This window comes from Lepisosteus oculatus, chromosome 17, assembly GCF_040954835.1.
Source record: "Lepisosteus oculatus isolate fLepOcu1 chromosome 17, fLepOcu1.hap2, whole genome shotgun sequence".
Classification (NCBI taxonomy): Eukaryota; Metazoa; Chordata; class Actinopteri; order Semionotiformes; family Lepisosteidae; genus Lepisosteus; species Lepisosteus oculatus.
In genome coordinates, this window is record NC_090712.1 from 19,785,505 (window position 1) to 19,998,230 (window position 212,726).

At 40.6% G+C, this 212,726-nt stretch overlaps 4 protein-coding genes and 1 long non-coding RNA gene across 26 annotated transcripts; 3 read left to right on the forward strand and 2 right to left on the reverse strand.

Annotated features, from left to right (window-relative positions):
• Positions 1-2,913: 2,913 nt before the first annotated feature.
• Positions 2,914-174,979, reverse strand: dst (dystonin). 14 transcript variants are annotated; one of them, XM_069180054.1, is made up of 106 exons: positions 174,549-174,979; positions 174,083-174,117; positions 173,478-173,660; positions 166,224-166,437; positions 125,503-125,564; positions 121,964-122,053; positions 120,418-120,453; positions 118,595-118,672; positions 116,790-116,882; positions 107,325-107,491; positions 105,318-105,430; positions 104,830-104,936; positions 103,369-103,488; positions 102,375-102,470; positions 102,156-102,283; positions 99,366-99,459; positions 98,960-99,114; positions 98,219-98,678; positions 97,831-97,959; positions 97,471-97,548; positions 97,174-97,335; positions 96,415-96,519; positions 95,963-96,058; positions 95,690-95,815; positions 94,997-95,149; positions 94,663-94,817; positions 94,274-94,400; positions 93,584-93,767; positions 91,981-92,138; positions 91,447-91,625; positions 90,841-90,979; positions 90,273-90,466; positions 89,871-90,033; positions 88,994-89,077; positions 88,312-88,419; positions 88,119-88,217; positions 85,008-86,654; positions 77,685-77,834; positions 75,436-75,524; positions 74,772-74,895; positions 69,315-74,042; positions 69,053-69,202; positions 68,597-68,812; positions 67,902-68,051; positions 67,236-67,469; positions 66,281-66,433; positions 65,783-66,016; positions 65,107-65,394; positions 63,547-64,092; positions 62,703-62,879; positions 60,944-61,067; positions 60,424-60,632; positions 59,808-60,125; positions 59,346-59,512; positions 59,062-59,218; positions 58,328-58,454; positions 58,010-58,066; positions 56,938-57,173; positions 56,438-56,567; positions 55,975-56,174; positions 54,999-55,494; positions 52,433-53,901; positions 44,671-44,832; positions 43,938-44,108; positions 42,638-42,804; positions 41,881-42,040; positions 41,379-41,705; positions 41,136-41,220; positions 40,622-40,863; positions 40,023-40,229; positions 39,255-39,374; positions 39,040-39,147; positions 38,538-38,756; positions 37,022-37,225; positions 35,422-35,653; positions 35,109-35,335; positions 34,325-34,447; positions 32,686-32,787; positions 31,772-31,873; positions 30,106-30,279; positions 29,552-29,707; positions 27,962-28,159; positions 26,788-26,916; positions 25,970-26,140; positions 24,588-24,743; positions 23,642-23,848; positions 23,323-23,442; positions 22,635-22,804; positions 21,924-22,083; positions 20,330-20,524; positions 19,101-19,229; positions 18,395-18,538; positions 17,444-17,632; positions 16,707-16,839; positions 16,299-16,462; positions 15,314-15,476; positions 15,059-15,213; positions 14,768-14,842; positions 13,817-13,834; positions 11,815-11,931; positions 9,955-10,072; positions 8,935-9,003; positions 7,398-7,582; positions 6,153-6,263; positions 4,896-5,019; positions 2,914-3,966 (listed from the first exon to the last, which is right to left on the reverse strand). In XM_069180054.1, the coding sequence occupies exons 1-106, from the start codon at positions 174,727-174,729 to the stop codon at positions 3,698-3,700; spliced, it is 24,384 nt and encodes an 8,127-aa protein (XP_069036155.1). In that variant the 5' UTR covers positions 174,730-174,979; the 3' UTR covers positions 2,914-3,697. The 14 variants fall into 14 exon arrangements, with proteins under 14 accessions (XP_069036155.1, XP_069036156.1, XP_069036165.1 ...); XM_069180055.1 differs by lacking the exon at positions 120,418-120,453; XM_069180064.1 differs by lacking the exon at positions 85,008-86,654 and having other exon boundaries at positions 120,355-120,453; positions 174,083-174,114; positions 174,549-174,977.
• LOC107079364 (uncharacterized) lies at positions 129,419-132,580 on the forward strand. Its single transcript, XR_001480322.2, has 3 exons — positions 129,419-129,843; positions 131,516-131,630; positions 132,147-132,580. It is a non-coding gene; the product is annotated as an uncharacterized lncRNA (long non-coding RNA).
• Positions 174,980-177,575: 2,596 nt separating the features above from the next.
• Positions 177,576-192,773, forward strand: znf451 (zinc finger protein 451). 8 transcript variants are annotated; one of them, XM_015363228.2, is made up of 13 exons: positions 177,686-177,922; positions 178,498-178,571; positions 179,391-179,474; positions 180,437-180,559; positions 181,433-181,544; positions 182,486-182,636; positions 184,139-184,265; positions 185,499-185,658; positions 186,389-186,536; positions 186,722-188,199; positions 188,602-188,676; positions 189,550-189,586; positions 192,535-192,773. In XM_015363228.2, exons 2-12 carry the CDS (start codon positions 178,512-178,514, stop codon positions 189,558-189,560), a joined length of 2,529 nt encoding a protein of 842 aa, XP_015218714.2. In that variant the 5' UTR covers positions 177,686-177,922; positions 178,498-178,511; the 3' UTR covers positions 189,561-189,586; positions 192,535-192,773. The 8 variants fall into 8 exon arrangements, with proteins under 8 accessions (XP_015218713.2, XP_015218714.2, XP_015218717.2 ...); XM_015363231.2 differs by lacking the exon at positions 192,535-192,773 and adding an exon at positions 190,903-191,952; XM_015363227.2 differs by lacking the exons at positions 177,686-177,922; positions 189,550-189,586 and adding an exon at positions 177,576-177,659.
• A 1,357-nt stretch (positions 192,774-194,130) lies between these two features.
• Positions 194,131-197,504, forward strand: bag2 (BCL2 associated athanogene 2). The gene is made up of 3 exons (XM_006638864.3): positions 194,131-194,711; positions 195,698-195,807; positions 196,619-197,504. Exons 1-3 carry the CDS (start codon positions 194,587-194,589, stop codon positions 197,011-197,013), a joined length of 630 nt encoding a protein of 209 aa, XP_006638927.1. The 5' UTR covers positions 194,131-194,586; the 3' UTR covers positions 197,014-197,504.
• A 1,587-nt stretch (positions 197,505-199,091) lies between these two features.
• On the reverse strand, positions 199,092-211,052 carry rab23 (RAB23, member RAS oncogene family). 2 transcript variants are annotated; one of them, XM_006638695.3, is made up of 7 exons: positions 210,577-211,052; positions 206,880-207,127; positions 203,906-203,991; positions 202,647-202,803; positions 201,675-201,757; positions 201,042-201,134; positions 199,092-200,589 (listed from the first exon to the last, which is right to left on the reverse strand). In XM_006638695.3, exons 2-7 carry the CDS (start codon positions 207,032-207,034, stop codon positions 200,450-200,452), a joined length of 714 nt encoding a protein of 237 aa, XP_006638758.1. In that variant the 5' UTR covers positions 207,035-207,127; positions 210,577-211,052; the 3' UTR covers positions 199,092-200,449. The 2 variants fall into 2 exon arrangements, with proteins under 2 accessions (XP_006638758.1, XP_015218746.1); XM_015363260.2 differs by having other exon boundaries at positions 206,880-207,131.
• Between the last annotated feature and the right edge of the window lie 1,674 nt (positions 211,053-212,726).

The window sequence follows — 212,726 nt, forward strand, 5'->3', positions numbered from 1 at the left end:
CCAAGGAAGATTTCTGACTTCAGCCTAATGGAGACCAAACCATTAGTACTGGGCTTTATTTTGGGATTGTTGTTGAATCGCAGCTGTGACTCAATCCAGGCTTGTAGCAAAATAAGCAGGAAGATCAATGCACATATAAGGGAGAGATGGTACAGTACACACTTTTCTAATTATGTATTCTTTGCCTAATAGTCTAGTTCCTGGCTTTTGCCCAAATCAGTATCAAATGTGAAATAACTTGCCTCTGATATTTTGTCTTTTCCATTCTGAAATGTGTCCTAAGAGAACAATTGCCCAGAGTAATTTCCCTTGATTGGAGTAATAGAGTCTGGCAGGAACTCTGGCTCCATTCCAGCTCCAAATTTGGAGGGGTTACTTAAGTGCACATTACTTCATAAATGTAAAGGCTGATTTCTTCATAAAATTACCTCATAAGTTAGGAACACATTCAGAGATAAGCTTACAGTATAATGTGAATGCTGAAGTCAAACAGGCTGTAGTTCCTTCTGCTTTTGGCAGAAGCCTAAAGGTGTCCCCCCAAAACAAGTTCAGATCTGAAAAGGGCAGTCACAATCTCAAGCAGTGTGTTTATGGAATGGATCTGTACATATGAATGACAGAAAACAGCAGATTGAAACAGAATAAAACAAAGGATCAAATGACTCTAAAGGTTACAGCGTTTCGATTTTATTTGCACGTTTGTTTTAAGACGCTCAAAATCTCACATTTTGGGCAAAATGTAAGTCACATCGTGGTCATGATTAGAGTGCGATTTCTACTTTTAACTTGTGCACAAGAATATTTGGTACCTTTCAACGTGACACAGTAATGTAGATACTGTACCAAAAAATCAATAATTGCCACATTAGGCATACACAGTATTTGATCATTTAAGTATGCTTTATTCCACAGTGTTTTTACCATTTATGAAAGCATAACTTCAAGATTATATTTCACAAACTACACCTTCCCAGAGACTGCGATACCAAACACACATAGGCAAGCACAAAGGGAAACATCCTAAGAGAGGTAATATTGATGAAAGCACCAATGATTACTTTTTCTCATCTGGGTTGAATTTGCTTTGCTGATTTTGTACAGCTCCTTCCAGGTGCCATATTCCAACTGGTTAAGCAGAGGACTGTAAAGACTCAGCTGCTTTGGAAATGTTTGGGTTTTGTCAGTATCCATAAAAGGCAGAGCTGTTTTGGATTGCAGCTGGAATGCTGTCTATGACAGGTTCTTAGCGAATCCATCTTATTCTTTAATCGTTTGGAATAAAATGTTCAGTGATACAAAACCTTTCCACAGGCTACAAACAAAGAACAGTTTCCATGGCAAAACTAAAGAGGTACCAAAATACCCACTGTTCTCCCAGCTGTTGCTTCTTCCTAAATACATCAAAGTATTATGAATTGTCTGTTACACTTCAATCTGATTATGCGCCATCATAATCAGATTTTAAAACTGCGAAATTTTCAAAAAGAGCAGTATAGTTGTGCAGGGAAAATGAATGAATATAGTGCAAGGACTTGACCACAAGACAGCAGGTGGAAGACCTCACACAGAGAAATTCTGCCCCCCTGTGGTCCCCATTTATACTGCATTGTTGCTGAGATACAATGACTGCACAGTGGCATATTTCCAACTGATCTAGGACAAACACAACCTATGTTTGCATTTATCTGCAGTTCAGCAAATGTGCAGTACAAAGTACTGATCAATTCCTTAATGGACTAGTGGCACAACTTCCCATAGAGATGTACATTCATGAAGAAAGCTAACAACAAGAACAATTCTATACTGAAGACTTGTCCGTTGCAGGAATGAGGTAGCAGAAAGCTTTGTATTTTTTCCTTACACTGTAGTCTTACCTTCGGGTGCCTGTGTTAAAGCATTTTGGTTCTTCTGACAAGCGTGAGTGATTCCTTAGATAATGTCTGGTGCTTTAAAATTATGCAAGGGGATTTTGAAACAAGAAATCACAGAAAAATGCTGGCACCCTGGTGTATCCAATTCCACCGGTAAGCGGTTCTCCCTTCTCTAAATTATCTGCTATGCAGTGAGCGGCTTGGGCAGAAGGGCTGCATTTCACTTAGGTAGGTGCTTCCCTTAGCAGTGGATGCAGCAGGATCCACTCCTAAAGTGCTTTGATATGTTTCTGGGCAAAAATGCTAAGTTTAAAACTCTGAAAAGCAGAATCTGGGAATCATGCCCTTGCCTGGACTTCTGCTCAGTGCTTTGAATTGCACTAATGCTTTGAATTTCGATCCTCTCAAACTGCCCATTTAGTTTCCCTCCTTTTGAAAATACATGCCGCCCTCTCCATGTGTGACTGACGTAAAAAACAGTTAGTTCAATCCATAACTTCATAACTTCCTTTCATACTGTGCCATTAATAGGTTTTATTCTCAACATCGTCTTCCAGGCATGACCTACAATCTCAGTATTTAGTGTTAACAGCAACAAAAAAAACATTCTCTTCCCCCGCCCGTGAGATTTTAAAGCCATCAACTTGGTTTGATCTTCATTCATCTCCTCTTTTCTCCCTCCAACTCCTGTTTTGCTGACAGAAGATCCTTTCCCAACCTTAAATCCCTTAGCTTACTTTAGGCCAAGAGTCCTTCTCTTTTAAAACAAACCGGACAGATTTATCTTGGAAATCAGCACTGGAAAAGCAAAGTGTGTCTTTCAGTTATCCCCGTCACATGAACAATGAAATATTGTGCTGCCTATATACAGTACACAGTCTGTGAATCTTGTTCCGATTCCCCTTGTTTGAAATATATCACAATTCGTTTATTTTCCATCAAGGTACCACAACTCCTTGGCTTATTTCTGTTCCAGTTTCTTTCATCAAACACAGTCATTCAATGTGTGGGTGATGAATAAGAGGCTATGGAACTATGCATATCATTTTAGCTTTCTGCAAGCAGATTTATTATAAAATTAAGTGATACAGTGCCCCTGTTCACTTGAGCAGAATCAAACCATACATCAACATGAACGCACATCGTAATGAATGACTAGTGTTATCGGAGTCAGAATCACTCCAGTCACAGTTAAATAAATGGCACAGATTTCTGTAAGACAGTCAAAAATAATAGTAACTGCAAGAGCTTAATTTAAGAGTTCAAGACTTTAATTGTTTACGGACAGTTTTCTGCAGAGTGAATTTTTTAAATTTTGCTTTCACATTAGGCTGAATTTGTGTTGTAGTGTTGTGCACTGACTTGTCCCTTCATTCATTCTAACAGCTGTTTACTGCACAATCAAGAAATATAAATAAATGTTTCACCACCAAGAGTCCAGTAATGTGCCACACTTGCAGGTCAGTTTTAAAAAAAATTAAAAGTACATTCAGCAATTATTCCAGAGCAATATGTAGTGTTACAGTTACAAGGTAGCGTGTAGAATTGTTAGTTTACCTTACAATGGAAAGTACTCATTGTCAGCCTCTTAAGAGTATGGCGTCAAAAATAAAATAATAAAATAATATTATAATAATAATAACAATCTGACAAATACATTTTTCACAAAAAATAAAATACAAGACAAATACACATAAGGCCATCTGCATTCAAAACTGCCTGCTCAATATTACACAATCATTTCTACAGAATATTTTACATCTTGCAACCTTTAAATATTTTAATGCACATTGTAGTCTCGTCACGGGGCCAGTCCGAACACCCCACTATCTTTTGGAAGGCTTGGCCAGTTTGCTAGCAGCAGGGGTCCTCCTCTGAGGCGTGGGGATTTTGGAAGGCTTGGCAGAGGGCGTCCGGGGCCCTGCTCTGGGCCCCAGCTTGCTGGCGTCTGGCACAGTCTCTGACATGTCGGAGCACACGGACTGGATGTCCGAAATGTCGAAGTCGGAGGCATCGCTGCCTCTCCGACTGCTTCCTCTGCTGCCAGCCTTGCTGCCTGCTCGACTCCCAGGTCTGCTGGGGATCTTCTTAGACTCTGCAAGGCATGAGGGCGCTTGGTTACGTTTCAGCCCAGGCGGCCAGCTCCAGTCAGAGCCTGGCTGTCAGTGTGCACGTGACACCGATGTGCGTATCCCTGCTCCAGCAAGAAGTGAAAGGATTTATATTCTAAATCGGCAGCTGCTCGTGCAAGTTCTACAGCACAGGTAAATATACTGTATTCATATCCTTTATCACAAGACATTCCACTAGGGGGCAGTAGTGTTTTATCCTATAATCCACACAGGAAAGAATTAGATTGTGTTGGTCTGTCTGGGTTTAATTTACTAATCAGTTCATCAGTGGTTTGGCTGGATCATCATAAAGCGGTAGCAAGAGTGGGCAAGCTCTCTGAACGCAGGTGGCTTTGAATCACTGAATACAGCTTCAATCAAACCTCCATGCAGGTAGTTGAATCAGCAGGCTTTGGTTTCCTGTCTGTTCAAATACCAGCACTTTTCTGCAGGATTATATACTGGCAGTGACTTCGAGCTTTTCTTGTAGTGGGGTTTGATCTTTTTTAGTTCAGCACTCGGCACCCAGGATTAAAAAACAATGGACAGGATGTTTTGTTTTCTAGTTTTGTCTTTTAAATTGCACGCTCTCCATATTTTAAAAACATGACGAAAAATTATGAGCAACAGGAGGCCCTCCGGCCCATTTTACAGTAGCTGGTTTGCAGCTACAGTAAGTGATTCGAGAACCTCTTCTGCAGCCACTTCTCAGTAGGAGCCAGCGTGGCTGGTAAAGGCAGCCAGTCCAGACTCCCACAGTCCTTTTGAAAACTCAGGATCTTCTGAGTATTTTAAGAAAAGGTGAAAGTGGATTTTATAGGGTTTTTTTGGTTGCAAATGTAATTGTACCAACAGAGGCCAATGAAAGGGGCTATAAGTTCACTGTGGAATGAATATAGTTCAAGGTACCCACCTATTGCCTGTGATTTGGCTCTAGATGCTGCAGCTGATATGAGAGAACCTTCCTCTCCTGAATGGAAGCCTTTGCCTGACAAATATCCAGGAAGACGGAGTTTGCTTCCCTGTATCGGCGTACCCTGCAAAGGAATATCCATTGTGTGCACTTAGTTAGAAACACAGGACAAACGGGTGGATGGCAGGTGATGCTATCTGCAGGAGAATACTGGCACATGCCACTTGAAATGTTATTTGTGAAAAGCGGACTGAAGTGGGCTGTACTTCTCACTCAGCTGCAACTTCACCAATCAGGGGAGTGAGGCATGCGGACTCTTCACGTTAACTAAAAACGATCTCATCTTAGATCACAGACTGAAAAACTAAGGCAACAGGCTCAAGCAAAAATAATCTTATTTGCTAACTCTGAAGAGTAGCCTTTTTCATTCTATAGAAATGTATCCTTGCAGCATAAACTATTTTTTGAAACTCCCAGTATCCTTAATGGCCATTTTTTAAGGGTGTGTTAAATTTAACAAGGAAGTGGTATTTGTGGTTCTAGGGAGAGCATGCTTGTCATTTGTTTGTTTTCAACAGCAAATCAGGAGCTTAAAATAGCTGAAGTCAGCTGGCATTCCTCTAGCTTATTACCAAGCCTTTAAAGGACAGCAACAAAAAGAAAATTCAACACCCATTCTTGGGAAGTGATAAAGTAGAGTTTGAAGTACAACCCAAAAACAGCAGGGCTTAGTGGAGTTACAGCTAATACAAAACAGCCAAATAGTCATTTCTACCCCACGGTAAGCTATTATTACTGTTGTATCTGTTAGTATTTTAAAAGACTGTATCCCATTCTCTAACTGGAATATACCAAAGTTATTACCACCTGAAAACAAAATAACTACAGGCATTTCTAAGAGCCAGATATACTGAATCTTCAGCACTACATAAGCTAAATGTGGTGAAAAGAACCACAACCATATGATCACTTCATTGATAAGCTAGCATTTTACTGGTAAAGTTGACCATATTCCCACATCCTTGCTTATGAATAAATATGGACAATTTGCATGGTATTTTTTGAGCCAGGACTTGGAGCACACTTCTCAGAATACTAGTTCAGAAACAGTTTTCAGTCAGACAGATGGTATATGTCAGTACAGATACAGTACACAGGTTGGGCTACTCTAGTTAGAGAATAGGATGCAATCATTTGAGTTTTCGGTGGGTTAAACCATAAAAGCATGGCTTCACAGGCATTTATGTTCTTAAATACCTCCGTAGATGAAAGTTGACTTTCAAAGGAGTCTGCAGATTTAATAGGAGTTGAAGTTTTGCTGTTTGTCAACCATGGTTTATCATAATTGCGGGTTAAATGTTGGGGAGTCTGTGTGGAACAATGGCAAATCAAAACACAAAGGGCATTAGATGGGAGAAAATAAATTGAAATGGCAGAGAAAAGCTGCAGTACGCACAATGACAAGGCAAGGCAACCCAGGAAAAACAAAACCAAAATAAAAATAGGGAATAAAACATAAAGAATGAATGGAATCATGACCATGAAACCTTTGGTATGCTGTCCTAGCTGTAAATGAAATTAGCAATGTGTGGATTTCAGCTAACACTGGATTTCATGAGAGACATTTGATATCACAAAGTGCCAAGTTGTTGTCTACCTGATGTTGAGAAAATCAGTTAAATGCTTGAACGAGAACATGATAATAGGAATAGTAGAACAGTACCGAGACCTAGTGGCACAGCAGTCTCAACCGAAAGGCATTCATTCTAATTCACTTGCCCAGTGGTCTGCATTGCTTAGTAATTAAGAATCTCTTAGCATAAAATACCATTAGTCTGAATTTCAGGTGTCCTGTATTCAGTGTGCCTATATATTCTGTATATCCTGTCTAGGGGTGGCCTGAATAAGCATTCTTATTGACACCTCATGAAATATGTCAATCACCTATAGCACTGAACTGCTCACAAACAACCCTACAAAATCTCCATGTATTTAAATGTTTTTCTTTCAGTAAACAGTATTGTCTAAAGAGAATTTTCAATGACTGGTATCAAGTGAAAAAAGGTAACAAAACCATAGTATAAAGCTATGAGTAAAGGACTACTCCATGCTGAAAAGAAAAGAGACACAATGTTTCAGCTGTGGAGCCTTCTTCCACAGGTGATTTCTTTTCTTCTCTTTTCAGCAGGAATAAACCTTTACTTGGCTTGTTCCTTTGCAGCCTAGGCCTGCTTACGCAGCTCCCTGCTTGAATAGAGAGACTACAGAGAAGAGCTGCAAGGCCCCATTCACTTCACCTACTGTAAATGTCAAACCCACGACATTCCAGGGCTCCCCTGATCGTGTGGAACTGCACTGACGGGAACACGACTGTCACTGTGATTCAGGACGAGCATGTTAGTTCAAAGACCAACAGCAGGGAAAGGGATCCTCTAAGGAAGTGGCTCCCGTGGGATAGGGGTTACAGCCCCAGACGTCTGCCGGGCTTCTCTGACATCTCACCTTGGGTGTGCTTGCGGCCGGGATAGGGGGCACGGAAGCACTGTGGCTGGAGTAGGACCTGTTGGGGGACGCAGCCCGGGACGATGGGCGTGACCTCCGACCCCGGTATCGGAAGCTGATCATTTGTGTGGCACCCTCAGGTAGCATGAACTTCTCGCGCAGCTCCATGTTTGTCCTGCCTTTCGCTGAAAGAAGGAAAGCATTAGTGATGTAAAACCCACGCACGCATGGTGTTTACAAAGTCTCAAGTATGAATATAGATATTTAAACTATGGCAGGCAAAATCAAATCCTGATTTAAAGATATTGTTCAAGCTGCAAATAGATCTTGCTTTTTAACGAAAAGAAGATCTTTCACAATATACAAAAAAGAAACACTTGATAAAACAGCTTTCATGTTCTGAAAACAAAGCAAATAAATATACAGTGAATGAAAGACATGCACGTTTAACACCACTATGGCACAAAGGTGAAACTATTATCCTGTATGACTTCACATTTAGATAGGTTTTAATATATAACATCTGACGTCATGTGTTCAGTGAACTAAACATGCACATGCCTCATATATACACACAGGAGAAGGAATTCAGTTGATTTCATTTTGGATCCTATTATGTCTTTTACAACAACTGCAGTTCAATTGCAGGCAGTTAGTGAATCATAACCATGTAGTGATTCCTAAAAAAAACATTTAATCTATGTTACTAAGGTTACTAAACTAAACATTTGGCTCTCTCTAAGCATTTTAGTCCTAAAATAGCAAGGGAATTCATCAGGGATAAAAACAGAACTGAAGAATATCTTATTAAAATGCCCCAGAGTTTTTGAAAACCTCGTAACTGAGTTGATATAAAACTAAATGGGTTGTTTCCACACACCTTTTGGAATAAATAAAACATCATTTTACAGATGACTGACTTTAAATCTGTACTAGATTCAAATTTGAACTTATTTGTAACAAAAGAAAAACATCTTTAGCATGGGTTTATGTATGAACACAGATTGTGAGAGCAATTGTGCCAAATCTTTTCAAGCTTTAAAAGTGGAACAAAGCTCCTCAGACTTTTACAGCAAGAAAAATCAACAGACATTTATATAAAAAAAAGATCCTTTCCTGCCAAGAGTAAAGCTGCTCATAACGCATAAAATCTATCTGATTCTAGGATTGAAATTCTTAAGTGTCAGAAAAAGGGTGCTATGTATTAAGAAATCAAGTCAAGGAAGCCAATTATAAATCTGCAAAGATGGACAGCAAGCAAAGTTCATGGGTTACACAGCATTACAACAATGATGTACACAGAAGCAAACAGTCCATGCACTGACATGTGCTTTTCGTTAGGAGAGTAACACCTTACCAAGGATGAGTCCGAAAGAAATAACAAGCATGCTTTCCAAACAAGGTTAATGCCTTGATGCTTACAAATGAAACTAAAATGGTGAAAAAACATGTAATGCTGATCAACAAAGAATGCAGGTCACAATGCACAGACACACACCACCAGGCTGAAGCAGGAAAGAGAGTGAGAGTTGCCAACCTATAGGAGACTGAGTAGTAATTGAAGAGTTTGATTCCGAACGTAACATTTTACTCCCATGATGATGAACTAGAAAAAATGATACAGGGTTCTTGTCACAAACAAAGCAGTAGGAATGTTTAGCAGAAAAAAAATACAAATAGAAAAACTAAATAGGCACAAGACTGCAAGCCTTCACAACCAGCAAACCAGGAAGCATGAGTACTAGTGCTGTATGTGCCTTTTTTGCTCGTATAGAAAATAGCCATGACTTTATCAGCACCCACCATAAGTGCCACCAAAATAAAAGCTCCAGAGGTTTTATCTCATAGCATTATCTACATTTGTCAGAGCGAGATTCAACCAGTTCAAATTTTCTTCAGCCAAGAAGAAAATGCTTTCTCTCAATGCACTTGTACATTTTCAGTGTGTAACACACCTGCCCTTAAAATATAATTATCGCTTTTTGAATAGGGACCCAATTCTAATTGGGGGAAAAAAAAGAATTCAATATAGTACTGCCGGGCATTTTCAACACTTTTTACAAACCATTAACACAGGAGGCTAAATCAGGTTACTGAAACAATGAGTAGCATGTTCAGTTTTTACCCCAGGTTTGGGGCAATAATGATCAGCAACATCAGTCAGGTAGAGTACTGTATATACATCAGACTAAGACCCTTCCATTGTTCTAATGATCAACCCAAGTTGGCTCAAAATACATTACAAGGAGTGGCAGCTAATAAAGACACCACATCTCTAGGCCCTACATGCAAATTCTATCCACAAGACAGAAAATGTTGTCTTTTCTGGAAAGGCAGTGTGAGTACTATCAGTAAAAAAGCAAAAAATAATTGAAATATTACTGCACTATTTTTTTTTCTAACAGCCACCAAAAATGGCAGGTTATGTTAAAATGACCACAACACTGATTTACAGGTCACATAACTAATGCAGCCTGTTTCAGAAAACCTGTGGGGAAGAAGATCATAACTACTACACCGGGGAGCCCCGGGTCGCCAGCTTCGTTAAATACGCTACCTCTGCACGGATCGTTTTTCACTAAAAACTCGTCCAGTGCCATCCAGCCACCTCCCACGCGGACCATGACAGTACTGCGGAGGATACGGACGAGACGCAGCTGCTGGGAGTCTCCGAACTGGAAGAGGGAGAAACGCGAGAATTCAGGGGAGCAGCAGGTTTGAAATTTCAGTGCCACAAAGTTCTATTCAAAAATGTTGAGGGACCCAACAGGAACAAAGTACAAGGTCAGAATGGTGATCTATGTCCTGGTAAAAACAACAGATTAATCTCTGCAGTTTGTAAAGCAAATTTCCATGGTGCCTCTGTTACTGTTTTTATATTTTAATATGTTTTCCAGGCTAAAGATACCACTAAAATTAAAAACGTTATGAGCGTCAGATTTACTACTGTATAAATGTGAAAACTCAGAATTGGGGAGGGTATTTTAAAAAGTCCTGATGCAGAACATAAAAAAAAGAAAAGAGCATTCCGGTGAGCTTGGGACAGATGTCGACCAGCTCCAGCTGTCAGTGCTCATCTGGAGTCTAATTTGTCCTATTAGATCACCATCCTTGGTCCTGACTCTTTTTCTTGTTGCTCCACTCTGGCTTTTGAAACATCATGTTTAAAAATGTTTCACTGAACATTCCCAAACATACAAATGGAGGACCAATCCAACTGGTTTACGATTGCCTTCTGCGACTCACAGTTCTGACAAAATTGACAAGTCCGTTCATAAGAATGAACATGACTTATTGTGAGTGTACATTTTATGCAATTTATTAACTTATCTCCAGTGGCACCACAGTTATCACAGATAACTCATAGCTCTTGGGTCAGAAGTTCCCCTCTGGTCCGGGGCACCTTCCATGTGGATTTTGCATGTTCTCCACTTGTTGGAAATGTGGGCAGTGCTCTGGTGGCATGCTGGCTCGGTTATGTGTTCATCTGGGGCGTAATCAACATCCACCTTGTGTTGCCAAGATATACTGTTACCTTTACTGGTAACAAGCGACATGCTGATAACAGGTCTATATACAGTAGTAACCACTATGAAAGTTTGCCGTTTCTAAAAATGTAACTGTACATATTAAATGTTTCTGGAACTTTGATTTCAGATTTTAACATTGGCTTCATGAATTGATTATCCTTACTGTATGAACGCTTACTACTATAGAGTCTGGAATATACTCACTTTACAAATACAAAATTCAAGAAACGTTAAAATGTTTACTGTAAAAATGTTCAAATGTTTTTCTAGGTTAATCAATCCTCTGACTTTCTCCTCCAGTAAAGACCCAGTAAAGGGGCACTTAATGAGTTAGGTAACAGCTCAGAATTTTATACCACCAACTGTTTGAAAAACATATGAATTTTATCCCCCACTCTGTGAAAAAGAGAGATTGCATTTACTTGGCACAATTTTAAAAAGAATAAATAAACCAGTTGGATATCGCCATGATACACCAATACTGTACACATCACAACAGCTATGGCCTCATGCTTTCTGCAGAAAAACAATGAAACTGCCTGCAAATTAACAACGTGAATTGTGGTATTTTCTAGCACTATAAATCACCATATTAAAAACAGATGTGTTGGCACAATACAGAAATAATGCAGTTATATTCAAATGGAACACTGAAAAAATGATAAATGATTTTTCTCATTAAGTAACCATGGTGCAAAATCTAAGATGATTACATTTCAATGATCCTGCAGTGGACTCCTGCATTTAAACACTCTGATGATCTCCTCTCAGTTTATTACACTTCTCTAATGTGATTATGCAACTGGTGAATTTTGGTGATCAGATAGAATGATTTTGGGTAATGATCTGAAAACTTCACGCACAAACGCTTAAGAATAACCATTTACCAGTATACAGCTTTCCAATACAGCAACTTGTAGCTGGGGGGTTACATTTTGATTGTCTCTGTTTGCTATTGTCTCATCCGCGATTAATGGGTCATGTAAGCAGTGTACAAGACCAAACTGTTAAAAGAATGGTTTAAGTAGATATATGTAGCACTGTATTGAAAAAATGTGTTTACATGACAAAATGCATGATATAAAACAAAATAACAACAGGGAGTATGTCCTTGCATGATTTAAACTATACACTTCCTTTATTTTCATTTCTGTACCAAAAATTTAATTCAGTCCTTATGTTCATTTTATCTCCCAATGTATGCCTTTTTATTTAGGCTTCAGAAAGCACGTGGCCTATGACTATGGTTCATGAAGAACTGAATTTAAACATGCATTGGCCTTTATGCAGAAAAAAAGATCTTGACCCCCAATTTCATTAATTAGACTTAGCCAAAACATGAATAGAAAGCCAACAAAAAAGATTTCCCCAGCTCTAAATCAAGAATAAAATAGCATATGTTAGCTGAAAAATAAAAGCACCAAATATATAGTGTTAATTAATTTTTAAAACATGAGCATTAAGAGCAAGCACACAGATACAGAGTTAGTTGTAGATTTCAAAACTACACAAGAACTAAAAGCTGAGAGATGCAAGGATTCATTGGTTTCAGCTGAAAATATTTATTAATCCCAAATTAAATTCTAACAATAGTAGAAACAAATTATGAAAACTGTACTTTATAAAAGGTGCTTATAAACTTAGCTGGAATATTCAAGCATCTGAATAATGGAGCATTTCATGGTATTTGGTATATTTACAAACAGGACCTTGGGGAAGGTGGTCTTTTGACATTGATGGCCGACACTGAACAGCTTTGTGTGGATGTGGACCATCTCTTTCCACACAAATAGCCCATCGCAGACACAGACTGAGAGGAAGTACTGAGCTGACGTAGTGTCCTCTGATGTGCGTTGAAGTGATCTATGTGAACACGTTCCCCCAAGTCCCAGTTGCATACGAACCAAATCTCATTGCTCTGTGGTGCACAGTTTTCAAAATACAGTTACTCAAACAGGCCTACTGAGTTTACAAGCACCCATTCATCATACAATACATGCTGAAAGAACAAAACATTCAGTACTTTTTCATAGCCCTCTTGATTAGTTGCTAAATTGTACTCTCGCTGTAATATACTTTATAAATGGAGTCTATAAATGGAATATTTGAAGTCAAACTTGCAGTTCAAGTGCTGGTTAAGCACTGTATCTTGATATGGATTAGAGATCTTTATGTTCATCATTTTATTCCATCAATATTTAACAAAAGATTGTAAATTTGAAAGCATAAAAAAGAACCAGTGAAAAATGTACTTAACTTCAGTAAATGCTTGAAAGTATCAGTCACTAAACCTTACTTTATTGTAAAGGAATACTTTTTACTATGCTCATATCACATTGCTGTTTAATTACTGTATATGTGCATCTACAATTTCCTGATTACCTATTTCTGCATCCATCAATATTTACGGTTCATTGATGCTCAGTTTGCTGACCAAAGCAAGATAAACCGGGCAGAGGTCAAAGCTTCCTCTGGGATAACAGGGTATCCATTGCGGGGAGATCTGTTTGTTGTCCTTTGGTCTTACTGCCATGAGCAAAAAACTGCATTGCAAAACAGTGTTTACCAATGGAGGAGACAAAGACAGTCACATCCAGATTGACCTCTATTAATAGCTGTTCCATGTTCTCCCATCTGCTTTCCTAAAGCATATGGATACAGTATATTTAATCAAATAAAATGTTGATGTCTGCAGAGATAGATAATACAATAATTAGCAATAAGCAAGCTGCGCATTATGAGATTAAGCAGAGCATGAAGTATCCCTATAACCTACCCACTTATAAGTTCAGCTATTATTTATTTCTGAAAAGAAGAGCTCACATACATGTGGCATAATTGAGCACAGCAACACACGAGACATTAGACGTAAATGCCATTTATATGTACCTGATTTCCGAGGTAGAACTGATAGAGGAGGGAATGATAAAGAGACACAGAATTAGTTTAAGTGAGGCAGACATCAAAAACACTTACCACTGGTCCACTGTGGAAAACCCCTGAATGTTATGTTTTGAAATAAATCATGTATTTTTTAAGAGAAACACTAAACAAGCAGACATACTGCTATATAAAATACCTACCTTTCCTTAAGTAATTGAAATTAATATCAGAAATGTAGCCAGTATGATACATTTCTGTTTGAGAAGCTGTTCTATTCCCAGACTAGACACTGCCTACACAATTTATATTTAATTGAATTACAGTTTATATTGGAACTAGCATACAGTAGCAATTGAAAGCTGCCTTATTGTTATACAAGAATGTCTATCAATACACTTGTTTTGCTCTGCTCACACACTCCACCTTGTAGGAGCTTCTAATTACTGGCAAAGCTTTTGAAGAATGAGATCTTCTATCCCCCACAGTGATGCCTATCTTGGAAGACCTAGATCCATATATGCTTATAGTCTGGGAATTTGATCTAACACCCATGTGCTCTAACATGTCCCTCACTGAAAAGCTAAATATCTAACACTGCATTAAATTTATATGAAGTCATCTTTTTTGGCAAGTGTGCAGGGGCACTTAAAGGTCTTTCTTCAAAGATATTAAACAGGGTAGGATGAAAAAGCCAATTTTCCACTCTCAAGATTGCCATCTCCACTTTAAAAAATTCTATTCAAAACTCCTGCTAAATAAAGCACTCTCTTAAGGTCCAACTGTTGGTAACATTTTTCATATATTGCATCAGTGTCTAAAGAACAAGATTGTGCAATTCTATATGATGCAGCTATCTGACGTCTACAAAAAGAAAGCACTGAATGTGCACTCAGGGGGTTAACGCAATACACATGGAAAACTGATATTGCTAGAAATTTATTCATTTAAAATTCTCACCCGATATTTATTAGCTCCAATCTGCTCCACCTGGAATCTTTTGGGACATTTGCATTTTGCCACTTGCCGAGTTACCTAGAACAAGACATAAACACAAGACATACACAGGGAAAAATGAATGTTTGAGCTGTCTCACTGTCTTAGCCAGTGTGCTGCCCTGCAATGGAGAAGGGAGAAGGCTGTTGTCTGTAACCACAGCTTTTCCCTTACAGGAGCGAATCACCAAGTCTCTTTCAATCTGTATCATAGCTAGTTTTGGTAAGAGCAAATGTTGCTGCCATCGCACAGTACCTCGTCCTCTATTTTGTCTGCGTCTGTCAGTGGCTTGTACGCATCCTTGTTTGGATGAAGAGCTGCTACAAACTCATAGTAGTCTATGTAGCCGTCGCCATCGCGGTCAAAAATGTCTGCCACCGCACTCATTTCCAAGCGGCTGGTGGGGAACTCTGCAAGGCAACAGAAAGCCCAGGGTTAGTCCTTGCACGCCCTTTGCAGCAGGGCGATTCAGTCCGCAGTCGCGGCGACCGGCGGGGCTCCGTGGCTCACTGGAGGTCAGGATGCCGTCGATGAACTCCTGCCGCGTGATCTTGCCGTCCTGGTCCTTGTCGATGCGGCGGAAGAAGTCCATCACCCGCGACTTCTTGTGGTTCATCCAGCGCATGTACTTCTTCCTCCACACGTCGAAGTCAAAGTTGGCGAATTCCCGCAGCTGAAATAAGAACAGCGTTACTTCACCCTTTAATGATAGTATTATTACAAACCGCTTTCATCCCAAAGCCCTGCTCACAGTGGATGGCTCCCATTCACCCACCACCTGAGTGACTCTCGGCAGCTGCAGCTGCAGCACTACAGCAGATCAGGTGGTGGAGTGAGCAGTGAACCAATTCTTGAGTCAAGGAGGAACGTCAGGGAGGAAAGATTGAAGAAGCTCCAACGGGAATTTACTGGGGTCAACACCCCTGTCCATTTGAAAACTGCTATGGGATCTTTCATAACAAAGTTATGGGTAATTGGGTAATCTCAGCAAGACGGCACCTCTTACAGTACAATGTTACTGGTCACCATACCGGAACATTGGTTTTGGAAATTGTAGTCCAGAGGAAAGAGCAACACCTACTGGTCCACTTTCACCACTTAGCAGCAACACAGTATTCCTTAGAGATCGCTCAGCCCAGTACTGTCCAGTCCCAGCCTTGGTTAGTTTCTGGACTTTGACAGGATCAGGCTATAACATGTATTTGTCAGCAGCAGCATTAATAGCAGCAATAACAATGTCATATTCCTGGTCATATTCTGAAATCTGTTCTGTTAAAAACACAAAGGCCCAATAAAGTTCCATTCAATGTTTATAAAAACAGCTGTCAACTGTGAACATTTCACTCAAATAATCCTTTACAAATATAAAAGGCAAAAAAACATTTTTTTCTTATTGGAGAAAGGTGAGTGAAGTGTCAAGAATGTTAAATGACCTAAAATGTGAAGTTTCATTTGCCAAGGAAATGGAAACAGCCCGGGCGCGCCCACTACACACCTCCTCCAGTCGGTCCAGAGCGTCGTTGAGCTTCCTCCTCCTGTCCAAGGCCAGCAGCCAGACCTGCTGCCACTTGCTGACCAGGAGGTTGACGCGAGGGTTCTTGGTTTCAATCTGGGCCTGTGGAGCTGACGGATACATCCCTTGCGTGGGAGAGCGCTTCCCTGAAGGCATTGCCCAAAAACAAAGCCATATTAGGACTGTCCACGGGATTGGAGCCTTGGTGTATTTCTATATATATATTTAACCCAAATTAACTGAGCCATGAACATGGAAAGGAAATCCCAAGCACAAAAAAAGTTCCAGGATATAATGAGCACTGCCTGGTTAAGGTATGAGGATATTATGTCACTTCACTTAAACAAGGCCAGATGTTTCACATTAAGCAAATACACAAACTGTACATACTTCCCCCTCTTCCTTTATCCAGAACAGGGATGTGGGACTGGACAGGGACAGGTTCTGCCACGGCCTTCCTCTTGTGTGTCTTAGTTACTCTGTCAACATCAGGTTGCTTCCTCGTCATTTCCTCCATGAAGGTCTATGAGAAATATTCAACAATTTAAAAACACACTCTGCTTGCTTGTTTGTGTGACACTGCTCAAAACTGTAACCTCTGGGCTTGACTGACTGTACAGTACTCATGTCAGGGTCTTAAGCAGTCCCCTACTTACCTAGACAACGCTTCATCTGTTTAGCCAATAGCATATACAGTATCATGCAGTTATCACTACTACTATTATTATTATTAATAATATTAATAATAACAACAACTTGCATTTACCTTTCACTTTTTATTTAAAAGTAACCCAAAATGTTTTAACTCCACTAGTGGGCAGCCCCCAACACAGCAGATCAGGTGAAGAAATGACTTTTTCATTCATTTCATTCAGAAGGACATTTAGGGAGACCAAACTGCATAAGCCCACAGTGAAAGTTAGCCAGGATACTGGAATTTGCATTCCTGCAACTATGAGCAAGGGCCTGAGATCTTTAATGGCCAAGTTATCAGGACCAGCCTCAAATTTATCTCTCATCTGAAAGCTGGCACCTTCTACAGCACCCACAGGTCCAGCAACAGTCCGAGTTTCTGCCCAAGTAACCTTGCTAATCCACCATCTCGCACCATCCAGCACGAAACAAACCTGGTGCTCTGCAATCAGTGTTTTCACTTCCTCGATCTCCTCCGGCAGCGTCTCCTTGTCCTTCTCTTTCACGGTGGTCTCTGCCCACTGTAGCCAACCGAGCAGGTTCTCCAGCAGCTCCTGGTTACTGAGCAACTCGCTGAGAGCACTTCCCAACCTCTGCTGGTGCTGTTTGGCCCAAGCAAGCACCTAAAACCCCAGACAACGGCACAGGGTGCGAGCATGAGGGACACTTTCTCCCAAAAATGTTTGAATGAAATCTGGCAGATTTAAGGCTGAAGACAATTATTTATTATCTTAATAAATCAATTATTTTTAATTAAAAGTTACATTTCTTGAACTCATGACCTCTTGAAGGCATGAGTCTCTGGGGTCATTTTCCTGAGTCTTTCATGTAATTGTAATTATTTTACTGTACTTGCATGAGTGATGAATTGCATTTAGGTAAACATGCATTTTCTGGGATAAGGCGGCCTACTAATTAAATAATAATACTAATGCTTTCACAGTCGATGATTGTGTAGAGCAAGTTGAGATAGGTTTTGTGTACAGTTTTTTAAGAACCTGGAAAAGTTGTTTGCCTTTGCCATGGATTAAAAAAACTATAAGCAGGTTTCTTAAAACAAATCTGTAAAATACCTCGATTGACATCAAAATGATTCAATATTACAAAAAATTAAAACACAGAAAGGAAGCGGAATTAAGGTTTAAAAACAACCCATGATGAAAGCTGTGGAAAAATACAGATCTAAATGGTGGGGAAAAGTTCTTCCCCACTCTGACAATTTGCAAGTGCTTTCGTTATGCTGCTGTGTTTTTCACTCCATACAAACCTGCTGTTCACTGTTTTATAAACATTTGCAGCAGTTCAAAGTGAAAATCCCTATTAACTTTGATTTATTAAGAGACAGAGTCTAAGTCATTCTGTCTAAATCAAGATGGTATACCGACCTCCTCAAAGCGAGCTTTAATGATCGTGTTCCAGTGTTTAATTGTGGTGATTGAGTCTGGATGGCAGATGGTGAGAATTGCTTCGCCCATGCCCATTGCTTTAGTCAGAGCAACTCTCTTCTCTTCTAGCTTCTTCATGAACTCCTGAAATACAATTGAAATATTTTCTGTTAATGACTGGCAATATCTGAACTGAAGTCAAGGAGTCTGAGATCATCGGCCTACAAAGCTTTTCTGGCAAGACGATGTTTAATTATTTGAAAATAAAATCTGTATAATGAATAATACATGATGGTCAAAAGAGCGTTCTCACTTCAAATATTAGATCATAAGTACAGGAAATTTAATATTTTGGTAAGAGTCTGACTTTGGCAAACAACACATTGAACTCCCCGAAAAAGCCATGTATGGCAATCTGCAAAGATTTTTAGTTTCAACTGGCAAGCTAACAGATCCGCAGAGAAATGGACAGTTGAAATATCCATGATGCATTAATTAACAGAAGAAAGCCTTACCACATACAGCACATTTGTCTGCTGAAAACACGGAACCGATAAAGGAAACAACTTGCAATAAAATAATAAATGACACCCTGGACCCTCCTCATTTTACCTCTTTTAATTCATGTGGCTCCTGCGCCAGGTTCGGTTTAGCACCATATGTTAAGCTGTTTAAGCCATGGCTGTCTCTGTGTTATCATGCTCACCTTGTGTTGATCTATAAGTGTGCGAAGTGCCTCTTCATCATCTGGGAGGGTGCCATGGAAACGCAGGCTCTGTTCAGCCTCAGCCAGCCACTCCAGCAAAATATGCACAGTGGAGTGGAATTCCTCTGCCTGCAAGGAGATACTGGGACACTGAGACATACCCAGCTTTCTTCTCACTGGAACATACACCGCTGCATGCGTCAGGCGAAAACAAACAGCCCAATAACACAGCTGATGTCACAGATATCATTTCATAAATCCCAACAGCTCTTTCTGTTTTACATAAACAAACTGCAGTCAAATTCGTATGTCTACGGTGAACTCTGTAGAAGTTGCTTTGCCCCTAAAACATCTAACTTTATGAATACGGCCAGTTTTATGTCAGCAATTTCACTCACAAAGGCAAGCTGCAGAGCCAATACCTGAAAGGGTGTCGATAGGGTAGACTCTGGTAAACATAAAGCTGCATGAGCTCGGAATTTAGCCTGTTTCATGGTACGTTAGCTTGTGCCAAGCAAGCTAATATTATCATTCTGACAGCGCCCTGAATTAAATGAACACGGCTAGATCTGAGCATATGAGATAATAAGATTAGTAAATGATAAATCCATTGCTTCCATCATCTGCAGTCATCTGGAAGGATAACATGCCCTTTCACCCTAGTGCTCTCTGCTCCTGGTGGTTGTCTGCTCATTTGTCCTAAGTATTGAACAAACTGCCGTTAGTGATGTTGTTATTGCTGTCCTGCAGGTACCATCTGGTTAAACAGAAAGCACACTGCAAATTTATTCATTAGATGCATTAAATACAACGACTAGAACAATAAGTAAGAAGAATAAATGTGTATAATAATAAATGAGAGCAAAATTAAAATGGATTCCCAGAGAACAATGGACTTATGAGCATGTCCTGGGGTGATGTGGTGGGGTTGGGCTGAAAAAAATTGAGATTTTTAAAAACTCTGTAACATTGTATTTATGTATTTAATTTTAAAAGCTGCACATAAGTTACAGTTCTTGATGGCCCATTAGTGCTTTACAAGGAAAATTATGCAAAATCACTGACCTTGTCTTTTAAATTAACAATAAAAAATTCTGGAACAAGTCACCCTGCCATGTTGCTGAAGCCAATGTTCTGCTTCCTTCAAGAAATGGCCAAATGCATTAACTAATGTCTTGGATCAATTACCAACCAACAACCATATGTGTCCTGCTCCTCTGGGAGTGTACCTGACAGAGAGCCTGCTCCAGCCGGGTCTGTTTGGACACAGAGAGGGCACACACAGTCTCCCAGCGGGTGCTCAGCTCCTGCATCTGAACTTTGACCCAAGAGGAGTCATCATGGCTGCTCTCAATCAGCTCCCTGGCCGAGCGTTTCAGAGCCTGGACACTGCCGGTTCTCTTCCCCAGCTCCTTCTGGAAGACCTACGATCCCAGACGAAGAAAAAAAGCATTACAGCTCTTCACTGCACCAGTCCTCCCGGATTGCTTAGGTTAATGAAGTCAAGTATTACTGCCAGGCGCCAATTCCTCTGAGCACTGAGCTTCACCTCTGGACAGGAACAGGCCTGATTTGGTAATGTCGTTTGCTTCAGAGGGGGAGACGGAGCTGGGGGTCAATCTGAGAATCCCCCAGGGCCCACTTCTGTGTAGTGACTCAGCGCTCTGTCACAGCTGCACTGTTCCATTAACAGCCAACGTCATTCCCCGTTTGAACCACCACTTTGTTAACCACAATAAAAAATCTGCTCAAATCCACTCTTCACATTTATGTTTAAAAAGCACCAAAAAATCAATTACATTTTATGGAAGTAATTACCAGTACCTGATACTGTGCATATTAAAACAAAATGTACAATTTACAAGTACTGTAAACATAATACAGTATGAACTGATAGTTTTTGGTGAAACAGCTGAAGCCTATTTCATCAAAGCTGCACTCAGGGGTCCTGGGCACCTACTGCATACAACACAACAGGAACGCCCAGGAGCTCCTGTACGCAGCCCGCAGAGTTTGTGTTAGAAACCTGGATTCAGCCGACCCCCACAGAAAACGTGTCCGAGACTTGCTACAACAGGCACTAGCAGGGCGGAGCACGACAGTCTGGCAGTCGGCAGAACAGGACGGTGTTCAGGGGGAATCGAGCAGCGGCAGCAGCAAGGAAGAGAGCTGCTGGACACGAGTACTGCGCTCAACCCTTTCAGACCTCAACAGCGCTCACACGAGGCATCTTCAGCCGTACAGGGTCTGTGTGCCGTGCACTGTGAAGTGCAGAGATGGAAACAGCTGAATACACTCTCTCAGGCAGTCACATCTACTACACTATACTCTACCGTACTGAACAGACTTCGAATCATGAAATTAATGAAATAGACAAGATGGGCTGAACATCCTTGCATTTGTTAACTTTCTTATGAGCTTCCTCATATTACATTGAAAGGCAATCTAAGTAGTTATTATTAAAAAGTCAAAATCCTAAACATTTTTTGACCTGTTGAAGTAGTTAATACTGTATATAGGTGGGTAGGTCCCTTTTCAGGCCATAAAGGCCCATGGGGGAATGGGGGGCAAGGACCACCATTTTTCTTAACCAGGTGGAGGTGATGTGGTCAGCAGTGGACCTGGGATCCATCTGGAAGGAATTAGAGCAAGCTCCATTGCTTGCCCCTACCTGGGATTGAACCCGGGACCTTCCGGTCAGGAGCTAGATGTCCTTGCCGTCTGAGTTACCACAGCTCCACTGTATATAGGGCTGGATGAAAATATGCCTGTGGACACCGGAGTTCTCCAGCTGTTTCACAAGACTTCTCAAACAGCACATACCTTGTGATTGTCGATCAGATTCAGTACAAGGTCTATATCTCCATGAACTGGCTGGTCTTCAGCTAGCTGGGGCTCCACCTTGTAAAGCCAGTCAATGAGAGCCTGCAGCGCATCAGTAAACTGCCCTGAGAACAACAGAGCTTCCTCCAGTTTGTTCTGCCTGAAATGAAAGGAAATTCAAGAACTTGGTCAGTCTGTCCTGTAGAGTGTATAACTGAAGCTGTAACAGCTCTCTGCAATGAAAGAAGCCTTGGGTAGTCCAACATCCACCAGAAGAGCAATAAAGACAGGAAGACGCTTTTCTGAGGGCAGAGAGATAAGATTCAGATGATCATGACACATCATTACTATGTTCAGTAAGAGACGGTGCCTGGTACAGTCGATAGTTTAACACTATCAGAGCAGCATTTTCAACATTATTAAATTGTGCAATTCTGTGGCTCTACAAGATAACCAATCTTTGCAGGAAATTTCTCATTTCTAAGGGCATTGTTTCTTTTAACACTGATAGATCATTACAATAATACAATTAACATAACATAATTATGTAATTATGTAATTTAATAAAATTTGGTCATAATAGTTTTTCTGCCTTTAGGAGACCAGCAGCCTTGCAAATAAGCAAACATCTTAAATGCCAGGTATATTCTCACTTTGCACACACATTCACAGCTCAGCTGGAACTTAACTGAGAAATTCGTGCTGGCATACCTTTCCACAGATTTCCCACACACTGTGTCCCATTTGTCTCTCAGCTCGCTCAGCATGTCGTCCAGTTTCTGGTTGTCGTCATGCAGGCAGGTCTTCTCCTTCAGAGCACGTCCAGTCCTGATGGTGGTGTCATACACTGAATGTTTGCCCCCCAGGGCTTTCTGAAACTCCTGCATTTTTCCAGGAAAATAACAAAATAACTTCTGTTCAGAACTTCAGGAAGAACTTCATCTTCTGAGAAAAACACCTTTTTTTTCAGATCACGCTTCAGGAACAGAAGTATCCAAACTCAGGTACTAATGTATCCAAGAATCATAAGGAGACCAAGAAAAGCCCTCTGACTGGAAGGGTAAGGAGGGATGAATATTAAAACCTGAATACCTGTGATTGGCCTTATACAACAGAACCTGCAGCAAATCTGTTGTTCACACTAAACTATCCATCATTAAGTAGATGGATTGATTCTGAGAATGTTAATCACAGTTGAAGTGTGCTTTGAAAAGGCACGGCACAATGATTTAGATATAATATATGCTGGCTGAAGACGAAGTGGTAATTTATGGCCCTGATTACTGCCATGCAGTACATTTTAGCAAAAGCAGATGACTTCTACACATTCTTCAAGCCTTTGATTTGTAGAACATCATCTTGGCTCCTTGAATAGGATGCATTTCATTAATTATATTACCTTATGCTGTGCCAGTTGCATCTTAATCTTGCCTGGATCATTTGCTATTTCCAGTTCAGAATCTAAAGCCTTTTCGGATTCCTCCAACCACTCAGTCAGCTTGTTCCAGGCTTCATGGAACTGGGAGAGTGAAGGATGTCAAATTGTTAATTGCATTTGCGCACACGACTACAAAATGTTTTATTCTGCAGGAGTAATATTACTTACATAAAATCTATACAGACAAGACTCTATGCTGTAAACAAAATATGAAGGTAAAATCCCATTCTGGAAAATCCCATGAACTTTCACAAACTCCTCTTAAAGTGTGTGTAATTACCTGCTTGGCACGCTTTCTGGAATCATCCAGAATTCGCCCCCTCTCCACTGATCTCTGGACAACCTTCTCCCACCGACTCTGTACGCTAATTAACAGGTTTTTAATAAGGACAACGTCTTGCTTCTGGCTGAAATACTTCAAGTGTGTTCCGGTTTTGTCCAGCTCAATGATCTGCTCACGGTGTGAATTCACCTCTGTTACAAACACCTGAGATTCAAATAAAAATCCAATGAAATATGTGGACTTGACAGTATCATATACAATTACACAAGCAAAATCTGATAAACCCACTAAAGTACTTCCTGTCTTGCGACAAATTACTTCACTGCCAAGTCACTTGAAAGAGGGAATTTATCATCATTCATGGAAATTTAAATAAATCATTGAGTTGATTAACTACACAAAGCACAGCAGCAGTACGGTTCGTTCAAATATACTCTACATGTATATTCTACATAAATATACTCTGTAAATGATACATCTGTTTAAAACATTTTGCTGTTTTCTGCTGTTATTGCAATAAATAATGGAACATTTCGGCAATTTACTGGAATAAACTTTGTTATTGAGTCCTAAAATGTGTGCCTTCAGGGTCTTCCTTTGAAAGAAGAAACTTTTCTAAAGAAAATAATTTGATGAATCACACCAAAGGTGTGACTAATTGAATCTAAAACACACCCAACTAGTGGAGGTTGCAAGGAAAGAAAGGGATATTTTAAACAGGATAGAGGGTGTAAAGTAAACGTGTAAGCCTTTGAGAGCTTTATCTGTAGTTAAAGATTTCTTCCTCATTTTCAATAATTCAGCAAGGAGTGTCCAGGGAGTAACAGGTACCATCTAAAAGCTCAGCCCCAGTCTCAAAGCTGGTGTTTCTCTCATATGAAACAGGCACAGTTTGTGAAGACAGATAGGTGTGAGTCCGTCATGTTCTGGTGTTCTGGCGTACCTTGTGCTCGTCAATCTGGAACATGATGGTTTCCAGAATCAGGCTAGCGGGGGAGGCCATGGTGAGAGTCTGCTCTGCCTGAGTCAGCCAGTTGATGAAGTCCTGCAGTGAGTTGTGGAACTCTGTGGCCAGGGCTAGTGCTTCCTCCAGTTTAGCCTGCAGCAAAGACAGAAGGGGATTTAATTAACCACTGACAACTGGTTCAAATACTGACGACACTGCGTTCTGCATGCCGAGAGATTTGATAAAGTTTTCAATTAAAGTATTCCGATGTTACATAAACTGCTTTTCTCTGAGGGGTGATATCCCCCCCACAAATGAATAAAACAGAAATAAAATCAGAAAAATGCAGAACACGCAGGAAATGGCAGGCTGTTAAAGGGGTTTCCAGGACAAGGACAACTCCAGTTCGAACATCTGTATTGCCTCAGCAGCAGTAAGGAGACACAAACTAGACCCTTGTCCTTTAACTAAATAGGCCCTTCCTGACAGAATACCCCCTCACAAAGGTCAAATACCATTAGAGGAAATGTTCACACTGTGCATATAGTTCATTCATAGAAACCATTAGCATCAGGATCATTAATGTACCTAAGTCAGACCCTTTCTCAGACCCAAGACGTGGCGAACTCCACCATAGAAATCAAATCAACAAATTGAGAAAAATATACTGTAGCTAATGTGTCAACAATTCTTTTATTAATTTTGCATTAAACACAAACTGTTATAAGCTCCAAAGTCCCGTCACACTCCTGTCCACTGACTCTGCACTGTCAGACTCCTGCTCACTAACTCTGCACTGTCAGACTCCTGCACACTGACTGCACTGTCAGACTCCTGCACACTGACTTTGCACTGTCAGACTCTGCACTGTCAGACTCCTGTTCACTGACTCTGCACTGTCAGACTCCTGTTCACTGGCTCTGCACTGTCAGACTCCTGCACACTAACTCTGCACTGTCAGACTCCTGCACACTAACTCTGCACTGTCAGACTCCTGCACACTAACTCTGCACTGTCAGACTCTGCACTGTCAGACTCCTGCACACTGACTCTGCACTGTCGGACTCCTGGCCATTGAATCTGCACTGTCAGACTCCTGGCCATTGACTCTGTACTCTCTTGTTCTTTGATATATCATCTTACAAAAGGCTGAGCAGAGCATGCTGGTCTACACCAGTGTTCCTGATGTTACTACAATGGATGGATGTTTAAGTTTGACCAAATAACTATAGTAAAAAAATATAAATAACACATACTGCAGACATTCATAAAGATCTATCACATGGAAACAAGCAGACTCACCCTTGTCCCCTGTTTCTCTTTATGACACTTACAGTATTATCAGTAATGTCTTTAATGTGTTCAACAATAGGCTTTACCTTTCTTTCAGTCATTTTTGTCTGCACTGATTCCCATTTCTCCTTCAGGTTCCTGAGGTCTTGCTCTGTATTCGAATCATGTCCCTCATGAACGATTGTGAGCAAATGTTGTCCTCTCTGCATCAGCTGACTGCACAGTTCTTCTTTGGCCTCGAAAACACTGCACAGCTCCTAAATCAAAAGAAATCAAAGGATATGCACGTTTTCCTACTTGGCCACGTGTACACTGCATATTAAACTATGCATTTTTACAAGGACCCATTTTGTGGGAGCAAGATTAATTCAATTACAGAATACACTGGATCAGTTTACATCAGTCATTGTGGTAAAAGCTGCCTATAGTGAATCAGAACAATAAATGTAATGACTCATTGTATCGAAGAACACTGACAAATCTAAAAGCTACAGAGAAATGCTCACTGTAGCTCGTTATTTTTCCATGCTGTCTTCAAAGTTTGGTAGAATGCACAACATCACATGGAAAAATTTGATAATTTGATCATTTCAGACAACAGTCATGCCTGCATGCTGAATGTGCACACTAAATGGAGCTCCAGAGGGAAAACGTAACAATTATTGTGTCTGTAACAACTGTGTCATTTTCCCACTAGCATTCTGGGAAGACTAGGAACACTCTTTCAATTGTTTACTGGGAACAGTGGTAATCAACTTGAAACACTCCTATGTTCTTAACCTGGCCTAATTGTAAGCAATTTCCCAATGTCATTTACTTTTCACACTTCAAAAATCTGAAAAGCCTCCACAGTCTTTACAAGTACACCATCTGTATCAGGCCTTTGTTATTCTTAAATACATACCAGATGGACATTAAGCTGCTCCCTGGCTGTTTCTGGTAAACCTCCAACAGCCTTTGATGCTAACAGCTGACGCTCTGTGTCTTTCAGCCACTGCTGCATATCCTCAATCTCACCATGGAAACCTTGAGCCTGAGGCACACAAAGCATAGCAGCTCGTCCGTTAACAAGAAAGATGGGCACATTGTAGTGGAAATGTGTGGGTTAAAGCAGTAAGTTTCCAAGCTAGTAACTCTAGTAAGTTAGTCTTAACTTGTAATCCACTGAAAAAAACAATTATTGACGTACAAAGAATCCAAACACTACTATCACTAGCATAGATAACTGGAATTTTTACAAAAATGATTTCTTGGAATTTTTGTAAATGAGTGGAATGAAATTACATCATTTTAGATTATTTTCAGCTTTGTGATATTCACAGTTTACATCATTAAAATTACTTAAGTCTCCAAACATTAGGCCTTAATTCAATGTGATATTTGAATGTTTGAATGCCAGACTAGTTTGAGGGCTTTCCAGAAACAATGAAAAAATATTGTCACATTTCTGGGCATATAAAGTTTTGTGTTCTGCACTGTAGTTGATGTGTTTTTGAAAGATTACCTAAATATTGATTTGGATTCTGTATTTTTGTTAACATTTCAGTAATTACAGATTTATATAATTTTATAGCTTTTCAAAGGTATTCTTTTGTATAATCGCCTTTCAGCACCGATAACATGGTGAGGAATAATACATTTTAGCACTTGTTTATAGTTTGGCATTGAGAGTTGCTGTGAAAGCTGAAAGTTTCTAAATGCAGATTTCATCCTGTCTCATGATCTGTGGGAGCAACAGGTACTGTTGAAATGATAAGATCTTTATTACTTCTGCTATAATTTACCACTTACCAGACACATTTCAGGCTGAGAAAAGCACTGTTAAAATAAAACAACTAAGATACATTTGTGGTTTTTATGCAACCTAGCCACATTATTTCAGAAAACACACAAGAGAATGTCAGAATTGCTGATAGGGGTGTTAGGGGTGGTACTGTTTGCTGGCAGCTGTTAGCTGTTTGCTATTTTCAGAATAACAGCACCTCAAAATACCGATTCATTTTCTTTTGTCAATCCCATTTTCCCCGATCCCACTGTGCTGTGACAATGTAAAGAAAGTATTTTCTCTTGGCAGTTACCTGGAGCAGAGCATTGTCCAGATGTTGCCTCCTCTGCTCTGTTTTCTCAAGAATGGTCTGCCACCTCTGGTTCAGGTTTTCCAGCTTACTCTGGAGGCTGCTGGCTTCTTCTCCTGCGCTGGACTCTATGAGGTCATTTCCTGCTTTGTTTACCGCCTCCACTGTGGTCTTATGGGCAAGTACATCATTTTGGAGCACCTTCATTAACACAAATGAGTACAAATAGAACTTTGAGGAAACAAAACACAATAAAGTGAACAGCATGTGGCTCCACACCCTGGGGAGCCTCTTTCTTGACTTTAATGGATAAAGATTTCCATTTGTTAACCAAAGATTAGCAAGAATGATGATAGAGCTCTTGGCCGAGAGAGGCCCTAGATCGTGTGCTTATGGGTGCATGGTAATTTGGGCTGCCCAGGTCCGTCCTTATCATGAGCAGAGCAAGAACAACCTGAAGAAAACCCTGGGCCTTGGCAGTGTCGGCACCATGCTCACCACCATCTGCACAACACAGCCCACCACCCCTGCCCCCACCATTTGCAAACTGTTTAGCTAATGCAAGACAGGCCAAAAGTAGTAAAGCAAGTGCTGAAAAATCAGTCTAGAGAGACACATCAAATGAGAATGAGAGACAGAACAAGCAAACGAAAAAAAGGAAAACTCTAATTATAGCCACCTGCAATCAGATGTGGAATACTTAATGAAACCTGAACAGGACTTAATGGCTTTCACCTTCCTTCTATCACCCTGAGCTCCGTATCTGCAAAGACACAGAGCTCCTTGCCTGCACTCAGCTCCTGAGCCTTCAAAAGGTCACATCAGTGTCCTGCCATTTCCGTAGTTTATTTGTTCCACTTTATGTCTTTATCCTATGAGTTTTTCCTGTTACAGCCTTTGGGTTAAACACGTTTAATAAGATAAAGTAAAACAAAAGAGCTTTAAATCACTACAATACGGAATGTGGAGAGCAGAAAAAGTCACACTGGTTTAATTACAGCTAAAGTCCCTACATCCGGTGTGATCATAGAATGTTTTTTAGGATATGGTGACCACAGCTGTGATCTGTCTTGGCTTTTTAGTGCTTTCATAGGTAGTTAAAACACACGGAGATGCCACGTCAATCATTGCTCATTGGAACCTAGCATGTTCCCTGCAGACTGAAGTGATGGACACTGGGTAATAATTTCCTTGGCACAGCAAGACTCATTCAGGCACAATGACTTCCCTGGCCCTTTCTGTCTCAATCCTCAGACGGGGAGAGCTATTGTGCCTAAATGATTTTATGAAGTGTCTCATGTGATAAGACAAGATAAAAAAAGTAGGCAACATCATGGCTGGACAGTTTTAATAAGACAGTCTGGCCAAGTAATAGCAGTATTAGGTCCAAAATGTGGAAAAGGCTTCTCTTAAATCTTCTCTCAAACTAAAATACTCTTCTCAACTTCTAAGCAGATAACAACACCCCATAAATAGGTTCAGGCACATGTACTTGTAGCGTCTGTGAAAAAAATCAGGATCTCATGTCTCTAATTTAATTCTACCTGTAGACATTACTATACAAAACAGATGAGCAACAGATGCCAGACGTACGTGGTGCTTGGCGAGCTGGATTTCAATGGCCTTGGGATCGCCCCCCGCCTTCCTCTGCTCATTCAGCAGCTCCTCGGTGTGGGTCAGCCAGGCCAGCAGCTCATCCAGGGCATGCTGGAACTGCCCCAGGGCCAGCAGCGCCCCCTCCAGCTTGTGCTGCAAAGAGACAGAGCATGAGGAGCTCAACTGGACTTCAACATCCGTACAATCACCAAAATAATGACAGAAAACCAACATTTTTCTTTTTTTAACAAAAAGGAAGTGGCACTGTATTTTTTAAATGGAAAGCACGCACACATATCAAAAAATGGTGTCATCAGCTGTAATGGTTCCATTACCCTTTAAGCCACAGTACCAGCGACTTTGCCTAAAGACAGGAGATCAAGGGTAAATGAAATCAAAGTGTTTTACCTTACTACTCACAGAAACAGAATGTAGACTGCTTTAAAATACAGCACCACCATTTAAAGAATTACTTTGCTGAAATACAAATATACTTTAAACACATGAAAACAGATGTGGAGTTTTATTAACAACCTTTTATCCAGTCCTACCTGTCTGTTGATAATTTTCTCATCAAGGTTGTCCCACAGCATTTTAAGTTCAGTTAGGGGCTCCTGGATGGTGCACTTGTCACTCTCCTCAGCAACTTTCTTCAGCAGGATCTCAGCCTGGTGATTCAACCTCTCCATCTCAATCTGAAGCTGGTAGGCCTCTCCCTTGAAGTCCTGGGTGACAGCATTGAACACCATTAGCCCTCAGGCTTAGTCACAGAGCAGAAAGTATGTGCAATGCAGAGTGCGACTGCATTGTGAATGATAATGTACTATAAAACACAGAGAGCTGGCTTTGTCATAGAAGTTCTGGACATGAAGAACACCTATTTGTATATCTAATATCAGAAGGTACATGATCTACACTGCAATTGATGAGAGGTGTAAATTTAGTTGTGAAAAACCAAACAACATCTAGCTTTCCACATCTTCTCTACAGAAAACAGCCTCTGGAAGATGTCAAGCACTGAAAAAAGCATAACCTTAATAGTTTCCTAATGAAGTACAGCACATAACAAAGCTTATGCAGTGGCGCTAAGATCAACTTTGGCCTTAAGTACCTAAAATTAACTCTACCTGATTCTCCAAAGGATACCATCATTGATAACTGTTGTCAAAACAAAAGAAATAATCATGTCTTACAGTACAGGTTTAAAAAGAAATGGGATGATTAAATAAAGATAGGGTTCTTTGTTTTTGGTGTTTAGTTTCCACAATCCTATCTCCCTATAAACTGTAATTAGCAGCACCCGTTCCTTCAATAGAACATCCAACTGAGTAAAAGGTAAAAGTAAGTTTAGGATAAGGATGTATTGTTGTTAATGAAACTGCTGTGAACATTGTCTTTTTGATAATGGTACACTGTACACATCCCCATTCTGTTGAGAAAGGGAGATTTATCTATAAGACTCATTTAATAGATGACAGAAATAATCCCACGGCTATTAAAAAATCCATTCTAGGTTAAACTGTGAAACTGCAGCCAATGCCAGTTCAATAGGCTGTGGGATTAAAAATAGTGCTGCTTGAGAGACTGGGAAGGCAAAACACTGAGTGGCCTGAAATACAGATCATCTCAAAAGAGAGGTGAAATTAAACACAGATTATCTTAGTCTGCAAAGAACACCCGAAAACAGGCACATTATTCAGTTTTTTACAATCATAAACAGTAAAATGAAAGCTAAGTCACTGCTGTTATACAGTACAGTGCCAAAGCAGCATAACTATAGTTAGTCCAGGTGGGGAGCTGCGTCAGCATGCGTAGGCTGCAAGGGAACAAGTAACAGGTTTATTCCATGCTGAAAAAAAGAAGAGAGAGAACAGAACGTTTCGGCCGTGGAGCCTTCTTCAGGTGTCACTATAACTATAGTTATAGGCATAACTATAGTTATTTGCACTGCATATACTGCAATAGCACTAATTTAAATGACTGAATCCAACGTAGTAAGACCATTAAAGAGTAATTCTGCTGCAGTACTACTGTAGTTCATTATTGTAGTACATTTTTGTAAAGACAGTCCTAGAGTATATTGCAAATTAATTACAGTTTTCTAGTTTGAACAGATAACTGTCCTTAGTGGGCTAGTACTGTATGGGATTACACAAGTCTGCCATGTTTGAACTTCTGTCTACAGTGGATATAATGACTCCAACTTGCATACTGCACCTTAAGTTCCTCTATTTGCTGCTTCACAGTCTCCAGGTCCGTGCCTACTGGTGACATAGAGTCCAGTTTATTCTCGACAATATCAACCCAGTCGAACAGCCCCTGCAGACCGAGAACAAAGATAACATTTACCTTTCTGCACACATTTTCTAGCTTTCTACCATTTACACACAACCAGTGTTCACACAACTTAAATTGGGAATTATGTAAAATCAGTTAAAAAGTCACAAATTTACTCAAATGAAAAAAATAACTCTTTATAATCCCCTTTAGTATAAGGGTACCACCAACCTCTTACCTCTGGGCAGAGGCTAAATGAGGCACAAGGTAGCAATACAGTTAATACTCAAGGGACTTATGAGGTAAGTTTAAAAATTACAATAATGCTAAATATAGCTGCATTTTTTGTCACTTGAAGTTCAGCTTTTATTCATTTTTACTGTATCTCTTAGTTAACCAACATGTTCCTCTGATGGGCAACTCTTCCCTCTAAAAATGGCAGCTAAACTCCACAGGGCACTCAAGAACAGCTCTCTCAGTATTTCACACCGCTTTAAACACTACAAAGACTAAACCCAGAGGAACAGATTGATGAGGGCACAAAGGAATACACAGAGCACAAAGCCCATCTATTGTTAGTCCATTGTTGAAAAATGCTAAACAAAAAAAATGAATGACTTTACAACTTACCACAAAAAACATAACGAGAAGACATGCTTAAAGAACGTAAGTGAAGCCAACACGAAAGGAGCAAAAGAAGCAATGAAGAATTTTACACATATGAAAACAGTTTCTAGGGCAATAAAAAGTGAGAAAATGATATGTCACATTATTACAGAATAAACCTACTCAGTATAACATCACTACACAAAACACAGAGCTTGTCTTGACCCAGAACGTGTGAGTTGTTGTACCTGCAGTCCGTCCTGGAACTGAACAGCTGCCTGCATGGCATCCTCCAGTCTATCCACCCTCTCCTTCCAGGTCTTATTCAGGGTCTCCCAGGCAGAGTTCACCTGCACGAGAAGAATAACGCTCATCTTAATACAGGCAGAGTTCACCTGCACAAGAAGAATACTGCTCATCTTAATACAGGCAGAGTTCACCTGCACAAGAAGAATAACGCTGGTCTTAATACAGGCAGAGTCCACCTGCACGTGAAGAATAACGCTGGTCTTAATACAGGCAGAGTTCACCTGCACAAGAAGAATAACGCTGTTCTTGATACAGGCAGAGTTCACCTGCACAAGAAGAATAACGCTGGTCTTGATACAGGCAGAGTTCACCTGCACAAGAAGAATAACGCTGGTCTTGATACAGGTAGAGTTCACCTGCACAAGAAGAATAACGCTCATCTTAATACAGGCAGAGTTCACCTGCACAAGAAGAATAATGCTGGTCTTAATACAGGCAGAGTTCACCTGCACAAGAAGAATAACGCTGGTCTTGATACAGGCAGAGTTCACCTGCACAAGAAGAATAACGCTGGTCTTGATACAGGCAGAGTTCACCTGCACAAGAAGAATAACGCTGGTCTTGATACAGGCAGAGTTCACCTGCACAAGAAGAATAACGCTCATCTTAATACAGGCAGAGTTCACCTGCACAAGAAGAATAACGCTGGTCTTGATACAGGCAGAGTTCACCTGCACAAGAAGAATAACGCTCATCTTAATACAGGCAGAGTTCACCTGCACAAGAAGAATAACGCTGGTCTTAATACAGGTAGAGTTCACCTGCACAAGAAGAATAACGCTGGTCTTGATACAGGCAGAGTTCACCTGCACGAGAAGAAAAACGCTGGTCTTATTACAGGCAGAGTTCACCTGCACAAGAAGAATAACGCTCATCTTAATACAGGTAGAGATCACCTGCACAAGAAGAATAATGCTCATCTTAATACAGGCAGAGTTCACCTGCACAAGAAGAATAACACTTTTCTTAATATAGGAGGGGTTCAGCTGTGCATGAAGAATAACTCAGGCAGGTTCAGCAAGAAGATCAAGTAATGTGTGTCTTACAATGCTGAACAATAATAAAGACAAATATGCGACAGGACTTTTCCAGATTTCTAAAGTAAATTAAACGTCATAAATTATAGATACTGCTATCCTAAGCCTTAATTAACATAACTGATGAAGAACCTCAAATACAGTCAATTCGCAATTCACATGCTCTCAACTTACACTCCAGAAAATAATAAATATTGAAAAATGTTTTATTTTCTGAATAATTAGTCAAGCACACCTACAAAAGCAAGTTAGTGAGCCTATACAGTCATTTTATTAACTTTTATTTTCTGTTTTTAGACTTATATTTAATATCTTGAATTACCATAAGAGGTTAGTGGTTTTTTTTATAAGGGTTGTAGGGTAAAATATGATTATACGTGAATTTGACTTTATGTGTTTCTCAATATCTTTTATATTTTTAGCATTGTTGCTATTTGTGCTGTGGTAAAACAAGTTCAAGCAGTGTGAACTTGCTACAGTAATGTCACTATCGTTTCAAACAGGTAGCTGTTTATTAGCTCTTCACTCCTGGTGTGGCTACCTCATCGATACTCTTCTTGATGACAGGTTTGTCAGGCTCCCCACAGGCAGACAGCAGTTCAGCTCCCAGGTTACGAACCACATCCAGCTCTTCCTGCAGCCCATCTATTTCTTCCTTGAAACTCTGCAAGAAAGAAGTGGCACTAAGGACAGCACCTTTCTATTTTATTCCTTTTTATTTTCAACATTAAACTCTTGGTTTGAGTGGGGAGTTGGGTCAAAGTGCACTGGCTGTAAAGGAACGAGTACAGGTTATTTCTCCCTTGAAAAATATTCAAGTGGGTATTGCAAACACAGTTACCGTATTGTTTGAAACACTACTTTGTTACAATAGCTATTATAATGTGACAGGGGCACTATATAAGGCACAGCATTGTATATTAATTAGAAAAAACACACATGAATTCTAATTCATAAAGAGTTACGCTAAGATCACCATAACATATTGTGTTTTATTTTGGTCTCTCTGATTCATGCTATTTCAATGACGATGTGTGAAGGTGTAACCTGGAAATGCAAGACTAAACTAGCCAGTACAGGCTTTTCATTTAATGCTTTTGCGACTTTAGAAGAAAGCAAGCAACTGCAATCAGAAACATCTGAAAGCACAGCATTCCAATTAAAAATGTTGAGGGAAAACGCAAATGGAAACAGCATGTAAGTACATCTGCACTGCTGGGCATTTGATGATTGATGATTTGACTGGTGAGTTAAGAATTTCATGCTTGACCTTGCCCAACAGACCATTGAATTTAGCCCACGGACACAGCAGGGTGCCCACTGACCTCTACAGACTCCTGCTGCTGTTTGACCACAGAGGGATCGACCCCGGGCTCCTCCAGCTCTCGAAGGAGGTCATGTGTGTCCTTTATAGTGACGATGAGAGCACAGTGATCACACCAGAACTTCTCTGCCAGGTCCATCACATCCAGGAGTTTAGCCTCTCTCTCTTCCAGAAGAGCTTGGATATCTTCCCAGATGAACACCATTTGGTCCAACTTGTCTTGCACAGCTGAAAAACAGAAAAAAAACCTCAGTTCAGTCAGTGCAGCAAAAAAACACACCAATTTTTTCCACAAAATGCAAGAGTGAAGCTACCTTTAGCTGATATATCCTTGTCTGCGCCCTCTGATCGTGCAATCATCTCCTCTCCACGCTGTTTCAGAGTGTCATAGGCTGGCTGGAGCTTCTCCAGGTCTACAGACACGGACTTGTTTTCTGCAATCTGCTCTTTGATCTTCTCTACCTCCACTGATATAGAGGGAGGCTGTCTCAGGCGATCCACAATGCGCTCCAGAGACTCGAGCATTGGGTCAATTTTGTCATGGAACTGTACAATAAGAGAAGGAAAAGATCATTTAAGAAGTTTCTTTTTCAATTAAACAAAATATATTGTGAATCCCACCCATTTTCTACTTGCGAAAGCTCCGACATTTCATGCTTTGATAAAGGCAAGTATCGTGCACTTTGAAGCCCAGTCATGTAATGTTATCAGAGCTCTGCCCAAACCAGCTAGATGTGCAGTACCACTATACTGGTAAGTCTTTGGAAACACTTAAAGCAAGATAAAAGTAAAATAAATATGAGACAAAGACAAAACAAAGGCTGTCTTTCTAAAAGGTTTCTGTTAAGCTACAAACACAGAAATATTTGAATAGAAATACCACTGCCAATTCCAAAAGTAATACAATGCTTTGAACCACTAGAAGGTTGGTTGAAATGTTAATTTTCCATCATAAAAAAAGATCATCTCCAGACAACTACATTTCTCTTAAGCATTTCCCAAGGCTTAGCTAATGTATCACAGATTCTGGATACAGCATGTTGTCAAGTTTAAGCTCGCTGTATACTGTAGCTTTTACTTGTTTAAAAGGGAAAGAGGCAGCAAGCAAGGCAATGACAATCATTCAAACAGAGATAAAGAGACAATCAGAACACTATTTATACAATATACTGTATTGGTCTTATAGAGAGTTCCAAACTTTTCAAGCCATGAAAACGTCACAACTACAAGCCTTCTTATACATTCTTGGAATCTAATCTACCCATCATTCTACAGTAAAAAACAACACACATCTCATTTTAGCTTTAGAAAATTTGAATACAGCATGATGGGTATTGGTCAACATTAAGATACAAGTTTTCCTTTTAGCTGGCAGAGATGACCATAGAGATGAATGGTCCTAGATGAGGAAGCTCTGTCATTAGTTTTTTGCTTCACTTTTTTAATCTTTCAGAAGAATTGCCATGCAGCTTTTGGGACACACATTACTGCAGAAGTTATTTAACTGTATCTGTTAAAACTCAGAACTCACACATAAAAAACAAATTGTACAGAACATGCAAGAGGTTAGCTCATCTTGGGAAGACTTGAAGTGAATGCAGAAGTCACACTGCAAAACCTTATGCCTCACCTCATTAAGCTGGATGATATATTAAAAGTTGTTAACCAAACAATGTTATCGAGGATGGTGTGGAAAACACAGGGAAAGAAAAAGAAGAATGAAAGGCAAAGACATTGACAAAGCATGAAACATGGGAAGACTATAGACCAAAAAGTCTGGACAGCTTAATGGACAGAACATGACATGCTTGACGGTCAGCGATGTATTGAGCGTAAGAGACGTCAAAATGATGAAGCTAATTTAACTCATTCAAAAGGAAAAAGGCATCTGAAGGACAAACCCTCAGCCGGTACCTGGGTGGATTTGGAGATGGCTTCGTCCAAGGCTGCGGCCCGCTCTTTGACATCCTCCTTCAGCTGGGCGTAGAGCCGGTCCGTGGCCGTGTACTTCTCCCGGACAGAGACGCCCTCCACGGGACTCAGCCCCAGCAGCTGCGGGCCTGTCTTGTTCATCTTGTCAATGTGCGGCTTGTGCTCTGCAATCAGCTCCCGCAGTTGCTGTAAGAAGCAGGACACCGATAATCCGTTAATGTTTTTATCGTAGCCGGTCAGGAGCTGTAACTTCTGTTCTTCCCGCAGACCGATTCTCCATCACTCCATCTGTGGACGGGTGCTGGCATTCTAAATCAAGAACACCTAAATGTCTTTTCTGAATTCAATCACATAATCATAAGTCCTATAATAGTGCCATTAAGTTAGCACTATATTTATCTTTTTGTTGATCTATCCTGAGACCCATCCCCGTTTCTTCTTTGATGAGCACCTCAGTGATCTAGTAGCCTTTCCCCTCTAACTGTCTGAAAGTTTCGCATGTTTTGTCTCCGAGAAACCTTAGCTTCATCCGGTACTGGAGAAATGCAATGTTGCATGTGTTGCCATGCAATTTTTTCTCTCTCCACTATTCTAATATCATTTTTTCCTGTCCTTGCAATGTATTGTACTCAATTCTGTAAATGGACACACTCTTGTAATAATTTAATGAGGCGCTTTCTTTCTCCTTCTATTTTATTAATTGGTTTATGAAGTCATTTGGTCCACTGACTTTCACTGACTCACTGACCATCCCACTCTGCCTCTTTTAAGCTCTGCCTCATTCCTTCATAGTAATGTAGGGACCATAAACCTGCTTTAGGCAAATAGCAGAATGCTGAGAACGGGCTGTCATGAGGTCATATCAATATCAGATGCCCTGTAAGCAGGAAAAGAATCGTTCATTACTGCATCAAGAGAACCCATCCAAGCATTAAGAGGAAAAATTATGGGCTACTGTGATAAACAAAACTGGATGGACATCCACCTCAAATCACCCTGGAGTCTACAACCATAGGATATACTCCAGCAGTATAATGACTCATTTTTAAAAAGGTACAAAGGGGACTCAGGAGTGGCTTAACCAGTGAAAGCACCCATTCTGAGCTCAACATGACCCCTGAACAGAACAGACACCACCAGCTCAGGTCTGGCCAACACCACTGCTAGCCAAACACAGTCGAACTGTGACTCTAGTGGTGATGAATGATGTGGACGAGAGCCAGCAGGGACCAAGGGATCACAAACTCCCTGTCTTCAGTGCAGAGGCTAACTGAAGCATATGACAAGTGCATGTTTCAGGAGAACACACACATGGTCACGCTCCCTGTCCTTGTGCTCGGCGTGTGTGAAATAAAAATAAGTATCCATTCGAAAGTGGAATCTTTCAGAAAAAAAACACACCTCTTATAGCAGTGGGGCAGAATGAAAACTGAGGCTAGCGTGTATTCCTCAGTTTGAGCTCAGTGCGGAAAGCAGCTGGAAGTCTCGGCAGCCTTACCCTCAGCTCCTCCTGCTGGTGCTTCAGGGTGTCGTACTCGATGGCTGGCGGAGGGAGCTGGTCGATCAGGCTGCGGGTTTCCTGAAGCCAGGGCCACAGCTCTTCATACGTCTCCCAGAACTGACTGGCCAGAGACTGCGCTCGCTCCAACTGGAGGCTCCTCTCGGAGCTCATCTGGCTGACGGCGTTGTACTTATCCAGGAGGGTCTTAATCTTCTCCTGCCGGATGGACACAGCAACAGCGATGACAAATGAGAACAAGCCCACCGAATCAAACAACATGCACACATCCTCTGAGTGAGCTCGCCACTTGATTATAAATCACTGGAAAGTGGGTTTGTGGTGTTGTGTACATATCACTTTCATTGTCTAATCTGAGCTGTTCTTTCAACACATTCGCTAGCCCTTCAACGAAACACTAGCATTAACTGTTGTAGAGACTATTGTTTTTGTCTGTGTAACAACTCTCACTGGAGAGAAACTGATCTTAAGTTCAGTGCACCTGTAAGCACTGCTTCTCCTCCTCGTCTCGGCTCTTCATCAACGCTTCTCCGGTTTTCACAATTCCATCAATGGTGTCCTTGTGCCTCATGATGTCCATGGAGAAGGCCTAGTGGTGATAACAAAGAAGGTTTTACTGCATGCTGCTGAGTGAGGCTATCGAAGGCAGTCCTGTTTTCAGTTAAATACAGTGAATGCAAGAGTTCTGAGTTCTACCTTCTGTGTCTGAAGCTGAGCTGTAGTCTGATCTGGCTCCAGCCTGATTTCCCCCATTGAAGTCAGCTTCCTCTCAGCTTCTGTCAGCCAGGCAACCTCAGCATCAGCTGCTTGTTCAAACTAGATCACATTTACACACAGTCAGACAGGGAAGCACAGTGTCTACATCCACCTACAAGTACTGTATCCAGGACAGAACCACTGTTTATTAAAAGGCACTACAAAACCTTGCATGGAGACATTCCCTTTTATAAATGTAAACCTAAAATTATGTTTTGACATCTGATTACAGTTTATTTGTTCTGGATGACATTTTCTCATAATTGCTTTTTTAATAAGGCAGAGATTTCACAGGGATTTTGCCATACAGTACATATTATGAAACTTCTACAGATTTACATTGAAGACAAATACTTTCTTTATCATGTTTAAAATGTCCTAGATCCAAACACATCATTGTTGGATTTTATATAGATAAGTATGAAAATGTCCTCAGAACAAGTTACCAGCCTTTAAAACACCGTCACAGTTCTTTTACATATTTGCTGAACAATGGACAGTAAAACACAATCAGGCAGATGGTTCAAACAATGGAACAATTAGCTTTGGTTTGGCAGGCAGATGTCTTTCACACTCTTAAATAACAATCTTCCAGGTTTTCAATTTGCATTCTGGTAAGAAGCCCTCTTTATAGCAGGCAGTTAAAGGCCATTAGCTTTTGCAGAATTTTTTATGGCCCCTGGCTGTACATACAGTGGTGCCGTTTACCTGCTGTGACTTCAGTATGGCCGCATCAATCGCCTCCACATGTTGAGAGATGGCGTCGGTGGCTGACTTGTACCTGTCGTTGTCTTCGGACACCAGCTTGTCAAGCCCCTCCCTCGCTCTCCAGGGCACCAGCTCCAGGAGGGCACTGCTCACCTCATTTAAACTGTCCACCAGCGCCTTGTGCTCTCTGGCTTCCTTCAGGAGCTCCTGAACAGGAATTCCACTCCATTAGTGACTCTGCGCACTGAGTGTGTGCCTGCAGTCCTGCCGGTCTGGGTAATTGTGTTATACAGTCATGACGAATACTCAAATAATTAGCTCAGCCCAAAGCCATTTCAATGGTCAATGTGCTGTCAGGAACATAACAAATTTAGTGTAATGGCTTCCATTTTTACATGCCAGGAAATTAAATAAAGAAAAAAACAATATTCATTTAGTGTCCTTTTTATGAAAATTAATTTGAGGAGAGAACAATTAAATATACTGTATGTCAGTGGAAGACCTCAGGTTTAAAGCATTTTTGTGGCAGAAGCACAATATAACCAGAATGACATCCTTACCATTCATAATAGCAATCAAGCTGACCTGGACAGTCTTACCTTTTGCCTCTCCTGTACTTGAGATAATTGTTCTCCCACAGGAACCTGGGCTTCAAAAGCCACTAGCTCTGCTTCAACACTGTCCAACCAGACACACAGCTCTTCGTGAGTCTGCTGCACTTTAGTTGCAAGTGACAGAGCCTGGTCCAAGGTCTTTGAAACACTGCTGCTCATCACATTGATTTCTGTATATCTGGCTTTAATTCCATCCAGTTTCCCTTGAATAACAACAACTTCATCACCTGCAATTAAAAAAAGCAAATAATTCTTCATGATACACCTAAGCACTGCAGTCATTTTATAATGTATCACAACCTCTTGAGAAACCAACTTTGTTGCCATGAGCAGCATGAATAGAAGTCTCTAAGTATCTGGCTCAAACCTGATCTTGAAAAACACTTTTTTACAATGAAGTTCTTATGTTTCACATATGCTCGGTAGTTGCACTCTGGCCTCCTCTCCTTTCTAAACCTTAAGTTATTGTATTTGAGTAATTTCTCTGGTGTCTTCTCACCTGTAGTCTGCTTCAGAAGTTCCAATCCATTCTGAATGGCTAAATCAACATTCTGTTTCCTGAGGAAGATGTCCTCGTGAAGAGCCTACACGAAAGACAGAACTTCAGCAACGACTAACAAAGCATTTGAAAGTGACAGAATGTGTACAATCTGTGAGTGAAGTCAACCAAATGCAAAAAAACCCAAAACAAATCTGAGACATGCTATAAATGAGATAAAATAAAACAACAAAAACAAAATACCAGCTGCTCAGTATGCTGCTTCTGAAGCACCTCCGTGTTGTAGTCCTGGACACACAGGTCACTCAGCTTTTCATGCACCTCATTTAGCCAGTTCATAAGAGCCACTTCATCCTCGCCGAAATGCTGGGCATTGGAGAAGGCCTGCTGGAGCATGGCTGCTTTCCTCCTGCACCTCTCCTGAAGCTCAATGAAGTGAGCCTGAGTGGCATCCAGCCTGGCCTGCACCAGCTGCTTGTCATCAGGGCAACTCAGAGTCTTAAGAGTCTGCCCAAGGCTTAGAGCTTGGTGCAGGTTTTTACTATGACCCATAATCTCTTCTTCTAACGCCTAAGTGATGAAAATGGAAATAAAATAACAGAAAAGGAGCATGCAAACAAATGAAAAATTATAATAAACAAAAGAGAAGAATAAGCACGATGATTGTACTTAAACAAATCATGAAGCGGAGAAATCATAAAAACGAAAGGGTGTGTTTATGATGAAAGAGGCCTACGGGTTTTACCTTGTGCTGTGAAATCTGCTGTTCCAGCTTTTTAGTCTGAGTCCCAATGGGCTCCGAGTTTGCCAGTCGCTTCTCAGTGGCTGTTAGCCACTCTGCAACAGGCTCCAGGGTCTCATGGAACTGCTGTGCTACCACTAGGATACTTTCCAGCTGTCGGTGCCTAGATCAGTGCCAACAGGAAACACAATTGTAGGCTGATTAATGAACAAAAAAAATTATGAGACAATTTTCTGTCTGGAATTCTAGACAAAAACAATGGATTTTGGGTATTTCATCCTTTAAAGTCATCATCATGAACACTTTTGCTAAATCAAAGCAGAAACAGCAATGAAAACATGCTATCAGTATCATGAGACGTTAATCAATCAGATGTTTATGTCCAAGTGTTGGCCATAATGCTGTATAAAAGTTGTAGGTTGTAGTTACTCCAAATTTAAAAAGGGGCAAGAACCCTGTATTTATGCAGCTTTAACACAATGTATGATTAGAACCCAAATAAAATTAAACTAACAATTCAGTGGAAAAGAATGAGAGCATCACTCTACAATCTAACCCTGCAGCAGCTGTTTGAAGAGAGAGATGACTTTCTTTTGGCATGACTGGTAATGCTTTCAGAATAGTTCCTACACCTAAGAGCTTTGAGGTATTTAAGCCCCAGAAACAGGCGATATCTGATAAGAAGCTTGCTACAGCTTGAATGTGGATGTCTCCGGCAGGCCTTCTCATCAGCAGGTGGACTTCAGGCCGTTTCACAGACCTGCTTTCTGCCTTCTTCAGCAGCGTGTCCCAGCGCTGCCCAAGGCTGCCAATCTCTTTCAGAAGCTTCTCCTTGTCCGCTGGCTCTGCCAGCTCAGACATTTTCCCTTCCTCATTTTTAATTAACTCGACCGTGGGTTTCCGGTCATCCAGCAGCCTCTGCAGGAGCTGTTACAAGAAAAATAAAAAGAAAAGTATGCAGTGAAAGCAAGTGAAGCCGAGCTTGTGTTGTACGGACTCCTTAAATGAGAGTGTCCGGTCTGGGCGCCTGACTGCTCGGGTTACAGGACTGTAGGTCACCTGGGCTCACCCAAGACAAGTGCAGTAAAAACTACCAAATACTGGGTATTTGAAAGAAAAATAATTTTTATATTTATTAGAATTCTTCTAAAATGATTTTATCATTCAACTTCACTTGCTCTTTGTGCTTGCCTTCAAATTCATGTGCAATGATCCTGGAAAATACACACTTGTTTGGAAAGGCTAGGGCACAGCAGAACAGAAATATAATATCTTTGCATCTTCTCAGAGGTATTTGCATCTCTGAAATACAGATCTCTTATAAAACAGACATTAATAAAGAAGCTACTGTGTACTGTATATGTGACAGACACCTCATATGTCCTCCTTTTACTAGGAAATAAGCACAAGTAGGGACGTACTTCTAAGACCTGCTAACCAGCCCATGCCATATAGATACCATAAGTTTACTTAATACACCATGAAAATCAACCAAAATCTGGCAAATAACTAAACATCTTGACAGGAGACAAACATAGTACCACACAGTTTTCTATTATAAAAGGGAATATTATAGAAACGATCACAGCCCAGTTCCTGAATGCACTAATCTTCAGAAGGATGTGATGAAGGGGAGGGATGAGATGTCCAACGCATCTACTTGGGCAAGACTTATACTGCAAGTATTCAAAGCCGTGCGTGGAGAGACTGCATGAGGAGGAAGTGGCGTCGCTGAACGATCCCAGGGTCTCATCCTGCTGTTTCAAGATAGAGTCCAGGGAACCGGCTTATACAACAATGGATGGACTACTTGTTCCCTACTCCTGCAACCTTTTGGGTACAGAAGTGCTGCACTCTTATTTTAATTAACTCACACTCTCAGCAGACGTAATGCAGGAGTGCACATAGTACGGCTCTCAGTCCTGAGCTTTAAAGTACAGAGATGTGCATGATTGCAGGACGCCACCTTTCATCCCTGCTGGCCCCCAGCTCCACCGTGCTAAATATGAACTTCTCAATTCACTGCCAAAGACTTGGGCCTCTGCAATAAAGTGACTTACTTTCTGTTCCTGAATCTGAGCCTTGACCACCTTGAACTCGGCAGAAGGGGGTTTTTGGTTGGCCACCAGGTCCTCTGTATCTGTCAGCCAGCTGAGCAGCGACTCCAGTGCATCCTGAAACCTCCCACAGTGCAGCAGGGCCTCATGAAGCTGGGTGGCTCGCTCAGCAACCTGTGGACATATTGTGTGGATACACCCCCTTAAACATATTAGCTCTTTTTTCCCCCTTCGGGGCATATTTCATCTTCTGCCAGTCCCATTGAGACACTTAGTAACCATAAAGCAAAGTATAAATGTCTTGTAGTTCTGCAAACACTGACAGACAAAAATTGATATGGTTTTTATCACTGCAAATGGCTTCAGCTACAGTGACGTGATATATGCATCAGTGTGTACCTTCAGAGTTAATGAATGGAGCAAATGAACACTCACAAATTGTAATTACTGCTTAAGAAATGTTTCACATATATTTGTGTTGAGTATGACCTATTTTTCAGAAACATACTTTTCATAAACATAAAATGAAGAAAATAAATGGAAAACTGACAGAACAATTGAAATCATGTACATTCTTTTATAATTACAGTATTTTCTGAAGTCATACCTTTCACATTTCTGAAACCCAGCTGCCTAGCAAAGAACCAGCATTTATTGAACTACTGTACTTCAGCAGTACATTAGAGAAGAAAGCACAGAAGAAAAGGGAATGTGAAATAATGAAAACGGAACAAACCTTTTTATTAAGTGTGTTCCACCTAGTGTTAACATCTTCCAGGTCCTGTTCAAGGCTTTGGGTTCTGCTGCTCTTAGCAGCACTTTGTATGAGGCCTTGACCCAACCAGTTCAGGTCTTGCAGTTGCAGTTGCAGGGGCTCAATTTCTTCTTTCTGAAATACCTACAGTTCAAACAAATAATGTAGTAAACTGCAAACAGCTATGCTGTGGTAAAACATGCATATCTTAAGAGTAAGATTGTGTCTGAAGAGTTAATGAATGCAGTAGACAAACAGGCACAAAGTACTGTTGAAAGAGCAGGAAACACTCTTTGTTTTTTCATGGTGAGGGACATTACCTCAGATTTTCAACAGCTCACTACTGTATATCCTTAAAAGCAACTGCAGCACAAACAGGAACCCTTTGAAGGAGGTTTGAAGAGTTTGGTAATTTTTTTTAACATGGATAATTTTTTGTCATAGGGAATATTAAATATTAATTCAGAGCTTATGTTACCCTTTTCAAAGGAGGGTTTCCTCAGAAAAGGTCATTTAAAAACATGTTTGAAATTCAGTGCCTCTACTTTTATGCTCATCTACATTTATATCAGACAATTTAAAATTCAAATGCAATGCCAGCCTGGAAATCAGATGTAGTTTTCCTTCTTTAACTGTAAAAGAAAATATTTTCTGCTGACTTATAGCATGTAGGAGGGCGCAACTGACCATGCTAAACAAATAAGGACTTAACATAATCATTGTTTATTCACCTGGCTTTTTGTTGAGAATGTTAGTCTTGCAAACATATCTAACCAAATCAGAATTTTATGCATATTACTCAATTTCAAATTAAAATAAGCAAAGAGGCCATTACAGCTTTAAACATCCAATATTATACTAGGAGTGGATTATAGCCAAATATTTTACAACATCCTGGGCCAAACATTTTAGATTTATGGTAAACGCAAGTATTTCTGTGCTAGTTACAAGCTATTTAAAAGTTTCACATGTCTTTTAGTCAAGCTGCTTCAGAAATCTCATTAATGAAAACATAACAGGCATGTTTGGGATTGTTTAAAAAGAATGATTGCAAAGATAGAGGCCCATTAAAACACACTGTTGTAAATGCAAAAGCTGAAAAGTTTACATATTTCTTCTTGCGAAAACACTCAAAACACGTGGTGAAAGACAACAAGGAGAAAGAAACTCATCATTCACCTCCAAGTTGTGTAGGATCATAGGTACATGTCAAAGGTTAGCCAGCACACTACACTAAATCTGTCTGTTTTGTAACCTGATAGGCAGGACTGCAATGAGGCAGGTTACCAAGGAAACCTAATCAAAAGTGGTTGACTTATCACAATGGGTGTTAACTGTGCTGACCACTCAGCAAGCTGTCCTGACTTGGTGTTTATAGACCACATGTTAAATGCACTGCTTATTGGATACCTTGAAGGAGAAAGGACTGCTTTTGTCCTTTACAGGGCATGTGGCTGTTGTCTCCACCATGCTGTCACTCCCCTCATCCATCACCAGGCCATTCAATGGATAGTCTTCATTTTCTTTTGAGCTGGCTAAGTCTTTTACCTCTGTTTCCGCAGCACCGCACCCTGAACTTTCTGGGTGGAAGTCACCGGGAGCTGCACTGTCAATAGCGCCCGTGTCTCCCAGCTCGTGTCTCGCTCTTTCTTCAGTGACCCCAACACATTCCTGAGGGACAGGAAGCTCTTCCAGCAGTTCCACCGTGGGCAGCTCATTGTAATCTGAATACGTTTTGGAATAGCGATTGTGGCCTCTGAAGTTGATCCCATTTGGCAATTGTGTTGTTGTCCATTGGAACAGGTTCTCATTCTCTCCTTTGTTTTCCATCTGATCAGTTCTGCTTTGCTCTGTTACACACATGTCTGTATCCAGACGCATTTCCTGTTCTGTAACATCGTTGTAATATAGAGAAACAGGAATCAAGTCATGGGCTGGGCTGAAAAGATGCTCCTCTCTGTCTGAACTTACAGAACATATTGCCTTTAGGTCCCCTTTAGCATGAACGGCTTCCATGAAAGACAGGCTTCTCCCACCTGTGTCAGTCTTATGTACGGAGCGATTCCTCAGCTCTCGCTCAGCTGTCGGGCTGCATAGGCCCGAGTCCTCTTCTGAGGTGAGAGAGTTGGCAGTGCTCCTGCCTCTGCCACTTCTCGACAGATCAGACACATCAACACCCTCTGCAAACGAGCTCTCACTTCGGTTGGCATATTCCGCAAAGCTGGCAGGCGTAAACATTCTCCACGATCGTCTGTTTTCCTTCTTGTCCCCATGAGACTTGGCCTTGGGCACCACCATACCTGAAGTCCTGATAATGTCACTGTTGAGCTTCAGAGCATCAAAAATCATTTTCTCATCTAGCTTGTTTGTCTCACGGCTTCTCAGCTCAAAGACGCTGGAAGAGGCCAAAACCCCATTGCTGCACAGCGTACCCATATCCAGAGTCCTGTGGCAGTATGGAAGAGTGCGGTCAGTAAAGTGCCGAGATGCAAGACTTCCTTTTGAACCAGAGTCAATCTGCTCATTGAGCCTAACGGTGTCGTAGATTGATCTCTGAGGCACGTAGCAGTCATCAATGTTGAAATCCTCCTCTTCGCCTTTACCCACACAGGCAGTGTTCTGGCGTAAACAGTCAGGTCTGCTTAACGGCTTCCCCATATTTTACAGCTTTGGCTTCTTTATAAATCAACACAATTGGAAGTAATTAAAATAAAAATGGCTAGGGAAAATATGCAATTTTTAAATACTATATATATTTCATGAGGTTTACATGTTACTTTCAGTGCAAACAAAACCTACCACTTGTGCAAACCTAGATCAAGACTACAACAAGAGAACAAAGATGCTTAATGGCTTGTATTAAAATTAAAATACATATTAAAAAATTACTGTATTAAAATTAAAGTTCCTGCTTTCAAGCAAATTTCAGATATTGCTCTTATATATTACTTCATACAAAGCTAGGTTAATATTTATAAAAATATTATTTGTAGGCAAACAATAAACTATCATAAATAAAGATGGCTTTTAGCATTAATAGAAACAAAAACATCTGATTATTTACAGTGTGTATGCAAATACTATAAAAACTAGTAACAAAAATATCCTTTTGATACTGAAAAGTACAAGAAAAAAGCTTTTCTTCTGAAAGAAGCTGAAGACGTAATGGCTCAGAAACAGTACAATCTTCTCCTTAGTTTCCTTTCAGTTCATGGCTCTGGTTTCCACAACTTGAGCACTTTGCTTTGTCACTGCTCCAACCCATTTAAATCCTTCTGTCAGTTACCTTGCTTCAAAGAATTTGCTGGTTGATTCTTCCCTTTCCATTGTGAAAACTTTAAACATATTTTCACACTGCAACAACGGAAAGCTCGACTCAGAGCCAAATTTCTAAGTCTCTGTCTGTCGCATACTCACTTAAAAACAGAACCCATAAGCATCCCAAATGCTGCAAGACATCTTTTGCTCCCGTTGCCAGATCCCAGTAAATATCCACGGCTCAGCAAAACAAAAGACAATCCACTTCCAGCAAACAGCTCCAGATAAAAAGCTCTTCTGCTCTCTCCTGGCTTTCCTGCAATGACAGACACCCTCCTAGCAGTGAGCTCAAAGGCACGCCCCTCTTCATTACTCAGGCAACATCTGCCACAACTCCATTCCTACTAGGGGTGCTCTATCACATGTTGATTGGTAGATGCCTGACCTCTTTAATTCTCTCCTTCTGTCTCCATGGTCCACATGACTTAACTTCGTAGTCATCTTTTCACTAAACACCATTTGTCTTGTTCCAGAGGACAGAGCTGATGCAGTGGGAGGAATCCAGAGGCTTGCAAAAGACTCACTGAATGCTGCACCAATCCAGTGACATCATGCAGGGCAGAAACAGATCTTTCTCCTCTTTTTCTCTCTTGTTTTTTACAGACTGGTTATTGGTTACTTAGGCGTGCGTTGATGTCCTGCGAGTTACTCCGGAATGTGGAAAGCAGCTCTGGTCTCAGGTAATTTAACACCAGGATCATTGCCAAGGCAATAAAGTGTTTTTCAAATCCAGGAGCAGAGGAGTAGAAATCACCGCTATTTATTTTGCTTTCACCAGCGGAACAATGGAAAAATAACTGAGTGGTGTTGGAGTTGCTCGATGTAGGAGCAATGCGACTTTCAAAGGGAAAATCTGGCAAAGGCTTGTAAGTGGTTAAAGTGATAAGGAGGATTTAGTCAAAAGATATTCAGCAGGGGGAATCTCAGACAGGTTTCTGGATGCAATCCAAGCTGTAAATTGAAAGAAATCAGCCGATCTAACTTGCTCTCCTCACACAGTGAAAGCCATGTCTGCTTTGGTGTACAACCTCCTTTAAAGTGTCTGTTGGATCATTATTGTCCAAGCTAGAAAACATTTCAATCAGCATTTGTAAAAATGTCATGTGAATGAAGAAACATTATCTAAACGATTAAAGCAAGCTGTTAAATCTTATAAAATGTCAAAAAAGAGCCTAAAAAACTTGAAGTGTGTGAATTAATATTTTTTTTAGCAAGGTCTAAACACAAGGCTGATCTGCAGTAATCCCTTCATCCTCGCTGGAAACAAGAAAGTTGTACAAATGCAATAAAGATAACGCTGTAGGTGTAATTGAAACACCCTTTCGGAAGATTACTCGATAACTTCAGTTCAAGGCATTACAGCCTTCATGAACAAGAAATTGATTGCTGCTTTCAGCATGAACTATTTGCTCAAACTAGGAGAAGAAAGGAGCTTATTTAGTCTTTGTATCGTATAGATCAGGCTTACAAAGATCCTCCACTTTGGAAAATAGCTGCTCTTCCCTGCTCCACTACCATGAGGCCCACTGACATCTGTAATTGTTGTCAAAGAGCTGACAAAGCTTTCAATGAAACAAAAAAAATGGTCTGATCATGTGCTACAGGACACTACTCCATAAACATAAAAAGCAAAACTCAACTGCAAAAAGATCTGCTAAGTTTATGCCTTTTTATCTAATGCAACTATAAAAACATGTAATATGATCCCTGTGGAAAGTTAACTCCATCACAGAACCACAATGCATGTCTGACAGCACCCACATTTTAGGACACAGATCTCAGGTTTCTGAAAAGCCACTAAAACACAGCAGTGGCGATGATTAAGCTTTACTTAGCACAAAGACATATTTTCCCCCACCTAAGGGGTAAAAATGATTCAGGTAGCAGAAATGTTTGTTTCCACAAAGACACTGATGTAACGTCTGGGCACAAAAAAGAGTGTCACCATAAGCTTTTCACAGGAGCATATACAGATATTAGCTATAAACACATGTGAAAAAATGATGGCACTAAATACATACTCTGAGGAGTTGAAAAAAATACAGAAGAAAAAATGTAAACTAATCATTTATTAATATTGAGCACAATCTTGGCCTAGAACAGCACATCACATAGGTAGGCCTGCTTGTGAAAGAAACAGCTGAGTACAGTAAATCCTAGATGTCTTTCTAGTATATACTGCTTTGTTGAGGAACTCTAAATGAATTATTAATTTCATCAGTAATTGGGCAGAAAGCAAAACAAATATGGGAGAAAAAGTTCAAAGTTAAATGCCCTTTTGTTTTCTTTGGTTTTGTTGTTTCTCTAGTTGAAAAACATGTTTCTACCACATGAAAAAACAGCACAGCCCTAATCTTCAAACACAAGAAGAGCCTATTATGTTGTGTTCTTAGGACAAGGGTTTATCTGTGGGAACCAGGGGCAGAATAAAAGAGTAAATCAATGCAATGCTGATTTCTCTTCAGTTACATTATTACCAAAGTCCCTTAGGCAGCATTGCCACAGAGACAGTGAATAAAACAGAACAGGTTGTATACAGTAGCTTCAGCTGTTGTCATTCAGTGCAGGAATGAAGACCTATCAGTTCACACAGACAGCAAAAACATGCTGATTACTTAATAAAACTCTGAGGGTTAGTAAAACATATAAAATAGCATTTTATTCATGATGTTTTCAGAAACAGATAAGGATCTTCTAATCATGAGGTTAAAGTTTTTAACATTCTTATTTCACATTTGTGAAACCTACAGTACATTATGTCAGGAACATACAAACACAAAGTGCAGTGGCTGGTAGATAGGTATTTTTCACATTTTAAATACCTTAAAACTTTAATATTCTTTATGCACAGTTATATACGTACTGTAGAAGTTTCCAAGGAAAATCTGCATGGTACTCATGATAATATAAAATAGTTTGCTATTTTTCTCAGTTGTCTTTAAATAATAAATTTAATTTTTCTTGAAAGGATTTATTCCATGAAAAAACTGTCTGTAATCCACTTAAATTTAGCTACATATTCTGTTGTTTCTAGAAACTGTTAAGATAAAGCACAAATCTATGGAAAGCTAAAGAGGGATTATCAAGAAAACATATCAACATACGGTATCAAGAAAACAGAAGAGAAAATCAATTTTCATCAATACGCATTGTGAAAACTAAACATGCCATCCACCAGGGAAGACAGGTTTCATAGTTTGGAACATGAAGCCACAAAATCGAGAGAAGTTATCACAACCCGAAAACCAGCAGCTTTAACATACCACAGCTATTTGCCATTGTGTCTGTAGCAACCAAAACATCCTGAATAAATACTTATTGGAAAATAAGAGTGCCTGCCATTCTGTAACCATGTTCCTTTTATCACAGTTAAGCTACGAACTCAGGCAGTTTCAAGAAAAGTAGGTAAACCTAGATGTTGCTCTGTTCCACTGCTGAAAAAAAACAGCAAGAGTCAGCTCCTATGACTGCAACAGGAACGTTTAAACACACACAGCCCTGCTGACTCCCAGCTGTCTTTGGGCCTGTCACTTTCAACAATAGCCTCCAGTGTGGCTCTCTTTTGTTACTGCCAGATGCTCTCGAACAAAGTGAAGTAGTGATCCCTAGAGGACAGACATACACGGTCTTAACAAGCAAAGAAAACACTGCAAACCCGGGAAAGCAGACGTACAACAAACATGAAGCACAATACAGTTACTGATTTTATAGAACAGAAACAACGTCCTATTGCTGCAACTTATTTAATCATTATTTATTTCACAAAGCTATAATTGCTTTAGCTGTGCAAATATTATTATTTTTTTCAGGACAACAAATTGCTTTAGTTTATCCATCCCTGCTCTCTGACCACTTCATCTGGTTCAGGGTCAAAGCCTACAGTATCTCGGCAAGCAACAGGCACAGGGTGTATCCTGGCTTGAGCCCACTGCTTGCCGGTACAGGCTCCGGCTCCCCTATGACCTGGAAGTGCATAAAGCCATCCTTAACATTGTGCTTAGCTACTTGTGACAATCACTAATTACAAACATGCTCAGATGTCTTCACAAATAAGGCATCAGGCAGTGCATGCATTGCAGGCTAACAACCTTATGAGAAAGGATTAATATTTTTGTCGTGAAAATGATAGCCCTACAGTGCAGACTCTTTGGTGTTGTTGTTTCTCATCACAATGTGAGAAAGAGTACTCTGAATTAAACTCAGAATGCAAATTCTTATCATATTCTTTAAACAAACTTAGGAATTACCGTAAACAAAAAGACCATCAACAGAGTAAGACAACCAAACCAGAGCTGGGAATTTAATATTACAGATTATCAACTCGTACATTATGGATGTGCTATTTATTTTGTTGATTTTCTGCAAACTGAAGAAGCAAGTATAGACTTTAAATGAGGCCATAAATATAACCTGAGGGGTGTCTTACCTTGAAGGTGTCCAGCTGTTGATTGATGGTCTCAGTCTCCAATCCAACAGGCCCTTGGGATTCCTCATGTTCTTCAGCAAACCCTAGTTTTTCTAGGAACTTTTTTAGTTTCTTATACAGTTCATCCACACGGGTGAGGGTGCTTTCAACCTGTTCTTCTCTCCCTCTGGCTCTGTCCATTAACTTCGTGCATTGCTTGTTTAAAGCTTCCAGGTCCCGTTTCAAGCCTATGAGGTCAGGAGAAGCCTCAGTCTCCAGCATCTTCTTGCAGCTCATGTTGGCATTGACGGTGTTGGTCATCAGCTCCTGAAGCTTGCCGATGAAGCCCTGGATGTCATCTTTCTGGGACTGCAATGTGTCCAGGTCCCTGCCCACTGGAGCCATGCTGTCAAGCTCATCGTCAAAGTCAGCAAACTGAGAGAACATTTCTCTGATGCTGTTCTGGAACTGTCCGATTCCCTGCAGCCTGGCTTCCAGTGACAAGCAAGCCTCTTCCATCTCCTTGTTGACAAATTTGTAGTCCTTTTCCAGAGAGTCTACCTGCAGCAGTAGATCGCTCACCCCTGTTGCATCTGGAATGTCAACCACCAACCCCTGAGCAAGGTTCTTAAGGTAATCCACCTGGGTCTTTAATGCAGTAAGTGTTTTTTGCTGGGCCTTCATGTTGGTGAAATGTTTATTGCTGTGAGCCTGGGCTCCAAGGGAGACATGGGCTTCTAGCTGTTTTCTGGCGCCATCCAACTGGCCTTTAGCCTCTTTATGTGACTCATTGAACTCCTTCAGACGCTGCACAGTCTCTTCCAAAGAATCCTTCTTCAGCTGCAGTTGTTCAGTCATGTTGTCAACTTTCTTGTTAATGGAAGCTTTCTCATCTCTGATGACATCTTCGTCAGCCTGCGAGACTTCCAGCAAGCTGTCAGCAGCGTTGTTCAACAGCTCCAGCAAGCCACGGTGTTTATCCACATCTTTCTGAAGGGTTCTGACCTGGGAGATGGAGTCCTCAACTTTGGCAGGGTCAATGCAAATGTTTACTTCACCAATCTTGGTTTCACACTCCTCTATCCAGGGGCTCAGTTTTTCTACATGCTCTTTGTACTTCTGGGCCCTCTGAAGGCAGACCTGCAGCTTGCCCAACCGCTCTGCAGAGCTTTTCTTCAGCTCGTCCCAGTTTGACTTCAAAGCCGAGAGCTGGCTCATTAAAGCCATTTTCTCAGCACCTTGAGTGCTTTGTAAAAGGGCTTCTCCCTCCTTGACTAGTGTTTCAAATGGGGCTTCCTGCTCCCTCACAGCCTTCTGGAACTCAGTATGCTCCTTAAGGTTCTGCTGCAGGGTTTCAACTTTAGCTGAAATCAGGGGAGACTGAGACTGCTCATGCATTTTTTCATCTAACCAGTTTTGGAGATCTTTAGACATCTGGTGGAACTGTTGTGAGCTGGCGAACGCAGAGTTGAGCTGTTGTATCCGGTTTACTGCATTCAAGAAATAAGATCGTAATGTAAGAATATATGGAGGCACATATATGGGTCTTACTGTATATTCAATTCTGGACCTGAGGTGCTATCTGGCGGGAGTTTGTAAGTTCTCCAAGTTCTGTCTTGTTCATGTGGGTTTTTGATGGGTTCTCTGGTTTCCTCCCACAAAAAATACTTTAATATTAGGTTAATCGGTTTCTGTAAAACACTGGCTCTGGTGTGAGTGTGTGTGTCTGTGTGTGTGTCTTGCAATGGACTGGTATCACAAATGTAGCAATAGCTTTTATTGCTGATAGCAGGGACCTCTGGGTTTCCTGTATGTGTTTCACCTGCTAGGATTATAAGCTTGCTGGGGACATTACAGAATTACACACACACAAGTCTGCAGACCTCATGCACAATTAAGTTCAATAATGAGATTCAAAAAAGTTCAGCTTCCTCATCATCGTTTGTGCCATTCAACCTTATTAGATATGGCAGGAGTATTCATCTACTCACATCTTCCTTACAAAAGGACATTGATGTTCTGTTCAATGTAATTTTGAAAGACATTGCAATTCAATTAATTAACAGTGTTAGGTCAGCAGAGTGATCATTACTGCTGAATCAGAATCCTTATATTACATGATAGAAATAAAATTAAGAGAGAGGAATGACATATACCAATAGTCATCCTATCTAAATATAGTAGAATAATTTTTCTTAGCAAAACTTTGGAAATCATACCACTGCTCTTCAGGAAAACTGATGTGTCTTAGAATTGTAAAAATAAGCAATAACTGAAGGTCACTGCTGTCAGTGAAGAAAATGGAGTCTCAGTTACTGAAGTTCCACTGTAACATTACAGATATACTAAAGATTTTGTAACTCGGCCACTAAAGCCAAGAAACATAATCTGTGAGAATATATAATTACATCATAGAGAGTCTAACAACTATGTTCCTGGCTAATGGCAAAGTGGTTATCTTCACATATTGTAAACTCTGACAAATTTAATCAAAAACAAATGATGGTGAAAAATTGTAACCTGTGTACAATACAAAAGTCTCCAGAAATGTTGCCATGGCACAAACTCAAATGGCAAAAACACCAACCTGCTTTTTCTTCAAGTTCTTTAAACGGCTTCATGACACTTTCCAGCTGCCGGGCAAGGTCTGCCTTCAAGTAGTCTTCGCCCACCAGCGCAGAGAGATCCGAGCAGAGGGTCTCTGCCTCTTTAACGCGCTTCTTTTCTTCTCTCAGCTGGGAGCAGATGCCATGGGCAACCTCCAGCTGCTTTTTAACAGCGTCGGGCTGCGTGCTCAGTGACGGCTGGCCCCGCAGCTCACTGTCCAGGCTGCCCACTTTGTCCGAAATGCTCTTGAGCAGGCTCTGGAAGGCGGTGGTTTTGGCGATGGCCTGGCCGATCTTCTCTGACCTCTGGCTCAGCTGGCCCGTTAGGTGGTGCCATTTGTCAGCCACCGCGGCCAGCTGCTCCCTCACCACTGCGCTCGCCGGAGGGGGAGCCCCAGGAGTGCTCAACATGCCTTGTGCTGCCTCGTTCAGCTGGTCATACTGGGACTTGCGGGTTTCAAACTCATTCAGAAGAATCTTTGGGACAAAGATACAACACAGAAATAGAAATATTGACTCAGACAAACTGCTGTGAGGAGTAAGGAGAGTCCACTGTGAAATTATGAAAATCTGTACAGATACAGTATAAACAGAACCAAAGGCAACTAAAAAATAAATGTTTTGTTGAAAAAGCAACAGTGTCAGGCAGGTATATGTCACCGTCCTTCAATTTGTATATATGAATATGTAGTTCCATTTCTCCACAGTAGATTTTCCACAATGCAGTTGTTTGAAAAGGCCAGCTAACGTCATGAGCATCCTGTTTCTTTATTGACAGCCTGTTTTGTGTAACACCAAAGACTGGATGCAGAACCAATCAAAAAAACTTATATAAAATTGCTGAAGGAAGTTAATATTTTTGGAAGGCTGATGAATTACTACAGTGTTACTTTGCTTAGTTTTTCATTCAGGAAATGATCAGGGTGAAGTTTGCTCTTCAAGTGGGGGGACTCTTACCTGGACCTGCTGCTTCTGCGTGTTCAGCATGTTGGGGTCCACTGAGAGTGGCCCCAGGACGCTCATCATCAGCTCCTTCTCCAAAAGCCACTGCCTCAGCTGGGCCTCTGCCGTCTGGAACTGGGTGAGGTGTTTGGAGGACTCCTCCAGCTTCTGCTTTCTGTCCTCCACCTGGCCACTGAGATCTTTCCATGTGGAATCTGCATTGAAGCACAACAACAAAGCACTAGACCTCCGACTGGCACCCATGCAATTCTTGACATTTTTGACCATACAATTTTGGAAATGTCTGGGACATAAATGACCTAATGCATCTAGATTTGCAGATAATTATGTCATATAACATGATGCCGCATAAACAATGAATCCTTCTGGCTATTCTAAGAGGAAACCCGTACAGAAGCACATGCTAATTTCCTCCTGGGCATTGTCATGATCTTAAAAGAAGCCACCCGAGCAGTACCTATCTGATCCAGCATCTGCTTCCACTCTGCAGTTTCAGGGGAGTCGGGGTATTTCTCAATCAGGTCCAGCAGCCTCTCTCTCAGCTGCTGCAGTTTGCCTTGCTTTTGATTCAGCTCTTCTTCAAACAACTGTAATTAAAACCATCGGTTTGCTTCAGCTTTCTGACCAGTGCTGCTGGATTTTTTCTCAATCACTGAGATGTTGCCCGAAACTGTCTTACCAGATTCCACCAAGAACTTAAAAGCACCACACAAAATGTCTTCTTTTAATGCAGCATTTTTGCATTTAAATTTTCAATAAAAAATATAAGGTGAAGTAGATTCAGACAAGGACATTGAATTGCTCATAGTACACACTGTTTTTTTTAATTTTTGACAACATCAGAAGGACCAACTCACCGGGGTTCGGCAGGAATTTGAAAAAATATGAAATCCAATCCCTCTACTGAAGCAGCATACAACACGCAGAACCTGACAGATCCCACACAAAGTACAGTACCTTCTGGTCCTGCATCTGTGCTTTCATGGACTCGGCTTCAGTGGAGATGGCAGCCCAGGACGCCGCGGTCTTCTTCATGTCCTCCAGCCACTGCGTCAGGACAGCTCCCTCCTCACGGGCCTCACGGACCTTCTGGAGCGAGTCCTCCAGCTCACGGGCCCTCCCCTGCAGAAGGGCTCCCAAACCATTGTAGCCTTCATTCATGTAGGACACGTTGTGCTGAACAACTGTCAGCTCTGTCAACCGTGCAAAAGAAATAAGAAGCATTTCCTTCATGTATAAGAAACAGCGTTCTGCAGTTAACATAGTTCAACCAGGGCACATCAATCAGGATGACGTCTCAGTTTTGTTCAGGCTGTCTATTACAGTGGACATCTTAAGTGAAGAGCAGATTTCAGATAGGAACCCTCTACCAAACTGAGCTCCTGACTCACTGTCAAGACTCACTGTTACAGCTGCCTATAAGCTACACTATATCACTATATATAGGAGTCCTCACTCCTTGCTCTTTTGTGAGTCAAGTTTTATGAAATCCCTGGGTTAATAAGTTGAACAAGTTTTTCATAAATCTCCAGTTTGTAATTTGTAAATTTCCAATTTATCATCATTGGTTTCTTTGAAACTACCTTCCTCTAGTTTTCTCCACAGGCTATTACAACACTGTGCCATTTTCATGATTGCTCCTGAGGTAAATCAGGGTTTTATGATAGTTTACTAAGCTGCAGTCTGGTGACTCTTAAGAAGGCACAGGAAAAGCACAGTTAATACTTTGAAAATTAGAAATCATTGCGAAGTTATTACACCAGTCTTTAGCCTTTAAGATTTTAGAAATAAAAAAACATTTCAATAAGATATTAGAAACAAAGAACAAATGTATATTATCTTTGCACAAAGTTTATTCTTACAATTCATGCCTGTACTTATCAGCAGAATTGGAAGAGAGAAACTAAAAGCCTTAGTTTTATATGCTTCTGTCTTAGTACCATGTGTTACAAGAATACTGTTTTTATTGAAATTACTAGCTTTTATATGGACATTTTATAACAAAAAATGAATGGTTTGTGTTCTGTACCTTTATTGGTTAGGTAGGCTTGTGTCCTTGGCCCCGCAACGTTTATTAGTGCTGATCCTGAAAAAACAAAGGAGTGTTTTAGAATGTACCTCTCCCATTTTATCACAGAGCAGATCTGAATGTGCTCAGAGTTCTGTTCTCAGGACACTCACTACACCACTACTGGCAGGGCTTCAGCCCCAGATTGCAAACACGGAGCAGCCAGTACTAGATCAGTACGATCAAAATGCCCATTTCCATTTTTCTCACTTGCCACAATAAAAGATTTATAAAGCGCCCTTTTACAAAAGTGCTCAGAAATCACTAAACCAGGCCCACCTGTCTTCGGTGCTGTCTTTGTTTTGGCAGGAGATGTCAGGACACTGATCAAACTGCAGAGCTCAGATCCTTTGCTGTTAATGTCCTGAACCAGAGGAGCTCGGGAAGACCACTCCTCCAACAAGACCTGCAACACACACACAAGCAGGCAAACAGCTCACAAGAAGACACAGGAACTGATGAGGGTTCAATATTGCTTTACAGTACGACAGGGCACAAGAGAAAAGAAAACACTCAGAACCCAGAAGACACAATATGTTCAACAGTTGAGTTGCAAAATCTCACCGTTAAGCTCATCTTTCCTCACAGAATAATGCTAATACAGCAGACCAGCATGTACATTTAAGCATACACATACACAGTGCATGTGCTCCTGCACTAGTGTCTGTTATGCTTTGTTATATTTTCAGTTTTTGCTGGGGGGGGGCTGGGCAGTTAGGGTTAATAGTTAATAATTTGGCTCTGACACACCCTGGGAAAATTGGCACAGCGGCTCCACATCCATTTGATTTAAAAAAACTGGCATCATCAGAGTTCTTACAAAACGATCTTGAACACTAGCTCTGAGGTATGCTATTTTGTACTTGTTATTTTTTTAGCACACAGGATTTGTTTTTAAGCCGATTCTAAATGTGTTACTATCCTTTATTGGCCAGATATGGCACATGGCACGTTCTCAGCAAACGTTGTTTCCAGAAGGAGGGAAATGCACAGGGAAGACTTTTTTAACTCACATTCACAGCCTGCAGGTTCGTCTCCAGGGTCGTGACACTGCATGGTAGCTGGGTCACAGGGACCTTAGCTGACGATTCTTCTATCCATTTTCTCAGTGTCTCAACTGCTGACTTAAAAGCGTCTAGTTGCCCCTGGCAGGAAGAAACCTCTTCTTCTCTGCAGTTTCAGGAAAAAGATCAACTTTAGATTCTACAAAAATAAATTCATTATTCTTTTGTGTTACCCAAGGAGATATCACCAAATTATCACTGACACTGACAAACACCCTGATGCACCCACTTACTTCTCTTTCACGGTGTCTGTGAAAGCTTTGAAGTTCTTGGAGAGGGTTTCCATTTTGCCCTGAATCTGAGCTTTGCTCCCCTCAGGGCTCATCTCTGAAAGCTCTTTCGACAGCTTTTGCAGCATTTCCACATCCTTTGCATGTTGAGATAACTCAGCATTGGTTTTCTGCAAAAAATGAACAACACAAGCAGTGTGTCAGCCTTTTTTGGAACAGAATGAGCAACGGTGTGACTGAATCTTAGGCATGTTTTGGTCATGTTTCAGCAATTCATTCCTTCTTGTCCATAATCCTTATCATACTGTATAGAATATTTCATAATGCACTGTAAAAACTTCAATTATAATGCCACCAACTCTTAAATGTTTTATTACTTGGCTTTTTATATTACATATTCATAAGCAAAACACGTTTTGTAGAGGTGTACCTGTATTCTATTAAGAGCAGACAGAAATTTAATACCTGCATTAGCTGAGAAAGCTCATTAACATTTTTTCCAGGCCCATCTGTCTCGGAAAGTGCCTGGGATCGCGTGTCCACGAACTGCTGCACCCTCTCAGAGGTCTTCTCGAACAGCTCCACTTTCTTCTTCAGCTCTTCCAGCCTGGTGGTCTTCTCCCTGTGCTTGTCACAGGCGTCAGTGAACCGCTGGGATAGGGCGTCCATTTTGGCCCGGAGCGAAGCCGCCGTGGGCGGGGCTGCCGTCTCGGCGAACGCGTTCACCTTCTCCCGCATCGCGGAGATGCTGCTCTGGCGGCTCAAGAGGTCCTGCTCTACAGCCTGAATGGAGAAGAAAAAAAAGAAATCAGTTAAAGAGTTGTGCCAGAGGCATTTATAAATATCATGCACGCATTCTGTGATGCATCTGGGGATTTTTCATCTATTTCCGGGTGTAATTTAAATTTCTCAGGTCAGATTCTTTTAATCTGGTCAGTTTATTCCAAAAAATAGAAAGTTCCACAATACCCTGTACTATGTGTGACTGATCCAACTGAACAACTAACTTTATTAGGGAAGAGCGCTGTGGTTAATGCAGTCAGACCACACCGCTGGTGGAAGGAGAGAGCTCTGTACATACTGTGTTTTTACTGAGGACGTCTTGAATAGCAGCTGAAGTCAAAGGCACTTGATCTTGCTCCTCCAAGCTTCTCTCCACCCCTCCCATCCAGTCCATCATCTCATCCAGCCCGTCCTGGACACTCAGGGAGCGGGTCAGGGTGATCTGCAGCTTCTCGTTTCTGTCACTCACCGACTTGGACAGGTTGTCATACCGCTCTACAATGTCGTCTGCAAGATCAAAACAGTTTCGCCACGTCTTCTCACTCACCGTGGGAGAAAACTGGACTGAGAAGACCCGCCCCACCAGTTATCTTCTTTTTGAGATTAAATTAAAAAAGAGGATGTAATGATGCATTGTGTGTGGCACAAGTTTCAGAATTACTCCTCTGCATTTTTTAAAGCTGTGCCTCTTAGCATAAAACATCACACTCTATCAACATTCCCACGAGGTCATGTAAAGAACAATAGGCACAATAATCTGACTAGTCGAAGAAGAAAGGAACAACTACATTAGAATTAGCACATCATACAGCACTCACCCACTGTCCCCTGGATCGCGTCCTGGTTGGTCAACAAGTCTCCCTCGGCCACAATTAGAGCTTCCGCTGCCGTTCTTAGCATCTCCACAGAAGCTTGGCGTCCAGATACTTGTCCCTGCAAAGCCTGTCAATAAAAGCCTTGTTAGACCCATCACTAGGGTTACCCTCAGCCCCAGGCAGCCAGACGTAGGACACTTTTGATATAATGAAGAGCCCATGGCTGACCTGAACACAAACCTTTCACTTGGTCGCTGCGTGTGAAACATGCCTCAAAGGAGTAGATTTAGTGCTTAATGGAGTTTAGAAATGACAGTTGGGAAGAGACGCCCACCGCCAGGTCATGCCTTCAGATCCTTCCTTCCCAGCATTCACTGCAGGGTGCCCTTCCACCATCCCAGCAGCCCCCGAGCTCCCTGCACAAGGCAGGTCCTGACTTCCTCACCATCATCTGCTTCCTGGCATTCAGCCTCGTGGGTTCATGCCACTCATACTGTAGCCCCATTTTCAAATACCCACATACAGTAAATACATGACACTGTAGGATGTTGTCTGTACTGTATCTCTTAGATAAAGGTTTGGTTAGTTACAGATCTTTTATTTCTCAAACCATATGAATCCATCCCTAACCATGCCTAGATTATTCTGGACTACATTAAATGTTGGACTGTATTGCTGATTCTCTGGCAAAAGGTTCTAAGTGAAATTAGTTTTTAATGACTTGCGTGACCCTTTCTTGGTCCTTTTATTACACTTATCCTTCAACAGCTCAGTCACACCACCTCTCACTGAGCGAAACACGCAACTTAATATTAATATGTTTTCCTAGCCCAGCCTCGTAAATGTTAACAAGCCAAAAAATCTGACTGTATGCATTGTTGGGAAATAATTTATTTTCAGATAATAACTGTTTTATACGCCTTCATCCACATAACTTATAAAACTGTAAAATTCCTTACACTGCCAAAAATAAGTTGCCAAGATAATTAAATCAGCACTTAGCTATTCATTGTTTATACTGTTTTATGTAAAACCTTGAAGTTTTGTTCTTTTTTTGCCTTTGCTAGGTAAAGCCATGAGGTCTGTAAAAGGACCAGCCTCACACTGACCCGTCAGTCTGCATCTTTTGAGAGGATTTCCAGGATTCCTATTCCAGAAAGATATCCATTCCTCTATTTTCCAACTGCTTATTCCATTTCAGGGTCGCAGGAGAGCCAGAGCCTGTCCTGGCAAGCAACGGGCACACGGGAGGTTACACCCTGGACACACCCACACAGGCAACGAACCTACCAGTCTGTCGTTGGCCTGCGGGAGGAGACGGGAGCACCCAAAGGAACCCACACAAACCCCAAGCACAGAGCACCCCCAGGTCTGGAATTGAACCCAGAGCCCCAGCTCTGCGAGGCAGCAATGCTGGCCACTGCGGCACTGTGCTGCCCACCAGAACGTTATCAGAAGCCAAAATTCTTCCTGAACTGGTATCGCTGCTTCACCTGCTGTGTCCATTCTCACATGCTGTGTCCTATATTCTCCTTTGCTTTCTAGTTCCACATCTCATTTCTCTCACTCCGACACCTGAAAAACGCTTAAACGGCCGAACCAGTTTGTGTTTTTTTCTTTCTACTTTTCAGTATGGAATTAACCACTACGTATTTCTAAGTACGTTTGTGCATGAACCTTTGGGCCTACTGTATCCAATACCGGATTGCCGCCAGTTTCGCTACCAACATTAGTGCATTGAGATATCAGTGTTGGGTCTTGCCTTGGTATCCTCCAACTGCTTCTGAAGGTGCTGGAGATCCACAGCTATTGTCTCTGCCAGCTGTTTCATCGCCACCTCTTCCGAATCTTTCAGCCACTTCAAAAGTCCAGACGAAGCGTCTTCATACCTCTTGTACTTCTCAACCACATCTCTGAGGCTGGTTCCAAGCTGGTTACACTGAAACAGTATTCACAATGATTTAGGAAAGTAAAACAAATTCATTAGCAAATTACAAAATGCTGCTTTTGAAGGACTTTTAGTGTTTTTCTAGTGCAAAATAAGATATTACTCTGAAATTCATCCTCCACAATTCAAGGCACAACACAAAAAAACAGACTGAAGAGGTTTCTTTCCTTCATTATTTGCACTTTTTGTATAAGACAAGGCAACTTGATGTAACAGGCATTCAGATAACTTTGGTGGGTAGCTGCGTCAGCATGCGTAGGCTGCAAAGGAACAAGTAATAGGTTTATTCCATGCTGAAAAAAAGAAGAAAGAGAACACAACGTTTCGGCCGTGGAGCCTTCTTCAGATAACTTTGTTCAGGAGGAATGTCAGGCATGTTTAAAGGAATGGCGCCACCTTGTGTTCAAAACATGCACAAAACAGGTTACACCAATGATGCGGCTGAATTCAAATACACAAATCATTTTATTGTGAAAATGAATTTATCCCTCCATCTCCAGAAAGCTACTTATTCCTGGCAGAGCTTGCAGTAATTAGGGGGTGTTTTTGGAGGAAGTGCACCCTAGACTAAACATTCAATTAAATGTTTAAAAATCTAGAAAACACAGTTTGTGTCTATACCATATCAGAGGTCTTTAGTTTACAGGTGTAAAATTACCTGGGAATGAAGAGCTTTGTAGCGACTTGCGGCAGAGTCTAGCTTGTCCTGGACTGCAGCACACGCTCCAGACGTGTCAACAACCAGCTCTGAGTCTTTGCTGGAGTCTGTTTTGCTGCAGGACTTGGCTGCATCCAGCACCCTCTGCCCTGAGATGGTGATGAACCTCAGGTCTCCTTTGTGAGAGATGACGTCCTCTGAGAAACTCTTCTGCCGCTTCAGCTTCTCTCCGAGAACCTCGAGCTGCGAAGTGGCCGTCTTGAGCTCCTGCATCTCCCCTTCTGACTGAAGCAGCCAGGTGTCAAATTCACCGCAGTCGCTCTCAAACTTGCGGAGTTCCTCCTGGACCGTCTGGATGAGCTTCAGCTTGTGCTCAGCAGCAGTCAGCGTGGTTTCGTAGCGGTCCTTCAGCTCCTGGATGTCTCTCTGGAGCTTCTCCTTCTCCTCAGGCGACAGCATGTGGGCCTGCTTGTCGAGGAGAGCTTGGGCAGACTGAGTGGCAACAATGAGGCCCTGCTGCTGGGACAAGACCTCCTGATGATGTGCCTGCGGAGTTATAAAGGAAATGAATGTTGGACATTTCTGAGAGCTAAAGCAAAACAGCCGAAGCAAAGTACTGTGGCCTAGAACAATCTCATTTTAGAAACCCTTTCCCTTTAAAGTTGCCTTTCATCCATTTCACATTTTACAGCCTATATATACATATACTATACAACTGTACAACTATACAACTAGTGAAAGATTATTTCACATTAAAGTGAAATATAAAGATTTGAGGGCTCAAAATCAGCAATACTTTTTTAAAAACTTTAAAAACAAAGTCTTGAAAAAACCATACATAGTGGCTTTTTTGTAAGAATACTGTGAAACATTGGGCCCATCTCGCCTGAGTGGTGAAAGTATTTCTGATAGCAGCGATGGTACTGTACTTTGAAAGATTTACTAGAGATACAGAGAATTAGATCCTGACCAGAATGATGGCAGGCAGGTGTCACCATGATCACTCAGGTTTCTTATGCCTTTCACTACCTCCAACCTGAGTGAATCTGGTATTTCAGTCATGACTGAATCAAAAACAAAGGGTTTAGGGGAATGTACAGTATATCTAAACGTAAGAAGACACAAAAAACTTTAAGTGCTTTCTCCATTTCCACACGCGCTTGGTCAGACTGTTTGTAAGGATCAGGCCCAAGGGTGTCCGGCTGAGGGTAAGCACTGTATGTATGAGTAGACAGCTACTGTATGTATTACTTTAAAGACAGCCTGCCTGATCACAGTTTATCTTCACTCACATCGCTCTTGTATTTTTTCTCATGAGCTCTAGCCACTGGGACTCCTAAGTAGGCTTGAGGTGAAAAGGGCTGAGTAGAGCCCTGCAACAAACCCCAAGGTTTGGAACCACTGATGTAATTGATCGTAAAATTCAAGGGGAAAAAACATCCTGAGGAATTCATTAGGCAAGGACAATGCAGCTTAAATTGACTTCAATGTGTGCGGACTTGTTTTAATGTTGCAGCTGCACGACAGGAAAACAAGGGAATGACAGGAAAAGGTTTCTACCTTGACCCTGTCGTACTGCCTGTCTAAGTCCAGCCCGGTGGTGTCTTTCTCTCTGCCATCCACAACGCTGAGCTCGTCCCCCTGTGTCTGGAGAAGGTTCCCATTGGCCTCGTCCTCCTCTCCCATGACCAGCTCGTCTGAAGGTTCCAGGGGAAGGTTTCCATTCTGTTTTGCCACCTGGTCTTTAAGGTTCTCCTGTTTTTCCTTGTCTTTCCCAATGTTAGACAGCCAGACCAGAAGACCTTCAATTTTGTTCTTGCTCTCTTCAAGCTGTTCCCCCGCTGCCAACTGGAGGAAAAAAGTTTGTCTAATACTATACTGTAGATGCTACCATCTGCAAACACTGAAGTATCTCGCTGAATCCTGTCTCATTTGTGCCTATTAACAATTTCTACAATGTTAAAAATATTGTTCTTTTTTTTACTGTAAAGTATATGTAAACTAATTATACAGGATTTACACTGGAGAAGGTGTTAGCTGTCACAATTGATTAAATGAGTATGATGGAACAACAATAAAACAGGTGTGTCATCTACCTTAATAAAAGTTTTGAAAATACAATCACAATCAACTCCAGACTCTGTCTGATTTTTTTTATATTGATGGATGGTTGATGCAACATCTTTTCTTTTCTTCTTAAACTAAAAATGATGTGCACAAAGAGCTGTGATCTCACCTTTTCTGTTTCCTGTTTTATTGCTGTTGTCACAACCTTGTCTAGATCCTTCCTGGACTCCTCTGCCCGCTGACTGACCAGTCTGGACTTGCTCTTGGCCTCCTCCAACTTGCTCTCAATCACTGCAATTTGCTCTGGCTGTAGTTTATCTCTGTTCTCGTCCAGGAACTGCTTGGTACTCCTCACCACTTCTGCTAAAGCACTCTCTCCATCTTTCACATCTTTCTGCAAGGCCTGAGTTAAAGAAGAGATAAAAGGTTATTTTTGGAATTACTGTATGTCTCATCTCATGTTGCCCTTCATTAGGATCTCATGAAAAGGGAAAGCCACAAGTCCTTGGCAATTGTTTTTTTATCAAACTTCAATAGAAGATAACAGGTAAAACTTGAATGTACATTGTTTGCCAAAGTTGTCCATATTCATAGAGGAGAAATAAAATCTAAATGGTGACAAACACCTTCCAAAGAGGGAAGATTTTACCAAGGGGTTTTGACACACCTGATGCTCCTTCTGATACTGCTGAAGATCCCCCAGATTATCACCAGTGACAGCAGACTGCTGATGGCCGATCAGGCGATTTTCTGTCTGCGTCATGTGATCACACAGCTCCTGCAGTTTTTCGGTGTATTCCTTCTGCTTCTCTGTAATGCTCTGAAACAAAAACCAAGACATGAAGAAGCAGGCATCTCTAGTACTTTCAACACATGCTGTCACAACCTTAATTTCACAAGAGTGTGCTGTAAACATGCTAGACACCCAACAACAATTCAATTATTGAACAAGACAAAGAAAGAGAGAGTTTGTGTTAGCACTCAAATGATGTCGATGCAGTCAGACATCCACGCACGAGAAAGATATGCTTTTCGATCCCTGGAGTTAAAGGCATTTTGGTGTTCCTGATTCCTGCAAAAGGTAAATGCAACTAGAATAAAATTAGTATTTTACAAGAAATATTTAGAAGTATATTGATTATGCCACAATGTTTACAGTACAACAGAATTCATGTACTTGTATATCATCATTCATTGAACTTACTTTTGAAATCCAAACATTTTTCTCATCTAAATTTGTTTTAACCCAGAGCAAATAGTGAAATCGTAGTAGTGCACAGACACTAAGGTACAAAAAGAGCAGATAGAAAAAGTAATATGATCACAGAAATGTTGTTCCAGTATCCTTACTTGCATATCACTATCTTAGCAAATTACATATTTATTAGAGAAAATCCTAAAGAATGCTTTTTATTTCAGTTTTACAGATGTCAGAAGATGCAGTACTCTTGACTGATAATAAGTAAAAAGGAGACACATACAGTAGTTTGGATGCACAAGCACACAATGCACATAAAGAAGGAGTTAGAGAATAAGTTCCACATACAAATTGAATTACACAGTAGTTGGCATTTGTTCACATTATTCTCATTCAGAAACCATTCCATCATCAAAGACCAAACCTTCATATTACTCTGGTCTTGTCTAATTTCTAGATGCAGGTCCAGAGTGTGTCTCTGGGTAGACACTTTCTCCATGAGGTCTTTAAACGCCCTCTGAGTGGCACTCAGAGACTTCAACAGCTGCCTGCTCTGGAGGGGAGAGAGGTCTTGCGCATGTTCAGATATGAAGAACTGAACATCAAATCCCGTGGCCTCAATTTGTTGTTGTGTTACAGACAGGTTGTTTTCCAAGTCCTGCAATTATCAAATAAATTAAACCATCTTTTAAAATCTTGCAAATAACATGTGATTATTCATATTGCTTTTGAGCGTCTAGAAATGACTCTAATAGGACTTTTTAAATCCTTCATTTACCAGGTAAATCAACTGAGATGAGATGATGACCAGTGAACACTGTATACACAGTATATATATTGATTGCTTATACAGAGCTGAAGTTAGGGATGACTAATATAAAAGACTGTAAAATATTTATTATATCTTATTTATTAAATTACCGAAGTAACAATGTGGCATATTTTAATGAAGATTTTATATACGTATGTACAAAGGGGAGAGGGATTTGTCTTTGTTGATATATTTCATCGTTACTTTAATGCAGTATTGTAGCAATACTTGTTCTAAAAAATACTTTCACAGGTTTATGTCAGAGAACCAGAACAGTACCTTATTTTGCTGAATTCTATACTTCACTGTATCCAAGTCATCAGTGTTCATAATATCAAGATTGGAAACGGTTTCAGAGGTCTCATGAATGCAAACGGAGAGCTTTTCAAGGACATTGAGGAGGTCTTGACTTGAAGCTTCTAATTTTAACTAAAATAAGAAAAAATACAATTATAGTTTATAACGTTTTCAAATGCTCCAATTAAAGTCAACTGATTACAATGGGGAAGTACTGTAATCCAAGTACTGATCTAACATCAAATCGAGTGATTGCAACTATGTTGACTAAAATGATCAATGGAAACCCAATAACATTACCCTGACATATTACAGTTGTTCTGCTTAATATTGCAGTACTTGTCAATGTTGTGGTGGTTGCTGTTGTTATGCTTACTGAAGTTCACCGAGACAGAATATCTCCCTTGATATTAAAATATAGAGAAGAGTAAGCAATGTATGGGGTTCATGCTCACAATGAATAGGGAAAATAAAATACATATATAAATAAAATCATAAATCATAAAATACTTGGATTTGTTTTTCATTGCAACCTAAATATATGGCAATACAATTAAATACTGATACACTATCTAAAAATAGTATGTACAGTACTGATATATTAGTATATCAGTATACAGTGTGTCAGTATAGTATATACTGATATACAAGTACTATATAAATACTAAAATACTGACCTTTTCTGAGTCAATGGCTTCTATTACAGAAATTCTCCTTTCTGATGACGTTTTGCAAACTTCAGAGAAAGCCTGCTGCAAATCTGTAGAGACCGTTTCCAGATCTCTACGTATTTGTGTGGGAATGTGCTCATTAGCAGACCTTAATAATTGTTCCGCTGCCTTCAAATCGGTAGTTAGCGTGCCAGCCAGTGCAGAAAGCTGAGATTCTAGCCACTAAAAACAGAGAATGCAAGCTTCAATAGCATGTTTAAAGCCAACTTATTATTGAAGAAGAGAGTTTCACTAAAGACAGCTTGTGGGTCGCACATGCAAACTGGGTGATTTTCATCACAAATAAGAATGTAAACAGTGGTGTTTTTTTCTATTAATATTTAAGCCACCCCCTCATACAAAGCTGGCTTTTTAAAAGCGGTTAGTAAAATTCTGGCACTAATCAACTCGTAACAAACCAACCTGAGATTCTTTAAGTTGTATTTTGAGAGCCTCCAAGCTGTTGCTCACAAGGCCTTGGCTTTCCAAGTCATTTTTCATGTCTTCCAGAACATCTGAATGATCCTGAAGTCTCCCAACACTTTCCAGAAACATTTGTGTAGTACTGGGTGCCTGTAAAAATATTTTTTTTAACATTGTCACCTTTGAAATCTTGTTTTATATATGCTACAATTGAGTTCCCACTGCATTCATCTGCACAAGCTAGTTTCAGCGGGACACTTACTTGCGGTGTGCTGTCAGACTCATTGCTGTTGTCTGCAGTGAGGTCATCCTCAGGCAAGACGATATGAATGCTGTCGTTCGGTGGACTGGAGCAGCACTGCTCTTGCGGGCAATGTCTTCTGTCTTCTGCAGTGGAGACCGCTCTCTCTCTTTTAGCTTCAGGAAGGTTTGGGCTTCCATCTTCACAAATTCCATTCCCCACCATATTGCTGAGTTCATCAGCTACTTCTCTGATCATCGCAGGGTCTTCAGCAGGGGATGCAGCCTGAAACATCTGCAGCAGCTGTGACTGGATTTGTTCTACCACACTAGTGCACTTTGCATCCAGGACTTTCACTTCAGAAGACAGGCTTTCCTTATCTCCCAGCTGCTCACGGGACTTTGACCGGAGGGCCTCTTGTTTTAGCAAGTCAACCAGCAGGTCAGGACTCCTGCTGTTGATGTGACTGAAAGGCATCTCTTTCTCCTCAATACCTGAAGCTGAACTGTCACCGATTCTTCCACTGGAATCCTGGGCATTTTTTATCATGCTGATTATGTCCTCAATGACTTGGGTTTCTGCTTTGTGTAAAACATGAACATCTGCATTTTCCGCTTTCATTTTCACCAGTTCCTGCAGCCTTGACCTTAATGCACTGGAAAAATCTGACGTTTGTGGTGCAGCAAAGTCATCTCCATCCACACCATGATCCGGAACAGGATTCACAGATGAAGTGCTATTTTCACCAAAAATACAGCTCACTGTGGATGCTTTGAGCGTAGAGCTGTCTAACTCAAAGCCCATTTTATTACAGTCATTTTTTAAGGTGCCTGCATCTGCTGTGTGTGCTGCTTTGGAGCCGGGCAGAAATTCAGTGGTGCATACTGAGACGTTTTTCTCAGAATCAAGAGTTTCTTTAAAGACATCCTTCAAACTGTTATCTCTCACACTGTTTAACGTTTCACTCTCAGGAGAACTTTCTTCGTATTGTTGAGAGCATGCCTCCAAGAAATGTCCATGGTGCCGTAAAAGACTATCATTCTCTTGCCTTGTACTTTCTGATAGACTGAACTCAGAGGCAACAGGAATGTTGTCACAGACTTTTATGACATGACCCGCTGTCTCTGTCTGAGCACACTTTGCTGGAGCAGACATCATTTCATCCGAGGGGCAGTCAACACCATCCTTGACCCTTTCCTGAATGCTCCCTCGGTCACACTTTGTACCTTGAGCCCATGAAAACAGATTACTAGTTTGCAAGTGGGATGTGTCAGTGCAGAGTTCACCACTCCTCACACCTGCTTCAGGGTCAGCTGAAAGAGGGGGCGAATTCCTTTCAAAGGGGGAAATGTTTTTCTGTTCTGACTCCACTGCAGCATTTCTGAATGGACTGGAATTGTCCCCGAAGTTGTCCATTTGATTCCCTTCAGACAAGGCATCTTCATGTGAGACACAGGACACACCTGATGTCCTCTGAATCGGGACTCTAGACTGTTCTGTAATAGATGCACTACACCTCTTTCCAGACACTTCATCAGATTGACTAACACCTACTTGACTGGTATATGGGACACTGCTTTCATTGACTGACTTTTCACCAGCACTTTGTTGCTCTGATGTTGCATTCTTCTGTAAGTCTTTTTGATTAAGACTTAAATCAGAAGAATGTAAAGTATTGCAGACTACTTCCTTGTTCAAGTTTGAAATTTCTGTTTTAAACTGTTCATCAGTCAAGTCTTCATTTATTAAGCCATGCTGTAGAGCATATTCTACAGAGAAGCACTGACCTGAAGCACACTGTGTAATATCACCCGTCTCTAACTGTTTGGAACAAACGGACCGAACTGTTTCCTTATCAAGAATTCCTTTGCTCATAGCTTCCGGAAAAAACATATCTTCACTGTGCTGAGTATTGGCAGCACCAGATATTTCCATCTGAAAATGTATCTGTTTCATCTCTTCTGGTTCATTTATGCTTTGACTTTTTCCTTCAGTTTTTGCAAAAAAGTCAGCATGTTGCTTGTCTTTCTCTTCAAGGTGAGCTGTTGTAATCTCTGGTTTCCCATTTTCCTGTTTAGGATCCACACACCCATCAGAAATCACCTGTCCTTTGAACAGCATATTAGCACTGACATCATCAAGATGACCGTGACCTATTGCTTGAGCAACACTCCTACCTGGGTCAATTTCAAGACCAGTAGCCTTTTCATATTTTAAAAGATTCTCAGTGACATTTTTATTTATTAAACCTTGTGGCAATGCCTCACTAACTGTAACAGTTTTTCCATCATTTGAGTCACAGGGACCACCCAACTGCTCTATAACCTGAGGAACAATGTGAGGTGGTATGAAACCACTAGCCACAGCTTCCCTAAGGGACACGCTTGTGCCCATCTGCCGATTAAAGATTCCTCCTTCCTGTACCTGCAGAGTTAAAATATCTCTTGCCGTCTCCTCATCAATAAGCCCCTTTTCAAGGGCTCCACTAAGACAATACCGCTTTCCAGATGTAACATCCAAAATTCCACCTTCTTCCACCTGAACTTTCAAAAGCTGAGCTGCAAAGTGTCGCTCCGACTGCTGCTGTCTGGATCTCTCCAAAAGGATGTGCACCTCTTTGTTTTTCACATTTATGCCCGATGTCCCAGGCAATGTCAAACTCTGAGACATGTCTTTTGCTTGGTCTGAATGCTCTAAGCCAGCCAGGGCTTGGGGTTGCTGCAGATCTGTTTCTCCAGAAACAATTTCCCTTGAAAACAAAATATCAACAGTTTCCTCAGGAATGTCTGCGCCCCTTGTCTCAGGTTCCGTGATTCCCTCACTTCTCACGTCTGTTTCTATGATGTCACGTGTGTTTGATGGCTCACTGTGTCGCATATCGGGTTCATCTAGAACGGTTATATCCACAGATTTATTTTCAGGTGTTATTTGCTCATTATCACCCTCCTCAATGTAAAGCGTAGTTCTAGGCAGATCAGAATCTGAATCAGGCCTTGTCAGCCCTGATAAAGTCATTTTATCATTGCCACCAGAATTAAGATCTATTTCCAAACCAACATCACTGTAATTCACTCCTTTCTTCTCCCCTACACTACACATTGTGGCCTCTGTGTCACAAACATTTTCTTCAGTCCGAAGAAAAGAATGCCATCCTGAAGTGTGCTGCTTCTGTTCAATTCTTAAACTATCTTCGTTACGTGGCAAATTATGTTTGATGTGCATATTATCTAGGATAGTTTCAGTAGACTGTTGAACATCACTGTAATTCACAGGGGACGAAACGACATTGCACAGAATATCATGCTCCTGTTCTCTGTTTGGCTCTTCAATATTTTCTGCAAAAAGATGGGTCATTTTTGTCAATTGCCCATCATATATCAGTAGCCTCTGTCCTGATTTGGGATCCATGTAACTGTTCATCATGATGTATGAAATAAATAATTCCTTGGCTTCTGTGGGTGATGGACAGTTTTTTTCCAGTTCTGAAATTTCAATATCTTGTGACGACTGTTGTGGTCCTTCAATCTGGACCTCACGCAGAGACAACCATGATGAAATTTTATTGTTTAAATCTTCTATATCAGGAAAAACATCGGGTATTTCTATAGACATTAACACATTGGCAGTAGTCCTGTCTATTAAACCTTCCTTTGCTGCATCTTCAATACCAACTACCTCTGAGCTCTCGGGAATATAAAAGGCTGCTATTTTTTGCCTGTTATTTAGCAGTTTATAAGTGAGCTGGTTTGGAATCACCTCATGCTGCAGTGAGGTTGACACTGTTAATATTTCACCAGAATGAGGCCAGATAAATCCCATAAATCCCTTCTGCTTTTCCAGCACTAGGAGAGCACTGCTAGAGCTGATTAAATTGCATTGAACAGCTTCATCAACAGTTAATCTATCCCCTGTGTGAGGGTTGACAATTCCTCCATTTTGTGCCTGATAGCTCAGAATTCCAGAGGCAGTATCTTGATCTATCAGGCCTTCGTTCAAGGCTTCTTCTAAACTGAGCTTGTGTCCTGTTTTGGGGTCGACTAATCCTCCCGCAAATAGCTGAGCTCCCAGCAGCCTGAACATTGTCTCTCGATCTATGAGGCCTTCGTGGACAGCCCTTAAAACGCTGATCTCTCTGCCCGATTTCAGAGCTATTTTACCATCTCTACCTTTCTTCACCGGCAACAAACGCAGACCAGTCTCTTCATAAGTGACGCTTCTCTGAATGAGCTGCACAAGCGAAACCTTTTCCGCAGTGTTGGGATCTATCAGATCCTTCCATGTGTTTTGTCTTTCAAGAATCTTGATGAAGAGAGGTGGTGGAATCATCCCTTTCTGAAAAGCCTTCTCCAGACTCAGGACGTCCCCTGTATAAGTCACTCTTAGTCCCCCCGATGCCAGCTTAATCTCGATCACCTTAATAGCGAGCTGTTCTGATATAGCACCTCCTTTAAAGGCAGCTACTACTGGAAGTGGCTCTGATGAATACTGTGCATTCATAATCCACTTGTTAGCTTCATTTAGCTTTTGCAATTGCAAATAAACCTGTTCATCCACCAGACTGTGCTTAAAAGCATCTTCCAAATCCAAACACATCCTGAATTCAGGAAGAATCAGTCCAGAGGTAATCAGTTGGGCCTCAAGAAGTCGGATTCCAGTTGTATAGTCAATTAAGCCTTTCTGCACAGATCGACATACAGAATATACAGCTCCGCTCTCCAGATCTATGATGCCTTCAATGGTTTGAAAGTCCTGCAAAAAACACAATGGATGCTCCATAATAATGTACTTATTGTTGATAGTATTCAGAGAAATGTGAATAATTAAATGTTGATATTGATGGATATGAACAGTAGAAACAAGTACTTACCAACAGCAAAAGCATACGAAAGTTAGCAGTTCATACACAAAAGTGAAAGTCTGTGTCAGTGTTTCAACAGCAAGAAGAAGGGACACAAAAAAGCTGGCATGCATCTGTGAACAGAATTTTCCACATCTTGCAAAAACACAGTTAGTCAGAGACAGAACATATTAAAAGCCTTGTTTTAGTCAAATGTACACCTGTGAAGGTAGAATCCTCAGGCTGTGATTGAGTGGTTCTGCTATGAAAAGTTAGAATGTGGGTGGAATTAGACGCCCATGCTATGCATGTTTACAGCACACTCTGTTTTTCAAATACATCTTATCAAAAAAACTTCAACATTTTTCAAGGAACACACAGATTCAGAAAAAAAAAACAAAAATATAGTATCCTTCCCCCATATTCTATCATCTTTTGTAACAGCATTGGTGTGACTTAACCATTAGGGTGACCGTGACAAAAACCTGCCATCTCATGCAGTAGACCACACTGACAAGAAAAACTGTTAGTCATTTACCATGCAGTGAGACACTGTCTCTCTGGTTGTTTCTTCTTAATCCAAGTGTTTCCAGGACAGGCCACATGTCATGGAAGGCCTGACTGACACTCTGACAGCTTACCTGTTCAGCTGGCAGACTCTGCTGTGCTTGAAGCTGGCCAAGGCCCTGCTGAGACAGGTCACTGTACGCCTGCTGTAAAGACCTCAGTTGCTCTTTGGTTTCTTGCCTTTCTTCCTCTGACATTCTGTGATAAAATAAAATGAAAAACAGAGGACAAAGCACATTTACTCTTAACCTGTCTTTGTGATGGCCAAGGAAAAATTATTCTCCTTGCTGTTGATGTGGACTACAATACTACTACAATAATAATAACTACAATAATACAATTTTATTATTCTTATTATCCATTTTCTAACCACTTTATCCAGAGCAAGGATATTTCTTTCGAAAGATACTTGACCTACCAGCATGCTTTTGACTGTGGGAGGAATTAGGAGCACCCAGAGGAAACCCACATGAACATGGGGACACCATACAAACTCCACACAGACAGCACCTCTAGTTAGTAATGCCAACCACCATGCCATTGTTGTTCTTTTTATTATTCTTATTAATAATAATAAAATACCAACAGGCCATGAGGCAGGATTGGAGAGGTTTCAGACTCAGAACTGGAACAATGACACCTCGATCTTTATCTCATGTTTTATAGCACTTTTCTGTTGAAGGAAGCAGTGGATGTTGCATTGAGTGATATCCGCAAAGCACAGGGGAGAAAACTCACTTGTCACTGTGTTTAGCCAGAAGCACCTGAGTGCTGTTCAAAGCCTCAGCAATTTGTTCCTTCTTGGCTGCTATTTCTTCTGCTGAGATCTGCAATAACAGAGGGAACAGAAGCAAATCAGAACTGGATCTGCAGCCCATATACAGCCCACATACAACCTAATCACTTCAACTAGACCACCACACAGCTGGTAACACACAGACGGACTCTGGAAAAACTCTTATTGGATGAATTTGACAGGTTTATAAATTAAAACAATACATATGAACATCTGCTTGGTTTCTGAATGCAAAAATCTAGAATGTAAAATAAGATTCAAATTTGAGATTCCTTGCTATTAAGTATGAATGCAGAAACATAGATGGAACCTCAAAATGAAACAATATGTCAATATTAAGTGCTAATGACACAGCTGTTCTATTGCCGTTCTGTGTTTCAGCCTTTGCACTTGAAGGGGTTTCCGTGCCTCTACTGCATGATGTTCAGTTTCAGAAACTTTTCAGGTTGAGTAAAAGCCAGGGTTACAACTTTCAGGGACCTAGCTCACCACTAGATGTGCTGCTTGTCATACATGGTATATAGGCACGATTCTCTTTTCCCTCTGATCATGCTACGTCATCTCAGTTTTTTTTAAACTTGAAACCACTTATTAGTGTCTGTCAAATGCAAAATACTTTTACAAATCTTTTACATGACTTGTCATTTACATCCACAACACAGCAAACACTGCCCGGAAGAATTTCATGACATCATCTTCGGAGCAGGTTCTTTTCACCTCAAGATACTCTTTATCTGTGAGCCTTCGCCTGGGATCTCCACAGACGGTTCCCTAGTCCATATAATTATTATGGTTGTTATTGCCATTATTATTAGAGGGATGATGATGATGATTATGATGATGATGATGATTATTATTATTATTATGTTGCTGTTATTATTTCTATAATTTTGAATTATTTTATTATATTTAATGAATCATTTTATTTTTTGCTATAGTTTTTGTTTTGCAATTCTGAAGTATAATTGCATTTTTCCCCCATGAAGTATGGTACAGTCAAATGTTAAATGATGGAAAAATACAATCACATAAAGGAAACCTTTTCATCCTATGGCAAACATTTGCTTCCTCTATATGAACAAATCTGGAAGAGGTTTATTTCTGTTAATAGCATCTCCCAGTGAATACTGTTTCTTTCATCATAAAGACAGGTTTCATCGCTATAAACTATCCAAATTATCAAAATGCTGATATTAGTGACTTTCTGACCACATTTATGGTCAAAAAGATGCATTTAACCAACTATAGTTGTATTATAACTATCCAAAATGTTTATTTAAATGCTCCTTCTTAATTAAGGTAACTATTTCTTATTGACAGTTTGTAACAATATGAAATGAGCGCTCCAGTGCTCAGCAGGCAGAGACTCGTCTCCTCTTCAGTGACCTGAATACTACCAAAGCCCATGTGGGGATTATATAACACTGACACAGGAATTGTTTCCTCTAGTCACCCTACTGATGCTCCAACACAACGTCTTCCAATAGTAAGAACATCATTAAGATGATCAATACCATGTTTCAGTTTTGTGTAATGTAAAAGTGAATATGGAATAAGGAATAAAATACACAATTTTAAGGAGTGAGAATTCGGAGTCTCTTTAACTTTCATTAGAAACTCAATATTTTATCTGGTACTACATATATATTGCATGTGTATCCCTAAGGTAGTTCATGACCAGACATCATATTTGAGGTCTCAGGGGTGAGTGATGGAAAATGCAGAAGGGATACTTAGGAGCGTTACACTCAACAATATCTTCATTTTTTTTGTGATAGTTTCTTCCACCTTCACACTTCTTGGCAATCCAGTGGAGAAATCTTATTAAGGGATGTGTCTGTTAACATGGCTAGATAGCAGACCAGAGAATCTGAACAGGAACATGACACACAAAATGCATAATTATATGAAAAGACCACAGACGAAGATATAAACACTGTGTGTAGGATGGGACTTCATATACTGAGTTCCGTGTTTTATATTATTGAAGTAATTAATGGAATATACACAGAGCTTTAAGTGAAAGAATTGATAAAATTGATATAATCTGTTTCTCTGAACACTGTTAAGTATCCAATTTGTTCCTTCAAAGAGCAGCCAGTAAAAGCACATGCTTCACTCTGTTTAGAAACCTGATAGGAGCAGGGAGCAGAGGGTCAGTGTTTGTCTAAGGAATTGAGTGTTTTATTACCTGGGGCTTACTAGAAGTCTCTCTTGTGCCAGTTTTGCCATCTTGAAAAGCCTTGTCTTCTTTACCCTGGCATGTTTTCGCACCGGATACCCAGTTTAACAGTTTGCTAACTTTCTCATTGTGCTCTTTCTTCTCCTCCTCTACTGATTTCTGAGATTCAGGAAGAAAATCAAAGCACCAATTAGGCAGGGAATACTGTTTTACTCGATGCAAGCAGGTTTATAAAATCAACAGGAAACGAACGTGGACGCCCGCCACCAACCTATAAAACGAAAAGAATGTTTAAAAGGCAAACCTCCCAGCCAGTACTGTTTAAAATGTTTTTTTTTGGCATAAAACATTTTTTTTTACTTGATGAAAGTTTCAATTGATGAGAGAGAGACAGGAGATGAGAAACATATAGCTATATACAGTATCATACACATCAGACAGATGAGTAGAAACAAAAGGTTACTGCTTATGTCCTTATTCGTGAGTGCTTTCAGTTTGTCCTTAAGCAATTTTTGAAATACCATGCATAAAACCAACAATAAACATAACATTTCTTTTTATTTACATAAAGCAGGCATCCTGTGTCACAATACATTTAGCAATACACAAAACACCTTTTCATTGAGACAATGTTTCACTTTAGAAGTATGTTGCAATTGATACTCAGCAGTTTTAAATGACTGCAAAAGAACTAAAACTATTCAGTAAGAAGATAATTATTTTCAGGTTTTACATGCGTGTATAGAATAGATCAAATACACATTTTTTTCAGAAACAAACTAATGTATTACACACTTCACCGTTTCTCCTTTACTCTAAAGTCTCTGATGGGATCTACATTTCGAGTTTATTTGCTGGAGCAACAAGACCCAAAAGATGTAGATCAGTACGCCCAAATAAAGTACCGAGGAGTCAAACTGCCAACACTGTGAGGTTTAGACGCTTCCAATAATCTCAGCCCAGTGTGAGAGTCAAAAATTCCTTTGTCCAAAGCATCCTTGAAAGATATTTTCCTTTTTGTTTTTGGACACGTTAGGTTTCTTGTGCGAGACTTCTCATCATTCAGCTGCATGGCAGTGGCTGCATCGATGAGGCCGTTCCTGACCGCATCTTCCATCGTGACTCTGGCATGCGTTTCTGGGTGTATCAGTCCACCACTCAAAGACTGAAATTCCAGGTACCTGAAACCAGCGTCTTTGCTGAACAGATTCATTTGCATCGCTTCTGCCAAGGACAGGGCCTTCTTGGTTTGGGGGTGGGCAATGCCAGTGTAGGCTTGCTCGGCTTGCTGGATTTGACGAGCCAAAGTCTCATCCAGGAGGCCACGCCGGAGAGCCTCAGGGATGGCAAACGTGTGTCCCGTGGATGGATCAATAATGCCCCCAGTGCAGGCTTGAGCCTCCAGGAGCCTCACAGCGGTGAGCCTGTCAAGGAGATTTTGCTGCAGAGCTTTCAGAATTGAAATGCGTTTGTTGGCAGTGGACTCCCACACTCCAGCAATAGGACTGTTTGGATCCTGAGGCACAGTGTGCCTTGTGATCAGTGTGTCAGCGAGCTCATTGATTGTTATTCTACCATCTTTATAGCTGTTCCATTCTGTGTTCCCAATGATCCCCTTTCCAATAGCATCTTTGATACAAAACTGCCGCCCACTTTTGCTGTCGGTCAAAAAGTGTAACGGCGCTCCGCTTGCATCTGAAGTGGAACTTTCTTTCCAAACACTCTCCTCTCCTGAGAGGTCCAGGTATGTCTTTTTGTCAATGTGTTTGTTTTGATAGGCCTCGTATGTTGTCATCTCTGTGCCTGCCCTGCTGCTGATGACAGAAGTTCTAGGACCCTTGTCTGGAGAGACACGTGTGATATGCCTGTTGCCACAGGGCAAGAGGAAAACTCCGCTATCAACATCAAATACACACATCTTGATCAGTTCAAGGTAGTACATCGTCTGCCCCGTGTCTGGATTGTGAAACCCTTTAGGATTGCTTATTGGCTCGTACAGGTGCTGCAGAGTGGCCCTGTTTAAAATGCCCAGATCGACCGCGAGATTTGGAGGCAGCCGAATGCTCCTCTGTGGGTCAATCACTCCCCCTGTCGCTATTTGCACTTCGATGATTTTCTTGCCCCTGTGCCTTTCGAGAAGCCTGTGTTCTATTGCTTGAAACACTGACAGCGTTTTACCAGCATGCAAATACCCAGTGACTGCCTTCTCAGCTTCTAGCAGCTTGTCTCTTAAATCTTCCTCGATGACGCCATACTTAAGTGCTTCCTCAACTGAATACTTCTTGCCTGAAATTGGATCAATTATGAACCCTGCTGCTGCTTGTGCTTCAAGGAACTCAGTAGCATAAGCTTTGGCTATGAAGCCTTGAGTGGCTGCCTCCAGAAATGAAACCTTTTTCTTATTCGATTCTAAGTATAGCCCAGCTATGGCCGACTTTTTGCTCATAAAATCTTCAAGAGACATCTGTACCTCTTCAACTGTCTTCAGGCCTAATTCTAGTTTTTGGATTATTTCGTTGTCTAAGAGTTTGGCTTCAATCAGCTGTCTGGCACTAACGCCATACCTGAGCCCTTGGAATTTGAATTTGTCTTCTCCCCTAGTCAGGTCCCAGTCATCCCTTTTCACCAAATCTCTCTGAGCCTGAGAAGATTCTGCTATCTGGGGGGTTCTCAGGTCTTGATAGTGAGATGAGAAAGTGTCTGTAGTGTTCTGGATGCTGGCATTCTTTATGATCACCAACGAGTGCGCCATGTCAGATGTAGAGCTTTTGTTTGTGAGCATATATTCCATTTGTGTGTTCACAGAGTTGGAGTCTCCATGCAGGTTCTTGTTTTCTATAACCTGCGATGTCTGAAAACTGTACGAATTTGCAAGGATGTTAAGCACAGGCTCTGGCTCTGTGCGTCGGACTTTCAGAAGATCCTGTTCATTGCAAACATTCTCCTTTCCTTGCTGTGACATTCTCAATTCTTCCATCAGCTTATTCTTCTCCAGTTTAGCAATCTGCAGATATGAAATTTTAAGAACTATTAAAACACTAAACAGGTTCATTCTGGCTATATGCATATACTGAACTAAAAAACAGACCTTTCAAGATCAATAACTTACACAGTATGTACAAAAAATGTTGGATTTGTATATATATCTTAGGAAGTGCATCATTTGATAAAGGAAATTCCTGTCTCATACATACACCAGTATTTTACTCTTTCTTTAGATAATGACGGATGACTGTATTTTAAATAAAGATACATCTCAATGGAGTCATATACAGTTGATCGTGGTAACACTTATTAAAACTTAGCAAAATTAAGACATACTTGCAAAAAACTGTACTTGTAGCTTACAACATAATGGTATGAAATATTCAAAAGTATGTTTGTGTATATACCTCCAAGGATAGTTTAATTTTCCTTAATTCCTCTTCCTGTTTTAGCTTCAACTCTTCATGAGATATCACAATTTGCTTTGTTATTTGCAGTTCATTTCTCAGGGTCGCAACTTCCTCATCAGCTTTCTGCAAAATCATTGTTTCCTTGGAGCTCTGAAGATTTCTTTGATTCAGACTCATCTCCAGTTCTTTAGCCTTCTTATTTTCTGCACTTACTGCTGCCTCAAGCTTGGATACCTTTTCCTGCAGGCTGCCTATCTCCTTCTTATAGCTAGCAATCTGCTCTTTGAGAGAGTGAACGTCTTTTTCTCCCATCACTTGCTTTCTTTCCATCTCGGCTAATGTGTGTTTAAGCCTCGAATTCTCCAGAGTGGTTTCTTTTCGGATACTGTCCGTCTGAGTGACGTTAGCTTTCAATTTGACTTGCTCATTCTCTAATTCGGCGATGTAGGTTTTTGCATTCATGAGCTCGCGGTTTGTCATGGTCCGGTCTTTCTCTGCTTGTCCGACCTTCACACGCAACGTATGCAATTCCTGCTCGGCCTCCTGCTTCTTCTTCGCCGTGTTCTGATTGAAGGCTTTCAGCTGTTCGATCTCTTGCCGGAAGTACTTGACTTCCCTTCCAGCAGTTTCTGCGCTCTGTAAATGTTCTCTTGACTTCTTATCAAACTCCAGTTTTGCAGCAGACTCTTTTAATTTCAGCTTCTGCTCCATTTCACTTTGAAACAACTGCAGCTGCCGTTCATGAGCCTTTTTCTGCGACTCAAGTTTGCTTTTCAATTCCTCCAGCATCTTCTTGCAGTTCTCCAGTTGTTCTTCCTGTTTTTGGGATTTCTGCTGATCGGCTATGCCTTCTTTCTGCCTTTGTTTGATGTCTTCCTGAGCTCTCTCCAATCTCTCCTTTAACAAAGTCACTTCAATTGCCAGTGACTGGGCTTTGTCTATAGCAGCGGTCTTCTCCTTCTGAAGGGCTAAAATTTCCATTTTAAAATTTGATATAGATTTTTCAGAGCTTGTGTTCATTTCTTTCATTTTCATTCTACATTTTTGTAGTTCATTTTCAAGCTCTTTAATTTTAGAGCTGTTTTTCCTACCCTCTTGGCTCTCCCTCTGGAGTTCCTCTTTCAGTCTTTTCAGTTTCATATTCAGCTCGTCGATTTCGGCCTTCTGAGTCTGGACTTTCTGGTCAGCCTGCTTCTTCTCCATGTTTACTGTAGTGAGCTCAGACCTTAGGTTTCTGAGGTCCTTCTCATAGCTGGCATTGCTCACATTAAGAGACTGGATCTTCTGCTGTAGTTCAGCTGTTTTCTTCATTTCATCATTGTAGTCCCTTAATTTAAGCTGAAGTTCGTGTGAAGTCTGGCTTTTCTTCTGAAGCTCATCTTCAATAATTTTTAACTGAGATTTTAAGCTCTCCACCTGGGATTTATAGATGTTATTATGTTGTTCCATGCTACTTTTTTCCATATAGACCTTTTCTAACTCACATTTCACACTCCTCATGGACTGCTCGGTTTCGAGGTTCATGTTTTTCAGCTCTTCCACCTTTTCTTTCAGTTGAATCACCATCTGATTGCTCTTGGTCAGCTCACTTTCAAGGTTTCGGAGTTTTAACTGATTCTCTTGTTCAGCCTTTGACTTCCAAGTATTTTCTTCTTTGGCCTTTTCAAGCAGCTCTCTCATACTATCCATTTCACTTTTGTGGGACTTCAGTTTTTGCTCACTAAAAGCTTTTTCCTGTTTAAGGGATTCAATATTAATCTTCAGGTTTCTGATATCACTGTCTAATTTGACGTTTATTCTTGTGATTTCATTAATCTTAAGTTTGAGTTTATCACCTTCAGCCTGTTTGCTTAAGAGCTCATCTTCTAAATATCTTGTTTTCTGGTTACTCTCCTGTTCAATAGAGTTTATCTGAAGCAACTTTTCTCGCTTTATTTTTAGTTGGTCCTTCAGTCCCTCTACCTCTGTCTTGTAGAAAAGGGCTTCTTGTTCCAAGGAAGTTTTGTCCCGCTGAAGAGTTTTGATTTCTTCCTGGAAGCGGAAAACAGATTTCTTGAGCTCACTCGCCTCCTGCCTCGCCTCTTCAGATTTCTGTTTAGAGTTATTCCTAAGTGACTCTGCTTCCAGCTGGAGCTGTTTCAGCTTTGTGTTTGCAGCTTCCATGAGCTCTTTAAAACGCTGCGCCTTTTCTTCCGATGCGTGTTTTTGCAGCGTGAGGGAGTTCAGTTCAGTTTTCAAGTTCTTAATTTCATTTTCAGCTCTCTTCTTTCCCAGTGTGAGCTCCTCAACTTTGTGCTGCAGAGCTTCTGCCTTCCTTGCCTCGGTTTCCTGGTGAGCCATTACAGCTTCCCTGTCAACGTTCAGAGACTGGCTGCTGCTGGAAAAGGAAGACTGCTGGACCGTCTCCCGCGCAATGGAAAAACGCATCTCACCCTGAAGCATTCTGGCTTCTGATTGCTGAGCAACGTCTTGCTCCAGCTGCCTCAACTGACTCAAGAGCTCTGCTTCTGCAGCTTCTTTGGATTTTAATTCTCCTTCCAAAGCTCTCCTGTGCTGCTCCAGATCTTGGACATCGGTGTCTTTCCTCCTGAGATGGTCTTCCAGCCGCCTCCTGGCCAGCGTGCTCTCCTCAATCTTACTCTTCAGCATCCTCAGGTGCTCCTCCACCGCTGAGCGCTTTGCCTCGGACTGCAGGACGAGCTGGCGCACATAAGCCAGCTCCTGCTCCAGGGCCGCCTTGCCTTTCACAGAGGCTTCCAGCTCCAGCCGACACTGCTCTGCTTTGTACTCCGCAGCCGTTTTCTGCAGCTTCAACTCCTCGGTCACCTTCTTCTGTTTCTGGATCTCGCTTTCCAGACTTTCTTTCTGATGCGAGGTCTCGGCTAAAGCACCCTCTAGATCCCGCACCTGCTGTCTCAGCCTTAACGTTTCTTCGTTACTCATGGCTTTTTGCAGCTCCAGGTTTTCTGACCAGGTTGTGTGGTCGGCTTTGTCCAATGCCTTTTTTCTCTACAACGAAAAATAAAATCATCCAGCTTCCAGGACTTGCGGAGTCTTTAAAACAAATAAGAATCAGTTCCAAAAGCCGAGAAGAGAAATGTCAACATACTTACTAGGATATGGAGGTTTTGCACCAGAAGCATCCCCAGCCACCTTTTGCCCCATCAAAGCTTCAAAGATTTTCTATTCTTATAAGAAAAGCAACACTATTGCGTCAGAAAAAGTTCCTCACCACCAGCAATACAAAAGATTGTGGCTTTTGTATCAGCATTCGAGTGACTTGCACGCACAATACAGGGGTCATAAATAAAGCTAGAAGGAAACTGAAAAGGCAAGCGTAGGATCCAGGAAAGATTTGGGTCATTCTTAAATTCGTGGTCTTTCAGATAGAAAAAAATAAAATTAAAAAGACACTCACTGATACACAAACACCAAACAAACAAAAACACAAAACAAATAAGCATTTAGTTATTCGGGTTTGTTAAAAAACAAGACGTCTGCCTTAACTCTGCTTTAACACTTATAAGCACAAATTCATATTCACTCCTGTTTCAAAAGTCCATTTTAAAATAACAGTTTTACCCATTTTCCTTAAGGAGACTTATAAAAAAACAAAGTTCATGAAAGGAAGAAGGTGTTGTAAAGAAAAATGAGTAAGATAACAACATAGTTTGAAGTAGATTTATGGGTTTCATGGTTTTCTGCAGGTTTTTAACTCCTATCTTACATAATTAATGGCTGGGAGGTTCCCTTAAACAACAAACTGTGAAGAAAGAAATTCAATTATTTTGTGATTATTAATTTCACCAACGCGCATGTATTTGTTATATACTGCATGAAGAACCATTACCACCACCAATGATCCAAAATTTCAGCAGGTGATTAAATACCATTTATTGAAAGAATGATTGTTAGTTGTTGAATTTGAAATCAGTACCTCTTTATTTTTGTTTAGCTGCGCATCATTTTCCAGTCTTTGCTGTTCTGTTAATTGTTCTGTGCATTTAGTGATTTCTTGATTATGTTCAAGAGCTGTTAATTTATTCTGAAGCCAATTGATTTCAGCAGCTTTGCTTATAGTTGGATCAGTCAGAAATACTTCCAGTCCATCATCTTCATTCGACTCCCAAACCACCAAGCTACCCGCTGTACATTGGAGCTGCTCGTGTTTTCCTTTCCTTCCCTTGATCAAGGGATCATTCATCCATAGGCTTGCATGTTTTTCAGCATTTTCATGAAACCTGTGACACCAATGCAATTCCCTGGTCTGCTGTTTGCCATCACCTTCCACTGACAGATAATTATCACTAAAATTATCCCCTGTCACAGTATTTCCTATAGTATCTTTTAGAGTACAGGCTTGCTCATTGGGGCACATGTCATCTTCCACTGAGGAATATGACCTTGTAAGGGGATGGGCGCTGGGCTCCCCGTCTTGAAGGGTAGCTTCATCAGAGTCACACTGCTCCTCGACGATCGTCTGAAGCTCAGTCATACACTGCATGAATCGAACCTCACTAGTGCATTCAGTGAATATGATATGCTGCCCTTCATTTCCATATCCCGCACCTTGCTGTGTAGCAGCTCTATGTAAACGTTCAGAGCCACGACCTGCTCCCTCACAGCCAGCTCCTCCCTGCTCAGCAGCCATCACTCTGTCGGGGGGATCATTTTGATCTTTAGGGCTTGCAGTTAATGTGGAGAAGGAAAAACTGCCCTGCCATTCACCAGAAACTAAATCACCTTCCCATCTTCTAGACTCCTTACTTTCTCTGCCGATTAGACTTTTCTGATAAGGACTCAACTCATCTCCTTCCTCAATAATTTGCAAAATGCTGTCATAGCTAAATGCAGGGCTGCATTCTTGTATTTCTGAAGACAATATTTTGCTCCTGGCTGACCCTATGACCTCCTCACTCTCTAGTTTCTGTCTGCACACGTAGCTATCAGGGTGCTCTTTCGTGCTGAAAGCAGGAGACTCTTCAAACCTGCTCTCAAAGGCATCGGAAAGGTTTTGGGTGAGAATATGGGGAAAGAAGTTCCTGCGCTGATCTGCATCAAATGACAGTTGAGATGCCCTAGGCTCAGTCTTTAGCTCTGCCCTAGAACATACTATGGGCTCAGTGTGAAAACATCCTGTAATGAAAGGCTGTCTTTCTTGTTCACTTGGAGAAGAACTGTACAAACAGCTTTTTTCTTGTCCTGTTGCTGTACCTTGAATTAATTTCTTAAAATTTCCTGAATGTTCTATGTCTGCTTTTGGAAAAACGGTGGTCAAGTGCAATTGATCTGAATTGGTCTTGACGTTATCCCTTGGAGGAAGATTATTATTTGAACATACTGATTTGCTTGTGGTTTTGTTTATTAAAGGTAAATCCAAGGCATGCAGTAACTGGTCTGAGGCCGGAAATGGGGATTGCTCTGTGTCTTCAGAAAGCAATAAGCAGTCTCTTTTGCTTATGTAAGTTCTACTACGCAAAACACTTTGTGAAGACTCTGTCACCGCAGACCCACTGTTCCCAGCTTCATTTGGAACATTTTCCATCTCCACTGAAGGGCAGAATTCACCTTCATCAGAAGAATACTGGGCACAACAGTACAAGTTATTGAGTGAGGCATTTTGTTTTCCTTTTTTAAAACTGCAACATCTTACTGCCAGAAATGAAAGAAGGAAAATTGGACAAATGGGATGTCCAAGCTGGATTGACAGGAAAGTTTGAATATATTGTATATTGAAAATCTTTAAATCGCTGTATATACAGTACTGTATATATACAGTATAGTAAATCTGAATAATCAGATAAAAAGTTGCATTATGTATTTCTAATCATGACAACCTCTATTTTGATGTATTAAGGAAAGTGAAGGAAATCTGAACAGACAAACATTTGTATGAGATATTGTGTACTTCTTGGAGATATTATTCTTGAATTTACCTGAGATTATAAAAAAGGATCCACTCTGTTATGTACCTAAACACATTTGTATCGTAAAGTTTTTCACAGTTAGTTAAATGTAATAATCATGAAAAACAAAGAAGCAGTGTATAACTATTTCAGAAGTTTTCATCCTGGTAGAAAGCAATAACTAATACAAGGTATTAGAGCTGCCATGCTGTTAGATTTTAGCAACCATGCAACCATGTTGTTAGTCTGTTCAGAGCTATGTGCTGAAGAAAGAAGCAAATGTTCAGCTCTAAAGCTTTTAGCAGGCATCATAAAAACTTTAAAATGCAGTTAACATTTCTAATATTTTTCTGTATTTTACAAAGCATCTATCATATGATATTAGAATGAATACACATTTCCTGATTAATTCTTTGAGGTTTAATTTTAAACATGCAAAAAAGCTCTTAAAACTAAATTTCCCCAAATGTGATGAAAAATGTATACTGCAGCCCAAATGAGATATACATGAAAACACTGAATCTCAGTTGATATAATCTGTTATTAGCTTTTCCATTTTACGTCATTTAGATGTCTTCAAGAAAGTAATGTTGCTATGCAGCAAACTATAGAGAAAGCCAGTTAATTGATGAACATTCCTCAGATGTGTTTGACATGTGCTGTATGGTCTTGATAAAAAAAGGTTTTAAAGTGTTTCTTAACTGGTCCATCATTAGAGATGTGTAGAAATTTAGCTGCTCATGCATTACAAAAACTTTTGACATCCATGCATTTGTGTACAATGTATTTCAAGACAGAGCTAACAGATTCACACAAGCAGATGAATGATATGCAGCTCTCTCTCTCTACATCTATCTTAATTCTCAGGAAATCTGTGAGTGCATCCCAAAATAACACTGTGCCAGTTTGTACTGTATTTGCAAAACCATAAAAAACTCCACCTCAAGGAATTAATTCCCATTCATAAATTATACATTTGACCAGATTTACTAAATTAAATCAACATAGACAGATGATCCTTTTAAACAAAGCTGTTTATACAGTAAATATTGCCATGCACAATCATACAGCTGATTGAGGGAGCTTCCCAGGAAGGTCGTCCTGCTGTTTGCGCCTGTGCTGAGGCCACACCAGTGTCCTACCTCATCCTCCTCTGTCCTCTTCAAGGTCTCGCTAGCAAACTTCACGTACTGCGTCATCAGGGTCACCAGGGCAGTGTACCGGGTTCGCAGGTCCATAAACTGCAATGATCAATAGGGATTGTGTTCCAGCAAATGACCCTTCCTGATTACTCGTTTAACAACAGCAGTGAGAGCAGAGTCCTTTTCACTTTACCTCCTGTATAATTACATCTGATGAGCTCTGCATGCGGCGGCGTTTGACGGGAGATTTCTGCTGCGAGTCCACCATGGCTCTGTAGGTCATTAACTGGAGCTCATAATCCTGTGAAAGAGTTTAGTGAAGAATTCAAGGACCAATAGTCTGGAGCAATGGAAAGTGGGCTTCCCTCTCTCATTGTTATATTCTTGTAAAATAAGGACAATAACATGTTGTGAATCAAATAATTATAAAACTAAAAATTCCCTTTTTTCCTTTCTTATTTCCGATCTTCTCTTGGTTCCCAATTAGGATTCCCAGTGTTGCGGGCCATCTGGAGAAAACAGTTTGCACAAATTCCCTTCGGGCATAACTGAAGTATGCTTCTGTATCAATCTTTGGGGGTCCCATTAATTAATTTTGGGGGAAAAGAGGTAGAACAATATCTTCAATACATATTTTGCAACATAAAGGCCCCTATCTGCAGCTAACTGGAAAAGGACCTTTCCACGCTGATTCACTGTTTTTTGCACTATGTATCTCATCTGTGTCATTCAATCAGAAATTCCAGATTGAGGTTCTCTCACAGCAAACACAGGCAGCAGGTCTTCACACAGGACCTAACATAAGTTACAAAGCAGGAAAGTGGAAGGAAAAATAACAAAAAATATCCAGATTGCCAAGGCGCTGCAAATCTCACCTTGACGGCTGCAGAGTAGTGCTCAGCGTATTTCTGACATTCATCGATCGTGCTTTGTTTGAGTTCGATTTCCGAGACGAGGACCTGCCAAGGAAACACTTACATTAAAAATACTCTGAATTTCACTGGCCCTAAATCCGCCCGTGCTGCTATTCCACATTCATGAACCTGACACTATGATTCAGGTGTCTGAGAATATAACACATCAACAACTCTCGTCAAGGTCGAGGCGAGAGTGAGAATTGATGGCAAAATCAAACGATATGAAGAAACAAAACGTATACTGTATATTACACAATGTTGTCCACTAGGCTTAAGGAATAAATTCACCTCAATATAAGTATGCAACATATATCATGTTAATGGTATAATGAAAAGGTTGTAAAATGTAATCTTATAGATAGTTTTATGTCATTGTTTGCGCTTTGTACTTGTCATCTTATAAAATTCAAAATAAGAAAACTCTGAGGGAAAACAAAACAAGCTCTCAAGCTCAATGGATTTTCTATGAATCCAGATCTGAATGTCTGTTAAACTGGTGGTCTCACTCAAAACCTTTGTTTTTTTAAAGAGTTAAACTAGAACTGAGAAACCCTGTTTGCATTTAATTTACAAGTCAAACACAGTAAAAAAAGACATAAAACATAAGCACTAGAAGTTAAGAGGTGACTGAAACCAAGAGGCACTACCTTACACTAAGAGATGAGGATGTGTGGAACACACTTCCCAACCATGCTGGTGAAGTGGACTCCCCCAGATCAACTACTTACTAGTAACCAACAAGCATTGAGGCTAAAAGCCCTTCTCTTGTTTGCAACGTTTTTACGCTCATAAGAAGCGCACGAGTGTCTGTTCTTTTACATGCATCTCTTCTTACCTTCTGCTGGTTGAGCAGCTCAGCAAGGGATTTGCTGTCTTCTGGTTGGTTCTCCTGCATTTTCAGCTGAGTGGCTTCCATCTCCTTGATCCACCTGTCCAGGCCACTGTACGTGTCTCTGTAGTACTTCAGGGATTTGGATATGCCCTCTAGGTCCCGAAGCCTGAACAGCACGCAGACATGACAATGGTATAAAAATTTGCAAATCGGTAATGCATAGTTATCACGCAGAGAGAAATAATATTACCAAATAATCAAGGTACTGTATACATTAACGAAGAAAAAAGAACTGTCAAAGAAGATTTACAAAGACTGAAAAAGAAGGTCTATCTGTGTGCTGCCCACATATACAGCACTGAGCAATGACTTGTGGCCGTCGGATTAAAACCCGGGAGTGCCGACCTGCTTTCGATCTGGGAGTGAATATTCTGCCAGCGCTCTGCCAGCTGATCGGCCTTCTCCTTGTGCCAGTCCAGATCGAAGTCCCGCTCGTTGTGTGTTTTAAACATGCGATCGCTGACAGACCTGGCCTTCTGCAGTTCGTCCTCCAGGTCGTGGAAGACTTCCCTCTTTTCATCGATTTCTGTACGCCATTGCTAAAATACAGTTTTCAAAGATGTCATGAGTTCAATATGAAAGACATCCAGTAAAAGTATGAGCACAACAAAGAAGGTAAAACAACGGAAATTACATTGAAAACCCTAAAGAGCACAAGCACAGTAAAACAGATACAAGACTAAGGAAAATGGAGGCAACAGGATGTCTTTAATACAACTTTGCTTAAAATCGAGTAGGAAATTAGCACAGAGTAAAGCACTTCAATTTTTGTGATTATCATTGTCTCTGCTTCAGAAAGGCACCACAATTTATCTGTATGAAATGAGGAGGTGGACCACACAATTCTTAATGAAAATGGTACCGAACAGGCAAAACTTGCGAGAGGCAGCATGCCATACAATCTGTTTATTACCTTTAGTGTGCTCATGACAATTTCAATGGCTTTTGTATCAGCGTTCACAGCATCTTCCTCACAGAGCTTGGTCTCATACAGTTTCACCACGGCCTCAGCCCCCTGGCTGTGTTTCAACACCAGGCTCACAGTTTTCAGCCTGCAAAACCAAGGGCATGTCACACAGAATGCACAAAACAACCTAAAGAGTGAAGAGTGAAGAGGCTAAATCTCAGGGTTCAGAGAGTAAAGAAACTGACACTTTACACTGGCAAAGTCCCTTCTTGCAGTTAATCATTTACTCATTAACAAATCACTGCAGATGCCATTTCTTCATACTTTTTTAAACACTTTAAACTGTGAAAACCAATTGAAAAACATCTCTCTAAAATATTGTGTCAGCACAAATGAAGTCAGACTCAATTGCTCCTAAAAGAAAGCCAGATTTTCCCATTCCTCTTGTTAAGGTCCCTACTTTTTGAAAATATATGGTTAACAATATTTCCACTTCGAGAACTATCCCACAAATACTCAAATTTGAGGTTTTCTCAAATTTCTAATGGCATATTCAGGTATATTCAAAATATTTCAGAAAACTCTGAGGTGCACTCAAAATGGCAAACGCACTTCTCCAGGTAGATGCTGGACATGGAGTAGACCTGGTTCATGTTCTGGATGAGCACATTGAGCTCCGAGGACAGCGTTGGCACCGAGGGAGAAGACGAGGCCTGGCTGACAAACACCTCACATTTCTCCTTCATGGTCTCCAAGTCCTCCTTCAGCTTGTCCAGTTCTTTCTTATATTTCTGGCAATGACAGGAAGACGGCCTTCACTTCTGCTCTACACGAGAGCGGCGACAAACACATCACAAAACTGTGGAGCAAAGCTAACTGGACAAAGTTTGGTTTCGAATTTTCAGGATGTTAAAAATGAAACACAGAGTTTTAGCCTATTAATTGGCAAGGGATTTCTATATAGCTTCTCTTCCAAATCAATTATCGCTACAAAAAAAACTGTGCTAGGGAAAAGACAATGATGATGTCACAGAAATAATACAAAATGTTATAAACGTTAAATCAACTATTTCTCATTTGACTTTTGGCTCCCAAACACTGATATCTTTATCAGGAAAAAAGACTTCTGGAGCCGGTCAGACCGACCTCCTGCTCGGAGATGCGCAGGATGCTCTCCTGTAGGTCGTCCCGCTCCAGGGGGGTCCTGATCTGTCGGATCAGCCGCTCCTCACAGCCCTCCAGGCGCATGCGAAAGTTTCGCACCTCCGAGATGAACAGGTTGTACACAGACTCCTCCTGCTCCTCTGTTCCACATATAACCACAGGAGGGACAGGGTCAAAAAGCACTGCATACCTGGGGAAACTCGGCAAGTGATCCATTTTGGAGACAATCTAAGGACAATCTCCCATTCTCCAACACGAATTGAAAAACACAGTACTTAAGAAAAAGAATGAAATCGCTTGGTACTTCCCTGATGCGACTGCAGGAAGGGTTACAGGTGATTTTCAGCGTGACATGATATGCAGAGATAGAGCCACATGGTGGACGCTGGGCCACATTCCACTCACACCATACAGACGACATTACGGACACCACACAATTCACCCATAGAAGGAATTCATCACACTACTCGCTGGTTATGGACCTAAGGTAAGCTTACCCAAACTTAAAAATTGTATCATTGTATCATGGGACCTATGGGAAGGTTTTATGTGAAATCAAATTTATGGATGTCTTATCTTACCCCGTAGAGGGTGTATCCCTAGTTTTTTAACTATAGAATATTATTTATTTTAAAACCTGACATGAATAAAAAATAATTCTGTGTCCTTACATGGTAAACAGAAATACTGTACAGCATTTTCCCTCTCCACTCTTTCAGGGTTTGGAACACAAGCTGTTGTTCTCTCAGATGGCCTAAAGGCATGTTTTTGCCATATGTGAACCAGGCCATAATGTTCTAATTTTAATAACTACTTTTTAAAGGGTGTGGAGCTTCAGGTAGTGTATTTTTAGGACACGTATTAAGACACCAAACTGCTTCATGGCACACAAAGCCTAATCAAGGGTATTGTGGCAATAATACAGAACACAAAACACAAACCCATTACTGGGTGAAAGACAGCACAATGATTTCAGCAATGGGTGTGACTGCCACATCAAACGTTAGATTGGTTTAACTAAGAGTCTGTCCAATTTGATTTAAACAGTCACGCAAGAATCAACAAGAATAAAATGTGCTCAGGAAGCACTCCAAAGCAGACAAACAATTTAGTGCTTTAGTACTTGAACCCCATTACCTACAGAACAAATATTGGAAGACACAGATGTGTTCATCCCTGTTGAAAAACAGATGTTTCATGTCTAGGCTCCTAAACCTCACAAAGCAATTGCTGTCATCTTTTCTCAGTTACAAAGGGCTTCCACTGTGTTGCCACCTTGCCTGAATGACTCAGGGCTAAGGCAAAATGGGTGCAAGGCCTTCCTCGATTGATTTAATCCAGATTTAACAGTTAAACATTAGCACAATTTCGACCCATCTACAGCTTTTTGTTTCTCAGGTTTGTTGTGTCCATTCCACAGAAACCCACATTCAAAACCTGGGTCTGTGATTTGCTATTGACAGGTGGGTAAATGCTTGCAGTTATTCCAGGCCGAAATCTATCTAAGGCCCGCTCCTTTCATGACAGCAAGGCAATACGGAGATTTTTCTATTCTCTTTCAGAGTGTCATTCAAGATAACTTCACCTCTCTCTGCAGACTTGAGGAGGTCCTTGTAGAACTCTTTGCAGATCTCCACTTCCCTCTCCAGCTGCGCCCTGTCCGACACAGTGAAAATCTCCGACTCCTGGCTGTCCTCGAGGAAGTCTTCAAAGTGAGACTGCAGGTTGCTCAGGACCTGCTGGTGCTCACCTGGTAACATGGTCTTTATCTGGAAGGCAAATCAAACACCCCTCTATCAACATTAATGCCACTTACAGTAGGAACACAAAACACAGTAGAGTGATGTAGCATGGGAGACTGGGATTAGTTTGAAAAGCAAAAACAATCTTATTTTCCACAGCTCATGCTGTATCTGAATAACCCATAAAATTAACCACTGTAGAATTACTGCAGATAATAACTTGTTCAAATGATGTGCTTTTAAAAGTTTCCAGAATTAAAACTGTGGCATTAAATGAGAAGAGTGCAGTTTAATGAGGCAGTAAATTACAAGATAAATACCAGCCAGGTGAGGCTTGGATGACTAATAAAGTATTACAGTGTTGTACCTCAGGCAATCCCATTTTTATAAGCATGCTTAAAACAGTGAGCTGCTGCATTAGAGACAGTTCTCATAATTGTTAGTCCAACCTACCCTAAAGGAATATATTTTCTGCAGACAAAGAGGATTATGTATTTTGAAAGCACCAGTTTTCTAAAGGGTGTTCTGCTTACCGAGGCAACATTTCCATTGCGAATTGCTTCAATGTCATTCATCAAGTAACGCCAGGATACTATACTTTTCATGTTTATATGAGACCGGTGCCACAGGGTCAGCACGTTCTGATACAGCTGCTCGATCCTGAAAGGGGTTGGACAGAAAGGGCAAGAGAAAGAGTTCTTCAGCTGTGAACTGTCACACTTTTATACTCACATCGTATGGATCACATGCAGGTACAATAACAATTACAAATGTTAAAGAACACAATCTACGTATGGTATTGCAATTGGAGGTGATCACAGCATGCACAAGAGCGAATAGTGAGCATGAATCAACGCTCAGCTGCACTAGAGGCAAAGTGATCAGTTCAGCAGTACAGGAGAAGCACAGTGGTCTCTCACACCTGGTGGCCATGTCGATGGCTTCTTTGTTAGGTGGAGGGACAGTGAAGCACACAGAAGGCACCATCGCCTCGTTCCCAGTGGGGCTGATAATCTTCCACTTGGCACGATGAGTGTTGCTGGCCAGGACACACTCGTCTTCTTTATAGACAGTTATCTGCCAGGAAAGGAAAAAAAATACAGGCTGTTTTATGTGTGCAACATTTTGATTGCTGTTTTTTCTAGATCAGCACATCAGTCCTGGAACACTAAGCCTGCAGGTCTCACTGTTCAGCCCGTAACCCTGCAGCTACACACTGTTCAGACCCTGGAAGGCTGCAAAGAAGCAGTGTTCACCTCAATCTGCCGGTAGTCACAGATGGCTTTTACTGGGATGGAGGTTCGGATGGGGCTGTCTGGGTTTCTAGGCTTCAGCTGGACTACTGTTTTGGCTCTCCCTACCAGGCTGGCCACAGTGCTGCGGTACTGAAGAAGCTGTTCTTTTTCATCCTGAAACCAGACAACACCCACATTAGCACAAAAGGCACATTTCTGGAAGTAGCACTGTAAATATGAGAGCAGTACAGGGCTTAAATAACCTTGTTATCCATTACTGAACTGTAACAAACTGCTTTAACAGGTACCGTATGTACTGTACGTGATATGAGGGCTGCTGGCAGTAAACAGGGATTGTTCACTAACCGCACAATGTGCACTATTTTGCTAATTACCAATTAAAGAAGCAGGAACAGAGACAGATATCAATATGCAACATCTTCAGAGGAATTCATTACTTCCCTAATGGCACGTCTTTCCTATAATAATTCTACATTTCTACCTTTTTATTACTTATGCAACTGAACTGCGACGTGTGAGTTTAAACAACTTTGCCCCTAAGGGAAAAGATTATTAAAGAATACTACTTTGGGAAACAACTTCTAGGTTTTATAAACTAATTGTTTTAACATTTTCTAGTTGATTTAAAGCTATTAAACGTGGCATGTATCCTGTCTCTGTCTACCACTATGTTTAGTTCTCTCTGTCACTTACCATGGATTCCTGAATCAGATCTTCTAATTTATGTAGGCTGCTGGATCGGTCACAACCATATTTTCTTTGGATGGCGTCTTGCAAATTCTTCAGATAATCCAAGGATTCTTTGGCATCATTGAAAAACTGAAACAAAAATAAAATTACTGCACCCACTAAATTTACAGGTCACTTTGTGCCATTACAGCAAACAGCACTCCTCAATCCGCAGTGCTTTAAGTGAGTAAAGTAAATGCCATTCAACTCTCTTTTGATACATATGAGAACACTCACCTCAAAATAGAGAGCGTTTTCTTTCAAGTGCTGCTCGACACAGCCACACAGCTGTAGAATCCAGCCCCACTGCGTCTGCATCGCAGCTCTGTAAGCCTGCACACACAGCAGACCAGAAGATGTGAAACTGCTCCTCTTTTACAGGCTGAAATCCCATCACAATATACTTCAAGTGGTTTGTGAGCTCATAGCATGTCATATATTCCACTAACATTGTCTAAAATTACTTGTGTGCCCTGAATTAAAAATATGTGCAGCCTCTTGAATATGTGCTACAAATACTCATTTAAAAAACTAAGACAAACACAGATTAACAAATAATATTTAATTATTTTTCAACTGCATGTATTTTCAGTTCAAGTTTGCAAATAGAAATAGAGAAAAACAAACACTCTGGCATCTCCTACAAGAGAAACGTATGGGGAATTTGTAAGGAAGAGCTGATGACGTACTTCAATGGTCAGCCTGGCTGGATGGTTCTCCAGGAGGAGGTGTTCGGCTATCTCCTGAACAGACTTGATGGCTCCTTCTTTCTCATCAAGTTCTCTCATGAGATCCTGTGCCAAAGAAATAAGATACATATAATGCAGCTTTGTCCTTGACATTTAATCAGAGAGTGCTGTAGACGCTGGACTTCTCTGGTATGTGCAGCCTTCCCAAACGGCTCACATATACAGCTGCTGCACTGCTGCTGTTTGTTATGCTGCATTGGTCATTCTCAAATCAAACTGAGATGAAATATTAAAGATGACTAAATTCTCCTGGACTACCTGGTTGTTTATTATTAGCAATCATCCTGATTATTTCTAGTTCAGAACTAGGAGCCATCCAGATCATTTACATTTATCAATAGTTGTTTTTTCCTAATTTAATTTGCATTACTATCTTTGAATTAATTACTTCTTCTGAATCTGCAGCTTCATATTAAGAGCATACTGAACAACTATGTTTCTTTTCTTCTATTTTAGGCATGGAATAAACCTTTACTTGTTCCTTTGCAGCCTACGCATGCTGACACAGCTCCCTACTTAAACCCTTGTGTTCTCTTTCTTCTTTTTTTTCAGCATGGAATAAACCTATTACTTGTCCCTACTTAAACTACTATAGTCTACAAGCCTGCTAATGGCATGAGCAGGGGGTTTTCACTCCCAGTACTGGCAGGAACTACATTAAATGACTACAAATGCAAGCGAGGTGTCCGCAGAACTCACAGCATGGTAATCTCTCTTCTTGGCCATGTTGCTGTTTCTGTCGCTCCAGTCATAAGCCACCTCCTCCTCCTCCTTCTCATTCAGCCAGATGAGCTCCTGCGTGGCTCTCGACACGAAGTCCTGCAGGCTCTCCAGGTACTTCTGGCGGCTCCTCGATGTGTTCTGAAGAGCAGCGACACGAAAAACTAACCACTGCAGCTTTCTTTTACCACCGGGACATTAGCACTTCAATCTGGACAACAAACAACAAGCTGAACAGATAGCTAGTGTGACAGGAGGGAAAAAAGACGCCCTTACCAGCAATTTTCCATAGTAATTTTCTAACTTGTTCAACTTCTCAGAGTAACTGAGCTTCTGGGGAGAGGTCATCTGGATCTGTATTGGAAGCAAAACTACATTACAATCTACGCCCAGCTCTGTGGCACTGTGACACTGTGTAATCAAAACCGATACATTCTAAAATAATCTGGGAGAAGAACATTTCATAGGAGAAAAACTATGTGTACAAATTTTCAACAGAGGTTTGTTTGTAGTAACAACTTAATTTTATAGCACCAGCAGATAAGTTTTTATCTGTTCTTTTACTCTTTGCAGAGTTACCCATTATCACACAAACTTTAACTAGAACAGAAAAAGAGGAAGTTAACAGCACAGTACCTCACTAATTTTGGCTTCTTTAAGGCTCATTTGGAACTCCTCAATTGCTCCGTGGACATTCCTGTGATTCTCTAAGTGCGATTCCACACTTGGTAAATCTGATCCCCACTCGGCACGATCCAGTTGAACCTTCAAAGAAACACAAAGACGCTGAATGCTACTGAATTATGCCATTAACTTTCGCTCGAAAAACGCTTGCGTTACAGTGAATGAATGCATACGGGCCATTTTCTTCAACAGTGAATATTCAAATCAGATAAACACCTAATGAAGTGTCCTTGAACGGCAGTATTAAACAGGGATGCAGTATATTGTTTTAGCTCCAATTTCAGCCCAGTCTGACTGGGGGAAAATACGTAAGAAAAAGAAACTAACTCCCAGTTCTCACCTGCATTTCTTCGACCCAGTTCAAGAGGTCCTGCACAAAATTCATGTTGACCTCTTCCTCCGTCATGTTGGGGTCAGCCAGCGAGGACTTCATGAGGGGTTTCCGGATTTGCATGAGTTTCAGCTGCTGGAGTGCTCCCGAGTCCATTCCCCCCGCGTAACTCTGCACCGCCAGGGGCTGCAGTCCAGGGGTCATGGCTGGCGTGAAGGAGGGAGTCAGACTCGGGCTCAGGCTGGAAGTGAAGGCAGTGGTGAGTCCGGGGGACACCCCTGGCATCAGTCCAGGCGTTAAAGACGGCGTCAAGCCCGGGTTGAGATTCTGTGAGAACCCCGAGTTCAAGCTTTGGGTTATTCCTGAAATCATCAGCTTGGTCTGCTCTGTCGTGAGAGTGCGGCCTTTACTGTACACCGAAGAGCACTCTGCCTTGAGAGTCAGGAGGTCATCCCGAATCTTCGACACTCTGAAATAAGAGAGGGTGTGTAAAACAGCTAGAACTGCAAAATGAGTCCCAGTTTCTGCATTAAGATTCTGAAACTATATACATTTTGAAACTTTGACGTTTTTAAAGTACTACAAGATTTGATTAAAATCTCATAATTAAGCAGAAACATGTATAAACTTGATGCTTCTTCGGGTAATACTCGCTATGTTAAAAGAATTGTTTTCTTCTTGCTATTAGTCACACATGCAGCAATATTACTAACAGTACCAGCAGGAATGGTAATAAAAGCTCCACTATACCGCTGAACAAGCTGATCCGCAAGGTAGTATTTCCCATCCAGAAGAATTTGGATGTCAACAACTTGCTGTCGAAGAAGGTTCTCACATTCCAGCAAATATCCAGCAATCTCCGCTTCATTCTGGAACTGTATTCCGGACTCCAGTCGCTTTGCATCCTAGAAAAATAAAGAACATGTTCCGACTCGTACATTTCGCTTCAGTGCAATTTAATTACTCTTTTTTTCTCCAGAATGCTGGATTTATTAGCAACAAATCCAAGGATTAAAAGTGCAATTCTGTTACAGTGATTTGTAACTGTGAACATACTAGCATAATAAACTAAACAACTAAACACTCAGTAACCATCCAGAAAATTCAGAAGGGGAAAACTGATTCCAGGATTAAGGAGCAGGGCATAGTGACTTACGGACTGAAGGGCATTGCGTGCCAGCACTAACTTGTCTTCTCCGGCCACACAGTCACGTTGCACCCTGTTTGCAATCTGCTGCAGCATTTCAAGCCTGAAAAAAAGGGAAAAACATTTTCTAATACTGCATACCTGTATATGAAAATTACTCAAAATTAATCAGGAGTGACTACAACAGTATGCAGAGTCCTGATGAGCGTTTCCTTTCAAATCCCTAGTATTTTAAAAGTCTGAAACGGAAAAGTGCAATAAGAATAGACAAACTAGCCTCTCTTCTCAGAGTTTTACCTGGCTCCATACACTGGGTTGTTATTGAAAACCAGGGATGTTTCAATGAGTGTGGGCTCACAGGGGACTGACAGCAGGTTCTCTGTGGAGCCGATGCTGGTGAGTGTGCTGTTACTGACAGACGACACGCTGCTGCAGTATGAAAGATTGCTGTGCATTGTGCACAACTTAAAACATAATACCCTATTCAGAACCACACCACTCCTCCTACAAGGACAAAGGATGCCAGGTTTGAGTTTCGGAGAGCCTTCCTGCACATGATATTCCTGTACACACACTGAGTGGTAGACAGTGTGTAAGAGGCTCCTACTTATAGGCTTTGAGGTGTGCAGTCGACACGCAGAGAGGGAACAAAAATTTGCATCAAGTATTTTGGGATGGTGCTTCAAGCCATAAATGGATATGTAATCTTTCAGCACCAACACTGGCAATCCAGCACAGGTCCAGACAGTTTCATTTTTGGTGTGGGTGTGGTGCAAATCACTTTAAGGTGTACATTTTGCTGACAACCTCCGATTTTCACTTTTTAATCAAACAGTACTTAGGGGGGATTAGCTCTCTTGGCAATAAATGGTTTTACTGCATTGCACCACCCCGTTTTTATCTCCGTAACTGTTGGATCCTACTTAGCAGCAAGAATGAGGTTATTTCATTTCAAAACCCAAAACAAATCTTAGCAAAAATCCAACATGCTCTCGACGTTCAATCTGTCTAAACAAAACCTTGCAAGATAATTCTGAAGGTAAAAAGGCATGCCTATTTGAAAAGCATCAAAACCCAAAAGTGAGCCGGAGCTTTCAAGGGTGTTCTTTAATACTAGGGTCTGAAAAAAGATATACAGTAAGCCCTTGCCACCTGCAGTTATGTTCCTGAAAACCCTTGCAGGAGGTACATTTGTAGTTGGTAAACTTAAGAGCTTATGGGACAAAATAGGGTTAGGGGAAGTGATTCAACCTATTTAAATCCCTCAAACATTTTTTTTCAAAGTTAAACAATAACATCAGATTAAAGAAAAACAATGTATTTTGGAATATATTTTAAAGATAGTTTAAAAATGAGTTTCTGACACAATTCTTACCTTTACTGCTGTGATTTAGAAAGCGTCACACAGCATGCAAGACACTTTTAAGTGACGTCTCTGTTATACTTCAAACACTTACTCTGATAGCTTCCTCACTTCTGTTTCTTGTACAAATTGTAGATTCAATTACAACACACAAACGACCAACAGCACCACTACTTAGTCCTTGGTGCAACTTTCCAAGCACTTCCGAAGCTCATCGCAGATATACAGTAGATCGCTGAGCAACATACAGCAGGACTCTTCGCTCTTTCTCATACATTTATAGGAACCATATTGAAGGAAATTATAGACTCATCTACTCATCTACTAAAGGGGGTTGACTGAGAAAGAACGGCTAGTTCCTTTTACCGTGAAAAAAACTCACACACAAGCACTGACCGATGCTTTACTGTACCTAAGGAAGTTACATCAGCTAATGTCAGAACGAGCATTTTAAAGTGCTTCAGATCAATTTCATTTTCATATAAGCATTCATTAAGATATACAATATCATCCACAGAGGATTCAAAGAAAAATAAGATTACTATCAATGGTTTTAGACTTTTAGATACTTCATCAGTGAAATGATTTATGTATGTTTCCGAGCCTTTAAATTCCTTTTTTTCCCCCAAAGTTAAGAGAAAAGACTAATGCCATTCAGTATTATTCTGGATCCTGAACACCTCTATTTGCTTCTGTTTCTTCTTAAGTGCTGCAAGAATTTTACTACCGATTCCAGATTTGCATTTTTTTCCATCAGATAAAAAAGGTTCTTTATTCGATTATGTCTAATGCTCACATTTTCCAGCGACAATAACATTGGCAAAAGTAGCTTATGCAAAATAAATGTAAGAGAACAAATACGGCATTTTTAAATAAAGTAAAAATGAGTTTGTAGCAGTAAAAGACCCCTTTGAAAGATGACTCTCTTTCAAAAACTGAGATGTTCTTAAGATTTCAGTTCTGGGAGAGAACAGCAGGAATCTGGGTCAAATTAAAATCACTCCTTGGGTACCATCAGCAATGCAAAGTGGAGCATTTGAACCAATAAAAAGCATGAGCAACGGCTTGATCAAAGTAACTTTGTATAACCAATCACTGCATTAAATGTGTAGTTGATTTTCTGAAATATAAAACTGAAAGGGTACAGAAAAAGTAAGCTGAGCCTTTACTAGACATCATGCCTTTCCAGGCTTTTCCAGGTTGAAAAATACTCAGAAGAAAATGAGCTGATGTCTTACTTATGACAAAAAAAATCAAGAGAAGATTCAAGGATGTTATAAAAACAGTTTACCTGCCGAAACCAACCTTTAGGAATTGTGTAATGAAAGGGATCAAAAACGTGAACGAGGCACAACAACTTGAAACTCAGCAAATGTACTTCTTATATACTTTTTATATACTTCACATTCAAACTGTAAGACAGAGCCACTCCATACCTCTCGACTTCTGGCCTTAAGCTCTTCTCTCTCTCGAGCATGCCAACGATCAGCTTTCCCCACTCCTTCTCCACCTCATTCGGGTGATATCCCTGGGGTAGCTTTATGCGGCCAAACTCAATCCACACCTTTCAGAACAAACCATTCTATTAAAAGCCACTCTGGAAAAAATACACAAAATATTCATACCTGAAGAAATAGAACTATATATTTACATACCTCCAGCATTTTATAGAGCTGCTTGATTTTGGATTTCTCATTCTCTTTCGGTGGAATTTCACTGTCTTTAAACTGCAAATACTGGTTATAAAGTGCCTGTAAAAAAGGAGAAAGTAAATTAGGATGTCTGTGAAATGCCTTTATCGACAGTGTCTCAAGCACACAAAACAGAGCAGTACTGCAGTCAGCGCTAGGCTATGTCCTGCACCTGTCGAACCTCTGCAGGCTTGCTTGCAGTAGCAGCTTCTGAGCTCGCCAGTGGCTCGCTCTGACAAACAGTCAGCAGCTGTTCCAGTTAAATCCAGCTGTGCGCCGCGTCCCTTCAGTGACTGTTTTCAGAAGGCAAAACGATTCAATAAAAAAAGAGACGCTAGGCTGTGCCATATAGGCTTTATAAACACACAGGTAACCTGCCTAAGGCCTTATCTGTCTCTCAAGTACTGAATTTCAGAAATGGCAGAGATTGATTTCCACCACGCCAAGATGATCATGGCACACACACTTCTCTCTGAAACTCACAAATATGCGACTTTACCAAGTGCAACGTGGACAAGCTCCAGAAAAGAGATCAGGAGAAATGCAAAGACATAGGAAGGAACTGCCGGTTCTCCACTTCAATTCATTTGATTTAAATAAAAACTAAATGCAAGCTGTTGTTTTTTTTCCTCCGCCCTTTATTTTGTACCAGGGCGGAATCGAGCGGCTCACGGCTGCGCCCGGTGCTGACCGGGAGAGCCGCATCACATGCAAGACGATAAGCTGCCTCCCTTGCTTCTCTTGCCCACAGCAGAGGTGGAGTGCACACAGAGCAGCTACAAGTACACGTTTTCAGAGGCACAGCGCCCAAACTCAAGTAGCCTCTAGACAACACACCACTACTGCTGTGACATTCTGTAACATGTGGAAGATTCCTGGCCAGCTCTGCCCCAGATCCTCACCACCACTTGAGGGACCTGTCCCTCCATCTGCCTTTTAGCAATTTCAAAGCCCTTACCTTGAGCTCCACAGGACTGTTCGGGAACATTCTATCTGACATTACGGTCACATGATGTTTGATCCATTGCATGAGGTATTTTACCATGTTCTGATATTCCACCCATTTGATATCAACGTCCTATAGCAATACAAGCCAAGGAAAAAAACACATTTTAATTCAGGTCGCACAACACACACCTAGGGCATAAAAGCTTAGGTAAAAAAACCTCTTAGATTTTATTTAAGAGTGTGAGTACATACATTTATTTATCCTTTAAATTGTTCACATTCTAGTGAGAGCTGTTAAGATTAATAAAATATCTTTAACAAAAATCTTGGGTATTTCTTTCAAAAATTGAAAACCTATATTCCTCTTTAATGTTTATCCAGCAATATTAGTCTATAATAACTTCTGAAGAACAGAATGATCTGCTTCTGTAAAGAGACATTTCTAGAAGGTTTTAGCCTGTTGAAACTCGTCTCATGAGTTCAATCCACCATGTCAAAAACTTTTTAGTTACTGAACATAACACTTGCAGTTTACATCACAATGAAAAACAAGCTAAATTATCAATAAAGGGTGCGGTTCTTAAACAGGAATGGAAGTGAAATAGTATATTTACACTAGTATACTAACAAACAAACAAACATCTCTTACTTCTCATCTATCAACAGTTAGTCTTGACTCACTGTTTTGAACCATGAATGGACTTTTTGTTAAGAAGGAAATCGAGAATGGAACTCTCTCACAGATACTTTCACACTCTGACTACTGATGAACTACAATAACAATACAAAGGAGGTAGCCACATTTTTATAAAATGTGAAACTGATTAAAAAGACCGCTCTTTCTAAAAGTTTTCTCTACTAAATAATCAAACCGAGACACCCATAACTCCATAATAAAGAATAATTTATATTTCCTATTCAGGTAAACATCACAAAAAATGTTTTATGATGCAATAAATATTGTTGTTTAAAAGTACCAGTTTACTTTATAAGCATCCTGTATGACACCAGCATTACATTCCAATTGGAAACCACCTTCAAAGCTCAGGACTCTAATCCAGAGCAAGATTTTCATAAAGCCCAACTCAGATGAGTTCTGACCACCATTCTGCAAGTTTATCCTGAGTGCTGGCAGAGCTTCAAGAACTTAAATGTGCCCCAGTGAGCAAATGCAATAAACGTGATCTCTAAATCCTAACCCTTAGCTTCAGCTAAATTCAAGAGCATTCTGTTCCTCTTGGTGTTTCTAAGGTTGCTCTCTTTCCCATTGTTATTTGTGAAAAAAACCAACAGACCTCTTGCTGTACCAAAAGCAAATTCCACCAACCATTGAAGATAAAGAAAAAAAAAGGAAACAATAGAAAAAAGGTGAACTTCATAACCACTGATACACTGATAAATGTATTGAGGGGACTTTATCTCCAGCCTCAGTGGGCCTGAAGTGCACAGATGCTCTGAGTACTTCACTTACATTGGCACTGATGCCCTCTCCACCCTCTGGCACTTTGGGGAAAACATCATACAGGGTTGAAACATATGTGATGACAGACTTCTCGTCAGGAGACTGCACATCAACGTCTAATTAAGGGCAAAGAAACACATCACCACATTTTATTTTATTTAGTGTTTAAATCTAAAGATATACCATACACTATTTTTGGTTTATAGTCCCAAATTAATTTTACAATTACTGTAGTACTTTTAAGTAGTTTTTAGTATTTCAAGATACTACTATTCAAGCGATACATTTCTTGTTTGGTATTTCTTATCTTTTCCCCTTTCTTTGCTTCATTTGCCGTCATGTTTATTTTAAAATCGGATAAAATATCAAACATTTACACTTTTGCAGTTTGCTTACAGTGAAGTAGGATATCTGGCATAATGGTTAAAAAACAATCAGCTTTTCTATTCCCAAAAGACACTTGCCAAAAAAAATTATGATCAACAAGATCTGCTCACCCTCCGGATCAAGAAGTCTTGCGACACCTAACTGTTCTGCTACAGAAAACGCCTGCTCCAAGTTTGATCGGCTGTTCTGAGAAGAAACTCTGTTCATGTCAACCAGGTCCGGCCTGCAGGTAACAGAAAAATCACAGTTTAACCACTTCTATTTTTGTTTTTATGTTTATTTAAGGAAAACGGGGTATGGTGAAATTATCCTTTCAATTTTCAATGAAGAACCTTCATTTGAAACATTTGAACCCTTCAGTTCAAAATAATTATTATATTATTACATACTTTTGTTGTTAAATGTAATCCAGTAAGTGGATAGGACCTCTCAAAAGACCCAAAAGAAATAAACAATACAATACTGCAATCAGTGTTCATCATTGGCCAAACCAATATATTCCTTTTCACGGGCAAACGTGTTTTTCTATAGAGTAAATAAGGTTTCCAATATGTGCTCCACAGGCAGGAACACTCTATGCTGGTGATCACAAGGGCTCCTATCTGTGCTCCATGATAACTTGTATCTGTCTGCAATCCTTCTGGAGATTTTTTGATTTGAACAGAATGACAGGTCAAAGGTTATATATGACTAATCAATGTTCACAGTCTATCCCTCTGTGATTATCCCTCTGTGTTGCCCATGTAGCAATGAACCAGAAGTATCTTGAGAGAGAACCTCTCCTAGACAACACACCAAATTTCATTCCAGTCACATGGCTTATTGCCAAGGGGTTTGGGTTTCATAAATGTTCGAAAACAATGGTGGAAGAAAAAACATTAAAACTGCTTCACGATACGAGTGGCTCAAGACTGGGCTGTAAGAGCTTTAATTAAATGAACACCCCTTTAGTTACATGCCAGGCTTTATATTCTAGGTTCAAAGCAAGGAAGTTATTTATTTTCTGTTTCTCTAGCTGACTCAGACAGATACTGTGTGAGCATTTTGACACCATATGTACTGCATCATAAAGCAATCTTGTGTATTCTATAGCACTACAATACACAGAAGTGAAACGCATCTCTGAGAAATAAAAGCAATTTCTTATAAAGCCAAGGACACTGAACAAACTTGGTACTCTTTTGACACTTTTCATGTGGCCACTGGATTAATCTAATTGGGGAATTTTCAGCTTCTATTCAGAACATGAAACATAATGGGACTTGCTGTAGAGTAGGCTCAGCAGAATGTTTTAGTCACATAAACACTTGAAAGTTTATTTAGGCTCAAAAGAATGTCAGTTTGATTGTTGCTGTCTGCAAGGTTTGCTGTGTTTGTCAGCATTTATTCTTTTAGCTTAGACAATAATGAAATACCACTGATTTCAGTGACTGATGAAAATGTGCATCCTGGACGCATTATAAAGTGTTTCACAAAAATAAAACTGCAGGGTGCTGATAAATACTGTAGCTGTAAATGAAGCAGACATTTCAATTTCAATTAAAATCATTAATTTAAATGACAGTGTTAAATCAAAACAAATATGAGAGCATTCTCATCACATTTGAGGTTAACATCACAAAAGTGGAAACGTACATTTGAAAGGTCATTTCCATCTGCAACAGACCTCCCTTGGCACTGAACTACAATTCACACAGCCGAGGGTTATTTAGAAAACAGAGGAAATTCCAGGAGTTATAACATTGAGGTCCATTTCCGGAGTTTTATAGCATTCTAAGAGTGTGCTTACACAAGAGCACAATGTTAATTGCCAATTGGAAAAATCCTTAATATCTGCAAACAATTTAAAGATTGCTCGCTTTATTTTGTAACAAACGCACAAAGTGTGTGAGCTATAAAATTCATAAAATACACTCTCTTCTGAATGGAGAGCAGTGTAGTCAACTGAAAACTGGGGAATCAGAACAAGGGTAACCTGCTGGTAACGTACAAACACTTCCCATTTCAAGAAATGGTACTGAGTGATACTGTATATACCTGCACTGGAAGAGGAGAAATGAGCAGACAGCCACTGCATTCACTTCCAATGTTTTAATAGAAATGTGAAGAAGCAATACCTGTACTTGTGAATAATTGCATTAAATAGCCTCCCATCCCTCCAGGAGGTAGTGAAGTTCTCGCAGCGCACGCCGACGTAGCCTTCTGTCATCTGCCTGGACCACAGCAGCAGCTTCTCCTTGGCGGACATGTCCTCGGACTCCCCCGTGACGTGGATATCGGAGATCTGCAACGCAGGACACCCACATGCATCTCACGCCAACAGCACCGTTGTGCAACCACAACAATCTAACAGCAAATAAGTTCGGAATCTGGCCTGCTCCCGGTTTGGGAAGGCATTTTCTTCAGTGTTTATGGCTAAAGCTACAATAACAGGAACCACTGCTATCGTGTCTTACTAGGTCTGTGGAAATCAATCGATGACAGATCAAGGAATTTCTAATTTGTAGAATAACAAAATGAACCCTGCTAATCTGGGGCCAGATATACAAATCTGTTTTTCCAAATGTGTCCCAATTTAAAGTGGGGTTTTCCGTGACTGTGATTGTACAATACAGACAAATACTGTACAGTGTGCTAGAGACAAGGCATGGGAAGATATCGTGGGATCACTTCAAGCCACACAGTGACAAAGAATTTGAAATCTAGTGTAAATGGAAACACTTTCTTATAAAAACAGTTATTTGGAATTGATCCACTAAATCAGATAGTGATTACCTAAGAATGTAGTGGACAATTAAAGTCGATCTTTACCCTAAAAAATATTCCAACAACATATGGTCAGATTATTTCTGCTCTACTTTTATTCGTCTAGTTCATTCTTAACTTCTGCGAGCCTTTCTGAACTATTCTCAGTTTGGTCAAATAACTGGCAAAATAAGAAGATGAATGATTATGATTTACAAATCCCAAATTGGGCAAAGGAAATCAGGAGAAGGGCCAAGACACAGCTGTGTCTTTTAAACACAGCACGATACACTTTGCTCAGTGAGCTTCAAGTGTTTTGTGAGCAGTACTGTGGAATGCTTCCAACAATAAAAAGTTGAAAGTTTTCAAAAGATCTTTATTCCATCTAAGCCCTGAACACTCTGAAAGAACCACCAGCAGTTTTATACTGAAATGGTTTGTAGACATTTAGCAACCCAAACTTTGTTTAAACTGCAAATAAAACAAATTCTTCCCTTCTTGCCAGTCACGAATTCCAGATTCCACATTGATGGCAGTGTACACATCATGGAATGTGAGCCAGAGATGTCTTGTAGCCATTAGCTGTAGACTTTGGATTTTCTGATTGGAAGGTCGTTTTTTTCCATTTATTCAAAGATTCAACAACCTTTAAAAATGGACACAATGCTTTTACAAATCCCATTTGTCTCAGGAATGCCTGGGGTACAGGATTACATCCTTCCAGACGGCACTGCTTTCAGTTGCATGTGTATAACCCTTCTGCTCTTCACAGTGGCTAACCTGACATGTGGACTGACTCAATAAAAACTGCACATAGCAACAGAGGAAAGACTACTAACGAAACGAGCCTGTTCGGCCCATCTAGTCGTATGGCAATGAGCAGCATCCAGCTGTTTCTTTGAAGAAGTCAGGGTTCTGACAACACGGCAGAGTGGCCTGTTCCATACTCCCACAAATCTTTGTGTAAAGAAGTGCCTCCCTGTTTTCAGCCATAATTTACGCATTTACACTTTATTTTCCCCACGTATGTCATCTGGTTCATGTTTCATTGTTAATACTGAAGAAGGTCACAGCAGTGACTTTGTTAAGGCCTTTCAGCATTCTGAATACCTGGTCCCCTCATATTTGGACTAATTCCAGAGAAGGAGTTTTCAACATGGTGATTTTTGTAATTTCTTGCCGTTTAACACTTCTCAACAATGTCTGTTGGGTGTAGGCTGAATGAAAAGCGACCAAAACACATAAGAAGCTTCTACAAACTTAGTGTTTCCCTTTTGTATTGTTTATAGTTTTTGCTACACGCATGTAATATTCTGCACTTGTCCATTTTATACATCGCCTGTTAGGTGTTAGCCCAGTCATGAATTTTATCTAATTATTTTTTTAATCTCATTTTGCTGCTTGCTTCTACATTAATTTTCTAATCATCCTATTTTAGTATCATCTGCAAATTTGACAATTTTAGTAACTACTGTATATGTGAATCAAGACTATTGAAATACATTTTAAAAAGAGCCGTGGTCCTAGTATAGGTCCATGTGGTACTCTCTGTCCACACAGTGTGACTTTTAGTGTTCACACAAAACAAGAAAAGAAAGTAACTCCTACAGCCTTTTTTAGATATTCTTCATTTGTGTTTTCCCCTTCTAAAGCATATTATTCATACTCGAAATCTAGTTCTTCGTTTATCTTCAGGATTTATGGGACTGGAAGTCATGGATCGGCAAAACCACGACTTACTGTACGATAGGGATCCATACAGAAAAATAAATCTCAAGACGCAATGTTCTCCAAAATAGAAATTCTGATGCGTAATACAAGTACACAGTGCTCACTGTGACCCTGCGTCATACAAAGCAGTATTGAAAAGAGAAGGATTTCTCATTGTGGAAATTCCACCCCACCCAAGTCTTTTGCCCTCAGACAAAGGGGTTACAAAATCCCCTTAATAAAATGTTTTAATGTTAAAATAATCATAGTCTTCACCCTGACCATGCCTTTGAAACAAATTATGTTAACCTTAATCCTAAACCTTGACACAGGAAAAACCTCAACAATATCTGTAGCTTTACTTCTAAACCTAGTCTTCACCACAAGACTCCACTCACCCCTAGCCCTAACCCTGTGTGAACGAGAAGAGACAGCTGAAGCACCCTCGGACCTTTAAACTGCAGGGCTTTCATTTGAACTTGAAGGTATTCAAGCTTTAAAAATACCTGTGACCCTTGATTATTCTTACTTTGTTAATACAGTGTTTTCATCTCATCTAGATGTTGCCAACAACAGTGATTTGGCTGTGGGGCGCTCATGCTATTCATAAGTACAAGAATGTGATGACATAACAATTAATGACTCAATGTAAAACCACCCGGAACAGCAAACAATGAAGCTTACGTATCCGTAAAATCAGCTGGCATTATCTAAGGTTTCTTATCTCTGATACCAACCTGAATCTTCTTGTTTTTAATACAGAGCTTAGACTTTAACAATGATTTTTATTTTATTTTAAAAAATGTTCTCCTCCCCATATATAGTGATATTCGGTGGATCAATTATAGAAGCGTAGAACATGTAAGGAATTAAAAACTAAAACTGTTATTGGCCCAAAGTCTGATGTGATACTCCTTAGTGTTTTGTTAAATTTAGAAAAAAGTGCACGGAAAAAAATGTGAATGGTGTAGACAAATGCCTCTGAAATGTGGCTTTTGGATAGTTTAAAAAAGCTCCTCAAGTCCACAGACTAACACTGTGGTAAAACAAACATGCTGGTGAAAATAAGGAACTCATTCCCTTGGAAATAGCTGCTCTTAAAAAAGAATCTTCCTGCCTGTGGTTTGCCGTCAAAAGCCTCCTTGTTTAAAAATGGTAACAATGACTTCACATACTCCAACAAACATTGTGGTTTCTGACATGTTCCTTTTTCTTTTCAGAGCTCCATGCAGCATTCTCTGACAGCAAATGAGAGCCACACAAAGGCTTCCACAGCCTCAGAACCTTTCCACTCTGTTACATGAAAACTCCTATTTCCACTCATTCAGTAAATGGACAGAACCCACTATACAGCACAAACACGTTTTACACTGTAACCTCTGCTTATTATTTCACTAGGCAAGGATAAGACATATATCATATCTCATCTTAAGGTAAGAACAGGCACGATACAAAGCTATACATTTGTTGATTATATTACCTTATTTTCCTCTGGTATATACCTGGGTGATGCTTGGAAAATGTCAAGAGAAAATTCCTGCGACCAGGAACCTCCACAGTAGGTATAGGGCCTTTTGTTTTGGGTATACTGTATTTCTGTGGTCCATATAATTTTAGGAAACCCATCGGCAGGTACCTGTAACGGATTCTCAGTGCTTGCACTTTTCCGAAGCTCATGGGGCTCAAGGACATTCCCAAACGATCTGGAAAAACCACTGTCCGTCCTGTCTTCCAGCTCCAGTGACTGCAGAAGGTGGTCGCCAGCACCCAGACTGCTCGTTCTCGTGAACTGTCGCTCATACTGCTGTTTCTGCAGGGGGTCAGGCTCACACTTATCGCCCCCACAACGAAGCCCAGTGTGAACTGTCTGCACGGGTGAGCCTTGAGGATCTGCTGTGCTCTCTTCTGGAAGAGAAGAAGAGGACTTCGGAAGATCAGCTGAGGGGAACTGCAAACACATCCCTCCTCTCACACGATCAAAATCCTCTCCCAAATTCTCCACATCGTCAGCCGTGAAATCCGCAGCACCAGGTCTTCTGTAATCTTCTTGGGTCCCATCTTCCCATAAAATGCTTGTAGATTGTACATTTTCTCCCTGCGAGCTCTCTCCACTTTGACTTCTTAAAGAATTGCTTGTTTGAAGTTTTCCAGATTTCCTTCTTTTCTTCCTCTGAAAGTATCTTCTGCCTCCGGGATTCTCTGTGTGACTTAAAGGAGCCTTGGCAGGGTCTATGTAAGAGTCCTCTTTGGGGCTTCGCACACATCCACAGACATTCCCCATCACTGAGATCAACCAGACGTGCCTATGTTTCCTTAAATATGTTCAACATACTTTCGTCGAAAAAAAAAGCAAAGAGACCTACCAAACATAACTTCAGACAGACTTCTTTCACATTCGCTTCTGTTAGCAGCCATTTTGCATATGGGATATGTAGACACAGGAAGCTGTGGCATTCAGCCCAGCTGCAGTCTGGGTCTGATTATCCAGTCCATTCCATTTAGATCAGCAATCCTCGGAAACAAACTCATTAGTACTTCTACCACAGATTCAACAAGAACGCTGCTGAAATATCACAGACGCAGAGCTCCTGCTGGATCCTCTTTCCCTTTCCCTGGCACACTGAGAGCTGCTCAGCCTGTTCGATGCAGCCTGCAGGAATTTTCAGTAACCTTTGAAACTATTTGACCACCAGCTGATCCAAAACAAACACCATAAACACTGCCTGGTCAGAGCAAGGCACAGCCCAGATTTTTCCCGCTTTCTTTCAAAAATATCCAGACGCAACATCTTTCCATCTCCAGACACATTTTGTTTTCAGAGGTGCCTCAGTTTTCCCACTCGTGGTTTAGTGAAATGACTGCCTTCATTTTCCTGCAAGGACTCAAGTGCTTCATCGCTGGAAGCTCGCGTGAAAACTTTGTTCAGCAGTTCCAATAGAACTGGTCAGGCCGAGGAAATCGCCTATCAGGAATGGTTTAAAAATAACAGGACAGTAGGGGTCAACAAAAGTGGTATAGGCCACACTACCCTGAATAAAGAGCTTTCACCACTGCCATTTATCAACGTTCGCCCAAAACAGATTATAAAGGCTAAGGGGTTGCATAATACTATAAGCCCTCGGTTTCAGGAAACAAGCTTCAATTCAGTAACACTCATGACAGCTCCAACGAAAGCTTGAAAATGAATATTTTATTGTAAATTAGCTAACATAAAGTTAGCCTCTAAAATGTACACAAAACAGCACAGTTCATTCAAATAGTGATCACTGAAAAAAATCCCTAATAAATCATACAACACAGAAACATCAACCTATGAAACATGTCATGAAAGACAACTTGCTAGTATTGTACTAAAGACAATAAGTCCCAAAGCTTCCTATTCCTTCTACGAATTAAGTCAATTTACATCCTTTGTCATTTGTTAGCTCCAACGCACAGAAATGTTCTGCAATTTGTTTGTCAAATTTTCATTACACGGATACATTACACCAGTAATTCTAGTCTTTCCAGTGTGCCAAAATACAATATTGCTGTTTTTTGGCATAAGTACTACTGCTCGAATTAATGTGATTAAGTAAGGTACCCTGCAGAACACAAGAGGGGACTGTCCCTCACAGTACTGAAAGAGCAAAGCAATGTCAATCCCAATGTCAACTCCCAATGTGAAATGCATTTGTACATGGGAGTTGCCGGGTGAGACCAGATGAGTTGCTAATAGTCTGATTTCTGTGCATGACCGGATGCCTTATGGGTCGCGTAGCAGTAACAGCTATATTGCCTTGCAGGACTAAAAATAAAGGCAGAATACTTCTGACTTGCTGGCCTATAACACGCTTTTGATCCATGCAAACTTCGATGAAGGTTAAAACAATATTGTACACACTACGTAAGAGGTTATATATATAGGTCTAACAATAGGAATCCATAATTTAATCATTCACTTTAACCACAATTAAGTTTTACAACACATTTTTGTTGGAGTTTTAAATAAATATATAGGAAGCACTATTTTAAATAAAATGAAACAAAAGCATTCTTCTTACAGTGCATTCTTCCTAGCCTTTATTATTGAAAGCCATGGTGTATTTTCCTGTGATCAATCTGTTCCTATTGCTATGGCAAGTCAAAGTCAAATTCTTCACAAACATTCATACAGCTTAAAGAAGATTATGCGCCTACAAATTCTCAGGAATTTAGAGCACTGGCATACTTCTGGAGAAAAGTAATGGGTCTGCACAGGTTCCGCATGCATCTCACCTCCTTACAAACAAAAAAGACGAGAGTTAACACAGACAGATGTACCTATTAAGACCTTCGCAAGTGCCCAGAAAACACACGAGAATGAAATAAAGCTGTGGCAATGATCTACAATACTCTGCGCCAAGGACTCCAGGGTACAATGGTAGCTCCTCCGTCCGTCAATCACTGTCATCCTCCTATCTACTCTGTTTTACTGCTCCACACTAAAACACTGTTCTTTGGGATGTGAGGATGTATATACAGTAAATGAAATGAATTATTATTAATAACAGTATTATAGGGTGGAATAATCCATCAGCATCATGTGGTCGTTAAGGTTCTAGCATTACAGCCGAGCGTCTTCATGAGAGAAATTAGCTTTCTATGCATTATTCTCAATTTCATGTCAAATCTGTCAAAGTTCAATTTAAATACATAATGCAAAAAAAGCATTGTCAGGTGGTTTACAACTAGGACACGGTGATTCTGCATTCATTTTGCACAAACAAAAAGACAGGGCTTCCACTTACAGTATATAACAGGTGGAATTTGTTTGAAATTTATTTTGATTTAATGTTGAAAAGAGCAAAAGCTTTACCAGGTCTTCAAAAGCACTGCATAAGAACTAAGTACAAGTACATAATGCAAATGTTATCTCTGAACTTCTCTCAATCACAGAAAATATGTTCAAACAATATATATAAAGGTTCACAACCTTTAAAAGCCTTTTAATTGGTCTTTTAAAACTCCCATCTTTTATCCTCATACACTAGAGCAGGTTTTGTATCTAATCCTGGGATCTACAACAATGTAAAACAATTCACTATTGTGTGCTCTGGAGTAGATAGTGAACAAGCTCTCCTGGGAAAGACTGGGCTTGAAACACACCCACAACTCTCCAGCATCCCTTTCTTCATTACTCTGACTGGTTGATGAAATGCAGTTGCATATCCAGGCAGCACCTTTCACTATCCACTAATCTGTGTGCTCTTGTAAGAAATGCTCTGAGAAAGTTTACATTCAATTAGCTAATAAAGTAAATCTTGTTTAAGTCAAACAAGGAAGATCAGCCAAATGGCCTCATTTGCAACTTTCCTTACATTGTGACATTTATATATATATAATCTATATCTTCCTTGACATTTGCTTTTGTGACTGTATAAGCAAAGCACGAAAATATTCATTGCAAAAATAAACTCCCTGTAGCCCGAAGGCATTACTATTTTGAACAAATGAAGGAATCTGGGCAAAATAACGAAAGCTTCATTTTTGGTGCCCTCCAACTCTGAAATCAAGCAATAACAAGCCTATAGCCACCAGCAGTACTGTCAGAAGCCTTGCGTGAGAGTGACAACAGCAGGTGCAAGAATACAGCCTTCATCTCCCAAGCGATCTGTCAGTATGTTTTATTACCCCAAGCACAATAAAACACATTTCTCTTTATTTTTCTTTAAGGTATTTAATTTTCATTTTGAAACCTTCAGCCCTTTTTCCCAGGAGACAGATGGCACCAGAGTTTGCACATTCATTCTTTGAAAGTGAGATGGCAAGAATGGCGTCGTTTCCTCCGAGAAACTGTCAAGGCATGCCACAGTCAAAATATTGCATTCTTTCTTTCTCCACGATGGGATTTCATTAAAGAAACAGCTCTTTCGGGATGTCAGAGGGAGATTTACATTTATGCATACAGACTTGTAGTATGATTGACATTCTAGAGCAAACCGTGAATGCCTGTTTATGGAGTCTAACACAAACTTCGGATTCCTACATTTCTCTGAAATTAGGCTTAGATCTGAAGCGAGCAAAGCTGACAAAAAGCTGTCTGGAGGATATAAATATCTTCCTAACACAGTGCAGACCTGTGCTTGTCTGCCCAGCCTGTTTTCCAGGACTCTTCAACTCCTCAGCACCTTAGGACTTGAAAAGAATTGAAGTCTGGCTGCCTGACTAACTCATTCAGGTTCTCTATTCATTTTCGAGGTGACCGTCTCTACTCAGGCAGAGCAGAGTTAACTCCTACACCCCTCCACCCATCCTCAGCACTGCCTTCCTTAACACCTCCAAAACAAGAGCTTCAAAAAGTTTGTATGTTGCTTTAAATTCCTCAGCATGTTTTTTTCTTGCAGGTTTTAATTCTATCATATTTCATTTCACGTGATGTGTTATTCATTTTCGCCCATGCACTTATTTTTATCTGTTGTGATGTAGAGCATTAGATCACTCTGCTTACTGCACTGTCCCCCCGTGACATCGTGACACTGTACTGTGCGAGAGCAGTAAGTGAGGCAGGCTCTGATCAAGGCTGTCAGGGAAACAGTGGTTATGAACAGACTCAGCTGGAATGAAAACGAGCCCTGCTCTCCTTAAGGACTCTACTTCTGCACCCATACAGGAAATATCATACAGCGCTGAGCCCTGACTTGCAGTGCCATTGCCAAACACGTCCTCGTGGAAAAGAGTGAAAAGAGAAGGCTGTTAAATTCAGAAGGAGTTCAAAGAAGAGCCCGACAATACTAACAGAAATCCAGCACAGCCATGCTTTTCTGCATTACTCCACATTACAAAACAATGAACAGTTTTCAAAACATCATAAAATACTATTTCAATATATATAACTATAGGCAAGGTGACATTTAAAGAAATACTGCCATTGTAGTCATTGGGTCTGTCAGCATGAGCATACTTCCAGAATATAGAACCGCTGGCATCATCAGTGCTCAAACACATACAGTACAGCTGTATGGATTTTAAGGAAAACATTCCATGCCCACATACTTCTGTTATTATATGTAACTATTATATACTGCATGTCCTCATCACCTACACTTTATTTTAAAGCAGTGCGCTTTGCAGGCCTTATAAAAACTGAAGGCTAAACCCAGTCCTACCTGAAAGTGCAGAATTATGGTCCATATCAAGCCCAGTGTGAGTTTGGGGTTTCCATCAGTGATGTCATCATTCCTGATGTTGACCAGCTTCACCTGTTAGTAAAATAACACAACAATAAGCAAGATAACAGGACACAAGAACACAAGCACGTAAGGCAGGTAACAAGTTTGAGGCGGGCCTTCTGCCCATCTAGCTAGTTAAAGGTAAATAAGATCATACAGTGTGACTATGCCTCCTGAAGCATCTCCAATTAGCACACAGTGTCTCAGATCAGCTTGCCATCACACTGTTAAATGATCTTTTGCATCCTTTCATTATCGTTCAGCCAGGTATCCTGGGCCGGGTCACGACAAGCCGCAGCTCATCTCAGAAGCACAGGCTGGATGGCACACTGCTGTTCCCTCAGGACCAGATACTGTACCATGCCCGCCGCACCGCAACAGAGGCAGGAATGATCTTCAGTAGTAAACTAGCCTAGCCAACATGTCTCTGTGAAGGTAGAGGAAACCTGGCTATGGCTATGGCTTGAAGAAAACACATGTAAACATAGTGACAACATGCAAACACCACCAAGACAGGCATCCACAGGTTACACTTGAACCCAGGACCCTGGAACAGTGAGGAAGCAGCACTGATTTGTAAAATCCAAGAAAAAAGCCTTCAAAACCGATCTGACATTTTCTATACAGAAATCATCCACAACCAGGGATTCATGTCATTTCTGACATGAGAGTGGCCCACAGTGACTTCTCTTTCCATCCTTATCATGAGGTATTTTACAAACAGGTATCATTGACTTTCTTAAGCAGCTCTGAAAAATACAGCTTTAAAGTATCAGCTAATACTGCAGAGCTGCCAGAAACGGATAAAGAAAAACTGCAGCAGCGTACATAAACTCTGATGGTTAGAAACTGCAGTAAAGGAGTTAATTTCAAACCCTCTAGAATCTCTAATTCTTGCCAGCAGAGGGCGGAAGACATCCACTTGTTTTCTTGAACAAGAAAACATGAAACACTTCTGAAGAAAAGTCGGCATCTTCCAGAATTTGCAGGTACAGATCCCCACTCTAACATTTTCCATTATAAGTGACACACTTCAAAATGTATTATAAATCACAACAATGGGGGACATGTCGACTTTCAAAAACATTACTGAGGAGGGGAAAGGGAATAAACCTTATACCCACTGAATAATCACAGAATTCTATAGCCACTGGCATTTTGAGTGCTGTTAGAATATCACAGTCTACATTAATCAATGCATATTTTGAATTATATATTGAGTTAGGCCTAAATATGACTGTTGAGGTCTATAAATGCACTAAATGTTCTCTTTGGTTGTTTGTAATTAGAGCATCAACATCTACACCCATATCTGCAAGCAATTGCTAGAATGAGATCCAGCAGCATCCATATGCCATCCACTTGGCAATATTCCTGTGTTTCATTTTAGTTCCAAGAAAACAATGCAGAGTTTTGAAAGGATCGTCCTGCGTGAGGCTGCGCCCTCCTATGTCTCAATGAGTAGGACTTTGGAGAATGGTGCTGTTGAGATGTTAAAAATCGTGCCGCATCACACTGTTAAAGGAACAGTCAAATCAACTTTTTTACTTTCCATGTGAAAACAAACAGGGGTCTGCCTAGCCTGTTTGGTAGGCAGTAGCTAACATCTGAGGATCTCATCCAGTCTTAAAAAAAGCCAGGGTATCAACTTCAATAGCATGATTAGACAGCTTGCTCCAGACCCCCACAACCTTTTGTGTACAGAAGTGTATCCTGTCTTCAGGTTTAAATCCTCCTCTTACCTGTCGCTTTTTTAAAAAGTCCAGCGCGATCTGCACATTCTGCAGTCTGTGGAAACGCATTCTGCCTTTCTCCCGAGGCTGTGATGAGGGAACAAGGAAGTCAAGTGTTACTATCATACAAAGCAACCCAGATTCTGACCCGTTTGGAAGAGACCCAGTGACTCACTCCACGAGCGCCTGGATATAGCGCTTCCAGGCTCTTTTCCCTGATCTGCTGAAAGAGGCAAACAGATTGCATCTCAAGGGGATGGGTACAGTATGTAGTGAGTGGAGCCAGAATGCTGATCACAGATTTACAGAGAGTGACTGAAAGGCAAGAACGATCTTTTTCTAGAAATACGTTGAATGGAAACAATGAAAACCACCTCCTGACGTAGTATGTGTCACGGATGAGACTAAATAAAGGGGAACCTTGCTTGGTTTGTGAGAGCATGTGAAGTGTAGAGAGGAGCCCCACTCGTGCTTCAACAGCAGACGCTCAGAACAGCACAGTATGGATGTTTCTCACGCAGGAGGCTGAACTGCTTGGACACCCTTGGACAGATGTTTCAGGTGACGGGGGCTTTACACACATCTACTGCACCTCCAGCATGGAGCAGGCAGAGCCACGTGAGCTCTGAAAATTTGGTAGGGTTACCAACAGAGGCAGGCCTGGCCACGGCGTAAAGGAATGGGGGGGAATTGCACACTCTAGGGCAGAATTAACTAGGGTCTCTCTGAGTGTTTGGCATTCATGCCTCAAGACAAAACATACCATGGGGCTTGTTAATGTATTTCAGTCAAAACAATTTAAAAAGTTTGATGTTCTAATGATGTATTTTATATGGGTTTTCTTTTGTGATGTAATGAGGCGGATGGCTATTCTGATTTGCCATACTAATCTAGGTTCAAATCCCCACACTTGTCATGCAAATTCAGCAAAAAGTCAACTCAAATAAGTAGCTTTAATCCCACAACTGTGATGTGCTAAAGCTTAAATTTAAGAGGGTTCATAATTAAATAATAGTTCTGATAAGCGTAATATGCCCAATTTTCCTTCACAGTACAGTATTCAAAGCAGTACATAAAATTTAAAAAGACTGTACATCTTGTAATCCAATTTTAATCTTACAGCCATTTCCGTTGCTTTGATTTCATCTGCAGCTGTTTTGTGAATAGAGAGAGTCGTTGCTCTGAACAAGTCTTGCAAGGATTAAGAACTTTCCAAAACACATTTGGTGAAGATTTGAACCTGTGGGTTGTTGCATAACACACCGGTTATTAAATGTTAATTTGAATTTTGCCTCAGGTGTTTCTTGAGGTTAAGGGCAAAACAATTTGAAAACAATACCGTGCTTAAGTGGTGAGGAAAAATAGTCATATATTGTACAATATTTAATAATTAAGGTAAGGGTTTTTATGCAACAAGCCTCTAAGCCTCTGGCTCATGGTGCAGGCACTCAGCGTGAATGCAATTGTATAGAGAGCCTCAGTTCTATGTCTACAAACCGAGTACACAATATTTTGAACTCCACTTCCCTCAGCATTGTTTTAAGTCACAGCCCTGGTATCTGTAACAATCTACATTGTTACACAGGACACTGACATCCCTCCCCAAGTCAGCCGGCAGCTAAGCAACAGGAGAGTTTCTGTGTGTTGGAGTCCCCAGATCCGTGTCCGATCCGTGTCCGATCCCCATGAGAAACGCTGTGGTTTTCACTCTCCGGTCAACCGCCACGGCACACTCTGCATTAGTGCTGTTACAGGGGGTCCACACCTACCCCCTTGTCCTCATCCTGCTCATCGCCATGCTGCTCAAACGCGCATGCTTCAGCTGCACTCACCAGCCGCAGCGTCTTCAGAAAATCACGCTCCCTTGGCTTACCCACAGAGCAGAGACGCAAGAGGACACAGGGAAGACACAAGACAGACAACAAATGAAAAGGAAAGCATGGAAAAGAAGAAAAAAATGAAGGAGCAGAACAAGCCCATCGGATTTGCTGGGACACATTTCTGTGGAATGTCGTCGCGTGCTGTTTGCTCTTTAAACAGGTGGTCTCCATGCTGACCTGACTTTATTCCTTCTCCAAACTGCAACAGCAGTGGCCATGAATCTTGAATCCTATGTTAAACATTCCTGACATCCTTTAATCTCACACTAGACTCAAACTGTTACAACTCCTACACTGTAACAACTACGTAGGAACAGGGATTCAGATGTTCATTTTCACTCCAGGACAGCCCAGTCTGTGAGTATTGTAATTAAAAACATTAGCTTAAAAACAGTTAACTGACATTCTGTGCATAATTCATTAGCAACGGGCTATTTTTACACTCTCTAGAGATGTATTACTTCAGGCGGTTAATTAGAATGCCAAATGTCCTGTTAGCAGCATAATGTAACTGTAGAGGCAATTGTGAAAGTGTCCTCCTCTTTACTAAGAACAAACGTAAAACCATCCTTTATTTCTAACAGTAATTTCTAACCTCTTTCACTACTTAACTATGTTAGTTTTCCATCTACTTCCAAAAGGTAAAGGCTGATGTGCTGCATTAATTAGTTTTCTGGAAAACAAACCGCAGGAGATGTATGAAGTACACAAGGGTGACTGAATACTCTCTTGGCTGTTCGACACTCTGAATGACAGAACACTGAGATCATGGGTATCAGCTCTGTGATATGAATAAGGCACAGCCGTACCCTGGTATACGCTGAGGGTGCTTTCTAGAGAAGTGCACTGTATAACACATCAACAGACAAACAGTCAGTTTTCCCCACTACAATTAATGGCAAAGCGGGGTGTTAAGTTTTGGGACTCTATGCACTTCCAAGAGAGGAACTGACACTAACATTCTTTTCCTTAATACAGCAACACAAAATATGAAAAAAAATATATTCAAGCAGCTTTTCAAGAGTATTAAAAAAGTAATGGACAGACTACTTTCATATTAACTTTGAGCTCTGTGAAGTCCATGACCTCTGATTTTTCCATATCGCAGCTTTTCTGAAAATGTAATCACTTTATATTGTGGTTCATAGGCTTCAAGGCAAACAAATGAGTAGGATTTAAATCTTTGTTCTGAAAAGATTTATGGCCACAGCTGTACAGCTTAAACTGTCTAGGCACAAGAAAACTGAATTTAAAAAATAGGTCAATAACCAGATCCAGCTCCATAACATAAGATTTATATAATAAAACAGGAATGTGAAATAATATGAAAAAATAATCTCCATATGGGATCGTTGTATTCAAACAATTTTAAATACAACTTTTAAATAAAATACAACAGAAGAGGTGGGAGAGCAAAACAGCGCATTGCAGATGAAGAAGAGAGCAGCAAAGCGAGGAGAGGTGATCTGGAGTGGAGGGTGGGGGGCGCCAAACTCACCAGTGACTCCCCAGACAAGACTTCCAGCAAGGAGATCAGGTTATGTCCATCTCTAAGATCTTCATACAGGTCATTCACATGCTTCCGTACCTGCAGAGGAGACAGAGCAGGCCTATGAAAAACGCTTCTGTGACGGGGATCTCTTTCACCGCCCGGTGAAGGAGACACCCAGGTCCTCGGGGCAGCAGAGACATCTTTTTCAGGGGACCTGTTGTCAAGCAAGCGGAGCCCAGGGGTTCCCAATCCTGGTCCTGGAAGACCACACACATCGGCCAGCTCTCGTTCCAGTCAAGCTCTCCGTTGAGCAATTCAGCCATGAACTGACTCAATAACAGGGTGAACTGGAACTGTTATTGATATTATTTAAATATTACTGTTGTTATTATTATTGGCAGCAGTTGTGCACTAGTGCTTGTTAATGTTGGCCAAGGGCAGCTAAATACACAGTTCAGGCTCCAATAAGAGATGTCTGAACTGTAGGACAGATTGCTTTCTAGTTAAACCACAAGCGGTGAGAAGAAAAGGACTACCTTTCGCTCAGCCTGACTCTATACACATGACAGCCCAGACTTTGTTCACAGGTTAAAACAGATCAGCCCCTTCCACTGCTATCAGTCTGACTGCCTGGATCTTTTTTTTTATACAAGAAAAGTAAGACCTAAAATAAATGCTCTTCTCTTGACCTAGAATGAACCTCTTTTTTTTTTACTTAGCAGTTTCCACATGACCTCTGAACACACACCTTAATAAGCCATTCAGGCTTGCATCAGCCTTCACACTCAGCTGACAGATTCCAAGAAATGCCCTTCTCTTCCGGTAACAACCTGACCCCTTTTAACAGCTCAGCACAGAGCAACTCAAGAGATAATATTCTGCCAGCAAGTAATTTACTGTAAGGCACTTTCATATTACTGTAAGGCACTATTTGCTTGCAACCCACCCATCTACTCCACAGCAGAATGTAGCACTGCTCACCCATCTTAATTACTTATTTGATCATCATTCGCTTCAACAAAGTAAGCAGGGAGTCATTTATAGGAAATTCCCTTACAGCACAAGTTTGGACAGTCTGAGGCTCCCTATGTCTGCACTCTTTATATTTCATGAAATGATTACAGTTTGGAAGCCTGGGCAATTATTTCTCACCTAACAGAAACATTAGTTTTATGCAACAAAAATACAAGAAAAACTGTTATCATGCAAAGTTTAAAGAAAGGTGCTTCGAAAGTAGTATAATCTCATATTGTGAAACAGTTAAAAATGACTGGGGCCTTGAAATTAGACAAATATCTCAGCATATATAGCATGAAAATATAATATTTTCAATTTTAAAGAGTGACTCATGGTTTCCCCTTAATTATTGAGATTTACTCATGAATTGCTTATTTAAGACAGCCCAAGTATAGCAGTGCTACAGCACACCTTACATCTGAAGGACAAATCAAATCAAATTTGATGTATCTTATATTGGATGTACAGTATTGAATCAGATTTAATTCAACCCTATAGTTTTCTCTAGTTTCTACAAAACATTTTTATTGATCTCTAATTGACTTAATTGCCTACAGCAATAATTCCTTTGTGTTCAGTTTGGAACAGCCACACCTTAAAGGGCAGCATCCAAATATCTGCCCTGCCCACCTTTAAAGCCTTCTTTTCATTTGCTTTTTTCCAGAAGGAATTTACTTTGTAGCTGGCGAGCACAATGGTAACCCATCCCTTCCTACAACCTGCTCAGACTCATTCAGTTCCCATGAGACACCTGATGAAAACCCCTGTGGTCTAAAAACATCACCTACCGGCATTGTAATTACAGGGCCACGCACACATCTTGGACCATTACCTGAGTGATGATTTTTTAATGCAAAGAAGAAGTCAGAGTCAAAATGCTCAATCAACACCACCTCTAAAAAAGGCAAAACACAAACCAGCTGATCTGGCGTTTGCCAGGTGAAAGGCAACTTGTCTTGGGCTGTTTAATCAGCAAGGTGTACCATCCAGAGAACCGCTCAGCTCGGTTCAGCAGAGCTGCCTGTGCGCTAACACAGTTTCCCATTTCAAGCTGCTTCCCCTGAAGCAGCCTCATGCTAAATACTGCCCAGCCTGAGCCTGGCCGGCTCTCACCCCTGCCCAGCCACAACTTAATCCCTGCACACAGGCTCAGACACCATCACAGCTGCAGAGCAAAAATAGCAGCTCGGTGCAGTTTCTGGGTCTTTTGAATTGTTTCCCCGTTTCATTATTCATTATGTATGTTGGACTTATGGTAAAGGGATTTGACGAGAGGATGTGAAAGCATGAACAAAATAAGAGCTGATTTCTGCGCTGCAGTTGCTAAGCTAAATGATGCTGCCTCTATTTTGTAACTCATATTAAACGGTCAGGACCTTTTTCTGTGATGATTTTCTCACATGCAAACAATGTGCCAGTTAAGCCAATCCATTACAACTCCAGATACACCTGCATTCTGTCTCACAGATTCTCACTATTATATCAAGCAATCTCAAATTGCTTCTGAGATGGAGGAGGAAAAGCAAGGACAAGACAAATTCCTGATAGACAAGTGGACTATGTACATACTGTAAATGCATACATAAAAGTAGTTGGAGCAGGAATTTGTTTTTAAAAGTTATTCTCCCTTCGATTATCACCACTAGAATATACAGAACTACCAAAATGGAAATGGGTAGTTGTCTGCTAAACTTTTTAAATCTTTTAGTGTCCATTTTTAACCAGCTATACTCCAGAGTGACATGTGACACATATCAACACACTGGAATCTGTCACGGGGAGCAGCACTGCGGTCTACTGACAGCACTAGGACTCACAGTGCTGCTGGAGAGCTGCCAGGGGTGTTAAACTAGGCGATCTATGTGAGATATGAAAGCAGAGGATAAAAGAGGCCAGATGATTGTCTAGTGTAACAAGGACCTAAACAAAGGAGAAAGCAGCAATTTCAGTAGGCTTCTCTAGATAACATTTTTTTTAAGTATTAATTAATACTTTTAGGTACCATCATTATTTCAGTTGTTCCGTGAAAATTAATGTTCTTAGCTATACACATACTCTTTAGGAAAGGAAAGTATTTCAACTGGACTTTTAGGTCCTGCTAACCCTTTCAGAATTACCCTTTTTTTATTTGAAACAGCTAGCATAAGCAAAGATCTCAGTATTAATGTAGTTCTTTTTAAAATACTGAGTTATCTTACATATTTAAAAGCTGTATACATCTGAAAGAAATCTGGTTTGTCCACTCCACCCATTCTTGCCTTTATCACCTGTCAACAGCTCTTGAAATGCAGCAGGAGATTCCTTCTCGTTGAGCAATGTTGTCCAACGACTACCCTGAACTCAAACAGATTATGTAGATGGGTGCAATTGTTTTGGCCAGTGCACAGGTGTTCAATTATAGTGATTTTGACAAATAACTATCATAAATGTTTTCTTGAAAATAGGATAACTGTCTTTAACACTGTAAATAGACACTAAATTACTTCACATTAATGTTTGTAAAACACTGAAAACAGCAGGCATCTTACCTTCATGAGATGCTGATTTATCCATTTTGTGAACGTCTTTTTCTGTACTCTGTCTCTTTCATCTGGAACAAAGAAATGATGAATTAATTAGTTTTATTATAACAGCATTTTTACACCAAACAAGACCTGGAAACTAGAGGCAGGTTGCTTTATTTCAAATGTGAAGGGCACAGAGCAGGAAAAGAAAGGAACACTAAAAATCATTCTAGCACACTGAAGGACTGCATAAAATATTTGTCTTAGAACTTATTTATAGGTGGATATCATGTCATCATTGGCATTAAAGTTGGTTTTATTTACTATACTGGGACAAAACCAGAAATGAAGAGGGGGCATCTACAGTATATCTACACAAAGGATTGTGGCAGAACAGACCAAGCTGCCCTGTCCAGTTCTTGAGGCCAGTATTATCGCTTCACAGCTAGGTGAGATCCACAGATCAAACAGATTCCAGCACTTAAATGAGCAAGAATCTATTAAGCTGTGCAGAGTGGAGCACAAGACTACTGAAAGGGTAAAAAGCACCTTGTTGTAGTCCTCAACTGTTCATCGGACTCCAAGTATTTGTATAACTTAGAAAACAAGATCAAAGGGACTGTTCTACTTGTATGACCTTGACTAGTCAGCACGACCGTGTGTCCTCTGTATTATATAAATGTTCAGATAAGACTTTCAGGGGTTTAGTAATGCAAACAGACATTATCATGTGGAATACAGAGACAAATATAAGTTAAATGGGGGAGTAACATTTCAGAAATGCTGTCTTATGTTTTACATCCTCTACATCAGGACAACAGTGAAAAACAAGATTTTACAACATTACATTTTTTCTCTCCTGAAACTAAACATATAATTTCTCTATAGAACATTCAGGACTGAAATGCAGCTTCAGCAATAAAGTGTTTTTTTTTAAATACACAGTTCTCACTCACTCTCAGGGTTTGTTAACATGATACTTCTTATGACTTTGGATGGATTTTGAGAGACAGATTAGCTGCATTTCTGCAAAGGCATTTGAGATGTATTAACAAAAGTGCATTAGTTGTTTGTTGCACTTTTATGTTTTGGTTTCCATTTTAAAATGTACTTCATAAAGAAAGATGAACAGACGTTGATAGGTGTAACTTTGTGGAAATATTTTCCTACACTGTGGCAAATGGCAGTAATTTCAACCCTACACAGCTCACTGGCTCCATTACTCATCACTGACTGCTGAAGCTCCAGCCAACCACAGTATTTGATTTGTGTATTGCTTCCGTGGCAACCACAGTGCCCACTGGGTGTGGCAACCCTTACAACGCACAAACTGGTGCAATTCATTACTGAGCATAAAAGTATGGAAAAACTGCATACAGCAAAAGCAAAGCACAGCACTGTGCATGAACAAGAGGTACAAATCTGTCCTTATCAACCCTAAAAGCATGAACAAAATTTCCTTTAAAACTATAAAGCAGATACACAAGTATATACACGTTTCTAGAAGGTGTGCCACAGATTTTGGAACCCTTAACTATCTATCCTTTGTAGTATAACCATCACTAAGATTAAATGGAGTCTGCCAGTCTATAACTTGTGATTTATCCTTCTACATGGAAGATAACTGCACTCTTTAACTTCTCCTATTCATTGCACTGTTTTTACACTATTATTAAAGATAACCTGCTGAACTAAGAAAAAAAATGATATTTTGAAATGTTATTAATGTTATTAAATTTACAAATGATGCTGAACAAATGAATAAAAATATCCAAACATTGCATAAGGGACCCCAGAACTGCAGTTGAACACTGGCTGATCTCTGTCATGTCACTAGTGGATTGTGATCAGGACTCCCTCAGTAGCAGCACACAACTGGAAGAGGCAAGAGTGGGATTTGTTGGTAGGATCTGAGCTAATCCAGTGACCCCTGAGTACTTCTGGGATCCTGCAAATCTGCGGTACAGTAGGTGAGGACCATGTGAGGACCATGCATCTCCTGCACTGGTCTGCTTGTGACATGATGGGGGGACAGAGGAATCCGCCCTCACTTCCTCATCTCCCCTGTGTGCGGGGTTCAGAGCCGTGCACTGAGACGTGATAGACACACCATGTGAATTAACACAAAATAACTGGAGATATTACATTTCAAACAAAGCCACTGGCACAGAGTGTTCCGTTTTAAAACATTGCTGTATTTTCTGCTCTGCACACTGTTTTCAAACAACTGATGCACTTCTTTTTCTATGGGTTTTTGAAAAGCACTTTTGCTTTTTGTTATGCATTTTTGAGAATTGTTATATTTTACTATTAATGTTAATGTTCATGAAGTTTAGATATCATACTTGATATACATTTAAACATCAGTGTGACCAGTCACTTTTAGATCTAGTCTGAAGAACAGACATTACTTCTCCTTACATCTTACACATCATCAGAACAGAAGACCACAACAGGCGATGTTGGTTGTGGTGGTAATATAAACCACTGTGGTAAAATACATCAGTTGGACTGAATCTAAACTTAAAGACACTGCATGAAAGCAGATTGCTAACAGGCCAATATCACTACTGATACAGAATGCTCATTGAAAGAACACCAAATGGTTTGATTGCAGAGGTAATCAAACATTCCACATGCATTGATTCTTTATAAGTCAAATTCCCTACTCAAAATTAAAAATGTTACAATACCTCAAATCACTAGCAAAGGCAGAAAGCACACAGTTAAGAAACGGCTTAATTATTCTCATCCTCACAATCCCCATTTTGTTTTCGGTCTTATTTGCATACAATTTGTTCTGTGTGTTTCATCAGTAAATGTCAGGTATCCAAAACAGGCCAGCTGAATACAGTAACCACTGCAGTCCACAGGGCAGTGAGAGATGGGGTTTGTTTGATGCAGTTATCCTGAGCTGGACAACACTGAGACAAAAGAAACCCGAACATCATTAAAAAGTAATTAATATCGCCCAACTCCAGCAAGTACAGCTGTCCAAATAAACAACCTCCCTAGTCAAATATTATTAAAGGAATTCATTAGATAAAATACTCTTGTCATCTTTTTTCAATCATAATTATTTAAGCAATAACGCAGGCCTTTCTAACATGAATGCTGAGTGCCTGAGTCCAAGGCTGTGATTAGAGTACATAAAACAGTGTTGCAAAACAGGATTTATCAGTTTCCAGAAAACTTGCATTTCATTGCAAAAGCTCTGGCACACAGTGCACTGCAGTGCTGAACGCATTCAGTAAACGGCCGATCCTGAAGAAGGCAGAGACAAAACACAGAAGTGACAGCGTAGGAGAGGAGGCATACTGACCCATACAACACATCAGCTTCACCAGCTGAGCATTCTGCTCCTGCTCACTGCACAGAAGATGCCACATCCCTCCTGTAAGGTCCTCAGGGTGCTTTTCGAAAAAAGTACATAATTTCACTTTGGGCAGGCATGAGCGAAGCTTGAAGACTGCAGCCTGCTGCAGAAAGACTGATACTCCCCTTACATCATCCAGAACAAGTCTTGTCAGGTTTCCCAGTCCTAAGGCTGGGTAAGAGGCTGATTCCATTTACTCTGTTTACTTAAGGCAGAAGCTTCCTCGTTTTACATATGTGTGTGTTTAAAAAAGAAACTGACACACTGGCTATCCAGAATGTATAGACATTTGCCTTACAAGAATGAATAAAGATAAATACCATGTGAACTGTTAGATATTGTTCTTGTTCTTTCTCCTTTGAAATTGTCTTACAACTGTAAATGCTTTACAGTAATCCCTTTCCGGACGCGAGGGTTAAGATCCGAAAACCCTCTCAGTAGGTAAATTTGCGATGAGGACTTCGTGGAGAAACAGGGTTTAGGGGAACTGAAGTTGTGAATGAACCCATGAAAGTCCTTAAATATTCTTCTTTTCAGCTCCAATAAATGATCACATGGACCACTAAAGTAAAATACAAAAATAAAATAGATCTCAAAAACAGCATTCTATTAACGCCATATACTGTACAAAGAATGATAGAAAAATGACTTAAAAAATGTCTTATCCAAATAGCCCAGTTTAGTCAGCACTGAAGACCTGATCAGGTAAACAGCCATTTTCATCATCAGTTCGTCAGGAAACCTGGATACCGGCTGCCAATCTCCTGCAAACTTCACAATTCAAAGACCGGAGCCCTTTTTTAAAGGTTATCGAACTTCGCTGGCAAAAAGCTTTTCCGTTTCCCTGTCCTGGACTTTCCATATGATTCTTGTAAATTATTTTATCTTTATTACAGATTACAGATTTTTATTTGTACTCAGGGGCAATGTTTTTCAATGTTTTCGTTGTACTGGTCAAAGTACAAATCTTCAAGAGAAGACAGAGTACAGTAAGTAGAACTGGCAGCACTGATCACGCACACTTGTCGATTTCAGATTCATGCTTTTCCCTCTCTCGTACAGCGTAGGAGCTACTTTAATTTATTTCTAATTTAACTAATAACTGTCACTTTTATGTAGGAAATCACTATCACTAACACTTGCACAATCAATATCAAGAACCATCCAAGCCCGATGCGATAATGTACAGCAATGCGCGCAGGACACTTTAAGACTGTGAGAAACTGAGGACACGTCACGATTGCTCTCCTTCTACGTGAAAAGAGCGAACAAACATTAAGAGCGGATACTCCATTTCGCGTGAAGTTAATTAGTGTATAACGAGGGATTACTGTACATACATTACCAGACATGATAATACCATTGTTTCTTTTTGACAAAATTGTATGACAGACTCTTTGTTCTTTCCTTTTCGCTTATGTTAGCATGCAATTAACTAACTGCCAGATGGGAACATCACAATTCTAAGCATCAGCGTTTCATTCATCAGAAAGTTTCCAATTTAAAAGACAATTTAAAATCACTTCTTAGCTGATTGTAACACATGATACGACCACAAAGCGAGTGAAAGAACTGAAGCACGTTGCTGTGCATTAGCGTATAAACCAATTTATAAATCAAATCGAGAAGCGCATTTCAGAAACTCTGATGTCAACATGACTTATAGTACATCAGAAATAATATATCCCTATCTGTCCTCTGGCAAATCACTGGCTATTTGACAAAAAAATTATCATTGGTGATTGCTGAATGCTTTAATTGCCCAAAACATGAGTATTTCAGTGTCTGTAATGCTCATTAATTCTAATTTCATTCCATATCTTGATTAAATTTGTTTTACAATGTACATTCTTCAAAACAAAATATTACAATATTATAATTATATGGATAATAACAAATGTTGAAATAGTCATAGTCATCTATAGTCATTTATGATTTTTAAGATTTTTGAAATATGATTTCTGCTGCAGTTCATTTTAACTTGACATTACTTTAATGGGATATACTGTATATTGACATATATACTATGAACAGCTGCAGATCTTCCGAATACAATGAATTTTTTAGGACAATTGGGAATTGTCATGAAAAACTAAATAATATACAAATCACTGAATGCTATATTTTATTTCAGGCCACAAAACAAAAAAATCCAGTTATTCGCCATCAGACGCCACTGTCACAGACTGAAATGAACTAGTGTTCCCATTCCAAGAGAACAGTTTCCTTTTTGCTGAATAACAGCATTATAACTCCATCCCATGTTGGCACAGTATTTTCCAAAGCCATGTCATGCACTCCGACTATCCATATAGGAAACTCCAGCCCTTTGGACAAGAAGACATACAGCAGCAGCGGTTTGTGTGCAGGAGGCTGTCCACACAGAATGACAAATATCAAGCCTGGTACCTTTCATACTCCTGCTTCTTACTCCTCACCAACACCATCCTGGTTTGCCTAAGGAGTCAAGATCCTGATTTCTAGAATTAAACATTAGAGAGGAAATAACCCAAGAAAGAGGTCAGGTATTCGGTACAGCAATAGTTGGTATTTCAGGTATAATAAGCTTGATAGAAAGACATAAAGCCAGTAATATATTCTTAGTTCTTAGTAATATGTTAAATCAACATGTTCTCCTTTTTTATTCTACTTTTTTGACAGCCTTTTGCAGGGCAACTCCACTGGAGCTAAAGGAATGGATTTTGGGGGTTCTGGGAAACAACACCAATTACAGCAGATGAGGATTAAAAGAAGAAAGTAAATGTGCTCATTTGATGTAAGTTCATTGCCCTGCAATGGACCGGCACCCTGTCCAGGGTGTATCCCAGGACAGGCTGCATGGGACAAGCGGCTATTGAGGGTGATGTGGTGTGAGTTTAGGGACAGTGACTTGCACGACTTGCCGTTAAAGCAGACTGTGCTGGTCTGTAAAAGACAAACAGTGAGTGGAGCAGTGGAGAGGACCTCTGGAACACAGCTCGGCTGTAGAAACGCATCAGACTCAAAAACACGGCAGCTTGTCCCCCCACGAACTGTCCCCTCAGCCAGCACTCTCCTGGACAGGGGACTAGCATTTCTGCGTTTGGTTCATGCCTTTTCAGAGCTAAGCTATGATGAGTCCTAGCAGAAGCCATTTTTTTTTTGGCAGACTTGGCCTAGTTAGCAAGCACCTATTGTCATAAAAGGCACAGGCAAAAATACATCATTCATTCAGGCAAAAATACGTTATTCATGAAAATTAGTCAAGAGATGCTGTAAAGCAACCACTTTCTAACGGCTTTATCCAATACAGGGTCACAGAGGAACCGGAACCTATCCTGGCAAGCAATGCCCACAAGGCTGGATTCATCCAGGACAGGCAGCCAGTCTATCACAGCACATGCACACACACTCACCCCAAGGCCAGTTTTCCCAGAAACCAATTAACCTCCCAGCATGCCTGTGGACTGTGGAAGGAAACCAGAACGCCCAGAGGAAACCTACGCAAACACGGGGAGAACATGCAAACTCCAAGCAGACAGCACATGAGGACTTGAACCCTGGGTCCAAGTGCTAACCACTGTGTCGCCATGCCATCCACAATACATTTATATATTCTATATTATATATTGAAGGTGATGTGTTAATTGAGCAGAATTAAAACCAACAGACACTTCAGCGTACAGCATGTCAAGCTGTTAACCTTCTATGAGGTCGCCTTTTGTTATCTTTCTTCACTTCACAGCATGAGCCTTGGGACCATTTTATAACATTGTGAGTTATGAGAAAAGTTCAAGTCTTCGTCTGTTACAGGTCTGGAAAAAAAACATTTCTCGTTCACTTCCAAAAAGGCCAAACTCAAGCTTTTGTACCAACTTCTAAACAGTGAAACCTGACTAGTATTATAACCCCCACGTACGTCTAGATAAAGGAAATAATATATAAAAATAGATACTAACAGATGATTACATGTCAAGAATTTTGTAATCTTATAAAAGTTGGAAAATTGAAATTATTATTTATCACTCATAGCTATACACAAAAGAACATAAAAAATATATTTCTATAATAACCTTTAAAGGTCATTATTTGTTTTCCCATAATTAAAACAACTGAATTAAATGTATCCATTAATTTGGTATAACACCATCTCTCCAGCTGTCCTGTCACTATTAAATCTGCACTGGCGTTCCATTTAGATCATCTAAAAATAACAGAGCAGGGAAAACTTAGCTGACAGTCTGGGTGCACTTTGAAGGGTTCACTAAGACTATAGCCACAGAAATCCATATGTCAGTCCAAGTAATGTATATTGAGTAACATAGATTTTTATCGTCAAACTATTCACAGTTCAGGAGAAACCCACTTAGGACACGAAATCTTAAAATACTAAATATTACTGACTGATAAGATAAAAATACCGTAATAAATGAAAGATGAGCAAATGTATTAAATGACAGTGTACCAAGAAGCATCTTTTTGGCTTGAGAGCAGGGCTGCCATGCGGGGGCTCTCTGTAGCAGCTGGTGTTAACAAATGGAAACACACTAACACCAGTGAGTGCAGAGGGTGATGTTCACATGCGGCACACGAGCCGTGTCGGTGCTGGGGCAGCTCTTCCCCGCCCTGCGCCAGGATCCTGGTCAGCCATGCCATCTCCGACCGCGGACCGCAAGCACACCAAGGACCGGAGTTAGGCTACGGCTAAAACCGACTCTTATAAAGCAGTACCGGCCAGGTCTTAAGAGCTGGGGGAAACTAATCGGCACACCGTGGGTGGAAAATAGACTGGATTGGTCTGAAACAGAGGCTTTTAACATATAAACTCCATTCCAGTAAAAAAAAAAACGGATTAACAAAATAATATACGAAATTTCAAAATGTGATGGGCTATCTGGACCCGTTGGTAGGTGGACCTCTACAGTAGTTACACCACTCTCTGGTACAGCATGATTCAGGAAATTCCCCAGATCACACCATCCAACAGTAAACAGTGCCCTCTGGAGGACGAATCTGACATTGACTGCAGGCTTAAAGGGGTGTTGTCAGCACCAGTAATAAACCTTTTCAAGGGAGATTTATCATTTGCTTAACAGTTAAAGAATATGTAAGGTTGTTCTTAATACATTTAGTTGATGCCCCACAAAAGAATGATCACATTAATTTTCATTAGCAGTATACACTGAAGACGTTATTGAATTCCTTTGTTAGTTACAGCTTTAAAGATTTTTGGTGCATTAGATACGACTTTCTAATCAAGTAATGATTTTATGTTTTATTTTTAATTCTTCACCCTCTTTGTCCTAGTTAATTGGAAGAGAATGAAGTACTAAGAAAAACACAGGACACTGATAAGTACAGCCGTAGATTGATACAATTAAACTTCCTTTAATGTTTTAAAGAATACATTATGTACTGATGAAAGAGAAAGTATCCTGCAATGATAATCTGTCTTTCAGTGCTTTTGTTATTGGTTTCTGGAATTCAGCCCAGCATGTACACAGAACAGCACTCAGAAAAGGACACCAGAGCTCTCCACTGAACTGAAACTCCTCCTTGTGGTCTTTAATAAGAATTACACTGAACAAAAACATCAGAACACACCTGACACACCTGAAGAAGGCTCCACGGCCGAAACGTTGTGTTCTCTTTCTTCTTTTTTTCAGCATGGAATAAACCTATTACTTGTTCCTTTGCAGCCTACGCATGCTGACGCAGCTACCCACCTGAACAAAAACATCAGAAGACCAATCTGATTCTATAAGAACTCACAAAAGCATGATCATCTCTTTGCTCTCTGAATGGCCAGAGTCTATTTGTTTTCAAAACACTCAGCAATACAAATCCTACTAACAGACAGAATACAGGTATTTAGAATCTCTCACTACTCTTACATGCAGAGCAGGCAGGTTATTTGGAAAAAGTGGCCTGTAAACCTTTGTATAGAACAGGGTACCAATTCCAAACATATTCTGCATTTTAGAGTTAGGGCTATCTCCAGTTTTTCTGTTCCAATTCTCTTTTCTGTCTTCACAGAACTGCGATCTGGTTTGAATGCTCTGTTACATTCACACAATATTTCTTTCAAAATGCAGTACATAAACAGCAAGAGTGTGCAAGAGTAAAACAGAGAAACACAGTTTGCAGTGGTGGCGAAGAGCAAAGATGCTCCTGCAGGCATATTAAAACTGCTTGAATACGTTTCTGTTTTACGCAGCTCAACTCTTACAGCAGTTCCACAGTAATCCAGCTGTGTCCTGTTTCTGTGACATTAACACATTTAGAAGAATGCAGAACTCATATACAGTATTATGGCAGCATTGCTGCGTGTTGGAAAATGGCTTCCTTGTTTTTCTGTTTGCCAACACATGTTTCAGCAGGAAAGCCTGACAGATTAAAGTTCAGCCTAAATAGGTAATCCACATAAGATGTATCCAGCTGTAACCTGAATGCAGGGGTAATATTTAACTTTACATATTTGGGATCGAGATCGCTGGCATCGAGAATTCCACCGGAGGTATTGTTAATATCCTGTTCACACGCCATGAAAGTATTATTTAGAATATGTTATATTCCAAACTCAGCAGGATATCCTATTATTATATACACATACCAAGCAAAGATTCAACTAAAGCAGAGGAAGCTTCCATTCAATGTGGAATTAAAATCAAACTAACCGAAGGAGGACCGTTTTTTAAAACTTCAGTCTCCCCGCTTATACAACAAGTTAGCTCATCCTCTTTAAAACATTATCTGTGCTGATGAATCATCGGAGCTTCCACTGCTCCCTGTGAGAGATCGTTGTCTCCTATCCCTGAGGAAACAAACACAGTCACCCATTGTAGGTCCCCCTCATCCTCCTCTGCCCAAAAATAATAACAGGCCCCCTTTCTGTAATCTCAGCCAGGGTCGTACAGTTAAGCTACACTGTCGACTGCCAGCTCAACTGAAGAGCTTCACTCAGCCGGCCAACATACTTTTCATGAACAGCGTGTGGCCCAAATATTTAAAAACAAGGTCTTTGTTCATCCATGGTGTTTGTGCTGATTAAGAATAAAGTATAGCTTAGAAGTCATCAGGCCCATTATCTGGGTGGCCACAGATTGCTGCCACCAACTCTTGCTGGTGGCCACATTGCCAATGTTTCTGGAATTACTAAGATATGCACCATATATAGGCTACTCCATTTCTATATAATAAAATCAGCAAGCTTTGAAAACTGATTGAGAAAAAAGTCAATTAGCAGGTCTGCTGTCTTGGGGTAATTTTACTATTTACTGTGTTCAGAATGGAAGTCACTAACCCAATATCCATTCTACAGTACTACTAATAATAACACTGCATTGTGTGAAGTTAATTTCATTCAATGTGCTTATAAAACCATGTCCACAGAAATATGTGTGATTTCCATTTCTTTGAGGGGGTGATTCTGCTTTTGTTAGCTGAAGGGCCCACTAATAAAATCATGGATTGCAGAACCCTGGGACGGTCTTCTGTCAGACTGAATCAAGACATACGTCTAAGTTAAGTATTATTTTTTTTTTAATGTAGAAATTGCAAAGACATACAAATGTAAAAAGCCTAATAATATTCTAGCATTGCTGCATAAGGAAAAAAAAGATGTTATTCGCAGGCCATGAGCAAGCCCTTCCAGCACACTCTTGAGACCCACTGACTGGAACATTGCTAATGTAGAGAGCTTTCAAAGTCTGCTAAGGCTCTGACACAGTCTACCCAATGGATTTCATCCAAATCAATAATGGAACAAAAACCAGAGTGGAAACTGTGTGTTAATGCTCATATAACAGAAAAGGAGACACTTTTTTTACACATATGATTGAAGGAGTCTGGAACAAACTCCTGTCATGCTGTCATGCTGTTGAAGCCGATATCCCGTCTTCCCTCAAGAAACAGCTGGATGAGATCTTTGGATCAATTAGCTTCTAATCACCAAAGGGGCTACGTGGGTTAAACGCCCCCTCATTTGTATCTTTTCTTCTGTTGATTAAAAATATCTTAGTACGTGTGAGCAGGCAATATTGTCTGATGTGGCTACAAGGTGACACTGAGGCCATTTCAGAAATGCTGGTATAGTCTGTTCAGTTCTCAATTTCCAGGTCCTTGCCCATCTCATAAAACAAAGTGCATTAATTAAACTTTTTCTTTATTCTTGTCTACTGCATTACCTTTTCAACAAGAATTTATTCTTCATATTGTATTTTTTCAGCATGTGTTAGTCGATTCAGAGCAATATTAGCTAGGGTAACATGCTTGCCAACAGCTGGTGAGCCATCACCTCCGTTGGGATGTATACAGTATCGCAGTCTAGTTTTAATTTATCCTCTCCACATCGCCTGTGCCAAGAACAGTCTCAAACTCCAGCTCAGCAGGACCTGCCAGGAAAGTGAGATTGCCTGTGAAACCAGGGAGCTGAAGAGGAAGGCCATAGCAGAGAACAGCTTTAGGGCACAATCTATCATTAAATGAACAGGTTCTTAAGCCAAACCTAAGATTTTCTGTTAGTTCTTAGCCTTTGTGGAAAGAAATATCCATCTCTTTTCAGAGAGTATATCCACCTCACCCAATTCAGGGTCAGAGGGGAGCCGGAGCCTATCCTAGCAAGCAATGGGCACAAGGCAGGATACACCCTGGATGGGACACAAGTCCATCACAGGGCAGAGACAGACACACACACACAGAATCACACACAGTCGCACCAGGGGCAGTTCAACAATTAAACACCTGAAGAAAACCCACACAAACACAGGCAGAACATATAAACTCCACACAGACAGCACCCCAGGTCCTGAATTGAACCCAGGGACCCAGTGCTGGGAGGTAGTGATGCTGACCTCTACACCACCACCCTGTGCCAGTACATGTACGGTATGAGCACATTTGAAGGGAAAAACATTCTTATAGATCAAAGCAATTACAGGGAGATTACAGTTTCTAAAATAATTAGTTTGAATAATTTCATACTATAAACAAGAGTTTTCCACAGTCCAGGAATTTCACTCTTAAAACAAGTGGAATTAATCAAATCATTTAATAATATTCTGAAGAACATTTGAGCAGTAGAGATATTATGTAGAAAGTCTAAATTTTCCTAAAGTCTCTGATTTAAGCCTAAATCAAATAAAGCTGTTGTTCATCAATCATAAATGTATGAATGAAAGATCCAGACTCAAGGTGATGATGCAAAGCAGTGCAGAACAGCATAGGAACATGAAGGACTGGGCAGGGTCTCAGGTTCCAAGCGCTAGTAATTTCTTGCATATATATAGCGCCTTTCACCCCAGCACCCAATCTGCACCAGCAGCCACGCTACACAGCTAATCGGGTAGAAAAGTGATAAATTGCCTCACCAGCTGAATTAAAGGGAATCTTTAACAGGCCAGTTTCTAAGTACAGTGTGGAATATAGCCAGGACACCTGGGTTAACACCTCTAATCTTGTGAAGATTGCCCTGGAATATTTACCAACCGAGTACTTAGGACCTCAGTTTAATGTCTCATGACACCTCCTCTGGCACAGTGCCCCCAGTCACCACTCTGGAGTTCTGGTTTGGAAATTGTGAGCCGCCAACACCAATTACAGCAGCAAACTGGACTTTCTTCTGGGCTTCTCATCGCAGCCCTGATCATGCCGAGCCGTTCTTAGCTTCTGGGATCAGGCCACATGCTGTTCATGCTACTATAACAATAAGGCTTTCTGATATCAAAATGAATTGATTCCATTAAACCTATTTTTCCATTAAATTCAAATAACATCCTTATATCTAATACCACGAAAATTGATAGCTTATTGTGGGTTAATCTATAGTATCTCTGAGGCTAAAACCATGCACTCATTTTCAGTCTCCTTTTATGATAATGCCTTCAATAAATTATTCTACATAAAAAGCGGGTCCCTATTTAATCATTCACACAGAACAGCAAAGACCAATACTACAGGAGTCAGACATCTTCTGCCATCACAATGCAACAATATATTTCCCTGAAAATGTGTCTGTCTCCTACACAGAGATGTGCACACTAGATAGCCACTTTGAACACTTACATACAACAAACCATTAGAAGTAATCTGTTTAGCAGCCGGTTGATAGTTTGTGGAGATTAGATGAGCTTGTCCAGGCTTTAAAAACATGTTGCAGCTTGTTTTAACTTTCCTTAATGAGGAAAAACATTATGTCCTTTTATTGAAACAAAATGTCTTTGTGAAAAACACTCCTTAACCTTGAAAGAAGAGTCTGACGACTAGAGAAAAATCTTCTAGACAGTGACAGAAAAAGACGGCTGTTACACAATCACGTCATCCTTAAAGACACCTTTGTCTTCAGGTTTGTTTTTAATTTTTCTATACATTATCTGAAGGGTGCTTATTCCTGGTTAGTGCTGTAGTGACCCAGAACTCCCCCTCAGTTGGGAAACCTAAGCTTTTGTAGAAGGTCCACACTAACACACAGAGCACACGCAAACCCCACACAGAAGACCACTTCAGACTCAAACCCAGGACACAACAGCTGTGATGCAGCATGTCTATCTATCCATTTTGCTTGCTATTATCAGGCCAAGGAAACCTGCTCTGTAGTGCAACAATGGAAACAATGTCTCTTTAGCCTGCAGAATGGAAATATTCCACAATCTTAAGAGTAAACTGGTAAACTGTTCCAACTACAAAAGGATTCAACTTGAAATATTTCCTCAAATATAACACAAAATAAGTCCATTTTGTATGTACTGTATGCTGTTGAAGTACTGAAGGCAGGCAGTTGTCATGTCCAGATTAGTAAGTAATCACGACATATGAGCTGGCTTTATCACATGAAGATGGATTTTTGCAGTATCAAACATTTTAACCATTAGAGGCTTAAACCCATTTTTTGAATTTTTTGCAATACCACAGGCAATAGCCCAGCACTGGTGCACTACATTGTTCCAAGAAAGTGTTTCTGAACTTCGGTAAGATTACGTTTTCATTGATTGGCTTCTACCTCAAGATACAAAGATACTGTTCTTAAAAAACTGAACAGAATATTTTCTCTTGATCCATGTCCTGCTACAGTCAATAAGATCAAATCTGTAATGCAGTCATATATTATGTCATCCATGGCTACAATACTTCAAGAATCCACTACAGAAGAAGCTGAGACCAACTAGCTTTAAAGAACAAAATAAATACCACTTTGGTTTGGTTTTCACATGCAGATGTGCGTAAGAATAAAGTAATTTGTCTCTATCCCTTTGAGCACGTCCCCTGACGTGAGGAGGAGCTGTGGCAAGGGTTCCTCACTGCAGCTGGTCACATGCCATCTGTCTGCCAGCACAGATTCAAATGCACTCGGGAAACCAAAACCATCTGTCGCAGGACGCAAGTCGCAGTCTATTTTACCTCAGTTTTGCACATCTCGGCAAAGCCCAATAGTATTTTCCTCTGTGTAGCAGAAATGCACCCCGATTTTGCCCCTTGACATTGTGCAGAGCTCAGACCCAAATGCATTTCCATTCCACTCATTAATGCTGTGTTGCAGCGGGTCACTGAAACGGCATGACGTTTCAACCCAAACAGGGTTGAAAGCCAGGCCAGTCTTCTCTCCTGGGAGCCAATGCTGACCATTCCTGCAGGACAAGAGTAAAATAAGGGACTCCTGCTCTGCAGTGAACGTGCCAGCAAGAGCTACAGCTGGCATACCACGACCCTCCTGGCAGATTCACTTTCACCCAATTTAGGACTTGGGGCTAATGTGGCAAAATGGGTAAATGTCACAGATCCCTTTGCTGCCCACTGCATTGCTGGCTGCCGATCAAAACCGAGCACAGGCAGACAGTCGAGTCAGGAAGCCTAAAATAATTCAGCTCAGTGCTGCGGCAGAAGTGCTTCCTGCTTTCCCAGGGCAGTGCCTTACACACAATACAACAAAGCACACAGGAAGGCCTGAACGACCCACAGCTGATTTTCAAATCCTAACATTTCTACTCCATATTTACCACCATCCTGAGAACGTGCTGTGGGTTGCTCTATTCAGCTCAGCTTTACCTGCATATGTTGATTTTTTCTCCTGGCAAACACGTAAACTTACTGGTTGACTCATTTTCATAATTATTAGGTTCAGCGTTTTTTTTTTTCTTTTCTAAAAGCCAGGTATAATTCATGTTTTCAACTTAGAGGAGAAAAAAACAAGCAGGACAAATACCAGTTGTTTAAGTTGAGATTTTCCTCATGCTTTGAGAATGATGCATTTCACTGCACGAGTATACCTGGGGCGTACAGATGACTCAGGACACCCTATTCCACCTATTCCATTCACAAAGTTAGTTTTTTTGTCTTAAATAAAAAAGCAAACTTTTAAAAGGAAGAACAGGTACTGGCTCTTTACTACCAAAGCCTACAGGCAGCAGCATGGAGTAATGGCTCCAGACAAGAGGGCTGTGGATGGACGCGGCACTGCTGTCTTACGCAAACTATTTCACTCAGATTACTCTAGTATATGCTGTATGAATGGGCCTCCAGGTCACTGTAAATCAGAATGTACACCCTGGAAAAATTACAAAATAATAATAAACAGCAAAGAAAAATAAGCACATAGTCTCACAATCCACACAGAAGAGAAAGAACACAACAAGAAACTGGACAAGGACACCCCGCGTGTGGAGTCAGACACTGCTTTAAATGCAGCCTAATCTGAAATGAAGTGTAAGTCCTTGGCCTTTTGTCTATAGCAGAGGTGCCTCTCAGTCAGTTGATTGAGTGACTGCTCAAGCTATAAGAGCAAGGACTGCAGCCACATTCTCATGCTGGTCCATCAATCAATCAAGCACCCTGGCAGGCATTCCAGAGCATAATTAAATCTTAGTACAGCTCAGTGGCCACACCCTGCTACAGCCTTCCAAAGTGCAACTGGAGTGAGAGGAAATAACGAGGAGAAGTAAAACACTCTTAACTTCATTGTGCTGGACAAACAGACAAGACAGGCATGCTCCTTCAACTCTACAGTGCCTGACAGGAAGCTCTGTGAATGTTTCCAGGACTTTGTTTGGCTGGAATAATTTACTAGCATGGCACAAGGATGTGAAAATAATGCATCTATTCAAAATCCTGAAAGTTACAGACAACGGGATTAATAACGAAACAATAACTCATGGAGGTGAATGGAGATTAAGAGGAAGTGCCCTTAGGAGAACGGACAGGAAGCACACCAGTACAAACAGAGTGGTAGGTGTCTGGAACAAACTGCCCAGCGATGTTGATACGATGATTCCGAAACAACTTTCAGGAAAGGGCTGCATAAGAACCTTAAACACATTAGACACAAGACCACCCCACACTCCCCACACAGCACAACATAATTCCCACTATTGGTAGGAAGTTAAGTATCACTTCACAGTAACCACTTCGGCTAATTATTCACTAATTGCTTCTTCAGAGGTGTAGTTGTAATATTGACCTAACCAGTTAATAGAGGAGTCAATGAAAATCAATTTGGCTTGATTTTTAAAGTTGGACTTGTGTGATGTTAGGCTATAGTGTTGTACAGTAGATCAGTAAAAGCTCTATAGAAATGTTTCGAAGGTTGAGAACAGTAAGCTCCTAAAGTACCCTGTGCCTAAGCATGCACACAACCAACAAACAGGGCATTATAGTTTTTGCCGTTTTGTAGAAAAGGATCTTCGCTAAAATCAATAACAGACATTCTCAGGGATCTACATTTACAATCCCACGATAGTTAAGGGTAAGTGAAAGGACGTATACTGGACAACATTACAATCTGCTTTGTTCTTAACAACACCATCACACTATGGTACAGTGATGCTCTAAACAAACAAATGCTGTTCATGAAAAAGCAAAAGATATTTCAGTGTCTAAAACACTGAATCTGGATGGAGGTTATGGCAATTATACGTTATTTGTGCACATCAATGTTCTATAGCCATTCATAAAATCAACCAAAGGAAAACTGTCCTCCTAATAATTTGTCCTGTAATGCACAGCACCTTTACAATCCAGTAAAGATTGGGGAGTATGTGTGACTGGATCCAGAACCACAACTGCTATGGAAGCTGTATGTAGTCAGTCAGAATACTGAACCAGGAGCCAGATTTACTCACAACATGTCGTAAAGACATTCACCACAGCCTCCACTTGCAATGTACTCTGTCCTTCAAAGTGAATGCCAGTAGACAGACTGACATATCAAAAACAATGTGTGATATACCGTATATCTGTAAACTGGAAATGATTGGCACTGTACAACCAAAAAAAAGCAAAAATGATAAAACCATTTTTTTTTATTTTAGCATTATATATTTCTAATGTAGTCTCCCTACTTTAACATAAGAACAGCTGTAGAATAGAAAGACTTCATTGGAAGCAGCTAAAAAATATTGTTTCTATTTATTAAATATACAGAGGTCAGTTCCAGTAACGAATATTAACGTGTGAAATACTGTGACACAGCTCTAGAAACTTGCACAGAGGCCCAGCAGGGGGAAAAGGTTGTATTGACACACTGAACTCTTGACTGAAGCTGAAAATATCTGAATTGAGTGTCACAGGGGTCACTCCCACACTAATCTCATTGATAAGCTCATTTTCAAACAAAACACACTAGCAGTACTGAGAAAACACAAAACTGTAGGACTTCTGTAAGCCTATTGAAAAAGGCTGATTTAAGAAAATATAAAAGGCATAAATATTAAGATTTGGAAAACTTCTACAAGATATAGAGTAGAGTTTCTTTTAAATCCTAGAAATCATTCAGAAGACACAAATGCTTTCTTTAAAGGTTAACAAAAAGTAACACTGCAAAAGCTACAGTGAATTGTGTTTTGCAATACCAGAAGGTCAAATGTTTTGTACACATATCTGTAGCAGACTGAGTTTTGTTTTGTTTTGCAAATAAGCACTGGGGATATGTTTATATCTTAGGCTATTGCTACCTCTGTGTCTTGTATAATGAATGTTCAGAAGTATATCATTAGGTAGGCCACTAGAATTGCTTACTGTGATATAACACGTTACATGTCCAATTATTAAAACTGTAAAACTGTTATTTTTTATTGTGCTGATTTGGAGTTTGGTGACATTAATTCAGAAAATGTTAATTGTTATTCATGAAAGGAAACTAGAAAAAAACATTATACAACTAATAAGAAACAGATGGCCCTCCAAGTTTCATAACTAATTGTCCAAATTTTCTCTTGGGAAATTTGTAGACATAACTGTTTTGTGTCATATTTCAACAATGAAGATGGTGATAATTGCAGACTGAATAGAAAAAATATTTAATCAATTTAATGCCAATATTTAACAAAAAACCACTGTCATCGGAACTAGAACTGAACCAAACATTTTATGCTCTTTGGCTAAAAAAAAAAAATCCAAGTGCCTTCATGTTTCTAGAAAACACATGGATCTTAAGGATCTTAAATATTGTCATTAGCGAGACACTTTATGCTGATGAAATTATGTGCAGTACCTGCAATTAATTCTTCTTTGTTCTTGGTTCTGGAAAGATAATTCTAGCACTGCTACATTCACTGATTTAGCTGAAACTTGTATCGAAAGTGATGCATGCATGCAAACATCTATACAGCTGGGTGTTTTGCTGGAATAACTGAAGGGAAGTATCTAGTTCATGGGTGCAATAGCATTATCTCACCTGGGATTTGAACCCATAGCCTTTATGTTAACAGCCCGAGCCCTAACCACTGCTCCACACTATTGCCCCAGTAATAAGTAGTTGTAAAAAGACATGTAAGGAATTTGGGCTTTCCAATGCTACAGTAAATACCAATCATTTCAGGCACATGAGCAAACCCTTCAGATTAATTTTTTTTTTAAGGATAAATATAAATATATTATGCTTAAATATGTCCTTCCTACATTTTAGCCTTTCAAAGTTCATACATGCACTCCAAACACATAACCAACAGCAAACCAGTGTTAAATATTTACAGCTGGAGTACGCCTCATCATGCCTTAGTGACCTAAGAGGAGGAGTGACACAGGGCAATACAAAGAGTGACAGTGAAAGGGGTCACCACCTGGTGAGGCCCTGCCAGGCAGCCGGCCCCTCCTCTCCAGCAGCTGGGCCACACAGTTCCCCGCCTGTGGCCACACTACCTTAGCAGACCTGTCTGAGCGAACTTGGTAATGGCAAAATGAATGAACTGTTTCAGTCTGCTCTGCAAAACAAACGCATACTGATGAGGCAAAATCCCTGCCTTCCACAGAAACTATCCTGTGACAGCTCTAGAGACAATGCTTTCACCTACATGGCTTGTTAATGAATGCCATTCTTTAATGTTTAAGCTGACACTTACTGCAAAGTCACTCTGTTCAAGGTTTGCAATCTTTCAAGCAATACATAAAGTCTCACCAAATTTAACTGAAGATGTACTGTACTGCCAAGGAGATTACTGAGAGCCCTGTGTCTGCCGTTTTATCATGAAGCTAGCTAGAATCCTGTTTAGCACATCAACAAGTGGGAAAAGGGAAAACAGGATTACTGGTGACCAATTCCTAGTAAACTGTTACTTAGAATATTATATTTTAGTTGAAATTTGGAAATGATTATGTATAATATTTGGTTCAGTTGAATTATGTATTCAATTATTGAATAAATTATTATTCCACTTTGATTCTGCATTGCACCACAATCGCAACTCTTGATGTAATAAAACAAATTGCTTTAGAGTGACTTTGTAGTCCCTGACAATCTACAAAAATTGCACTGCTCCATTGAAGATAATCCTGCAGATAATGACCATTTCATATCAGTTTAACTCACCTCAAGAAGGTCATATTAGTGCATCTCACTGCTTTCTAAAACCGTCTGAGATATTCTGTACAGTGCATGATTTGTATCATTAAAACAACGACCAGGCCAGTAGCTGAGTTTCTCAGTTGCTATTCCACAGCACTGAATACATGACTCTGCTCCTGGCTCAGGTAGGGCTCAGAGGAAATGGCCCTATTCATCTCAGCAGCAGCTCCAGAAACAACATTAAACATACAGAGGAAAACATTTAAAATCAGTCTGTCCTTTAGGTGTGCTCTAATCACTAGCTGGTTCACTATCACTGCCTTCTTTATTACCTATTATTAATCCTCCCAAGACGTCTAGCTGGTGTGATTCGAAACAAGCAGACTTCCCTTTTTAACAGCTAACAAATAAATACCCTTTTACAGTGCGATGGAAAACGACATTAGCCTTAGTTATTTGTATAAAGACAAGACAGTATTTGCTTACTGATGATCCAAAAAAATACTGGAGTAAAATGCACCTGGTATTACATGGACTGAGCTCCTTCACACCCATATAACCCAGTGCAGATTACAGATAAGATGTGACTGAGCTGGAGTGTGTTATACGTACTGTTTCTAGTGTGTAGGCCTTTAAAGGTATGTAACCTCAACTGCAAAGACACATATACAAAACGCCCTTAGTGTACCAAGAAACCTTATCTGAACAAACCTTAAAAACCTGTTCGTCAGGAAGTGTTCTTTAAAGAGATGAAGGATTGTACTTCCTTTTACATTAGCAGCACTGCATTCACTACCTGGGATATAAATACTAATGGATTTCCTGAGCGTCTAGAAATGTAGTAACATTTGCACTCTTTCCAAACATAATACTCTTTTCATTACATAAATAGAACAGTTACAGTAATATAAAGTACTGTATATAAGGAGTGTGAACAGGTAACAAATACTGAATCAGTTACCCACCAGGAAAAATGCCCACACACTCAGAAAAAAATAAATCTGAAATAAGAAACAAATAATAACAATGTCTTCACACTGTTTTTTAGAGTGCACTTAATGAAGCTCCTTATTGCACTGTCCAAAAATACAATGGCTATCCAACTTATTCACCTTTCAATCAGATATTTCTAGTCTGATATCAATATTTTATTATTAATTTACGTGTATCTGTAGAATTGTAAACTTTTTTCACATTATAGAGTGTTTTGTGTTGATCAATGTAAAAAAGATCCAATTAAATACATTGAGATTTTATATAGTAACGCAATAAAATGTGACAAAGTCCAAGGGGGTAAATACTGTACCTTTGATAGAACAAGAGTAAAAAACAGGTTCAAGTCCAGAGTTTAAAACCCACTGGGTTCCTGGGTGCTCCTAATCTATACATAGAAAATACACAGACTGGAATGTTTGCCAAATTGATAAAGCAACTAATGTTTATAGACCTAAAAGCAAAGAAGTTCAGCTGGAGACACGCCTACTGTAGACAGTACACACAACTCTGCCCATTCACTGTCTCACTAGTCCACTCACTGGTTAAAACACAGGAGCTTTGTTGACTTACACCTCCATTTCTTTGGGGCTCTTCAGAGGTGTCCTGGGGGAATACAGTACAGAGTGTAAAGACAAGGAAGGTTAGTCCAATGGCATTGGGTCATTTGTAGACCTTTTGACAGAAAGATCCAAAAAATACTAAACAAAATGAAATTCCCAGGCCATCTGACTACAAAATTCCAGAACCTCTGTAATAAGAAAGACAAAATAATCCACAGAAAGTGAGAATTAAACTAGAAATGTCAGATCCAGAGATTTAAGATCACATATTTCATTGATTATGCACTTGCTTAAAGCAATGAAACCAGGAGCTGTTCCATCCTAAACACAAATCTAAGCTCCCAACGAGCTATTCACTTTAACTTGAGCACTGTACAAAATCACCCAGGTGATATACAGATAAAACAGAGTACTTAAAATGGCTAAATATAAAACAACCCTCTCTGTTCTGTACATAAAATAATTCTACAATATGCTTCTTTTCTGTAGCACTGGTCAAAGATTTTAAACCAAACTGCAAATCTAATTGAAAAGATCAATACCTTGCAGCATGCCTGTTGTGACATTGAAAATAAAAATTATGTTGCATGATTTAGCCAGCGCACACATACAATCATAGCAACTGAGTCACAAGAAAACTTTAGAAAACTTCACTTGCAGAAGTGCAGTCATGAATTACCACTGCTCGAGTTACTGCAAGCACGCAGTGTTCTAGGAGCTGGTGGAAAAATAACCAATTAAAAACATCACAAGGGAACTCATTCAAGGGAATTATTTTTCTGTCTAACGCGGATTTACCTCACCTAGTATACCTTTGATAATCACTTGACTGAATTATTCTGAATTTAAGTTTACATAACACATTTGACATCAGAGGATTTTACTTTTCATGTCGCAAAGTCAATAATCACACCAGTTAAAAGTCACAGGACACCCAATGACAAAAACCTTTTCTTAGGGTGGCCAGGCTGCTCACTGCCTAGACCATTAGTAGCTTTACTGGTACAGCTGAAATACTTATTGTAAGGGCACAGTTATTACACTTACTAGTAGCTAAAATGCACAGACAAGGGCCAAAAGCCAAGACTATAACAAAATAATGAAAGGTCTTTATGTTTCAAACCGGCAGCAGGACTGCATTGTGTTTGACAATGTGTTTAAAACATTTGTTTAATTTTATTTCATATTTAATGACATATACCAGCTTAATGGATTTTTCCCACAATTCAACATCTACCAGCATGTGTAAAAAACATGTCTCATCTGCGATCTGTGGGTGGCTGTTTCAACATGTCATTACTTTTAGAACTCAAAGTCCTCAGCAGGCCAGTGCAGTTCAGCACCTCGATGAGGCGTTTTCCCCTCTATCTATGCTTCGATACTTGTGTTCAGCGGCATGAAAACTTCATGAATAACACTCACACGCTAAGCCAGGAGAAGTGACGTCCATCGGCAGAGCGAGCTGGAGCTCACCCTGTGACAGATCCCATCACACATGCTGAGCGTGCACTGGCTTGGATTTCATCTGACAAACCAGGCCAACAGATCTCCCGCCTGCTGATTTTACCAGATGCACTTCGCTAGTTCCACATCCAGCTCCACACTTAGCTACACACGTCACAAAAGAAGACAAAAGTTCAGCCATGAAAACTCTGACAGCGAGGCACACAAATACCTCTATGGGGATGCAGTGTTGAGTCTGAAACAATGTTTCTTTTGTAAATACGATGACTGTTCAGCCCCAGAACTGGTGCCCAGTTTTTTGGGTGGGCCTTGATCTGAACCCAGCAAAGGAAAAAGTCCAGGATATGCTGGACACACAGGAACAGGAACACAAAGACGGCAATGTGCTTCTCAAGCATCATCCTCAGCTGGTTCTGTTAGTAATGAAAAGCAAGATACTGTACAACGGAAAAAACTGAATCACATATCCAAAGTGATTTTAAGAACTGGCATGAGAGTAAGGTAGGGCTGCAGAGAAATGTAAAAAATAATATGTTCTCTACACCTCCACCCCAAACAGGACTCACCATTTTTCCTGACTTGAGTCCCATGGTACGTGCAGGTGAGTCAGCACTGATACCAGAGCATGACAGTTCACGCTAGGCCTAACTGACTCAGACATCTGTGAACATCTGCACAAGAAAGGTATCACACTTTATCCACATTATCCTTTAATACATCAGTTCAAAAAAGGTAATAAAACAATAATGCTTATCGTGGATTGCACCAACATTTCCAAGCTTCTGTGCAATTAGATACTTCTCACACAGGTCTAATATCAGAAAAAAAAAATCTCAAGACCTATATCCCTATTTTTAGCTCTCAAACTAAATTACCGGCAACTTATAGGTAGAGGACAAAAAACGGAACCACCAATGTCAAGTGATTAGTAAGGCGCTGGGGCTGACGTGTGTCTGGTGTCGTCTGTAAGCACTGTGGCACAGAGTCTACCAGCGTCTGCGCTACCTTTCTTCCACAAGAACGTCAATCAGATCACGGCTGCTTGAAGGAGGTTACCAGAGTCTGGGTACAGAGTCAATCAGATTATCCAGTTTGCTGAAAAAGCAGTGATACTTAGGACTTCCTGGACTTACATGGCCAGTGTTATCAGTCAGTGGCATGCCCCTTTCCTTATCGATGCTCCTTTCTTTATTTGAAATTGAGAAATGCAAAAACATACAACAGCAAGGCAACAAAACATAACAATAAAATTGAAAAAGCTTGCCTTAGAACTGAATTAAATAAAGAACAAATAAAGAACATAACAAATATGCCAGTAATGAGCTGGAGCCAGAATACCAGTTGGGAGAAAAACTGGTCTTGTAGACACCATACTGTACCTTTATAGTGAAAAATAAACATCTTCAAAAATTCCCAGATTTATATATCATTCATTTATAGTTGGTTTATGAAACAATAAAACTTACAAAACAGGAATCATTCATAGAGAAAGCAAAACAGTTATAGTGCCAGGTTCAGAAACATAATGTTGAACTGTAAAAACATAAGAATTACAGGAAACTCAGGTTCGACCTAACCAAAAACATTTCACTGCTCACAACGAAGAAATCAGACTTTCTTCACAAGTATAAGAGAGTGAACTAAGTAAAATAACAGCAACCCTGTGCTCACGCCCTCAAGATGACTGTGCCTTATCGATCCCTGTACAGGAAATGGAACGAGCAGGACAGAGAGGAGCTGATGTATATCTATCTGTCTACTCAATTATCGAGGCAATTTGCTGCTGGCGGTTAAGATGCGCCTGAAATGGAAGTCACATGGAAAGAGAATTGCTGCAGCACAGTACAGGACAACAAGCCAGGAGGCCAAGCAGCAGACCCAGCCAGAGCACAGGTGATATGGGAAAGATGAAAGATGAAGATAATAATAATAATAATAATAATTGCTTACACTTCTATAGCGCTTTTCTGGACACTCCACTCAAAGCGCTTTACAGGTAATGGGGATCCCCTCCACCACCACCAATGTGCAGCCCCACCTGGATGATGCGACGGCAGCCATAGTGCGCCAGAACGCTCCCCACACACCAGCTCTCAGTGGGGAGGAGAGCAGAGTAATGAAGCCAATTCATAGAGGGGGATTATTAGGAGGCCATGATTGGTAAGGGCCAATTGGAAATTTGGCCTGGACGCCGGGGTTACACCCCTACTCTTTTCGAGAAACGCCCTGGGATTTTTAACGACCACAGAGAGTCAGGACCACGGTTTTACGTCTCATCCGAAGGACGGCACCTGTTTACAGTATAGTGTCCCCATCACTATACAGGGACATTAGGACCCACGTGGACCACAGGGTGAGCGCCCCCCGCTGGCCCCACTAACACCTCTTCCAGCAGCAACCTTAGTTGATCAAAGACTGGGAAAGATAAGTGACAGAAAAGGCTGAGGAACAGGATGGCGGCTTGATTTAAAAACTACTAATTCAAAGCTACAGCCAGCTAAAGTATATCAAACTGTATATTTATACTCTCTATAAGGCATTTATTCTGTTTTTTTTTTACAGAAAGCTAGGATCTCTCCAGGGGCCATGTCAAGTTTGTGCTGACAGTACAACGCAGGGTGTATAAAGCCTGTACATTATCAATGGCATTGTGACTTGCTGCAGTGCCAAGCTCTTTCATGAATCTGCAGTGATTTTAGAGAAGTTGCTGGAAGTACCATACTTCAGAAGGTGTTAAAAACAGGTTTCTCTAACTGAAAGCAGTAAGGCAGGAAGTTACATCAATCCAGCCTACTGAGAAAACCAAGCTTTTCCAAAATGGAACTAGAAATCCAGATGAACAGCTAGGGAAGTGTGCTATAAAATCTCTCTACCTGCTCCTCTTCCTGAAAGCATATTGTGTGCAATGCTCTGTTGTTGAAGAATTTTAGCAATGCAGGCTGGGCACACATTTTCCATTCCTTCTGGCTGGGGAACACCTCCAGTCTACAACTAAGAGTAATGTTACTTTTAATTATAAAATGTTAAAATCAGAAATCTCTAAATGCTGTCAGTGTCAGACAATGTGGATTTTATTCACCTGACACTACTGGACCTGAGGAATTGCAAGCTTCCTTTTCTTTCTGTGGGCCACTTGGACGACTGTCACTGACAGCCTGGAGCTCAGAAACCCCAGGCTGAAAGCCTTGGGTGGAGGAAACGCACAATAACCTTGTACAGGTTAAGCTGTCTGCAGTCAAACTGATCACAGGAAGGACTGCAAAAAATCTGAATGGATACAACCGCAGAGAACTACAAACAAATGCAACAGGATCTGAAACAGGCAGGACACAAACCACCCAGAATAAACAGATGATATCATCTGCCTATCAAAACACTATTCAAAAGCTGTAAGGGAACATGGTAGAACTTTAGTGTACTGTGTTGTTACAGTATGCTTATTAAATAAAATGCCTTGTTAAATATACCAGAGCAGGATTCAAAACAGGATAACCGAGTCGTCTATGAAGAGGTATGATTGTGTAGCACAGAGGAACATGCCTGCAATGCTCAAGACACTGCAGGTAACAAAAAGTCAGGTCCCTGCTGGAAATCTGCTGCTGTCTCTCATAAGACTTTAGACTGACCTCTAAATGTTTACCAGAACTAACAGGGCAAAATAAAACAACATCATGTACTGTTCCTCCAAAGCCAGCAGTTACAGTAAAGGATACACTATATCCTATTATATTGCCATAGACACTGAACTTTAATTACTGCGTTACTCTCCATTAAAACATTGTAAAGAAGCCAAACTACACGTAATACTGATACATTTATGTTACTACCTCTTCTATTTTTTAGGGCATAATTATAATGAAAGTGCACTCAAAATCATCCACACATTCAGCATGAAACTAAATCTTCTCTAGATAATGCACATGACAAAGCTCAAAAATCAGCTGTTATTGCTGATAAAACATCCTGAGTAGCCTGGCAACAGGTTTTCAGAAACAGACCTTTACTCAGTGCTGCTTACTGTAAGGACCAGCCTCGTGAATGTGGGACACAAGTCAGGAGGACATGACTGAAAGCAGTGCTTCTTCCCTAACAGTCACCAGATTCTGAGGCACATGTATTCTCATCCAATTTAATAATTCAGTCGTAAAACTGACAGCTGTTTCTATGACATTGCAAAGTCTACACCTTGTTTTACAGTGGAAATCACAGAAACGGTTCAGGAGATAAGAAAGGTTACAAACGAGAGGTCGTTTGGCCCATCTGGCTCAATCGGTACCGAGCAGCTCATTGATCAAGGATCTCATTCCGACACGCCTTGAAAGATGCCAGGCGACTGGCTTCAGTGTCATGGCTGGGTAGCTTGTCCCACCCACTCACAATCCAACAAATGCTGAGCAGTTAAAAGGTCAGCTGTGAGACTCAAGCTCCCTCCTCCATGTGATCATGCGCAGCCCACAGCCCTTTAGACCACTGGGTCTCCAGCTGTGCTGCACCGTACAGTATGAGAAACAAGGCTTCCCTCTTAACACGATTCATATGAATTCTGTGCTTCCCTTGTGTGGAAAGCTAAAACCAAGTGATTGTTCCTTATTTTGGTGTGTAAATTTATCTTAAATTTACATTACATTTTAGATAAAATGCACTTTTTGTCTGGAGCTCTGTATTTACTTTGCAGAAAAGCAATAGATCACACTAGGGGCAAGATTCTATTCTCTGCTAGATCCACAGTATTTGGTTGTTTAAACACATTAGGTACAGATCACAAGTGAGGGAACCTTTTTTATTGCCTACACAATAAAAATACAAATAACCTAAAACCGACATGTACTGTAATGTTTTTCAGATAAAAGATGCTAATCATATACTGATATACAATGGTTTATCAAACAAGGGTTTTACTTATGGAAGTGACTTTCTTTTAAAAACTCATCACCACCATCTGTCATCAATCTACCTCACAACCTACTTACCTAGGAACCTTCATAAACAGAAAACCACCTCTGATATGTCATTAAACACCAGTCTGAAGTACAACTGATATAATGGTCCATTGATCAAATTGTGACAAGAATGTGAAGTTTTCACACTGTATCTGAAAGTTCACTTTTATGCTTTGTGATCTTCACGAGAAGCAAAAACACATCCATCATTTAATATGAACAACTTGCTGTATGATCACTAAACAAAGGATGCGATTAACACTGATAAGACAGTATGCAATACGGTATGCTCCCTGCTCTACTAGCCTGATCTGTGTTCATCTATCATTTTAGCTGAAATCTCATCATGTGAGGCACACATTAAACCTCTGCCTTTTTTAAAGATTGCACTTTAAACAATTAGGAAGAACATAACTGTGCTCAGAAAAACAACATAGTTTTCTCTTGATGCATGATGCAAAGACAGTAGTAAATCTAGGAATGACTGTGAAGCAAGAAAAATAAATATTGTTAACTGTCCTCTGCTGTCCTGTACATAGTGTTTTTGGTACTTTTGAACTGTACAGTATGTTTTAAAAGAGGAAAGTATTTTATTTGAGAGAGACTGACATTTGATTTCATAATAAGCAAGAGGTTACGGAGAGTCATGAACAAATAAAATTATAATAAAATTATAATCAGCACATCTCTGAGAGATAAACAAAAAACAAAGAATATGGAAAATATCAAGCTATGCAAAATGCATTCTTCTGACGAAAGTACGTCTGATATTATGCTACTGTACTTTTAAATTAGAGATCATTCATTCGAAAATAAAATAATAAAATAAATGGAGACTATAATATTATCTCTGGCCTGACAGCAAGCGACAGCGTAGGACTTAAAGTGGTTCAACTGGCAAGAAAAAAAGCTTTCATCTAAATTCATAAAACGTACCATTGCTTTATTGTCTATTTTATTAAGACTTCGCTGTTATATTCCTCTCTCAGCACACAGGGACAAGCAGAGAAGGTCGGATACAATGACTGGAGCATTTCCAATCCAACTGAGCAAAGATACAGTATGCATTTGTACAGTTCTGTGCTGACAGCTCACATACAACAACGGGGGACAACGCAAGTTCTGACAATCAGAGAAAACATTAAATGCAGTTTTTGGGGAAAACAGCTTCTTCCTACTTCTCTGCACACTTCTTTTTACATCCTTTGTAAAGTCTGTCCGCAGACCCTTCCCGATGGAGGAGGCATTTTTTATCTCGGCCCAAACAGAATTACTACAGTGATTTATCAGGGGATCCCAGTTCATCAACAAGGACCCCCAAGTGGTTCTTTACCCTGTCATTACTTTCAAGTACTACAGCTCTGTGCATATTTTGGGTGTGTTGTGTGTTAAATGGCATGTTATAGCGCAGTCCTGGGAGTAAAGCAGATGTATTATACACACTGTCGGGTTTGTTTGCTGCTCCTTTAAGTCTGTATTACAGGTCACCAAGAAACATACAGTATTTCCCCATTCAGCTGAGGCTGTCGAAGGCCACACAGCCGATGATTCAACTGGATCTTTGCCACTGGGGCAGAAATGGTCCATAAAGGATGGCATGCACACAGCAGCTTTGTCAGATGGCACAGATCCCGCTGCTCTATCGCTGATCGTCTGTATTAAATCACTAATGGAAACCTGATGCAGCAAAAACAAGTAGAGGACAGATCTGCCTGTCCATCGCGCAACTTCTGCTTGAAACAGCCTTTCTCATATAATCAAGCTACAGAAGAACAACAGATAATCATTCATATTTATCCGCAGACAGTCAACAAAAACAGGGTCTGGTCTTTAGACTTGCAAGGTCAGGCTGGTGAACAATCGCAAGTAAAAATTCTATTTTACTGGAACAACAAAGGCTGCACTGTCTAAAGCAGGAGACGATAAATGGACAGTAGAGGTCTTAAAACATTTCACATTGAAATGCAAAGTACTGCTTCCAGTCTAGTCTCTGACTAACACAGAACTAAGTACTTGTAGCACAGAAACAAGTAAGCTAGTTCCAGAGATTCTTTAGCTACAACAATACAGTGCAACATATCTATATTAGATTTTTTTATTTTTCTGCAGCATACAGGTTGTACCATACATTACCATAAAATTAACTGTGATTGAGCTTGTGGCTTTTCAGCTGTGCTAAGTGGAAGCTTGATGACTTATAACAAAGTCAAAGGTTGTATTTTATTATTTTCTTAGCAAATCTCATAGGTTGAACTTTCTTTATCAGCTATCAATGACCACCACACATCATCAGTCTTATGTAATCTGAAAATGTATTAAATAATTTAGCAACAATCAGTGTTGGTGAAAGTAAGGAAGAAGGTCTGCGAGGTCACCGACTCAAGAATAACTGTATCCAGGGTCACCCGAAGGGCAACACATTTAGATAAAACAGAAGTAGGTTTCATAAATCCTTCAACCGGGAAATAATAGAGACACTACTAATGCAAGGAAGAATTTCAGGAGCCAAATGCAGACATCATCAGAACAAGGCCCTGGAAGAAAGAAGTTAACATAAAAACAGTTTTGGAACAATTGATTTCAGTCTTACAGCATTTTCACAAGAGATTCAAACAAAGGTGATGGAAAATCAGAGAACATCCATAAATGATCAAAAACTTAATGCTGTGTCAAGACAGATTAAGGCATCTCAATCGCTTTTAAAGGGTAAATGTAATAACATAAGTCACCAAAACAACTTCCAAACATGCTGTTGAGGTCCTTCAAGATTGATGGGATCCTTCAGATGATTAAACTTAACAACTAGTCAAGCTAGGTGAGTGAAAATGCCTGCCCTCATTTCTAAACCCTCTTACGATCTTTTCACTGGTCTTATACTTAAATACATAAAGAGGCAAAACAGGAAGGTTCCTCTAAAGTAAAAATCCACCATAGCAGTTTTAAAGCACAAATACACAATAGGCTTGCTCATTTGTACCAATTGAAGTGCTAATGTACTGAAAACTACTACCTTCACTACCACCAGTTCACTTCAAAGTCACTGGCTGAGTTTAAAACAGCAGGGGTCTCCAGTAGGTTTTATAAGTCACCAATAGATCAACAAATTCTAAAGACCTGGGACAATTTAATTATGATGAATAAAACAGGTGATTTGTTAAATAAGTGATTTAAAGATCACGAAGATAAATATATATTATAATATATATTCCCTAATAAAATAATAAAAATTCCCTAAATTGAACAAATGATTTGCTTAATGGTTCGATAAGGTGCAAGTGTTTCTTTAAAAACAAGGTTATTTAGGATGACCTACAGAACTAAATGGATTAATTCAGTTTGGAATCTTAATTACCTAAACCAAAAAAAAAAAATGCAGTGCTTTAGTTGATACTTGTTAGATCAAAGTGAAAGTCAACTTCTGAGAAAATCCAACTGCTGTAATTTATGACTCATTACGTACTGGAAGCAGACTGAAATAACCTTGTATAATCACATCACACCTCAGGAACCCATCCCAAAATCCAGCCTCTGTGTGTCTTACAAGTAAAACTAAAATGAATCAAAACCTACAACTCCCCAGACTGCAGGTTCAATCTGATTGATCATTTGTAATCAACACAGAAAAAGATTTAGTTTCATTGCTGGATAGGTAAAGTGCCCCTTATTGAAAAGCCCCTGTGTCTTATCAACTGTGTTACACGATGCAACAGGATTGAACAAGATAAAGGAATCACAAGTGGACACACGTCATCCCGACATTACAGGTAATTATTTATTCCTCAAAGCATAGATCCCTTAGAAATCAATCCCCTGAGTAAAATAGTTGAAATGAAAACTATTATTATATTTCCATCTTGAAACAATACACTCTATATGGTTATCTATACGGTTATACGAAAACCAAGTGAACTAGACAGATTAACAATGATTAATCATTGATTTATAAATAGTTAATAATTAATCATTGTTACAGTAAAGCATTTTCCTACGAATACCAGTGAAATGGTCTCTGAAAGAAAGCACAGGCTCTCCTGTGAAACTGACATTCCTCAGCCCCACACAGCCAGGACATGGTGCGCAGCAGACACAAAGTGTGAAGCAGTGGCTCAATAAATTTCTCAACTGACAGTGGTGTTTTAGATTAAACCACATGGACAATGCAGTCCTTTGCTGTGCCATGCAAATGCAATCCTTCCAAGGGCATAAAAGAAACTCTTGATGTGCGAGGCGAGGCCATCAATCCATCACCGCAGAAAAATGCAGCACACACCCCCTCCAAATAAATCTAAAGGCTACTGGAACTGCTGCAAAGGGGTAAATCTAGTGTTAAAAACGATTCAATAGGTTATATAATTTATCCCCTTTGCACGAGCTTCCCTTCCACAAACCAGCAATCTGACGCAAATCCCAGAATTTGCATCAGCTTTGTGATTTTGCCAACAAACTATGGGCTGTATTGATTACCTCGCCTGATCCCAGTTTACAGAAAAGCAATTAAGCACATTTTACATCATAAACCTTCAGGGATACAAGTCTATCTAGATCCAAACAGATTTTCAAAGCTGGTGGAGGTTCGAGGTTAACGTTGATGAATCTGAACTATTGGGTTCCTTTAAAAATTAAATGGACACAACATTGTTTTTGCTGCTTAAAGAAGTAAAAGTCTTTAATACCAGGAAAAAAAAAACATTTTGGACCTCTTATTAGAACATACTTATCATTTAAATGGAGATATCAGATGTTATAGCTTAAATTACTATATTTCACAAAACACGATAACAGAAGAGAGTTTCCAAATTACAATATGGTAAAACCACAGTATCAGAATAAGATACAATAAAATAAAATATAAAATACTGGAAACGTTTCAACAGAACAGTTAGTAATTTTTCTTTCAAAAATGTATCTTAGCTTTGCAACTCAGCAGCCTATTGACAGGCAGGCTCCTTCAGACTGGAGATATAATAAAATAGATTTGATCTTACTTTTTTAGTGATCTGATTGTGAGCTATATACCGTAAAGCAAATGTATGGCTCTTGAGATGAGCTATATTCCTTTAAAAGTGAAAAAATGGTATGTGAAGTAGCTGCTAGTATATTTCAGACTTCCAAAACAACACCTTCAGGAAAAGCAGAATCTCTTGTAATCTGCAGTGTAATGATTTGCAAGTCAAATGTCTGGCATAACATTCAAGGCTGCAGCTGTAATTAACTTTACATAGAGCATGTTTCTAGTGAAACAGTCCTCTCATCACAGGATGAGAGTAGTACTTATGGTAGCACTTTAAAGGTTATCATTAAAGAATCTGATGATGGATTTTACTAACAGGGTGGCCGAATTGTCAGCACCATATCCACTGAGAACCTCACTCAGAAAATACATTTTCTCTAGAATACACAGCAACTTGTAACATTTCTAAAGTTTATGTCACCAACAGTATGTAGGGATGCTTTGAGAAAGAAAATCTTAATCTTTCAAATATATTGAAGGCCAAAGTCAGCAATTTGTTCTGAAAGCAGGGTAGATCTTATAGTGCTATTTGTTAATTCAAAAACAAAATCATGAATTAGTTTTGGCCACAATTGCAATAAAAAATCTAAAAACAGGACTGAATATCATATCAACAATGATATTACATTTTTATGTCAATAATATCATTACATTTTATTTTTTTAATTATTTAAAGAGGGAGTAAGGTCAGAGTTAATGATCACACCATATCTGTTTTCTTCATTATTTTAATTTTCTTTGAAAAACAGAATTTAGGATTTTTGTAATTGGCTAAAATTTAATTTCACAGTCCACTGCATTTTAAGAGGTCCTTTGTTCTGTGCAATTTTTATTCATCTGCGTACTTCTCATGTGATCATCTGCATGCTGTTGTGGGACACACAAGTCACCAGGCTCAACAACCACTTAAAAGCACCTTCAAATAGCAAAAGAGGTACAACTTCCAGGATCCCTGTAGCTCCAAACTGACACGGCAGACCAAGTGATCTGCACAGATAGGCATCACTCCTGACAACTCTGTGCAACTCAACCAGCACCCGTCCAAAGCTGTCTTCAGTTCACGGGGGACAAAGACGCCCAAGAATTAGATGCTTTGTAGATATCTGGATGATTTAGTGTGATGGGCTTGGGTTAACCTGCTTCGTTAATGTTTAGGCTCCTGGCCACGGATGAGGGGGCTTGAACCCCACTCCGAGAGGAGAGAGCCAGGGGCAGCTGCAGGGTGGACATGGCATGAGGGAGAGATGCTGGTGAAGAAAGCGAAGGGAGATGTTTGGGTTCGATATATAGAGCTAGACTCAGTCAGGATTATGATTAAGGACATCTGTATGAGATTAACTTGTCATTGTTATTCCTCCCAAACTCCAGCTAATAACTTGTTGCTGATGTTGAGGGAGACTTTGTCATCAGTTCCATAGTACGAATTCTGCCACAAAGACAGCAACAGAAGGAAACGCCCATCTTATTCTTATAAAAGCACATCTAAAAAAAATCTGATCAACAGAAGCAGCTTCTGAGAATGTTATGAACATCACGAGGTGTTGTAATTATCAGTGCACCCTGAAGCCATATTTGTGAAAGACATTTCAGGGATAATGTTCTCTCCTTCAAAGGTCACCAAGAACCAACGTTACCATCAGGATTTGTTTAAAGCTTTGTACAAAATAGAGGTGATACCCTCATTTTAAACATGCAGTTCTACACTGTATTCCATTGATCGATCTCATACCAACCATACAATTTATTTTTAAAGGTCAAACTTTACTCCTATTTCTACAATATAAAAAACAAAGACTAACCCAGAAATAAAAACAGTCAACACTTCACCAACCAAAAATGCTAAATGACATCACCATTTCCACACAAATCTGCATTTATCGTTAAATTATTCAGTTTTGTGTTCACATTTTTAATGGAAAAGCATAAACTGTGTGTCTGTTGGTAAATATGTTCATGTTATATAAGTTTAGCATACTTTCTTCAGCATCTTTTCTCAATCGTGTAACCATAGGATCAGTTGATAAAATTTCATTTTATACTAAAAGATAGACATATACATATATATACATAAACACTTTATAGATATTGTACGTAACAGCAGAAGTAGAAGTTCAGAACTAGTAAAGATTGATGTAAACCAGACATTTCTCACTACAAGAATATATTCAGTGTCTCACTGATCGCAAGACTTTTGTTACATCACTAAGACTCCATAAACTGAACTCAATTGTTAACGCTTTAAGACACACTTCAAAAACTCACCATAAATATAAAAAATTGATATTAAGAGTTTTGCATTCCCTCCTATGTACATTAAATTAATTCTACAATACTTAATGAGAAATGTTTTAGATCTAGAAATGCAACCTGCTTCATTAGTAGAAAATATTACACTACAGTGTAATTTAATACACCAAACACGACTCCCACAATGAGATTTGATTTGGTACAGTATATCATGGTACAAAAATCACAAAGTTAAACAAAACACAGCGAGGTCGATGTAAAAATACGATACAGGAATGGGAATTATGGTAAAGTCTGACACACATTCAGGGTAACACAGGGTAATCCATGAATGGCAAAAGCATAGTCAGACCATGAGGAAACTAAGAAAATATCATGCCAACCTAACAAAGAAGAACGGGCGTTTCTGTTATCATGATATTAATATGACATTATTATTGCCGGCTCCGTGTGGGAATAAAGTGATATACATCAAGAAGGACTATAAAATTAGCTGGTGTTCCCTTGCACATTAATAATTTTGCATAGGGGTTGACTGGCCTATGTTAGAAGTGCAGTGACAGTAAACAATACCCTGATAAAAGAAAATGGCCTGGCTCGTATTGTGCAAATGGGAGGCATAGTGCGAATATTACTTCACTCTGGTTATTTTATATGCTAAAGGTAAAAGCATCTAAACGGACTTCTAATTCTGCTTAAAAAAAGACCCAATCCTGAAAGATGCTCTTCGAGAGATATATGTACAAGCCTGCTCCAAAATAAGCTGTGTCATGCTGGTGATCCTTCATAAGGCAGAAAAAGCTGTCCATGGCAGCTTACACACAGAGCTGCAACAGAAGCCTATCTAGACAATTCTGCTTCCAGTGTGGTGAGAAGGACCAGAGCCTATCAATTCTGACATTCACCTCATTCAGTTATGACCTTAGGTTGACTGCCAGTTTCATTTAGTTTCTGACATGAAATAGTCATTCAGCTTCTTTTTCCTTTAAACACTAAAGTATGTGCAACACCATGCTGTGCAGAGATGTACAGTATAAATCATGCAGGCTCATTAGCAAAAACATTTCAAAATTAATAATCCAAAACACTGTGATCGCTATAAATCAAAATGCTGTAAACTAAAGAAATGGTATAATATTTATTTTCAGCACAGCAATCTTGTTTTCAGATTCATATTTTACATTGAATAATAACTTTAGACAAACATTCCTGATGTACAGACATATTCTCCAACTTTACTGCCTCCAGACAAAAAAGTCACAAATTCCAAATGATGCTACATCATATGATTCCATTCTACTGAGTCCAAGAGCTAAGCTTTTGCACAGCTGACTCTCTGTTAGTTAGGATAGTCAACAGCTGAGACCAATCTAATTTGGTCCTCAAAATACAAACATAACATTGTGATCTTTGCCTTAAGGGTCTGTACCCAGTTCTTAACTGAATTTTAAATGTTCACATTTTAAATTATTAAAGAAAAGGTGTTTTTTTTCCTTGAGTGAATAAATCTATCCTTCAGCCAGTACTTACATCAATGCCGATTGAATTTCAGGCTTTCCATAGAGAATGGCCCAGTCCTTGCACTCAGAGGTGATGTCATGCATCAAATAGACGCGAAGGGAAAGCTTGGACATTCAATGAGCATTTAAAAAAATGATAATGTCTTCTGCAGGTTTCCGGCATTTTTTTTTGGCTTTTAGCCGCGGCAGTCTGGATTATCTCGGTGAGCACTGAGCAGGATGTACACAGGAGCAAAGTCGCCTCATCTTGGAGTTTGGTGTGAAGATCCCTTATTGATACATTGCTATTACTTATCAATGTATTGATTTGTTATCACTTACTTTCACTGCACTTTCTTATGAGAGCTCGCAGATATATTCAAATGTATGCCATTTTTTTCTTACTCAGGGTTTGGTTATTTAGACGTACAAATGATGATATGATACTTAAAACTGTGCAAGTGCAATAAAACAGACGCGATTTTATTTAATAAAAAAGCAAAGGGGGTGCGACATGAGTCCTTTAATAGCCGGCAAGTCAAAACAATGACTATGGAGTGAAATGTAGAATTTCACGTCATCACCTCTCCATGTCTAAACGTGTTAAAAACTGTCACCCAGCCGGGTTCACATCAAAGGTTAAGACGTTTTAACCCATATTTCTGCAGCACCGACGTAGCACCTGTCAAGGCCGACCCTTGTGAACACGATATGTTAAACTTCTGCGCTTAAAATAAAACGAATCACCCCGTATATTTCTATGAAGCAGAGACCTCACAGCAACGCTATGACCAGACGCTCCTTCTAAATCGTATTAGGATCTTAACTGGCATGGGAATGAGACAAATATCGCTCGTTCACATGTTCGGTGTAGACCATTCACCAAAAGCAAACCAACATTTACTTTTAGCCTGGGCAAAACTTCACGTCCCACCTCGGGCAGTAACACTACCCAGGCTCCGCGCAATAGCCACCCGCAGCAAATATCCGCGCTACGCTAGCAAAACACTTGTTTACCGAGCTGTCAAAGCTATTTAGAGCTAGGCTCTCCCTGCCCTCTCCAAACCGTTACATGTGTCCAGTTAAACAGGCCGCCGACTGAATGGTCGTTTACCTTTGTATCTTTCCAGTACATCCTCGTATGCTTGCAGATAGTCCTTTTCGTCGGCGTACACATAGGCGACGGGACCAGAGAAGCCAGCCATGACCGGGGTGGAAACTGGACATATGCAAGAGGCTCTACCAAGGAGCCTGGAGTAGCAGCCGCAGACGGATGAAAGTGATCAGTAGTTGTCTGAAAGGAAACGCCCCTCGCCCCCTCCCAGGCCGATCAGCCTCCAATAGCCGACACTTCGCTCTCTGGTTTCATGAGAAAACTCTGCGCCGGGAGAGCGGCTCCAGAGAAGGACTGCTGGACATAATGAATGCCATCCCATATCGAGCGGCTGCTGCTGCAACGCTAATGCATTAACATGCCCTCCCTACACCCCTGCTCTCCATAGCTCTGCGGCTGCTCCCATATGCAACACGTTCCCGTTTAGTGAGTGCAAAGCGACGACATCAATTCCCTTAGCAGCTTGATCTGGGCGTTAGCCATCAAAAGCTTATTCATCCCTGCCCGTCAGAGCCAAGGTGCTGAAAAACGCACATTTCTGCCAATAACTGCGCCTTGTGCTTTCACATATCGGTGGTCAGGTCTCATCGGCATACCCTGCAGGTCTCTGTTATCAGAACAAATATTATCATCCGGCGGCGTCCGAGCGTGATACACCGAGATTTACAGGCAGTCAAACAGATGCATGTCATGCAGGGTTTTTTTTATATTGTTATTTAAATATATTTACGCGTTCCACTAGACTTTGACAAAAGTCTGCGATGCAGAGTTGTTAACTAGAAATGATGTACCCAAAATATATAGTGTGCATTTGGTGACTTAAGTTGATAATATAAACACATTTTCCAATATTTTCATTTCCAGTCCTAGGGCCGGTCTGTGTCGTCAGCGCCGCCAGTTTGAGTTAAGTCACTCGGGTCCTAATGCTAGATGGGTACAGTTGTATGTCCAGAATGGATAAATAGTAACTTGTTTTGGAAATCGTTTCATTGGAACATTAACCGTGCAACAATTAAGAAACAAGCAAGGTCTGTTCCCAAAAAAAATAAGAAAACTGAAATTAAAATTATTCAAGTCTTGTAAACCTTCACACAAGTAAAATTAATGTGAATTAATTGCATAATATTATGCAAATTTCGTTCATCACTGCTATTACTATGCATTATATTAAGGTGGATTAAAAGCGTACATTCCCTATATAGCCCAGAAATAAACTGCAATGGTATGTCTGCATTTGGAAGTTTTGGAATCGGAAAGGCCTACACCCAAAATGCTTCTCAAGAGCTGTTAAGACAAATTCAAATACAATTAAATAATTTAGAGGTTTAAACATACTTCGTATAGGAGTAGACTTGACACTTTGCAACATCAGGAACTGAGGGAAATGCGGGGGGGGGGGGGGGGGGTTAGGCGCTCTGGGGAGGTACCGGCAGCACTTATCTATCGGAGGCAGCAGACAAATCTCCGCCGGTCGCTCCTACTATCTGTGCATATTCCTGACTCACGGTCTACCAGTTCAAGATCGTTTTTTTCCAGCAGCAAGCTCGTAGCTCCTCAAGTTTTCCCTTTTCTCACACCATTTCAAGGTCATTTGGCATGAGGAAAGTTGCAAGACTGGTTCTGGATATCGGTGTCAAATGTATAACTCTTACTAGATCAGAAGGCTTAGGGTATCAGTTACCTGCTGTAAATATTGACCACAGCTTTCAGTATGCTTATTCTGTACGTCTGCTAAAGGATAATTCTGTCATTTTTGTAACTGTCATTTTGTCAGAGGTGCTGTAGTAGTCATTCCCTTATCTCCATCATGGTATTTTAATGCATACATCAAACCATGTTTACAAATCAAATGTATCCGAGCATAAGACGCGCTGATGACGTGTTGCAAAGACTCTACATTACGTCATTTATTACAAGCTGTTTGGCTTCACAAAATACAACCTCTATCTCAACACTTTAACTTAACCTTTCAACCCAAGATTGCGTGCTCTTTTAAAACAAAATGTCTGCGTCAAAACCCGTCATGTTCCTATCTTCAAAGGTTATAGATGTGTTCACAAAAACACAGCTTTTGTCATAAGCAGCGGTATCTTTTTTTCTGTTAGTCAATACATTTCAGTTGACAAACTATAGTTTGCAAGATTATTAAACACTCATTAATCTTCAGTAGTGTTGGCAGAGATGGTGTAGTAAATTAACTGATTGTTGACACGCTCCAACACTTAGTGTGCTACACAGGGATATTAGATTACCCGTACCTTAAAAGGGTGAAATCACTGTAACACTATCCACAGGGCAGAGACGCCAAAGCACTGTAGCATTGTTCGGGCCCTATACATTGTCTTTTCCTAGCATCGCAATCGGTAATCATACACGCACAACTAACAGAATGTGTACTTTTCCACCATCGCTTGCAGTTTTTAACAATGTCACACATTTTGAACAGCAAAAACCAGCAGGAAACCATAAACCGCGGTCGTCCCTATCTGGTACGCCTGAATGAACTCCAAATCACGGATATAGTCATGTTTAATCAAGCACATGTCCATTATTCACAACGCGCCGCTTATGCATTTACCTCCAACTTCAACTTGAAAAATACCTTTCGTCTTCATATACATCTTTATACAACGCAGGATGCACTGTAGGCGCAATGCTAGTCTCGCAGTAATGCTGTCATTTTTAATATCTTTCAAGCGAAACGAGAGATTGTGAAAGACATGCCACATGCGACAGAAAATAAAAATGCAGAAAAGTGTACAATATGAACAGGTACGGGGACGGGGCTCACCAGCTATCCTGAGGACGGCTCTTTCTGCCGGGTCCAGAACGGACCCTCCGTGGATCTTCCTCTTGCATCGCTCGTGTTTAGGGAGGTTCCACGGTAGCGTGTCCCCGGGCGCAGGGGAAACCGACCCCGACTTCAGACTGTAATCGTCCTCATCCGAAAAATCCACAGATGAAGACATGGAACAGCGATGAGAAGCGTTCCCGGACCCAGAGCTCTGTGGAGACAATAGCGAAGATCAGAGGCTCGGCGCTGTTCTCGCTGCCCACCCTCTATTAAAACAACACGACAGGAGCCGGGCGACAGGGCTCGCACAAAGAACACGCTGGGGAAAAAACGCTCTCACCATCTCGGCTCGCACGGCGCACAGAAGCTGGAAAATGCATGTACATTGAGACAAGGCGGAAGCAGTGGCCTGTGGTCAGACAGCGGCTCGCAATAACCTCCTGACTGATTCACAATAAAAAGCAAAAGCTATGATCCAGAGATTTGAAAATGATTGTATTTGGCTCCCCCGCCCGGGCAAGAATCAGACTTACCGTCGTATACATGATCTCCGCTGATGAAAATTGTAATCCCTTTATTTGGAAAAAAAAAATAGCGCTTCGGATAAAGATACTAAAATAACATGTTAGCCACAAAACCACACCCTTACGACGGTGCCGTGCCCTGCTCCTGATTTTTCCTGTTTGGTCGCAAAGCCTCGGATGATGTCAAACCCCCAGAGAGAGTCCGCACGTTGGCCGGGGTAGAGTTGCTTGGTCTGAGGTTGTCAGCGCGACATCACACCAGGACACAGAAACAAAAAGGATGCTGCAATATTTTCGGTTCTCATTCTTTAATCCAATAGGAGTGTCTATACGGTATCTAGATACACGCCGTGTTTTAGAACGAGGTCGTTTTAAGGTGTTGTCCTTTCGAGCCCATTTCTGAAGACTGCGTGTATTTTGCATAACTCGTCATCGGCATTGAGATTCGCGGAGTGTTCCTGCTCCGGTCCCTATTGTCTTTCATTAATTACGACTGCAGGCAGTCGTTACTGTGCTTTGTCATGGCGACACAGCACCGACAGCAAGGGAAAATTGTAACGAGAAGTCATATGATGAGAGAGAAACGTGCCTTTAAAACCAGATGATTTTATTTTAAACCATGGCGATGTGATCGGTTTCATTATGCTGGTTAGAATTCTGATAGTGCCGGTATGTAAAAAAACGTTATATAGGGAAAATATGTTCTCCAAAAAAGATGTTTATTAACATTGAAAAAAATCCGTCGTTAATGACCTGATAGGGTCTGCGCTTGGTCTTAAATCCATTATCATTTAGTGTTTCATTTAGAAAAATATAGTATTACAACGTCTAATTATATATTTATGTTTTTGACAACAGTTCTCCAAAACTCCTATTTAACATGGCAAGCAAATATTATCATGAATACGACAAAAATTCATATTCATATTTTCCAGAGAAGAATGATCTAAAAAAACAGGAATTATCTTTCAGTGCAGAGCAAAGATATGCTATCCCAAATCCCCTCTCAGCTGTAATCTTTCTTATATGCTTAAATCTGTTTATTTGTATTTATAGATCTGTCTGCATATATCTGTATACTTGTCACAGAGATGAATTAGTTCTAATCAAACTCAAGCGGAATTCACACAGGAGCTGAAGTATATTTTATTTGAAACAGTAATAGGTGAAGAAAGATTGGACTACAGAAGACTATTGTAGTTGTGATTCAGCACTGGTATGGATAGTACCCTAACTGCAAAATAACAGTGGATCAGATTCTAGAAAGAAACATCCTAGGAAAACCCAGGAAACAAAAATCTACTGACAAAGTGTTAGCTAAAATAAAACAGTGACACAATCACCGATGATCAGAGTCAATTCCTTTACGCACAATTACTCAACCTAGTAACATCAATGATCTCACCTCTTGGTAATCATGTGATGTATATCCTTCTAGGAAGTTTCCAGAATATAATTATTAGCCTTCCAGGACTTCCAGGACAGAGTTGAGAATACAGACGCAGCGTCCTGAGAAACACCAAACTCATTCAGATCCATCACCTTTGACAGCACCACTGCCAGCTGATTCTCAGTCATCATAGGCAACATTTCTGTGGGCTCTCTGGAGGGATTGCTGAGGTTGTTGTCTGTGTAGGGTGATAACCCACAATGACCTCTCACAGATTTCATCAAATACATCTAATGCTTTTGATTACACACAATGACTATAGAGTGTATTAGCCACGTCTGTGTTGCAGATGAGTGAAAAAAAAAGAATTTCTGATTAAATGCAGTATATCTACTGTATAGCATACTGACATTCTTCAAATGCACTTCCCAATAGTCATGCAGTATTTGCCAAAGTTAACCTTATATGTAAAATTTCTAAATCATGCCTTTCACTGTGTATAGTAATAGTTTGATTTGGATTGAATTTTTATTTTTTTTTATTTAATGCATGGTATGGTATAGTGTGGTATAGTATGGTAGATATCAGTCTGCGGAAACATGACGTATCTAAATAAATGACCCAGTTTTTTGCAGTCCTTGAGCTCACCGGAGAAATGTGAGAAGGGGTTAATGCTCTCCAGCGATGGCCTTTGCTTGATGCAAAGAAGCAGCGTACTTGTAGGTTGTGTGAGATCACCAACCCTGCCCTCCAGGAATTCAGCACATACAAGGGAGTACCAGGAAAATGGTATGCCTGGCTGCATTTGCAGGGATAGCTTATACTGTAGGTATGCATCATACCAAACAGAAAAAAAAATCATTGAACCATCCACAAAATGCAAAAGAAATGTGTTGGCCCGTCTGGCACTGGACAGTCAGCATTAGTGATCTGGCAACAAACTGAAATGAACAGAATTCTCGTGTAGGTTCATGTATCGGAAATCTTTCCAAAGAACAGACAAAGACAAAGCACCACAGCTATGCCACACCTTGATTAATCATCAGACACCAGCACATGTTGCACTTCCCTGAGCGACTTCTGCAGTAGGTACTGAAAACACCCCAGCAAGGCCACTTCCAGCACACCCTTACTCAGACTGTGTGCAATAGGTATGGCGCATTTCTAATCTCTGTCCAGTAAAAAGTGTTAGCACATTATTCTCTAGAATAAAGAACAATACTGCATGTGTGTAGCATTCACAGAATTAATCTCTCTCACATCTTCCTGTGCTACAGATGAAAAGAGAATAAAGAGGTGCCTTTTCAAAGCTTGGGTGTCTATTTACCAGCTTTTACTAAGTTGTCTACCATGGCTATATCTGAAGACTCTGATACTGTATAGGCATCTAATTTGTCATGAATGACCACAAAAAGAATTAGGGGTATTCTGTGCAACAGTGTGCAAGCTTTTATCACTCATGCAGAACGATAACAATGTGTCAATTTCGCTTCATTCATTCTGCATCACATGAAGACATTGAATGGGAGCTCCCCATCCATTTAGAAGCCCTGAATTCACAATAACTAAAGTAACACGTGACTTTAGGAATGATCAAGGCCTTTTGCAAGGAAAATAAACATCAGTGGAAAGGTTTCTAATGTGCTGGGAAATAACAAACCCCAAGGTCATATGCAAAGCAAGGCAGGATCACTACCATCTACATGCAGAGAAAGATGCCTTTGATGTTAAAGAAAACAATGTGCACATCTAGGTTAAAAGGGACAACATGGGAATGTGCATTTTGCTTCTTTCTCTTTTTATGAGAAAAAATAAAGCAGAGCAAATGGAAATAAGAAAACAAGCACTGAAAGAAGAGTTGTATATTAGTTGCTTTAGCAACATTTGCCAGCAACTTGACACTTTCTTCATTGGAAATATTGCAATTGAATTCTTGTTTATTCTGTGCAGAAAGCATTGCCATAGAAGCCAGAAACATCCGTGTTATTTTTAATTGTAATTTGTCTTTTGAGGCTTATTCTTTCATTCATGGGACACTGCTCACTTAAGATTTTACTTGACATATCAGATATCATATTGTCTATATCAGATCCAGAAAAGGTCATTCTTGCTTAAAGACCTACATTCATCCATTATCAGAACGCTGCTTATTCCTGATGCAGTCTGCAGCAACCTGGAGCCTATCCCAGATGTTTTGGGCAAAAGACAGGACAACTACCTCCTTGTGAGAAGGTAGTGAGAACATGCAAACTCCCCTCAGCAGGATCCCTCAGTCTGGAACCAGGTTGAACTTCCAAGAGCTGTGAGGCAGAAGCACTAACTGCCACAACACTGCGTCGTCTGCAACTGTCCAGGATCTGGCTTCTTGTAAACATGTACACCCTGTCATGCCATTCTTACAAGGGCTACCTAATAAAAACAGGTTTGATTTCAAAATGCTTTTGAAAACACAGGATTCTCTGAATAGATTGAGACCATTAGATCTGGATTTACTCTATCCCTGTGCTCTTACTCAATACCCCAGACCCATGGATAAATATCCTAGGCCATGGACATGACTAGGTTATGATTAGGGCATGGACGTCTGGGCCTTTCAGTATTACCCACGTATCAGCAACTCCTTAGCCAGACATATCAGAGTCACAGCCAGTCCGCTGCCAGATGTTTATATCTCTGCTAAAAACCCATCGGTTTACTTTGGCCTTTAACTTCTTCTTCACATTACTGTTGTCTTATTATCTGTGCTATAAATGTATTTTGCTTTAGTGCTGCTCCACCTGATGTGAATGAAAGCTGCATTCATAAATTAATACAATTGGTTATTTTTATTATTATAATTAAATCTCTCGATAACCTTCACGAATTGGTCTTTTCAAAAGATTTTCTGAATAAAATGTATATATGATTTTGTTATCGAACAGAGTGATAAAAGACCTTATTTAAATAATTATTTATTATTTAAATAATGTAACGTACACAACTCAAAGGATGACAGGGCAAAAGATATAAGAGCAGGAGGTCTGGGCCTTTCGGAAACGAAACTTTAGAAGCTGTCAACTGAGATTCTCTTCCCAGTCAGACTGCCTTTCTCCCAGAGTGCTACATTGAGCCACCGAAACAGGAGGCTGATAATTCCTTCCTTAACATTACAAATAAAATGACATGTGCGAGTTAGTACTAATAAAATTACCAAATGCAACTGCTTGGCAAATAAATGTCAATAAATGTCAAGTAGCAGAGCAGTCAATGAGAGCATTTTCATTTTTTAATTAAAAATATATTTTTTTACCCACTCCATTTTGACATGGGAGAAGAATCACATTGAAAATTTAGAGGGCATAAGAAATCAGTTTAAGTAAGAAAAATAAAAATGGTTTTATTGAAAATAATTGATCAGGAGGATGTTTTGAAGAATACCACAGTCTGGATCTTATTTCTTCTATTACAAATGCTTCTGTAAACATGAACTGAGTACTAAGAGGGGTCTAAACACCTCCCAAATGGATGTGACATGCACCAACTACCAACACACCGAAAGTGCTGACTTGCCAAGCAAGGCTGAGGTTTCATGCTTTAACGAGCATCCATCATACCACTTTTCCACAGGCTTTGAAAATTATACCAGGCTGCTTTGTTAGGTCTGCACTATCTACCCAGAACATGACTTTCTAAGGCATCTCAATGATTTGAAAATGTATTCAAATGAGGTTTATAGGAAAGTCATTGCAGATTTTTGGCATCATATTGTGTCAAGCTGGGCTTCACAGAGACAGACACCAGAGCATGGTGCCTAATTGCACTGATAGATTCATCCATATCGTCATCTGTTCTAGAACTTTGTGAATGCCAGTACCACAATTGTCAACATACCAATTAATTTAGAGGCGGTAGCTATGACTGCAAGCACAGAATGTACTTAATATAATAGAAAACTAAATCACATGAAAGCAGTTGTATGTGCTATTCACATCGTTTTAGCAGAAATTAGCATGCCTGACATGTGTGGGCACACCCTCTATAAGCGTGAGAATATGGATTACATCGTGGGAGGATGATCAGCAAGCATTTTCCTTCAAAGGTTAATTCTTCTATACAACTGGGAGAGAATCTGTTGAGCTCTTTTCAAGGTAACTGCAGTAAGTGGAACATGTGTGCAAATTTCATTGGTCCCAGATAGACAGAGGACTGAAAAGCTTGCAGTTTGAAATCTCTTACTGCATGTAACTAAAGGACTCAGCAAGGAATCCTACTGTATATTTAACATGTTAAATTAGAAAGCACAAATCAAAGCCTGTGTAGAATTTTATGTGCTCCTTACCATCAACCTGTCACAAACTACCATTTAAAAAGCCTTACAAATACATTTGGCTGATGCAGAAAAGAGTAAACCAAGAAAGCTGACATTGTTTTTCATCGGGGTCTAACTATATATCTATGATGTTTGAATGGAAGAGCCTCTTCCTGTATAAACATATGCACAACCAATGTCATGCAATTTGATAAATATTAAAAAAATTAAACACATTTCACCTACTTATTTGAAGGATTCTTCATATTGAAGAATTCTATGGAAATTAAATGTTTCTTTCTTGTCTCTTGGAAAACTGTTTTTTATAATTAAAATTTGTATAATTAAAGGTAATTTTAAACAGTCTTTTTGGCTCTCTCTCTCTCTATTTACTGTACCTACACATAACAGTACAAATTGAGTGGTGCTGTACTGTTTAGATTTATTTGCTTTGATCAATGATTTTTGGTCATCGGATCAATTTGATCATGCGTGTTACTTTATAGATGGGGTTTGTTACCCTTGGCATCCTGACACACCATTGCAGAACTTGCAACCTCCCAATAGGTTAAGTAATGAATTAACCTTTAATTACTTAATTAGCCCCCTGATAAAGGATTAGCTGGAGCAAAGACTTGCAATGGCATGGAGTCAAGGTGCCAAGGCTACTTAATGCTTAGTCTAATCTAGGGGACAACACTCCCGTACTGGAGGGCCAGAAGGTTCCTGGTTCTGCTTCCACCTGAGCCGTAGCTGAAGGCTTTCCTTGTTCTTGGGAAGCTGGAGATCTACAGGGACCTCTGAATCCCTGAGGCCTGCAGTTGTGTCCCCTACTCGATCCCTCTTTCCCGATTCATGACACCGAAATGATGCCCATAAAAGACGTTAACGTTCTACATTACTCGCGCCTTCGTTTCATTTAACACAGTACCGTTCCTAAATGAATTGCAGTATGAGTTTTAGGCCTCTGTACACTTGCACGCTTGCACAAAAAACAGAAAACAGTAAAGGGTTTACAACGAACAACAACAATAAAAATGAATACCTACGGGTTTCCGTGTAGGAGTAACTTGAACAGAATGATAAAATTCGGGCTGAACTCTCTTCTTGGGTTTTCGTTTCCGGGCTGAAGACTCTTGCTCGCTTTCGGGAATCTCCACTAGCGACTTGCTCTCCTCTTGGACTCGGGCTCTGGCGCTCCGTCTCGCATGGCGGGGACTCTGCCTGTAACCCTGCCGGAGCACGGAGCACAGGTGAAGACCAGCGTTTCACAACGGCACCGTGGCGCACTCCCACGGCTCCATACTCTGGGTATAAACAGGAATATAACTGCAGGACCTCCTTGCTACTAAGTAAAAACATCTTTTCAGAGTCAGACACCCTGCAGAGAAATTAGCAATGCTTTGAAGCGCCTTGTTACATTTTGGCAGTTTAAAACAAAATATAACTTTTTAGTTACTAGATTACTCATCAAACATGCGACATACAAGTTTCCTCTTTAAAAGTAGGAAATACATTTGGAGGGTCTACACTGTTGGCTATTAATACACAGATGATAATACACCTCTGCTCATCACGCTTATTCTCCTACCGTCCCAGAACAGAATGCATTAAGTTACCATGACCTTGAGCAACTAGAAAACAATGACTTTACCTCGGATCGGAAATGATGCGACCGGAGACCAGCTTCTAGGAGAAAGGACACATGTTCTAATATTTCCTGAACACAATCTTACACAGACAAACATATTAATTGACGTTCATTGAATGTGACCATGACGCGTTTTGAAGACTTGTTTTATAAACAGCTGGATGTAGACTTGTAAACTTAAAACTTATGTGTCAGTTAGTATAACAATTAATATAAATAATGTATCAGAAAGCCGTTTAGAAAGTCAGGGAGTCTTTCGGGATAGGAGGAGACGTGCCTGCCGCAGTCCAGCAGAAATGTTCAATCTCTCTTCAAACATGACGAAAGGATGATTACAAATAGCAAGAAGAAGCAGAACATTTCTACATCGGTGTACATCCAATATGTTGATGAAAACAAATATATTTTATGATGTATTTGTAACGCTGCATTATAGCAACACGGTAAATTCAGATGTAGAAATACTCACCGCGACTCCTTGAACGTCCTGAAAAAACAGATTTCATAGGATGTTTCCCATTACGAAGCTTGCGATGCCAGCAACAAAAAAACAAAATCGTAGCGATAGTTCCCAACAAGAGCAGCAATAAGAGCAGGACACATTGAATACTGTAAGGTCTCAGTAAAACCAGAAACGCTGCTGCAATCATAATAAGAGGAGATGTAGGGCAGGCGGTGCTGCCTCAGAGCCTCGGTTTCTGCTTTGATTTGAATCTAGAAATGCATGTTCATGCCAACCCGGGGACTCGCCGTGGATCTAAAGCACACTGAGCCCCCAGACCTGCAGACCAGCTTTGAGGTGTATTGATCTAAATAATGTAAGTCAACAGTCCATGACTCAGCAGTCGAGAACAGCCAGCATCTTTTTTACAGCATATGCGGGACCAAGCGCGGAGCATCTGCATCTGAGCTCAGCAGAGCTGCAGCAGAGGAAAAGCAGGGATTTAAAGGTGTCAAGCCCAGACGTAACGCATTCGCGATACCTCACTCTTGGTGCAACACCAAAACCTCATGAAAACGTAAATTCCAGATGTTTACGGCTATTAGACAGCAGGATGTATCATACATTTATTATCATGAGCTGTGCATAATTTCTCCCTGTAATGCTGGAATCTGAACTGCAAGGGATTATAGCATATATAGGTCATGTTTAGTACAGTACAAGCTTTTTAAGGTAATAAAGACGAAATACTGGACATGTATTTTAAACATCCCAAACCTCTACTTCCAGCTTATGTTAGGAGACTTCATATTTAAGGACATAAACTTGACAGATATATTATTGCTTGAGATTTCACGGTTTTTAATAACATTTTCGTTTTTACATGATTGTTGCTGCGTTCTTAAAGAACCTCGGTTGTGGTGCAATGACAAACCAGAGACGAGCATTGCGTTATCAAGTTGCAGTCTGGGAGGAGCTGGTGTGAGCTGAGGAGAGCAAGTTTGGAGCGATACCTCTTGGGAAAATGTACTGTATCAGCACGAATGCGCCTCGCCGGGGCAGATAAACGGGCTCATGTTCCCAACGTTACTCGTTTCCCATCTCAGTGGCCATCGCGAAGAAACTATAATAAAGCATCAAGAGTCTGAATTATAATTTCTTTACTGTTTGCTTCAACCATGAAAAGACTCGCATTCGATCCATCAAGAGCATTTGGTTTTTCACTACAGTTGTTAAACAAACGGCCTCACCCAAACCTTGCTTAAACCAGGGTATCGGCTTCAACAACACGGCTGGGCAGCTTGTTCCATACTCTTACATCCCTTCGTGTACAGCTCCCCGTTCTCGGTTTCAGATGCATTTTCGGGTTGTTTCCGCTCGTGTCCTCTGGTTCGTGTTTCACTGCCGATTCTGGATAAATCAGTGGCATTTACATCTTCGCTGCTTGAATAAATAGAATTCGTGATGAGATACGCAGTGCAGAATGGTGGTGCAGTGGTTACTCACAGCAGTGGACCCGGAGTGCTGTCTGCGTGAGGTTTGTATGTTCTCCATGTGCTCATGTGCGCTTCCTCCAGGTGCTCCGGTTTTCCCCCACAGTCCCCCACAGGTAAGTTAATTGGCTCCAGGGACTAATGGCCTATGGGCTAATGGGTTTCTGCGTTTCTGTCTGTGTGTGTGTGTCCTGTGACAGACTGGCGTCCAGTCCAGGGTGTATCCTGCCTTGCGCCTGTTGCTTGCTGGGATTGGCTCCCCATGACCCAGAGCTGGAAGACAGCAGCCCAGGTCTGGAATTGAACTCAATTGCTAACCTCTGCACCACTGCACCACCACTTAAACAGTATAGGAAGGGTTAAACAAGAGGACTCCAATCCGCTCACAGATGGCTTTGGACTGTTACAGCTTAAAGAGCCAAGAATCCCATCGTGTTTGAAATAATTCAATGAAAATACTTCTGGCAATGTATTTTCTCTCCCTGTTAATGACATTCTCATTTATTTGTTTAAGAGATTGATTTATAAAATACATGTAAAATCATATTGTGGGGAATTGGGTGAGCATTCCTTAAACGCTGAGTATAGTTTAGTGCATACATTTTTTAATTTTAAATTCCAACGTGTTTTAAGAATTGAATCAATATGTGGGTTTAAATTGGATTTACAAGAAATGAGACTCAAGAGCCAACCTGTAGAAGGACCCTATGAGCATAAAGGGTACATGTGAACATGAAAAATGTACTTTAGAAAATTCTACAGATGCTGTCTGTATTAGGCATAAATATTATGTTCATCACTTGCTCGACTCCAGATTATTCGGCCTTGCTGTGTAATGAGGGTCTGTCACATAAACCAATTCAGTGGCATGGGCTTCGAGCAAAATGGTTTTAGCCTTAAATATTCACTTACTATGTTATCTGTGCACCGCTGTTTAGAGGAACGGCATTTATTTTAATTTTAACACTACTCATATTTTTGCATTTGCATTTAGCTTGATCTATCAGTAAATCTTTAAAGGGCCACAGATGTTTACGGGACTACAACAGCAGTTACCTGGACTGGCCCGGTATATTGTTTAACAAAATAACGTGTAAATAGATTTATTTAAAGAGTTGAATCTGTTACAGTTTGAAGCAGCGTCTCTTACTATATAACACTTGATCTATGGGGTATATAAAAATGAAACATTTTTTTTTCTGAATATCTTAAAGGAAAAATTGTAATTTTTTTTAGTTCTTCGTGTCACTACAAAAGCTTTATATTAAAATAACTGATAATTTCGGGTTACATTACTATTTCAAGTTTAGAAATTAGTTTGATTCTTTACTCCGAATATTTGGAAACCATTTTTTGATATATATATAATTACGTTGAGAAAGAAATACATGTTTATTCCATGCGGAAACGAAAAGAGACGCAACGTTTCGTCTGTGCAGCTTTGTTCAGCTGTGAACTTCATCACTATGTTCATAGTGCAGCACATACTATTTCCCTACGTGCTCGGAAGGTCAGGGTTCATTTTCATCATTTCTTTAAAGACAGATTTCTTTCTTTTCAGAGCGCTCCGAAACAGGGGGCGGCAGCCTTTACTCTGAGGGGCCAGAGTGCCGAGACAGCGGCAGCACGGAGACCGCCGGACAAGGTCTGTTCCAGTCCGAGTGACCCTTGACCAAGACCCCTCTCGCCGGGAGAGAGGGGCCCGTAAACACCGGGTTGTTCGCGCATCCGCGTCACCAGCCGCGACCCGGTACCAGAACCCGGCGGCCATCTTGTTCCTGGCGTGTGTGTGTGTATGTGTGTGTGTGCGGGCTCGGTGGAGGAGCGGGCCGGAGAGCTGGGGTGGTGCTGCCGGGAGACTGCGTCTGTCTCCGGCCTGTTCGTGTGCGCGGAAAACACCGACCCAGGGTAACGGCCTGTGCACGAATCTTGAGGGTTTTTTTTAAATAATTTGTGCACACAATCCACATTTCTCCAGCGGCGGGGAGTGAGTATTAGCCGTATCTCTGAAAGCAACAAGACCTGGGAAAATGTTCAAAAACCCGAGATGAACAGCGTTTGTTTTTACCAAATGGCAAGTAAATAAGGGCGACTGCATGTGCGCGATCACATCAGTGACTTAGGAAAACAGTGCATGCACATAGCATCTTCGCGTGTGTGCGTCGTTTGAAATGGGAAATCAGTTCATCCCAGTTTACGCAATCGAAGTTACTCCCAGGAAGTTACAAATCTGGTTTCTAGAAAGTTTGTTGATATGCCGCAGACTTCGTTTTTTCAAGTGATTTTAGAAAGGCGATTTTTTTTCAAGAAAATCTGGCTCTCCCTGTGTAATTTTGTTTCCAAATGAATGTATAAAAACATCTAAAAACATCGTTGACCATCTGTAGAGCTTCAAAGGACAGCATACAGTATTCACCTTTTATTGATTTGAGCTGACATGGCTTTATAAAGTGGCCGTACTGAGCTGCGCCGTGTCTTCACAGGTAAACCTGTGTCTATGATGTCAGGGACGCCAGCGAATGAAGATGAGACCACCGATGAGGTGCAGTTTGTGTCGGTAAGTATTTTGTCAGATAAGTACAGATGAAGACAGAAAAACTAAAACGCTTTTCCGTAAACATTATCTTAATCCTGCTCATATGATCTACCGTTTCTTCACTACAGCCTCTTAACTAAATGTATCTAATATTTGCACTTTTCTATTTTGGTCCGTGCATTGTGATGCTGAATTATTGCTCCTCCAGGCCTGTATTACAGTGTCCGAAATACTGGAATCCACATGTGTCCGCTCCTGCTTGGTACATTGTTTATGATACTTGGTTTGTGATTTTGTTTGTGTTTGCTGTAGTTTGTTTTAGTTAATCTTATTATTGTATCGGTCTTATATCACTGCAGTCTCTCATGGATAAGGGGTCTGCTGAGATAAACTGCTCATCTTACAAATGTTGCTTTTATAGCCTTGGTAAGGTATTTTTATTCGTGACATCAATTCTGGCCAAGAAAAAAGGATACAGCATTTGAGATTAGGCCTTAAGGGAATGTTGCAAATGTCCTCAATTCTCGAAGGGATTGAGAGAGCATATTTCTTCAGAATGAACTGTGAACGAACCAGAGGGCACAAGTTGAACCTACATGGAAGTGTGTTTAAAATCAAGAGCAAGCAGCACTTCTTTACCCAAAGGGTTGTGGGAGTGTGGAACAAGATACCCAGCCATGTTGCTGAAGTTGATACCAAAGCCTTTTCTCGAGGCACAGCTGGAAAAGATCTAGTAATTTAGCCCATAAGTACCTAATGGGCTGAAGAGAAATCTGAGTTAGAGAGCAGTCTTTCTCATGTTCTGAGTGCTTGTGTACCCTGGTCTGGTCTTGTCAACAGGAGGGCCCTCTCAGGCCGGTGCTGGAGTACATAGACTTGCTGAGTGACGATGAAGATGGTGGAAGCTCAGCTACTCCCGTCAAAGTAAGTCGCTCCAGCTGGTGTCAAAGAAATCCTTCAGTGCCTCCTGTCCATCTGCTTTTTACTGCTTGAATCCGTGGCACATGTTTGTGTCCAGGCTGACCTGGAGCAGGGAGATTGTGTGAGCTCTCGGGAGTATCCTACTGGAGAGAGTGGTCTGAAGCGGGGGTCACTTTCCTGCTCCTCCTCTGTCTTATGTGCAGTTGCAGAAAGACGAGCTGATTGACAGTGGGGAAGAGGGCTTCCATTTTTTCCTCGGATTTGTCTTTTCCTTGCCTCTCCCAGTCATGACTTCGTAGAAACGGATGAAACTGCTTCCTCTGAGCTGCCCTGTGGGTGTGTCAGGTCTGCCCCCCCCTCCACTCCACTCCACTCCAGTCCCCTTTCCTTTGGCAGTTAAACCCCTGTCTGTGGGCCTGAGCACATCTGCAGTGATATAGGGGATTATAGCAAGACGTTTCCTTACAGACAGCCAGTCTAGTCTGTTCATGTGCATTCAGTATCCAGTGAGTAAGGGTGTTAACCCCAGAGTCCTCCTTAAATTCTACTGATGGCCTGTACAATACGTTTTTCCTCAAAATGGTAATGTCCCACAATGGCTTTTCAAGCCAGACCTCATCTTGAGCATTTGACTCTCACCGCTGACCTTCCTAAAGTGGAACAATGTCGGTATTAAGGATAAAAAGGAAAAAAAGTATAATATAAAAGATGGATGAATGCATTTTGTTACGACACGTTTCTGCTTGTGTTCGATATCAAGTGCTTTATGGATTTCAGGTCGACTGGTGTTTTACCCTGCCGTGTAATAGTCGTGTAGCAGAAAGGGATCAGGGATTGACTAGGGTTTGTCAGTAATCATAACACAGACCCACAAAGTAACCACGAGGCGTAGACATACCGGTGTGCTTTGGCGAGCCGAGCCGCGGAGGTGGTCTCAGCCCCTGTCTGTGTGCGCTTGCCTGCAGCTCCTGAAGCAGGAAGACCATGTCGACAGGCAGAAGGCGAAGGTGGCTTCGACCCTGGACCGCCTGGCCCGCCACGTGGCGGTGGAGAAGAGGGAGCGAGAAGAGAAGTGCAGAGCCTTCAAGGTTTGTCGTGCGGGAATCGCGTCGCGGTCGGCAGTCTGCACTGGTGAGACCGCGGGCGCAGACTGGCAGGCCCTGTGATGTGGTCTGTTTCAGCTGCTCTGGCGATAGGATTGCTGTGTTTTCCTGAGGTTGTAGTGAAATGTTCTTTCATGTTCAAGTGACTTGATCTTGACATATTTAATAATCTCATTAGGAAAGCTTCTAAACAAAAGATTACCTATCATCTTCCACTGTTAACCTACTGTAATGGTTTTTATCTCAATCATTAATTGGCAGCTCTCTATCTCTGAAGTCTAAAAGTTTCCTTGAGAATCTTCTTGATAAGGATATTCAATAATTTAATACATTTCTCCTGTAACAAATAGACTGCCCAACAGCGTCTTGAAGAGGCAAAATCTTAGAATTTGACTTGAGGGATAGGAAATTATCTTCTGGTTGTACATGTTTGAAAATACATTTTTGTTTTTCAAAATGAAACTTTCAAGGCTAATGCCTTACGTATAATTTTTAAGGCATAGGTCCTAGTTTAGCAAATGTTCTCAAATGACTTTTAAAAGTTAGTTTAATCTAGCTTTCTCCAGAAGTACTTTCATACCATTAATATATTTTTAAAAAGAATACTAGTACTGGAGTATGATCTGTAGATTTTAATTAGCTGAATGTGCTTTTGTGGAGAATACTGATTTCATTATGTCAAAGTAAGGACACTTTTTCAACATGCTGTTTGATTTTAGTCTAAATTACATCGTAGACCAATCAATGGTGATGCAAGAAAGCACAAATCTCCATTTTTGGCAGATAAATCAGTTGGTAGGATTTGGCTTGATATTAATTTTACAATGTCTGATGTGTGTTTCTCTGGCGTTGGTTCAGGAAAAAATGGATTCACAACAGGCACATGGTCTGCAGGAGCTTGAATTTATCCAAGGAAGCCCCCATAACAAAGATGCCAAGCGCTGTGTGGACCAGTGGTTAAAAATGCCAGGTACAGTTGGACATCAAATGAGACTAGGAATGGGACGTTAATCAATAAGCAATATTTATTTGTGCTGTTTATTTTATTCTTTTGGATATAAGTTATCATTTAAACAATACTTACAGACTATATGGGCTTTGGTCAATCCAGATGTTTAAATCCTGTGATGTCAGGGACAGTGTGGTTTTGCATTTTCTCTGCTGAATTTTATTGCATCAAAACAAAGCACATGACATGCTTTTAGACCTGCTTTAATATTGCCAAGCACCTGTTGTGATGGAGGCTGGACCTTTCCTTACAGCAGTTGTCACCTAGAAACCACAACCACAGCAATCGGGTTAATGGTAAATTCATGCAAGCCCTGGACTTTAACTAGCAACCTTATTGACTGCTTTTAAATGAATTGCACTTTAACCACATACTTAATAATTACCCAACAATATGCAAGCATCCTCACACAACTGACAAAAGTAGATTTTCTGTTTGGTTTAGGTCTTTAATAACAGAGTAAAATCATTTGCGTAAAGGGATCAGCTACACAATCACAGACCAAAGAAGACCCAGAGAGCTGGTAGTCAAATCTATCAGCTGCTGCTTTTGCCTGTGATAGTGAGAGGATAACGATTGTGAGGGGTTCACGAGCACAACACAATGATATGTAGAACTGAGGAAAGACGTGAGCTTTAGAGAAATAGAGCCTTTAACCTGCAAAGAACAAAAATATTATATAGGGAAGGAGAAACAGAACACAAATTAGTCAGCAAGAGACCTCTGGTATATACGTGTCCCTCTTGTGGTAATTACTCTAAGTCCTTAAGTACTATATTAGAGTTATGGGACAGAGAAATTGAATAGTTTTTATTTTCTCCTTGACCAGTAACAATAAAAGCAACAATTTTTCGATTTTGAATGTCATGTAGTTCTGACTTTATTCATGCTGTCAATGGCAGGACTGAAACCAGGTGTGTTGAACGGGAGAGCAAGGTCTTTTCTGAAATCGGCAGCATCTCCATCTTCTCAGATGCATCCTGTCACGTGTCCAGTATTGAACTGCAACCGATCCTTTGAAAATGTACCTTTGCTCATGGGTCATCTCAAAAGGTTAGTCTTATTTGTTGCTTGAGTAAAACTATAAAATGCACCAAAACTCACTCATATTTTTAAAATGCTCATGCTCAATAATGATGTTTTAGTGTCAGAAATATTTTGCAAGGAAGCATGGTCTCATGGGGAGACTCTGCTGATAAAACAGTAGTTATCAAAAATGCTCACCGCCAGTGGATTTTATTATAATTTGTTGCATTTGAGTAAGGGATCATAATATATTTAATAAGGATTTTTTTATCATTGATCTACAAAAAAAAATATAATATCAAAGTGAAAAAAATTCTACAGATCCTCCTAAATTTATCAGTCCATTTTCTCCTAAATTCATTATAATGATTCCCATCCAGAGTGCGTCCTGCCTTGTGCTCATTGCTGGTGAGAGTAGGCTCTGGCTCCCCCGTGGCTCAGTATCGGAAGAAGTGGCTATAAATGAGTGCTTTTCATCTCAAAATGATCTACATGAAGAAGTGGACTCATTTAAGCTATTATGAGTCTCATTACACATCTAGAGGAATTATTTCACCCAGTAAATGAAGGCAGAAACTTTAAGTAGGCTAAAATAAGCCCATAGTGGAATTGAGCGATAACAGCAGGGGCTCACACCTGCTCTTACAAACTGCGATCTTAAATGAACATTCAGGGCGGCATATTAATGTCTCATCCAAAAGACAAAGTCTCCTCTAACACAGTGTACTTGGTACAGTAACTATGTTATTGCTTGTAACTGGTCCCAAAGGAAGAGTGCCACTGGTACACCAAAAAAGTGGGAAATGAAACCATAGCTTGCGTTTCGGAGCACTAGCTAACCATTCCCTGGCAGATTTTAGAGAGCAACACAATGGTGAAAAAAATAGCAGCCTTTTAAAAGCCTTTTTTATGGAAAAGCTTATGGAAACTTCAGATGGTCAACTCATGGGCTCTTCAGAGGCCCAGTATTCTTTTTCTAAGAAGTCTTAGAGATTGCTCTGTAAAGTTCCACTTCTTCGTCTCTTTCTCTGGCCATCAGCTGCCACTCCCTTTTCATAAGTCACCGGTGGTCAATTGCAACTGCAGTGGCCCAGCCGCTGTCTGAATCACGTCCCATTCTGGGGCTTATAGTCTTGGTCCGCAATACCATCTCTCCACAAGTGTCTCAAGGGTCCTGGATACTATGACTCAACCCCTCACCGTATTACAGTAAGAATATTTCACCCTCTTGAAGTCTCTGATGCTGCTTTTCCCTTTGTTTCAGTGTAAAAGTCAGACTTTTGTGAAATTTCCATTTGGGAAATGCAGGTGCATTGGAACCACTCAAGAAGATTATTCTCTGAATTTGAAGTTACAGTGGGAATCTTTGCATACCTCTGTAGCCTAAGGAAATTTATATTCTCTGATGTCTTGTTTCATCTTGGGCAGTGAACAGCTGCTGTGAATTTTTCCTTTTAATAAAAACCAGTTTATCTGACAGAACCCTTGAGGCAACAGAGTTGTGTTAGCTTAATCTATTGTGTTTCTAGATTTGACCATTCTCCATGTGATCCCACTGTGTCGCTCAAAGGGAGCCCATCGATTTCTTATGCCTGTGTCGCTTGCTGCAGGCGTTACCCAACTGAGCAGGAATATAAGAACCATCTGCAAACTAAGGTAACAGATGTGCCCCAGCATGCAAGTTGTGTTCTGTACATATGTACATACACAGCACTTCCAAACTTAGCTCAAAGATCCTGACTGGGACTGTAGTCTGCAAAAGTGTGTGTTTTTTTTAAGTACTAGTCTGTACTGGAATCCTAGTCTGCAACCTCTTCAGGGAAATCCTAAATAGTGTTACAAATAGGGGGTTCTGAAAATAAGAGAATATGACTGAGCAGATTAATCAATTCATAAATTAGTCAGAACCCACAATTGTAAAGATTTTGCTAAGAATATGCCTGGGCGGTTGGTGTAATTAGAGGCACATGAGTTCTTTTTCTCTGGTACAGCTTTGGTGAAAACAGGCATAATTTAGACACACTAGGTTAAACAAATATGTATTAACAGTGACAATACACACACTAAACAACCCACAACATAAACATTAAACACACAAGGTACACTGTGTGCAGACTTTCAAATAAGGTGTTAGGCCTCTGGGACGTCCTAACCACCCAGAAAACCCCAGACTGCTACCAGGTATTTGACTCTTTAATGCCTACAAAGGCCAACAGAAGAGGAAATCCCTTTCTCTGCAAACCTGGATGCCACAAAATGAATGGGAACCTATCTCCCTAATTCTAAAAATACACCCTCTAAACAGGAGAGACCTGTTTTTAACCAAGGGATTCTTCTCACAGGACTTTCGGGTTCCCTAAAAAAACACAGAACAGCAAACGCTCTTAACAAGGTTCAATAATTAGCTCTAATCTGGTCTTTCTGGGTGATCTGGCACAAGGAGCTCTCGCCTTTTGTCTTCCTCTTTCCCTTGTTGTCTCTCTCCTCTGTACCTGCCTGTTTTATGGCGTCTTTCTGGACTCTAGTCTGACACTTAATGATTTAAGCAGAACTTTATTAAGGTAAATCAAGGTAGACTATACAATTGCTTTGATCACTGAATCCTGGACCACTACATCTCAGTAAACATTTCCTTGCTTTGAAGCTGGAAATGTTGACACAAGCCAGGTGTGATCCATTGCATCTAGATTTACTTCATAACAATAGTAATCATAAAGTAGGACAGCAGAGGAGACTGCATTCATTGTTATAAATCCCTGCAATGGTTCTGTGTTTGTATTGTGTGCTGTTGATCTTTTGTCAACCCAAGCCACGAAAAGGATTGCAATGATATTTTGAATTGGAATTTATTGAATTTATTGCTTTGTCACCGTTGGTTTTTTTATTCAGATCTTTTCCAGTGATGCAGATGGTCACTCCAGCACTTTGACTTCTCAGCCAGTTCACTGCTTTGCCTGTCCGTCTTGTTACTTCCTTTTCAACATCAGAGATGAATGTCTGCAGCACATGTCAGCAAGAAATCACTTCGTTCAGACTCTCAAACTCAGTGGTGAGTTCAATGTTTATGGGGTCATTTGATCACAGCAGATCAGTTAACCCTTGATATTTCAAAAAGGAGGTCACGTTCCTAGTCAAATTTGTTTGACAGTCTTCTTTCCAAAGAACGAGACTTGGTCCTTGAATTGATCCTTCCTGACCTTTGCAAACTAGACACCAAGTTTGGATGGAAGCTTCTGTCTCGTAGATTGAAGTTTCTAATGACAGGTGGGTTGCAGCAGTTCAGGTCCTTCTGTATGCTCTCAGGTTGCTTCCTGACATCTGACTTTGAAACAAGAATAATTTAAGTCTCAGTTTAGACAAAAACAATTATTCTTCTATTACGTGCACGGCTCATGCTAAGTTTATAGGCTCATCAGGTCAGATCAAACCCCAGTTCCTGTAGCATGAAGCTCTACGAGAGTACAGATTCCCCCCTCCCTCAAATGTGACTATTGCTCTGTGTGCCATTCTGACGCTGAGAAAGCAAGGATAGCTCTGTTAAATTATTGGCTGCCAAAACTGCTGACAAACCTTTTATTAAATACGTCAACTATATCATGTATGCGTTACAGTAACTGAGTATAACCAGAAATCATATAAAATACTAGAATTTTGGAACATTTCTGCAAAGCCTTGATTTCCCAAGGCTTATACTGGAATTCTGGAATTCTGCACTGTTATTGTGGGATGTTTCGTTGTGGCCTGTGCTTTTAATGTTGTCCTGTCACTCTTGTTTGAAGATAAAGCCGATATACCAGCTCCTCTTCCTATCCCATTATATGCAAAAAAGCTTCTTGTTGGTCTGTGCAAAGAAGTCAGTTTCCGGGTGAGATGCATGGCCTGCAAGAAGGTGTTGAATTCACATATGGAGGTGACGGCGCATTTTAAGTGAGTATACCTACCTATGTGTAAATTACTCCATTTTCATGTAGTGCTTAGATTATTAAAAACAGCGTCCCTGAGGTGATACTATTAGCAGCTTCTACTTTGTCTTCTAAAGACGCTTGGAAAGACGCAGTGTTCCGTCCAGGTTGCTAATGTTGGCATTTTTTTATTTTTCATCCAATAAACAGGGTCCAGTGCCGAAACGCCAGCCCAGTGGCAGAAGCAGCTAAGACTGTGGCGCAGGTCGTTGAGGTGCTGAGGGTAAAGGGACAGTGTGCCCTGTGCTGTAAAATATTCCGCGACGACAATGAAATTCTAAAGCACGAGCAGCTGACGCTACACAAGGTGGAGGTCATCTCCACCATGGAAAAGGCCATCTTGCAGTTCTGCAATTTTTTTGAAAAAAGCAAAAACCCACAGAGCTTGGAGGCGTGGTCAAAACACATCCGAGTTCCCCTGCTGAAGAGGCCCCCCAGTCGGGAAATGGATAAGAAGAGTCCCGATGCTTCGAAAGCTAAGCGGCAGAGGAGACGCACGACCTCGAGCGGAGGGCAGGAGCCGGCTCCCGTTACCCCAGCCAGAGAGAAGGCCGGCGTGACCGTCTGGCTCTGTGAGTGCAGCCAGCGTTTCCCGGCGGAGACGGCTGCCGAGAAGCACATCATGGCCGCCAATCAGATCTGCTACAGGTGCTCGGTGTGCGAAAAGCGGACCGAGGACTCTTCCCTGATGGGCTTGCACATGAGCCGCTTTCACGGCGGGGCCCACCTGAACAACTATCTCTTTTGGTGCCGGAAGTGCAAGATCGAAATGCCGAGGAAGGAGGACATCATGTCCCACGTGACCGACTGCCACCATGGCCACACTTATTACTACGAGCAGGAGGAGCCCGAGGAGCCTCCTGCCCCTCCGGGCAGCAGCGCGGTCAGCCAGTGCCACATGGACCAGGGCGGCGGGGGCCCGGCTGTAGCTGGTGTATCTGGGCAGTGGCTCTGCAGGATGTGCGAGGACCTCTTTGACTCGGAAAGCAGCGTTTACAAGCACTGCAGCAAGGTGAAGAACCACTCCTTCCATAAGTACCTCTGCGGTCTCTGCAAGGAGAGGTTCCTCAAGACAAACACCCTGTATCGTCACTTCCAGGATGTGCACAAAGGACAGGTTGACATCAGATATTTCTGTGGGCTTTGTGATAGCATGGAATACGGTACAGAGGAGGAATTCCTGGAGCACTACCAGTCCTACCATAGCAAGGACTATGTATTCATGGATGAGTCTCCCAAGGAGAGAGCAGCACAGCCGGCACACCAGGATCAGGATCAGGATCAGGGTGTCACCCAGAGCTGTCCATGCCAGGTGTCCGGCGAAGAGCAGAAGCAAAACGCTTACTCGGAATGCATAAAGGCACTTCTTCCAAAACACAAAGAAAACTACAGCTGTGTCTTGTGCCCAGTGAGGGCACACACTCTAGAAGAGCTGAAGACCCACATGAATGAGAAGCATAACATTTGTGGTGACAAAATACGCTATCTGGTGTCGTGTAAGTACTGCACCGAGCAGTTTCCTGACACGCTGGAATACCACGGGCACTATCATTCGAAGCACTGCTTGCTCCAGCCTTGTGTCCTTCAGGCTCCGTCCGCTGGCCAGGAGAGACTGGAAGAGGCAAAAGGTACTTGAACCTCGCCAGTAATATGACAGAGATGGAGAAATTGTCATTGATATTATCATATTTATAAACACCTTTCTCAGGATTTACAATCAATCTCTTATGGTGTTTAATGGTTGTTTCTTTATCTGCAGTTCAGTCTTAATTCTTGAACCTAATCAAGATTAAGAATAACATTTCTGCTTTTAACACTCATGACCTTGAGATTTGTACAGAGAAATGACCATTTTATTTCAAGTGCAGTAACTTGTATGCATCCACCCAGGCATCTTCAGTTCTCACATGGCCCGTCTGACAGAAGTGTTGCCCTCTAGTATTTACTGGCATTGCTGTTGCCTGAACTTGAAGTGCATTGGTTTGAATCCGACATCCTTTGAAATTAACATTTTCGTTTTTCTGCTGTAGAATTTGAGGAAGAAATTAAGCAGGCCTTGGCTTTAAGTTTAGAAGAGGCAAATCAAGTGACCGAAGATGATAAAGGTGTGTAATACATTTTTAATATGAAACTTCAGCTGATGCCTTTTAAGTATGACATTTTTATAAATGACTGCCGAGTAGCTGTTGGGGACTCCTTGACTGCCATTATGTGAAATGTAATGGTCATGTCGGCATTTTCATTCGCAAAGATCTCCATTACTGCTGCTCTGGTTATTTTTTTGTTTAATTGAAGTGCAATTAAAACCTAAGGCTGTGGCAATGCATTTGCATCAGTCTATTGATACAGTCTGTCATTTGATCACTGACATTTGGCCAGACTGGATTGTTTTTTTTTCTTTTCTGTGTGAAGGTTTAAAACCAGGCGAGTTTTGTTTGAGTCCAGAGCTTCCCTGCAGCCCTCCAGCCTGACTCAATGGCTGTGTGTAAGAATGAATCTCTCTTGCACAGCTCCTGGTATAAACGGGGGTCATTTAGTCTGTGATTGGTGCTGGCTAGGACTAGCAAGAAGGCACTATAATCTACTGCTGCAATTGTTTAGCCATATTTCAAAGCTGCGTAGCACAACAGTTGGTGGAGTTATGCCATTATGGGCACCATCTTCAGAATACTCTACAGTCTTTATAAATAATATACAGAACGGGGTGCAATATCACCAAATTAGACTTCCATTTTTATTTTGTAATAAAATTGAGTATACCATGCATAAATGTATTGCTGTGCTTTTCAGAACCTGTCACATGTAATTAAGTAATAAATTAAAATCAGTTTTTTGATGCACACTCATTTTTTAAAGCTGATCAATGCGTCACCTTTTTAGAAGACAATGTATCAATAGTAATAGATTAGGCATTGCCCCAGCCTTATTAATACCTTTAGAGACCTTGTTTTGTTAATTGGCATTTCTGTCTTTGCTAGCTTTGCATTGATGGTGAATGATCCCTGTATCATATGGGTATGTTTTATCTCTGCACTCTCAGCATTTCTCATTGTTCTATCACATCTTGTGGTCTCCAGTGGGAATCATTTAGAGGACTTGTTTATGGTGTTTATTTCACTAAATTTATTTTAAGTTTAATAAACTAAGTTTATTTCAGTTTAGTTTTTTCACTTTGATTCTCACCAGGGCAATGCAATTGAAAAAGTTCTTGCACTAATAGCTGGAATGTACAAAATATGTACAAAATTACTTTATATGCAGACAAAAGTAGGGGTTTCTAAGTGATAATTTTAGTCTTTGATTCTTCTACATTTTCTGTGATCATAACTAATGTTTTAGTCTGACCCTTACCTGTTAGTGTTTGTTAGTCATAGACCAATGATTGGACATTCCTGGACAAAGAAATAGCTTTAGTTGTTTTTGTAAATTGTAATAGAATTTGTTTCCTATTTTATATGTGGTGATTTAGCCAGCACTACAGTTAGAGGGGTGTTGAGCGGCATGGCTCTCATCGACATCACGGCAAGCTCACCAGTGCCAGCAGGTCCCAGAAGCAGCTTTCACACTGACAGCCCAAGCAATCCCAGCAGCCCTCACAAATGGTGTCCTGCTGCTTGGGCTATCTGGGTCACAGCGTGCTCAAATCACAGGGCGGAGGACATCTGCACCACTGGCCTGAACAGCTGCTCTGCTTAGACACCGTGACTGCTGTGGCCGCTCCAGATCCCAACAAGAAGATTTCTCTAGGCTAGGTCATTCTTAGATCAATTATTAACAAAGACAAGAATTGATTTAACATCAAAACAAGGAGTTGTTTAATAGTTTTTAAGACTTCAGAATGAAAATGTGAGAGTCTTCTAAGAGTAGAGATAAATTTGCAAGTCAATTTCCTAAATTGATCAATAGCTCCAGGGCTGTGACTTTTCTGGAACAGAGTTGGCCAACCCTGATACAAACTAAAAATGCAGACAGCATTTGTTTTTGCTATACAGTTTACCCGTTTTATTGTTGTTAATTATATACTTAAATAAGTACAAACTAGCATTATGAGTCCGTAAATGCTTGTATTGAAAGTGGGTTCCAGTGATGATGTGCTGTTTTTAACTGAGTGTTCCCACAGCAAACCTCTAGTACAGAACTGAGAAATAGACACCAGAAACAATGTCCTCTTGCATGTGGTTGACTGAAACAACAGGGTTCTGTGTGTGTGCTGAGGAGAATGATCTGCCATTGTCACCTTTGCACCGAAGAGGCAGATTAATATGAGATATTCTTATTTGGGGGGTTTACCCAATTTAATTTGATTTTCCACCTGTTTCTTTGTCCCCCAGCTGTGCATTTGGATCAGACTTGAAAGCCATCCTTACACTGAATGTATAGATACTTGGAATGCAGAGCAGGGCTAAAATTAGCTCTTGTCTGTATCATCTCTGCCATCCAGCAGGCTTTGTAAAGTTAGGGATCCCTGTGACAGTTAAAGGGACAGCAGGCTGCTCTTGCAGGGCGCAGAGCTGTTGGGGTGTCCGCTGTGTAAGTGTGTTCGAGGTAGTGAGTGCTGGAGGGCTGGGTGTGATACAGGGTACTAGGGAGAGAGTAGGGGCTGTCTGGACAGCAGGCTCTCGGTGCCCTGAAGAGACTTGGGGTGGGAGAGACGGAGTTCTGAGCGCTGCAGGCTCTGTGTGCGAGACCCAGCCTGGTTGAAGAGCAAGCGAGCTGTAGGCCCCAAGCTCGTGTGTCACCAGGGTCACTGTGAACGAGGGGCTCGGTGACGTCAGGCCGTGGTTGTGGTGGAGTCTGTCGGCCAGTGTGAGCAGCGCTCTCGGAGGACAGTGCGTGTATACGTGTGGAAGAGGTTCCCCAGCAAGCTCAAAGAGGCGTGTCTGGAGCATGGGACACACCAGTCCAAGCTCAAGTGGTGGCCCCTACCCCTGCGGTGTCACACCATGAAGATCTAACTGCATTTTAGGTGTAAAACATACAAGACTAGAACCACTAGGGGGGTTAACACACACTTTTTAACAAACCTGAAAGAGACACCAGGACCAGAATCAGACACCTGCCTGAGACCATTACAAACCTGACACTCAGCTGACTTTAAAAAATAATTTTCATCATCATGTCGGTAATGCTTTTTTTGTTTACAGTGAGTAATAGATTTTAGGCTTTTGCTTTTTTTTCCACCTGTTTGTTGATATGAGTTTATTTGAGTTAAGGGATTTTCCTGTCTTCAGTTTTGAGGTTAAAATGGTTGTTTTCCCCTGTACTCTGTGTAATGGTCACAAAAGCAAGAACATTGAGACCAAACGATTTCTTTCTATTAAAGCATTGTTTTTGTATTTTGTTCTAAAATAAATAAGTAAAACACAATGTATAAATGTTAATTGTTTTATGTTTGTTTTATTCTATATTCATTCTATTATTTTAAAAAAACATAAATTACACCTGGATTTGGACATGATTTTTGCTTGAAAATCGGAATCTCTGATTAGAATCCATCAGAACAGGGTGAAGCCAAGCTGCAGTGTGTCAGCATACTAGCATTTCTGTATTTGTGGCAGAATATGGTAGTAAGGTGGTTCCTGATCTGTTCTGACTGGTGGATTTACATTCTCAGTGCAGACACTGTTGTAGCAAGCAGATTGCTGCAGCCCACCCAGCTGTAGAAAGCGTGGAGTCTCATCCAGGGAGACTCTTGAACTCAGCCAAAACGAGCTTCAGTACTTAGGAATGTAAAATGAAAGATCAGTTTCAATAGATATTGCAAGCTTTGTTTTCCCAAGTTGTACAGTATAGTAGTGACCATATTAGCCACTTGACATCTGACTTTGATTTGAAAAAAAGAAATGCACATTCAGTTTACTTGCTCTGTTTCAGTTGTTGCTCACAGGTTTGCCGAGTCCATTATGATTTTCAAGTGTATTATGCTCTATTGCTAAATTCATTTTTATCCCTTATCTCTGCAGAGCTCGAAGAAGCTATCACTAGAAGCCTTCAGGAGTTCTGATCCAAAGATGACTTTTAAGTGATCTTTTTTTTTCCCCCATGAACCTGAATAATGTTTAAACTGGTAATACTGGTTCCTGTTTAAAAAAAAAAAGCAAAGCAATGTGTGTTTATTATTATTTGATGACTCTTAAGTTGGAATGTTAATAATTAAAGTCAGCATTATTCAATAAAAATACAAATCTATTATTAAGGTTAAGCATGTTTTATTATTGAGCAAATATTTTATTTTTTCCAGGTATAAAGCGTATAAATGTGTAAATTTAGATGAAGATCGATTTCCTGAAGATGGTTTTCCCGCTATTTTTAGTTTTTCTTAGTTAAGAAGAATCAATTTGATTTTTAAAAATAAAAGCACATAGAGCCCGCCTCATGTCTGTGCAGTGGTGGTGGTAAAGACTGCACACTTCCTCGAAGTGCACAGTGGGAAGACGCTCCGCTCTCCTCACACTTGGAGTCTGAAAATGCCTACAGGAGGGCTGGTATCATGCCTGACAGCTCCCTGCCAGCCCGCTGTTCCACTGTGGGCAGAGGATGCCTTAGCTGCCTGCACACTCACCCAGTTTAGCCCTGAACCAGTTGTGTGCCACTGTCTGGGGAAACTGGCTCACAATCGTCAGACATCGCTTGGACTGCAACCCGCAGTGTCTGAACTGACAGACTCCACCTGTGCTGGTGCACCTGTACGGTTTGGGCCTCTCAGGAGTGGGAGCAGTGATTAAATACAAATACTCTTCCTCTGGGTGTAGGACTTTTAACAGCACAGGACATTTTTCAAAAGGTAGCCTTTAACTCTGTTTGCTTAATACATTAATTTTTAATACTTTACACACCTGCAGGCAAAAAAAACCCCAAATCTTTTCTGTAAAATGAATAATGACAGATCGTATTCAGAAGATGACGGGGGAATAAAATCTTATCCTTGTCATTCTTCATTGAGGTTGTATTGGCGCTATAACATGAACAGGCTGTTTTTAATTCATATATTTAGGTCTGTGAGCAGTATGTCCTGTTTTTTTTTATATAATGCAGGTTGGGAATGTGTGGAAGCAAGCATGCTAATTCCAGATAAAGTACTGCGGGTTCATTAATAGCCTGTGTGCACTTTGTGCATAAAGGAACCAAGTGCAAGTTAAACAGGTTCAGAGACGTGTTCTGCTTCTGCCGTCATCTCTATATGCGTACATATATTAGTAGAGTGCAGTGCCCGATGAAATCTGAAAGAAACGAAGGTGAAGCTGGAAGAAATATAAAAAATCTAGTTTTTCTCCCTACTGTATGTTGGCATGCTGTAGTGTGATTTAACGGCACAGAATGAGGTACGACAAAGCGCAGAAAATGTGAACATTAAAGCCATTACATGAGTGATGTATTACATTAAAGTGTAACATGAGGAAATTGGTTATGTTAAAATCACCATGTAATTGTCATGAAAAATATAACGGGTTTCTCCTGTCTATTTAGCCTGTGGTCTGACGGGGGCGCTATAGTATCATACTGGGCTAGCCTGTGAGCACCGATACCGCAGGAGGTTAATGTCAGTGTCGTTCCGCTTTAATATGTATGCCTGTTTTTCAAAGGCGGCCGTTCCATAAATGGTCAAAATAGGATATTTCCAATTCATAGAGAGTCATGGTCGTTCGTCTGCGCTTGATTGAAATGATCCACGACAAGACACACGGGCAACTTGGCTACAATGTACCGAGGCTACAAAGGGCGCAGTCTGTGATACCCCGTGGAAAACTGGGGCTGTGCAGGGTTGAGACCGGCTGAGATGTCGGGGTCAGTGGATTGTGCTGGAGCCCCCCGCCCTGCGCCGAGCGCTCGGCCTGCTCCCCGGGAGAGGGCGGCGGGGAAGGTCCGGCCCATGTTTGGAAATGTTGACATACGGGCGCCGCCTGCGAGCGGCGAGCTGCAAGCGAAACTGCTAGAAGGTGCCCCTAGAGGGAAGATCGGAGAGCAGTGGGTTAAGGAGCTGCGACTCTCCCGGGGAATCGGCATTTCCAGGCACCATGGCTCAAGCTAAGATCCTCGCCAAAATGAATGAAAGTGAGAGGAACAGCAAGTTCAGCAGATCCTTGTCCATGGCGGATCGATCGGGACAACTGCTTGAGAGCCTGGATCAGCTAGAGCTCAGGTAATGTTTGGGGTGGGAGAGGTTTTAGAAAACTTTAAACATTTTTAAAAGTTTTAAATGAAAAGAACAGCGGCCGAAGTTCGCTCGTCTTGACTGGATTGTATTTCAGTTTTTTTTAGAGCCGCTTTCTTGTGTTCGTGGGCTCTGGCACCTTGTTTCCAAGACCGCATTCTTGTCCTGTCGCTTAGTCTCGTCTTCAGAGATACATTGTATCTGAAAACAACGGCACACTTTGTTGTTTTGAAGCTCGTTTGCAAATATTTCAATTTTTGTATTGTATGAAAAACAGGTGGACAAGGGGGGGTCGACTCCCACGTGCCGTCTTGGGAAATTAAAAATAGCCCCTTTTGGGGATTCTCGGGGCTGCTGCGCTTCAGCGCAATCCACTTCACACTTTCATACGAAAACCTGCTGTTCGTCAACACTGCCTTGTGATTTTACTGCTCGGAACATTTAACTTATTGGCTGTTTAAATCCTAGACCTGTCCGTTTCTTCCAAACAGCTGCAGTTCAACACGTACCGTACAGTAGGTTCACATTCCTCACATGAGTGTCATTTTACAAGGAGATTACAGAACCGCAGGATGTATTTCTTTGGAAATGTAGTTCACGTGTTTTCTGATTTTTGTCCAGAACATTTTGAGGCAGAGATAATTGTCCTGGATCTAGCTGTACACTACGTATAAATATTTTTACACCACTTGGCAGTTGATATATTTGTACATAATGATCCTACTTTACTTAAATTTGAAACAAATTCTTAACTGCAACAAGAATATAACCATCTGGTTTCCTCAGGCATATCCAATATTCACAACCTAAGTTTGTTCTGTAATATAATAGCATTGTTTAAATAGGCCGATCTCAAATGGAAAAAATGCAAACCCATTGGTGTAGTTTTTCAGCATTAAATGTAAAATGTGTTACTAAGGCCAGTCGATTCTTTCATGAAGTAAAACAGACTAAACATTGTTGTCTTCTGTCAGAGTGGAAGCTTTACGAGAGGCAGCGACTGCGATGGAGCAGGAGAAGGAAAGTTTGCTGGAAATGATTCAGTCTGTGAAGAACAGCCAGGAGATGCGAACCATCAGTGATGGTGAGTGAGAGGAGTGTCACACTGTAGGTCACGGACAGCTGTCACACAGGTGAAGACTGACAAGGTCTGTGAAAACCGTGGATCTTATTTCCTGCGCCCTTTCCATGTGCAGCATACATAGTCTGGAGCAGGGTTTCTTTAACCTCGTTTGGCTACAAGACATCCTGCTCAAGCAGTCTCTCAGATGCCCCAATTTAGATATAACATCAAGCCGAAGTCTGTGATTAGTTTTCAAAGAAATCTACTATTTGTTAAAATATTGCAGGCAGATCTACATGTCAACAGATCCACTGTGCTATCAGAGCAGATCCACTTTTTTAAGAACATCGATTTTTCATGTACTGTAGATACATATATATATTCTCTTTGATTGTGGGGTCCTCTTAGACCCTAGTTAAACCCATCCATTGCAGTCTGGTAAAATCCGATGATCAAAAATGTTCATTTGAACCGACAGCAGTGCAATAGGGTGCGAGATAAAGGAACTGTCTTTGTAGCTTCCAGATTTAATAATTCCCCTGTTTAAATAGGAACAAAGAATATCACACACTGAATAGACAGTTTCCTGCTGAAAAAAGTAAAGAAAAGTCATTTTTAGTGATATTTGTAACAAGATACAATCAACAATTATTTCTTATGATGTTTGTTGTTCCGTTTTCAACAGAGGAATGAATAAATCAGGAGGGCACAGTTTTAGTGAATTCAGCCTAGAATCAGTCAATCAGTGAAGCTGTCCATTGTGTACCTCGGATCTTGTTTGTGCTGCACACACCGTGTCTTCATTCTAGAGACCCCTTTTTCCCATTTTCAGGGGAACGGGAGGAGCTGACGTTGACCGCAGACCGCCTGCTTGGTCGAACCCTGACTGTCGAGGTTTCCGTGGAAACCATCCGTAACCCCCAGCAGCAGGAAGCTCTGAGGAAGGCGACGTCTGAGATTGATGAGATCGCCTCCAAAGTTCTGGATGACTTGGACGGTGCCAGAAAGCGCCTGATGTCTCTGCATGCAGCCTGTATCACTGAGGCACCCCTGGGTCCTGTGGATCAGAAGTTCCAGACCATAGTCATCAGCTGTGCCTTGGAGGACCAGAAGAAAATCAAGAGAAGGCTGGAGACTCTGATCCGAAATGTGGACAACACAGGAAAAACCATAAGGATTATGGATCAGCAGAAAGTCGACCTTCCAAAAACCTCAAATGGCAACTAAACCTGCCTGTGCTATTGTTACTGTAGAGCTAACATAACGACTATTATACACTCACTAATCTATAAGAGTTTAACATAACACTCTCCTGAAGAATTAAGATTTCATAGCATGATGGCATCATATACATTCCACTGAGCATAAGAAAGATGGAAAACGAGAAGGCCATTAGGTTTGTCTGAAAGGAGTCATTCAAAGAAATCCCAGTTTTTTTAAATTCAGGATTAAGTGAAAAGAGTTAAGTTCAGAAAGCAGTAAAAATATTGTAAACAGGAAAGCTAGTTTTCAAATGTCTTCAGACAACACTGTGGAAATGTGGAATTTTTTTTACAGTGCTGCAGTTACTGAATGAGATGCCCTGAAGTCCTTCGTCGTTATGCCATTCTTATTTCATTGGGTATCATTCAGATTGTGAACAGTGCAGCTTTTTACATGTTAATCTTTTTCTGTAACACCCTTTTGTTGTGGAAAATACAGTGTGTGGAATACAGTGACATCTGGTTGCTACAGTTTGCTTCTTTGCAATCCAAAGCAAGTGTGAAGTGAGGTGTCGCTCCTCATTGCAAACTGCTGGACATGGCGCACGTTGTTCTCCAGTCTAGCAAAGTATATAAAATATATTATATTTTAGCCTAAGAAAACATCTGGAATTTGAGTGCAATTAAACAATGAGAAATGTTTTACTGTTCCTGACAGTTTCCCTATTTACCAGGTCCAAATGGTTTGGAATCAAAAGTTTAACATTTGTCTTTGTAGGGATTATTTTCTCAGAAGCTTATTAAAATTGGGCATTTTTCCCACAGTAAAGAAGTTGGCACACTTAATCTTTCCACTAGGGTGCAGGAATGGACTTAAATTCTTTAAGGTTAGATTCAAAAGGTCAACTGAGTTCAGTGCAACAGATAGTGTTGTGGTGTGCTTCTTTACTCTGATAAAATAATACCAACTTTGTTGTGAAAATTTGGCACAACAAATTCTTGCTACGTGGAAAAGTCAAAATAGCTGGAATAATAAGTTAATTTTCTGAAAGTAAAACAGTGAAATTAAAGCCATCACCAAGCAGCAGGCAGTACAGCAGCACCTCGCATGCATTTCAGAAGATGTGGCTCAAATAGAAACCCAAAGCAGGGAAAGAATTGCACTGGTGCAGCACACCCAGTGACGAAGGAAGGCATATCTGGATGAGATCAAGATCGTGCTTTCATACGGCATGAATAGTCATACAAAGCCGTTTTATTTTCTTTAAATCCTCTTCCAAGTACGAATTTTGCCTGAAGACAGATGCCTTCAACAAAACAGTCCTCATAAAGCAGTGGGTTAGGGAGGCTTCAGCAGACCGTTTTAGTGATTCTCCAGGCTCTTTTCAGCTGTCTAAATAAAGACTTGCCTTATTCTCAGGGAGACACAGATAAGTCAGGGATGGCTGCCCAGAAAATCCTTCTGCTGTCCTCAGATCTTTGTGTGAACCCTGTCTTGATAAAGTGGTTCCTAATTACCGAGACATTCCTGGTATGACTGCCAGATTTGTTCCTCTCCTTTTAGTAAAGCCCAGCACTATTTTGTCCAGAGACGCTTCACAGCTTCAGCACAGGAAAGCTGCAGTTAGCTGCAACAGGTCTCAGGACTCCATTCCTGGCCCACTGCAACCAGCATCGCAAAACAAGCTTTCCTGGCTCCTGCAAAAATAACTTGAATCTGCTGCAAACCAGTTGGCCTTTCTGGCCTATTCTCACCAGAAACTACACACTCAGATGCACGTGGCATTCTCATCCAAGTAAATGTTACGTTTTGTGCATGCATATGATCTCATTTGTTTGTCAACCTCCACGGTATATAGACTTTCAATGAGCTCTGACTCCACAGCAAATTACGAAGGGCCTAAAGCAGCAAGTACTACATTACCTGACACGTTAAAAAAAACAGTGGTAGAGGCAGAAGGCGGTTTCAGGTCTTTAACAGTATATACTGTAGCTTCAAGAAAACCATACACCTCCCTCTCTTGTGCATTACTGGCTTGGTAAGAAAGAGCATGTGAAGTAAAAAAAAAAGGGATCAAAGGTAAAAAGAGACAATATAGTACCTTAATTTGAAACTCAATTTTTTAATGATGTAGAGTCACAATATGCAGAGGAGCATGGATTACACTGAGACATTGCTCCGTTAGTTCAGCTTTCAGTACCCTTTTTTGGTAACTGCACCTCAAAAAATCCAAATGTACCTTTACCAATACAAACAAAAACTGATAGCACTGATGTGACCAATGACTGAACATTACAAAATCCAATATGTAAACATTGAATTTTAATTCCAATACCTTGAAGAAATCAAGGGTATGTGTGAAGCCTTTGAAAAGGCTCGCTGCTGGCAGGAGTACAACAGGTCTAACTTTGGGATTTACGGTATCCTGCTAACTTAATATTGAACAGAAATTAAACTTAATGGACAGTCTAAAAATCTTACAGAATTAAAAAGATAACAGTATAGTCCACATGAAGTCTGAAGGATATGCTACATTTGTTACTTTCCTGTAGCCATATATTTATGAATTCAAAGAAAAGGATGCTTCTTTTTATTAGCTTAAGATGTGTTCTGACAACTTGTAAAAAAAACTTTAAAATTCATAAGGCAAACATTAAATGTTCTCAAAAATAAACTTGTTTAGAAATGCAGAATAGGAGAAATGATAATATATGAGTACAATGGAAACAAGCACAGAAACCTTCTCTTTGCAGCACTGCCCAAGAGCATGTCAGCTACAGTCAAAACTATAGGAAGGCAAATACATATCAAAATGATTTGGCACTATTTTGTTTCTAAAGTTAGCTTTCTGGTTTCAGCCTACATTCAAGAAGCACTGTCAATTTCTATAAAAATATCCTTAAGAAGAGTTTTGGAACATCATGGTTCCAACTTGGTACATCCATGATATAACAAAGAATGTTCAATAAGGTTCAAGGAAAAAAAAAACATTAGTATCAAACAGTCTGTATATTTCAATCAGTACAAACATATTGCACAGATGGACAGTAATATGCACAAGTGGACATTTGTTGAAACCACATATGTGTACAAAGACGTAGGCCTGTGAGTATTTAACCATCAGAAAGAGTCACGTCAGTCAAGCCTTCACTGTGTTGTGTTGTCTAGATATCCTATACTGTTTGAAATCAATAATTTCATCATAATCAATTATGGAATGCTTAACATCTCAAATCTATAAAAATACACATTCCAACGTGGTGCAGTAAGTTACGGCCGATTTTGGCTGACCTACAAGGCACAGCCTCAGGGGGCAGAGAAAGGCATTTGAAATTTAGATGAGGGCAGTCTTGCATCAGAACGATCCACAACAAAGTCACTCAGTCCACAATCGGCGAAGACTGCCCTCCGAGCGCAGGAGGGAGACCCTGTCCGGGCCTGGCACGGGCCTGGCACGGGCCTAGAGCAGGCGGCAGCCGCTGAAGGGGCTCTTGATCTTCTTGGTCCTCTGCTTGTTGGGTCGGAGGCTGATGACTTCCCGGCCGTTGAGAGTGCTGGAGTTGTGGCCAGAGTGGCTCCCGCCGGCCGTGTTGAAAACCCCTGGGACGAGAGGAAGGGTCAGCTGGCTCTCGGGACCCGAGAAACTACTAAAAACAAGCACATCCCGTTCCCCCCAGAGGACTCCCAGGCCAGGAGTCACAGCGAGCATCTCCCACCCTGCTCTGCCTCTCCTTCTAGACGCACTGAGCTGATCCGCCAGCAGCCCAAGGTACATCTTGAAGCTGCTCCATTGCAAATGACTTCAGGCTCCTTACATCTCAGACGGTCTCATGACTTAAACCAGGAATAAACAATAATGCATTCACACCAACACAGAGCCCCTCAACGTGCCCTCAAGTTTATCAGTCAAATGTAAGCTTATTTACTGAGCAAAATGTCCCTAATATCCTTAGTATTTATGTGATCCTATCTGTGGGATCTGCAAGACTAAATTGATCTTCTTGCTGCTGTATGACATAAAAAACACGATACTAGTAACCCTGCATACTGACCGATTTTATTGCTGGCTGTGTGCACCACTTCTGGCTCCTCTGCCGTCTGTTGCTTAATCCTCTGAAGGTATTTGTCCGCAAGATACTTGAATACTGAGGAAGGATATTATACTGATCAATGAAAGAGAAAACTCAAGTTGGACAGGACACAAAAAACCCTCTTTTCCTCATTAGAGAATAACTAACCAAACTACAGATAAGAGAAGAGGAAAAAACTATAAATGCAGCTGTGTGCTCTTTAAAAGGCTAGTGAAAATCAAATCAGGATTTTAAATGATCTTTTTTCAAGCATTTTTTTGATCCTGAGAACTAATTCCACATCAACAAGTGAGCAGACAGCCAGTCAAAGGCAAGTTGTCTTTCACCTGTTGGCAAGCCGATACTAGTTTCAGACACAGAATTCAATTCCTGTTATAATTTCTCTCTTCTCAATTCTGATGTTGATGCGCAGTAATGTATTTGTTTCACTGTACTTTTGTTGCCTTCTTTTCACTTCTATTGTGTATTGTGCTAAGTACTGCACTTTGAGTTTCTCAAAATGCATTAAACTGAGGTGCATAAACACTGGAAAAGCATGGACCTTGTGCTTGAAGCACAACAGTTCTCAGAGACTGCATCCTGGACTCCACTTACCTTCATTGACATTGAGATCTTCTTTCACTGAAGTACGATAGAATCTCAGCTTCAGCTTCTTTGCTAGTCCCTCAGCCTCCTCACTGCCCACCAGAGAACACAACGTTTTAATGAGAAACAAAAAGGAAAGAAAACTTCAAAACAGGAAAATGGCTTTTACTGCAATGTCAAGTTTTTGTCTATAAACAAAAATGTGAATTCACTTTCTTCATTTGTTCAAAACTGTCCTGTACAGACCGTAGAGTGCACAGGCCTTGTAGTAGGAATGAGTCACAGTGGTGAAGAGTGCTCAGAGAAGCAATGGGACAGCAAGCCTCTCCTCTGAGCGGTGCTCAACACCTGCTATGGGGCTTGTGTGTCCAGGCCATGTCTCGAGGGAGGCTGGCTCTGAGGAGTCAGCACGCACTTCACACAGTCCAGAGAAAAGCAACCACTGCACTGCAATTAAGGGACAGGCAAAAGAAACTAAACCTTTTAGTCTTAAGAGCAAACAGAGGGGAGCTGATGCAAGTATTCAGATTTATGATGTCCCCTTCTTCGCGCTCATTGCTGCCTGCAACCCTGTACCCGATAAAACCATTAGAAAATGGATGGATGGGCAAACTCAACTCCAGGGGATTTCTGCAAAATGACAAACCAGAGGGCCCAGAGGGTTGCAGGAATACAGAGCAAGCTGCAAGACATGGCCGGGTGAAATTCTGAGATCAGTAAACTACTAATTAACAAAAGGTTAATTCAATCAAAGGCTAGATGATGGGATAAAGGCCCTTCTCTCATTTATAATCTTGGTTCTGTTCTCCTTTCCCAATAGGCTGTTCTGAAGTGGATATAACAAAAATAGGTCATGATTGTACTGGAATATAAAAAAGAAAACTGCAGAATAATGAACACAACATGCTGGAGAAAACAACTTCCAGTGTACAGCTCACTGACATAATGCCACACCCTAGAAACAGATGTTGAAAGTCTCACTTCTTGATTACAGAGTCGTCCAGGAGATCGATTTTATTCTGCACGAGGACGGTGGGGATGTCTCCCACTTCGGCCTCCACCTTCTCTCTCCAACTGGAAATGGCTTCAAAGGACTCTCTGTCGGTGGTAGAAAAGACCAGCACACAGGCCTGCGCCCCTGAAAATGAGAGACTCTTTCACCTCACAGTGGAAGACGTGTCATTGCGTCAATGTAAAACAATTTACTTGCATGAGGACTGTACCGCTGGTGAAGAAACACTGCAATCGTACACCTGTATGAGAAGGAATGTGCGATAGTACAAAACATGCAAAGTCTTGTACTTGTTCACTAATAGTTCTGGGAGACCAGGTGTAATTCATGAAGTAAAATAATTTCAGTATGAATGCATAATGCCTGTTGCCACAACCCATCTTTATTCTACAATTTAGTTACAAGGGGTTTCCTAGAATAAGTTTTGTTTATAACTTTGTATTGCAAGAAAACATTAAACTTCTGTTCCTCAAATATGCTTACTGTGGTTTTTCTGGTCTTGCACTGCAGCTTTTCTGGTAATTCTGCTCAGACCACCTGCCACTAATTTGATGTCTAAATCTCATGTGTCCCCCAGGGAGATTTGTAATGTGGATATTGTCTACAATATCTAGAGAACTACTGAGCTGCCTGGTGAAGAATTCCAGAGGGCTCAAGCAGTGCTGTACCGGGGGCCTGAGAGAGCAGGGACCTCCATACTACTGAATAAACGAGTATTCACGGACGACAAGACTACAGTGAGCAGGACTCTTGACAGGGTGCGGATGAAGATGATCTGCTGTACAGAAGGAAAATCCGATCACCAGACACCACAACAGGAAGAAAGAGGAGTGCCGGGGAACTGGCGAGTGTGTATAAACTCAAGTGTGTGCTGGTCTTGAAGGCAGCCTGTGGTCTTCTAGACCATATTCTAGAAGCAGCTAGCTTGAAGGTGTACTGGCTCTACGTACTGTATCACAGCATCCAGATTACAGACAACAGTCCCTGCTGAATTACACCTGGTGAAACTATGCAAGGGAAATGGTCAACAGTCACAGCGAACCTAGGAAGCAGGAACTAAAGCCAAACCCTAGCTGCCTTAGCAGAGGTGTGTGATACATCCCCTCCAGGAGATGAATGCGATTCCAGAACTAAGCAAAGCTTCAATTAAGTGGATGTTATATGCATCACTTCCAGCTCGGCGTAAATATACAAGTGCCAAGGTTGTGTAACGTTTTGCAGTCCCCACCTCTGTAATAAGCCTTTGTGATTGCATCAAACTCCTCCTGGCCCGCAGTGTCCCACAGCATCAGCCTGACGTCCTCATCGTTAACTCTGTGCAGAGAAAGAAATCAGACACCCAGGGTAATTGCTACAACATTCTAACCAGCCTGAGCCTACACATGATAAAGCGCATCCTAATAAAAGAGCTCCAGGCTTCATGCTGGCCTAATGAGGTCCTGTTCCAAATATACGTATCGATGGCTTGCTAAATATCTTAAGTGGATACATAAATACCGCAAAACATGGTACATAAATGCACACAAGAAAGCAAAACTCCTCTTTAGGCTTCAGCAGAAAAAAAATCAAACTGCTCTGTGATGGATAGGTATCCCTAAAGTCACAGATTGGAAACTCTTGATTGATATGAAATTCAGACCAAAAGTAACTTCATTTTAAGTCTATATTAATTAACACTATAGCACAGTCTTTGGAAATGCTGATATATAAAATGTTTTGAGAAATAGTTTATATACAGTTTTAGTTTTTATATACAGGATATAAAAGTCTAGTAGAACAGATCTGATGTCTCCCAGACGTTATCTGGTAAGGTATGTAGCTCAGGGGTCCACCTGAGTGCATGAACCAGGAGAAGCCCTTGCTCAAGCACAAGCTGTGAACTATGATCATGGGTTCAAGCCCAACTGTGACAGAACTGGACTAGACAGACAGACCGGAGAGAGCCCCGAGACACTGCGATGAGGGGATGAAGGGTGCCTCTCCTCCAGCTGCTGCTGAACCTTGGGAATGGGCTGTGGTGCCCTTATTTCCTCAGCTCAAAGGATAAGTGGCTCAGAGGAGGCTCAGAGGAGGACAGGTCAGAGAGTCTGCCTACACTTTTGCTGCAGGCCGAGAGGTGGATAACATAGAGCTGGCTACTCCAAACTGGGCAGGTATAGGTATAGCAGAAGTAACTTGATTGTAAAGTCATATAAAACGATAAAGTAGCTCCATTTGATCCATTCATAGGACAGAGGTGTTAAAAGATATGAAGTGTAACATACGCCTTTACATTGCAGGCTGTGTGTGATGCATTCAAGTAGGTATGTGCATCAGCATGTGTAGGCTGCAAGGAATAAACCTTTACTTATTCCTATGTGCGATATGTGCAAGACACTCCTATAGTATATATGCTGTAGGTTGCAATGACCATTAGGAGTGACCACAAAGAGGCTTTGATTTTAAAAAACCAAGAGGAGGAAATTCAGTGTGAGAACAGAAAGACCAAATCATTTAGAATTTAGCTAGAATGTAACTTTTATTTTATACAATACATGTAAGGGATTTCAAATTCCCCAAACTGTCCGATTGACTTTTCAGTCTTCCTCCATAAGAGAGTTGGGTTTTCTAGAAAGATACTGTCTCTACTACTTCCCGATGGGAGACATGTTTCCTCATCTTATTCACTTTCCTAATCCAATTGGACACAGCACAGTATTTCTTGGCTAAACTCTGGTTTGCAGACTTTGTTTTAAAGAAACACCCAAACCTTTTAATCGACATTACTCATTTATTTCTTAATTATTTGGTCTCTATACTGAAATCTGTAACAGTTTTTGGCTTCTGAACCATCACATTTCCACTAACACCTGTTTGGCAAGAGAATATTTTAAATAAAGGATGGAGTTACATCAACTTTGCTTCCATTACTAAAGTTTTTAGCAGCTAGAATTAATGACTATCTAATATTTGCCCTGTTTCTATTTGTAGATACCCTTAAGGTAAATATCTGGAGATCAACGTAAATAGCTAAATTCCCGTAATAATACACCAAGAAAGGTAAGATCATCAAGAGAAACAGAAGGGGGAAACACTGAAAATGGAAGCAGCAAAGCACTTCAGCCATTGAGTTATGTGAGCTCAAAGAGTCACAGACCTCAGGCACTTATTGTTTTGAAAGGAAAAGCAACTAAATTTACACTCAAATATACATACAAATGAAGTGACTGTCCTACAACTTATGATCACTTGAAATATGTGGGTTGAATATAAAGTGTTTTCATATGATCACGTATTACTCACCAAAAATAAAAGTGTTGATTATTTTGCACTTGTCGTATGATCACAAAAATGTTTTGACTTTGCTGTTTTAATACTTATGGGAGGCACTGTGAAAGTGGCACACGTGCGCACTAGTGAGCGGATGTTGGATGTGACATTTACTGCCATTCAGCCTGAACTCACAAAGGTCAGAAGACATGAAAGAACTCTGGCCAGTTCCAGGATGAGTTATGCACCTACATCAAACTTCTACAGGCTGGAGCATAAATATTTTAGCAAACCCAGAACAGAGAAGCACATTTCATTTTTAATAAGTTACTTTCATGCAACAGCATAACAATGTGTTTCATCAACTGCCTCTGAAATGCTCAAACAATTAAAATAATTAATTGCTACGAAGGATTTTTTTTATAAAGCACAATATAAGACCGTAGAGATATTCAAAACCAAAATTGTGACACCTTCCTCCTTCTCTTAAAGGCAGACTCATCTCCTACTAAATCCTGGATTTCCAGACCTCTCCTCCTGCTCTCCCTGAGGTTGGACTCTCACTCTCACCTGCTGTTTCTCCATTTCCTCACGGCTCCCTGCCCTTCTTACTGCTCTGTCCTTTGCTCTCCTGTGCCTTATTTACCTGCTGCTTCCCCTCTCTCACACCTGACGAAGGCTCCAGAGCTGAGAAGTCCCGTTTCTTTCCTCACTTCTCAGCATGGAATGAATCTTTACCCGTTCCACTTCAGCCTACGCTTACAGACTCCTATGAATGTGAATGTGAGACTTTGGCGGGAGGGTCTTCTTCAGGTTTCTCCTTTCTATGTTTCAGGGTGAAAGTAATCTTTTCTGATCCTGTGAAGCCAATTCACACTGAGGCAGCTCCCACTCAAACACAAGTCTTGACCCTTACTGTATGTTGGTTTCTGGAGGCGACCGATCGGACGTACCGAATCTGCCGCTCGAGAAAGTCCACTCCGATGGTCTTTTTATAATCCTTGGTGAAGATTCCCTTGCAGTAGCGCTGGATCATGCTGGACTTGCCTACAGCTCCATTCCCCACCACCACCACCTTGATGGCCACCTCCATGTCCTCCTCCAGCATGGCTGCAGCTGAAAGTGCTCCGGTCAGGGGTCAGGGGTCAGGGGTTGAGACAGCTTCCACTACTCAGGGCTGGGTCTTGGAATCACTCGAGCACTACCTTGAACACATTGGAAATATAATCACAGGCTCTTAAAAAACAAGACAAGAATTCCGGTATATACGATATAAATATGATGAAGAATTCATCAAGTAGGAATGATAGACTAAAAGGGAAGCTGTTTTCCACACTCTGAAAAAGAATTCTTCTTTATAAAAAGCTTTTATTTGCAGACCAAAACATATAGCAAAAAAGAGCGGACATTTCATTCACAGTGACTCTCTTTGGAAGTTAAACACTTGTTTAAAAGGCTATAATACACAAGAAAAGTCTTCATAAAAGTAACTGCTAAAAAGTTTTATTGATGGGCACCTGGATTCACACCTATATATAAGTAGATATGAGTCAAAATTATAACAAAAGGTCAATAATCAGTATTTCTAAAATTTATCATCTCCATCTTTCTCCTCAGAAGATATTCAGACTTACGTATAGTAGTTACCCCTCAATCTCCTTAAATACCTTAAAGTATTTCTTAGTTAAAAAACTAAGATAAAGAGTTGTGAGGAAGAGAGGGAAACAGGCAGTTAATAAAGCCGAGAACAAAGAGAGGGGAGCTAAGAGATGGCGGAGAGCAGACGAGGAGTATCAACACTCTGGGAGAACTGGGGGAAAGGTGTGAATGTATTACAATATATTAGTCCCAGGTACGGTTACTGCAATATTGCATAAACACTTGTTTCAGTCCTCCTGGGATTTAACAATCATTTTATGTGAGTTAATCACAAATTAATTATTCTCCATCTTGTTTCAGGGGCATAAATACAACATGAGCTCTGAAGTACAAAGAGAGCTGATCTATTAATCCTCAGTGCTTTAAAATTAAAGAAACACTCATGACACTATGCAGTATTGCAATAATTTAAACGCACATCTGAACGTCTTAGGCTTTTCATTTTGAAAATTGATCATTAATTTGCTAAAATAATCAATTTAAGGTGCACGGAAAACTCACAGAGGAAAATCAGTGATTTACTGATAATCAGTAAAGAAAGCCCATCATTACTGTACATATGACCAAGAGACCAATATAGGAATCTTTTAAACTGTGTTTTAATTTCACTCCTTTAATGTTGGATAAGAGAAGGGACAGACGAATTTTCAAGAATTCAATTCAATTTAAAAAATGCAGACGTGTGGGGACAGTTTCCCAGCAACTGCTGCTCGTACACAGTGCTCTAATAACACAGATGAAATAAGGGATATTACTCATGTGGAAGGGGCCACCAGGATATTGTCTTGACATAGTTCCATCCATGAACTGGTCATTCATCTGAAACTCATTAGTGCCCAAAAAGCACTTACAGCACAATGTAAATTCATTTCTATACTAACTGAACTTTAATACAGAAATCAAAGCATCTTCATCTTCAATAGCTTCTAGCCTGCGTACTCTTTCCATTACTTGGTTGCACAAGAAAACCACAATGAAATACCAAAGCTTAAACGCATGACGTGTGTCTGTTTTCTATCCTGCTGTCCAGACAGCTAAGGCTCTTGACAGTGAGCTCACGGCAGTCCGGACAGCTGTGGTCTCACTCCTGGAGGTCTCAGTGGAACAGCTGCTTCCCCTGAACTTCAAAAGTTGAGGCCTGAGCATGACAAGCGTACCCTTCTCTTTGTGGTACTGAGGACTGCACTGGAGATGCATTCAAGTACGGAAAGAGATGAGCTCAAGATTACTGAACAGTGGATGTGATTGGAAATATTGACAACACTTTTCCTGTGCGTTAAAGAAGGGAAAAAATTGACTGTGCTTGATTTGTTTGACAGCTGCACAATGATGCCTGTAAAGGAGGTACAAAGCGAGTCCAGGAAGAGTTCGTACTGTACTGATTTTATAATTATATTTTATTACGTAAGCTGACAAGAAGGGGGGATACTGCTCTGGACAAGAAAAGAGAGACACTTGAATTTCAATCCTTCCAATTTCAGGAAGACTTAGGATGAATGAATTACATACATTTCTAAGGAGAAGTAGTCAAAATTCGAAACTAGAGGATTATTTATTGTTTGAAAATGGTGAGAAACTATTTCTGTTTAATAATTCCATATTTATGACTTAAAAAGAAACTAACCCTTAGGGCTACTGCAGCTGAAGACAGCAGGCAATGCTACCTTCCTCCTGTACAAACACGTCTCCTCTAAGAATAGTAACAGCATGCATCACCTGATTTACAGCTATAGTATAAAGTCAATTGCACCATATGGTCTGATGCAGCAGTACAGCAACACAGTGATGACATTCTTATTTCTCATTTATTAAAAAGATAAAATTATTCAATTTCAGCTTTCACAATGTGCATGACTCTGAGGCCTACGTATTCTAACATCATGCCGAAACCTTTTTTTTTAAATTCATATTGGGATTTCTGCAAGTTTTCATGAGACGAAGGGGAAATTCATCAAGCACTACTGAAAATGTTCCAACTCGTTATGCCTGCATGTTTTATAGGGGCTACAAAACGCAAATTCCAGGCTTTAATAGGTAAAACAACGTGGCATGCAAAAAGCTGGAAAATGTCCAAGCCACTTGTCCAAACACATTGATGATTTTTATGGCACAGACACACCTTCGAGACACCAAAATGTAGCATACTTATGACCAACATCATAGGTACTGTAAATGTACCTCGTGAATTCCAACAAACCATAAAATCAGAAAGGAAGTTATGAGTGACATCCATCTGTACTCTACCAGCTCCGTCTCACTGAGGGCTGTGGGGAGCCGGAGCCTATCCCAGCAGGCAACAGGCGCAAAACTGGGTACAGCCTGGACAGGACACACTCTCAAACCAGGACCAATTTCCCCCGAGGCTCCATAACCTCCCAGTATGTCTTTGGGCTGTGGGAGGACACCAGAGCAGCCGGAGGAAAACCAGGTGAACACAGCGTGAATTCAGATAGATCCAACTTTTTAATTATTTTGTACTTTTAGAGAACGATTTTGGGGAAGAGTGACTTAATTGCAATTGCTTTCTTGAAATGGGGCTACATTCGAAGTCTCCTTTTAAAATCCTGTCTGCGGCAATTACGCGTGGAAAGGGGCGATGTACTGAATCTCCGTTAATGGGCGTAGACACGCAAGTAACTATTTCACGATGACGATCGGGTGCAAATACACTTTCTGCAGTATTTGTAGCCGAAACGCAGGCACACTTCTGGACTCAGACTGTTACAAAATATCAGGTAACGACATTCACGATAACATTCAACTCAAGACCCCAGAACGAATTACAGGAGTAAAAACAGTCACTAGCCACCGAAATTACTGCATTTGGTGTCGCAACTCCCCATTTACAGCAGCAGAATCGCACATGAGCACCTGGAACACTGAGAAGAAAATACGAAAACGCATCTGCAGCTTCGATGCATGACCGTCATGCATAATCCGATTATCAATTTTAGTGACAGTACATGTGAAAAGCCCAACAGCCTTGCCTACCTGCATTCAGTCGGCAACATTTTCAGCTGAAGCTGTAACTCCGCGCAGACAATTTAATAAGCGCCTCGCGTTCCTCGGCCTCTGGTGAATTACTCCTCCCGGAATAACCGCATTAAAATTGTTCTTAAAGAGAATCAAAGTGTTTCCTCATCGATTCATAGGATTTTGTTCGGGGATGATGCCTTCGGCGGCCTTAAACTCTTTCCTATCCCCCGAAAACGGCGGCAGCCGTGTCAAAACTTCATCAATCATCAATTACACTACGCGACCGACGAGCATCACGACACCACGGCAATGAGGTGCAAACAGAGCTGCTCTCCTGGAAATGTCCCCAGGGTCGGCTGCACCTTGTTATTTTGGTTCACTATCGCCTGGCGTGGGCTCAATACCGGTCCATAGCGCTATACCATCTCTCATTTCTCTCCTGGGCAGTCCTCTCTCCCTGCTCGGTTGCTATAAACGCTCCAGGTTTCCGGCGGTAAACAGGGCATAGAGGAAATGACTTCATTTTTTTCCGTTTGCCCCCACCTTCTCACGACATTTCCAAAGTTTTTTTTTCTTAAAGGATCGGGAGCTGAAGTGGGCGCCTGTCGCACACTCACAAAGCTTTTTCCATAGGTTTGATCTTGGCATCGTTTCCCCTAAAGACTGTAAAGGTCCTCATATAAGCTGTAAAATAGTACTTGTGTACTTTAGCATAAACCTTTATCTGGACAAGCATGTACAGTATAAGCACACGTTCTACGATGAAGTAACGCACACTTACTAAGTTACTAAACTAATTTGCACCGTGCAATAAAAACAGAGAATACAGCACGTAAATTCGTGTAGTATGTTAAACATGTATGTTAATATAATAATTTATTCTAGTGTAGGGATACTAAGAACCGGCTCTGCTTGCTCTCAACCCTAACCGTGTTGAATAAGATACACTGTTTGCTGTTACATTTTATTTTCATTAACGCACTGACCTTCCGAAGAGATGCAACCGACTGATTCTGTGTGACAGGAGAGTAAGAGCATAACAAATACTCGAGAGAGATGAAAGGACAGCAAATTCAAAATAATTTGAAACGTAATTTAAAATATAACTGGGAATGAGCATGTTTGACATGATTTTAAATTACTTAAATTATTAAAATGTGATTGAATACCATTCTAATTAAATAAATGTAATAATACTTTTACAGTCCGTAATTACAAGAAGCGCCATTTCTTTTTCTGGCATGATTCTGAGCTCATTCTAAACAAACTTAAACACTTGTACAGTGTGCTTTGGTGTGAGGATCCACGTGTATTTAAAATATATTAACAGAAAAGCAGTGTTCCATTTCTTTTTCTATTTGTACTTTTTAAAAGACACTTTATTGAGTCACATCAGTGCAAAAGATTAGAACATAAACAGGATTTTCAACGAGGAATTGAGATAATCTCCAATTCACAAAGCCAATCTTCAAAAGCGATCTCACAGACACTTAATGATCGTGTGTGATGAAAGCAAGTTTTTAATCTAGTATTGATTTGCTGGGCTTCATGCCACTAATGGTCTCTGGGTGGGTTTACATATGTTGGGTGGAGAAGCAGAGTGGGACTCGAGTTTTGCTCAGAATGCCAAATCACGTGGGTTTTTGGCTGCGGTGCATCGCAAGCACAGAGGATGCAGTCCCCTGTGCGTTTACACTATCTGTGCACACAATGTTACCTCCAGCTTATTGCAGGTTATACTTGCAGTTTCTCCAATGAACCAAACATCAAAATATTCTCTGCCTCTTTTAACCATCTCTGTTTTAAAATCTTCAGCATTTCACATGCTAAAAAGACTGACTTCACACCTCTTGCCAAATTGTGGTATTTCACTCCATTTTAATATCGCTGTTTTTTATTCATATTTCCAGTGCATTTGATATCCGAATTTAAAAATCTTAATTAACTCCATTAGACCTCAATCTTGTATTTGTTTAAGCCATCAGTATAAATACCTGAAAGTACAACTTCTGTCACATATACAGCCCTAAAGTGATATTTTATACTGTTCCTTGGAGTACCATCTACAAGGGGACGATTACAAATTAGTGACAAAAATACTTCTAACAGCTGTGGGTGATGCAGCCAAAGCTGTTTCTGTGTTATTCGCTGTGTAATTGCTTAAA

Excerpts from the sequence above, each read along its gene's own strand:
- rab23 (XM_006638695.3), bottom strand. The coding sequence starts at position 207,034 with ATGCTGGAGGAGGACATGGAGGTGGCCATCAAGGTGGTGGTGGTGGGG. Across the intron at positions 203,992-206,879 it reads TTTCTCGAGCGGCAGATTCG|AGTTAACGATGAGGACGTCA; the intron begins GTACGTCCGATC and ends TTCTCTGCACAG. Across the intron at positions 201,758-202,646 it reads GACGACTCTGTAATCAAGAA|TGAGGAGGCTGAGGGACTAG; the intron begins GTGAGACTTTCA and ends TCTGGTGGGCAG.
- dst (XM_069180054.1), bottom strand. The coding sequence starts at position 174,729 with ATGATTGCAGCAGCGTTTCTGGTTTTACTGAGACCTTACAGTATTCAA. Across the intron at positions 40,230-40,621 it reads AAGTACAGGAGAGGCAAAAG|GAGCTCCTGAAGGAAGCCAG; the intron begins GTAAGACTGTCC and ends ATTCCTGTTCAG. Across the intron at positions 23,443-23,641 it reads CCAGAAAGCGTGCCAAGCAG|TTCCATGAAGCCTGGAACAA; the intron begins GTAATTACACAC and ends TCACTCTCCCAG.
- bag2 (XM_006638864.3), top strand. The coding sequence starts at position 194,587 with ATGGCTCAAGCTAAGATCCTCGCCAAAATGAATGAAAGTGAGAGGAAC. Across the intron at positions 194,712-195,697 it reads CTGGATCAGCTAGAGCTCAG|AGTGGAAGCTTTACGAGAGG; the intron begins GTAATGTTTGGG and ends GTCTTCTGTCAG. Across the intron at positions 195,808-196,618 it reads GATGCGAACCATCAGTGATG|GGGAACGGGAGGAGCTGACG; the intron begins GTGAGTGAGAGG and ends TCCCATTTTCAG.
- znf451 (XM_015363227.2), top strand. The coding sequence starts at position 178,512 with ATGATGTCAGGGACGCCAGCGAATGAAGATGAGACCACCGATGAGGTG. Across the intron at positions 184,266-185,498 it reads AGAACCATCTGCAAACTAAG|ATCTTTTCCAGTGATGCAGA; the intron begins GTAACAGATGTG and ends TTTTTTATTCAG. Across the intron at positions 186,537-186,721 it reads GAGGTGACGGCGCATTTTAA|GGTCCAGTGCCGAAACGCCA; the intron begins GTGAGTATACCT and ends TCCAATAAACAG.